Below are 285,992 nucleotides of genomic sequence, written 5' to 3' on the forward strand. Positions count from 1 at the left end.
GGATAACATCTGCCCAACCATCCCCCATGAGCACGAGCCACGAACCTCAGAAGGACTCAACGAACCTCAGAAACATCTGAAAACTTCTGAAGGCAGCAGCACCCTCGCAGCGCAGCCCTGGGCATCAGCTGTGCTTCAGGGCTCCTGGCCAGCTCTGACCCTTCGCCCCGCACACGAAACACACGCTGGAAACGCGAGGAAAAGAGAAACACGGTTACGGCGTTAGCACTGAAGGGTGGGACCAGCTCTTCGCCCGCCAGCCTGTGGCTCCTGGTGCTGGCCGCGGCGTGGTGAGCACTGCCTGGGGTTAACGGGCGGACAACCCAGCCCTGCTCCGGCTGGGGCGGTGAGAAGGCGGCTCTGCAGCTCCAGGCCAGAGTCAGGGGGCCCTCTCCGTGTCCCGACACCCAGCCGCGCTCGGCCTGCGGGGTCGGCACAGGACACCCACACGGTGAGGAACCCAAACGCTGCCCCAGCGCCTCCATCCCCAGCACGGTGCGGGGCTGCGCGTACCACCACAGAGAGCGAGCGACGATGGAAACCAAGGCTCCACACGGTCACTCCATGGGCAGGAGCTCAGTTCAGGCGCTTCTCTCGCCCCTCTCTCCACACCTCGACCCGTGCCAGGGTCCCTGCCAGCGAGAGCTGTGGGCGGAGGGGTCCGCGATGCAGGTCAGCGGGGCTGCGACCACCGCAGCTGCCTTCCACCAGCAACCAGCGCCTTCCTGGAGAGACCAAAGCAGCACACAGTATCGCTACTGTGCCAAGTGGGAACTTTATTCTTTGTTGTGGTTTTTTTTTTTTTTTTTTTTTGCCTTTTTTTTTTTTCCGAAAAGGTTAAGGAGGCGGCTCTGAAGATGGGTCGGATTTGGATTTTTTTTTTTCCCAGCAAAATCTGCAACACTTTAATAGCATTATGCCCAGACATCAGCTCTGTTAAGTTTTTTACATCTCTGAGCCACAGAGACACCAGCAGCAATAACCTGGGAACGGAAAGACTTCCACATCGCTTGTGCATCGTCTCGGATTTTTTTCTTTAAAAAAAAAAAAAAAAAAGCACAACAGAAAAGACACAAACATTGATGAACATTAAAAACCTGTACATTGTAAAAAAAAAACAAAAAAAAACCCCAACAAAAAAAAAAAAAACCCAAACAAACAACAAACACCATCATTCTCTTGCTTTGAAATCAGAATCAACCTGGGAACGTTGCAGGGGGAAAAGAAAGATCCATGGGGAAGGCGACGGCGCCGGCCCCGCGCTGGGATGCGAGGGCTGCCGGGAGGTGGCGGGGGCTGGCTGCCCCCCAGCAGCGGGAGAGGCGGAAAGTCTGTGCCGTGCTCTGGGTTCCTCTAGCGTATAGAATGCAAAGCATTTAATATATTTTTTTTTTTTTGCCATTTTTTTTTTCTCCCCAGAGCAAGAAAGCAGAAGTGAATGAAAAAAAGTCTAATATTTTGTTCTTTAACCATGTAACTGCAGATATGAGCCAACATCATGGAATGAAAAAAATAATGTAAAGTAGAGCATTCGTGTGTATCACAAAAATACAATAAAAACTTTTTTTTTCCTTTTTTTTTTCCCTTGGTTTTTTTTTTTTTTTTTTCTTTTAACATTTCCTGTGAACTCCCTGCCACGCCGGCCTCCTGCCCGCTCTGCCCCTGCACCCGGCCAGCTCGGAGGGCTCTGGAGAATCATCTGCAACTAGCCAACGATTTCTGCTGAGTCAGCAAAGGTGTGTAACAGGGGGGCCCTGCAACCATGGCAAGATTTTGTTTGTTTTTTTCTTTTTTTTTTTTAAACTAAGCTCATACATTCTCCTTACAGATAACTCTGATGGATCATTGTTACCTTCTCTTTTTCTCTTTAAACCCTTCCATACAATGGACAAACGCATCAAAGCCTGCATGTAAGAACAGAACCTTGTACAGCATGTAATACTGTGTTTTGTTTAAGTCCTTCCTTGCGTAAAATATTGACATAATTCACTGAAGGTATCAAAAATATACCCTGTAGACCAATACAATTTACAATTGCCTTTTCTCACCATTCAGAAAACAATGCACTTAAAGCAACCGAGCCCCTCCGCGGGCAGCGCGCGAGCTGGCCCGGGGACATCCCTGCCCGCTCCGATTTAAGCCCGGCATCGCTTCCACCGAAGGGACCAGGATTTTTTGTATTTTTTTAAGAAACGGCTCTTCACTCCCTCCCCTCCCCGCTCATCCCAGCCACATCTGAAGCATTTTGAGACCGCTTCAGGGCCAATCTGTCTTGCATGTGGCTATGATGGGCTACCAGCCCTCAGATCAGCTGGGGGGAACCCAACCGGGGCGGTTCCATCCTATTTCTTAAACATTTTTTTTTTTTTTCTTTAACTCGCTCAAGGTCTTGCATTTCTGCAGCACGGCCTCACTTGACTCCGCAGGAGCGTGCCGACAGAGCGTCCGAGCGCATGCAGTCCCGGGATGCGCGCGCTTTGGGCGCGCGGCCGCTCACAGTCCCTCTCGAGCGCAGGGGTCACAGCCCGGCAAGGCTGCCAAGATCGAAGATGGGTTCCTTGGGTTTTGTCTCGTTAAGGCTTTTTTCTTTTTTTTTTTTTTCCAGACCGAAGAGGATGCAGAAATTTCCAGATGTTGAGAAAGAAAAAAAAAAAAAAACAACCCAAATGAAAAATAATTAAAAAAAAAATAATCCCCCTAAATTGGCTGGTTGGGAGGGAAAGGAAAAAAAGGAAGGAAAAGGAAAAAATAAAATAGCTCTGCTCCTGCATCTTCGCTCGTGAGAGCTGGCGTGGCCGGGGCGGCGGGCGCTCGCCCCGGGCGTCCCGCTCGCTCTCCGCGCCCTGGGTTTGATCGCCGTCTCCCTGCCCCTGGCTCGCTTCATTCACTGTCCGAGAGGGTTTCGTACTGGGAGCAGAGCAGGGGCTTGGGCTCCTCGTCCCAGGCGTGGTGCTGGCTGCCGGGAGTTCCCTGCGGCAGCGGGGCAGCGGGGGTGGCCGTCACCACCCCGCTGGGGAGCCGCATGGTGAGCGGGTTGTAGGGGAACGGCGTCGAACCTGCGCGGGGAGGAGGAAGCGGAGAGTCAACGCTGGGGCAGCGGCTGCCGTCCTGCAGCCCCCGGTGAGGGTGGCACGGCCGCTTTGGGGATGTTTCCCCACCCAAGCCCTACCTGCAGACGAGGGCCTGTCCTCCCAGACGCGGTTGGTGAGTGGCGTCCTCCGGTTGCAGTCCCCCTCTGAGTGCACCGAGGAGACGGAGGGCGGCCGCTCGCCCGAGGACAGACCCGGCGCCGGGGACTTGGCCTTGCGGCTGTTGGGCCTGGCAGCGATCTTTGGCTTCCCCCCTCCTCCTGCAAAGAGAAGCACCCGCTCATCACCCGGCCTCCTCACAATGGGGTTCGGGGGGTTGGGGAGGGGGTGTGGGTACCCAGAGCTTGCAAAAATGGCGCACGGCAGGAGAAAAACTCAACCCCAGGGGCCGACGGCTCCATGGCGGGGAAGGGTGATGGGGTGAGCTCTCTGAGGGGCAGGCGTGCAGCCGCAGCGGCTCAAGGTTTCTCTCCCCTCCTGTGCTGCCCCCGCTTTGTGGGTTGATGCTACCGACCGTCGCGGGGAGCGGACCTGGGGCAGGAGCAGCCACGCAGGTTTGGCCAGGCCGTTTCTCTGTGGGGCCCGCTCCTGAGCCCCACAAACACGGACCAGGGGACAGGAACCCCTGCGCCAGGTCGGCAGGGACCTCCTGGGAGCTGTGTGAGTGCTAAAGCCCCAAGCACATTCCCTGGTCCCATGGTCTACATGGCCAGGATGGTCTTTAACAGCAAAATCCCTGGTGACAGCCAGTTTTCAAAAGGTTTAATGCCAAAACAGCCTCTGCTGGGTGGGTGAGCCTGGCTAAAGCGGGAGGGATGGATGGGCTCTGCATCCCACCCTGCCTACCCAAGCAGCCTCCCCCGAGCATGGGAGAGTGTGGCTGGTTTCATGCAGGAGCCAGAAAAGCTTTTCTGCAACCAGCTAGAGAGTGCCTGGCCTGAGCTGACCCGGAGGAATGCTCATGTGTGCTCCCAGGACCCCGCTCCGCAGCTTCAGGGGCTCCGCGCCCAAACGGCCAGGGTGCCCCCCAGCACCAGATGCTGGGCTCTGCGCAGGGCGCTCGCAAGAGGCCATCGGCCCTTTGCAGGCATACGGGGGGCAAATGCTCTCCCCCATCCATCCCCGGTCCCCCTCCTCTCTTCCTTAACCCGGGATCTGCGCAACAACCCTCCTGGCTCTGCTCAAGTCTTACCCCAAAGCTGGGCAGAGCCCGACACGATGCCCAGTCCGCTTTGCAAGCCCCACCCGAGCACAGCGGGCAGTGGTGCCCCGCTCTCGGAAGTTGTCCCCCATCTCTACCACCTTCACCCCCCTTACGCTCTCCCTCTTGCTCCAGGCACCCCCAGGTCCCATCCAACCCTCCTGTCCCACGCTCGGGGTGGGGAGGGAAAGGCCACCCTGCTCTGTGTCCTCCCACACTGGCCCTTCCCAGAACAGTCCCCTGTTCTGGGAGCAGTGATCCCGGCCGGGGTTTATGGACAGTTTGGGGTCGCTATTTCAGTTTATGGCTTCAGTTTTTTGGGAGTGGGGTTTTCCCCGCCCCCCCCCTCATAAACCTTTCCATGGTATTAAAAAAAAAAAGGAAAAGATATTAAAAACCAACAAATGGGGAAAGGAGCACAGTCAGTGGTTTAGAGAAAGCAACAGCACCTTCCGAGACGATTAAATGAACATCAAACAAGACCAGGATTAATCAGCGGATTCACAAAGCTCGAAGCTGGGGGAGGGAGGGGATAAAAGAAAACCAAAATGAACAAAAATGGGGGGGGAGGCGGGAATAAATCCACCCACAAAAAGGGGAGAATACAAAGGCTGAGAATTAATAACACAGAGAGAGCGGAGGTGGGGAGGGCTGCAGACCTGGCAAGGAGCGCACGTCCTCGTTTCGTCCATCAGCAGGAGTTATGGGCATAGCAGCAGGCAGGCTTGCACTGGCATTCAGAGAGTTAAAAGCATTGGCACTGAGAGGTGAGCGCTCTTCCCACTGCTCGTCATATTTACCCATTAGGGCTTTCCTAATTATTGCCTCCAACCCCATGTTGGTACTGGAATTCTCTTGGACCGACTGGCTCCTACAACTGATTAGCCCTGGGAGATAACGGGAGGGGGAGGAGAGAGGGGACGGGAGATGGGGGGGAGCCAAATGAGAAGAAAGATGGGGGGGACGGGGAGAGGGGAGAAAGGAGACAAGGGAGAAGGGAAGAAACAAACAGTCAGCACATTCTCGCAAAGCAACAAACTTTGTCATCTTGTTCTTTAAAGCGCTGCGATGCACCCGTCCTCCTCCTCCTCCTCCCCGCTCCATCCCGCCCCAGGGCTTGGCAGGGGCTGGCGGTGGGATGGGATGGGACATATTCTTGGATTTGGGTTTCGGGAGTGCTGCAGGCAGGCAGGGTTCCCTGGGACCAAGGACTCGGAGGAAAGGGGGAAAGGGGCTTCACTGAGCCTTGGGGAATGACTGCAAGAAGAGGGGGCTGCGCCAGGCTCGGCACGGGGACGGGAGTCCATACGGATGCACACACGGATCAGAAGTCAGTGTGCCAGGAATTTGGAGACTGGGGCAGTTTCCCATGGAGGAAAAGTCAGAGAAGGAAGAGGGGGCTGGCCACAAAACCACTTGATTGGAAAGAGGTGCCTGGATTTGGCCATGGCGTGAGAGGTGGCAAATGCAGGCAGGCCCCGGACGAGGGCACGCAGCCTGCGTGGGGTCAGCTACGCTGGGGATGGGAGAGTCCCTTCGTCCCTCCTCACGCTCTTTGCGAGCCCCCCGCCCATCGTCCCAGCCCAATCCCTTCCTCCCCCAGGGGCAGGTGCCCGCTGCGGACCAGGGCCCCCTCCCGGGCTGAGCCGCGGCTACGGGACAGGAGGCAGAGGCGCAGCGGTGTGTCCGCGTGGTTGTGAGTCTCAAGCCATGCAGTTATGGTGCAGCGTCGCACAGGGACCAGAGGGCACTAGGCTCAGCCACGCCACCGCCGTTCCCAAGGCGGCGGTTACAGGGAACAAGCAAGGGCAAAATACAGACACAAAAACAGCAGGTCGGCGAGGGAAGCCCCACCGGCAGCCGCCCCCCAGTTCACCCCATCCCGGGGGTTTGGCGCTGGGCACGCTGCCCCTCTGCTTGGAAAGGGACGGATCCCGGGTTCGCCTGCCTTCCTGTAAACGGGCAGTGTCCCTCCCGCTCCCCTCCAGCCAGACCCCGGCCCTCAGCTCCCTACACTCTTGCCTTGACACCGCGCTCCAGCACAGCAGGAGCAGCTTTAACCAGGGGAGGCTCTCAGCAGTTTGGGCCTCACCCCCCAAATTCTGCCTGCCGTGGACCCATGGGTCCTGGCCGGCTGCACCCTCTCGTCCCAGCTGCTGACACGAGCTGGCTCCTTCTCCCAAACGCGTCCGCGCCGGCGAGCGGTCTTGCACCGCTGACGGCTGGCCCCGGCCCTCCTACCACACAAAGTCCTTGCCCACAGCACCTCCTTCCCCTAGTTGTGGGAAAAGTTCCTCCTACTTAAAATTATCAACCTGAAGGCGTTCCTGCTGTAGGAGAACATTAATACTTAATCAATTAAGTATCAATTAATACTCCTCAGTGGGGATCCATTTCATTCGTTCACATGCCCACACGGACATGGCTGCGGCAGGTGGCAGCAGCTCGACAGCCTTCACGCCGACCTTCACCCTCGGGCTGGCCTCTGTCCTGTGCCAAGGAAGCCCATGCCGGTCACCCGGCTCCGTGGGGCCACTTCCCATCCCCTGTTAACAAAATCCCTTCCTTAGGCTGCTCCCTCTCCTCCTTTCCCAGCTGGGCTGAAAGCCGCAGGCGCAGCAGGGCTGGGGAGAGTGCAGTGCCCCCGGGGAAGTGCCTAAATCTCCACTGCAGCTCCTGCATGGTGGTCCTCAGCATGGCAAATACATCTCCATGGGTGTCTGGGGGACCATCCTCAGCCCTTCGCAGTACCTTTTCTCCCTCAGAGTCGGGAAGCTCTCTGCAGGCTGGGGGGGCAGCGAGCCCCGGGTTAGGCCAGCTGGCAGGTTAATGCCTGTTAGGGCCAGGGACTTGCTCAAGCCGACCATGGCTACCTGCAGTAGTGCTCAGATACCACCACCACCACCAAACCTGCTCCTCCAGAACCGGGCGATCAGCCTGAAACCCTCCATGCGCTGGCAGCCCCCTGCTCTGCACAGCGGCAGAGGTCCAAGCAGTCCTGCCTGCACCGCCGTGGCCAGACCCGGCCACCAGCTGAGTGCTTCCTCCCAGCTTCTGAGAAACCGGCCAACCCATGCTTTAAGCACCTGGAGGACTGAGCACGCCGCCACACCCCTGTGCCCGAGCACCCCTCCATCTCCCCGGTAACACCTCCTCTCGGTCCTCAGCCATCATCGGTTTGCCCAACACCCACAGTTCAAGGCTACGGGGTGCTGCTCTCACCCCAATTTGCTTTTGCAACTGGCTCCTGCAGCCTGCCCAGCCCATGGTGGCACAGAGCCTGTTGCCCACCCTCACGTTCCCTTCCACCGATGCTCTCCTACCCATCCATGGGTGACCACAAGGTCCCAGCAAGAGCATGGTGCTCTCTCCCCAATGTGAGGTCCACCTTGCTATAATTTAACCCTCTGTTGGGATCAGATGGCCAACCCTTGCTTGGCTTTTAATCTTTCCTCAAACTCTGCCAGGCATTCCAAGGAATTACACTGCACTGTCTGCAACTCCACAGCAGGAGTCACGGTGTGCCCCAAGGCTTCAGACTCCCAGCAACTGCTACGCTTGGTCTCACGGCAAAAAGAAAAAAAGGAGATGCTTAAATCTACCGAGTCTCCTGCTCTCCATGGCTGTGAGCCTGGTAAGAAAGGAGGTATGATACAGGTATATGGGAGAGTTACCTGCTCCAGTAATCGCCGGCATATTGAAAATCTCCGTCCCAGGCTGCCCAACATCTGGAGAGAAACAGAGAAGCTCTTCAGTACAGAGAGCAGCACGTGCAGGCTGGTGGTAGAGAGCGACCTGCCGCGCCAGCCACGACAAGAGCCCAGTGTCCTCATCACAGCACCCAGGCTGAGGGTAGCCCACCTCCCCGATGTACCGGGCGAGGTCTGCGGGTGCTGGTTGCGACCAGCCTTCGGGAGAACCACACTGGATACGTCTCACTGCCTGGGAAAGGGCAGAAGGGCAGAGCCCAGAGAGCCAGGGCGATGTCTTCGTGCTCAGTGCTGACCTCCCTCCGTCCCTTGGGATTACAAGCTCCGCCAAGTTAAGCCCTCTCTCCTGCCTACGGGATTTCCAAAAGCTCAAATCCCCACACCCAGGGAGCAGGTCTGGGCAGTGGGGAGGGCGAGGAGGAGAAGAAATGTTAAATCAATATTTTCCCTCTTAGCTGAGTTGTTTGGCTTGGATATCACTTTCCTTAGAATAACAGAAATTCTCATCAAATAAGAGGTGTTTCCTATTCCTATACATTTTTCCTTGATAAGGGAAGTGTGGAAGGTCACGGGGTTCGGCCGCCCGTCCCCAAAGGGGCATAACAATCCTGTTGGCTCATGGTAACATCATCCAGGAGACGCGACAGCTCGCTCCCTCTTATCCGATGCAGCTGTCGTAAGATGGATTCAAATTGAATTACTATTGACTCTATAATGCTGGGCTAAATTAAATTATGATCCTATCTACTCTATTAGCAGTTAATGAATGAACGGGCTGAATTTCTAATACAAGCCAGCCTGGTTGGTTTTACAGAGCTATACCAATATTGACGTAGGGATTAAAGTAACACTGGGGGGAGACGCATCTCAAGGAGCAAGGAATCAGCTTGGCTGGCCATTCATTAAAATATCAATTGCTCTTCAGTCTCCTCCATGCTCGGCTTATTATTTCCTTCCTATTGAGGTTATCCGGGGCGGGTGGGATTGACAGCCTCAGAGCAAGGAGATGCAGTGCTGGGAAGCCTCCCATCGTCTCCCCAGATCCACAAAGCCCCTGCTGGCACCAGCATGCCTCATCCCAGGAAGAATTTAGACCTCGCACTTCCCAACAAACCGGAGCCCTGGCTGGGAGCTCCCAGCTCTTAACACAGCAGCACCCATTCCCAAATCTCCTTTGCTTTGTGTGTCCTCAAAGCTTTTTCCCCCACTGGTGCCCTGCATTCTCCTCCCCACGTGTCCTTACTGTACTCTGTTTCATTTTTGTTGGTCGTGCTGAGCTTCTTGATGATCTCCTGTTTCTTGGACTTCACCATGGCAGAGTTGCTCTCGGTCAGCTTGCTGAAGAAAGCTGGAGGCTGAGTGTTGTTGCCTGGGGACTTGGACCCCATCCTGCAAAGCAGAAAACCATTGGAAACCTCTGCAACATCCAGTTCACAAAGTCCTACAGGGAGACTCTTCCCTTAGCGTAAGTCCTCAAGATCAGCCTAGGGGTTCCTGAGATACTTGGGATCTCCACCGTTTCTCCCCATCCCCACCACAAACGTACCACATGGTGCTGACAAGCCCCTACAAACGGACAGCAACCTGGGGTGTGACATTGCTTTCGGCTGCAAGGAAAGCAGCCTGGGCCAGGGAGAGTGTGGGGATGGGGAGGAACATTCCCAGGCTGTCCCCACCGTTCCCTCCCTTGGCATCACCTCTGGTCCAGCTGCTCGCCCTCGCGGTACAGGATCGGGTACGTGGCACTCTTGGCATGCTCCGATTCCCCCACGCCGTCTGGTGGAGAGACCGGCTCGATACAGTTGTCCGACCCGCTGCCAGCCGAGGCTTTGCTCTGCTCCGGAGACCTGCAGAGTGACGGGAGATGCAACGGGTTTATTGCAACATCCTCTGTCTCTGCAGAGCAGCCCGGGGTCGGGGGGCGGGGAGGACTAAAATAGCTTTCCTACAGCAGGGAAAAAAGCCAAACCTTCCACACCCCTGTGGGCTTACGGCGCCTTTTAACGCAAGCCGGAGGAAGAGCACAGCTTGGGCGTTTTTCTGCACCACAGGCGTGCGGAGCGGGACCGAGCCGAGACGTGGCCCAGATTTCCAGGCAGCGGGCCAGCCGGCAGCCGCCCCAAACACAGCTGCCCAAGAGGGATGGTGGGACCGGGCCTGGGACTTGCTTCCTCAGCCCAAGTGTCCTTGGCTGGCAGGGACACAACCCCTGCAGAGGACTGGGACGTTAACCCTTTGGGGACATGGCTTTTGATTCTCCACCGTATCCGGGATCACAGGGGAGGGCACCACCAACCACCTCCCTTCCACCTTGTCTGGGGCCATGCAGGGGCTCACTGGCTGTGGGCGACGGGGCGCTGGGGCAGCACAGAGAAGACCGATGCAGCCCCTTGACGCCTGCCTGTGGCCAGCGCCTGGGAGATGGCCAGGCTGGAGTCCATGAGAAATTCCTCATGGCAAGTTCTGGGAATTTACATCTTTGTTCTTTCTGTGGTTTCTTCCCACCCCCCTGCTCCCCCTCCTTTTTTTTCATCTCTGGGTGGCCAGGGCTGGGCTCTCTCCCCTAGAGCTACAAAGCCAGTTCTAAGACCAGGCAGAGCTGGGAGCAATAATCACATTTACCGACAAGGAATCACCAGTTTGGAGACACTGCTCTTTCCTGGATGAGTCTGGGTCGCTGCTGGTGTTTGGGTGGGGGGACAGACCCCATTCCCACATTTCCCATTTTTTAATTCCATACAACAGCAATCAGACCTGCCTTATGCTGGGATCAGCACAAGGATCTGAAAGGGACTTTAAAAGAAACACAGGTGGTGCCTGAAGTGGATAGCTGCAGTTGGCACTGCACGTGTCTAACAAGCTTCTGATTCACTGACAGTGACGAAGATAAAATTAACTTTGAACCAATGGAAAACATGTTGCTTTAGGTTTTTTGGAACTATCTGTAGTCTGAAAGGTCACTGCAGTGATCTGCCAGGGACGGAGGACAGTGGCAGGACAAGAGGCAATGGGCACAAACCAAACCACCCCAACACAAGAAAACACTTCACTGTGAGGGTGCTCAAAGGCTGGCAAAGGTTGCCCAGGGAAGTGCTGAAGTCTCCATCAGTGGAGATACTGAAAACCCAACTGGCCACGGCCCTGGACAACCTGCTCCAGTTGACCTGCTTGAGCAGGGTGTTGGGCTGGATGATCCGGAGAGGTCCCTTCCCACCTAAAGGATTTTGTGACACTGGCCTGATTGGGAAGGGGATCATGCACGGACTCTAAGGGAGCCTGGAGAGCATCTCTAGAACAGAAATGGCAAGAGAGGCACCACCACAGGGGAAAAATGCCCAGATCAGAAGGCAATTTTGCACCCTGGGCCGTGTAAGCAAGTAATCCATGGAAGCCCCAAGCTGGGGAGCATAAATTCCACAAAACCAATGTCAACCTGCCCTATGCACCCCCTTACCGGGGTGCCAAGTAGCCAATGGCACCTGCCTGGCTCCTCACCCTGGGTAGCCCTGGTCCATCTGAGCTCAGACTGGCACAGCGGGTGGGCAAAAACCCCATCTGCCTCTGCTTCGTTGGACTCTCTGACCTCACCTTTTGCCACCTTCGCCCTGCGGAGAGATCCTGGAGGTCGCCGTGTGCTCCTGCTGCTGCAGATACGCCTCGCTGGGAGTCCGACGCAGGTCCAGCACGGGGCACGCAGCCCCAGGGAAGGAGTACACCGGGGTCTGGATGTGGGAGTTGAGCTGCTGCGGGTGATGGCGCGTGTAGTCCTGCGTGATGACCTCCTAGAAGAAGAAAGCCCCGAGTTAGAAATCAAATTGGTTTCTGCCTTTTGCTTTGCTGGGCTCAACTAAGACAGGGCAAGCAGGAGGCAATTAGGTTGGTTTGTCCCTGAGGGGACGTAATGCGTGCCTCCTGCCCGCAGCAGCTCTCGTGATGGGCTTGTTGGGGACACAAACATCCAGGCTGAACGTGTCTGCTGCACCCTGCTCTCTCCAGCCCCCAGCCAGGGGTGCTGAGGTCTCCAGCATCCCTCCCAACCCTTCCTCATCAGGTATGTTTTATATCAGCTCTTCCCTCCTCCCCGGAGCCCCAGTGGGAAGGTGAGAAAGAGCTTAATTACGCTGATGTGCTGGGCCAGCGTGACCACCCGTTGGTTCAGGCCCTTGATGCTCTGGCTGGACTGCAGGGGCTGGCACTGGGGCTGGGGGCCGTCGGGCTGCCGGAGGTGCTGAAGGTGGGCTGCTTCGGGAGCCGAGGCCTTCAGCGAGCCTGGGGGAGGCACAAAGAAGAGAGCAGGTGTGAGATGACATCTATGTCCCCTTCCTTGAGTGCCAAGCCTCGCCCCACGCTGGCTTGGGCTCTCTTCAGCTGGCTTGTGCTGCCAGCCCCTACCCTCACCTTGCTGTTTCTGCCTCAGGTCATGCTCCCCGTGCCCCTTCTCCGCATCCTGCAGCAGCTTGGCCCCTTTCTCGTGGGACAGGCTGGGCGAGCTCACGGGACTCACCGCTTCCATCCGCTCAGGGCTGTAGCCTCCGTGAAAGCCTGGGGAAATGGGAGAAGGAAGGTAAAACCAGGAGCGCGCTTGGCTTTTCCCTAGTGCTGTGGCAACCATCGCTTGTGCGCAGAGTCAAATATTCAGCAAAGGGAGAGAAAGGAGATGAGGAAGACCTGGCAGGTCACAGTTCAGAGACCCCCAGAGCCACCTCTGATGTCCCATCGTGGTGACGGCCGCAGAACAGAGGGGATGTCCCACTCCTGCAGAGCTGGACGCTCAGCAGCTCGCGGTCACAGCAGGAGACTCAGGAATCAAATTCAACCTCTGTGAGTTCACAATTTGTTCCCCCTCTTTCCCCCACCTACTAAACCACAGGAAAATAAAAAACCTGCTCTGCCAGGAGGGAAAGCAATGCTCTGCAGGAGTGGAGGTGGCTGCACAGGAGGTCTCAAGTGCTTCACAAAGAAAAGCCCCAAGCCCAGCATGGCCAACAGCAGGGACTTGAAAACGGGGCATGAGGCCTTGTGGACTCCGGGTCCTGGCTCTAGAGACAGCAGACTCGTGCGCTGTGGGGGCAAAAAGGCTTCTTGACCTTTCTCTGCCTTTTAAGCCCTTTTCATGGACACAAGCTGCATCAAAGGAAGCAGAGCTGGAATGAGGGACCACCAGCATCCTTCAACAGGACTCTGAGGCACTGATGGGTTGTGCTTCCAGAGATCCGGGGCGGAGGACAGAGGAGTCCTGGAAGGGGCGCACGCCACCTCTCGCCAGCTAAGCACGCTCGCGGCTTTTGCCTTCACAGACCTTTACCCTCCTAACGCTCAATTCCTAGAAACGGCCCATTGCCGCCAAATCTGGCAGGCGACCCGCAGCGCTGCCCGAGGGTGCCCGGGCACGGACACACTGACCTTGCACCTACCTGCAGCACGGGCAGGGGAGGACCCCCATGAAGAACCTCCCTGTGCCAGGCACACGGATGCAGCATCCTGCACACCCCAGGCATGCCAGCACCGAAGGGACCACGCTTCAGATCCACCCAAGACGAAGAGTCCTGCTCTGGGAAGATCCCTAACCAACAGGCGAGTACTGGGAAACACCAGCTCCTTTCTTAAGCTGATGGCTATAGAAAAGCTGCCCCTCTCCTCCACAGCACAACACTCAGCTGGAGGAAACACTGGTGCCAGGGCAAAAGACAGAGAAGAAGCTCAGCCAGACAGCACACGGCGGCCAGAGGCACATCCTTGGCACTGGAGCACACTGCTAGAAGGAGCTGGGACCAGACACTACCAAGTGATGGGATGGGTGGGCCGGGATGCGCTGGCAAGAGCAGCTTCTCCCCCTGGTCACGCTGCCGTGTCCCTTCCACCCTTGGTTTACAAGAAGGAGAGTTGGATAGCTACCTCCAGAGCTGATGGCCAAAGCAGACGCTTCAGCTTAAAGACGGGGTCCCAGCAAATCCCCGCGGGCTGCCTGCTGCTTCTGTACGCTGGTAGGAGCCAGGATGAATGTTCTGTGTCAAGCATCAAGAATGACCTAGACCTTGAATCCAGCCCCCTCCCTGCACTTCCTTCTGGAGAAACTTATCCCAGCACTTTTGTGTCCTACACAAGAGTGTGGACATTAGGGGGTTCCTGTGGTCTGCTCTGGAAATGGCCACCGAGCACGGTTGGGCTGAGTGATCCCTGGACAGCCCTGCCTGCGTTGCCCTCTTCTGCAAGACCTAGCACCAGGACTCTGAGCGAGGTCACCCCAAGTGAGGGGAGCCCACCTGAGCTGCATGGTGCAGCAGTTTGCAAAGCCCTCCGAGATCCTTCATGCCCAGAGTGCAACCGTGAGCAGGGAGGCGTGCATCTGACAGCCAGCAGCCCTGTCCCGCTCACACTCCCAGTTCTCTGCTCCGCTCGTTTGATTTATTACCCACAACTGTTCCTCACAGACTGCCTGGGAATTTCTAACGATGGGGAAATCAGAATTAGCAAATTGCTATTGTCTCTAAAAAGCAATACCAGGAACTGAACAGCGTTTGCAAAACAGGACTTGGCAACAGGAAAAACTAAAAGAGGGTGGGAGAAGGGAAGATCCCTAAAACACACACAAATAAAGTCCGGGACAACACAACCGGAAAGCAGAGGGACAACGCGCTTGGGGAGCTGATGAAGCCAAGAGCCAAAACATGCAACTAAAAATAAGAAATAACAAAATAAAATGAGTTTCAGGCCGCAGCTCTCTCACCTCTCCCCTCCAATTTCTCACCATCACCGGTGGAGCAGTTACTTAGCGAGCCTTTCTCACTGCCCCGTATCGCAAGACATTGGGCACACAATAATCACATCTATGGAGTTGGCTGCTGTCGTGGTGGCCTTACCGAGCGCTCGGAGCTCCTGCTCCTGCATGGCAAAGGTTTTACTTTGACTCTTCTCTCTGCTGTGCTGCTCAGGGCCTGAGGCTGCATGCTGCTGGTCCAGAGGGTGATGGTGCTGCTGGCTTTTCCCCTGTCCTCTGCTATAGTGATGAGAAGAACCAGGTCCGGAGGCAGGTAAAGGTCTCGACTCCATGGCTTTAATGGGTGACGGCGACTGTTCGAGGTTGGCCCCACTGGGCAGCTTTGAGGTGAAGACGTTGTTGTCAGTCTGGGGTCGTTCTGCCTTGGCTTCCCGTGCCCTCGAGGCCTCTTTCTGCAGGATGGCCGGGTCCATCAGGGCCGCGTAGCCGTCCACTCCACTGACAGAGGAGCGCAGGGCAGAGGCTGAGGGGAAGGCGGCAGAGCGGATCGGTGACGTGGTAGTGGTGGAGGAGGATCTGGAAGGCAAATGAAGATGAGGTGAAGATGAGAGAAGCATGTGGAGAAAGTTGAGTGCTGTTACCAGAACCCTGGCGTTCAGCCCTGCCTGGCCAAGGTCTCCAGAGTGGAGGGTTGGCCTGTGCTGTGGCCTGGATGAATTGGCTGGGGAGAACAAAACCCATGGGACAGGTCCCAGAGACCTTCATAACTCCACCACCAGGCGACCTTCAGCAAGAGAAGCAATACTCTCTTGCCTGTGTGATTTGAGCACAGACAGCCCTGGGATCCTCCTGCTTTCTTTCCTGGCAGCAATAAAAACCACAAGGAAAAGCAAAGGAACTGGGCACCAAAATCCACCTTCCCCATCACAACTTCTCTGTAAGCCCCAAACCTGCTCCTGCTGAGACTGAAGGCCAAAACAACCCTTGCTCCATCTCAGAGGTGCCCCACGCGATGCTCTTTCATTAACCACCGTGGCTGGAACTGTGGCGGGGGCACATACCGCAGGACGGAAGGGGTGGGGGTCTCTGAGGAGATGATCTTCATGTTCGTGTTGTGGAGCACACTGGGGCGCTGCTGGATGGTCTCGTGGGTTCGGGGCGAGACAGGAGAGTGCTGGTGGCTGTGAGAGTGCGAGGATGAACGGCTGCTGGACTGCTCTGTACCTGGGGGAAAATAAAACCAAGAGTTTCTTCAGCTGCTCGTTTCATAGTCCTAACCCTACCTCCACCCAGCGTGGGACCCAAGATGTGGTGCTGAGCTTCTCCCCAGCCTACCTGGTCTCCAGATGGGTGCATGCTCCACTGTGGTGGATGCTAGGATGGATTTTTCACGCTCCCTCTCCCGTTCCCGCTCCCGTTCCCGCTCCGACACTGACGATCCCGACTGTTTGGTCACGTGCGTAGGGCCTCCTGAAACCCAAGCGAAAGGTAGTGAGAGGGCTGCAGACAGAACGATTCCCTCGGGGGAACAGCACCTGCTTGTCATATTGCTGTGTCTGCAGAGCAGATAAGGAACGGCTCCATCCAAGGTCACCTGGAGCAGGACAGACGAGGGCAACCAGCACAACAAATCCCAGGCAAACTGTGCAACAACTGTCCTGGCGCCATCTCCAGAGTATTACCTTCCACAAAGCTGTTTGCCAGCTGCCACTTTGGGAAGAAGGGGGAAAAGCAAGGATGCTCCCAACAAACAGGATCAGAGGAGCTGGTTTGAGGGAACCAGTGGGCTGGTCCCTGAGTGAGAACTGGTTCGGGCTCCCCACATCTGCCCCAGCGTGCTGAATTCATGGACCTGAACTGATTAAGGGACTCCTGCCCAATGGCTTTCCCATGGGAAAAGCAACCTGCAGCCTTACCTGGGGAGAGCGGGGAGCTGCTGTGCCGGCTGCTGAAGGTCTGGGGGGGGCCGGGGATGTAGGTGATGCGGTCCATGGTGGTGGCAGAGGTGCCTGGGGTGGGGGGCACAAGGACGGGCAGGTGTGGCACTTGCGACAGGTCGATGATGCCTGGAGAGAGAAACGAGAGGACTGTCAGGGTGACACCGAGCTGCTGCAGCTTGATCGTGCTGGAGTGCGGAGTGATGCTGGGGAGGGTCAACCCATCCCGCTGCTCTGGCACAGCCCAAGAGGTGCCAGCACGTGCATGGCCCCTGGGCGCTGGCTGTCAGGGGAGGGGACCCTTCTGCAGGCAAACACAGTGCACAGTGCGTCCCGCTGCTGGAAATAATGGGGAAGAAAAATGCTGAGATCTACAGCAAGGGAGTTGCAGGCAGCATCAGCCAGAGGCCAACGCTGCTCCACCTGCGGCGGGGCAGGAGCACATTTTCCAGCAGATTTTGCTTTTTGCCAACAGCCAGATATCCTTCTGGGAATGTGTTTTCACCTACAGCAGGGCCAGGCTGGGAAGTGCTCCCATGACCAAAAACCAGAGACGCACATAAGGAGCCTCAAGTAACTAAAGAAGGCAAAAAGCATCGAATTCCTCCCAGCTGTCCCCCACGCAGCTGGGTGACACCGTGCTGCTGGCTCGGCCCTTGGCCCCCGCACTGGAGCTGGCGGTGCCAGCCGGACCCAGCCTCCTCCTCCCCAAACCGCCCCCGATCCCCCAGCGCCAGGAGGACCTGCTGCATAGGGTGACAAGCCGCGTAGCATGTCTGCCCGCTGCGCCATGGCTGTGGCTGCGGCGTTGTGGTGCATCTGCTGGGACGTGATGTAGTCATTGATGATGGTCTGTCGGTTCTCCATGGCAGCTGTGTCCGGGTAGCCCCGGATTAGGTACGGGGGGTAGAGGTGGGGGTACGTGGGGCTTGGAGCCAGATGCCTCGGCAGGTAGTAAGCAGCAGCTGGGAGATAAAAAGACGCAGATGTGAAGTGGCTTTCCCTAGAGACTTCAGGCTTTTGCAGCACAACAAGGAAAAAACCCAATCCCAAACAGCCTGTGCCCCCAGCGATGGTACCTGCTTCCAGTGGGATTCCCCTCGGGATGGCAGCGGGGTCGAAAGCCAGCGGGATGTGTCCTCTGTACAGGTCGACCCCGCTCACGCCACGGAGCAGGTGCTCGTACGGGGAGATGGGGTGGTGGTGGTCGGCCACAGGGGCGTGCGGAGACTTGGAGTTGGTGAGCTCTCTCGACGTGGGGGTGATCTTTCTGTCCTGGGACACCGGCTTCCCGGCAGTGATGCTCCCTGCAGCGAGCAGAATGAAATGAGTCAGAGACTAGGCGTCATGGCCAAGTTGTATCCCTGAAGGGATGCCTGCGGCCAAGCGTGCCCCTCAAGGGGAGGGTGGATCACGTCAGGGACTTCTCGTGGCTCTCCCAACCTGAGCTGGGCATTGGTGGCACTTCTCACCCAACCTGCCATGAGTGTCACCAGCTCCTGTGTGCGTAACAGCAGCTGACACAGAGCTGCCCCCAAGCAGTGTGACCAAACCCCTTACACCGGACTGCCCACCAAACGCTGCCTGGCCGCCCAGCAACGAGACACACCGACCGGGGGGAGCTGGAGCCAACCCAGCCTGCAGCGAGCAACGGGGGAGGCTTTTTGGAGGAGCTCTGCACCGCACAGCTCTATCTCCGCTCCTCACTGGAGAGGCGTGTCCTAGCCCCAGTTTTTGGCAGGCTGCGGTGTCTTGTGCTGCACGCCCCCACATCATGAGACTCTTGGGTCAGGACAAGGATTTGCAGGCCCCGAAGCTGTTACGTGTACCTAGCAAGCTTGGTGGGACACGGTGTCTTAGGGACGGGCTTCGGCACTCATCCTGCCCACAAACATGGCATGAAGCAAGAGGGGTTTTTGTGCTCTGGATTTGAGCGTGTCTCACCAGATCACTGAGCCCAGCCTGGTCCCTGGGGAACCCCAGGTCTGGCTCTGGGGGCACGGGGTGTGGGCAGACCCTATCCGGTGCCGGCAGATGGGCCGGGGAGATGGTAGATCCCGAAGACCAGCCGCACTGCCTGGACCCAGGGCTCCGAAAGGATTAGATCTTCCTGGAGGCGGGGCACTCAGGTGCCCAGGTGATGGATGAAGTATAAACACACGAGATAGGCAAACACACACTAGACTGGTGAAAAGCCTGAGGGTCCCCCCACCAAGTGCACTGAGCATAGGTTTCCTGCCTGCTGTTGGAAACAGGGGTGCCCTGGGCCAACATGGGACAGGGAAGAAGCTCTCTAGACACGATCAGCTTCACCAGCCATGGTCCAAGTCTCCCATCACCCTAGCACTGATGTGGGATGTCCTCACTGCAACCACATGAGCACCCTGGAGAGGGAGCTGAGCCTCAGCCATCCCTGGCAGCTGTCCCAGCGCCATGAGTCAGCCGCAGCTGTGGGCAAGAGTGGGCACGGGGTGCTGGGGAGAACGGGTTTGACGGGCACCTGCCAGAGATGGCTCGGGCAGGTGGGGTCAGCAGCCACCTCCCGCACACCTTGCCCGCTTGGCTGGCTGGAAATCTTAGTGTCAAATAAAAAGTTCACTGAGTACCTTCGTGCTGCCGGGGCGTGGACTCCCGTGTGGAGACCGGAGACCCTCTGTGCAAGTGGCTGCCGAACGCCGTGCTGTGCCCTGCCTGGTGGTCCTCGTAGGCGAGGGCGCTTTGGTGGGGCTTGCCCGGCTCAGGTACAATCACAGGAGCCCCTCTGGCGATGGAGCCACCCGAGTTTGTCACGGGGCTTGGCCTGTTTTTCAGGCTCTCTTCGTAAGCTCTCTCCAGATTCCTTGGGTCTTGGATGACGTCCAGCGAGTGCACAGAGTGAAAAGTCCTGCCAGGGCTGCCAATGATGGACCGCACGTCATGTTTTTTGGTACTTGAGGAGGAAGAGCCGCTGTCGTACTTCAGTGGGGTACCCTGGGGACAGAAGGCAGAGGGGACATCAAAGGAGCGTGGAGCAGAAAGGGATGTAGCGACTACATCCCATCAGCTTTCAACAGGACGGGTGCTTCCTCGTTCAGTGGGTCAGTACACCGGTTTACTTGGTCAAACAGCAACAGCCATCAGCAAAGCGGAGACAACAGCTTCGCACGGCGCAGGGCAGGGTGGAGTGCCCATCTTGCCCGCCTTGCTGCGCTCCAACAAGATGGTGATGAGTCACCGCTGAAGGCTGGCTGTGCCTATCACGCCTCTCTCCTACACACACTGTGAAATGAGGTAGGACTACGAGGTGCCATGGGAACCTTCCAAATATTTGAAGCCCAACAGGACACAACATGTCATGTTTCACCTAACTACTGGCCTTGCTGGGTCAACACTTGCCCATAAAGGGAGGAGACCAAGATTACGCGCATGCAGAGTCACAACTGCTGAGGGTACTGAGTTGACTCTGGCCTTGAACGAGAGCCAAATGTGTCTCCTTCCATGTGTGCATGTGGATGGAGCATCGCTTTCTCAACAGGTCAGGAGGTGCTGAGCTCCTTTCCCCAAGTTTTGCATTTATCTGCTGGGAAGGATCAGAGAATTACACAATGATTTGGGCTGGAAGGGACCTTTAAAGATCAAAGAATGGGGAAGGGTAACCTGTACCCAAGCAAAGCCTTAATTCTCACCAGTGATGTGTTTGCAACCTGAAGCTCTCTCTGCTCTCCTTTTACCTTGGGAATAGTCACCAGGATCTGTGCAAGGACAGCAGCCTGTGTAGGACCCATCCCATCTGCTGTTTGCCCTGTACTCACCTGCGTGATGGAGCCTTCCTTCAGAGGTCTTGTCAGAGAGATGTCCGGTGTTCGCCTCAGCTCCTCCCGAGGAATCTCATGGATTGATCTTCCTGCTTCTTTCACCGTGGCCACCAGGCCTTCGTGAGCTGGTTTCATTTTCAGGGGAGTAAGGCCGTCGTGAGACCTGACCTTGTAGGCATCAGATAAGTCCCTCGGTGGAGTGTTTTCCCTCTTGAGCTGTTTGGCTTCTCTTCTGAGGTAGTCCTCATGGGCCTCCACGTAGGACCGAGGTATTCCTGCAGCCCCCAATTAGACAAAGCAGAGAGTGATTCCCCAGACACTGGACTCCCAGTCCCCATGGGATGCTCAGTTCAAGGGGGTCTCTAGTTAGTGCACGTAACTCGAGGACTGGTACCTGACGAAAGCACACAGAGCAGCTACGTCACTAACGCAGCTGGACTCCTTCCCATCTACTACTGCTTTCTGGACCCATTTCACACTAGCTTCAACCTGCCTTCATGTGAGTCACTGCAAATTTTACCCCAGCCTCAGTGAGAGCTCAGGTTGGTAGAAGCTGGGCAAGGCTGAAAATCTCTCTGGGCTGAGGCCGCAGAGATCTGCAGGTGGACCCTGATGCCTTCCTTGTTTCCTCCTGCCCCAGGCTGACAAGAACAATGGGCCATGCACGTGAGATACTTCCCCATGTTACCTCTGGCTGTGGCCATCTTCTGCTTGCAGGTTTTTACCTTGTGTGATTGAGCCCCGCATGTGATGCTGCTCCTTCAGGTTATGGGGACTGTGTCGGTCTGGAGGGATCGCTCGACCCATGAGACCTAGAACAGGTCGAACAGTGAAAGTTGGGTTGTGACACAGGAGTTCATTTACAATGAATACACCATGACAGTGTTTCCAGGGACAACAAGGAAAAACATCAACAATTTCCAAATTACTTGATTTTTCTTTTTTTAAAATGTGTTTCCCTTTTTTATAGTCTTGAAACTGGTCTACCAGGACAGAAACCAAAGGCAAATGGGCCAGTTTATGTCCTTTGCTGGTCAGATGCGCTGCAGGGTACCAGCTAGCCACTGCCAAAACACGCCACGAGAAGGTGCACCATGGGGACAAGATGGGGTCTCTGCCAGTCACTACTGACACAGCATGGGTGAAAGGTTTCCCCCAGACCCACCTTCAATGCTGGCAGACAAGGTATCACGGGCTGATAAGCCCCGGCTGATCCTTCCCTCCATCATATCATAGGTCCGCTTGGTTCCCGTGGTCTCATGTGAAGCTCCCGAGCTCCTGCTGTCTTCTTTGGGACACTGAGAAGCAGCAACTCCACCTGGGGAAGGGGACACAGAGAAGCATCATCAGGAGCACGGAAAGCCGGCAACGGCCAAGGGAGGGTGTTTACTGCTGTCTGCGTGCGCTGCTGAAAGGTCAGATCCCATCCCAGCATCAGACACCACTCAGCAATGCCAGAAACATCGCACGAGGTTGGCTTCCAAGAAACTCAGCTAGTGTTTTCTCCCCTCCCTGCCTGCCTCAGACTCCAGATCTGCGTCTCCCGCTCAGGCAGGAGCATCCGCCCTGTCGTGTCCCGCTCCCTCCCTCCCCAGTGGGGGCCATCGTTTAGGCAGCGGGACAGCCCGGAGCCAGCACGGCGCTGGTGGAGCAGCTGCGGTTCCACTGAACTTGGCCCTGTGGGTCTGAGGATTTTAATTTTTTTTCCCTTGTTTGTTTTGATTTTTGCTAGACACCTACTGTTTGGGATCTTGGCCAGCCTTAACATTTGCCGAGACACTCCCTGGGTGAGAAAATCAGGGAAAAAGGGGGAGAGGCAAAGCTGAGAATGATTCCTTTGAAACAGCGGTGAGCACGCACAAGAACGGAGAGAGACGGCGACAAGTCCCACGCAGGACTGATGGAGCAAGCACCAGCGTGAAGGGACACCACCGACTATCTCCTCGTCCCAACCTGGAGCAGATTCTTCTGCAAACCAACAGTGGACAACTGCCTTGAGCTACAGCCCCCACCCCTCTGCGAGCACAGCCCTGCCCGTGCCAGGCAGCATCATGCCCACCCTGGGCAGTGGGCATCCATCACGCGCAGCGAGCCGTGAATTTAGTGGGCAGCTTCTCATCCAGCCGCGTGCCTTGTGTTTATGTAACGAGCTCCGACCAGGGATGTTGGCTTGGAGAGATAAACGCCTTTGCCCATCGTCCCTGGCCTGGCCACCCCTGCCAAGGATTGCCAGTGCCTGATTCTCCTCTTTGTGGGCAGAGAAGGTGGTTATACAATCAGAGAAAACAGAGGAGAAGTTAAAAACATTCATTCCATGGGAACAAAAGTTCTCCTTGGCAAAACCAGTAATTAACAAAATGGGATTATCACAACTTCACACCCACCATCAGCTTCTGCAATTGGCACCCACTCAATCCAGAATGGGTTTGGGGCCGTGTGTGCAGAAACAAGAGGGGGATCTGTCCCCGAGCCTTCACTTCAGATTCATTCGATGGGAAAAATCCGGGGGTGACGCTCAGAATCAGCCAAGCGCCTCGCGGCAGACACGGGGCGATGTGCCTGCGCCCTGTCATCAAAGCACATCTGCGGCCAACAGGCCTTCTGCAGGAGACGGGGTCCCGGGCACCCTTTGTATCGCTGGAAAGCAGGGGGAGGGCACGAGGGAGAAGAGAGACGAAACAGAAAGACAAATCATTCCAAAGCCACGTCCCTTGCAGAAGCCATCAGCGATCGTATGCAGAAGGAAAATAACCAATCTAGCACAATTCAGCTCGCACATGCTGCAGGATCTCGTCTCATTACAGCTCTTTTATTTTAAGCACCCTCATGACACTAAAGAATTTGCAATTTTTTTCCTGCTTGCCAAAATTTGTAATCACCAACAATTTCAGTTTTCTTATTTAATTTTTTTTTCTTTAACTCTTCCGCTCCGGGCTGGGAAGCCTTGCCAGGCTGTACGGGGAAACGAGAGAGGCAGCAGGGCTGGCTCGGCGGCAGAGGCACGCGAGATTACTCAGGATGCAATCAACGCTATCAAGCATGAAAAAGGCTGCCGTGGAGAGGAAGGAATTAATTCCTCATCTGTGTCCACGGGGCGGTTAGATGAGGGGCGACGGGCTGAGGCTGCAGCAAAGGAGACTCCGGCTGACACCGACACGTGCATGCAATGGGGAAGAGTCTGGGCTGCAGCTCTCCGCTGCCCAGAGCGGGATCCCGGCTCCAGGCACGGGCAGCCCTCGCTGCCGGGAGCTTTCCCTGTCTTTCCCGTGGTGGCACTGTTTCTAAGATCAACCTCATTTGACTCTACGCCTGGGCAGAGGAGATGAAAATAGCTCCTTGCACAAACAAGTCCTGAAACACTTCCTGGGTCCTCCCTGGTCCCAGCCCTGCCAACTGTCCCAAAGGGCGCCCAGGCACCAGACTCTGCGGTGACACTGCTTATCTGGGCTAGAGTTGAGAGCAGGCACGGGACGAGCCAGCTTCCACGCGGAAGGCGAGAGGCACGGAGCAGAGCCCTGTCCTGAGAGGTCCCTGCGGTGTCGGGGTACGCACAGCATCAGCTGAAGCTTGTGAGTCGTCCCCCGCAGTCTGACCTGAACCCTCTGCCTCCGATGAAACAACCAGCCTGCAACAAAATCAGCTGCCTGCGCTTCTGGACAAGAGGAAAGGGACTTCTGCTGGGCACCCTCGGCCCAACAACAGGGCCTGGGGGGCCAGGCAGGCTAAAGGTGATGCTCTTCCCCGGGGAGGGATGCAGAGGGTTCAGGCAGCACAGGAGCCGGCCAGAGACAGCTGCTGAGGCGGGCAAGGGCAGCTGAGGTTCGGATCTGTTCCTTGGTCATCTCCGAACTCAACCGAGAGGAGGAGGTGACACATGAGGACGGCTGTCCCAGAGCATGTCACAACACAGGCCAGTATTTTACCCCAAGAGGACGTGGGGCTGCGAGGCTGCGGTGTCTGTAACTCAGCTCTTCCTGACCCCGGCTGCGGGCGAGGAGGAGCCCGGCTCCACGCCAGAGTTGCCCAGCCCAGCACACGGCGAAAGGCAAGCACAGAGGAGTTGTTTCCAGCTTCACTGAAGAGGAACATCTGTTTATCTCTAACAGGAGCCACTGGGACTTGCAGAGCAGCTTTGATGGCCAGTGCTGCGACAGGATGAGCAGGCACGGAGGAGGCAGGAGCAGCTGGTGACTGCCCGCCGATACTGCTAATGCAGCGAGGCACCGCTGGCATTTACAGAGGAAGCACGTTACCGTGCAGCGGGGGCTTGAGCTGCAACATGGCTTTTGGGTCTCTCCAGAGCCCCTCCTCAGGAGCAGCCCAGCCTCAGGCTCGCTTGCAGCCACTTGTCCAGGTTTCCTCTGCCATACTCTGCTCCCTGGCTGGGCAAGGTCAGCTCAGTTAACAAGTGACACCACCTCACCCCAGGTGGGGCTCCAGGCAGGTCGGTCAGGGTCCTCAGCGCCTCTGGGCAATAGCAGCCTGCAGCAGGCCAACGCACCCCTCAGACAGGCTCCTTGCAGGACGCAGGAACGGCTTCATCCCCTCCAACAGCTACAGATGCTGCAGTGAAGCTCACAAGATGCATGGTGCCGCCGGGCCCAGGAGGATTCCTGCAGGGCAGCCCCACACTGCGAAAGGTGCACGGTGCCCAAGACGCTGCCGGTAGGAATCTGATGTCCAAATAAACCTTTATGCCAAACTACCCGACTTGCCTCCACCTTGCAGGTTCTCGAGGCTTACCTTGGCCCAAGAGCTTGGGGACGCTCTCATAGCATTTTTGGACAATCCCCTCCTGCATAAGGGCACTAGGGATGAAGGCAATACCTTCCCATCTTGTGCTCTCCTCTTCCCTGCTCCCCAAAACCAACCAAAACCAGAGACCTTGTCCATGGCCACAGCCCCACTGTGCCCCTGCTCGCTGGCAACGCTGCCTCCAAGGCAAGATAACAACACAGGACAGAGGGAAACCCAGCTGGGCCACAGGCAGGTGGGGTGGGAAAGGAGAGAAATGATACAGGAAGCAAAGATGCGAGGCTGGCCCGTTGCACTTCGTCAGCCTTTCCTCAAATAACTCCCAACTCCCAGCCATGGCGGCACAAACCCCCGGCGCCTGCCCTAAAAAGGCAGAGGATTGTGACTTACCCTCATAGGAGAGCACGTGGCCTTTCTTCCCTTCGTAGATGACATGTCCTTTGGGCATGGCATCCTCTCTTGCCTTCTCTGCTCTGCTGGGGCTGTCTTCTCCGATTATCCTGGTAATGGTTCCTTTGTACAGCACCTCTGCCGGAGTGCCCTTGGAAAGCCACCAAGATCCATATTTAACAGTGTCACAAGCAATTAAGCAAGCGCGCGCACAGGGACAGGCTGTTCCCCGCGGGAGGCTGAGCGGAGGGAGAGCGCGCCTGGCCTCCGCTTCCTGGCGCAGCCAACGGCCAGGGACTTGCAGCTTAATTATTGATGAGGACAATAACGAGGAGCGGTAACAAGGTACGTGATCTGTGCAAGGCTGCTGGGAAGAGGCAGAGGTGAGGACAGTGTGGACCTCCAAAATAGCAACCCTCTTGCTCTCCATGTTTTGGAGTAAACTACCTAGCTCGCTTCCACCCGACAAGTTTGGGGAGACAGGGCGGTGCCCCCCTAGGGATGCCTTGGAGATGGCAGGGACTGCTCCAGCATTAGCTTTTTCCTTGCAGCCTGTTTTCCCAGCCTGGTACAGGAGCCATGGAGACGTCCTGCCCACCCAGGGCACGTCTGCTGGCAGCACGCATGACCTTTAGAGAGCTGCCGGCCTGGGGGAGCCAGTGGCTGGCAGCACGCCCGGGCGAAACGGTGGGCATGGATGAGACCGGTCCTGGAGCAGGTTGGGGAGCGAAGCCAGCTGAAGCTCTCCAACAGATACAGCACCATGCTCCTTACAAAAAACGGTGTGAACCGAAACCTCTCTTTCCTGGAGGCACATACGTACACAGCTCACAGCCACCTGTCTGTCTCCGAACCCCCTTCGAAACACCCAGAGAAGACGTTTCTGGTGATTAACACCCATCTGCCATCACAACCTGGCAGTGCCACTGCCAACCAGGAACAGCCGCGGTGGGGTGACAGCCCCCCACCCCACCCAGGGAAGGAAGGCGCAGCGAGCTCCTGACTGACGCCCTCCTACTCTGCTCATTTAACCCCACCAGCCCCCAGGACTGACGCTTGTGGGAAGCCTGGGGGAAGCAATGTCCCGGCCTGGAGATGCTCCTGCTCCGTACCAAGCCCTCTGAGCACCAGCAGTTCCCAAACGCCCACTGCGGCTGGCGGGACGTGCCAGCACGTGGGTTCAACGCTCTGATCCTTTGCCCTCGCAGTACAGCCGGCTTTCGCAGTCGGCTCTCCCAGCCCCAGGTAAGTCATCTTCCTTCTGCGGATGTGCTCGGGGGGATTTGAAAGCAAGTGATGACAGATGGCTTCAGAGCAGAGAGCATATATTCAAGATCTGCCTTCTGCAAACTGGATGACTAATCTGAGATCAAATATCAGCTCTGGTACTGGGAGCTGCTGCCGCAACGGGGGGCACCTTCTCCCTGACGGGAGCAGAGAGATGCAGGCTGCTGGGGCTGCAGAAGAGGCAGGTAATACCCTGGGTCTGGGCTTGGTACCTTAATCCCAAGCCAAACAAAGGAATCTAGATGGATTAATTAACCGGATGCAAAATAATGTCTCAACAAACTCTGCTCATCCCCTGAACTCTGGCACGTGGTGCTCAAGACCCTTCAATGCCCACCCATTGCTGGGGACAGAGTTCTGTCCCATGCAAGGGGACAAAGCACGCGTTTTCTCTGGTGGGTTATTTACAGCCCCTCAGCACCCGCTCCCGGCAGCTGTCGGATCAGGGCACCAGGCAAGTTAAAGCCTTTGCTCTGGGTCAGGATTCAGGTTCAGGTCCCCAGGGCCACAGGGAACGTGGTCACCCTCCTTGGAGGAGGCGGGCAACAATCTGAGCATGAGGGGCTTTAAATATCTGAATGACGGCCAGATAAAATCCCCACGGGAAACAGATTTCTTTTTTTTTTTTTAATGCTCTCCGCTTTGTTACCAGATGAGCAATAACTCTTACGGCAAAAACCTATCGCCCGCTTGCCAGCTGCTCTTCCGAAGATGGATGGTGGAGATTAAGGCCAAAGCATCTTCCTGCTCAAGAGAGCCTTTGGGCAGGACCCCCAGCACAGCATGCTCAGCCCTGGCAGGAGACCCCGCTACCTCACACACACCTTGCAGCCTCCCCCTCTCCTCCGCCTGGCCTGGACCCTCCACCCGTCTCCTCCTCTCCGTTCCACTTTCTTGCACTGGCAAAATTATTTTCCCAGAGCCATTTAAAGCTGCTTTTGCCTCTGTTCCTGACAGCTATGGAAAGCAAAGTGGGGTTTAGACTTGCTATAAGGCTCTGCACCGCCGCTTGCTGAGCTCTGTAGCTGTGAGCCCCCAGGAGACGAGGGACCTACGTGTGTGATGGATCCTCGGTAGGTGATGGGTGACTCTGGAGGGGGTCTGGACGTGGGTGTTCCCTTGGTGATGCTCCCTCCTGAGGCAGAGCTGAGGGAAGTACCTGTAAGGACACAAAGCTAGTGAGCTGGGGGCTGGATTTGCCATTCAGCACAAAACCTGCGGGGCTGAGACTACTGATTAAGCGCAGGGCTCGACCCAGTCTCTAGCAAGCTGAGGTACTGGAGAGGAATTCCGTGCCTTGCACAGCCCTTCTCACTCCATCCCCTGAGGGGACCCAGCTCTGTGAGCGTGGGGCTGGGAGCTGGAAAAAAAACGGGGTTTTTGAGGCTCTCATCTCCCTGCTGCCTTTATGGAGGGGCTGGGCAGATTTATAGGCCTGGGAGAAAGCACAGCCTGTCCCAGCCTCTCCCGACGCGATCAGAGTAGATCTCCGGCAAGATGCAGCTTGAGGTGGTTGGAGCTCACTGGCGTGTTATCTGTGCTGGGTGGAGCGAGTCCATCGCCCTCCCTCTATCCGACTGCCTTAGAGGGGGGGTTCACAAATCAGAATTTGCACTTAAAAGCAACACTATTGCATTTTTTTTTCTTCTGCCTAGCTAATGGGGAAAGAAATGTGGGCCCTGCCCAGCTGCAGCAGCAATAGTGAAGAGCCTGGAAACCAATTAACGACACTTAAACAGGTCTTGCTTTATCTTAACCAGCAGATTTTGGGATGTCCCTGGGACACAAAGGCTCCACCAGGATCAAAGCCTGAAGCCCTGGTTCTGGGAGATGGCTAGAAACACTGAGACACTGTACAGAGCTATCTGCCACCCCGCTGGCAATGCCGGAGAAAAGGGGCAAAGAGACCCCTTCAGCTAAGCACAACCCCAGAAACCAAACCCGAAATCACCGGGTAGTCACAGCCAGCGTGGCGTTCGCCAGGCTTGGCAGTGCCAGCATCCCTCCCCTCCCCTCCCCTCCCGCAGTCGGGGCACAGGCCTCCCGCGCCGGCCCCTCACCCCGCAGGATGGAGCCCTCCTGGGACGGCTGCAGAACCAGACTTTCCGGCTGGCTGGCCTGGCTTCTAGGAGAAAGTTGTTCCTGCTTTACTCCAGGAAAAGGCACTGGAAAACATTAACCACATATCAGCGTCTGCGCAGGGCACAGGGCCGCAGCCTTCGGCCACTCGAGGCTTTTCATCTTCGTCAGCCTCAGGCCGGCACCTCCTCGGTGCCTTCACCATCCCCACGGCCGCAGAGCCCAGCTGAATGCCCAGCCGTGGGCGAGCAAAGCCAGACCCTTCGGCCTGGCAAAGGCACTGCCAGGTGCTGCCTGCACCGTGACCGGAGCTGACGCTGAAAACCCAGCGCCAGTTCGTAACAGGACACGTGCACAGTGGGAAACAGAGGCCCGCTCCCCCCTCCCTAGACTCGGTCCTGCTCCAGCCCTTCCTGCTGTGAAGAAATGCTTCCAAATCCGCAGACTAAACACTTTCTTTGTTCAGTTCAGGCCATCTACTCTTTCTCCTACCAGCCTGGGGAGCAGCAATGTATTTCCTTCCTTCGATCACAGCATTAGCCGGAGGGTATTTATAAGCTGGCATGTGTCCCTGACCAAGTTGCTGCTTTCCTATACTGCACAAATTTAGCAACCTGTGTCTCTGCTCTCCCAACGGACTAATCCTTTCATCCTCTTAGCAGGTCTCTCTGCGCTCCCTTGCCGTGTCCTGTGCTCCTCCCTTTCCCTACACCACCCACAAGCTCGTTCCCTGCCACATGCAAGAACTCACTCGCCTCCCAGTTCCTTACCCAGTTTCTTGGGATCCATGGTCAGCGGCAGGCCCATGGTGATGGAGCCGACGGGGACCTTGGCGTGTTCGGAGCTGTAGGGCGTGTGGAGCTGGATGGGCATGCCCTGCGGTGCGAGAGGAGAGGTCAGGGAGCGGCTGCCGGTCCCTGCGAGGCGCCTTCGCCGCCCGCACCTGGTACCCTACCTGGGAAATGGATCCGACGGGTCTCTCCAGCACAGAGGGGTGCTTGGTGGAGGAGATGAGGGGAGGAGGGTTGGAGATGCTCGCTAGCCTCTGCAGCCCTGAGCGAGAGCTCTCATGCAGGTTTAGCGGGATGGGGTGTCCTGTGTGGAAAACACGAGCATTAGCAAGATCGAGGGAAGGCAGAGCAGCTGCAGCTATGAGAGAGAAAAGAGGCAAGGAATGGAGCAGGGGCTGGATGCGGTGATGGCTGTGGCCCTGCACGAGGATACAAGTCACACGATCATTCTGGAAAAGACTGGAATAATTTAAATGACTGCCTCATCCCTGCTGCAGCCAGAGATGCGCCTGACTTGTCTGCCCTCCAGCCGCAGAGACAGCGCAGCGAGGGCTAAAACCTGCCTGACTTGGCACGAGAGCAGCACAGAGAGCTCTCACACTGCTCTCTGACAAACCACGTCCCTAAACCTGTCCCAGTCAGAGCTGGGAGACCCGCCTGGCCTCCCTCGGACCACTGCATCAGCTGTGAGGGAGCTCTGTGCCAGGACAAAGCAAGGTTTCTGTTGAACCCTCTCTCTTGCCCCCTCCAAAAGCTGCACCAATTTAAGAGCACGGCCTGCGATACCGGCTGCAACCACAGCCTCCGTCCTCAGCCCCAGGTCAGGCCGGAGGGCACACGCCATGCAGCCGGTGGCTTTCACTTACCTGGTGGGTTATACTGGAACAAGTGGGGCTCCGCATGAGGAGAGGTTTTTATCACATCTCGGGAGTAGGACAAGACAGGGGGCCAGCACGAGGCGGCCGTCGGTTCCACGCTCAGCTTCTGAGCCTCTGCGATGGACGAGAAATGCACGGACTTTTCTGCAAGGGAAACAGAAAGCAACCAGCTTGCTGAGCGGTCCCTGCGAGCACGGGCAGGGAAGACAGAGCCAGCTCCTGGTGTGAGAAGTGTCTTCAGTTCAGTCCCACCTGGCCACGAGAGGAGGGCTGAATTCCCCAACCAAACTAAAAAGAAAAAGTCTGTCACAGCCTGGATTTGCATTTATGTTACTCATACGCTTAAAGCGCAGCAGGGAGGAGAGGTGCCTGTGCTGGTGACTCCGCTGGTGCTCGCTGCCAGCTGGGACCTCCACGGACATCCCACCCCGCCCAGGAGAGACGGCATTCGGCATGCAGCCGGTCACTGAAACGAGCGCGGGGTCCAGCTTCTTGCCGGGGCTCGGCCACGTGCAAACCGCTCCTGGGCAGATCCTGCCTGTGCCCACAGCTCTGCACCAGCCACCACGGCAGCGCTGGGGGGATTAACAGTGATCCTGCCAAATCCTCTGCTGAGGTTAAAGCCAAGAGGCACCAACGTCGGCATCCCTCCGGCACGTGGGGGACATCCAGCAGGCACTGGCTCGCTGGTGCCTGGGGCAGCCCCAGGCCACTGCCAGGGACCACCACATGCCAGCACACTGGGAACAAGCTCATCCCCACATCGCATTACAACGTGAAAGCTCAGCTGCTACTGAAGGACGGCTGCCGGCTACAAACCATTTGTGGACTGCGGGAAGCAGCCAGAAATAATGGCATCAGCTTGCTGGACAGCCAGGGAATAACGTGCAGCGCCTGAAGTGAGCAGATGTTCTCTGAAAACCTGGGACAACTGCACTGGATGAGACTATCAAAGGCAAATGAAGATCAAGACGGCCTCTGCGGGACGATCAGATGCCTCTGCAGGGAGCGGGGCGCCTTGCTGGTCCTCTGCAAGGCACCGGGGCCGGGGGCAGGAAAGTTTCCTGAAATTATCTGGCTCAGGTTATACTGGATGCCCGGCTGGGTTCACCCTGGCTATAAAAAGGCTGATGGGAGGCAAAGAAATGCCTAATGACAGAGGAGCCATGCTGGGGATGCTCAAACCCTGCCACGCTCTGCAGGCTGCCAGGGAAAAGAGGGGCTCCACCTGCACCAGCTCCATCCCACCTGCATCCTCACGCTTTGCTGGGCAGACGGATAAGACAGCCTTTTCCGGATGGATTACAGGCAGGTTTGGGAGGATTTGCTTGTAATCGATAAACACTTCATTTTGCGCTGCCCTTCGTCCCCAGACCCACCTGTGCAACGTCCGCATTGACTAGAAATTAGAAACTGGGCAGTAAACAACAGCAATCACAAACGAACCCAGCCTTTAACCATCAATTTTTGATAAAAATAGATGCCTGAATCCTGCTAAGCCTAATAATAGGGCAAGTAGATTATCAGAGGCCCAATTTAATGAGGCTTTACTGCATTATCATTATTAATGCTCCGCGCACTCAGAAGCTGGGAGATTATTCTTGTCCCCTTCAGCGAAGGAAGAAATCCGTTATCGGCACACAGAGGTGTCCAGGCACTCGCACCTCTGCAGCCTGGCGCGGTTGGACCTCGGCTGCAGCCTCTTCTCTCCCCCCACTGGATCCCAGAGATGATTCCTTCACCCTGCCAGTACAGGGGAACCCAGGTCCATCCTCCAGACCAACAGAGTCCCTGGCACATCCACACTTCCTGATTTTCTCCCCTTCAGCTCAGCCCCGCTTGGCTCTGCCCAGGCAGGGGCGAACGACACTGGGATGTCCCAGCTGAAGATGCTCTCTGACACCAAGGCGCTGTCAGCCAAGGCTACGTGCAACACTGGACGGTTCTTGGAGAGCCCCATCCTCCTTCCCTCCCCACGGGAGCCCTCCCCTCCCTTGCGTGCCTCTCCAGTCTGTGAAACGCAGCCAGTTCCTAATTGCCCCCGCATTAGAGGGTGGCTATAACTCAGCCAGCTTTTGATAAAATAGCACTTACACGAGGAAGAGAGAGTTCCTATTACTGTTTATCAAGCCCCTGGAATGGGAGCGAAGGAGTCAGAGTTTATACGATCCGTCATCCAAATTAATGCTCTTGGCTCCCCATCGCCTACAAAGGCCAAACGAAACACAACTAAATTAACACAAAACATACCGCTGGCTTTCAAACCGCCGAGCGATAACCGAAGACGTGCCCGACGGCGACTGGGCAATGGGAAAAGAGATCCGTCTGCCTGTCGGTGAGATCCAGCCTGCCTCTGCCCGGCCCTGCGATTAGCAGCTCATCTTGGAAGGCCAGGGAGGGGAGGGCAGCGCTCAGGACGGTACGGCTCGGCTCGGCTGGCCGCCCTCCAAGCTGATACGGCCCCAGCCAGCGGCTGCGAGGCAGCCAACGCCTCGGCCAGGATGTGTGCAAGACTCGGCTTTGAAGCGGATCCAGAGCAGCGTGAAGGATGTTGATCTCTGGAGCGGTTGCAAGAGTTCGAGCTCTCTTATCGAGCAGGGGAGTAAGGGGAGTACCTGCTCCAGAGGAGCTGGCCCCTCGCGAGGAGCTGGTGTGGGGCTGAGGGCTTTGCGGGCTGTGCTGGACTCTCCTGTTTAACGCGAGGTCCGTGTAGAGGTGGAGTGGCAGCACGATATCTGCAGTCTGGATGCCTGCCACTTCACTGGGACGCCTTGGAGAGCAGGGGAGGGACGGGACGGGACGTACACAGATCTGCCAGGACTATCTGGCTATCTCCCCTCTAACCCCTGATTCACAGCCGGGATGCGCTCCAAGAGGCAGAGGCAGCGCTGAGCAGCTGTCTGAGTCCATGCCCGTTCGGAAACCGAGGTTATGGAGGACGTGATTTCTCCCCTCAAGGTGACTCTCATCACAAACCTGCTGGTTTTCAAATGAGAGATGCATTCCCACCGCAAACAGAGAACACCAGCCTATGGCTCCCGAGGGTCTGTGCACAGCCCAGTCCCACACTGGTACCCAGCACACGTGCACAGCTACACAGGGTTTGGAGATCATGCAGCTGGAGCCCAAGACCTGCTGAGACATTTGCAGGGCATTAGTTTCAATAACACGGCAATTCAGAGCACTACAGAGGTGTCAGAGGAGAGAACGAAGTGCTTCATATCATCAGTGCTTTGCAGAAAACAAAGCCATAAAAAAATCCACCTGGGTATCATTCCCTTGCCAACAGCACCAATGGTGCCAACAGGTCATGGAACGGCACGGTTAATCTCCAGCCCTTAAACCCTGCCTTGCACCTAACGCACACCAACCCGCCCCATCTCCTCATCCTCCTGTGGCCAGGAGGAAGCTGAAGCCGCAGCGCTGGGACACCGGCAATGCAGAGCTCCAAATCTGAGTGCTGGCCGCGCCACCCAGCTCACCAGGAAGCTGAGCTGCGCTAGACAAGATCCGCACAGGATTACGGCACAGGAGGAGATCAGACCTGACTACCTGTCGCTGCCGGGGAGAGCTGGGGGGGAACTGTTCTGCCTGGGCAGCAAGCACCAGCACAGCGGGATGAGATCAGCTGGGGATGGGACTTCATGGGTGGCAACAGCATGACTCGGGGGAAACTCCCTTTCTTTCAAGGTGAACGGTCACCTTTCTTGCTTAAATGTAAAACATTCTGGAAGCGTGATGCACACATGGTCCTATTTACTGTTTAAAGAAAACGTGGCCAAGTGCCAGCAACCAGCTCTTCTTGCAAGAACGTTGTTCTGTCCAGAGGGACATGACAGCTTGAAGAAGAAATACTTGGCCCTGGACACTGTAGAGCAGGCTGCTAAGATCCTGGCTGCCGGAGGGTGAACTAGTGCAGTGATTTTCCAGCAAAGATCACAGCCCAGGTCCAGTGCAAATCTGCCTCATCAGTGCAGTCTCATCCACCTTGCACCCCCACGCAGAAGCAGGTCATTTGTGCAGATACACCCATCCCCGTGCAGGATCCAGCCCTGGGGATCATCGCACCCACCCAGCCCAACTTCCCTGCTCCCCTGATTGCGGCACCGGTGACAGTGTCTCATCTTCACGCGCAGCTGAAATGCAGGCTGGCCGTGAGGACAGAGACACAAACTCTGAACGGGAACAGACTCTGACACTGCGATTAAAAACACATTTAGAGGATGGTCTCAATTAGGACTTCTCATCTCTCCTTAACCTTCATCCCCAGGTGCTCGAGCTAATAACACTTGAGATGCTGTACGGTGGGAAACTCTGAATTGCTCATTAGGCAGCCAAACCACATCAGAGCTATTCCGGGGAGAAAGCTCTGGGAATCTTTACAGGAACCTCTGGACTCCGAGTCACAGAATTAGCATTGATTTTAAATGAAATAATGGTCCCCGCTGAGCATTAAAAGCATTCTTTATGGAAAGCCAGCAAGGTAGAAAAGAGCCATTGTACCCGGAGCCCTGGCATGCCTCCAGGCCCCTTTGCTCTCAGGCGAACGGCAGAGACGCTAATAAAGGCAATCTTCACGTCCTCAGCGCGCCGCGCTGGCCCGGTGTTGGCTGTAGGCTCAATGAGACATGATGTACTGTCTAATGAACATGGGAAATTAGCCATGCCTCTCTGCTCCTGCCCCAAGATGCTATTAAAGAGCTTTCAAGGGTTGAAGCAAGCTTCCACCTAAGTGGAGGAAAGCTGCCGGCCGCGTACAGCTGCACACACCGGGTATTCCGTGCCGATAAACATGCAGCAGCACGCGCGCGCTCTCCTACCTTCCTTGTCACCCACAGCGGGGCTCCTGCTCTTTCCCCTGGGGCTGCTGCTTGGCTGCTGCTGCTCCTTCTCAGCCTGCTGCTGCTGGGACTGCGACAGCTTGCTGGGGGGCACGTCCTCGCGGGCAGACTCGTGGGCTTTCGTGATCTGCTGGTGGTAGAGGGTCAGGGCGTGGGGAGGCACCTGAGGCTTCACGCTTCCGCTCTGCAATATCCCCTCCGAGAAACCTTCGGAAATCTGCAAAGCAATAAGAGTTGGTGACACTGGCCGTGTGCGGTTGACATCCATAACAGCCTTGGAGACATCAAGGTGCTTGAGAAGCACCCGCCCCACACCATCACCGTAAGTCTTGCCAGCCCAAACAGGGCTCCAAAGCTCACCAGCCACAGGAGATGAAAAAAGCCCATAACAAAGAGTACCAGCTCTGTGCTGGTGGCACTACAGGACAGCCTCAGACCTGCCTTGCCTAGAACCTCTCGTTTGTAGGTAAGTGCTTACGGCTTTTGCCAGAAGTTACATTACAGCAGCCACATCTTAAGCTGTAACATGGGAAACTGGAAGAGCATCAGGAATGGGTCTTCCATGAGTATTCAAAATCGAAAAGCAGGGATTTGCCTCCTCCACACCCTGCGATGCTGCTCCTCTGGTGCTGACCCTGAAGATACCAGGGTACGTTTTGTCACAGCCCAAGCCACTGCACCAGGAGGAACCAGCAGCCTCAGAGAATACATGTTCTTTCAGTACATGGCTACTGGGTAGCCAAAAAGGAAGACCAAGCAGAGCTTCTGGAGGAGGAAGAGCATAAATGCTTCTTATGTTGTATCCTTGAAGCATGAGATGAAGAGAAGCACAGGGCTGGGAAGGTACACACTTGCTTTTTAAAGCAACGGGAGGCAGCAGTCATATGGTGAGAAGCTTTTTCTGTCAAGACCTCCCACAACTTTCTGATAAAAGAGCTCAAAGGACATCCAAACGCTGCTGGTAGAGCTGCTCCAGCAGTTGGGAAGACACTTTGCACAGAGAGCACCTTGCCTGCTGGGTCCTTGCACCACCCAGGCACAGCTCTCTGCAGAGAGAGCCTGGCTGTCCGCAGGGATAAGCGCATCCCTGCAGCCCTGACGCACGGCATGCAGGAGGCACGCGTGGCTGCCGTGCTCCCAGTCTCCTCTCTCTCTGGTGGGGTACTCACAATGGGAGGGATGGCAGCAGCACGCTGCTTCAGCTGCTTCAGATCCAGTGGCTTCTGCGGCGAGGAGTTCAGCCTGGCATCGCCGGCGGTGTTGAGCAGGCTGGGCCGGGGGGACAGCAACCTGGACACAAAACACACATGTCAACCGGGCAACACCACGGACAAGCTCCACGCCTCATCGCTCCCCCACATCCTGCACCCCTCTGTTTTACCCACAGCCCCTGGACAGGTGTCTCAGCCTCGACCCTGGTGGGCTGCAGGCACCCCCAGGTTGTTTTGGTCTATGAGGCCAGGCACAGAGAAGAATGCAACTGGGCCAGCAACACCCAGATAGCAACTGGGGCAGCTTTGCCACGGGATGATGAGGCTGAAGGGAGGCGGGATGGGATCTAACTCACGCTTTCCAAAGAAGATGACCCTTACGGGGCTCCATGCTCAAACAAGACCATTAAGTCCAGCTCAACAGGGTCTCAAGTCCTCTTTCCTTCATCCACTACGCTCACTATTTCTAGCAAATCTGCTGCTGTCCAGAATAAACCCAAGGGAGAACTGGAGCCTGGAGCTGGGAGTTACAGAGCAGGGCGACCAGTTCAGATTTCATCTGCGCATCACGCTACTCTCCGGAGCTCACATATGGTGCTTGCACAGCGCTTGGGATCAGCCCCACGCTCCTCTTCAAGGGCTGACTTTTATCAAAGTGCTGAAGCCTGGTCAAGCAACCACGTGCACACAACTGGGGCACCTGGAGCACTCGAAAGATGAGAGGCTGGATTTGGATGGGACTTGGTGTTCAGCCCAGCAGCTATGCAGCCCTGCGCCCTCTCCATTTGCTCTTCCCCTTGGCTGTTTGAGCTGTCTGGTGGACACTCAGACAGCCACGCTGAGCCCCTGTGCAAATGGTGAGAGGTGGGCATCTCCATGGCATGACCAAAATGGGATGGGGATGGAGTCATGTGAACCCTACAGATCAAACCCTCAGCATGTCCAGCTCCTCAGGCTGTGCCGAGACCCCAGGGACCACATCTCTCCAGACTATCCCCGCTTTCTCTCCTTCACAATTCCCATTTGTTGAAGCCAGTTCATAGTTTTCAAGCTTTACAGCTTGATTTGTTTATTTTAGCTGTTATTTCACTGCTCTCTTCAGCCTATAAATTTCAAGGTCATCCCACGCTTACCCTTGGATGAGTAAACAAGCGTGGCGGGGCCATGTGCGGGGAATAAACTCATCACGATGCCGGGACAGCCCCAGCCCTCGCTCGGTGCAGTGCCGACCTCCAGACTGGGACTGGGTGCTCCGGTTAGACACCCCAGGGAGACCAGGCGACGGGCAGCAACTCTGAGCTGCTCCCCAAATAACTGCAAGGATGTCTGCACACGGGGCCACGCGGGTGTTGTGAAGCCATGCTGCGGGGGACATGGACTGCTAAGACACCCCGGCACTTTGGGCTTTGATTTTGCCCAAAAGAAGCCAGTCTTATTTTTATTATTGTTTTTAAAAAGGCAATTTTTTTTTCTGGGCAAGCCTCATCTGAGAGGCAGGGCAGCCAGCGCAGGCTGCCAGCACCACACTGGCTCGGCTCTTGGTGCCAGCAAAGGGCTCCTCTCCTGCCACTTCACCCCTGACGCCAGCGCTGCCAGGCCGGTAACGCATCACCCTCGGCTGAGACGGGTCCTGGTCCTCACTGGGAGGTGACAGGCCCAGTTCCGTGTCACTGTCACCGCTCGTGGTGCGGCCACAGCTGTGCTCAGCACCGCCCTCCTCCTTGGCATCTGTTCTTGCGGGACACGTAGCCACACAGCCTGATTGTCAAGAGACTGGCAAGCCTGAGTGGCAAGTGGCGGGCAGAGCAGCCATCCCAACAGCCACCCCACGCACTCGTGACACTTGCAGAGATGCGTTTAAGCACCCTTAGGATCCCTTTAGGCACCCTTAAGATCCTCAGGTTTCCCAAAGCCCTTTGTTGCGCAAAGGCGACAGCTAACGGATTTCCCCGATGGGCTCCAACAAGCCAGCGCCACGGCACCAACTCATCTACGGCTGAGCCAGCGACGGCGACACGCAGCGCAGGGCTGCCTCGGTGCAACGCTTACGGGCCGGTGTCTCCTCCGCGCTGCAGGCCTGCAGCAGGTGACTGCATGGCCTGCCTCCTACGTTCCTGTCCAGTGCGGCCTCCTGCTGAACCGCCGTACCGGCAGCGCTAGCAGCAGCCCTCCTGAAGCACACGCCGCAGGGAACCACAGCCTTCTTCAGCTCTGATGAGTTAAGGCTGCCACTCCTTATCCCAGACTTGTCTTTACGGTGTGAGCTGCAGGAGGACCCAAAAAAGGCTGCCCCGACGCTTCACACCAACCCTGCACCCCTTTCCTCTCGCCACGGGGACACCCCAGCCACCCTCTGTCCCCTTCCGGGAGATGCGGCGGACAGCTGGAGGCTTTCGCAAGCGCAGGGAAGAGCACCCACGCCCCGCTGGCGCTGGGCGGGTGGGCGGGCGAGCATCGGGTGATGCGGTGACGGGGCGGCTCACGCGGCTGCCTCGGCCTGCTCATCGCGAGTCACGCTGCGGCAGCGGGGCTGCGGTAACCGCCCGCGAGCGAGCGGCCCTCGGCTGCTGGGAAACGCAAGGGAGCAAAGCCACACGGGGGAAGGGCGCGGAGTCCCCGCCGGGAGCAGGACGATGCCAAAACCTCCGATTCGGCTGCAGAGCGCCCTCGTGGGTGCTCCCGGGCTGGGCAGCACCAGGCGCTGGTGTTGGTTGTGGCTTTTCCGTGCCAGCAGGCTCTGCTATCGCCCTCACTTCGCCGCACCAGATAAGAGGAGCGGCCCGGGAGCTGCGGGATGCCTGTTTAATGTTTAATAATCCTGGAAGCTGGTAACTGTTTGACAAGCGAGATAGGCGCTGACTCAGCAAGGAGCCGGGGATGAAAAAGCCGTTCCCAAGACGACTTGCTCCTTTGCTGCTGGGAAGTCGGTGCGAGCCGCTGCTGTCCTGTTTTCGGCTGGGTTAATGTTAAACTCGAGGAGTATAGCCCCGCTGGCCTCACTCTCCCCTGCTGGGAGGTTTTCTCCCGTCTGGGAAGGAGGAGAGGGTGGGGAGGGGTGGTGCTGGACTCCGGCCACTGCTGGAGAGGAGCACTGCAGCCAAGAGGCCTCAGCCCTGCCACGGGGCCGGGGCCAGCGGCGTTCGCACCACCCCTCAGCATCCTCAGCGCCGCTTCCAGCTGCTCAGCAGCAAGAGGGGCTGCTCGCCGGGACGGCCGGCAGCGTGGAGGATGCTCCCACACGAGCAGCGCTCACCCGCAGGCTCCTGCATCCGTCACAGGGAAAACGTGGAGGCCGTTCGGGGTGGTGAAGACGCACGATGGTTCCCTACCGCCTCGTCCTGCTGCTCTGCTCACTTGGTTTTTTTTAAACTAGCCCCCCTCCAGCCTGGCAGCACCCATCTTGCTGCCAAACTGCCCCCTGCAAGCCCACAGGAGGGATGTGGGATGCAGGATGCCGGATGTGGGACGCCAGCCTCCAGTCCCAGCCCAGCTGCGAGGCAAGGAGGGACTGCTGTCCCTACGTGCACTGGTAGGGTGGGCTCAGGAGTCTCACCTGGCCCAGGAGCCAGCACGGATGGAAGCAGGACGCGTGTATTCATACATATTCATTAAAAAGCAGGAAACCTTCTCCCCATTTATGAGAGGGGTCAGAGGTGCCCTGGGCTGCCGGCCCCGGGGGTGGGTGGAGAGCTTGGGATCGCAGCGGCGCAGGTGAAGACCCAGTGGCATGGCTCCAGGAAAGCCTGCGCAGCCCACACCATTCTCCTCCCTTTCTGGCCAGGATGGATAATTCACCCCTACCAATCCAAGCAGCATCTCCGCCAAGGGAGCGACTCGCCTCCTCTCTGCACTGGGAACGTGTCCCTGCTGTGACTTCCCTCCTGCCAGCACCGACTCAGACAGAAACCGTTCCCAACCCCGGACACTGGCACACAAGCCTGCGCCTCTGCACAGCTCCGCTGTCCCCGAGGGCACGTCCTGCTTCGTTGCATCACCCAGATGCGCTGCTGCCAGCAGACACAACGGCTCTGCACCCAACACCTGCCTGCGGCCATTACCCAGGAGCACCCATACACTAGGACACTGCACTGCCCATTTTGTCACGGCCCCTTTGAAAGCAACGGCCAAAGGGTGACAGCCACACGAGGACGCAGCTGGGCACATCCCCTCGCCTGGGGGAGCACCTGAGCGGTGATATTCCCAAGAAGGAGCTCACAAGAGTGCACGTGGGCACTGCGACACACAACAGAGATGTTCATCTGGCCCTCAAGGTCATGGACTTGCCCACCTCTCTCCCTTGCTCCTACCTGCTCTTGTCCACAGCATCCTGCTCGTCCATCTCGTCCGCGCTGCAGGTCGCGCTGGAGTCGCTGTCAGGGTTCACCCCGGGACCTTTACTGCTCTTATGACTCTCCTTCTTCTCAGCCTTGGGTGTCCCCTCCGTCCCCGCTGTCCCTCCGCTGCTGACGCTGCTATCTGCCTTCTTGTCATTCCCCTTGTCCTTCTCCTGGCTGTCTTCGCTCTCCTCCTTCTTCACCTCGCTCTTGCAGGGCTCTTCGCTCACCTTCTCCTCCGGCTCCTCCGTTTTTACCACGTCCACCACCAGGTCCTCCTGTACCTTCTCCTCGCTGCTGGGCGGCTCAGGAGCCGCCTCAGGTGGAGGGCTGGCAGCAGGAGCGGGGTTGGCGGCGGGAGCCGGGGGAGCGTCGGGGGGTGTAGGAGCCTCTTCCAACTTGACTGCCGGTTCTGCACCAGAGTCACCTCCCGGTCCGGGTGGTGCCTTGGCCCCGTTTTCGCTGCCTTCTTTGGCTTCAGGCCTTGGCGAGGGAATGCTCTCAGTGTCGGAGCTGTTATTTACTGCGGCTGAGAAAAGGGATGAAATAAAAATAAGGATCAGCCCGAGATTCTCGCTTCCCATATCGCTGCCTCCACCCCCTCCCTTGGGAGGAGAACGCCCTCGTTCCTCCAAGAGGGAGACGATCCCGGGGCTGGGAGAGCTGTGCCGGGATCCCCGGATCCAGAGCCGTCTAAGCAAAGGGATGCCCCGGGGGCCTCTTCGCTTGCCCAGCACGACTGTTGTTAACCCCCACCCAAACACAAAACCACACACGCCCAAAAGCCTGAAAGATAAATGACTGGAAAGCTGGATTTTAAGGGAAAACCCTGGCTGCTGGTTGGATCTGGAGGACAGGACCTGCTGCCTCCTCACCCATGGCTCTGGATCAGCTCTGCTCCCCCGGGACCAGGCACCTCGCTGGCACCCTGCTTGCTGACTTACGTCGCCCGTGTCCCTGGCTCTGCCACCCCAGGGCAGCTGAGGATCATCCCAAAACACCGTGCGTGTTTGTTGTTATTTCAGCCGCCAGTGGCAGAAGAAAGGAGGTCAGGGTCGGTGAAAGCAAAGCCCTGGCAGTGCGGCGGGACAGGTTAATTATTACACGGACAGGATCACTCTCAAATCTGCCACCAACGGCTTGAAGGGAGCTGGAGGCACCAGTGTCCGTACAGCACCGCAGATGAAGGTGCTGCCTAGAAATCGTTTCTATGGCTGGGGAGAGGATCGCTCTCTCCAAGCCTTTGCTGGACAAATGCATCCAGAGCCAAGAGCACCAGGATACTTCCACAGTCCCATGGTCCCAGGAATCTCAGCCTTCTCCAACCTTTACTCAGTTGCAATCAAGCAACGAGTTGTCCCATCCCTCACCCAGGGATGAGGTTTACCGCGCATTCGGACAAACTCTCCCTGACTGCCACTTGATGCCACTCTGAATGCCACGTCGAGACATCTAGTGGTGGCTTGCCCCAGGCTCTAGGCTCCAGCACACTCCCTCCGGATGCTGAACCTGTGGTCTACACTGTAACCCCCATACCACGTCCTTCCCCACCTCCCTAGCCGGTCCCCTGACGCCCAGCTATTGCCTGAGCACCCCCAAATGTCACCCCGGAGCCAGCAGCTGTCTCGTGTGTACCACCACCCTGGTACTTCTGCGCCCGTGACATTTCATCTCCCCTCGCTTACGCCTTTCCGCAGCTCCGTAGCCCACCCCAGCAGCAGAGCGGGAGATGAGGCTCGGAGCGTAAGGCTCAGGAGCATGTCAAGAGATCCGTCTCTAATCTCCAAAACACATTGTTTCCTCTCAGGCACTCTTACAAAGAGCAATCACTGCCTTTTACTTTGCGCTTCTGAGTCACGTATCACCTCGCACAAAGATTTACCTGGAATTTGCCTCGTAATGAGTCACTTGCAACGAGGGTTTGAAAAGATTTCCCATTTCCAGTCCCATTAGCCTGGGTGCCAAGGCCAGGAACCAGCATGGTGCCAAGAGTGCTGGTTAAGTTATTAAATTACCTTGACAAAAGTCAAACGGGGCTATTGTTGGAAAATTACGCACATTTTCTCCAAACTCGCTGCCGCGCTTTCTAAGCGACAAATAGCTGAAAATTGTCACTTGCAAGTTGTTTCCTTCCTTTGGTATGGCTGGGAGGGAGGAAAACGCTGCCTTAAAAGGGAAAGGAGGGGGAAAAGACAGCCAAGGTACACCAGCCTCGCCGGTGGGAGACCGCAGCTTCCCCGGCCTCTGCTGGCAGCGCAGGCTCCGCTGCCCGGGGCAGCAGCCGCAGCAGTGCCCTGACGGGACGAGGATGGGCACATGTGAACCTCAGTAGGTTATTATCCCTTCTTGAGCCCACGCTAAGCTCCTCAAGAGCCCGTGGCGGCGTCTATCTAACCCTGTCGAGTGCGCAGGGACACCCCACCCCTTCGGGGGAAAACACCATGAAATGTGGTTTACAAGAGCACATAAGCGTGCCAGGCCCCAGTAAGCTGGGTGCTCTGGGGAGCGTGGGCTGATGGAAACTGGAAACCAGAGGGCTTGCTCTCCTCCAGAGCCAGGAAAAGCTTCTGGGAGCACTCCAAGTTGCGGGTGAGGCCTTTATGTGCAGCCTTGATGCGGAGGCCAAGGAGCCCCTGGGCCACGGAGGCTGCCGTAAGCCCCCCCGCGCCCCCCGGGACCCTCGTGGGTGCCTGGCAGCCACGGCAGAGGCTGCTGGTAAGAGAGCTCCTGCTCCGCACATCCTTCCCAAAATAAACACCCCTCCGGACAGACACAGGAGGGGACAGCGATCCAGGGCACTCCTTGCAAGCATGAAAATCCAGAGGCATCCAAAACGCCACGAGCATCTCGTGCTGCGGGATGCTGTCACCTCAGTGTGGCTTTGGGGTGACAGATGCGACACCCCTGCCAGCGCTGACATTTGCAGCCCAGAGCCGCTGCGCACGGTGCCTCTGCCGCAAGCGCACAGCAAAGCTGGGAGAGCTGAGCGCAGCCCCCCACCGCCTCACCTTCCGCCTCCTCGGCCATCTCCTCCTCATTGCCGCTCGTCCCCGACACCTCCATCTCCTCGTCCTCAGCTGCAGGAGGGAAGGCGGCTTCTTCGTTTTGAACAGCGGTGCCTTTTTTCTTTTTTCTCTTGGCGTTCCTTTCTTTCTCCTGGGGAAGAGGCAGAGGATGGTGAGAAGGAAAGCCCAGTGGGACAGGGAGCAGACAGCACTGGTCCTCCTCAAAGAGTCGAGAGGAAAGCTAACACCTCCATGGTTCCCCTGGTAAACCCTCTGAAAATCAATCCTTGGGGCCAGACTTGCCTGTCAAAATCCTGGCAGCATGGTCTCACCTGGCCAAAATACTTTGATGACTGTGCAATGGCCAGCCTGGCTCCACGCGGAGCTCCTGCCCCAGGCGGCAGCGAGCCTCCAAGGGAGGGACGGCACTGACACACGGACAAGGGACGCGCAGGCAGCAGCCACCAGCGCTGGGCTGGCAAGAGCCTGCTGGTCCCGCATCGCTCATTAAGCACGTGGAACGTGTTTGCTCTGCACACTTCCAGGGATCACCTCCAGCTACACAAACACGCGTGGCTGCAGCTTGACGCTCATCTGCCGATAACGAAGCTGATGCCCCAGATACGGCCCAGCCAATGTTTTCGTGCACCAGCTCTTGTGTCCCCTATGGCAGGCACTGCCAAGGGACTTTGACTTTTTTGGCAGGAAGGCTGTCACCGGTGGGGACGCTCTGTGCGGCACGGCATCCTGAAGGTGAGCTGCCCCCTGCCCCGTCCTGCCCAGGACGGCCCCTTCCCCACTCACCGGGGCACGTGCCGCAGCCACGAGGGCAGGGAGAGCTGCTCCCTCTCACCGACCCGAAGGAAAAGTCTTGACTTTGCTATTGTTTCCTGCTCCTGTTGCTTGAGTAAATATTACCAGTAGGAACAGGCCCATCATCTCCGGCTCTCCCTGCAAACCCCACACGGATGACGTGTGTAGGACGTTTATTTACATGGATGAAAAGATAAAGCCCTGGTGGAAACGTTAACTTTGCTGCTGGATCCCTGTGCTGGGAAGAGCTGGTCCCCCTTCCCCCCCCAACTTTTCAACCCTTTAAAAACTTCCAGATAAAACAAACAAATACAACTGCTTTTTGCTTAGAAACGCTGCTTGCTCAAAATCTATTTTTATCGAACTGGGCAGGAGAGAGGGAAAAAGGCACTTGAGAAAGCGAAGGCATAGAGAGGCGGTGGGGGGAAAGCAGGGCTCTGTGGTCCCCTCGCTCCGTCCCAGCAGCGGCGGCGATGCCCCGGCCCTGCCAGCGTTCGCGCCTCCGCCACGGCAGCGATTCAGCAACCGCACGTTTGTGTCTGAAGCAGCAGTTCCCCATCACGCTAACGCAGTGACAGAGTGCCGACGTTACTATGGCAAAGATTTCTCTGCCTCTTACTCACGGGTCCGTGACTCAGCCTCAGGCAGGAGCGGGCTCCTCGCTGGGGAATTAGCTGGGAACCAGCCTCTGCCTCAGCATCCTACTTGGCCAGAGCCCGGGGGCCGGCGGCTGCCGGCAGAGTGGAGCAGCGAGCTGCCCCGGTGGCACCACGGGTCCCTCTCCAAGCAGACCCCACTGCTGGTATTTGGGGAAGACGATGTGATGCTTATTTTGTGCTAGACCAGCCCACGGGGTCTCTGCTCTCTACCGGCCACCAGGTATTTTTGCAGAAGCATCCAGGACTTGGTGCCACTTGTGCAGTCTGCCTTGTCAAGACCACCAAGGAGACACAACCAAAAGAGCCTCCAGACCCCGCTACCCACATTACAGGTACCTCCCATCAGCCCCAGCCTGTCCCGAGAGCAGGACCAGGCAGTCCCAGACTGGCGTGACGTAACGATGCACACTGGAGACCGCACCAGGATGAGGTCTAACCATGGAGTGACTCCCGTGTGCGGCTGTGGGATCAGCCAGCAGCGATGGGAAGGGGCAGAGCAGTGACCCTGCAGGCAGGACATCCCTTCCACCGTGGTGGGGAGGGTCTCAGTTCCCCACGCCAAGAGCAAGGCAAGGCAGACTTGTTCACTCTCCAGAAGAAGAGGCCACCAGGCTGTCCTCCTGAAGCGGCTTTGCTGTGCAAAGCCAAGACCACCCAGAAAAAGAAAAGAATTGCAGAGATGTCGCTCAGAGGGGTCCGAAAGATCAGTTCTCCGAGCAGGATCAGCACCAGACCAGGAGATAACGCACCCATCTTTGCTGCACAAGCCAAAACAAGCCCCAGCAGGCACTAGACTGAAGTGACAACCACACCGCAAAGACGCCCTGGTGAAGACAGCGCTTGATCTCCAACCGCTAACAAAAAGAGCAGCTCCGAGGACACCGTGTATCCCAATACCCTGCTTTCCTTAAATGCCGAGATTAAAGAGCGCAGCGTGCAGAAGGTCAAGGCTGAGTGACGCTGATGCCTGGGACAGATCCGAGCTGCTCGGCAGCGGAACCAAGCCAAAACACACAGCGGGGCAGATAAAGCGAAGCCTCAAGGTGGCCTGACCCTGCCCCAGCAGCAACAGGCTGCCTGTCCCATGGCGTGGTCAGCTGGCAGGGACACCCCGATCCGTCGTGTTTGCTTGCAGAGGGAGGAGGGCGAGGATCTGCAGCTTCCAACCCCATCAAGCCAGGACCGCAGTGGGATTTCTCCTCCCCAAACAGGCTGGAAAAGGGTCTCATGAGCGCCGAGCAGCTCGGGGCAGATGGGAAATGGAGCTGCTCATGCTGACGCAGCCCACGCACGGCTCCCTGGTCTCTGTGTGCTCTTTCCCCGGGGGAGAATCTCTCCAGAAAAAAAGATGGGTCTCAAAATTAAAACCCCAAACATGGCATGTGGAAGTGTATGGACCACGTGGGCTCTGGAGAGGCGGAAACGACCATCATCACGCCTTCACCCTCTGCAACCCAAACTTTCTCCTTCCTAACACTCCAGATGCTCAGAGGGAGGGTCCCCCTGTCCCCAAAGCTCCTCAGGCTCCAGTCAGCCATGCTCCAGCACACAAGGGGACAACGTCCCAGCATGAGGAATGAGGACGTCCTGCTCCATGCTGCACCATGCTGTGTTTCGGGGACAGAGGGACCTTGCCATGCTCTGCTTCCCATTCCACACCAGTCCCTGCCGCCTGCCCGTCCCTGCAGCTCCTCGGAGTCACCTGCACCCTGCCGAAACCTGGTGTCACACCTACCTGGAAGAGGAGGCTACAATATTAACGAGCCCCATTTGGGAAACAAATGAGATCTGCTAATTAAGTTGACTCTCATTAAGCAAGAGGAAGAAAAGCAGAGCCACAGTGTTTCCCCGCATGTGATCGGCAATAGCTGCTGGTGGCGAGGTCAGGGAATAATTTGGGGGTGTCATGGCAGAACCAGGCGATGCCGCGCTGCCTCGCCACGGGCTTCCTCCGCAGGGGTCACGGCTGACTGCTGGCTATAGGGTGAGATTAGGAGGCTCGGTTTGCTCGTGAATATATTTGGGAGTCAGGAAGGAAGGTCTATGGCAATTTAATCTCAGTTGTTCTTTTATTTTATTCAGCTTTCTGGCATCTGCTGTTGCCACAAAACAATAGAGCACAATAAATAACAGCTGAACGTTCATTGTTTTTCTCCACAACCGAATCGCATAGCCTCCAATGCTCAAAAAATAAAATGATGATGCTGATATAAACTGCAAGTGAGAGTGAGCAATTAGACCGGAGAAGTCTAGCGGCTGCCTTGGAGGGACGGATGCAGGGAAAAATGTGGCTCTGCAGAAAAAACACTTCCGTGATAAAATTTCTGCAACATTAGGAAGCAGAGTAAATTAATATACACCGGCTCTGCTGCCAGCTAAGCCGTACGATCTGCTTTCAGATTGTCCCCAGTAATGAACAATGATATCTTTCTAATGCCACATTTTCCATTTGGAGGGCTTGATGTGCATTTCATTCCATTCTTTTTATCAGTTTTGGGGTCTTTTATGTAGTTTGTTTGCTTTGTTTCTAAAAACAATTTGGTGAAACACGGAAACACAGGAGTGTCTCTGTGCACAGAGAATTAATAAAAAACAATCGCCGATGTCTTCTCTTTCTCTCATTCCTATAGACTGACTAGGATATTAAATTCCTGGGTGAGTCATTGAATGTTTTCCTGTCTTTCTTTTTACTCTCGCTGTAATAGCTTGCTTGGAGAGATTCCTGCATTGAACATTGTCCTTTGCATTTTCAAAGCCCCCCTGGGGGTTTAGCCATGTGAATTCTATTAGCCACAAACCAGGAACCCCAGGATACTCCACAAATGAAATAATGATAATCCTTAGTCGCTCTTAGCAGTCTGTCCAATCTCCAGAACACCAAACCAACCCCGCTTCATTCACACCCTGCACCGCACGCCAGCAAAGAAGCGGCATCAGCCCCTTCTGATGGGGAAACGGAGGCATGGAGAGACGTGCGCATCTGCTCGCAGCCCCGAAGACAACCGACATCTGCGTCGGGACCAGCCTTTCCTGCCCTTGTCCTAAACCCCCGAACTTCTTTGGGGCAAACCGGCAGTAACTGCGGTACCCGCAAGGCTCAGAGCTGCGGCACCCAGCTGGGCGCCCCGCTCCCTGGGCTGGAACAGCACAGCCTTGCTGGCCTCACAGTATTTGCGCAGCTGGGACGGAGCTCGGGTCCTGGCCAGCACACCACAGCCCTGCTCCTCCTTCTGCTCCGGCTTATCTCTCCGAGTACCAGCCACGCTCCAGACACCGAGGAATCTCCCACACAGCGGCTCCCCCTCCTCCAGACCTCCTGGGGCCATATGGGCGGGCAACCCTTTCCTGCACTGCTTCCCGCTCCCCAGTCCCCAGAGTTTTCACTCCAGTGCATTCTCCGAGCCGATAAAGACCCGCCTTGGCTGCGGGAAGCACGCGAGCACTCTCTGGGAAGTATCTACGGTGCCTGGTGCAGGCTGAGACGGGGCTCTCACCATTTTCAGTTTGTGCTGCTGTAGGATCTCGTCCAGGTTCTGCCTCTTCTTGTAGTTGAAGTAGAAGTTTTTGCACTGCGACACGGTCTTGGAGCCCACCATCCTGGCAATGGCCGACCAGTTCCGCCCATGCTCAAGGAGACCTGCGGTTGCGGGAGGGAGAAAGGAGAAGGGTTTAACACCAGATACGCTTGCACAAGGGCAGCTTTATCCACGCAGGATGGGAAACATCCTCCGCGCAAGCCAAACTCCACAGGAACAATATGGTCACCAGCACCCGTCTCAATGGCTTCCTAGGCCAGGGGATGACCTATGAGAGCCTGTTTTTCTTTCCAAGGGGGGAAAAAAGGCACTATGCTGACTGCCTCCGGAACAAAATATGTTCCACAGCCACGTCTCAGCCAGCCACCAGGCAGGCAGGAGGGTGAGCGCTGCTCCCTTCCCTTTGGGATAGCTGCGGAGGTGTTGCCATGGCCAGGAGAACTTGGGGCAGCAGCTCTTAGTCCCAAAGGCTCTCCCCACCCTCCTGTGGCCCAGTGATGACTCTGACTGGGGGTGCCAAGGCAGTTCAGAGGTTGGGAGCACGGAGTCCCGTTATGGATGGGGAGGAAGAGCCCTGGCAGGGAAGCCCAGGCGGTGTCCCGGGCTGGGAAGAGGCGTGCCGGGGGGATCAGCACTGATCGCAGGCTTACGAGCAAAAGCCGGCTTCCAGGGTCAGGCATGGCGCCAAGGGCGGGCAATCCCAGCCAGACAGTGCCACCCGACCACGGGGCTCCTGCCAGTGCTAGGGCAACCCAGCAGGGAGGAGGAGGAGGAGGAAGGAGCAAGTCAGCACCCTGTGTCCTTGCAGTCTCTGCAGGGGTGTCCGGGCACCCGCTGTCCCACAGCTGCAGGTGGGAGTCGGAACTGCAGCCCAGGGATGGGTGCACTGGGCACCCTGGTCCATCCATCCCAGGCTCCTGGAGATGACCTGGACGAGGATCATCCAGGCTTTCTGGGAAATAAAACCTCACAGCCTGCAATCCTTCCTGGTGTGTGGCTGGTCCTGCTGGTGGTGGCCGGTGGGGCTGGAGCTACCACCAGCCTGCAGGATGCTGCCAGCCCAGCTGGGTCCTGCTGGTCCGTCTGGCTCCTGGCTGCCCACATGATGCCACCGTCAGGCCAAGAGCTCCTCAGGTCCTTGCCTGCATCTTGTGCAGGGCGCAGGACGGAGAGACTACGAGCCCAGGGGCACGGTACAAAAAGTGACTTCAAGATGAAAGCCAGCTGGGAATGAACCTGCCAAAGAGCATCTTCCTCTTTCATTAGGGGTTTTTCTGCCCAGAAGCCACCACACATGAAGCCTGGGAAGAGGCACTGCCAGCGCATCTCTTGTCCACCCACAAACTGCTCCTTGGCTGCTCTTGATGTCGTGAGACTCACTACGGTCCCACGTTAGGGCTCCTGGTCACAGCCCTGCTCGTGCCTGGGAGCCACGGCAGCTGTGCCCCGCTGCCAGCCTTCAGCCCCGCTGCTGCCACGTGTCACATCCGAGCCCCAGCGTGGACCCAAGGGCCAGCCCAACCGCTGCTTCAACCCAACAACCACCCTCCCGCCCCGGGACAGACCCATCTCAGCCCAGCCACAATCAGGGCCCGAGGGACGGACTGCCAGCCAGGCTCCGTGCACCCGCGGCATGGAACAGACGGCACCAGGTATCCCAGCAGAGATGAAAGCCCCCCTTCCCTTCCTAGGTCCTGGAGAAAACCAGCAGTACCCAGTACCCAGCACAGCAGGAGTTAACATCCCGTTGGTGCCTGTATCCTGCTCCATCCCAGCACCAGGGCTTATCAAATTGCATATGAGAGGCAGGCATCACGGGGCTGAGCACCACAAAAGGCAGCGGCAAGCCAAGAAACAAGTTTGTGCTTTAACTCTGCAACTCCCAGCCTCGCTCCAGCCAAACCCACGACCTCTGTCACCCCACTGGCAGGCTGGGACTTCTTAAAAATAATAATAAATAAAAAAAAAAGAGGACGTCCGGCCACCGACCGCGAGAGATAACAAGCCCGGGCAGGAGTCCTCCCCCCGTGTTGGTGAAGGCTGCAGGGGAAAACAGGACGGTCCCCTGTGTTCCAACTGAGCCCCTGTGTCACAACCCACCGCTGCCGTCCAAAGCAAACAAGCGGCTCGGCCCCCTTCGCTTGTCGCTGCGCTGGTGGCCCCGCAACGAGTGTGACAGCTGCGGCCGGAGCCGTTTGCTGCGCCCCGGCAAAGCCCCGAAACGCCAACGCTGGCATCGGCACGCCGTGAGCTGCGGTGCGTCGGTGGGTGAGATGCCGTGCTGTCTGTCGGAGGGAAGCGGGATGGTGCCGGAGGGGTGACGGCTGCTGGGGGAGCGGTCCCCAGCATGCTGTGACCTTTGGCAGCCGCGGGCGATGCCAGCTCCTGGCTGCCCTTTCCCCTGCTGAGGCTCGCCGTGCCTCTGCCCACCGCAGGGCTGGGGGATGGGGACGGTGCCAGAGGAGCCCGCAGCTGGCCGAGGAGGGCTGGGGGACAAGGACAATGCCGGAGGAGCCTGCAGCTGGCCGAGCAGGTGGCCGCGTCCGTGTCCGGCTCAGGAGGAGGAAGCCGCCTGCAGCCCTGCCCGCGGGACCCGGCAGGGAGCTCAGCCGCTCTTCTCTTTACATTAAAACCAGAGCAAACCAGCAACACCTGCTTCCCCACGCCGCAATTATCCGCACGCTCAAGGAGGGACCAGCCCCGACACTCCAGGACATGTCGGTGAGCCCTCACCTCACCGGGCACACGACTTGATGAGCTCCGCCAGCCCGCAGCCCCCAGCCCCTGCGTCCCCCAAACCACAGCCCCGTGCTCCCGGCACACCACCCTGCCTCGGCATCGCACGGCACTTCGTTCCGCAGCACGACTGAAACTATGACTAACCCAGTTATCAGGTCTTAATGCTGGCTTGGGGCAGGGGCTCCGGAGGAAGGGTCCACACGCAGCCGCACGCAACCCTGAGGTTAACCCCATCCTTTGGACTTACGTGCTCGGGGTGCAGCTCCGGCGCGCAGGGAACACACCCGGAGCGTGCAGCGGGCAAGCCGGGAAGGACGCGGGCGGCAGGGCACTTCTTCAAAGCCCCCCCGGGCACGGCAGCCCGCTGCAAAGCGCCGCGAGTGCTCCGCTCACACCCTCCCCACGCATTTTGCTCGCGCTCCCTCGCAGCAGCCGGAGACGGAGAAGAAAGCAAAGTCGGTTCCTTAAATCCCGGGGGCGAGAGGATTTCAGAGCCATGGGCGGCCAAGAGCAGCGAGAGAGAGCGGGTGCCGAGGCTGGAAACCAGGTCACGGGCGGGAGACTCCTGACCCCGATGCCAGAAGTTGGTGGGAACACATGCTCCGGCCCCAGTGCTCTTCCCTCCGGCGGGGGCTGGCGAGCGAGCGAACGGCGTCCTCCGCGCTCCGTCTGCTCGCTGGCTCCTTCTGCTCGCCGGAGATTTCCAGCCGGCTGCAGCCGCGGTTGTTAAGGTGGATGGAAGCGCCTCCGGTATTTTCTCCCCTCCTCACCTCCTCGCTCAGCAGCTCGGGGCTAAGAGGAGGCTGTGCAGTTTCAGGAGATGCCCGATGTTGCCAAGAAATACGAATAATTTTTCAAAAAAGGCAGGAGAAAGGCGAAGGGGAGGGAGCAGCCAACTGTGCGCCGCAGCTCCGCTCCTGCCAGCCCGGGGACAGGGAGCTGGTGCCGTCGGTACGTGGCGGAGCAGCCAGCGAGCTCTAATCTGTTCCTCTGGCTGACCCGGGGCTCGTTGCATCTGAATGTGACCTCTAGACAGAGCATTAATAACGAACGTGGCGCTGACCCAAGCTGACAAGGGGTGCGGCTGCTTGGCACCCGCTCCCGCCCTCCCTCTCTCACTTTCTGTCTCCCTCGCTCTCGTCTGAATGTCAGCGGCAGGGGGAGGGATCCAGCAAAACAAAGCTTGGCTAATACTTTCCTCCGCTCTTCGAGTGAATCAAAGGCGCTTTTTTCATCGGGGAGGTGCGCGCTGGCGAGCCCAGCATTGCACCAGCGGGGTGTCGTGGCACCCCGGCACGCGCCTTGGCCCCACAGCTGCTGCCCCGGTGGAGGAGGGATGGGGAGAGGTTTGGCATCGGTCTGGCCACGCTCCGGTACCGGCAAGCAGAGGTTGAAAGGAAGAGGAGCCCGGAGAGCATGGTAGCGCGCACTCGGCGTTTTGGAGCACGGAGAAGCCCGGAGGGGCAGTGAGGTGGGCAAGGGCTGTCAGCGTGTCCCCTCGGCTCCCCGCAGCCGCGGGTTTTTACCAGAGTGGTTCCAAGGTTCTCCAGCACGGCTGCCCTGCTCCACCCAGGGCTCGGCAAGGGCGGAGGGAGCCTCTAAAGGGTTCTTTAATCGGAGCTCCCATGGATTAACAGATCGAGGTTACGGGGGGGAAACTAAATTACCTCATTCCCCTACACCCGACGATACCTGGTGCGATCCTCCAGCCCCTCTCACCCCTCTCAGGAGCAGGGATGGAGGCAGTTCCGGCTATGGCACAGCCAAAACGTGCCGTCACCCCGTCCTGGAGAAAGACCGGCACTACAGAGTCAGCGATACCACCCACAGCATCCCAAAAACGCCGGTCAGCGTCGCCGAGCTGAGCGAGCGTGGTGCAACGCCGCTTTCCCCCACCGATCTCGGGGTGGTTTGCAGTGCGTGGGAGAGCCGAGGCACAGGGAAGGTGAGTAACTGTTCCAGGGCCACGGGGCCAGGGGGTGGCAGAGCCGGGCAAGTGCTCGGCTCCTGACACCGCACCGAGGAAAGCGGCAGGGACGGTGCGTGGGCGGCGAGCCCACACCCCCGCAAGCGCTGGGGGTATCGCCAGAGGGACCATCACACCAAACGAGGCGTGGGTATGCAGCTGGGACCCCCGGCCAGCTCAGCTCTAGTGCCATCTCCCCACTCCCCTGGCTCCGGCTGGGGACCCTCAGCTCCCAGTCTCTCCTTCAGAGCAGCCGGTGGCTGGCCCACCGCATCAACCTGCTGCAAAACCATCCAACCCCATGCCCTCACCACAGACCAGCCCTCCTTTTGCACTCTGTCCCCATCCTTTGACCTTGGGAGGGGACAGGAAGCCTCCTCCGGGACGCCTGCTCCCCAGGAGCTGCCATCCCCTCCCATCCAGCCAGGGAAATCCGAATCTCCGGCGCAAGGCAGCGGGTCCACGCGCAGCAGCCGCTCCCGGCGAGCCCAGCTCTCTACTTTCACCTGGTTCGGATATTATTCCCGCTCTCTTATTGTTGAAAAAATAATGCTCAAAATTAAAACGTAGGCTGTAAATTATAGTAATTACCCAGCAGTTCCCCCTGACAGGCCTTTTGTGTTTCATTCGCTGACACTCACTAAGCAAATCCTCGTGGTTTGCTCCTACACGCTGGAGAAACGTTCAGCCAACGGCAGCAGGAGGCGCAGCGCCGGGGCTACAGCGGGCAGCGGCGCTACGGGCGCGATCCTGGGTGTCACACCTTGGCAGAAGGGCAGCAAAGCTCCAGCCTGGGACAACAGGGACAGCACCGCACCCAACCACCGCCTCTTCCAGGGCAAGGGCGGCCAATGCACACCTTGGATGCAGTTTTGCCCTCATGGCATCTGATCCGCCCCATCCCGATGATTTCCACCACGTCGCTTCACACAAATTTCATGGCAAACACGCTGCCTGCTCGCAGCGGGCGGTGGGGACGGACAGGAGGCGCTGTCCTCGCCCTCAGCTCCCTGTGAACCTAGTCTGGATGGAGGGCACCCAGGTGGTGGACCCGAAGGCACGTCCTACCTACTGCAGGACTGGTAGAACATTGTAACAGGTTGTCCAGAGAGGTGGTGGATGCCCCACCCCTGGAAACATTCAAAGCCAGGTTGGATGAGGCTCTGAGGAACCTGATCTGCTTGGAGATGTCCCTGCTCCTTGCAGGGGGGTTGGACTGGATGCGCTTTAAAGGTCCTTTCCAACCCAAACTGCTCTAGGATTCTATGACCAGCAAGAGGGACAACACGCAGCAACTTGTACAGGCTGCAAACCAGCTTCTCCAGCCCATATCTCCTACCATCAGCAGGATTTCACAGCAGTAAATATCTCTGACCGGGAAGGGGAAGGCTCCAGCATGAGCACAGGGGAGATGAAGGGAGGAAGGTACAGAGTTTGGCTCCATCCCACCTTCCTAGCATTGCCCACTCTGCAGCCAGCCCCTTGTAAGAGCAACAGCTGCCTTGCCAGAGAGAAGCAACGGAGGAAGAATGTGAAGACCCACACAGACCTACCCCCACCCTTCAGCCAGCGGCTAGTGAGAAATAACAGTGCAAACCCAAATTAGGGTTGGAGGGCCACATGCTTGTGTGTTAATTTGAAGAAATCAGTATTTAAAAAAAAAAATTGAAATCCCACTTTTTTTTTTTTTTTTTTTTTAAGTTTAGTGGACATAATGGGACTGGAAAAAAAATGGTTCAGGTCACTCCAAAACTCATTTTACTGAGTTGGTTGTTGGTAGAACTGAAAATAAGCCCCAAAATAAAACTTTCTGTATCCAGGGAAATGTGTTACATCTACCCCAAATGAACTACTCGGGAGTCTTCAGGGGTTATTTAACTCTCTGACTTTTTATGTCTGTGCCCAGCTCTCCCTTGCCTCATCACACCAACTCCATCCCGTGGCCTCTCCGGCTCCTCGGTCTGGGAAAGGGCACGCGGAGCCTGAGCATGGCCCTGCCGCGAGGGTGACGAGCAAAGCGCCTGGGCAGGACGTGGGAGGACCTCAGGTGAGCAGGAAGCTGCCATTTCCACGCCGCCTCTTTTCAAAGAACAAACCCACTTGTTAGATGCCTGGGGGAAAACCCAGAGCCGGGGCGAGAACAGATACCAGACTTTAAAGAGTAATGAAGGTCACGCTGCAACCTCCTGGTTCATCGGGTTCAGCTCCCGCGCTGGCGGGGCCGCTCCGCAACACAGGGCGCTGGTGGCGAAACTCAGTGGAGAGGCTGGGGGGGGACACAACCAACCCACCCAGTTGCTCCAGATCGGAGCTGCCCGCTGCTTCCAAATTCCCTTCCAGCCTACCTTTATCTCCCACCTGCGTGGGCTCCTGCCAACGGGACCCCAAAGGCAGGAGCTGCCTAAACATCTCTTTCTCAGGAGCAGCCCTCTTCTGCTGCCGAAAGCCTCCGCAGCAAAGCCAGGCAGAGCGGCGGGTGCCGCCTGCTCCCCGGCTCGGGAAGAGAAGAAGGGAAATCCTCCAGCAACTCCAGTTAATCAAAACCTCCTGCCTTTAGGGTCGCAGGCACGGCGCAAGGAGGCACTATCAGAAAACCACGCTACCCCATAATTACACCAATCTCTGCACATTTTGACGGACCAGTGAATCAAAGTTTATTGCGTAATAAACGTGTCATTAAGCCAGAACTTTCCTCTCGCTAGGTTTTCGTTCCCCTAGTTAACTTTAATAACACGGTACTCCCCTTGATCGTCTCTCCAGGCAGACGCAGTCCTGCCTTCTCCTGCTTGCAAACTCTCCGCGCAGCTCCGTGACCCCAGAGCCGTGCAGACAACTTCGGTGTCTCCCTGTCCCTGGGCTGTTCTCTCTCACCTCTCTGAGCAGAAATGGCATGGGGTTTCATGCTATGCACAAAAAAAAAAGCCGGGGTGGACGGCAAGGCCAGGCTGAGCTGATTTCCCAGCTGGTGGGCGCTGGGAGCAGAGGTCACCATCCCATCTGCCCAAGCAGGGGCTGATTTTTCACAGGACTCACATCTTGCTTAACTTCCTGAACCATCTAGCTGTGGGCTCAGACTGGTACCAGTACCAGGGAGGAACGTGGCTGGGGCAGCCACGTCCCTGCGGTGAGGAGGACGGTGCCCTTTTCTCCGAGCTCATCCCATGACGGGTGCCTGCCGCCTCCTCTGCCCCTGCCCAGCCGTGCTGGCTCTGGGCTCTGCCGCCTCCTCCAGCCTCCGAGCTGAACCCCCCCAGACCTGGAAGCCCCCACCATGCCAGTCCCTGGAAACACCGAACAGAGCCAGTTCGAAGCATTAAAGCGGCTGCTTCCTGGCAAAGGGGAATTTGGCTTCTCTCTGTAGAAGTCTGGTGTTGCAATCTCAGTTTCCCAGGTTGTAACGGAGGGAAAAACATCAGCAATTGGGCTTTACACCAGCAAATCTCCCTGCCCCGTCCTGGCCCCTGGGCTGGAATAACGCTACGTGCTCCCACGCTTCATCCTTCCTCCACACAGGCTTTGGCAGCTGGTTTTAAGACTCCTTAAGCGCACTTCCAGCATCCAGCATAAAACAGCAAGAGGCACATTTCCCCCCCCCCCCCCCCCCAACCAGATGTGATCTCCAAAACAAAGCGGTGCTTGGAAAAGATCCCTCCAACGACCCTCCCCTGCTCGGCACCTGCTCGCCCCGTTACCTGGCCCCAGGCCAGTCTGCTTGATGAAAGTCTATCTGTTAAGTTTTGTGTCTACAGAGAGCCCCGCTCAGCGACGCGCAGGATTGGCACCGGGCTGCAAAAAGGGTTGGAATAGCTTAAAGGCGAGTGAGCCAAACGCTTTGGGATATTCACAGGCAAAGTAATCCAAGTCCACAGCTCCCACCGGCACCTGGGCAGCCGGCGCTCCAGAACGTGTAATCACCATCTCGGCAGCAGGTGCATTTTCCAAGCAGAGCCGAACCCGCTAACGGGCCTGTTTGTGTTTGCCATCCCTAAACAGCGCTCATTTCCATTTTAATTTCCCATTTACAATCCTCACCAGGCCGGGAGAGTCGGCAGCGACGCAAGCGGGACGCACGGGCTTGGGACGTGAGCTCGACAGCCCATGGACAGGACGTGACTTTGGCAAAAATAAATTAAAGCGGCGAAAGAGCTGGCACAGGAGCGGCACGAGGAGGGGAAGTGGCAAGAAGGGCTGTGCTACACTCAGCACTTTTTAAAAACGGTCTCGGCAAAGGCTCCGATTCAGCTCCAGGATGTCGTGTCACCCCACGCCGCCCGCAGCCCCTGCTCTCGCAAGCTCCCCGACGCGCGGCTGCAGAGCATCGGGGTTCACCATCCTCTCCCTAAATCCCAGAGCTGCCAACGCAGGCAGCCGCTATCAGCACGTCTGGAACAGATCACACCAGTAGCACGAACGTTCGGAGAGCAGCACGAAGCTGCACCTCGCGCTACAGACACCAGAAGCTGCAAAAAGCAACAGACACAGCGCCTTCCCCATTTCCTACAGCCAGCTCCTGTCTCGTGGGACACGCACGGGCTCCAGCCACAGCCCAGACGTCCCGGGTGTCAGCACAGCTCCGAGGGGCACAGAGGCCGAGCACATCTCCCGCACAACCGCCTGCCTCCCCCAAAACCCCACTCTGAGGCTCATGGGGAGCAAACCAGCAGTGGGACGGGGAGAATCCGGCCCCACTGCACCGCACTGACAGCAGCAGTCAGATGCCGTCCATTCCCGATTGCTGGGTTACCTCCAGCAGAGCCAACAAGGAGAAAGAAAACAAGCGGCTCACCTTTTTTAGCTGTCTCCATCTCCTCTTCGGTCCAGCGAGAGCTTTCATTCATCTCCAGAGAGGCTGGGAAGGAGGAAGGAAAGGAGAGCAGTCAGCTGGGAGTGGCAGCCAGCAAGCCCGGCGAGCCTGGTGGAGATGCCCCAACACCCAAACCCTGTCCCAGGCCCTGTTCCCCTGAAGCACAACAACACACGGTGCGGCGCAAAAGTGCTTCTGCAGAGCAGGCTGTCACGGTACGGGCTCTCGAGGCCTTCCAGGCCATGGTAGGCTATGCCCGGCAGCCCCCTGCGATGTGCCTCAGTGATGCAAAACCTCGACTTTGGGACTGGATACGAAGGCAGATGGCTTGAGGGTGGCAGCAGATTTCCTGCTGATTTGGTGCCACGCTCTCTGGCCTGCCAACAACAGGTACCTACGATGGAGCCGACTTCGGCTGCGTGCTCTGGCGGTGGCAGACGCAGGGTGGGACCGTCACCCTCAGCGGAGACGGAGAAACAGCGTCACCTTGGCAGTGATTCTGGCCAACTGCAATGGGCAAGGGAGTTGGCCGTGCTCGACCGTGGGCTCCCTCAGTGCCATCACCGGGCTCTCGGACACCTCAGAGCCACTTCCAGCAGTGCCAGAGGCTCGCCCGGAGCAGCGCCCATCGCAGGGGGATGCGGCTGCTCTGGCTGGGAGAGGAGGAGAGAGGTGTCAGCACCTGATGCTCCCCCTCCCTCTCCCCCATCCCAGGCGTGGCGCCGGGGACACCGGGGTCCCGCATAAAGCCTTCACTGTGCCACAGTCCTGCTGGCAGCCTGGCACTAGAGCAAACCCTACAATAACAAACCAGGGTGTGAGTCAGAGGCAAAAAACAACTCGGTAAGGAAACAGATTTCCGGCTCAGGCTGCCAAGGGGTTATTACTCTAAACAACAGGCAAAGCATTATTTCAACAGTGATGAGAGATGTTTTGACAGTGTCCTTTTAAAATGGAAAACAGGCTGATAGGTTCAGGATAAAGGATACGGGCGAGGAGAGAAGGAAGCATCTTCCAATAAGCTCTACAAGAAGACAAGGCCCCACAGGGGGACAAGGTGGGCTCCAACGCCCGCAGCACGGGGCAGAGGAATCTCCTTCACAGCCAGCTGAGCATGACCGCAGGTGTCACCTCCTGGAAGTCAGCACGGGTCACCGCCTCCCCCAGAAACGCCGTCCCTCGGGACGGCAGCCAAGAGGGCGGGAAATCGATACCTCACCGCTTGCCCCGGCCACGGTGAGCCGGGGCCACCGCGCTCATTTACGCAAAAGCGAGCGTCCCCAACGCGCGGCACGAGGCCCTTCGCTCAGCTTGAGGACGACTGTTACTGCATGGTAAAGAAATGTCAAAGAAACAGCCTGTTTGGTTTGATTAATGGTATTTACTGAGGTTGCGCAGTTATGAAACAGATGCCTATGGGGAGCTCCAGCACGCTGCAGTTAAACCACAATACGGTTTTGTGTTGTTTTTTAATGTTCAATTGGTATTTAAAATGCAATAACTTTCTTAGCCAACCTAAATTAAAGCCCTATTGGAGAGACATAAAGTGAAACCAATTGCTCAGATATGTCACTGGAATCGATCCACTCCCTTTTCCCAATTTAACATGGTTTGAAATCTTTTCCCCGTGTTCGCAGTGAAGTTTATGGAGGACTCTGAGATGCTGCGATTTAAAAAAAAAAAACAAAAAAAAAAAAAAACCTCTCTAAGTTACTGGCGTTATCTGCTGCTTCTTTGCAGCATCGCTTAACAAGTTCGAGAGGGAGAGCAGGGCTGCGTTGTGCCGGGAACTATTTATATCGCCCGTATGAAAACAGAGCGCTCGCAATCAAGGCTTCAGCCAGTTGTCAGCAGAGGAATGGGGAGGCAAAACACCTCCGAGTGATTTATAGCACACGGAACAGAACAAGCAAGAAACTGCAGAGCAAGGCAACGGAGAGAAGTCACCCTGCTTTTATTTTTACTTGCCTTAGGTAGCACAGTAATTTTGTACTTGCTAGAGTACAAAACAGAGGAAAACCAGCCAAGTTCCTTGACGCATTGGCTTCTGCAAATCAATATACGAGCAGTTTCCCAGGGTGATGGCTGCTGGTGCCGCAGATGAGAGAGGCAGAGGCACCCGACACGGGGCTGCGGGCGCTGCTGTGAGCTCCTGACCAGCCCCAGACGGGCGCAGTGGCATCGCGCAGCTCGGGCTGGCCGCGGTCCCCGGGTGCTGCGTCACGGGCAGCACGCTTTGCCTCCCCCACCTTGCTCTGGAGCTGCTCCCAGCCCCTTCCCGCTGTGCTCAGCCACGCTGCAGCCTTGCGCAGGCTGGATGGGAAGGGAAATACTGACACCGTGCCTGGCCGGCCACGGATGGGGGAAGCCAATATGGGAAATGCTGCTTTTTGTGCACAAGACGCCCAAACTGGGGTGCACAGCATGACTGCAGCCAGGGTGGAGGCTCCCAAGCCACCGTAACCCACTGCCTCCTTGCCCCATCCTTCAGCTGCAGAGATGAGGAAGGGAGCAGCCCTGTTCCCAAGGCCAGGGGGGTCACAGACCCCACAGGCTGCAGCTGCACAAGGTCCAGCCAAATCTGAAAACAGAGAGGGCAGGAGAACTGGCAGAGACCCAAGCAAGCGCAAGAGCAGGCTCCTGCGCTGAGCTCGAGGACACTCAAATCTGGAGCCACCACAGGGGGAACCACAGCTCCGGGTGCAGGAGGTGCACGAGCCCTGCATGAACTCAGCCAATGTGCTGCTAAAAATGACGGCTTCCCTTTTTCTCTTTCGCAATGCTTTCCCTCCGAGGCCCTAAAGCCCACTGACGCTCAGCGAGGAACACCCGGGCTTGCAAGCGCCTCCACTCCATCCAGGCGAACCGTGCTGGGTAACCAGTGGGACAGAGAAACCTCACTGCTGCCCCCCGAAAAGGAGGAAGGCAAACCCTCCTCCGTGAGCAAGGAGCAGAGCAGGGTGATGCCCCATCCCAGCAGAGTGGACACCCCAAAAGCCTGGCCAAGGTCCCCCCGTCCCGGCGCCTGTCGCTACCCACCCAGTTCCGCGCTCTGCTGCGGGGCGGCCGCCTCCTCGTTGTTGGCTTCGTTCGCCATGGAGCGCGTGATGCGGCCTTTGCGTCTGCCCTGGCTGTTGGCGGTTTTGCGGCCTTTGGAGGTGACGGTTTCCTTCTCATCGTTGTCCTCCCCGGACGTGTCATCGTTCTTGTCCCTGCAAAAACAGGGAGAGAGAAAAAAGTTGTTGGGTTTGTCTGGTTTTTAGGTCAAGTAATTATTTCTCTGCACATGTTTTGGGATTTTATTTTTTTTTTTGTTGGTCTTTTGAGGGGGCAGGTCTGCATTTTTTTTTGTACACGCAGGCTGTTTTCCTGGCTTGGGAGCAGGCTGGATTGGCGGTGGGGTAATTTGTGGTGGGGTTTTCTTCCTGCAGCTGGCTGCAGCTCCACCACCAAGCGCACGCAGAGACCTGACAGAGACAGGTTTAATACCAGACCACTCAAATTCATCCCTGCCTCCTCCTCATTTATCTTCCTGAAAGGGACCTGCTGGTAAGTGTCTTAGCAGCCTAGATATAATGAAGCCAGATGTTCTTTTAAACGAAGTATTAAGCCCATTACGGATAGCTAGCGGTCTGCGTGCCAACCGTTCCCAGCCACGGCTCTGATGCTCCCTGTTCGGCGTGAGGGAGGCAGGGCTGGCTGAAGCCCTTCATCTGAGAGCGCTCGCACCGACATCAATAACGCCAAAGGTGAAGTGTCACGCTTGGCTGTGCCCGGATTGCTCCTCCGGCTCCCGGAGGCTCTCGCAACAACAAAACAAGCTGGAGGATCAGAGGGGCTTTGCTGGTTGATTGGGTTTATATAAAAAAAAAAAAAGCGTATGAGAGTTGCTTTCCTAGTTTGGGAGCAGCAGGGAAGGGGAAAAAATAGGAAAGCAGGCTCTGCCCATCCCTCCCTGCGGAGGAGGTGAGATGGACGCGCATTGTCCTGCACGGGGTCAGGCAGCCCTGGACCACACCGCATCCCGCCGCCACATCCCACTGCCCCAGCCCGATGCCCAGCCTTCGCTAGAGCCAGGCAGGGAGGGTTGTCCTTACTTTGTCAGTTCTTCTTTGTCGTTTTCTGTTTCCTGCTTGTCTTCCTCCTTCTCTCCCTCCTTCTCCTTTTCTTTCTCTTTTTCATCTTTCTCTTCTTGGCTGCTCCGGGGCATTTGCTGCTGCTGCTGGAAAACAAGGGACATAAAACAAAACAAACCCTCAGCGCTGAGGCGGATACATCACAGCACCTGGGCCAACCTAAACAAACGCCTCGAAACAATGCCGGGGGGCGAGCGGCCAAGAGGAAAAAGCACCACAGGCAGAGAGCGCAGGCAGGGCGCTGACGGAGGCCACGGGGGCCGAAAGCTTTCCGGGGAGATCAGAGGTAGTTTGGGAGATCAGGCACGGCAGCTGCGCTTCAGGTCCTGTTCCGGGCAGCGCTGCAGGCAGCAAGCGGGGATCTGGCCCAGGGTGGAAGGCAGGGAGGTGAGAATAACCCTCCTGTTCCCTGTAGATGATGGCTTAGCAACCTCGGTGGCGATTTGCAGCTGGTGGGATGCATTTTGCTGGAGAACGGAGATGGGAGCACCAGAGATGCCCCGAGGTTCAGTGATATCAACGCTGTGATCTTTTTCCCAAGCATCTGACGTGGCCCAAGGGGACAGTTTACCACTGCCGTATCACCGAGAAGGAAAGATGCCCAAGCTCCCCACCTGCTCCGTACTGCCTGGCACCGTCGGTGGAGGCCGTGCACCCAACCACCCCAACGTCGCTGGCGTCACTGGGACCGAAGGTGCCGCGGTACCCGAGGGAGGGACACAGCGACCAGAATAGTTCTGGATTTTGTTACAACAGCTGCAGGAAAGAGGATGCTGAGGAGGTCTGGTTCCCCTGACCTCCCTTCCCTCTGGCGACTGGCAAACGAGAGGCATTTCATAGAGAAGCAGAAATTAGAGATGGAAATGATTTATTAAACCATCCTGCTCCTGGCTAACACAAGGCTGCTCCAGGAAACCCACTTGGGCTTGCCCAGCCGCTGCCCAAGCTGCAGGGCTTCCACCGCTGCTCGGGAAAGGGTTCAGGGATGTAACGGGGGGAAAATTGCCTTAAAGCGGTTTTATCAGCAGAAAGTCTGATCCCAGGGGGCCTGGCCCGGCCATCAGCCAAGTGCGGGTGAGGTGTGCCTGCGTCCCTGGAGCAAGTGGGACTGGCCTGTCCCCATGCCGCAGGGGCTGGGAGGCTGCCTTGAACATGGGCATCCCCGCGGCAGTGGCGCTGGGTGCGAGCCAAACCCTCTGCCCCCACAGGCTGGTGCTAAAATGAGAAGTGCCGAGCTGTCAAAATGGGCTTCAGAGCCTTTTAACAAGAAAGCTTCTGATTCTTTCAGGCCCCAGTTCAACACAAGTCCTTAAAACACAGGTGCTGCCACCACCGAAACCCCGTGGATTTTCAGTTCCTCCTCGTGCTGGGCGGGAGGTGGCCATGCCACCATGACCCGCACAGGGCAAGGGGCATCCATCATGCGCGCTCCCACAGCACTGCCCTGAACTCTGACTCACACCGCGGCGAACCCTGAGCAGGGTTCAGCCCAGACAAACACCCAGGAGGTGAGGGCTGTGACCTCCCAGGGCTGGGCGGGGAGTGGGGCAGGCTCTGCCCCAACCTCAGCCGTCACCACCCACCCACGCTCCCTTCACCAAGCGCTCTGGCAAGGGAGAGAAGCCCAGATGAGTTTCACAGTATTTCTATCACCCCACCATGAATACTTTCTTTTGGGGGATGGGGGAAACCCTGCACCCTGGAGGCCCTCACTCCCTGGGGTGTAAACCTAGCTCTCCTCCAGCCGTAAACCCAGCGGCAACCATATGAGTCCCTGCCCCAGCGTCAGGCTGGCGCAAGCTCCCAAGGGAAGCTTTGGCATCATCTCATCTTGTCTCTGTCCTCTTTCAAACACACTGAGCATCCATCGAAGCTCTTCCCCAGAGGAACAGGCTGGGGTGGCAGCGATGCTAACGGGCTCCCCGCAGCAGTCTGCAAAAGCAGGGGTGGAAAAGCAGGGAGAGGAGCGAGCGGCCACGGAGACTCGTGCTGTGATGCAGGTGCAACTCAGAGAGGCACCCAGCGAGCTCCGGCATGCCAAGGACCGGCAAACCCCGTTGGCCTGGCTTCAGAGGGCTACTGAGCATCCCTCTCCTCTGGGAGGTTTCAAGCCCAGCCTGGTGGGACATCAAATCAGGGCTTCTCCCACCACCGAGCAGCATCTCGATCTAAGGATGCCCTCTAGTGATTGCCCAGCTCCGCCCACGGCAGGGTGGCCGATGCCAGGAGCGAGAGCTGGGTGGGCGCAGAATGCTGTGCCCAGTGGGACAGGATGGGATGGATCTCACCTGCCAGCCCTCTCCTGTCGGGCTGAAATGCACAAATTGGGCAACATCGTCACTGTGGGGTCACCACAAAGAAAACTGTCCCCTGCTCCACCCATAGCTGTGTTCATGTCTTCATCTGAAGAAGGCTCCTGGCCAAATGCTGCTTTGAACCCTGGCAAACACACAGTGATGGCTTATCTGCTGCGCTGGGGCTTGGCTGCACAGCGGGGTACTCCACAAACACCCCGGGATGCACCTCTGAGAGCAACCGTGCTCACCAACATCACCTTACGTCCCACCCCGGGGCACGTGCTGGGCTGGAGGCCACGGGGCTGGTTGAAGCACCCAGAGCCCTGGGGGGAGTGGGCACCCCGGGGTCCCAAATGAAGCTGTGCAAGAACAGCATATAGAGAAGAGAGCCTGGACACCTCCCTGGGGACAGCCACCTTGGCCATGCTACGGGCTCTACCCCAAACCTCAGACTGGTTGACATCAGAGCCGGACCACGGCACAGTACCGGGAACCCGCGAGCCAGCCAGTCTCCCCCCGGCCCCGGCACACGGCTGCCCCCGCGCTGCGCAGGGAGGCTATTCTTAGCGCTGGACGTGGACCAGCTCTGGATGATTCAAGGGACGGGACGCCATCCCAAAGCGTGACAGGCCAGGAAATGCTTCCCCAATTACCAGCCGATGTTTCCCTCTGATTCACGCTGCCCCGGTTAGAGGTGGCCCAGCAGGTGGGTCGGCTCGTAGCGGACACGCCAAAGGCCGACAGCAAAACTGCTCAGCTCCCGGCAAGCTCCAACCTCTCTCCACCTACATCCCTGCCCCCCTGGGGATTAGGCACCCCTCCTCCCCGAGGCAAAGCAGGTACGTGCTCCCCGCCTTGCACAAGAAGGTGAAGGGATGTGCCCGAGGCCGGGGAAGATGCCTGTGGCAGAGGGCAGGGCTGTCCCTCCCAGGTCGGACACTCCAACCGCCGGACCGCCCTTCCTCCCCAGCATCGCTGCTGCTTGTTTTTGCCGCCGACACATCCTGTTTATTTAAAAAGGCCCAGGGACAAAATCGCACAGGAGGACGCGTGAGCGAGAGGCTGATCCTGCTCTGAGCCCACGGGGACGGGCGGCCTCCTTCCCCGCATGCTTCCCGTGCTCCGACACGAGCTGCTCCCTAATTACAAACATCTGCTCACCTCTACCCTAATTTCCCACCGGCCTCAGAGCAGCTGGAGAGGAACAGAGCGCTGCCAGCCCTCCCGGGAACACCGCGTGCGCTGCCGGCCACCCTCCTGCCGTGGCCTGCGGGCAGCCACGCGTGCTCGCCCCAGCACCCGGCTCCCGTCCGGAGCGACACGGCTCGCCTTGCTTGGCCAGCTCCATCGGGCTGGCACCTCACGGGGATTCCAGCCGCTCTAAAGCTCCAACACCGAATGCACTTTTGGGGGACGCTGGCTTCCAGGTAGGTCCCGGACCCCAAAACACTGGCCCTGCTGAGAACCAACCAACTTGCTGCACGTCCCGGCAGCGAGTCTGGCTGGGAGAAAGCCCCAGCGAGGAAGAGGTGCAGCTCCTCCCACTCTGTTTACTTCCTCCGCCGAGGCACTGCCTGCTTCTGGAAGCAGGACTGGAGGGGGCAGGAGGAGGTGGGAGAAGCAGCTCCCCACTTTTGCCCTCCCTAGCCTTGCCGGAGACGCCTGCCGCCTTGGCACAGAGACGGCGAAACCAGCCAGAAACCCCTTCCCGGCCAGCGGCGTATCCCCCGCCTCTGAAATACTCGGCTCACACACTCACTGCGAGCTCCGGACCCTCACGTCCCCCCCAAATCACTCACCTCCCCGCTCCCCGGCTCCCGCGAGCGGCCGGTCCCCGACAGCCCCATCGCCGGCTGCCGGCCCCTGCTCACCGCCCAGCCATCCGGGCGCGCTGTGCCTTACATTCTCCGGCTCTGAAGGCTTCCTGACGATTTGCATAGTTAAGCCGTAAACTAACCACAACATTCCTCTTATGATTTTGCAATCTGCTGGAATAACGTGGCCGCTCTAAGTCGAGGCGATGAATCATCATCTATAAACCACAGCTCTCGTCACCGGGGCTCTCAGTGCTGGCTGCAGCCAGCGTGATTAATCCGTCAGGATGCCAAGCTTAACCTACGGAGCAGGACTATTTATTTTCCAAACTTGCAAACCTCTGGAAAATGACCACTCCTGCCTTCCCCGGTCCCTCCGCGGCAAGACGCGCCGGGCTGCAACAGGGGACGATGCCAGAAGCCTTCGCTGGTGCCCGCAGTGCGTCCCGGCGTTAACCGCTGCGCCGCGTACCTTGCGACCGAGGCACCCGTGCCCTCTCCCTGTCCCCCCTCGCTCCCCGCCTTGCAGCACCCTCACAACAGGCCCCAAAACCCCGCTGCTGCCTGCACGGCTCAGTTCCCCCGCCCTGGTCCTGCTAGGGACAGGGACGGGCACAGCCACCATGTCACAGCAACTCTCCCTGCGATGTTCAGGTGAGCTCCACTCTGGGAGTCCTGTTCCTGCCCCAGGACCACCAGCTCCTGCCACCCCTGGCCACACTGCGCACTGGTGGGGAAACGGTTCAGGTCACGGGGATGGCACTGTGCGAGAGCCCCATCCCCGAGCCCCTGTGCCGGCTAGGGGTGACGTCCCTCTCTTGATGGCAGGGTTCAAGGGCGGACTGGCTGCACGGGGGACGCCGTTTGGATGCCAGCAGGTGCATCACCTCCGCTGCCATCGTTACAGCGCCCTGGGCTCTTACAGAAGACGAGCACCGCATGGAAACAACCAACTCCCGTTCGATCCTTAAATCAGGAGGGAGCAAACCACGACCCTCTAGGCCCTCACGCAGAACCAGGAGCGCCAGGCTGAGGCAACTCGTCTGGGTGCTGCTCGAGCCCATCCCCAGGTGAGCTCCAGGGTTTTTGCTGGAAGGTGGCTGTGCAGGCTCGCTGCAGCCGCGCGGTGACATGTGCCAACCCCGTCCCCACCGAGTCACACCGAAGTCCACCTGGACAGGGGCTCTGGAGGGAGCTGCACCTCGCCGGCACTCCCGGCTCATCCCCTCCGGCAGCCGGGAGCGCCCACTCAGCCGTGACGCTTCTCCCACGCGCAGGGCGCCAGCTCTTCACTTCTCCTGCGGCTGACTTCAGATCAACGGCATTTACGATGTTCTCCAGGGGTACTCGGCTGTGGAGCAGGCTCAGGCCGAGGTCATTGCACGCAATCAGGGAATTGCAAATTAAAACCAGCTCGAGATAAGCAGAAGACAAAAGGCCTGCGCTTGGCTGGCCAGGAACGCCCAGGGTTCACTTTGCTGCTTCTCTGGAACCCCAGCACGCCTGCAACGGCTGCGTGCATGTGTGGGTGCCTGCTGCCACTACCCTCAACGTCCCACAGGGACTGGTAGTGGCACCGCAGGGCAGGATGCACCACGCTCTGCACGGCACAGCCGGCGGGATTGGCACTCAGCTCCCACCCCTCTCCTGGCCTGGTGGGACACCGTGCAGAGATGTCTGCCAGGAGTAGGGCTGGCACCACACATCGTGGCTCAGGTGGTCCTCTTCCACCCCCCACATCCACCCTTCCGCCCGCTTCCAAACTCTCCCGCTGGCCGGTCACGACGACGAAAGCCGGGGCAGGGACTCCCCCACTGAGCACCCACAGCCCCGGCCTCCCGTTCAGCCACCACGCTGCACGGTCTCCCACGGAGCATCCTCTCCCTGCTTGCCAACGCCGTAAGCTGAGGCTGGATGCCGCACGATCACTGCAAACGCTACTCGCCACATTTCCCTACCCATCCCTCAGAGGCAGGCGGGATGGCTTCAAAACGTATGTACGTATCACGTAACCCACTCCCAGGGCCCGGAGCCTCTGATCTGATGGTCTGGAATGGCTCAGCCCTCGCTGCCACCCACCACCGCGCAAGCCTGGCTTCTCACGACCGCGCGCGGCACCCTCCGCTCATGGGAGAAACCACAAAGCAAAACAAGCCGCTGCCAAAACAACAAGGAGAGGAAGAGGAATGTCTGCCGGCGACTTGGCTTTGATTGCTTGCATCCCATGGCTGGGTTTGATGCTGTTGGCTGCGGAAGCAAGTAAACCCCCCCCACCCCCCCAAAAAAAAAAAAAAAAAAAAAAAAAACCCCAAAGAGCCAGGCTTGGATTTGATAAGAATGACAGAGAGCATGGGGTTTGCTTGGTTCATCTCTGACCACAACCGCCTGGAGCTGCGCTGCTCCTCCGCTGGTAAACAACAAACCCAGCAAGACAGCAGTCGTTACACGGCAGGGACGGGAGAAGCTGGGGCCGTGCCCAGCATGCCGGGAGGCACTGAACGGGCCCCGTGCACGCTCGGCAGCGCGGCTCTCCAGCACCGCGGGCCACAAAACACAGCTGGTGCCAGCAGCAAAGCGCCAGCAGCCACAACCAGGCTGCCCGGCCACGCCACGGGAAAGCCCCGTGCCATCTCCCAGGCTGCCGGTCCCGGGGGCGAGCAGCGTGCTGAGGATGAGAGGAGGGACCGGCTGTGGGACCGCAGGGATGCCCGACCTTGCGGGACCACTGACGCCTTCCCAGCGCTTGCTCCTTGATTGCGGAAAGCACAGAAGTCATTTTTACAGGACCCTGCTCGCCCGGATCCCTCCTTACATCACTGAGGGCTTTTCCATAAGAGGCAATGTTTCTTTTCTGGGTCACCGCTGAGTTTTTTAAAAAGTGATGTGATTGCTTGCGAAGGGAAAATGACCCGAGGGGAAGGGAGCATAACATTTGGAAGAGGTGGAGATGAGCCCCCGCTCTATCCCAGGCAGGGAACATGTGTTTTCTCTTCCCTGCGGTTTGCTTTACCCTGCTCCTCTGCTCTGCCCTGCCTGCAGCGTCCTGGCCGCATCCTGTCCCTGCTCCAAGCCCTGCCAGAGGAAGGTGCCAGGCCGGTAGCTCGCGGGATACAGAGCAGCATCCACACATGCCGCAGACACAGTGGGCTCAAAGCAAGTCCCATATCCTCACAAAAGAGGCTTTCTCCGAGATTTTCAGCTGTGCCTGCTTTAGAAAGCAACTTATCAATGGTGTGACCTATTTCCCATTGGTTCCCAGTCCAACCTGGGTCACAACTACAGATAAAACAACTCGTCTCAAAATCCAACCACTTCTATCGCTCCCTGTCCCGCCAGGAAGACGCTGCGGGATCCCCACCAGGACCGGCAGTGCCCAGCCCGGATCCCAAAGCCCGGTCCCTGAGCGGTATTCACGTGGGCGCAGGCGTGGTGGAGCGCTCGCTGGCAGGACACATTGATCGGCTGCTGGAGAAACACGAGTCCGAACTTGGGGGCCAAGCAGAATGGCGGGGTTCACGTCACTTTTAAGTAACTATTTTACTATCGCTAACGGCTGACGCGATCAAATTGCGTGGAAGAGCCCAGCTGCGGTGGCCAAGTGGTCCACTGGCAGCCCGTGCTGGTGCTAACTGGGAGGGAAGCAGTCGTCCGTCCCCGCTCCGAGCCTGCCAGCCTCACTGCCATCCCCACGCCGCCAGCAGCCCACGAGGCCACGCTGGGACCCAGGGAGCGAGCAGCCATCCTCCCATGGCAACGTATCCTTCGGTTCTTTTCCCAAATATGGCCACATCGTTCTCATTTAATCACCCCCAAAACTGCAGCTGGGATTTCAGGAATGTGAGTTTCCATTGTGTTTGCCTGATTACGCGGCCTGGAGGGGTGGCAGGGATGAGGGGAAGCTGCAACACGCTCATAACGGTGGAACGGGCACGATGCACCTTACGGGGCACACCTAAGGTTTGGGAGTGACAGGAGCCCAGACCGAAGAAGCAGGTACCCATGGAGGGCTACACGCTCTGTACCCGGCCATCTTGGCAGCCCGGACAGGGCAGGAGGATGCTCCTGTTGAACACAGGCCTTGGAAGAGAGCAAAGCACAGGCTGCAGACCTCAAGCCCTCGCCCCGCCAGTGCTGCTGTCAGGCTGCCCTGCGAGCTGGGAAGCACCCGAGCTACGCTGGGCTGTAGGAAAAGTACGACAGATGGGTGTTTTCCCAGAAACAACCACTTTTCCTGATGGAAACCGGCTTCTTTGCAACCACCAGCCGCTGAGCTGGACCCGCTGCCCCCAGACGTGCCCCAGGACAACCCTCCGCGCTCACGGGAAGCCCAGTGCTTTCCATCAAGATGGTTTTGGACCACTTTTGAGGATTCTGAGGGTTAGAGGGTTTTGTCTGGGTTTGTATTGGCTACAAGGAGATGTAGACTTAAAGAGCGAGAGCCTGCGCCCAGCTGCATGCACACGAGCACCCAAGGGATAAATGCTCTACGAGACATTTCTCCCCGTGAGGCCACACTCCAGCAGGACCAGGACCACCAGTTCTGGCCGGGTTTGACGTCTTCTCATGGGTCCTGCAGCCCCAGCCTGGCCGGGCAGGTTTCCCCAGCCACCACTGGTGCTGTCCCACTGCAGACCTGCCCAGAAAACGAGCCGAATTCAACTCCCTTTGCGTCCCAGCAGTGCCCTGAGCTGGCCCAGCCCACACGTGACAGCGGGATGGGGCAGAGCCAAGGGACGGGACAGGACAGCAGCCGGGGGACAGGGCCACCTCGCAGCAACATCCCCTCAGCAGAAGATGAGCCCGCGTTCCAACACCGACATCCCAGGCAGCACTTCCAGCCACACCAACTGCTCCTCTACAGACTGCTCCTGCTTGCTCTGCAGATAACGCCAGCACTCTAAAACACAGCGCTCAAGCCAGCACAGGCTTAAACACCCACAGAATAATTTACTGGTATTTGTGGCAGCAAAGTTTACTGGTCACATCCAGGGCTGCTTCTGCGGGATGTGCCGCGTTATTAAACCAGGGGTTTATGACAAGTGTCTGAAAAAGAAGCTGTCAAAGCCTTTGTCACTAACGAGGAGCCGCTCCCTGGATTGATGAAAATCAAATGCTTCCCAGAAATAAACATCATTCACCTCATTAGCCGTTGTGGTGAACGGAGCGGGGGCACATGGACAGCTTGTGGTGTAAGAGGCACTTGGCTCCGCCCCGGACCTGATCCCCGCAGCGGGAGGAGAGGTGACGGCAGGGAAAGGCTGGACCGCAGCGGGTGCTCTGCTTCCCTACTGGGGACGGGGCGCACGGAGAGCCAGAGCCACGGGCAGCCAGCGCCCGCTTGGCAGCCCGGGTCCCTGCCAGCCCTTTCGGCTGGGACGGCACTTCCGTGAAAAAAGTAAATGGGTTGTTTACAAAAATCCGGGCTGGGATTGTTTATCCGTGTGGGTGAGAGGAACGGTTTGTGTTTCGGGAGGGCGGGACAGCCGGCGGGATGGATAATTCAATTTGGGGTCTGGCAGGGGGCAGGGAAGAGGGTGGGCCTGGGAAAGGTCCTCAGACCTGGCAGGGGACCGCAGTGGCTGTCTGAGCAGGTCACACCGCGGGCCTCCACCCCACCGGCACGGCTCCGGCACTGCTCCCCGGTGGAGAACGGGGGGATTCGGGCAGCTGCTGTCCCCCTGGGTGGCACGGAGCGAGTCCTCGAAAGCGTCAGTGCTAACGCATGGGGCCCTTTTGCCAGGGAATACGTGAGCGCCGTCTGACAACAGCGCCGAGGGGGACAGGCATGACGGCACGTCCTGTGAGCCGCGTCCGTCCACTGCGGCGCATGACTTCATCCACCTCTGAGTCATCCCCAGGGCGGGCAGGCGGCTCCTCTGGCCACCCATCACCGCTGCCGACCGACCCGCTGCAGGCCAGAGCGCGGGCCGCCTTGCCTGGCGGGATGGTCGCCTGCCTCCCCGTCCCAGCACCGCGTGGGAGCCCCACGGCTTCTCCTCCCGGGAATTCACCAGCACCGCCACAGGAAGCATCATCGGCCGCTCCGCTGCCGTGTGAGCAACGCTACTCCAAAATCAAAGCAGATTTATTCTGGAATAAAAACCTCACACTCCGCACAGAAGAATTATGTTGAAACAGTCACTTTTCTTCCCGCACAGTTCCAGCCCAACGCTTGCGCTGCCGCAGCCCGGCTGAACAGCCTGCCCGACGAGCGAAGCACACGCCGCTAATTGCCAAATTTCAGTTTGGGTGCCCTCCGCTACAGAATTAGGGGTGTTCGCAGACGGATGCTCTTTGAAACACCCAGAAGAGCGACTGCGACAGCCCCCCCAGCGACACATCCGTCTGAGGGCCTTTCTTACAACCTCATGCAAATTTATGCTTATTACTGTACAGAGTATCGGATCAGATCATTTCACCATGACACAAACTCTTATTTTCTTTTTTTTTCCAATGAGAAATCACACACTGGGGAGTTGACTTCCTGCTGATTCCCCCGTTGAAGGGTTAAATGGTGTTTTCCATACCCAAACGAGGCAGATCATTTTGGGAAGGACCTCCACCGCAGGAGCCTCAGTATTATGGATAATGACCCATCAGACGCACGGACATGGGAGCTCGGCCCTGCCTCAGAGCGGGCGGCTGCTCCGTTTTCTGACAAACTGGAAGCAGAATCCTGTGAAGTCCCTGCTCTTGGCAGGAGATTTTTAGCCATAAGTAGCAGCTTTATGAGGAATATCCTTTGCCAGGGGACCATCAGCCAGGGAGCAGTGGGATTCTTATTTTTTAATGGACTTTTAATAAGTAGGTCACAATGATAATCTTGACACCACAGCAGCTCTGCTTCGACATGTAATTATCTCCCCTTCGCTCTCAAGCTCCCCGCAGCCTCCAAGAGCAAATAAGACCACCAACCTCTCCGTGAGAAAAGGAGCAAGAAAACAGCATAGGGCCACTTGAAACACTATTTGTATCAGACCTCCTCTGATATAAAAGTCAACCTCTCCTCCGCTCCTCTAAATCAATTAAATCTCACTTTTGGCGTTTAACTGCTTGAACCCCTACCGGCAGGAAAATCCGTGCTCAGAGCATGGTCAGTGCCGGGAACACAAGAGTGTTTGCAGCCCTGTCTCCTCCCTGCATGCTGCCCATCCCCATGACATCCCACCACATCTCCCATCCTCCACCCCATCACCATCTCTGGTGGCTGAGACTGGGCAGGTGAAGAGGGCAGCCCCACGCCACCACGCCACAGCCGTGACTCTTTGTGAGGCTACATTAGCAACAGGATGAGGGACCTGCATAGGGTTAAAAATAACCCAAGATCTCTCCGGGAACAAGCAGGGATGATGGACAGCCAAGGTGCCAGCTGAGCCTCCAGGATGGCGTACCCCGAAATGAGTATACCTTCTGCTGGCAAAGGCAGAATTTGAGCAGCTTTTGAAGGTCCTCACTAAGCAAAAATCCCACCAGGAGCATCCCTCCATCCTAGCCCTCCAAATTTGCCAATATCCAATCTCTCCCGTGCTGGACCCAGCCTGGCCTGGGAAAGTAGGTCCCGTCCCATCAGCACTGCGCTCAGGGGAGACCCCAGCTCCGGGAAGGGGTGCAAGGGAGATGCTTCACCGCTTCACCACTCCCACCAGCTTCTGGCAGGACTTTTAACAATACATTGCTTCCTTCATTACCTTAAAATCCCACCCTAAAACAACTCTCTCCTCAGCACAGTCTCCCTCTGCGGGACAGACCCAGCTGTGCTGCCCTGCCAGCCGCCACTGCCTTCCCTCCACACCGGCGTGCCCTTCCCAAGTCTGCACAGAGGCTCTTCCAGCATCCCTCTGCATGCAGCCTCGCAGGAGACAGAAGCAAGTGATATACAGAAACACTGGAGGTATCACAGACACAGAGTGTGCACCTCAAGACCTCTCAAGATCTCTGGGGGAGAGTTGCTCCAGGCTGGATTTTACGCCTCAGCTCTTGTTCTGCACCCCTCACCTACCAATATTTGTGCAGCCAGCCCTTGGCTCCTAAAGCTTGTTTGAGCATCCCATCTTCCACCTGAGCATCCAACAGCAACTGGACATATTCACCGCTTCGCTTTTCCCCCAGAATCACGGACGTGACTGTTCTTTCAAAATCAGTAATGTTCTGGTTGAGCTCCGCTCCAGCGGAGCTGCAATGTGCTCCTCTCAGAGCCTAACAGCCTCTGCTGCTTAACGATTTACCAATATCGCTGCGCCCTACTTGCAAAAACAGCCCTGCCCTTTATCACAGCTGATGCAGCAAGTCCCCGCTTCCAGAGGCTGGCACCGAACAAGGCTCCAAACAGCAGCACGCGATCTCCGCTGCCCAGGCGAGACCAGACTCATTAGGGCGAGCGTCGTGGGAAATTCTACAGCCAAGGACGCTGTGGACACTTTTAAAAACCAAAACACCAGTAGTACCTGCTGGGCGCAGGACAGGCAGGTCTGTGGCCGCAGAGGTAGATAGGTAGATGCAGGGCACAGCATTAAATTGCCTCTCTCCCTCCACACTTGTTACTTGCTCAACTTGACACTGAAACCAGAATGAGCTGTGCTAAATGTCTCCACCGCTAACAAGAAACAAATGTGGCCTCATGTTCCAGTTGCTGTGATCTAGCAAAACAGACCATGGTAAACACTATAAAAATGTGCTGGAGGGAACCACCCTGTGTTTGCTGGGAGAGGGACTGGATAATCTAATAGGGTTTTATCCATCTCTAATGTCTCTGAAAAAGAGAAGGGAAAATTGGGCCCTGTCCATGACATTCGTCATGTGCTAGCTATTCTGATGTCTTAATGCTGCAGAAATCAAATTGGAGCGAGGCTACCTATCTGCCTCCCAATCAGGATCTAGACCCAAGTGCTGCTTTTTATGGCCATGCAGCATGAGGAGCTGCTGATGTCAGCGGTGGCACGGGCCAGATCCATTTTTCCATCCTTATTCCCACGTTATCTGGCAATACTCCCTTGGCAGTCACCTCACTCTCCTCATGATGTGGATAATCATTCACTTCATGGACCTGGGGATCCACCAGTGGCACCTTCCTCTGGCTAAAAGCATCTATGGGGACAAGGTACCTGCCCAACAGGTTAGCACTTATCTGGGTACCATGGTATCAGCAGCAACACTGGCATGGTCATGTCCACATTTGTATCCTGGCCATGGTAATGGCAAGGGTTGATTCCGTCACGTACCACCAGGCACCTCGTGGCACCCTCGGTACCTGCCCAGCCCTTAACCAAAGGGTTAAGGGTCTCTGCCTTCAGCGCCAAATCTGCCAGCCCCCATGGGGATCTCGGACACCCTCCGGCACTTCAGACAGCTTTATACGCCGCCTCTGCTCAGGCTCACCAGAGTCACTCCCACCCAAGTCATTCTCCTCCCTTTGCCCACAGGAAGAGCCTTGGGCAGGCTCTGCGAGGCAGGAGAACCCCACCCAGCTCCCGGGAGCCCCGTCCCCCACAGCACACCGGCTGCCATCTCCAGAGCGCAGAGAGAAACAGGCCCTGCTCGGTTCTTGCACAGAGGCAACCCCATGCTACGCCTGGCCACGTTTTCTGCGTTCATTCCATCCCCTTTCTCAAGCACCTTGGGTTTTTTGTTTGCTTTCTTAAAGTTACTGTGACCTTGGCACAGAGACGGGCAAACATCAACGGCCAGAAAACAGCACGTTCTGAAAAGCTACACAGAGCAAAAACCACAGCCCCATTGCAGTCTGCAAGCAAGATCTCCATCTGGAGAGGGGGCAAAGAAGCATTTGGGGTGCTCAGAAAAGTGCTGCTGAGAAGCTGCAAGTGCAAAGCGCAGCAGCTTCCTGCTCAGCCCGAGGGATGACATTTCCACGTGCTCCTCCAGCTCTTACCTGGCTCTTCCCGCGCCGCCGGTAATTCCTTCTGACAAGGTTCTTGTAATTCTCATTCTTCTTGGTCAGGTAGTAATACAGGACACAGTCTGCCACCGTCTGCAACGACACAGCAAGTCAGGGGATGGAAGGTCCCGGCCCCTTGCTCTGTCGGGGAGCAGATTTCCAGGAGCAGCACTCAGGCCCTGCCATCGCCAGGTCTCCGGCTGCTTCTGAAGATCTGCAGCCCAAAAAGACTTCCCCTCATCTCCCGAGCAAAGCCCTTTGGTGGAGCTGGAAGAGGGGGGCAACACACGTCACCCTAGTAAAAAGGTTTGGCTCTTCCAAGGGACAGAGAGGGGCCGTCCCACGGGCATGCTGAGACAGAGACGGTGTGGAGCTGCCATGCCAGCTCCAGCGGTTGGCTCCACAAGCGCCATCCCGGATTGGATGTGTTAGGAAAACAAGGAGCCGTGGCCAGGACATATTCCTGAACGGCACAGCACGTGCCACCCTGGGAAAAGCCCAGCGTTGAACAGAATGCCGGTCTTGGGCTACACCTTCACATATGGGCTCAGCAGCTGCACGAACAGAAATCATCCCACGGACCCATCACGCCTGCGAGCGCCAGAGAGCAGGGTGCCGCTGCGTGCTCCCGGGGAGCGCACAGGGGCTGCGCTCTCCCCATCCCCGTGCAAGGAGTGGAACCATTTGCAAAAACAGATTGCAACTTTTAAAGTGTTAATTGGATCTCTCTCTAATGTAGCCCTGATTATACACACATACACGAACACAAAAACTTAGAGTCATCTGTTCCAAGGCCTAAGATCACTATTTTTTTATAATGCAATTTAAAAATCTATTAATTCATTACATTGAGCCATACTTTGCATCTCTCTCCAACAGGATAATGGATGTGTTCTGTATCATAATTACAGCCTGATTTACAAACGAGTACAAATAAAATTAGAAGACATTTTACAGCTTGGAACACAGACTGGATTGTGAGCATCATCCAAGTCCCACTGCTTCGGCTTTAACAAGCGGGAAAGGCTGAAAAGAGCCTGGGACCTTGCAGCAACAACAGCAGCACAAGGTTGCTGCTGGCCTTTGCTTGCTGGTTGCTTTGGGTAGAAAAATCAAGGTCAATCTGCACGACTCGGGCAGAATCGAGAATAATTTAGGCTGGACAGGACATCTACAGGCCAACCCCCTGAAAGCAGAGGGGTTACCCCAGAGCAAGTGGACACTGCATGGATGACACGCTGCATGAGATGGGCAGAGGATGCAACTAACCGCAAGGACCAGAGAAGCAGCTCTCGTGTTTCTCGTTCAGGAGAACACCTGGTCCACTGCTGTCCTTCCAGACTCTCCTGCTAGCCAGCTATTCCTAAACACCAAGGGGAGGTGGGTGTGTGTACCTGACACCAGCCCGAAGCACTGGATGAACTAGGACTCAGCCCACCCTCAAGGTCCCCTCCCTGAGCCAAGAGGGGACCCCTCTGCTTTGTGCTGGGCAGCTGGGACAGGTGGGCACCCGCACCCACGGTGCGACAGCTTGCCTGGTGCAAAACGCCTCCAGGAGATGCTGGAAGGCAGCTCCCCCCGGCAAATCTGGGGTGGGCTGCAACGCCCACGCGCCAGGCTGGATGCCTTCACACATCTCGCGGCACAGAGCTCCCCGTCTCCCTGCAGCTGAGTCAGTCCCTTCTCTCTGCAGGGAGCCGGGAGCCGTCTGGACCGCACCCGGGGCTCTGAGCCACCACCACCCACAGGTGCCCAGCACCCACCAGCTACTCCAGAGCGAGTCAGGTAACAGAGAAGAGAGCCAGGCGAGGAGGCTTACCTTCCTGTCTAGAAAGGATGCGATCAGGCCGAAGTTCTTTGGATGCTGCATGAACCTGCGGGAGCAAGAGGGAGAGGGTTAGCGTGGGTGCCGGCTCCAACTCCCCTCACAGCAGAGCTGCTATGCCCTGTGTGCCCAGAGCGGCAAGGAAAGCTCCCCAAGGGACTTAGGGGTTTGAGAAAATATTTGTCCACTGCTCAGCTTCCCAGAAAGACAGGAACTTTAAATTTAGCCCAGTGAAGCCAAGCTTTGATGCGCAGTTCATCATGGGGTGGGAGAGGGCAGGGAGGCTGGCAGTACCCAACAGCTGTCCATCACCCTGCTCAATCCCACGGCCACCCAAGCCCGCACCAACGGCAGGATGGGCGCTGAGGGCAGCTGCACACCTGGCTGAGGCCTCAGGATTTGGCAAGGAAAGGGCAAGGAATCACTGTCAACGGCTGACCACCAGCATCCCGCAGCATGGCCGGGGCTGTCCCTGTCACCAAGCGGGACCACGAGCCAGCCTGGGCTTGTTGGGGAGGTGGCTGCAAAGGACGGGAAGGGAAACCCAAGTCCCAGGAGGAAGCACAGAGCTGCCACGTTGCCGAGTTGCTCAAGAGATCCCCGGTGGCACAGCGGCTCTGAGGAATGCTGCCTCCTGCCCAGCGAGCAGAGGAACTGTCAGCAGGCTCTCCCGCAGCTCCAGCAGCGAGCATTGCCCACCGGGGGAAGTTGTCCCCAGGCACAAAGACATCTTCTCCAACAAACCCCTTCGCCTAGCTGGTGGGGAAGCAGCGAAGGTCAACAAGCCCTTGGCACAAGGTGCAGGTGCTGGCAGGACGACAGTTAACCAGTGCATCATCAAAGCTTGGGGGGCCCAGCTCTCGCGCCAAGGCTGGAACACAGCACTCGCCCCAGCAGAGGAATCGCCACTGGCACGGGCTCTGCCCTGGGGAGCCGAGCGGGGTCAGCCCTGCTCTGCCAGCTCCCAGGAGGTGACGGCTTTGTGTCCTGGGCAAATGGTTCAGAGGAAAGAGGTGGGTGAGCTGTGGTGTGGGTGCAACACAGGAGGGATGTGGCGAGCAAGCTCAGCACCTCCAGCCTTGCCGGCAATTCTCCTGGGGCTGCTGGCCAAGCCCTCTCCTCCCACCTTCACTGCTCAGTCCCACTGCCAAAGAAACTCAGGGTCAGGGCACCAAGCTGAGCTCAGCAAGGGCCTGACCAACTCATTGCAGCAGGACCTGAGTGCTGTCACCCAGGTGCCAATGCCCTTCTTGATGCAGGACCTCCATCTGGTTTGGGTGGCACTGCTCCCAAGAGCCCCACCACCAGGACAGGGGTCCTCATCTTCACTGCTGCCAGCCCAAGGCTTTTGTGGGTGACAGCAAATCAAATCAGACTCTTCCTCATGGTTATGTTTCGACGACTAAAATGAGTCCAGATCTGCAGCCTGGTGCCTTGCGGTGCCTGGCTGTGTTCTCAGACAGCCCCTGCCACCGGGGCTGAAGAAAAGGTTGCACCAGGCTTTCACAGTCTCAGGAAGAGGCTGGCTCTGGGTCATGATCACAGATGACACAACCTTGGTTCACCTTAAATACTGAGGGCAGAAGCTGCAGCAGACCAGGCAGCCTGGCTACCTGCACACCGGGAGCGCAGGGCGGGAGCGGGGCAGGACTCCCTTGGCCCTACTTACAGCTCCTAAGTACCAATCTCCCAAAATGAGCTTTGCGAGAGCCCTGAAATCCTGCTGTATTTATGCCTCGAGCTGCACATCACCCACAGTGATGACACAGAAACCACCGTGCACAGCAGGATGCACGAGCTGGGTGTGGATCCTTCCAGCCCCATTAGCCGGGCACGGCCCCGCCATTAAAGACCAAGTAATTAGCCTTTGCGTCATTTGCGGGCAAGCCTTGCTGTTTGGAGTGTCACATTTTAAGGCTAATTAGCAATGAGAATTCTGCTCTACCAAAGGCTTGGAGCTGTTTTGCTTGTTTTGTTCTTTTTGGTCCGTCCTGGCAATTAGTTATTTCAGCTGCAAAGAGGAGTCATCACAAGCAGGGACAGGAGGAGGGATCCCAGACACGGAGAGGCTTCCAGCGTGGCTGCTGGTCATCCATGGAGCCATCCCACCCTCATCTGGAGGCCAGACTACGGCAGTGCTGCCGTGAGGGACGAGATGGCCATGGCGAGCCCCCATACCCAGAGCAGCGAGCCCTGGCAGAGCTCATCCCGCTGGAAGCTGAACTCCAGCTGTTTTTACAGACACACAGGGCACATTGGGGCCACCAAGGACACTCCGGTCATCTGTGCAAACACAGACTGGTCCCCACTGGGCTACGAGATGCAGAGACACACAGTTGGGCTGCCAGCGCGGTGGTACCCATGAAAGGGATCAGCAATCCCCTAAGCGACTTCAGTCGATAAATCGAAGCTGTTCTCAAGCACTGCTTGCAAACAGGAGAAAGCAGCGCAGCCGGAGTTTGCACGCGTCTGATGCGGGAATGCATCCGTGGAAACAGCAGCCGGTGGCAAATCCTGCAGAGAGCAGGATGGAACGCTGAGGGACGGGCACTGGCGACAAGCTGCAGCCTGAGGGGGTCTGCGCAGCGGGGCTGGATGTTGACAGCCACGAGAAGCCCGCTGGACACGCAGCGCCCAAAGGAAAGCAGGTAAATCCCAACACGTAACAGCGTATGGAGCATAGGGTTTCACTGGCATTATCCTTAAACTGGCTGATACAACAGGGGATGCAAAAGTTGAAAAACTTCCAGTTCTCGCCTTGTCGTGAGCAGCAGCTTCCCACATCTCTTAACGGGAGCGGGCAGAGCGAGAGCACGCAGACACGAACACACCAACCGTATCGAAAGGCCTAGGGTTTCTGTGCAGGTGCATCACCCTGTGCCAGATCCAAGACAACCCCAAGGGGCACGACATGCCCTCGGGAAACCCACGCCTTAGCGTTCCGGGGCCCTGGCCAAAGCATTGGAGGCGCCCTGTCTCGCAGTTCCCAAGGGATACGCAAAGAGAGGCGGAAGGGAGCACTCACTTTTCCCGGAAGGTCTCCTTCTCCTGTTCGCTCCACATGTTCATCACCTGCCGGTCCTTGTAGACCTTCATGGGGTCATCCATGAGGCCGTTCATGTTGATGAATTTAATGCGCTGCTGGTCAGCATCGTAGAGCATGGGCGGGATGACGGCAAGCTGGCGCATCTGCTTCTCCAGGTTCTTTGGGGAAAGCAGAGAGAACAGTTGGTCAGCACCACGGGCCCGCAGGGACCGCAGGGGACAGATGTTCGAGAGGAAAGGACAGGCGGAGGAACGGGAGAATTCAAAAGCAAGCACTAGACAGCTTTATTGCTGGAGTAATTGTAAATTAAACGCTGAAAGAGGCTATCGCTGTCAGCCAGGAAACAATTAATCTTTCATTTTGAAATAAAAGGCTGTAAGATACTGTGTGGAAATGTCTGACTTAAGCAAAACAGCTCCTGTCCATGATGAGAGACAACTCACAGCAGCGGTGGCTTGGGGAACGCAAACTCCTTCCCAGCCATCAAACCCACGGCCACGTGGGGGTTCAGCTCCCCACCCCAAATTGCAAGGGAAGGGGTTGGCTCTGCAAAGCTTTCTGAAAGGGAGGACAGAGGGAGATGTCGTGTTTCCCTTCCACGGGAAACCTAATATTGTTCCAGGAGGTTTTAAACACCACTGTAACGGGCCGTCATTCCTTTCCTTCCTCTTAATGCAACACCCTGCGGCATTATCCGATGCCTCTACTCCATCCTATTCAAGCACAAAGTTCATCCCGAGCCCCAGTTGCATGTCAGGACAGGACAAACTGGGCACACTGGTTTCCTTAAGTATTTGCAACCAAGCAGCCAGTGCGATGTCTCACTTGTGCTGTCCCTTGCCCAAACGCGGGGACTGTCCCTTTGGCTGAGCTGCTGGTGGTCCCCTGGCACAGGCCCATCCCATGGGATGAAGGGATGCTCTGGCCACCCTCTTCCATTTGCTAGCAGCGCTGTCACTCTGAGTCCTGCCTGCCACCTGGGATGGCCCCAGCCAGGCACAAATTCCAACCCCTGACCGAGGAAGGCCAGGTCTCAAGTGCTGTTACTTCAATTCACAGCTAGACATCAGATGTTACTGGAGAACAGTAACGTCCAGTCTTTCCAGCAAGCTGCCGACCCAGGCCTGCCCAGCACCGCTCTGGTTCCCCGCTGTGACCCACCAGACCCAACCTCCTCTTCCTAAAACCCAGCCCTCCGCATGAACACAGGTGTTTCCTCACCCTCCCTAGGATGCCTCTCCTTTAGCGGCCGGCTGCCTCCCTCGGATGCCCTGGGGGTGTCACCACAGAAGGTCAGGGACAGCCTGCGGCCAGAGCATCAACCCTGATGACTGTGGAGTGCCCAGTCAAAAGGAGAAAGCCCCTGTGCAGAGCCAGGGCAGGCGGAGAGGCGGCTGGGAGCGCAGGGCCGCTCCCTTCACCTGGCGGGGTCTCGGGGTGCCAAGCACTGCAAATACAGCCCAGCGGCGGGCAGCCAGCCCTCTCCCTTCTCCAGCAACGCGCTGGGGCGGAGAGGTGGCCTCTGCCGCTAGTGATGTTTGCCGGCTCTCACCTCCCTGCTCCTTCCAACCTCATGGAAAGGCTGGAAGCTCTCAAGGTCTCCTCTGAGACAAGCAAAGCCTCGGGGCTCAGCAGAAGGCTAGCGGGGTGGAGTTCAGCAGCACACTGCGCAGGAGGTCGGAGGCGATCGTCTAACATCCCCCTCGGCCACGACCTCTGCAGAGCTGCGAAACTTCCCTGTGCTTCTGAGATCTGTGTCCTCCAGGTCATTGCCTGAACTGGCTAACAGCAAACTGCCTGGGACGCAAGGCAGGGAGCGAAGTGCGGCACGCAGGCAGCAAACATCTCAGCTATTGCTGGGCAATGGCTGCTCTCCCCTCCCAAACGCGATCCATTCACTGCAGGCTTGCCTCCGTGCCAAGACAGTGGAACCCTTGTGAAACCAGATCCAAACGAAGCCAAGGTCACGGGGATGTTTCAAGATGAATGGAGCACTCCCAGAAGATGTGGGCCAACTGGCTCACGTACAAACCATTCATTCCATAGGATTCCCCTGTGTGAAGCCGCACAGCCCATTCAGAACAAAACGAAACAGAAAAACCCCTCCGCTCGGCAGCCAGGGTGCCAGCTCCAATCCCTCCCCACCTCCGCTTCCAGTTCAAACCAACAGCCGGGAGGTGTTTGTGGGGTGCTACCCAGGGCGAGCAGCACCCTGGGGTGTCAGGTCCCTAAGAGGCAGTCGAATGCCCCTGAACTCTACCCATTGGCCACCAGTTCCTGGGGTGCTTTGCTCCTGCAAAACCATTGCACAGCTCTCTTACATCTGGCTGGAAAGATGCTGCTGGGTATTAAACCAACCCCTCACTTTGGATCCTGTCCAGAAAGCGTACTAGGCATCATGGCAACCTACCCAGCCCCAGCGTGGCCCAAAGTTAGCGGGATTTTGTATCAGATTTCACCGTGGGATCTGGCAGTACTCTCCTGGCTTCCTTGGAGAAGAGCAGAGTGAGGGGCGAGGAGGAGAAGAAAGGACAACCTGGTCTCACCTCTTGTTCTGAGAGCCCGTCGATGATCTCTGACACCTCGTGCTCGCTGCGGGCGGCTGACATGGAGAGCCCGCCGCTGCCCCTCTGTCCTACCCTGCTGGGAAAGCGCAGTGAAACACTCAGGAACTGATGCTCTGTTTCGTAAGCAGCAAACCACATTCACGACAACCCACTGGTCCTGTTGTCCTCGCTGTCCTCCGTAACGAGCATATCCCGCCACCTCACCCAGGCCACCCATCCCACGCTGCGGGAACGGCGCCCGCTGCAGCCCCACGGGCTCTGACAGCATCTCCTCCTGCCCAGAGAGCACCATCCCCTGTGTCCTCAGGGTTTTGGGCTCACAGGCTGAGTCTCAAACCACCTTCCTTACCCATGCCAACCTCCTCCATCGCTACAACAGAAGGACATTTCATACCCAGCCGTACCCTCCCCCGTATTTTCTCTTGTTGATCACACCACAGTGATGGCACAAAGGCACCAGCGTTAGCACTGTGCCACCACATCTGGTTTGCAAATGCTGCAGGAACTTGTAAATCAAGACCTGCCATTGACATCTATCCTCCCCAATATCCCCCAAAGTAACTGCCACACGTCCTAAGGAACTAAAACTTTTGTTATTAAGCAGGTAAAAAAAAATGAAACATTTCTCAGTACCATTTCTCCCCTTCTCTTTAAGGTAAAATAAAGCCAGCAATTAGGAAGTTTGGAACCAGCCAGCTGTTTGCGGGGCACAAGGACGGGATGCTGGCACAAGGGTTTGGGGTCTCCCTGGGCAAGATCCTGGGGCTGAAATGGGAAGGACGGAGTTTTCAGCAAGAAGGGTGGAGATCATGAAACTCTCTCCTCCTGGCCAGAAACAGTATGACTTCAACTGTGCTTCTAACAAGGAGGAGAAAATGGACAGGGAATGGGAGAGACAGGGAAATCCCTTTCAGGGAGACACTCTGCTCCTTTCACATCATTTGTGATCATTCCTATAACCTCTGCAGATGTTTCTTCTCCCTGCCTATGCTCCAATCAAAGCACGTGCATGTATTAAATCAGCGACATGACCAAATCCATCTGCACGTGTTGTACATCTCCGTTTGGGCCCACCAGTGAGGCAGCAATCGGTGCCGTCACACCAGCCGGCAGAAGAGAGCTGCCCCTTGCTCCAACGTGGCCAGCTGGGAGACCAGCAGCAGAGGGGAGATGGGCAACTACACTCCTGACATTTTTCCTTCTCTCTTGGCTCTGCGCTGAGCCACCCTGGGGACAAAGCAGCAAATCTGCTTGTCTGCTGGCTTCCACCTTCAACGAGAAGAGGAGAAAAGGGACCAACAGACATCTCAGCCCGCTCCTCCCACAAACAAATCCCACACCCATACCCAAAGAAAAGAGAAAGGCTGTCTGATACCAGCTCAGCCCCTTCCTACCGCTTCTCCTCTAACCTCTGCATGCGCTCTTGCAGTTCCCGCTGCTTCCGGATCTCCGGGAATTGCTTCTCATAGTATTCCCGCACTTTGCTCTCTTTGGCGCGGCGCCGGGGGTTATTTTCGATGCGCTCTACTTTTTTTTCCCAGGCCTCCATCAGCTGGTCATAGCGCTGGCAGAACTTCTGTTCCTGAAAGGGCAGAGGGAGAGAGGGAGCTCAGGAGATGTGCCTGGGAAGGGCAGCTCCTCCAGGCCTGTCCCTCGGCGGCTGCTCCGGCTGAGCATGAGTCACGTTCCTTAAAGAAATACGGTTCACGAGGACATGGACACATTCCAGGGTCTGGGACCAACCCACGGGTAAATTCTCAAGAAAGGCCATCAGGTACCCTCAGGCTTTTCCCTTCCAGTCCCACCATCTTTGATGAAACCATGGCTCTGGCCCAGTGTGGCTTTGCCCGCTCACCACAGCTTCTGCCTGAGCACCCTCCAGCACCTTGGGTGCTTGATTCAGCAACCAAAGCCCCAGTGCTGGGGAGGCAGCCCAGCTGGCCACACATGGCTAGAGGGCAAGTCACCTGCCTGAGGCCACCAAGCAGAAAGGACAGAAACACGGCCTTGGGAAGCGACACAGGAGGGCAGGAGAGCAGGTCCCCATCGTGTGAGCAGGGAGAGGCTGGCCGAGGCGTCCACAGCTGGGCAACCCCTTCCCACTCACACTGGCCCCAGCGCCCATGGCTCCACGCCGGCAACGCCAACAGGACTGGGGCCACAGGACAGCTCAGCACAGAGGCCTGGCTCCCCAAAACCCAGAGCCAGGCAGCCAGCTCCTGTCCGAGGCCGTACGGTGTGGTGGCCCGTCTGCACCGTGATGCCCCCAGCTCCTCCACCGTTCCGGAAAACAAAAGCATTTTGCCAGCTGCTGCTCCTCCATTTCGGCCCAGGAGCGGGATGAGCGCATCCCCACTGACGGCAAAGCCAGGCTCTGCTGAAACACGGCACTGCAAAGGGCTTCCAACGCCGTGTCCCCTCGGGTGACATCCCCATGGTACAACCACCCAGCCGTCCACACAGGTCCAGCACCACACTCCTCCCCAGTATTTATGGGACCAGTCCAGCAACCATAACATTACAATATCATTTGCAACACAAATTTTCCCTGAATCGCTCCTCCCACCTCCAGCCACCCTCTTGCTGGAGGAGGATCCCTCACACAGGCAAGGCCCACACCAAGATGTCGGCCACAGCCGTGACAGGAGCGATGGTGCCCAGCCTCAGGTGAAAGCAGCTGGGCGGCCAGAAGCGGTTTTAAGGTTTCATTTTGAATGAAACAAATGCCTTCTAGGCCCCAAATTAGGAAGCGAAAGCAGATGTCGCTCTGCAAAATAATCAATGGCAAACCCCAGGTCGCCTCCGTTCCCCCTGCGCTGCTTTCCAGAACGGATGGCTCGGCACCGCGCCGGGCAGAGATGGGGGAATCCAGATTTCAAAGAAATACACTCATCTCTTGCCATCGCTGTCCAACGACCAGAGGGAAGTCCAAGGCTGTAGGACTTTCCAAATGCACTCTGCTCTCGTCTCGCTCGCTCTCAGCCACCCAAAAAAAAAAAAAAAAAAGAGGAGAGGTAAAAAAAAAATACCAAATGGATGGAAATGCCCAATTCCAGGTCAGGAGGCACTTGGGTAATCCCGAGACAAGAAGGCCAGTCGTGCCGTGGATCCCAAGCACTGGCAGCTCTGTGGCCCTCGGCAATAACGTGAGGTGGACAAAGAACACGATATCCCATGGCTGATGCAGACTAACACGCCCTCCCTCCAAAAAATGAATTCCCACTTGCATGCCCAAAGCCAGAGGCTTCCTTGGTCTGAATGGATGCACAGAAGATGCTTGGGTTTCAGCAGGAGCTGAAGGAAACAGCCGTAAGATGAAAGCCAGGAACGGAAACCAACAGAAAAATGCCCTGAAAACTGTCAAAAGGAATTTTGCGCCGCGGGCGAGGAGCTATACGTAACGCCAACAAACGGCGGCAGCTCCCAGAAATCCCAGCCGCTCTGTTTTTACCCCTCCTGAAGCGCTGCTATCGACCCCCTGAAAACGAAAGCTCCCACCTTGCCAGCAAATCTGCTACATCCTCCTGCTTTCAGAGCGTCGTGCTTGGGAAGAGGCTAAAAATACTTTGCAAAGTTTACCAAGCCTCAGCGCCGGGAGGCAGCCGGTGCCCCGTGCTGTGTGCCAGCCTGCGGGGTGGCCCGGGGACGGCCCAGCAAAAGGGCTTGGTCTGGTGAAAAGCTTCCAGGCTTTGAAGGATTTTTCATCCCTCGTGGGAATGAGCCAGCGCTGGGTCCCGCACTGTCACTGCCCTGGTCCTGGCACAGCTGCCAGGCTGTTTTGCAGCAGAGCGGCTCTTTTTCTTCCTCTTCCTCCACAATTTGGACAACTCAAAGTCTTTAGAATTCCTCTTTTAAGGAACTGGTATTTGCGATGGAAAAAGCAACATTCACATCACACTGCTGATTTTCCCAGCAGCGCGCTCACACCCTGGCAGCGGAGCAGGCAGTACCAAAGCTCCCTGCTCACACGACTCAGCCCTCCAGAGCACAGCTCAGTTACGGACCAGCCGAACGCTTCTGACTTGCATCTGCTTTCTTAAAGCCCCTTCCCACCACGGAGCAGAGAGATCCTTCCCGTCACGCAAGCTCTAAACCCCACCGCAGCAGGGCTGGCCTGCAGCATCCTCACCAAGCGTTTTTCAGTCCAGCTGGACTACCACCTCCCTGCAATCTTCTGCCATCCTTCAAAAGCCAAGATTACAGGCACCTTACAGCACTGCATGCTCCCCAGATCTTCACAGCTCAATCACCAGAAGAAGCTCCCCGTCAGGCACTTCAGGAGCAGGAGCATCTATTCCTTCTTCAAGCATCCTCTGAGCAGCCTTAAGCAAGTGCATCCATTCCTGAGCAACCGTCTGCGCCAGCTTTTAGCATCGGTGCTTCCTCTGCTCCCCTTCCCGGCCGGGCTCACCAGCCCATCAGCCTCTCAATCACACAAAGCGATGGCGAGCCAAATCGGACTTGACATGCGTATCTAAAAATGGATGAATAGTAACGCCGCCGTAGCAGCTGAAGGCAGTTTGTAGGCTGTGCCAAGCCCGAGCCCTCCCGCAGCCCACGCTCTCGCAGCTCCAGGGAGCGGAGCCACTCTTTGGAGGCGAGGGGAAGAGCGGAGGTGACAGGAGGAACCAGTCCAATTCCTACGCGAGCCCCACGGTTTTGTTTCCCTGGCTGATGGAGATAAAGCTCTCACAGCCAGAACAGCTCCCTTTACCCTTCTCTCTCTGCAGCATCATCCCTCTGATGGCAATTAAATGTCTTCTACTGCGCCAAGCTCGGTGGAGGCAGGAGGAAGCCGCTCAGATCCCCTTGTGTGGCTGGACCCTGCGGGGACCGAGCTCTGACCCTGCTCCAGCCAGCCCTGGGCAGCGACAGCACCCTAGAAAGTCAAAGAGCCAGAAAGAAACGCTGGCACGTAGATAGGCTTTGCTAAAAATAGGGTCTGCTACAAAATAGGCAGAAAAATAGCTAAGCGTACCCATTTTGCAAACAGAATCAGCAAATGTATTCACTTTGCAAATTCAGCAACCGTATGTTGCCTATTTTGTAGAATAGGCAAAATGCTTCCCTAAACTGAAAAATCCCCTTTCAAGGACACTGAATAAACCGCCTGGCAGAAATTCACCTATTTTGCATGACAGGCGACTTTACCGCAAGCTGCATTTTAGGAACCGTGTCCTTGCAGCCCAATTAAACCTTTTCCCCCAGCTCCTCGATATTCACAACAGAGCAACTCGCTCTAGATCGAGCGCCGTAACCGGCCGTTTCCACCAGAAAGCAGCTCCTGGGCAGTTCCCTTCTGGTTCCAACAAACCCAAACACGATGCTCTGCAATCCCTCTTTTGAGGAAGGGAATATCGATCCACTTCCCACCACTGCAGGAGTCCTCGGCTGCGGCAGGCGAGGTGCCCCGAGCAGGACCTGAGTGCCACACGGCTCACGCTGAAGGTGTCAGCCCTGTAGCCCCTTACTTGAAACCTGGAAGAAGTTTTATCATGAATAAGATTAAATAAACATGTATTCAGACACAAACGGAAGACACAACCATCCCTTTGGAGTGCAGGATTTGTGGCTTTTGGAAAATTGCTACAAAACAGAGGGGAAAAATGAAGCACAGGAAAGAAAAGGAACATTTATTCACCATAAATAAGAAAATAATTTGATTGCTGGCTCAGAAACATCTGTATTGAAGCTACTTTTAAAGGCAAAGCCTTCAAACCACTTCCTAGGCTCATTATTTTAAATTTTTCCCAATGATTCCTCCCAACCAGAGCACTCCTGTCCAAAACCAGCACCAAAGACATCGAGAAACTGCACCATTTGCAACTTAAGACGCTAACACTGGCACCTGAGCCTGCCCCAGAACAGACACCGAGTCAGGAACCACTATGTACATCTTCCACGTAAAATGTGAAGCCTGGCGTCGTGAGCTGAATCACCCTTCGAGGAAAGACATCGCAAAAATCACCTTCCTGGTGGAGACCATTGGTTGCTTCTGGCATTTCCCCTTCCATGCTGGTTCCACCTCCCAGCAACTCCACAGGCAACAGTCAGCACCAAAAACATACAAACCCTGTAAATCCCACTCAAACTTCCTCCTCCATTTACTAGCGACTTGCAAACGTCTTCGAAGTCTCATCACAAACCCCACCTTCCCCCTTACCTAACCCAGAATCACCTCCTTGAAGGACACTGACACAATCTCACAGGCAAAGCTGCCTAGAAATGAACCGGCCAGGGCTTGATTTTTGTCTCAAACCACAAATTCCTAGAACATCGATCAGTGGTCAGCTGGAAAGAGTCAGATCAGCCTTGAGAGCGTTTACCAGAAGCAGAGTCAGCTTGTTTCACACCTCTCTTTGGGCTCAGTTACTCACAAAACAGACATTTACGCCGTGAACAGGCTCTCTGAGATCAATGACGGGCTCCGCTGTGATTAAGCCAGCCCCCACGTTTGCTCTGCGGGAGGTACTTGCGGAGAGAGGTGCTGCCTGCAGCGGGATCGGGAGCTCTTCTTTACAGCCACATTATTTTAAGCCTAAGAGATGCCACAGCAATGCAACAGGCAAAGTGTTGAGCTCCAGCACCTCTCTGCTGGAAAATGTCTTTTTTCGTGTAACAAACGACACCGCTTTATACGTATAGAACAAGGGACAAGGGAATCACTTACCCACTGTTTGCGAGCATGATTTCTCCTCTTAAAGTACAAAATTAACTTTTTCCGCATTGCCTGGTTTCTGTAAAGGGGAAAAAAAAAAAAAAAAAAAAAGATGAGATCTGATCAACAGATGGCTAAAATCCAAAGCCTGGCTCTCCCTACTCCCAAAGGAGCGCGCAGCGCAGCTTCCACCTCAGCTCAGAACGGCATCGCTTCAGAGCCGCAAACACGGTTATCTGGGGACCGCGCGCCAGCTTTGAGAAAGACCAACAAACCCTCCAACGCGAGGAGCTTCATCCACATCTCTTGGTAAAACCAGGACTAAAATGATAAACTCTCCATTCTGCAAACATTTACGGTGTGCGCAGCACTGAACGTGGGCAGATGTTCAGCTCTGCGTTCACCGACCGGCCAGGCTGTTTCTTTATTATTTTTATGTTTTGATTTGCAAAAACCCAACGGTGTCCCAAAAGCTGGAGGGCTCAGGCATGGCAGGGAGTGGCTCACCCCCAGCCCCCCTCCCCGAGCAGAGGTCGCCCGAAGCCGCCCCGGTCCGCAGAGCCAGCAGCGAGGAGCTGCCAGCGCACACGTGCTCCCAAGGGGTCGTTCACCCCGGGCTCCGAGGGCTGATAAGGAGGCAGGACTGCGGCAGGGCTTGCAGCACAGATCTCCTAACCTCTCGCTTTCTTGGAGCCGTGCCTAACGGAGCTGCAAACAAACCAGGAGAGTCCAGCTACTTGCAGAATTGGGACCTCAAGAGAGAAACGAGCCACTGCAACTGCAACGAAGCCGGTGTCCGCCCCAGACGTCCCCCTGCTTTCTTCTTTTGACTTTCTGAAGGCAGCGTGAAAGAATTGCTCAAAGGGAAGCAGCGTCAACGCAGCAAGGCACCGGGAAGGCCGCACGACCCTGAGAGCGCAGCTCCTGCAGTTGGTCCTGTTACTGATATTGCCAGCAATAAAATCTCTAGGTACAAGGGAGAGACCAGGGCAAAGGAGTTCCCTTAAGTCTTTTATCCCCATTAAAGGCAGAGCTGCAGCGTGTAATTCCTGATCAGGAGCTTAACAGTCTCACGTAGACGTGTTCCGCAGGATTTAGCACAATGGAGAGACAACCTCGCTGCTTCCTCCTTCCCCTGCCCGCCCAGCTAGCGAACACCCTGCTCCCCTCCTCGATCCCTAACCCCAGCAGCAGCAGAAGGGACTGCTTGGGAGGGACAGAGGGTCCAGCTCCCTTAAAGAAACAATGGGGACAGTCCTGGATAAATTTAACGATGGAAAACATCACAGAAAGTATAAAAATTTTTCACTTTTAAGACTCCCTTCTCGCTACACCACTGAACCATGCACTGGCACATACCGGGAACGACAGCAAACCCGCAGCAAGTGCTGCCCTGGGGACCCCCGGTCCCTCCAGCCCACTGCCAAGGCTGCACCTCCACTCCGGCAGCGCATCGGGGCATCCCAGCCGTTAATCCTGGCACCCAATAACCGGGTTTATTTGCGACACTAATCCCTCGGGTGTGGGGTCTTCATCCATCACTACCTCCAAGATCAAGTACAGGTGCTAGAGGAACAGCAGCAGGATTTGGGACAGGGATGATTTCTCCTCCACCTTCATGCCCTTCAACTCTGCCACGAATGCTTTGGTGCAAAAAGAGACTTTTATTTCTAAGGCAGCACTAGCAAGCGCCACTCATAACTCCTCCTGTGAAGAGAAAACACCAGCTACCGGCTGGGATCAGACTCCAGTACCCCCAGCTCGAGCCACACGGCCCCACACCCCCGCGCACTCCCAATTCCGGGCAGCACCAGCACCGGCAGGAGGCACAGCCAAGCGATGGGGCTGAAGGCTCCTGCAGAGCCGACCCTTGGATCCACAACGGTTTCCTGAACGAGGGCTTGAATACCAAGCCACATCCTTTGATTCTGTTTCAGAAATCAAAATGGCATTGACCATTGGGCAGGGGAAAAAAAAAAATAAAAAAATCTAATAAATCCACACATGGAGCACTTTCTGACTTTGCTCTTTTTTGACGGCATGCTTACAAAGGACCTGCTGTTGTTCTGGGCTGCACTACAAGGACGAGAAGCTGAACACTGCTGCCAAAGGCTTCTCCCTACCGGATCACACAACACCGCTGGCTTTTGTCTCTGTCTGTGTGGTGCATCCACCGAGGAGCCTCAAAGTTGTTGCAGGCAACTGGCTGGGCTACACCTCACCGCTCACCTCTGTGCAAAAAGCATTCACTTGCCTGTAAAAAACAGGGAAAGCGAGGCACGGAGCTGCAATGACGTCTGTGCAGGTAGGGAGGCATGAGAAACGAGGAGTGGGGCTGTGCTGTACCGAATGCTCCAGAGCATCCATCTCCAGACCCGCAGGCGAGGCTGGTCTAGCAGCATCCAGCATCCGTCTGCCAGCCCTACACACCTCCGCTCCTCTGCCCACCCACGGGTTCTCCACCTGACCGAGCCCCGGCTCCTCGCGCACTCCCGCATCCCCTCGCATTGCAGGTGGCGAGCTCTCGGCACCAGCTCCAGCGCCACGCAGTACCACAGCGGGCAGGCACTCCTCCCGCAGAGACCCCATCGGATGGATTTCCTTCCAAGGCTTCAGCTCCGCACGAACACGCTCCAACAGGAGATGTGCCCAAACGACACATTCCTGTTTGTTTATTCCAGTTCTGATGGAAACTCAGAGAAACTGCTGGGGTGATGCCAGTGATGAGCATGCATGGGATCACCAAGCAAGGGGTGGTGGGTTGTCCCTTGGGGCCAGCACAACTACATCACCCCCTGCCCTCCTCTTGCCAATCCGGGTGACATCCGGGAGCAACGTGGGGCTTGGACACGCTGCTGCTGCTGGATCTGCCACACGAGTTACCCGGAGGCAGGAGAGAAAATGAAGAAAATTAGCAGCTCTTACACAGCTGATGGGTTGCCTTGAGTTTTGCATCATGGCTGACCTTGAAAACACGAACGCAGGCAAAGGCTTAATGGCTCCGCAGCTGCAAAAATCAGGAATGCCTTGAAAGCCTGTGTGTGTTTATCACCGCCAAGGCTGAAGTAATCAAAGACTGAAAGGATTAAAAACAACAAAACAACCTCCTCACGCCCTAAATGTTTTTGCCACCTTTTTTTTTTTTTTTTTTTGCATAAGGTCAACCTTTCAAAGGTTAATACAATTTTGGTAAATATAAATAGGCCTCGCCGTTCATCTTGCTCCAGGTACCGCTGTTACTTGGAAACCATTTGCAGAGAGGTTAATTCGGGCCGCACGCCTCCGAAGCACGCGCCGTGCTCCCTGGGCAAATCAAAGAGCCAAGCACAACTGCTGCGGCGCCAGCAGGGAAGGGAAGGGCTGGCTGCTGGGGGCCTCGCACCGAAATCACCGGCGCGGAGCAGCACAGGGGAAAGGTTCCTACAAAGCACCAGCCTCTCACCGCCCTCCTTGATGGCCCCAATGCTTGCGGCTCCCTGCCTGCGGTTTGCTGGGGGACAACGAAAGCATCATGGATAGAGACCTGAACTTCTACGGGATGAAGGAATCGAGCCGCTCACGAGCAGAAGGAATGGAGGCTCCTTAGATAAAGCAACAGTGACTCTTGTGGACAGTTTGAAGTATTGCTGGGCTGGCACATCACACACCACACCAGGCCGGGAAGACGTGGGAGTTCCCCGTCCTGGCAGAAGCAGGGCTGGGAGGGACCCAGCCAGACATGGAGCTCACCCAGCTTCTGGCCAGCTGGTGTTTGGGGGCTGCCAGGTGGCACATCCCCATCCTTGTGGTCAACAATCCATCTAATCACTGCTGGAACCCACCTGCATTTCTGCCCTTCCTGTGGCCGTGGGCTCCACAGCTCCCTGGTGCGCCTCTGGGAAAAGACCTTTGTTCTGCTGGGCTCTCAGCTTCACATTGCGTCCCCCAGCGCTGGCTGCAGTGACATGCTCGATACGCATTTCGCACTCGCCTGCCTCAGTGCAGTCCCATTCTAACACTTCCCTCTGAAGGCAGCTCTTCTCCAGGGGGAGGACACCACATCCAGTTACCTCCTCCGTGCCAAAAGCTATTCCAGCTCTTCGGTCACCAGAGGAGCTTTTCCTGCACCTTCTCTGCTCCTCTGCAGGGAGGGGGGGGGCACTGGCCAGTATGGGACACACAACTGCCACAGCCTTCTCCAGAGAGACACTGACCTCAAGCATGGAGTCACCTCCAGACAGTCCCCAAAACGGAGCCTCTTGGCCACACTCTGGGAGAGGTAGCCTCATATCAGGAGCCCAGAGCTTCCGCTCCACTCAGCTTCTCTGCAAACGCTTCAAGGATTTCTGTCCTTGTTGCTGGTGAACTAAGCCGATGACGATCTCCTTCCACCATCCCTGCGGGGCGAGGGTAAGGCGAGCTTGCTGCAGAGGCTGTGGGTGATTTGAGGCTTTTCCCACACTAGAGGCCCATCTGTTTGCAGCGTGGGATGGCAGAGGCTCTCAGAAGCAGCAGGTTCCCCGTTTTAGGGGCCAGGTATCAACTGGACAAGTGCAGCAAGAATCCCGGTAGTAGGCACCAGTCAAAAATGGAGCACGACCCAGGCAGGCAGCCTGGGGCAGCCCCACCAGTCCCCAGCACTTCCCTGCAAGCACTGCCTGGCAGCAGGAGGAAACAGAGACCACATCAGTTACACCAAACTCAAAGCCTGATGTCCGAGTATCACCTGCCACCAGCACAGGAAGCAGGATTCAAACACTATCTGTAATTTTGGCTGTGATTCCACAAGAACTCTTTGTCCTTGCATAACTCATCCTCGTCCCACAGCCCCACGGGCCTAACTAGTGAGCCCCATACCTGAGCATGGTTCTCAGAGCCAACCGCCAAACCACCAAGTGAAACGTATCTCCCAGTCCAAGCACAGCAAAGGAGCCCTGTGGGAGTGGCCGCTTCCACCTTAACCAGCTCGGCACAAGGTCGCTTTTGTTTTTCTGGCTTTCACAATGGAGCCAGTCAAGGCGAGAACCTGTAACTCCTGACTTTTGAGTCACTTGGCTCAGGTCCACATGAATGACTTGGCCACGATCCTTCCGGAGGCTGCGGTCTTCAAAGGGCGTGCGTGCACGCATGCGTGTCGCTGCTGGTGCGTACGTACGTGTGGACACTGCCAAGGCCCTGGGATAAGAATCCCAAGGATACAAAGAGCCGATGCACTGCAGCACACCTGGCCGAGCCCGCCTGCAGAGACCTTCAGCCGGTGCAAGACGAGATGAAAGGAAGTTTGCTATTTGATCAAAACTAATCAGGGGTATTTAATTACACAGGAAAGTCTCTCGTCAAACAGCCAGCACAAACAAAGCAGGGATCAAGCCCGCAAAGAGCGAGGGGAAGCAGGCAGCGACCAGCTGGCAAAGCCATTGTACGTCAAGATCGCTCACACAGGCGAGGGTCGGAAACGGAAGAGCCTCCTGGCAACTCCAACCCAACAAAGCACTGCCAGTGAGACTGGAGATCCACAAACCATGGGACCCAGGGAGCACAGCAAGAACGCTCCAAGGTGAAATCAACGAAGAGTTACACATCTCCAGGTACGGCCGCTCCTGTGCGTCGCCAGCATGAGGATCCCAAGCCGCAGCTCAGGGCAGGCGCTGATGCCCTGTCGCTGCAGCTGCGATGCTCCCTGCAGAGAGGGCAGGGAGCAGGTCACCCTGTCACGGGTCACCACGCTTGCTCGTCTCCTTGCTCTGAAATGGGCAGAGCACGCAGCTCTGGTCATACACCGTAACCCATTAACCCTACGGCCGGGCACGTTCCTGCAGAGCCAGCTGTTCCGAGCAGTTACCTTGAAATATTCAGAAATGCTTTCTGAGGAAGAAAAGCCAAGCAGATCTTTAGTTCATTTACCCCAGAGCCCGTCAGCACTGGGATGGACTGAATCCCCAGCACCATCAGTGCCGCTGAGAACAGCGCGGCAGAGGGCTGTAACTCGGACGTACGGTCAGGCGGGCTGTGTCTGTGCCCACAAGCAATGCTCAAGAGAAAGAAGCCATACAGATGAAGGTCTCCCAGCGTCTCAAATAACGTCCTGCAGGTCCAAAATACGTTCAAGCTTTGGCGGTCCAAAGTCATCATTATAATTAATGAAAAGGTTTGCGCTGTTAATTCACTCGGTGGTTCACACAGCTTGTGCTCCAAGGAGATGCCTTGGCAAACATGGGCACCTGGCTACCAGAGCCTGCCCTGGCCACGTCCCTGCAGTGCCATCTCCTTGTGAAGATGTTCCCACTGAGATGCTCAAGTGACTCTCCTGGGCAGCAGATACACCCACACCCACAGTTCTGAACGTCGGGTGGGAACTTCACGCCCATCCCCTTTAGCACCTATGCGCTGAGGACCAGAATGCGACAAGTGAGAGTGCAGGAGCGTATCCGGCCATCGCTCAGGCACATGTCCAATGGCTCTGCCTTGCCTCAAAGCCCAAGCTGATACTCCACGCCCAAGCGTTGCATGATCGTTTACGCAAAACCAGTACCTGGCTTTGCACTGGCAAGAGAAAGAAGCAGAAGCTTGCAGTGTGCATCTCCATCGCTTAGTAATTCACTGCAAGGTAATACTTCTGCCCTAGTGCATGCGAATAGAGAATAAAAGAGATGAGAAACCTTGAATGGGATGAATGGGGGGCTGCTAGGTGAATTTCTAATGAGGAAAATGTCTACAAGCACTAATAAAAAGACCTGGAAGAGAATGCATTAGTAATGACAGGGTTTGGAAGAGCATTTGTGTTACCTGTCAGGCTTTCACTATAAATTCAGAGGCAATCCAGTGCCACCAAAACCCCCCAACAGCCAGTAATGACAAGCTGACTGAAATTTTCCAAAGTGACAAGTGATTTGGAAAGCTGCAGTTAGTAGAGTTTCAGAAGAAAGCTGTTCTACTCTTTTGGGAGAAAGGGGAGAGGCATTTTAAAAAGATACTCAGAAGTCCCCAAATCTCTCTGAAAATCCAGCCTTCAGCTTTTGACTGTGCAGAGGCAAAGTTCCCCCCGCCAGAAAAGCTATCAGCTGCAGACAGCAGCGCAGATGCGCAAACACAAACAGTGCACACAGCTCTGCTGCTGCTGGATCCGGCCACGCAAGGAAGCGGCAGCACACCGAGCCCTGGTCTGTTCTAACCGTACGCACAGAGCCCGGCTCCTCTGCAAGCACCTCAGGGGGACGCAGCCCGGTTTCACTCCACTGTTTCTGAATTTCAGGGTAACAGCGAGGAGCAGCTCTTGGAAGAAGATTTAAAGCAAACCCTACGCACAGCACCTTGCACGTACTCACCCTGCTCCTTCCAGTTTTCCTTTTGGGTGCTTTTTCAAGGCTCAGCAGCTCACATTTTCCTTTCAAACACAAACCCCACAGACTATGATTTCAAGATGAGCGCTTCAGGAAGCGGGGAGGAGAGTCCTACCGAGCTGTTCTTCACGGCTGACCGAGCAGGAATCTCTTGCCGTAGAGATGAAGGGTCCCTCGGAGAATATCTCTCCAGATAGAGAGAAGGTAATTGATTCTGCTCAGGTGAACAACATCTTGTCATTTCTCAAACACTTTGAGGAGAGAGGGTTAATATCTTTGGTGCCAGGAGTCTGGAGAATATGCAAAACCCCTACCGTGGCAGGGTAGACAGAGCAGCTCTCATCCTTGTTCACCCAGCTGGCGAAACACTGAAATAAGAGACCCAGACCAGATGCACCAGTGCTTAACTGGTGCACAAGTGTCCTCTGTATTTGTTGTTGTATTTCAGCAAAATCTAAAAACCAAACTAATGAATCATTGCAACCCCCTCACCCGATGCAGAATCATTCAAGTGGTCTCTAGTTGTCTTCAGGGCTGCAACGCATCTTGAAGGAACCTGTCAGTCCATTGCAAAGCCAAAAAATCCACCCCTTGAAAGACAGCCCATGCCAAGCTAGTTACGGGGGCAAAGCTCACCCCATCCCTACCAAAATGAGAGCACTCCAAACGCTGCCTTGCTCTCTGCTCTCTTGCTGAGAAAGCACCAGAGCCCTTCCCTCCAACGACGCAGGTATGTGAAACGGAAAGGACGCGGTCCCGTCACAGGCAGGTCGAATCTTCGGCACAAACCCCTCAACGGTGCCTCAGATCCCGCGGCAGATGCGGCATACAAAATTAACCACATTCACCCGCAGCCCGCGCTCGCAGGTGAACCGGAGGGACCCAAGCAGACGGGTAACAGCGCGCAGCAAGGCAGCTAAATGGACTTAAAAGCTTCTGAAGCTGCGAACACTGGAATGAACTGGGGCATGAAATTAATTTTAACTGTACTGAATAGGAGACAGGCCATAGAACTCCATGAAAATAAGAGACCGGTAATATTTTAGAGTAGAAATTCTCCCCTTAACTCCCCAGTCAGCTCTGTTAGCATAAGTGACTCATCCCAGCTGAAAAGCAAAGCAAGCAAGCAGGAAGAATTAAATGAGCGTTGCAAGGCGGAGAGTATTGCTGGAGAGAAATCGAGGAATCCTGGCTTTGTGACATTCAAACGCCTTCCCACTGACGCTTGCAAACATTCAACTGAGAAAAAAAAATCCACCCTAGGAAATGTTTAAAAAAAAAAAAAAAAAAGGAAAAAGGTATTTGTGAATAGTAGCAGCTTGGCCATCCTCCTGTGTCCAGGTATGAAGCTCCAAACCGGAGTCAGGTGGGAGCAGTTTCTATTTGGCACAACGCAGCCGGCATACAGTGACGCTTTGCGGACAGAACCGCAACCTAGATAATTTTCCAGCAACGTGCCAAAAGACTTCTTCATCGTGACTGTATCTATGCAGGGTGAAGCTGTTCAGAAAAATCTGCATCCAGTTACACCTTGGCAAAACACAACCGGTGGTGTCCTGGCAGTTGTCCTGCCGGTGCATCTGGCTGGCATCTCCCAGCACCCTGAGGATTGAACCTGTGTCCTGCCAAACAGCCACCTCCGGGCTACGGAGCAGAAGCTGCTCATTACGAAGGAGGAAAGAACAAAAAATATCTTCAAATGCAGCCTGCAGAGAAGTTGTAGGTATGATCTGAACACCCAAGGGTGACTTGGTCCAAATGGAGACATTTAACTTCTTTTCTTCTTGGTCAAAGGACCCTGAATCATCTGCTTTGAAGAATCACTGAAATCTTGATTTTGTATCTGCCTCCCAAGCATCCAGTGTCCTTTAATGTGCAGAAAGGACGTAAGAGAGGAGAGAACAGGACACAGACTTCTCCACTCATCCACCAATAAGTAGCAAAGTGCAACTGAGACCCCAGGACCTCCGAGATAGGCCCACGGTCAAAAGCAGCAAACATCTGGAGCTGAGATCACTCAAGGGCCTTCTGCTGACCTAGATCCGTGAACGCGCTCGGCTGGCATCAATAGCCAGCTGAAGGCAGCTAATTGCGAGGTTTCTGGAAGGAGGAGACGGAGGCTTTTCATTAACATGTGTGGTTTCCTTCCCGTATTTTTGCAGCGTTAATCACAGTGAACGTCAACCCCCCAGCCTGCCTGCTCCAGCCTCTCCTTGCTCTGTCGCTGCCCCGGGGGAGCGCTCACTGCCCGGGGTTGGGATAACCCCACGGATGCCCACGGAGGCAGGGATGGAGGGGAGCACTCGCTCTGAAGGCACGGGAAGCTGGTTTGACGGGGCTTCATGTCTCATTACCAGTTTCACTCCTGACCTGCGCAGTCAGTTCCCTCCCATTTGCGCCCGTCTTTCAGGCGGCAACCGAGGACAGGAAATCATTTAAATCACAGGAAAATGTGATCACTAACCCACAAATATTGGCAGGGGAATGGATAGTGGGTGAAGGAACTGGATCTGCTTTTAACTCATTCTTTCAAGGACAAAACTAGCGACCAGCTTGAAACGGCCACCTTCGTGGTGCCCTTCAAGAGGAGACACGGCTCAGGGGACCCTGAGAGACGGTGACTGCCACACGCCACCGGTCAGTCACAACTAGCAACACGGAGACCACATCCTTGGGCCAGCACTTGATGCTGTACAAGATGGTTGTATAGCCACCAACCCCCTGAAGTGACAGCAAGAGACTTCCAAAAGTGGGAGGCTGCAAGCCCATGGGGAGCACGGACCCGCTGCCAGGCATCATCACCTCTCCCAAGAGTAAAATTGCCACCTACTTCATTAGTCCTGCATTGAATCAGTGAGCTGGAGGGGGTGGCTCTGGTTTTGTTTGCCTTTTTTTTTTTTTTTGTTACATTTTTGCAGCTAGAAAAGCACACCTGGGGGAGGCAGCCAGCATGGCAGGCACAGGTCTGCCCCCCCCAGAGCTGCCTTTGCAGGCAGCGCATCCGAGGACAATGGCCAGAGGGCTGAGATGATAGAAGACCCAGGCCAAGCACACACGTGTTAAAATCCTGGGGAGTCCTTGCCAGAGACTCACGGCGATGTCTGCCAAGCTCAAAGGGCCATGGGTAAATGCATCATCAACACAAGGCACAAAGGAAACGTCTGGACGCAAAAAGCTGTTGGGAGTTCTCAGCTGCAGGAAAAGCAATCGTTTCCCAGTGACTTCTCCATCTCCTTTCCCTCCCTGTGGAAGCCTTCTCCATCCTCCCCGCCCACCACCAGGAGAGGATGCTCCCCGACCTCAGAGGCGCACGGCACAGCAGCGCCTTGGGTTTGTTTACCGCGCCCAGGCCAACACCCAGCACCTGAACACGACCCTCGCATTTGGGGTGCCCGTGCCCGGTGCTGGCACCGAGGCTGCTCGGGGACCTGCTGGGGTTTGGACGTTCTACAGTGAGCGCACTGCCTGGATGACACAGGAAGCCTTGGGTGGAGCAGGAACCGAGTGGGGCTGGGTGTCAAGCAGCGGGGTCACATCACCAAACCCTCCTCCTCCTCCCTGTAGCCCCTGGGGACTGACAGCACCACCAGCACCTCCAGCGCTCCCCTGCCGAGGAGCAGAACAGCAGTGGTACATTAATTCTTTCCCTAGAATCCCCCTGGCATCAATTAACACACCGCTGAAAAGCAAAAGATTATTAACTTCTGTTAATAGATCATTAAAGATTATTATCGCCAGCTGACCGAGCCCATACCAAAATAGACACGCTGCAGGCAGCTCAGAGCAATCATCGGTTCATTCAAGCCAGATAAAAGTTTCAGATCTGGCTGGACTATTTAAATTTCCAACACTAATCACAATCATCACCATTCTCATTATCTGTTACGCTTCTTCTGTGTTCAGGAAGTCACTGTGGTTATTAAACGCAGGTTGATGATTAAATCGTGTACCGAGGTGATAATTCAAATGAGATGATTGCTAAGCCTCAGTAAAGTATCTTTGAAATAACCAGTTGTTATCAGACATTCAAGAGGTGCTTTAGGAAAACCTAATTGTAATTGCAACTTTTCATTTTACCTCATCTTTCCTGCACGCAAACACACACACGGACGCGCTGGCACCTGATTTCGTCCTTCAGCATACGCTCGAGGCAAGCGTGCTGGGGGAAAACACCAGGACACCGTCCGGGACCCGCGTCCACCCTCTCCCTGAGGAAAATCGAACGGCCCCTTCGGCATCCGTCTGAAGCGACGGCTCCCAGCTGCTGTTTGTGCTTCAGGCACCTGGAGCGGCCAAACACCAGCTCAGCAAGGGCACTCGCCGTTCCCTGGCAGCTCTCATCGGGGACTGGGAGCTGCCGAGCATCCCTCCCGCTCCAGCCTAGCGCCCAGCCTGACATTTAAAAGAGCCTTTATTGCCGCGTACTTACATTTTAATGTTTTCATGGTATTGCCTGGTGTCTGAAGGCTGGTTGTATAATGGCTGAAATAAATAAGAAAGATGAAGGCATAAATGGTACAGTCTGACATTTCGAAACTTAAACCCATCTGAAGCGCTGCTGCCTCGGCGCAGGCTCCCATCTCCCCACGCGGTGCCGGCCCAGGCGCCCGTCCCCGCACCCCCAGCCCACCTGTCACCCCCAGCCCCGCTCCCCGGCCGTACTGGAGGGTGCCGGCTCCCAGCAGCGCCGCTCGAGTCCCGGTGCATCCCAGCGCAGCCCGTGGGAGGGCAGGCAGCGCTCAAGCGAGCTGGCTCCGAAGCAGCAATTTGCGACGTAATCCACATAAACACAGCACAGCGGAGTACGCGGTTGTTATTCACCGATTGAAAAAACGCAGTGCGCTTTGGAACATACAACACGGGGGAGGCGAGGGGGACGGGGGGGTTCGGGGAGCGGGGAGAGACAGCCCATGTGCTGCAAATTGTTATGTCTACACGGCAAAAACCTGCCTGAGCTTTCCCCGGGAGTCAAGCACAGGCAACCGCAGGCAGGGCAAGGCTTCACTCCCGTGGTTTCCAGCAATGCTGAGGGCGAGCGGGCCCCCTGGGCAAGTTGCCATAGCCCCCCAGCACCCGTCTGCAGAGCGATGCTCTTGTCCATCCCTCAGGAGGGGCACTGGGCTCCGGCAGGACAAGTGTTTTGCCCAGGGTTGGCCTTTGGAGAGCCCAGTGAGCATGGCCGTCTCCAACACCAGATGTGAGCACCCATCACGGGGCTGCTCTGCCCCCGGTACCCTCAGTGGGGACGTGCCAGGGCCCTCCATGGGGAGTCGGGAAAGCTGGATCCACCCCCGTCACTGCCCTCACTGGCTCTCTCCCTTCCCATCTGCAAGGTAACGTACCCTTGGGGAACCTGCCACAACTTCAGGGTCTCACCTTTGGAAGGGAGGGAGCCACAGAGACCACGCTAGATCCCACCCATTGCGATTAACAGCTCAGGCCATGCTCAGGAGCTACCACCAGTTGTGTCCACATAGGCAGGCTGACAGGGTGCTCAGGATCAAGCCCTTCAATGCTTTTCCAGTCATCAGCTAAGCTAGCGTGAACACGTCCCAGACTGCACTAATCAAAAGCTTGCCATGGCCCAACCATCTAATGGCACATGGCAGCTGGCCATCTAATGAGCACAGCTCCTGTCTAACCACAGAAGCATTGTCCAAGTTTTTAAGCAGTTCATCCACAAACTTTCACCGAACCAGCTGTGAACAATCTAACATCTGTGGCCAAACACAGGCGGGAGGACACGTGATGGCTGAAGGTCCTGGTTGAAGGTAGCATCCTGGCCATATAGAATCACAGAATCATAGAATGGCTAGGGTTGGAAAGGACCTTCAAAGGTCATCTAGTCCAACCCCCCTGCAAGGAGCAGGGACATCCCTGACTGGATCAGGTTGCTCAGAGCCCCATCCAACCTGGCCTTGAACGTTTCCAGGGATGGGGCCTCCACCACCTCTCTGGGCAACCTGTTCCAGTGTTCTATAACTCGCATCGTAAAAAATTTTTTCCTAATTTCCAATCTAAATCTACCCCCCACTATTTTAAAACCATTACCTCTCGTCCTATCGCAACAGGCCCTACTAAACAGCCTTTCCCCATCTTTCTTGTAGGCCCCCTTGAGGTACTGGAAGACCGCTATCAGGTCTCCCCGGAGCCTCCTCTTCTCCAGGCTGAACAGCCCCAACTCTCTCAGCCTGTCCTCATAAGAGAGGTGAACCAGCTACATATGAACCAGCTCACCTTCCTCCTATGGTCATATGTCTGAGGCTGCACTCTGGATCCACTCAATTTCTTAAAGATTAAACACAGGAGAACAGCAAAACATCTGCTGAACATTTGCTCAACCGGGTGAGCAGCACTGAAAAGGACAAGATCTGCAAACACAGGTGGGTCCACTGCTTCTCCAGTCTGGAGAAGGTGTTATTCTCACCTCCTCCACGGTATTTTCCCCTCACCATCACAGGTACCTGGCACAGAAGCTTGTTTTTCCACACAGCCAGCCTGTCTCTGCTGCCCTGTAAAACACAGGTACCGCCTCACCTTTCCCCTGCCACACACCGGGACAGCCACATTGACTTGCTCAGAAGGGAGATCATCATATGTCGCTCTCCGTCCTCCCTGCAGCCCATCACCACAGCATCTTGGCACCAGCAGGTATCAGCTTTTTTTCTGGCTGCCCTTTGATGTGTCCCTCTTGGCAGGAAGAGCCCAGGAAATCCCCACATGGAAGAGGCACACAAAGGAACCCAGGCAGACAGACATGGCAAGAGGGACAAGCAAGTCCCCCAGAAGGAGACATGTTCTCTGTGGTGTCCCTTCCCCAGGGCTATTTCTACCACAAATCCCCTTAGATCTGCTGGTCCAACTCCAGGCTCAGAGCTGGCTGTGCACTTCACGCTTGGAAAGCTCAGAGGAACACAGACATCCATCTCATCACTCAGCTCGAGAGAGGCAGGTCTGCTCCACGGAGAGAAGAAATCAAGCCACAGCTCTGGAGCATCACGTCCACAGTCACCCTGGAAAGGCTCGACTGGAGGAACCTCTGGGCGGCCTTGACCAGCAACCGCCTCTTAGAAGAGGATTGCAGGAACTGGAAATATTGATAAATAAAAGCACCTCTCTCCTCTCTGAGCTCATAAAAATCAAAGCAAATACACTAACACGTGGCGAACCGCAGAGACCTTCCTCTGGGAGGAGGTGGTGGAGTAAATGTTTTGGTTTGCGTGTGGGTCAGAAGATGTTCCTGTGCGCGCAGACATCACAGATGCCCTGAGGCCACCCAGCTCTCCAAAGGCTGCTGATTCTTTTCCACTACTACTCATCTATGATACAAAGAGCCACTTAAATTCTTAGTCAGCAAACTGAAGTGTCAACAGACAAGCACTGGAACACATCACTTGAAAAGAAATGCCCAAACATTCAGAAAGAAGAAACACTGGGACCCAAAATCAAGTTCCACATGACATCAACATCTCAGAGATTTCTGTCTGCACAACAGCCACGGCACTGCACCTCAGCCCATGTGGTGGAGCAAGCTCAGGAGACCAGTTCTGCCTACCTCACAGAGAACTCATCCTCATGGAGCAGTTAAAGAAACTTTATTCTAACAGGGCAGGGACTGAGGAACAGCATCTTCCCTCAGAGCTGGCCACAACCTGCACAGAATCGTGACTTTCTCCATAAGCAAGCAAAAGTAAAGTCAACAGGTCAGATGGGTAAGGTGACGTGTTCAAAACATCCACGGTGCTTCTCCATGGTAAGGGACACGTAATGCATTTCTCTGCGGGATGACATTTAAGAAAGACATAATTGCAATGCAAAGCTATTACTGAAAAACCTTGGATTTATTGAAAGCTCTTTAAAAGTAGAACAGAATTGAAGGTCTCAATTGCTTTCTGGCCACCGCAGTGTTCAGGCAACACATCTCAATGACATTGCTCCTCGGGGAAAACACGGGGTTACTTTTAAAATGGTCCTGCTACATTGCAGGCATGAAGTAAGCAGAGTCTTGGCTACTGAGTCACAACCTCCTCCTGACCTTGAGGGAGTGTCAGCTTCCTGGGACCTGAACTCCATCCCTGCTTCCCGAGGATCCCTGGGCAGGAGTGATTTCCACTGCAGGGACCGGGAGCCGAGGGGAGGGCAGCAGCCGTGACCACGCAGCACACTGGTGTGCTCTGCATCGGCTGGGGCTGACATGGGGGCCAGGGAAGATGTGCAGGGCCACCCCAAACCCCAGCTGACAAGATGGAGAGGCACCAGCAAGGAATAACGTGCAAAGGGATTTGGGGACAATTCTGCACGTTTAATGTCCCAGGAGCACAAAACTGAGGATCCTCAGAAGAGGATCAGACACAAACCACACCTCTAAGCTACAAAGTGCAGGGCCAGGCCTTGTAAGGTCAAAGCCATGAGGAGCCAGGAATCAGAAACAACCACATGCTGCTTCCTTGAGATGGGCAATCCAAGGACACCAGTTTCAGAGAAGAGTCTGTAAGTCTGAAAGCTCAGAGGGAGCTGTTTAAAAGACCAAAGTCAGGAATTAGAGTTTCCTACCAGAGCTGGGCCATCATCTCCCAGCAGCTTCCAACTTGATGGGAGATCCATGATGCAGACCCAAAATTTCTGGGTAAATCCTTATTTAGGCTATACTGGGTCACTCGCAAAACCCCTCCTTCCAGCTAACGCTACAGCAGCCTCAACAAGCCCGCAATTCGCTCCGGCACTAAGACTTCTTTCTTCGCTCAAACACAAACCCCTTGGAGCAACCTGCAGCCAGCAGGACAGAAGGCAGAGCCCCACCATGGCCCCTCGGCCCGTTAACGCCAGCACGAGCCAAGGATGCAGCCCCCGGCTCCGTGCTGCCAGCAGCACCCAGGCCCTCGTACCACCTCACCCTGCTCGCGGCCGCTGTTTGCCAACGCCACGGTCACCCCTCTCCGCCGTGACCGATTTCCATCGTGACCTCTTGCCTCGCACCACCAGCCCCTGGCAAGCCGCCCGGCTGCTGAGCTGACGCGTATCCATCACCATCGCTGCTGCAAATGCAATAACCCGAGCTCTCTGAATAACCAAAAGCAAGACGTCAGCAGCCTGAGCAGACAGCAATCCAAGCCCCTGCACTGGGGTGGCAGCCACCACTGCTCCTTGCAGAGGTTTGGCACAGAATCAGCACCGGGCTGCCTCAACCTCCCCTGGAAGACACCTCCGGGCTGCAGCAGCTCCCGGTGTGACACAGCAGAGCAGGTGTGCATGCCGGGCAGAGCTGCTCTCCCTTCCTAGAGCTGCTTCTTTTCCAGTTCAGAAGACGACCTGACTATTCATCTCATCTCTCGGAGGCCGTTGGCAGGTCCCGGGCGCCGTTCTGCCCGACGCGGCGTGAAGGCTGGGCCGTAGGAAGCAGACGGATGAGACAGCCTGCGCGTGGCACACCGAGCCTAACCGGGGCTTTGCAGGGTTTGCTCAGTAGAGCTTTCCCTGCCCTGTGAGGAGAAGGCAGGGAGACAGCGGGAAAGCTTGCACTGGGCTGTAGCTCCCTGCTGTGCAGTGTCAGCACCCAAGGGGAAAGCATCAACAAAGGAAAAAAAGGAGAAAAAACACAAAAAAAACCAACACAGGGGAGTGGAGGAAGGAAGGAAATGCAACATGTTTTGGATGAGGGAGGACCAACCCCAGGCACTGCCAAACTTTAGAGCAGAAAGAGAGCAAAGGGTTTGACCCTGGTGACTCAAAGGAAAAATAACGAGCGCTGCCTCCCCAAACAAGGAAGCAGGCTTCGACATGTAGCAGCGAGCGCTAAATCCCTTGTGACCTCTCCCTTACGCACCCGGGGAAGACAGTGACGAGTACCACCTCCACGAGGCAAGGCCGAATCACAGCTGCTGAGGACTGCGAGCTGCCCACACCCACCCTCCACCATGGCGCAGAGCACGAGCTGCTCCGTCAGACCGCATCCAGCCCCTCCGATCGTTCCAGCAGCATCGCTGCAGACACACCTTCTCCCAGCACCCTTCTCCAGGATCCAGCTCCTCAGGAGTTGTTTTCAGCCACCCCTCCAGCAATCAATCGCTTGGCTTGCAACTGCATTTTGGATGAGGGGGGGAAGCCCAAAATTGACAGTTTATTGAAAGTTGGTTTTCTCAGCTTCCCTGTGCACGAAGGAGAAATAGGATGGGTGCACATCCTCTGCAGCAGAGCGGGTGGGAGGACAGCGGTCCCAGCACCCATCCCTCTCCCCAGCACCAGGAGGCTGGAGCCCCTTCCGGCACCCAGCTCCGCTGCATGAGGAAGGAGCCAAAGGGTTAAGCTTTCTGAGGAGGGCTCTGTGTGTGTGTGTCTGCCTGTGTTTCAGTACCCATCTCAGTCACTCCGCTTCCTGTCTTGGTCCCCTGCCAGCAGCACGCTTCCTTCTGATGGCTTCGGCACACGCGCAGGGTACCTCTCCAAACCTGGCCCGGCTCCCGCTCCCCACAGCGAGAGGTAACACTCACCAATTCCACCTGGGGACCCAGTCCTTCCAGGATCCTGTGGGCAGCCTCTGCCTTCTTCTGCAGGGAGAAAAGGGGAGAAGGAGAAGAAAAGTTATTTCTGCCATGGGTTACAGTTGCAGCCAGAGCTCCAGCTCCCCTTGCTGTGCCAAAACCCTCTTCCCAAACCCCCCCCAGAGCTGCCACAAATCCCATCCTTGCCTGAAAGCAGCTGGAAAGGTTCGGCTCGGCCTCAGGACCTGGAAAGCCCCAGCACTCCGTTTATCAGGACTTTAATGCCATCGGGAAGTGATCCAAATCCCCGACCCCTCCGGGTGCCAGGCGGGGGGGGGGGGGGGGATCGCACCCGTTACCTCCGCACAGCCGCCGTGCGAGGAGGAGGAGGGCAGGCGAGCCAGCGCGCGCAGAGAAATGCCCTTTCTAGGATTCATCGCTTCGCGAGCATGTGATCGTTAGATGCGAGCTGCCCTTGGCTCCTGTCTCGCCCTCGCTTCCCTCCCCTCTCGGGCGCGGAGCAGCCCTTCTCTGCCCCCTCCCCGCCCCGGGCCAAGCTACCTCGCGCTTATTAGAGAAAAAAAACCACTCAGGAACACGTGTCGGGGCTGCGCAGTGCTTGCTAATTAAACAGGCTTGAAAAAAGACAGACATGGGATGGTTGCAGGAGGAGTCTAAATAAAAGATGACATTTTCAGTAAACAGCACTTCCTCGCAAAGCCGGGCTTTTCCGCGGGGGTTACAGACAGTTCGATAAATCCAGATCGCTGCACGCTGCCGACAAGCTACGCGGCTGGGACAATAAAGCCGAACACCCGGCAGCGAGGGGGGTGAGGAGACGGATTTTTGGAGTCATTTTTCAGCAAAATAGGCAGTTTTAGCTATTTTGGGGGAGCGGGGAGAGAAAATCCACAGCTGCCTAAATGGGGGTGAAGAAGCAGTGGGCAGAGCTGAGCTTCCCCAGGTTTTTAACAGGAAGGGGGTGGACAGGGAGGCCAGGAAACCCTTTTTTGAAGCACATTCAACATTTTAACCTGCTGGGGCTGCAAGGTGGGAGCTGAGTCCCAGGGCTGGGGAGGGCAGAGGCAGTGGGGCTTTGGCAAACCCCGGGTGCAGACCCCCACCCCGGGGCAGGGAAGGGATTTCGGCTCCAGGGGTCTGGCGCACGCTGCTCTCCAGCACCCAGCACCTCTCACCTTCACGCCGGCTCACAGCAGGATGAGTTTTTCCCAAGGTCTCAGTGCAGGGGATGCCCCACCAAAAGCTGGCACATCACGTTGCCAGCTTACCCCCGCGTCCGCCCCCCTCAGTGGGTTTCCAAAAGCTTCACCTACCCCCCTGCCGCCAGCCAGTCCTCAGGAGTGTCGACGCAGCTGGTAGGTGTGCAAGCTCCTCTCCGCGGCTTTGCACACCCACGCAGTCTGATCTGCCAGCACGCACTTTTGCAGACTTGGCCTGGGAGCAGCTGCATGAGTCACCCTGCCCGCAGCCGAGCTCAGGGCCTCGGCAAAACAGCCCTGGCCCGGCTGCGAAACCCACGCCAGGTGCCTCACCGCAACACGGCGGCCAGGACGCTTCTCCAGCTCTTCTATTTACTACATGCTCAGGAGAACACAAGGCTTTTTTTTTTTTTTCCCCGCAATTTAGAAGTGACTTCAAGGATGCCAGGAGACGTAACCACGAAGCGTGCCTGCTCCAATGCCGTCCCCACACGTTGGGACAATGCACGCAGCAGCCCCGCCACTAACACATCCCTGCCTGTTCACCCGCAGCACTCCTGTGCAGTGGACATCGGGGTTCACAGATGTCGTGATCACTGCATGTACCTCACAGGCAAGGCCCCACGCACAGACAGAAGCAGAACAGCTAGCGATGCCGTAGCAGAGCCTGAAACGCAGCTGGAGCCCGTCCCAGCAAGTCCCTGCTCCATCCCAGGGCCACCACGGGCAGGGTGGTGTCCCCAGCGCTTTCGGCAGTCCTGGGGGATGCGCAGGCGTGGCAGTCACCCAGTGCCTGGCTCCCACGTTACCAGTGTGCTGCTCGGTGCATGCCATGCTCCTGTCCAGTGCCGGACCGGCAGCAAGGGACCACAGGGAAAATGCAGTGATCCCAGCGATGGAGATGGGTCTTTGGAGAGTGAGAGCCTCCTGGAACAAAGTCCGGGAAATGCTGGGAAACAGCTGCGACAGAAGGAAGCGCCTGCCCTCACTCAGGGCTCGGGTTCCAGGGAAAGGAGCCATGTGTCTACATGTGGCAATTACATTTTCTGCGCTGCAATAAACTGCTCCAACCCTTCTCCTACGCCAGACCGCTGCTGATTTAGGCTCAGGAGGCGACAGCTGCAGGCGACCGCAGGGCCAGCAAACCTCCACGGAAAACCAGCTTTTTGTCAAGGTACCACGCTACGCGTCCTCTGTGGTTTCTTGCCACACAGGGGAAGGAAGGGACTGTCCCCACCTGACCCACAGGGGAAGCAAAGTGATCTCTGGCACCAGGACCTATCTGCAAACTGCAGCGCTGACAAAGCGTTAGAGCAACGGGGTGTAATACGCAGCCTGAACGATAACAGACACATACCAACCCTGCTCATAAAACACCACATCTGCCACAGCGTGCATGCCTCTTCCCCGGAAAGGGATTTCCCACCAGGCTCACGAAGACGGAGAGCCCCAGCTGCACAGCACCCAGCCCTGCCATCCTCAAGGATGATCCAGCTGATGATGGGGGAATCCAACGCCAGCAAACCAGCCCAGGTGAGAAACCCAGGAGCTGCACAGCTCAGTCCAGCTCCCCGTGAAGCATCAAGCATCTCCCCTGCTGCACAGCCGACTCCATTGACAGGAACAAGCCAGGCCTGCCCGGGGACTCATCCCTTGGAAACACTCATGGCATGACGGAGGACTCCCAGCCAGAACTCAGTATTTTCGTTTCCACGAGCTATACAATCTGCTGACCTTGGAGAACATCAGCACCATGGCATTCAGAAGTCTTAATCAATTAAAACCAAGGGGTAAGATTTTTCAGTGGGGGATCATTAGAACTGTTGCTAAATACTCTGCGTCTGGTGCTAAAATGGTGATTTGACAGTGAGCAAAGAAGCATCACCTTACCCAAATCTTTTGTGATGCGTAGCCAGGACAAAAATCAGCAAACCAATTAATTGCAGGCAGCATAATTGGGTAGAAGACTGCAGCCCCAGCTCCAGGCAGCCAGTCCCACCAAAGGCCCATTCTCCCGGGCACCAGCGCTGGTGACAGATGCCCCGGCAGCAGCGGACGGCACAGCCAGGAATCCATGATGCTGCAGGCTCGCGTGTACAATGCGATTAACGGGGAGAAAAAGCTGAGTACGTTCAGCTGCTGCGTTTGCCATGTTTAGACAACTTAATGAGACAACCCAGAGGCAAATCACCATCGGCAGGACATGTGGCGAATCAAGAAGAATGACATAATTTGTCTTGCATTAACCAGCTATAATACACGCGTCTCCAGAACGAAAGATCAGGAGGGGAAGCTATTCTGAGCACGTCATATCTTCGTACGTACACAAAGAAATGCCTGTATCTTGAAAGCTGCCCAATTAACGCTTGACACCCACTGTAATCGCTGCGGCTCCTTGCTGCATTTATCAGATGGCAGCAGAGCCGTAACGAGCTGTCTGAAAGGCGGCGCAGACGGAAGCGAGGGCTGGCGGCAGGACTGGGACGGACGTATTACACCCAGCAGAAGGTTCCCACCACGCTGAGGCTCATTCCGAGGGACAGACACAGGGGACACGCTCCTGCCTGGGGATGCAGCCAGCCAGAACCCTCCCTCCCCACGCGTGGGGGCACAGGCAAGCCAACCATGCCTGGGGACGTCACGTTCTTACCCCATCTCACGCTCCTCCGACAGGCCTGGAGCTAAAGATATCTCTGCCAAGAACAAAAACCTCCCTGCAGACTACGAAAAAATCTCCATTCTCGCCTAAAAAGCGTTTAGCTTCCAAAGCAAACTCCAGCCTCTTTGTTTTTCCTTTGAAGAAACTTAAAATAGGCTCAGGAGGGGGAAACGGGTAGGAGAGCAACTTCCCGGCCCTGCGAGCTCCCGCGGGGATGACGAGCCGACCCCACGAGGCAGAGGAACCAGAGGAGGGAGACTCTGGGATTTCGCGTGGGCTCCTCTTAAAGCGAAGTTTAAAAATAGAAGAGAAGGAAACACAAGGGTTATTCTGAGAAAGTGGATCTGAAATTAGGAGGAGGCATTTTCTTGGCCCGGCTCCAGCCATCGCTCCACGCAGCGCAGAGCCGCCGCAGCTGAACCGTGCTCCCGGGGTTATTTATAGCAGTCCCCGGGCAGCAGCGCCGGGGAACGGAAGGGTTTCTCTTTGGGAGCAGGCATGTCCCACGTGGAGATAAGCAAAGCCCTTCGAGAGGCAGGAGAGCCGTGCATGGAGCAGCCCTGGGAAAAATTCCTGTCCCGGCAGAACAGTGGCCCAGGGGCAGGTGGAGCTGCAGGAGCGGCATGGCAAAGAGGTAGGCTGGAGTTGGGCTTTGCTTAAAATGAAATTTGGGAAAAGCATGGCTGAAGTCAGCGGAAATCCTGGAAACCCTCAGGCAAGACACCTTGCTACACAAAGCAGAAAAGCAAACAGCCTGGGGGGGGTTTAAAGGCACTGTGTCTGTGCCCAGATCTGCCAGGACCAAACCCTGGGCTGGCAGTGCTGCTTTCACAGGGAACGTTTTCATTCCTACGGCCACGAGCACTGATTTTTTTCCCTTTAAACCTCAGCATGCTCTCTCCAAGAGCCAAACCATCCCAGCCATTCACTGCTCTCCCCACAAAGCAGGTGGGATGAACCCCGGTGCCGTGGGAAGGGAAAGCAACGCTCTTCCTTCCCCAGCTCTCACAGCTGGCAGGGATGGCCACCACTGGTGCTTCCGACCACAGAAGGCCAAGGATGCTTGCTGCCTTCCGGGCTCTCCACGAACCCCAAATCAGTCAGCCTCGGCGGTACGCAGGCTGCTCTCTCCCTGCCCAGGGGCTGACGCTCTCCAGAGGTGCCCACGGGATGCGAGTGCCCTGTGCTGTCCCCCACCTGCCTGCGCTTGGCTGGAGCCATCTTCTCCCCACCGCACAGAGCCCCATCCCCGAAGCTTGGGCCGGCAGATGCACGCAGCAGTGGTGACGAATGACTGATCACAAATAGTAAGAAAACTGAGGAAACGGGTCACGCTGAAGCCGTGTGTAAATACCAGCTCCTGCCTATCCTGTGTGGAGCGCGACCAGCTGAGTGACTTTGGTTGCTCGCCGGTCTCCAGCTCTGGCTAGTCATCGCTGGCCAGTTTCTGTCTACCACCCTAGGCCCCCCCTCACTAAACAAAACCAGAACATTCGTCCTCCACCCACAGCCGAGGAGTGAATCCCTTGTTGTAGCTGGGTTTCCACTCGCACACAGACCTCACATCACGTTCTGCTGTCTGCAAGGTTATGCGGCCAATTAAACACATTAATTCTAAAGCAAGGTGCTAACGAGGCTTTACCACTGCAAACCATTATTGACCATTTTGCAGAACTGCTGCAAACACTGGCATTGCACAGCAGGCTTTCAGAAATCAAAGTCTCAGCACTGGAGCCGTTACGGGAAAGCTCCAGTCACTCAACCCAAGGAGCCTGAGCTGTGCCACAGGGTCAGCCTTCCTCCCTCCGACAGATTTGGGTTCTCTGCATTCCTCATCCTCACTCCCAGGACCTGAAAACACGGGGCACGGCATTATCTGGTCTGAGTTAGTAACAGACAAAGCTTCTCAGTCAATGCACCTACTGGGAACTTCAGATCCTGAAGCAGACATTAAAAACAGACATCAAGACTATTTTAAAAAAAGACAACAACAACAATAAAAATTCCTTAAAATCAGAGAAAAACACAAAAGGATTCTCAGTGACTCCAGGCTAAACGTTTCAATTTTATCTTTTTGGAAAACTTGCTATCACACAGAAGCGTTCATAGCATCTGACCTCTGGCCTTTCCAGTTTTCCTCCGGACAATTCCAAAGCCCATTTTGCATCACTGAGCGAAGATGCAGCAACCTCACAACAAAAGTTATGAGAAACAAAAGCAAAAGGAACAAGACCCTTTCAGCAGCCAAATACAAAATGCCCCCACCCTACCACATAAACTACAACTTTAAAAAAAAAAAAAAAACAACAAAACAAAACCAAACCTGCAGATTTAATGCTGGAAAGCAGTTTCATTGATAAGGTTTTCTTTCCTGCGCCCGCTCCGTGCTGACGATGCAGGGCTGATTCTTCCCTTTCTAATGTAAATCAGGAGTTCATAGAAAATCAGAGTTATACAGACATAAACCCCGTGGGATCTGAGTCACGCGCGGTGCCTTCGCGCAGTTAACGGCTAGATGATACCTTGCAATGCTAAAAGTGTTCATTTATTTATTCTCTGATTTACGGATGGGGCGTGAATGCCTTATGGAGGGTTTTGAGGAGGGTAAGCGGATAGCTGGGAACACACAGACACAACAGCAGCAGGGGATGGAAAAAGTTCAAAACAATCCTTTGAATTCCAATTTTCCAGCATAATGCTGAATTTACAGATAAATAGCTGTGCCCTTTTGAAGGAACAAGCACCGAGACAGAAAACGAATTAAAATTTAATCTTATTGATTTCCACCAGCTCAGTCCCAAGAGCGAGGCAGACGCCGCTGCCGGCTTCCACTGCCTGCACTGCATCAAACCCAGTTTTTCGGAGGGCTGACAGCGGAGCAGGGATGGGCACGCACGGCCGCAGGCCGTCGGTGCCCGCAGCGCGCAGGGGCGATGCGGGGGGACCCGTCCCGGTCCTCGTCACGCTGTGGTGGGTCGCAGCACGTGGCGTCCCCTCCCTGGCACAGTGGTGGAGGGCGAAGTCGCATCGTGTCCTGACGCAACCTCTCCCTCTCTGATGAACGAGCTCAATGTTTCAGAGGAAAGCTGACGTGTGCTTGTTTGCAGGGACAGGTCTGACACAAGGATGGAGGCTGTTCTTCATCCGCTGGCCTCCGAGCAGGAATCCTTGCTCCAATGTACGGCAGGTCTGCACGGAGCCTTCAACCACCCGGATCCGGCGATGGGTACACACAGGCTCCCCGCCATCGGAGAAGGCATGAGCATGTCCGCGCAGCTGATGGACACTTTGGGCACGCAGGTGACTTGGAGGAGAATTCACCCAAAGTCACACGCCAGTGGGTTGCTGACGTGGCCAGGGCGGCCGCGGTGCATCCTCCAGGACACACTGGGAGAGCTCAGCCAGCCCAACGTCCCGGAAAAGGCACAGAGAAGCAACTGGGAGCAATGGCAACGCTGCCCTCCTCCCTGCGCTTAGCAAGGGACCTGGAAATTTCCACTTAAAGCACAAAACCATCTTCAAGCCCAGGTGTGCTCAATCAAATTCAGGGGAAGACAGACGCAAGGAATCCCGTGAACATCCCAGCGGAATAAAGCCACAGCTGCAAACATGCACGGAGGATCTGTCCTGGTTATGGGGATTTGAGGTGAAGGCGGCTAAATTCTCTCAATACAAGAACGGATCCCAGAGGGGCAAATTAAAGCCCACAAGTAGGCTGTGCCACACAGCTTCCACCTTGGGGGTGCCAGACCCGGCAGGGATCCGCTGCCCCACCCAGGGTCACTCACACAGCTTAATTTCGGAGATCCCCAAGGCCTGCATCGCTGTCAGCCTCTAGCAGCAACCAAGATGCTCGTCACAGCCCGATTTCTCCAAGCAGCTCTGCACCACCCTGCCGGCACCCGGCTCCCGGAGGTGGGACCGGCAAACGCACCCCATCCCGCACCCCTGCAGCCAAAATGCTCCTCTGAGCTCCCACTGCACTTTCTGAACCATCTCGGCTGTTTTAGCACCCATCGCTGCTTTCAAACATCACTCTGTCCCTTCAAGGACTACAAGCACTTTTGAAAAGGACTCAGATGCTTCTGAAAACGCTGCCCACCGTTGGCTCTCAGTTTAGCCCATGGATGGTACCAAAAATATTACCTTCCATTCTCACACATCCTGTCAGAAATCGTACAGTTTGCACTCACAGTTGAAATCCTTCCTTGGAGACATGCACGTGTGTATTTCTGTGTTATACTGCAAATATTCCCCAAAAGGTACCTTTTCAGGTGCAGTTTCACAGCTTTTCTTTGGAGAGAAGAGAAAGTGGCTCCGGTCAGCACGTACCCAGGGCAGGAGGCAGCTGGATCTCCGTGACCACCAGTAGAATATCAACTGCTTCTCCAGAAACCAAGTCTCCAACCTTCCCAAACACAACCACAGCTTTGCAGTACAGGATTTCGCCGCAGTCAAGAGCAGCTTCTCTCCATTCTTCCCCAGTAGAATTTGAACAGTCAATTTTCTTTTTTTCTGGAAATCAATTACTTGTCCAGCAGAGTGTAGCAGGAGGGGATTACAGGTCACGTTTTCCACGATTATCCTGATGCCCAAGGAACTTTTCAAATCATACGTGTTAAATAGGTCACAAGAGGGAAAAGCAGCGTGAGGAGTGTTTACCATCAGAAAACTTGAATTCTGAGAAAATCTGACACAGGCCAGCACTGACCTGCATCCCAATGCCTCCATACCCAGTGCGGTGGCGAGGAAAATCTATAGGCATCCCTGATGAACCATAAGCTAAAATTAGAAACCATTCACCCCTGCAAAGCCAGGCTATCGCCAAAAGGAAAGTAGGTCACAGAACGGCTGGCTAACTCGATTTTCCGGCGTTTCTAGCTGCTCTGTCCTCACGTAACCTCCTCTCTCCCATGGACGGTTTTGGGTCTCTCCTTTGTTTGGTGTCTAACTGCACGCAGTGTGCAACTCCGGCCCAGCCTGGCAGGAGCGGTGGGAACGGGCACGGCGGCACTCGCCCGCTCAGCAAAGCACAGACCCACGGTTCATGAAAAATTAAAGCAGAGCCAGGCGACAGCCCCTCCACAAAGCTCGCTGCCTCCCACCTGCTCCGGCGTCGGCACAAGCGCTGGCTTTCTCCCCCTTCCACAGTATTGCTCTTTAAAGATCATTTCGGGCTTTGCCAGCTCTTCTGGGGTGCTTTGGTCTCCTGCCTCTTCCCGAGGGCTGAATATCCTCTTCTCATTTCCATTTCTTACCCTGCCTTGCCTCCCTCCAGCCAGCCACAAGCCGAGCGATGCGAGTAAATCAGGCTTTTCCTCCCCTCGCGCGCTGCCCCGCAGGCCAGAGCCCCGCCGCAGCCGTTACAGCCGCTTTTCCCACACACCCAGGGCTCTCCCCACATCTTACGGATGCGGCTGGGTTTGCCCAGAGGGTCTGCTGCCACCAAACCCACCCAGAGCAACCCGGCCTCTGATCACCAGCCGCTCTTTTCCACCCACGGTCCTAACTGTCGCTGCTCCCACGTCCTTTCCTCTTCCAGTTTTCCTCCTCCTGGCTCAAGGGGAAGAGCAGTTATCACAGGATGGCATCCCAAACGTTTTCAATGGAGGTGAGAGGCCGAAAGCTGAGTCCAGGGATGCCCTTGAGAAGGACAATTGCATCCCGAATCCCACCTTTGTTACTGGAGCCACACCAAAGGCAATGTTGGCAGCAAGGCTCAGCACACCCTTCCCCTCGCAGCTTGCAGCTCGGCATCTCCGTGAGACGGGAGTTAAAAGGATCCTTTCACCACACGGCCTCTGGCCATCACAACCAGCCAGCAAGGCTCTGTCAACTCTCCATTGCCCATTAACAGACCACGTCTTCTTCAAAGGAGGAACTTCCCTCCAGCCTGCTATGGTTTCTACCAAGGAAAAGGGAAGGGTTCTTCGGTTTGAGTCTCCTACCCACAGACAGGCTTGCTTACACCCTACTCGCACGGGGACTTTACAAGAACAGGGGAAGGATCGCCATTTACCCGTCCCACGGATCATGCAGACACAAACACAGATCCACATTTGAAATTACGCTGACATTTGGTGTCAGATGTGACCTTCGCTTGCTGAGCACCCACCTGGAACAAGAACATCCTATCACGGACATTAATAGCCAGGCTGCTGCCAAGAGTGCTTTGCTTCGAGGATCAGCGTAACCTGGAATCAAGTCGGGCACGCTGACAAAGGGATGCCACCAGCTCTGTCCGCGACAGCATCCCAGGTACAACGGCCGTGCACTTTCAAGGAGCAACGCAGAACTCCACACTTGCTCTCTGCGCTCTTACCAAAGCTCCTGGGACAGTGCAGCAGCCCTGACGGCCTGCCCTGAGCTGCGGCAGAGGCTTCAAGAGCCGATCGTGTCTGCTGTGGAGGAGGAGACAGGACACCCGGGGAGACGGGAGGGAAAAGGTGACCCTGCTGCTGGCATGGGCAGAGACAAGAGGTGACAGAGAGGACACACAGGCCTGAGCCAGGTCCAGCTAATGGGGACTGCTACGACGCAGGCCGTTGCAGATGCAATGGCTGAAGACTACCTTTCCTTCCTGCACCATCAGCCATTTCTTCCTCTCATAACGTGGTCCAGGTACAGAGGAGTGCCCAAACAGGAGCAGCTCAAGAATCACAGAATGGTTAGGGTTGGAAGGGACCTTCAAAGCCCATCCAGTCCAACCCCCCTGCAAGGAGCAGGGACATCTCCAACCAGATCAGGTTGCTCAGAGCCTCATCCAACCTGGCCTTGAACATTTCCAGAGATGGGGCATCCACCACCTCCCTGGGCAACCTGTTCCAGCGCTCTACAACCCTCAGTGTAATGTAAATGTTTGAGATCTCCTTTTTTTGGACCCAACCCCTTGCACAGGAGGCACAAGCTCCTGAGAGGCACAAAGAGAACGGCTTTGGGGAACACTCGGCGCCTGCCCCCAGTGTCTCTAAAGCCACCACCATTCGCTGGAGCTTGCGAATGCTTCAAACGCATCGACCTCAGCCCTCACCCGCCTGCACAACAGACCAGGCCAGCACTGGGTTTACTGTTGCTCAGGGAGAGAAGCAGATGGAAAAAGGAAAACCAGGAAAATGGCACTGCCTGGGAGCACAGAGTATGCGCTGTTGGGTTTGGTTTTTTTTTTTTTCTTTTTAGGAGCCAGGCACCTGGATTTCTGCAGTTCCTAGTGAAAACGCAGGCCTTGCAATTCAAAATAATTAGCGACTGGTAGTTTTCCTTTATGCAAAATCATCCTTTTTATCCAACACCTAAATGAAAATGAATATGCTTGATTATCCACCAAAGGGCCCAATTTCCTAGCATCACTCCGAAGCACGCAGCAAAACTCGTGTCTCCTCAGGCTGCTACCACAGACAAGGGCTGAGCGCAACAAATGAGCGGTCAAGGCAGAGATCCAGAGCCAGGGACGCCGGTCTGACCTTTGCTAACGCTACTGACAGCCTCAAATACCCACAGATCCAGCCATGGCTGCATCCAGGTCCTTTCTGCTCCAGCCTGGGGGGCTCAGGGGCAGCCAGAAGAGCTCGTAGCTGGCCTGCCAGTACTGGAGCATCACAGATGTCCCCCTCCATCCAGGCAGGCCACCCTACCACACCAAAATCCATTCTTTGAGGCAGCTTTTACCAGGTTCACTCCAGGAGGAAGAGGATGAAACAAGCCATTTAACAGACAGAGCTCTGAAGCATCTCCTGAACACTTCAAATCTAAGGCTGATCGCAGGAAACCCCCCTGGGCAGTTTCTTCAGAAGATGTTTATGCTCAATCCATACAGCAGAACGAGCTCCTCACGGCTCAGACCTGTCACCATTGTCCCCAACAGGGCTTCATTCATCCACCTCCCACAGCCTCCACCCCAGGGGTCTTGCCCAGGGGAATCCCTCCGCCTACCCCTTACCAACCTCCTCATCCCCGGCCAGGATGACACGGCACAATCGCAACGTTTGTGCTTCCACCATTTCCAGACTCACCCTGTTCTCGTCGTAGATGATCTGCACCAAGCTGCGATGCTTGGACTCGATAGGAGGGGGAGAGATGGGTTTCTCAGGCTCTGGTGGTTTGGCTGCTTCTTCCTCCAACTGTTGCTGTGGAAGGAGAGGGGGGAGGAGGAGCGTGAGTCACAGTGAGAAACGCAGCCGTCCCCAGCCACACAAGACTGTGGTGCCGTGACCGAGACAGAAACTGCCATAGCAGAAGGCTTCCTGCAAGATGTGGGCAGGCTCAGGCCACGGAGGGACAGGGAGAGGGAGGAGAGCTGCGTGACACCCCACCACGCAAGCGCAGCGCTGTCCTGCCCCAGACACCCAGCCCTGCGCTGGTGGGTCAGGTACTTTTTAGGCATGGAGGATGAGGACCTGCCTTGAACAAGCCTCCTGGAGAGGGCTTGAGGCTAGAAATAATGATTTTACTGGAAATCCTTACAGAGAATTGCAGCTCCAGCCTGGCTCCCTGCCTCTGCGTTACAGGGAGTGGTAGAGGAGCAAGGGGTGAGCAGCAAGGCTGCTCTCCACCTCCGGCTTTATCTGGTGACGCTGTGGTTGGAGGAGACGCACCGGGATGACTGTTCACAACAAAATGACTTATGCACCAGCTGCCCCTGCACCATGGAGCCAGATGAGCCAGTAAGTACAGCAGAGGAGACAACAGCACCATGAAAGCTGACGTCTCTGGGAGAATCAGCCCAACAGGACATGTGGCAGCTCTCTTGGCCAAGGCGAGCGATGCAAAGCACTCAAGAGGGCAAGCAAGAGCTACAGGATTCCCTGCAGAGGAGAGCACGGTGCTCAGATGTGGGGCACCAAAATACCCTTTGGTGAGCTTTCACAGAGCGGCCAAGCACTCAGGCTGTGAATGCCGGCAGCGTGGACACACCACGAAGAGTGGCTGAGGGGACCAGCACAGCATGAGCCACTCTCCAGCGCTCGTGCTCTCCTGGGAAGGTGGCTTTGAGACTCATTCCTCTTCTCCCTTCACCCAAGACAAGCTATCCTGAGCAGAAACCACCAAGTCCAGGCTCCAACTAGAAAAAGCCCAGCAGGGATGGACAGCCATCCTGCCCTCAGAGACAACAGCGCCGAGAAGCTTTGTTGGCTCTTCTGCTTTCCTACTGTCTTTACTGGATTGGCCCAGCTCCACGTTTCATGGTATCCAGGTTTTGAAGTGCAGCAGCTGTGTGCAAAAACACAGCACACTGTCCCCTCCTGCGCCATGTGTCTGCCTGTGCTGGGACATGCACAGCCCAAGGTCTGCGTCGCATCCCAAGCTTCACTCCTACTCACAGCAGAAACATCCAGGAGCCCAAGCGCTGCTCCACGAGCACGTCCACCACATCCCCATCACACACGCAGTGAAATGCACCCAGCCCCAAAGCTGGCACAGGAGACGGAAAGCAGAAGGGAGCACGTCCACGTACACACTTTTAGAGATCACTGATCTTTGAACGTGTTCCTACCCATCTGCAAGTCGCTCAGGACATGGCAAACATTAATTATAAAGTAAACAATTTAAGAAACCACTTTCAAACATTGTCACCATCAGCAGGGATGTCTCATGTACAACCTGCACCTCTGGCTCTCGAGGGGTGCCAGGCAGGAGGAGACATCTGAGCTCCTCCAGTTATTTTCAGGAACTGCTCAGCCGAAAGCGGAAATAACAGATTCCTCCGGGCTCCTCCTGGGGCCTCCGGCTCCCTGTAAGGAGGGAGAGCTCACGCCGCTCACGGCAGCTGTGGGGCAGCACAGGCACAAGAGAGGGAGCAGTTGTCAAAAAGCGCCTATGATTTTTTCACTGCTCGGCTCTGAATCTCCAAATCTTTGTAATTTTTTTCCTGCAGCTAAAGCATCCCCTCTTGAAGCACGGGGAAAATCCGGCAAGTCTCCTACTAGGAATGAAATGCAGCTGGGATTGAGAGCAATTGGCTTGCACCGGAGGAAAGCGCACCACCGTTCTCCCAAGGACAGCAGTGTCTGGTGGTCCAAAAAGGTGGTGGGCACCTATTCCTCCTTCAGGTATCTCTGCTCCTGTTGACAACACCTTCAGCAACACTAGGGCTGGAGGATGCAGTCCAAGAAAACACTTACGCACCCAGACAGGTCTACCGGCTTGGCTGAGAAAACTCACACTCCTTAAATCAAGCAGCAGCACTTCCAGGCACCTGCCCGCTCTTGCTCGGTGTCCTCACATCAGCCAAGGCACCCCACCACACACCCTGGCTCTCAGGTGATAAACTCCAAAACCTCCAAAGAAAGAGCCACAAAAGGGATCAGTTAAATCCTCAACTTCTCTTGGGGAAAATATTTGGGTAAAAAAAAAAAAAAAAAAAGTCAGAAACTTGGCTCCGTTGTTCTGGAAATCCACAAAAATTCCGCAAAGCGGTCGGGTGTGTTGTAAGCGACTTCAGACAAGAAGATGTGTCGGTGTACCAGGAAATGAAAGCTTGCCAGTAAGTAGAGGCTCATTAAAAGCAGCTCGTTAAAAGAAAAACACAAATCTAATTATAGTTGAAATACAGCAGAGAATTAAACTCCACTCTCCATGGCGTAACGCTGTTTGGTTATTAAAGCGCCGGACGCTAGCGGTGAGGACGCGCGCAGGGTCTGCAGGCAGCACACCTGACCACAGCAGGCTCAGTCCCTGACAGCTTCCCTGGGAGCTGGGGGAAACGGCAAAGCAAAATAGGTCAGGGTTCCCAGACACGGACGAAAAGGATTTCTTAAAGGTCTGCCACAAAAGCTAGGCTGGGCCGGCGACCTTTACCGGGAGAGAAGCGGGATGAGAGATGCGTCGTGACGGCTCCACACTCTCTGCCCTTCCTGCTCCCAGCAGCGGCTGCCTGAAAGCCCCCTCCTCTCCCGAACGAAAGGCAGCGCAGCAGGGCTGAAGGGATGCAAGATGCCATCGTCAGCCACATCCCTGGCTCCTACCGCATCCACAGACCAACCCACTTCCAAGTGAAGGAGGTGCCCTCTCGGGTACGAGTCCCTTTGGCCACACCACACGCTGCAGCGGGGCCACGGGAGCCCGCAGCGCTGGCGGGAAGGTGGGTGACATTTCATGAAGACCCCATCCCCGCACGTACCAGCCGCCACGCTGAAGAGACCTGCCTGACAACGCCAAGGTCATCACACACGCTCAGCTGCCACACTGCCTTGCGTTGGGCAGCCACCACCTGGGTACCACGACGCTTCACCACAGGGCATCTCCGAAAACCACTTCCAAAGAGCCAGGAGGAGAACAGAGGAAACAGCCAGGAGAAAGATGGAAAGGGCAAACCGTGGAGCTCTTCCACCCAGGCAGCTCCACCTCCATCACCAGGTGGGAGTGTTGTACTCCCGCAGAGCCCTCGCCGAGCTCAGAGCCCAGGGAGGCTCAGGCATCGCTGCGGAGAACAGACCAGCAGTTTATTTCTCCTTCAGATCCCCGGTAGCGCTGCCAGGAATAAATGCATAAGGATTATCCTTCCCTGTCAGGAAGAGGAGGAGAGAGGACTCAGCGAGAGATTTAAGCGCATATGGCACATGAATGAGCGGGGAACGGCTGATGGAGGTGGCCTTCTGCCAGGGGCGCACAGGGTTTGGGGAAGGTTTCTCAGCTTGCTGAAGACGTTTGCTTCTTGCACAGTCCAGGCAGAGCTTTCCTTGCCATTTCTGGAACAACCGGAAAAAAAAGAGAGATGGTGGACTGGGGCTGGCTGGGGTTTTTCTTGCACAGCCTTTCCACACAAACGTATTTAATTACCCTGAGAAGGCCTCCCAACGACACAGGGGAAAAGCATTAGGATATTCCGGCTGCGTTCGATGTCTCCCCTGCTCCGCCGCCTGTTCCCGCAGGAGCGGTATCTGTTTCAGGCCGATTGCTTTCCCTCGCTCGTCTTTCTCCTGCGCTGGCAGCTCAGATGCACAGATGGACAAAAAGTTCCCGGAGCATTTCAGACAGGAACCTCCCCCCCCCCGAAAATGCTTCCTCCCACATGTGCCAGCTCTGCAAGGGGACCGGGCTGGGGAAGGATCCTGCTGGAGGGGAAAGGAGGCCATGTTGGGGGCGGCGGGATTTGCTACCAAACGACTTTGCCACCATGTGCCAAAAAAAAAAAAAAAAAAAAAAAAAAAAAAAAAAAAAAAAAGAGAGGACAGGATGCATTTACTGCCAACAGCCACTTTCACCTTCCCCACTCAGCAGAGCATTTTTGTGGGGAGGAAGAATCATAAAATTCATTCAGAGGAAAGAAATAAAGCAAACAAGCAGCCAACAATAAAAAAATCCATTTCCTTACGGAAGGACAGCTTGATTTTAACAGCAAGGAGCATATGCTGCTCCCGTCAGCTTCAATAGCAGCTCCTCAGCATCTCTGAAAAACATCAGGCCGTGGATCAGCAGAGTTGTCGGTCCTCCCGGCTGCCGCGAGCAGGACCTTCACCCACTCTGGAAGCCCCTCTTCCAGAGCGCGAAACGATTACAGTTTGCACCTCCTTCCTCAAATGGAACCAGCAGCCAGGCTGCCAGGTGTGAGAGGACACCAACATCTCATCTGAGCCTCCTAGGAGGCAGAAGGGAAGGGATGGCTTCACCCAGCTCCCTCCAAACCCAGCAAGAGGAACCTCTGTGGTTTCCATCCCTCCAGATGTTCCCTTGGCCCCTGCAAGCTGGCACGCAGGGCTGCTTCCTCGCACCCCCAGCACCGCTGCTTCTGCCCACCCCTGGCTCCCTCTCCCTAGGCACTCCCAATTCCTCTGCAGATAAAAAGCAAGACAAAAAAATGTCATTTGAATTAATTAAACCATATTGTTTGAAAACAAAACCAAAACCTTCCTGGGGAAGAAGGTCAACTGCATGCTCATCCTTGAGAAGTGCTGCCCTCTCTGACAGCCCAAGTAGAGGTTTTGCTCCCTTCCCGAATTCCTGCTGTGCATCCCTCGGGAGAGGTTGTTCTTCTCAGACAATCTGGGATTAGCAGCCACCAGAGAAGGTTTAGGAACTGGCCCCAAGCAAAGGAAAAAAAAACAACCAGTAAGGGAGAGGCAGAGAGAAGCAATTTGCTTTAGAAAGCAAAAGCTTTTAAGTCTGCGGGTTTTTTCACAGACGTCCTCCTCCAAGGTTTTGTCACATTAATCTCTTAATGGGTTTACGGTAATTGTACACATGGGAACATGGAGCGGGCGATCCTGCCGGGGAGTGCTCCTGTGCAGGGGTACAGCACGAACCGAGACGATCAGACCCAAATCCACAGCCCTGACTGGAGCTGGACGCTGCTCACGCTGCAAAGCCCCAGAGAAGAGGGCTGGAGGCTCAGGAAGAACCATGAGGACATCGCAGCAACATTTTCAAGGGCCCAGTACTACAATAGTGGCAGCAACAGCACTCCGGAGAGACAATTGCTGGAAAGGAAAAAGAAAGGACCTTGTGCGGAGGACGCGGGCAACCCAGGCTACATCTCCAGCTCTGCCGTGACTGCTTGCACGACTGCAGACAAGTCACCAAGGACAAATTTTTCTCCTTTTAAGGTACTCTGACATGCAAAAGAGCCCACAAATTGGGTTTCCAAAGCTCCCTCGTCTTGCACCTACTAACCTCAGACTGCTGGCACAGCAGCAACTGCCCCACGTCACGACAGGGAGCAGGGACACAGACCATCTTGGGGGCACTGGCACTGCCACTGGCACTGCCACTTCCCTTCTGTGGATGGGCATGGGCAACGACGAGGCGTACGGCAGCACATAGAAGTGAGAACACGTGCTCCCCTCCAGACCACAGTCTCTTACCTGCTTCTTCTTCAGCTTGGAGATCTGCTGCTCCACCATGGTGATCTCGCGGTCTACGCGGTCCATGTTCTGAATGAGCTCCTCCTTTGACAGCCGGGCCGGCAGCAGGTCCAGCTCGGCGTCGGGGTGAGCAGGGCTCACAGGCGACACGGGCTCCAGTTTGCCCGGCAGACCACGATCCTGGGGAGCACAAAACAACCAGGTCAGCTCCCTCCCAGCAGAGGGACTGGACTCTCCTCTCATCCTCCCACACCAGCTGCCACCACTCCTTGGCCCCTCCGAGACACACATCCCCCTCAAAAAACCTACAAGACTAAGCAGTACTGGTTGCCAGATCGCACCACCACGGTGCTCCGCAATCACAGCGGCTCCTCTTCACGCCAAAGCCTCAGAGACTCCACTACCTTCAATGCTATCATGTTCCGGCAAGATCAATAAACTCATCCACGTTCAGCAGCTTTCAGCAGCACCGTCCCTTCAGATCTCAGCAGCCAGCTCAAGGCTGCATCTGCTCCAGAAAGGTGGCCACAGATGCGTCCTCCTCTGACAGCCACACTGGAGACAAGAGGGGCATTAGGCATGCCAAACAAGAAGGGGCTCTGAGGGCAGCCCCTGGGAGGAGAGAGGACCCTCGCTTCTTTCACAGAGGTCCTCCTCCATCTCTTGTGAGATTCTGGAGGGAGGTCTGAGCATTGGATGTCAAATGCATCCATCCAGAAACAGAGAAAATGGGGACACGCGAGGTCAGCTGAGATAAAAATAGACCAAACTGATGAAAACCAGCTTTTTAAATTCCAGGTAAAGAAGCTCTTAACAAGACTTTTCAAATCAGAGACCTGACAGATCAGCATAACCTCCACAGTTGTCACAGGGAGCAGCTCTAACGACCCTGAGCTGGGGGCAGAAGGAAACACATCAAAGTGCTCAGCTCCTCCTCCAGCAACGCAACGACTCTGCTGAGCCCAAGGAGCCAGTAGCCCACGAGCAGCCTGGAGCCACCTCAACTGCACACCCTCCTTCACCTCTCCAGGACCAAATGAAGGAGCCCAGCTCCTGCAAACACAAGTTACATGCCCAGATGGGTTTGCCCACCACTGATGAACGCACATGGGATGAAGCAGCTGTTTAACAGTGATGGGCCACGCAGACGGGGATCACGGCACACCAACAGCCTACCCTGACCTGGGATGCTCCTCTCTGGCAGCCACCCAACATCTTAATTAAAAGTTTACCTATTCATTTGCTTAGCGAGTGGATGGATTTCTTTTCCTGGAGGGGGCACGAAGAGGAGCTGCAGCTTGATTTGTAACTGTAAACCACTGCCAGGCTGGGCAGCCAGCACGCTGCAGCTGCTTGGGAAGGGAGTGAAGTGGGGAGGCCAACAAGTGAAGAAGTCCACACAACTTTGCTACCTTCGCTACAGCAATCCTGCGCCTGCGGACAAAGCCGACGTTCTGCACCCACTGCCGCCAAGCACCCTCCCCTCCACGCTCACAGCCAGCGGCGAGCGGCCAGGGTTACCCACCAACCCTCTCCCTGGGCCGGTCCTCCTGCGGTGGCAAGGGTGACACGATGGAGCTCGGTGGCACACGGATGGCACAGACCCCTCCGTGCTCCTCTGACTAGCAAGGCACACGGGTGATGGCCCCAGGCTGCTCGCCGGCCATGCTGCAGCTCATGTCAAACGTGGCAAGCGTGCAGGTGCCATTCATTCAGAAGAGAAACTAGAAGAATATCAAAAGGTTTCTGGAGAATAACAAAGAGTAGATTCTGTCTTATTTTACTTCCCTGGGATCAGACACCCAAACTGGTGAGCCTGCTACAGTGGGAAGGCTTTGTGTTCTCCAAAGGTTTTTTTTTTCAGGACAGGGAGGTGGTTTTGGTTTGGTGGTTTTTCTGTGGTGTTTGGGTTTTTTTGGTTTTTTTTTTGGTTTTTTTTTTTTTCCCCTCCCCACACCAAGAGGAGTAGTACAACCCCAAGAAGCAAAAAATAAATCACGTGCTCATAAAACCTTGTTCAGATTGAGGCACGGGAAGGAGAAGTGGCAGCGGCTTGTAGGTGGGGAGGTTCTAAAGGAAAGCAAGCTACCTGCCAAAAACGCTGGAGAGAAAGACTTCTCTCATGTGAAACTGCCATGCATGTAGAACAAAAGATACTCTCACATCTGCCAACGTGCAAGGCAGGGCATCTTTAAACTCCTACTTGGCACAAAACCCTTTGGAAACCTCGTTTCCAACACATTTCAATCTTTTTACCTTGCAGAATCCAAAGCAAAACAACAGCAAAGCTGCGTAAGGGAAACAGCTGCAAGTCACAGCACAAAAACCATCATCATCCGGTACTGGGAGATTATTATAGCAATAGAGAGAGGCAATATCCCTGGACCTCAAATAACTGGTCACTGTCATTTCACAAGCACCTCTTTAAATAAAGGAAATGACAAGAAAAAAAAAAAAAAACTGAAGGAAAAAAAAAAATCTTGTCTGTGCAATGGTGAAGTCCAAAAGGCAGATCTCCCGGATTTACACAAGGCACGAAGCAGCCCATCTGCTAAATCACAAACACGGGCTGAAAAGAGGTTTGAACAGACCAGAGTCCCCCCAGAGCCTGGGGTGGGCTCAAATGGACAGAGGTATTTTAACTGTGCTCTGTTTCCTAGCGTTCTCAAGAAGTTGCTCAAAACATCCCTGTGCCTCAGACCGTGTGGTACCCGGGCTCTGGACAAGTGTGGTGGGAAACGTGAAATTCTTCTTATTAACGGGACCTCACAGACTTCGCAACCAGCACGAGCCTGGAGAGCTGGAATAAATCTGCTGGAGGGGAGAAAACAATTACTGCATTACTCAAGTTGGTATTTTCTCAGTAATTACACCGTTTCCATGCAATTTGTTTTTACACACGGCAAAGAGCTGCTGTAGCTCCTGTTTATCCCTGGCCTTGTTATAATGTGATTTGTGCGGTAACAGGGGTGGGCGAGCCGGGGGCAGGGGCTGCACAAACCTTCCCGCAGCAAGAGAGGCTGGCACCGAAAACAATTACCGCTGAGGAGTCTATCAAAGAGCAAGGGCAGGCTTTGGGGGTGGGCTGCTTTTATTCCCGACACCGAGAACATCAACGGAGCAGCCTGCTCCACGCTATTAGGCGGTGGATTAAAAGCATGGGAGAAAGAGGGAAAAGGAAAAGGATAAGCCAGCTGCTCTGAGTAAATCTGACATCCCGCCTTCAGATACATCAGCAACCACGTCCACAAGAAAAAAAGATGGCGGGGATCCCAAGTCTGGTCCCGGAACATGCTGGGATCTGCACCAGACCATCGCCTCCTCCTGATTTTGGATCACTGACCCACCTCGCAGTGCTCCCATGGAGCTCGCGGGAGTCGGTGGGATGGAGAAGGGCATCCATGCCACGTATCAGCCCAGTGCCTACGGTTGGACGCAGCCCAGTCTTTGGGAAGGGTAATTTCACTCAGCCGCTTCCCACCCTCAGGAAACAGCACCCCATCTGTGTGAGGCCACGCTACACGGCGGAGATGGCCGCTTGTCCTCCTCGTCCAGGAGCCCACGGCTGAGCAGCATCGCACATCCTAGCAGACGCAGAGCCCCAAGGCTTTCCCACCCACCCCGGGATGAAAACCGAGCAGGAGAGCCAACACCCCACACGCCCATCCATCAGGTTTTAAGGCAAAAACATGCATATAAAACTCTTAATGGGCCAAATGCAGACCAAAGGATTTTTTTTTTAACTGGACAAGTGTCCAGCGCATTCTGGTGTACTAGCAGGCCCAAGCTGACAGCACTGACAGGAGGGGAAAGTCAAAGGGGCTGAAAACTAAGGTCTCCGTTCCCCAGGGAGACACACAAGTATGAAGGTCAGAGAGTCTGAACGGTGAAAAGTACATCGAGTTACTGCAATCCCTTTGTTCATGGCCATCTGCTGTTCCAATGGCTCTTTCAGCAGCCCAACCCTTCAACGGGGTTTCAGTTCTTAAACACTGCTGGGCTCCGGGCTGGGCTGCCGAAACGGGATGTAGGTGTGCATGTCGGCATACGCAGCGCGGTTCCGGGGAGAGCGATGGTGCTGTTCACCAGCCACGAGCACACGGGCGTTCCCCTGTGAAGGTGACCAAGGGATGCCACGCGTGGGACCAAGGCATCGCCCACCTCCTTCCTCCATCCCCACGCTCCATGGGCACAGGCAGGCTGGGGACACGAGCAAAACTGGGATCCCTTTCACTGGATGCAGCCCAGTACCTGCTCTCATGAGAATTCACAAAGCTGGAGACCAAGGAGCTGTTTGAAGACGAAGCTGATTTATTTAATTGTTTTTAAAATAAATCTATGACTTTATGAGAAGGCCTACGAAATTCCTTTCCCCTGTAATCTAGCTGAATTCCACACAGCCAGGGCTGAAAACATCCCAACAATTTCTAAGCTTGCACAAAAGTAGGTCAAAAAACTTCCCCAATGTTTCAACAGCTTGAAGCAATTTAATTGCTAAACCAGTACCAAATGCTGACCCTCCCTCCACACCCCCCCGGCAGATTTACGAGGGTGGTAAAACCTCGCCAGCTAAACGCACTAGCCAAAGCCTGCTCTCTGGTCTTGCAAAACCTGCCTGTGCTCAAAAAAAAAAAAAAAAAAGCCGTTCACACCGTGTTGTCCTCACCAGATGCTGCCTCTGGACCTCAGGATCATGGGATATCACGGAAGTGGCAGCAAACGCGCCTTACCGACTCTGAGGTAGCCTAAAAGAACGGGTCAGATCTCGAAAAAACTTACCCAGGCGAACTCCCACCAAAGCCCAAGGCATCACCCCGACAAATGGATGCTGCGCCTTTCATTACCTTCTTGCCTTTCCCCATTAGTGGATAATAATTGCATCGAACGTGTGTGCTCCCTACGGACTCCGCAGCAGCGATGGATTCTCACCTGCCCATCCACTCATTACTAAAAGGAGCTAATCGCTCCAGCTCTCATTAAGAATCACCCAACGTCGCCTACTCCGCATCACTGGATTTTCAGTTGACCCCACGTTTGTTAAAGCATTAACTGTCTGGACTGAAATTTTCCAGGCTGAATATTTGCTTCAGGCATTTTTAGGCTTTTTTTTTTTTTTGCTTTTTTTTTTCCTCTCCAAATAGTAAATTTCAGCCAAAACAACTCTGCCACTTCCAAGAACAAGTTTACAGGAAAATAAGTCTTTCCAAAAGATTCTGGGAACCTTTTCTTTGAGCATCTTTGGCGCAGTCGATTCATCTGGCAAGACCACTCTGTGCCAGCGATTCGCCTTTTGTTAACTTTAAAAAAAGTGTTCAAGTGAGAGGAAAAAAAAAAATAATTAAGAAATCTCATGTTGGTGCTTGCCTAGGGCAACGACTATGAACCCAAGCAAGTGAGCGGAGTAGGGTCCTGGGGAGCTCTGGGTCAGATACTGCACTGTGCCCACACTCCTGTGAAGGGATGGATGGAGCTGGATGGACCTTACCGGCACGTATGGAGCACTAAAGGAGCTGTAGAGCGCTGCAGGCATCATGGTTTGGACAGTGAGGAGAGCCTGGGAGCACCCACCACGAAAAACGGACGAAGCAAAGCAGTCAGCAACCCGCTCGGTGTGAGGTGGAGCTCGTCCTGGGCACTGGACGGGTGGCATTCTGATGCTCGCAACAAATCAAGGGGAGGACAAATAAGCTGGATTGCAGGGGAAAGGTATTTCATAGGCCTTCTCGTAAAGTCATAGATCTATTAAATAATAACAACAACAATCAGCTTTATCTTCAGCAAATGAGGTTGCAAGGGCAGCCTGTAGAGCAGCAAGCTCTTTCAATCCTCCATTTTTAACTTTCATGTTCTTTTAATAATTTGGGCACCCAACAGCCACCCAGAGCATCGCTTCACCTATGCCGACATCGCACCGCCAAGATCATCATCATCATCCTCCTCATAACAAACCACCTCAGCCCCAATTCTTCTCCAGGGAACGGCGCTGACTCACGGTGATGGAAATCCACCACAGAATTGCAGCACTGGAGAGGTAAAGATCTGCATGAAAAAGGCACCAGGCACGTAACCCACGGGCTAAAGAGCTCGTCAAAATCCTGCGCCGGGATGTTCAAAACCACAGCTCAAGTGACGAAGACATCCTTCGGGTTTAGAGGCCAAAAGGAGGGAGCTGCCCCAAGCTCACCAAAACGCTCAGGAGGCACGCGAACCAACCCAACGGAGGTGAGCGCTTGGTTGATGTCTCCTGAAAAGGAGCAAACTGTGGAAAACTCCTCCGATGACATTATGCGTGAAAGCAGGGAGGTGAATTTTTAATTGCCCAATTTGGCGCTCAGCCAGGGCACCTCCTGGCTTCGCAGAACCGGATTTTAAAGCTAATGGGGAACTCAGGGGAGAGCCGGCCACCGTTCCTCCCAGCAAAGCGGTCACCGGGGCGCAAACCACCCTCGCCTTTCCTGGAACCGGCCGCCTTCAGGCAGCTTTCACAGGAACCTCTGAATAATCGCCATGGACTTCCACGGAAACGTAGGATGCAGTGATGTGGCCTCACGTGACCATCACCCTCTCCTGTTTTTGCATTCCTCCCTGCACCTGCTGCCCAGGGAGTTTCCTTTGGGAAATCCCCAGGGAGGCAAAAGGGGTTCCCGGCCTGAGGGTGCACAATCCCCAAACCTCCAGCAGCCTGGGAAGCATCCCGTCACCAACCCCAACGAACCCCAGGGGGACATAACACTTCCTCCATGCCTTCAGAAGTTTTAGCCTCCCACCATTTTATTGATTTTTTTTTTTTTTTTTTGCAACACCACCCATTCTCAACCCAACACCACCATGTTGAGACTCTCCAGCACACCAGCCACCCCAGGACGTAGCATTAATCCCACATCAATCCCAGCAGGCATGTTCCCTCTGATTTGAGGATGCTGAAACAATCCCTGCCAAATCCCACCTGGTCCTCAAGAAGGCTGAAAGCCCTCAAGCCCTAGATGCCAGGCTAAAAGCATGATGGAGTCTGCCTTTTGTAAAAAAAGGCCTCTGCAGAAAAATGTCCCTACGTTTACACCAGCACGACACTCGTGTGACCAGCACGTCTGCCATCGCACAAGTGCCACGGCGCCTGCGCCAGCACACATCAGTCCCGGGGAAGCGGGAGGCAGGCAACTGCGTCCGCTTACACCTGCCCTCCGCTAAGCATCACACTAAAAAAAATAAAATAAAATAAAATTAACCCCAACTGGCATAGCTACATCAGCCAAAAAGCAGATGGGCAGCAAGTCAGCACGACTAAAGACACGGCAGCGTCCCAGGTGGCAAACACAGGGCCAGATCTTGAGTCAGGCTCGGCACCACCCACGCCCAGCGGCTTGGACGTGCCCAGCAAACCTCCTCCTGCGCTGGCAGGAGCCCCACGCGGCGGTGCGAAGGGCGCTGCCAGGCTGGTGCTGGCTCAGGCCAAGGGCAAGGAGGAGCCCCGGAGACCCCGTCCGGGAGCGGGTCCTGCCCTGCACCCCAGGAAGCCGCAGCCCAACCACTGGGAGACACCAGGTGCATCCTCCGGCACATGGAGGAGGGAAAAATCCACTCCGGCAGCTTCTACAGACCTCACTGATATAAAAATAAAAAATTGAGGGGAAATGAAAAGACAAAAGCCCTTCTCAGCCTGCTGTTATCAAGGAGAGGAAATGAGACTTCTAAAGCTCCCATTCTGAGAGGAGTGGGGGGAGAGAAATCCCACTCCAGACGCACTTGAGCGAACGGCTTTTGAAATGGAAATGTCACTCCTCAGAAACACTGAAATTTCCTCCTGCCAGGGAGGAGGGAGGAGGCAGAGGAGCGAGCAGGGACTCCTCAGCCATGACAACCCAAACGGGGGTCCATTCAGGGCAGCGCGGGCAGCCCTGGGAGCGGGTTCGGCAGGGAGTGAATCGGGGACCAACTGGGACACGGTGGGGGGATATCGGGAAGGCTCAAAGGGTCATCACATTTAGAGGGGAGGGAAGAGAATAAATGAAGATAGCTGTATTTAATCAGTGCTGCAAATAAGACAGACCTCAAAGCTGCTCCGTTCTCCCTGTACAACCACCACCCAAATTATTTTTCCCAAATTCTGGAGGTTGAGCTGCCTTCTGAGAAGGAGCTTGACTAACGGGGAAAGGAAACGCATGCAAGACCCAAGACGGTTTAAGCGGTGGCTGAGATGCCTTGTGGGACTCACCCAAACCTCCTCTTACACGCAAGACCCACTGCACCAAGCCAGAATCACTAACAACTCCCCTGGGGCGCGGGCAGGGGTCACTGGTCAATCTGACCCGCAGACTTCACTGGTGGAGACAACAAGGGAAAAAACAAGCAACTCTTTCATCAGGAATCCAAGCCGATCCCACCTCCATTTCAAGGTGGACGCACCAGAAAACCTGTTCAAGTGTGAAACAAGGCTCACAGCTGCTTAAGATGCCTTTGAAAAATTTTTAACATAAAAGTTTTAAATTCTATGTTGGATACAGAACAGGCTTGGAGGGGGTACAAAAGCCATTCCCTTGAATCAGCCTGGCTTTTAACGAAGCTTTGAGTAGCCTCCTCTGTCCCGGCCGCACCACTGAAGCCTGTTCAACTCCCCCTTCACACCGACATCTCCGCTTTAAGCGGGTGCTGGCTCCGCACCCTGCACAACAACTCCACCTGCCCCTCCAGACGTACAAACCGTGTTCCTGGACACACAGAACGTGTACCAGCCATGGTCCCAAACACCCCGGGACGCAGGCGGGGAGAGCGGACACGGCCCCCCGGCCGCTCGCAGGTACCCCTGCACGGCAGAGGCGGGTGCCGCGCGGAGCAAGGCGCTCCGCCGCGCGCAGGATGCGTGCCGTCAGGGGAGCACGGGCGGCGCAACGCAACCGTCAGCTGCACCATCAATCAGAGCCAGCCGCCGCCTGCGCTCAATGGTTTATTGTTCTAATAATTGTGCAGACACGTGGAAGGGGGTGCCTCAACGTTCGCCGCCTGTTTGAGTAGCCATTTCCTCCGCTGTTCCGCCTGCTTTTCCGTCAGGAGGCCGCATCCTGAGTCCTGGAGGCAGCAGCAGTGCCAGTTACCCCTACCGCCATCCCCGCGGCCGACGGAGCAGGGACGTGGGAGGAAACAACGTCCCCCAGCAGCAGGGAACGCAGGCGGGTGCTGGTCCAGACATGAGCCATCAACCCACTCCTCCACCTCGACACGCCCAGAAAAACATGCAAACCAAACCTTTCATGAGAGTTTTGGATTTATGTGGAGATAATTTCCACCCCCCACCCCCCCCCCCCCCCATTCAGCAGGCAGAGACAGTCTCAGGGCACAGGAACCATCACGGTGCCTCAAGCGTAACGCTCCTCAAGCATCACCCAGCTCTGCGAGCAGAGTAAGACTGACCAAGAAAAGACCAAATGCTGAGAAGCACAGGGTAAAACAGCTCCTGAAGGCTGAGGGCAGATGCACTCTTTCTAATTGCAAATGGTTGTGGAAGCCACTCAAACTGCAAACCTCTGCCCAGGCTGCTCCTGCAGCAAAGCGTGAAGCGTCCCTGCCTCTGTGGGCCAGGGCGTTACAGGAAAAAAAAAAAACTCCAACACCTCAGCTCCCATGGCAAGAGTAAGCCCAGGGTGAATTTGTTATTATCTGTTAGCAAAGCAGCAGCTTCCCACCAAGGCTGGAATTTCCATCTCGGTTTGGCAGGCACGGGGCTGTGAAATGATTACTGTGTTTACTTTTCCTTTGCTAACTATAAAATCCCATTCCACTGCCCTGCCAAGAATGACTGAAGCTAATAAAATTCAGGCATTTGGAAGAAAGCAATAATAAACCTCCCTTTTGGGGCCTTTATGATGAAATTTCCCCGCTCCGATCAGCGATTATGCTGTATTCACGAACGCTAGTGATGCCTCCAAGTGCACCCAGACTGACTCAAATCAATATCGAGCTTTGCTGGGGACTGCAAGCCTTTCTCTTTGCTGCTGCTGAAGGCAGAATCACTGAGCTGCGCAGCTAGAAGCAGCCTTTGAAAACACAGCTTACAAATATATAAGGCAGCATGTGTGTGTACATATATGTATATTAAAAGTAGGCTTTTCAATAACTTAAAAACCTGTGAAAAAGTATATACACAAATAACATCCACGGATGCATGACTTCACAAATCCCTCTCCAAATATGCTGAAAGCCATTAACAGAATGCGCACTATATATTTATATAACATACCTGCCTATTCTTCGGGAGCTTTTAGTGTTTGGAGAGCGTGACGTTCCTGTGTTTACATCTGCCACTCTGCCCGCTGCCGAGGCAGAAACACATCGCTGCCGGGGGCAATCTGCTCCGTGTCAGGCCTGCCACGGCTGGCACAAGATAAAATAACGCAGACCTGAAACACAGTCTGAAATAAAAGCCTACGCTTGGTTTGGTCGCATAACCACGTGGGATGGCTTGCTTTGCGCTCGGCTATGGTTCTTTCTTAAGCAGCCGCGGGAACGGCAGCGTCCAACACGGAAATCAGAAGGCAGAAAGGATCATTGCTGGTCCTCGGGGAGCAGCACAGGGAGGAGAGCTCAGCCACGGTCAGGGCAGCGATCAGAGCAGGCTGCTCAAAGACAAGCCTAGGAAGCATCACCACGCAGGTGGAGAAGGAGATAAAGTGCCAAGACAGCGCAGAAACTGGAGGCAGTGCAGCGGGGTGCTGCTCGGGATGGGGCAGAGGCACCACGCACAGAGCAACCCCACATCTGCTGCCCATCTCCTCCTCTGCTGCATGGCACCGCCACAGGACAGTGCTCTGCTCTTCCCCTGCATCCCAGAGGAAAAGGATGCGGGATTAAAGGGTTGGTCACTCCCAGGGTGGGATGAAAGCAAGCAGAAGCCAGGCTGAACACTGCAGACCGCTGGGTAGAAGCCCATTTGCAAGGGCAGAGGGAGCAGGCTCTGCTATGTTCTTGCTCCTTATCCTCCTGGAAAAAGGTGCCAAGAATTAGAATTACATTTTTCGAGAGCAGCAGAACAAGCCAAGGGCCTGTCAGCTTGTCCTAAAACAACCCCTCTCCGCTCGCCAAGCGCGCGGCCAGCATTCCTGATGCGCACCAGTGTCCATCGCCCCGTGGGCCCCCCCACGCCGCGCAAAGCTGCAGAGCATGTTGTGATGGAGTAAGCCAGAAAACACTGAACGTTCTCTGCCTAAAACACAGCCAAAGAGTTCTTATGTTTAAAAAGCACGTTTGGGTCCAAAAAGAAAGAACGATTTGAGCGAGCGATTATAACCAGGCCCTTTGGCACTCGACAGCTCCTCGCTCGTTATCGATGCCGAGGGTGTTGTTAAGAGATGAGGCTCCACGAAGCACGGACGCAAAGTCACGGAGCTTTAGCGAGGGCTGTTGCCATGTTCAATATGTTCTTGCAGCACCAACACCACAGGCACCAAGAGCAGCAACTCCTCTCTGCCAAATCCATCTCTGAAATCGCTCCCCTACTCCATCCCCTCCAGCAATAGCAGGCAAACACCATCGATTGCTGCTGCATCTCCTCCACGGCTTTCCGCTCAGCGCTGGGAAGGAAGGATTGAGCATGAAATCCTCTCCTCCGCAAAACACAGCACGCAAAATTAATCTGATCGGTGTCACAACTCACTGCCTCTCGTTCCGTGAGTCAGAGCTGCGGACAGGCTACATTTCATAATGATGGAAAAGTACAGCACCAAAAACGTGCTCAGTGCTGCCTGTTCACGGAGAAGACACTCCAGCTGCTCCCACCAAACCCCTTGCCCTCCCCAGGAAGGGCCTTGGCGAGGAGAAGCGCGCAGGGACGCCGAACACGGAGGAACTCCATGTTCATCTGCGAGATGATGTACGTGCTGGTGAATGGGTAACAACTCCCGCTGGTTCACCGCCCGTGCTAACCTGTCAGATCCCATGGAAGCAGGAAGAATCATGTACCCCATCTTGGTGCATGCCTGGATCCGGTGGGAGCTGGAGCAATGCCCTGCCCAGCAGCACTCACATCCCCTCCCAGAAGATGAGGGGAAGAGAAAAAAAACCCAGAGCAGGCTGAAACCGCAGAGGGAGAAGAAAATAGCCAGGACATCACTCTTGGTACCAGGACTGAATTCTTCCCTGGAAACCTGTTCCAGGTGGAGGTTTCTTTTTCACCACAAATGTGCAAAACCAGGTTGACCGCAGGCGGACAGCAGCAGCGGCCAGCACAGCCTTCCTCCCCCCGCACCATCCCCGTGCTTCGGAGCAAGGCACAGACCGGTGCCAGATCCTGCCACACCAACCCCCTTTCCCAAGTCCCGGCTGAGGACTGACAAAGTCACAAACTAGCTTTGCTCTCCTGTATTTCCAGGACATAACAGGGCACATAATTTTTGCTATTAAAAAAAAATAGGTACACGCAAGACGTACAAACACTTCAAAGATGGAAAAGAAAAACCTCCACAAATCCACGCAGCACACTCGTGCTCTCAACGCTGCCCTGTTGGAAGCAAAAAAACCTGGCAATATTTCTTCCAGTTACCAGGGTGAGGCACACAAAGTCAAGGGACTTTCTTTCCCTCAAGCAGATCAGGTGAGATGTCGCACTGCGCGAGCCTGGTGATATTGACTGAGCGGAACAGAAAAGCCCAATTATGTAAATGATGAAGCCGGCTCCCGAGAAGCAGCCAGCCTTATCACACCGCCCTTCTCCACCGCTGCAGCTTGAAAGGTAATTTAAAAGGTGGGTTTGGACGTCCATCACCACAAACAAGCCGAAGAAGTGCGAAACAACAACCTGCACTTGAGGCACTGTCAGTTCGCCCGTCGGTTTTCCAGCCACGCTGAGCCCCGGCTCGGAGACGGCTGCAGGCTGGAGCGGCCGGGGAGGGGAGAGCTGGGCCGCAGGCGGCTCAGGGAAGTCAAGCTCAGTTTTTACATCCTGCCTCCGGAGCGTTTCTGCGGCCCATGAGGGCTTTCCCTGCTGTGCCCATAGAAACTTCAGCTGAAAAATGGAATAAAATCAGTTGTCTTGCCAGTCATGGTGCTCCTTCCCTTCACCCCCTGCTCCAAGGCCAGCTGGAGGAGTTGAGCATCTCACGAGGACTACACAAGGCCTAACAGCGTCTGGTTTTCAAATGAGTACGTGCATGGGATGGAGCATCCCGTTGCAGGTATGGGACAGGCCGCTGACAAGCCCTCGCAGTCATCCTGGCACAGCCGCTTCCCAGCGGGCAGAGCTGCGCTCCCGAAGCTGCGTGTTCACGAGCAGGTGAGCAGGGTTGGACACATTCACCCTCACCCTCCTGCGATCTGGAAACGATCTTTGGAGCAGGGAGGAAAGCAGGGGAAAGGAGAAATCCCGGCAGAAGTGTTTGCGCTGTGACAACATGAACAATGCAAATATTTCAGCTTTTAAATATGTTTGGAATGACAGAGAATGCCAACATCTCCCTCATCTTCCCAGAAACAGCTTTGAATCATCGCTGCCCTAACGTAAAGTCCCCTCCCTCCTCCCTCCCCTACCCCATCAAATCATTTTTGCAATAGATTGTTATCAAGCGCCAGTCGACGGCGTGAGCAGCCGCACGGCAGATGGGCGGACGCTGAACGCGTCGCAGGAGGATCCTCCTACAGCCGCTGAACTCAACAACCCCGCGTCGCGCGCTCCTGACAGGCGCCCAACCGCACCACGGGCCACGGGGAAAGCCTGGCCCGCCTCCCCGTCGAGGTGGCTGCGAGGAGAGTTTGTAAGAAACCCTGTTCTCTGCAGGGGAGGATAAAAGCAGGAAAGACGTAGGGAAGTCTGGACCCACAAAAACTGCTGCATTTCACTGCTCACACCTGAGGTTAGAGCCACTGCCACAGGAATCTGCTCCTCCAAGCAGCAGTTGGGAGGCCACACGGCACGCGTGGGCTTCGCACCCAGCACCCCGCAGTCCTTAGGGCAAGGATTTCTCTTCTCTAGGACAGATATTTGAGGCACTTCACCTTCCACAGGGGGAGAATTCGTCTTCTTCTCGTGGCAAGTCATTTGAGGCATTTCACCTCTCACCAAGCCACACGCCGGCGCAGAGCCCTGCGTCTCACCGGGGTTTCGGATAACCCAGAGCAAGCAGGGTGCTGGCGGCACCGGCGTGTCCCCTCTCCATCGGTGCCACCGCTGCTCCACAGGATCCCTCTGCCCGGCCGTCCCGCGGGGATCCCCGGCAGCCACCCCCTCCCCATCAGACGTGGGAAAGGGCTTCCTCTCCTGCAGCACAGACGTGCAGCCAAGGAGGGCGGCCCCGCGCTGCCGCTGGGTCCCTGCTTGCAGACATTCATCAAAAGCCCCAGTAGCGAGTCCAGAGCTCTTTTTCCCAAGTGAAAAACAACCTCCGGCGGGAAAGGGAGAGCCCAGCGTGATCCACGTCGCAAACTCAGAGGCTACAGGAGGACACGTGCCCGGGGACGGCCAACGCTGGCAGCTTGGTTTTGCTCTCCAGCCCCTCTGCGCTATTGTTCCGCGGCAATAAATCACGAGGAGGCGCTGGAATTCAAAGCTGGTTTCTACAAGAGGGAGCCCGGGGTGCAAGAACTGAGATGCCGCCTCGCTTTCGCTCGCTAATTCCCTCGGCAGCCGCCGCGCTCAGCGCCTTTCTCCACTCCTACGCATCCCGTCGGAGTGCTGCGGCTCTCCCAGTTCAAAGCACTGCTGCGTTTCCACCCCCTCCGCTCCCTTCCCCCAGCGCTGGATTACTCAATTAGAGATTATGCTTTTGCCAGTTACCTCCAAGCCAACTGGGGCCTCTGCCAAGGTCAACACAAGTTCCAGCCAGTTTCATTAATAACTGCGAGACCAACCCACTGGAAACTCTGAGAGGTTAATCCCAGCAACAGATCAGTGTTCCCATAACAAAGCCACAGAGCTGAAACGCAACTGGTGATCCACCAACACGCCAGCCCAGCCATCCGCACCGAGAGCTGTGGTGCTGCCCCTCGAGCATCCCTCCTCGTGCTGGGGCAAACCCCATCGCCGGCGTCCCTGGCCTCTGGCTCCTCTTCCCCGGCACATTCAGCAAGGGACAGAGCCGCTACCGGGGGCCAGCCCTACCAAGGCACCGGCGAGGGGAAGCAAGGCTCCCGAAAGGCCTTTCGGCTGTCCTGGGTGTTCCGCCAGCCCGCGGCCGGGGCAGGAGTTAGCACGCTCGCCAAAAGCCTTTCCATCCCACAGCCTGTTTTCCAGGAGTTCATTGTCAATTGGGCTCTGGAACGAGCAGCCAGTGTGAAATTTGGCATGGGTGCTGCTGGCTTCAATGCATCATTAAAAAGGCATTTTAAATGTGTTAATTCCTCCTTTTTCAATTAATTGCTTTTAAAGCTACATTAGTGTGCACCAAAGCAAAATACCCTTTGCCCTAATTTCTGCTTTGCCATACGTAGTTCCTGGCCTCAGTGCTGTTTTTTTCCAATAGTCCTCCTTTCCCTTTTCTTATTCCAGGTTTTAGAACGTAGCACAACAAAAACACTCATGGAGAGAGGGAAGAAATTAAAATCCTTCAGCAATGTAAAGGGGAGCCCAAGTCCTAACAACACACGGTTTCTTAATAGCCTTTTTCCATCGATAGTTGTTAAATTATCTCACAAAAGAGGGAAGTGGCATTGTCCCTTGTACGGACGGGGAAATCTGAGATACAGAAAAGGGAAGGGACTTACCCGGTGACCAGCAGCCTGCCAGGGCAGATGGCAGCGAGGTTCAGGTTTCCTAAGCCTCCACCCAGCCCCGTTCCCGTGGGACCACACGGCTCCCCGTAAGCGTATTCCTGCCGGAGCCGTAGGCTATGCTTAAGTGCAGCCAGCCAGCCCTTGCAAGGGGACTAAACGCAGATCAGGACTGACTCACATCCTATAGGAAGGAGCAGCAAACCACGTACGTGGTGGAAAAGCGTTCCTAGAAATGGGAAGAACAAGTGGAAGCAGAACAGGAATAAGAAGAAACAGAAAGGGAGAGCAGGCGCTGCTCGACCAGACACGCCACGCTCAGCGTCCCTACGGCGCAGGATCGCACACGGCACCAGCTGCGCACGTAGGCGCAGAGACAGGGCATGGTGCAGATCATTACTGGCCGGCTCTGGAGCCGTCTGTTTTGCTCCTATCTGCTGATACGTGATGAACGTCCGTGACTTTCTCTATCAGAAAGAAAGCAGAAGCCATCAAGAGTCCTGGGAACCAGCTCCTGCATCTCTGCCAAGAGCACGCCTGGCAAATCCGCATCACGGCAGCTCTTCCAGCAAATCTCCCATCCAGGCTTGCAGTGATTGAATAAACAGTTCTGCTTAGGTTTGCCTGCTTATTCCCAGCCAGCTTAACGGAGCATCTTCTCAGAGGCAGCATCAGCCCACGCTGGCACAGAGAGATTTTGCTTCTCCCCCAGCTCTCCTGGCTTCAACCAGCAGCAGGAGCACAGGCTGCAACATCACAGCAACCTCTCTGGCACAGACAAAGATGCTCAAGTGGGGGAAAGCAGGCAAGAAAACAACCTTCTCTTCCCCGGCTCGAAAACTAACACCAGCGTTCGAGGATATGAGCAACGCAAGGTTCGTGAGGAAAGGTAATGTCTTTTACTAGACCAACTGAGACTGAGCTGTGAAGCTGCTGCTTTTGAAAGGCACGCTGCCCAAAAGCGCGTATGTTTTCTCCAGCTGTAATGCGACGATCGAATAGAAGACATTACCTTCTCCTTACAAACCCAGCCTCGCTTGGAGCAAGGCTGCAGTGATCCTGAACGCGGTAAAGGGGCCCAGCTCATCCCACGCTTGGGAGAGGTAGGTAAGGAATAAAAGACCTAAGAGACCCACCTCTCTTCTGGTGGTGGTAACGGGAAAAACTCTGGAACCTGTTACCAGGATTTGGCACATCAATGACTTCATCCGCATTCACAGCACAGATTATGGCCCAAAACAAAGGCGTTGGAAACGTGTAGGAACAGTGGTAGCTTCTCTCCCCAAGGCTAAAGGTTGGTAAACTCAATATAACCAGTAGTTTTCAGGGATGTGCTAAACTTGCACCACCAGAGACGTGATTCTGCATCTCAGCTCCACCGCTGCTCTGAAACCAGACACCAGCAGGTACCCACTGCCTCAAAGCGACATCCGTTGCTGCTGCATTAGTTATGTCCCTTGGGACAGTCAGGCTGGCACCCAGAGCGTATAAGCAAAGCACTACTCTTTTTATTGAGGGTTTTATGAAGCTCTTTACCGTGCAAAAATAAGTTCAATCTGCAAAACCACCACAAAAAGCAGTCCCAGCGCTGTTACTGGGATGAGTAAATTGAGCTTCTCCGCACGCAGTGACTGCAGCAATGTGGAATGGGGTAAGGGGTAAGCAAACAGCTCCCACGATACTCTGTCTAAACAACCAGCAGCGTGTTTAGCAATACCGGGCTCACATGGTGCATCTCAGCCAAAGAGCTCACCTGGCCTGCAAAGCTGCCTGAGATAAAGTACCCAGCGGCTTCATCAGGCACTGAGTCAGCAGCACCGATCAAACAACAAATTTCTCTCTCCAGCCCAGGTCACTGGGATATACATCCTGCTACCACGCAGGTGCCACCGCTCTGGGACACATGTCCTGCCACCACGCATGTGCCACTGCTCTGGTCCACATGCAGCTCGCAGATGCGCAGGGACCTCCGGCTCTGCGCCCACCTTGCAGAGCGCTCGCAGGAAGGGAGGAACACCACAACAGCAAGCGTCCAGAGCCTGTGGCCAAGGACCAGTCTCAGCTCTTGACGTTTCCTCTGGACCAGCACACTCAGCACATTAAAGGAGCTGCTCTGAGGCTCAGGGCGACGCACAGATCAGCGGCAGGAGCTGCAGCACGACCGTAATGTCCACAAGCAGTTTATAGACTAGTCTGAGGATGCCTGCTCAAAAATAAAGCCAAAAGACTGCTTTTAATCCAACTCCCAAGCTGCAAAGGCAGAGAAACCTTCAGAGTGGTGGTCCTACACTCCAGACTCGCCTCCTGCTCCCAACCACTAGAACAGCACACTAAGATCATCCCAGACTTGCAGTGAGCTCCATCAAACCCATTCTGGAAACAGCTCCTGCTTGCTTTGAGCAACTGATCCCAGCTCCACCTAGGTTCTCACTAGTCAGAGACACTGCATTTTTTTCTTCCTTCCAGACTCTGAAATTACAAATGGCTCCACTAAAAGCATAATCTTGTCTAGCTGAATTGTGTCTCACAGCTTTCTCTCTCTCTTTCATTTACAAATGTTTTAAGCCCCATAAAACGCATGTAATTCTTGGAAACGTGTCACAGACCAAGCAGCAAATGCAGCCCCTAAACTCACCAACTAATGCCTCAAGAGCGACTCTGCCTATTAGAAACAAATAGCTGAGACAATACGTGGTTTTCCGGTGAGAAGCAGAACAGAACTGCTGATGGAAACAACGTGCAGACAGAAAAGCCATCCTAGTTTCCTCATGTCTTTGGACAGGGATATTTTTTGTTTCGTGGCCAACAGTTTATTTCCCCATCAGCCACCCAACCCAGCATACTTCAAGATGCTCTACGGTTCAGAGCCACCACGACACATCCCAGTGGCACGGAAAGCAGCTCCTGGCTGGTCACAGCTTCGCCTCGTTAAGACATATCTTGGAAGGAGCAGCACAGATGGGATAGAAAAGGGCCACAGCACCTTGCATGCATCTTTTCCAAGGCAACACGCTATCAAAAGCTAACCCAGCAAGACCTTCCTGCCAACCAGGAACACGCCCAAGCTCAAGGTACAATCAAGTACAATTCACCCCACCAGAGCACAAAAGTACATCCAAACAGGCACACAAGCAAGGGATTTCTCTTTGCAACATTTATTACACATGCAGAGGGGACAACTGCAAGTCAACAATTTGTTAAACGAGACTGGGACAAGCAAGGCTTTCCTGGGCAAGATTATATTAAAAAAGCACCAACAACCGATTCAAACTCTTCAAACACCAATATTAAACTAACAGATGTGATAAACAAGAAAGGTCAAGTAAAAATCAAATCAGGACACAGTATCCAGAAAAGCCAGACATGACCATCCCTAATGCAGCCTACAGGAGCTTCCAAATGGTTCTGGTGCATCTAACAGCCCAGCAAACACAGCCCATGACTATAACAGTTACGGGGAAAGCTGACAGGCTTCTCTTTCTCCAAAGAGGTCACCTCATCTCAGCGAATATCATCCAACACCACCAAGCACTGTTTGATGCAGCAGGAATCACCACCTACACTGATTTCAGTACTGGCTCAAGAAGCTCTGCACAAGCCAAGGGGATCCCAAAACACAGACCCCACACCCTGGTAGCATCCCTGGTCATTGTCCCCTTACCTTTGAGAGATCCTCTGTCCCTCCTTGCTGGCTCTGGTTCAGGAGAGGTGAGTGCCGCATCAGCGGGTCCTGCAGCAGATCCAGGCGTGGTCTCTTGGTTTCAATGAACTCCAAGTCTGACGGCTTGGTCAGGTCAGAGAGATAGGAATGCGCCTCGGTCCTCAGGTGCAGCTCCTGAGATCTGGGGACAAAGAGAAAGGAGCCTTTAGAAAACAAACAACCTCTGCTCTCCCCTGCTCTACGACCGCAAGCCACGCGAGGAGGACAGAGGGCTCAGCTTCTGCCCGTTTCCCAGAAAGATGCACAAAGGGTGGACAGTTGGCCCTGGACTCAAACATCTCAGGTCTCTGCAGACCCAGGATGCGTGGCTCCACAGCTCCATCGCTGGGGACGGTCCATTTCCTGGAGCGCTTGCTGTGTACACTGGCAGAACCCAGCATCACCCAGGGGAGCAGGGCGTGGGGTGCAGCATCATCGCTGCCAAAGCTCCAAAAATTCTCCAGTCTGGCCCATAAATCCCCCCATGGCCCCTAAGACCAGACAGGGCTCCCTTCTGCCTCCTTTGCCTTACTTGAGCCAAAGGTACCTGCACCACTGCTTATATTTAGCATCTTCTATAGGAATACCAAAGATTATACGCTGGGGAAAAATATATATATATATATGCATACTCCTCCATGGCTAGACAGTAGGGATTTATTTTTCCAGGATGGAGAGGAAAAAAACTGGCCACACGTAGCTGTATGTCTGACACAGACCTGGCACGCTGCAAAGGCACATCACCCAGCGACAGCAACTGCACCACGAGTCATGTCGGGCTCAAGTCCCCTTCACCTGTTAGATATGATGCAGTTGGTGATACCTGGAAATTTGGTTTGGTTTTGCCCTTTTTTTTTTTTTTAAACAAATTTAGAACTTTTTTTGTAGCTCTGTTTTTCCTAGCAGGAGTCTCTTGTGGGAATTGTAAAGGGATCCTACAAAAATACATTAAACTTTTTACTATGCCCAAGGATCAGCTTTGCTGCAGCAGCTCCAAGGGTGTGTTTTTCACACTTCAGGCAGAAGTGTCTCCTAAAAAAATAAAAATAAAATGAAGCACAGGAGATCCAAAGCTTGGAAAAATCATGGCTTTTTTTTTTTTTTCCTTTCTCCCTTAAACAAGACTGCTCGAGTTCTCCAGAGCCGCGTGGTGAAGTGTCCCAGTTACCAAACTCCACGGCCTCTGAAGCTGCTCGAAGGGGAGGGAGGGGTGCGTTTTGTCAAGAGCACGCGTAAGACAGGGGGTCTTGGGCATCGTTTGGCCAACACCCACAAATTGCAATTGCTGATGTTAATTTATACCTATTTAATTAAATATCTTGGAGAGGATGACAAAAAGGGAAGGACGCAGAGCCCTCCGAAGCCAGTGGCAGTCTTTCCAGCAGCTGTAGCGGCTCTGGGCCGCATCCAGAGAGAGGAGGAACCCGGTGAAAGGCACCTTCTCAGGGGCGGCACCCCAGCAAAGCCCTCTGCCCTCACCCGCAGCAGCACAAACTCAGCCCCGCTCCAGGGAGTGAGATACGGCTTTTTTTTTTTTTTTTAATTTAAACATCAACAGCAGGCACAAAGCAGCGGCATGCCAAGCTCTGCTGCTGTGGGTTTGGCACGGGTGGCCGGCGCTGGGCTTCGGGCAGCAGCTCTGGCGCTGACACACAAACAATCTGGCTTGTCGTCCTCCTCCATCCCAGCAAAAAGGGGACGGGAGAGCGGGGAGGCTCCGGCACTGCCTCTGCCACCCCGATCTCCCACCTGTGAGAAAGAAACAGAACGTACAGCAAGCATTTGGGCGCAGAACAGCTCTTAGATCTGGCAGCAGAGCACAGCTCGCTTCACCTGCGAACGCTTCCACACTGAATGATCCTCAACTTTCCTCAGCAAGCCCAGAAACCTCTCCTGGCACCTCTCAAGTTTCCCGCTGGCTTGTCCCAGCCCCTCGTGCGAGCCCTGCTCGCAGCTGCACGCCGGCTCTGCTGCAAAACCCAGCGACAATACGCAACTGTTGAGCTGGGCAGGTGTTAAAATATTCCAACACCCAAGGCTCTGCTGTGCCGAGGCAATTAAGAATCAGATGTATTTATTTTCACTTCTTCCCTTTCTTTTTTCTTTCCTTTTTGCAGGCTGTATTACCAATAAGCTGCTCATTGACACAGGACGGCTCCGAGACCCCTGCAGTTGTCGGGACACCCCTGCACAGACACAACTGCTACGCTCAGAAAAACCCATGTATTTTTGAGATAAGAGCACCACTCAGCTCTACAAAGGCAGTTGCTCGTAGCAAGGCAGGGGCCGTGCAGGGGAAAGCAGCTGCAGTGTTACAGGGTGCTATTTTATTTCCATTTCCACACGCATTGGAACCGCTGTTAGCTTTATCCACTGGAATTTCCAGCCCCTCCCGAGATCGCTCTGCGACAAAACCCGCTCAGCCTGTCCTGGCTGCTCCTGCTCGAAGCCTTCACACCTTTCCCTCCCTACACCCACACCCGCAGCGAGCTCTTGACAACAGTTTTACACAGTGATGACGCTGCTGTCAGCGCAGGAACAGCCCTGCCTAAAATACCTCCCCGTTACACCAGGTTTGGGGTTTCGCTGCATTTTCCAAATAGTTCCCACCTGGCAGGTTTATTCCAGAGATTCCTACTTTGCTGAAGGCACACAGTGTTTTTAATTGCAGGCGAGTTATGCATGATTAAACGAAATAAACCCAACTGCAGCGTTAATTATGAAGCGGGGCAGGTCCCACCCAGACTCCCTTACCACAAACACTGAACTGCTTAAAAGCAGCGGAGCGGTGCGAGATCGGCTGACGCACCGGGGCTGGGTGCCTGGGGTTCGCCCCGCCGTCCAGCCAGCCGCACGCAGCTCTGCTTTGGGCAGGTCCGAGTCCAAAACCACCAAGATAACCCCAAGATTAGACCTTGGGTTTATTACTGATCTGACAAACCTATCGCACCCTACCAGCTGCAGAGCTGCGTTACTCGTTCGCCAGGGCCGTTTCCTCAGCGAACTCACACGGGGCATCAGGAAGGTAGGAGCAGCTGAATTCCTACAGCTCCAGCGCGTGTGGGTCACTGGGACCTAGGAAAACATCTTCTGCTATGTTACAGTTACACTAGAACCAGCTGAGCGCAAGATGGGCTGAGAAACAGGGTTGACTGTTAGCTGGGTATAGAGGAAGCAGAGAGCATCTCTCTCCTAGGAGGGAGGAACAAATGAGACATCCTGAGCTGTTGCTGGGGTTTGTAAGAGCAGCCCTAGCAAGATCCATATGGATCTTACCTTTATCTTCCTTACTTTGCTGAAGCCAAATCAACGGACAAGCACAAACTTTTCTGGAGGTCAAAGGGAACCAACCCAACCTATTAACCCACCTCAGGAGCACACTGCCTGGCTTCCAGAGCAGCACAACCCTCCCCTGTTCTTCAAACACATCATGTTTCTCCACCAGCTGAGCAGCCAAAGGTGACAGCAGGAGGAACAACTACTCTTCTGTGATATCCAGCGAAGCTTGGCTTCATGGAAACACGTCTTCTGCATCATGGGCTCAAAACACCAGCAGGAACTCCAAGCCAGTTCCCACCAACTTCCAAGCAAGGGCATTTTACATTTTGCTCCCATCCACAAATATTGTTCTCTACATCATGGCGCCAAACAACATAACCGGGCTGGAAAATTGGCTCTTGCTGTCTCCTGGAACCAGAACCAAGGTAAACGATACCCTCGCTGTAGCTGTTTATTTCCTCTGGCTGAGACAGTCTGGTGGGAAATTGTCTCCAAAAACAAGTTTAAAAAAAAAAAAAAGTCTCTAGCCCCCACAGGTACAGATGGACAATAAAATGCTTTTGAGAGCGAGTAATATCGAAAACCACTAGTGTCGAAGTGAATTATTTATAGCCAACGCTAAGATTTGTCAGGGATTTCAGCAACCCCTTTGTGGCTAACGATACCCAGAGCGGGAGACTGAGCGAATTCAGACCTGTTGAAGAAAGAAACCAGAAGGTTTGTAGGAGCAAATCTGCCACCAGACAGCTAGAAAATCACGTACAGGACTGGCTGATGCATTCCCTCTGTCATACACGTGGAGAGGGAGAAAAACCATCACAGCTGAACAGCAGAGGCCACGGGAAGAGCAGCCCGTGTGGGGAACGAGGAGCTCCACACCCTCAGCAACCTCTGCCAGCAGCGGCACTGAACCTTCACAAGCCAAAGGTGTGGGACAGCAGGATGCCCGGCTCAAGGACTCCCAGGTCCCCAGGAGGTCCGACCGAGCAGTCGTGATGCTCCGGCTGCGCATCCACATGCAAGGGCAGGCAGCGGCGCCTCAGCTGCCCCATGCAACCTCCTCCACCCACTTCTTCCAAGCCAACTGCCGTTTAGATGAGAGCAGATGCTGTATTTAAAACTTGCACATTGAAGAGCCCCATACACAGAGCCTGAATTATTCATGGGGACAGGACCGGCAGAAGCTTTAACACTGTGCCACACAATGGCACCGGCTCACTCAAAAGGAGGAGAAAAAATATCGCTGTCTCTCTGCAAGCTCCCCCACCTGCTCCTCACTCCTTTCTCCAGGCACCCAAAACCTGGAGCCGCACTCCACCCCCTCCAGTCCTGGGTGGCTGGAGGCCTGGATTAATGACTGCAGGGACATCCCACGTTTGACCAGGCAGGATGCATGTATTGCAAGATCACCTTTCCTCCCCCAACAAATCTGGTTAAAAATATGCAGGGGAAAGCTGCTTCAGGAGCTCTTTCCCCTCCACCCCAGCCAAGGCAAAGCCCAGGTTTCCCCTCACACCTCCCTGCCAGGGCACACTGGCCCATTCCATGAAGCTCAGCATCTCCACATCTCTGTGGAACCTCAGTAAACTTCCACGTCCACCCACGGAGGCACCTGCAGCTCACACCGGAGCAGAGGGTACCCGTGGGACAGGGCTCGACACCAGCACCAGCATCTGCCCTTTCCAGCCGTTATTCTCCCACGTGACTCCCAGCAGCCACGCACATCGCCCCAGCTTCCCCCCGCTCCGGGGGCTCCCCGGGCAGCAGGACTGACCGCAGGGACCGGGCTGCTCCCATGCCACGCTGCACACAGCTATCTGGGACAGCTGCACAAACGCAGCAGCCGCTTAACGCGTCCCAAACGCCACGCTTCACATCAGCACCGGGCCGACTCTTCAGACTCCTCGGGACAGCTAAGCCATACAGCTCTGAAGAAGGACCACGGTCTCATGAACGGGGAAAATACATCTTCTGTGAAAATAGTGACTCATCTTCTTCTGGACAAAGGCGGAATATACTGTGTTAACGTGCATACCGCTTACTTACAGCCATGTTTTCTGCCAGAGAAGCCATAATCCGCCCCAGCATTCCTGCGTTAATACGGGATCTTGCTCTAAAATTGTAACACCTATGAGAAAGTAATACAAACTCCGTTCCTTGGTTTTTCAGACCCCCTCACCCCACTGGCACTTGCCATTTAACACTCAACTCAGTTTTTCTCACTTCTTTTGCAGACCAAAATATATATATATATAGAAAGGAAAAAAAACCCTAATCCTTGTCACCTTGCCAGGACATTCCTCTGCAAGTATGCATGGTACGACTTGTACCAACAGCAGATCTTGAAATACTTCTCCTCGCTCTTGCAGTCCAGTTGGCACAGCCGAGCGAACAAGCTAAGGGGAAGTCTGTGGATCCTTCCAAGAAAAAGCCTGCTACCAAAAAAACCATCAAGGAAAGCAGCACACCCCTGCAAAGAGACAGAGTCAACTTTCCCTATAGCAGCAGATTCAGAGTGGTTCAAGTTTTCCTTCCTTCTTCTAAGACAGAACTGCTCCACGGGGAGTTCACGTCTGTACTCATCCACCAAGGGGTGATGATGACTCTCAAGGCTGATGGACTTGGAGAAGGGCAGTCTGCAGTTCCCAGCATCTCCTGCAGAACTGGGCTGTCCAAGGTGGGAAGCAGGAGGCACATCACCCCGAGGGAGAAGAGCCCATGGAGCTGGTTCTGCACATCATGCCTGGCCCACCAGGCTCAGCTGTGGGGACATCCAGATGCCTAAGCCTGACATTCAATAAGCTTCTTGCTCAGGGAGCCCCAAAATGTAGGACCATCTCAGCACCCCATTCCTTCTAGCAAGCTACCACTTAACAGTTTTTTGCCACCAACACCTGATTCGTAATTAAAACACTGTGCCCACAGGGAAATGCTTCACCACTTGTTCCCTTTTCACTGGACCACAACCAACCAGCACGCTGGTGACTACAGCGAAACTGCAGCCAGGAGAGACAGAAAACCTGCCAAGCTGTAGGAAGACCATCTAAGCAAGCCCAAATGTTTTCTGCAGGATTTAAAGCATCCATGGGGTCAAGCCTCAAATACCATGTGCAAAGACAGCCTGCAGAGGCTCGAGAGATCTGCCCAAGGTGAAGGCAAAGCCAAACTGGGGGACATCCCCCCAAAACCAGCACAAAGTGAATCCCTGCAGTTTCCAGGAGAGCAGGGCAACAGTGGCCGCCCACCAGGCAGGTGGGCTCAGAGGCAAGCGGGATCAGTGCGAGGCACAGCAATGGCAGGGCAGGGACATCCATCTGGGAACATGCAGAGGGCTCCATCTCCAGCATCATCCATCTGCCAGCTTCCCCTTGCACCAGACTCAAATTTCTTTCTTTAAGGAGAGGAGCGACCCTGGAAGAGCATCAGCCGCCACAACCAACAGTGGCCAGGCTGCTTCCTCTGAATGCCCAAAGCAACAGGGGATTGGAAGGGTTCCCTGTCACCGACACTTGCTGCAAGGGGAAGACTGCCTGATGCCCACCACTGCTGCATGCCAGGGGGGTATCAGGCAGGGAACCAAGGACAAGGTCTTCCTTCCAGATCCAGCAAACCCCTGTGCTTCCCTCTGTTTACCCCCGTGCCCGTGTTGCAGATATTTGTTTGCCTTTGGTCGCTTCCTCCTCCCCAGCCCCTCACGCTGAGAGCCAGCTGCCTCTGCTCAAAACCATCAATCCCAGCCCAGGAACGAAGCCAAAGTGCTTACAGATGCGCCCGGCATGAACCTGCCAAGAGGACTCAGCTGCAGAGATGGCTGCTTTCACCACCTTCCCTCGTCCAGGCTTTGCCAGAGCTATTTTTTGGGGTGGACACTAATGACCAAACCAACCTGCTCCAGAAGCCCCAGGCTCTTGACCCTCGAGCACCTGAGGAACCCTAAGGTGAGCAACCAAGCACCCAAAGGGCTCCATTTACAGCACAGCAGGCACTGTAGATTGTAGAGCAGATCCTCACACCACAAAGATGAAAAAGCAAAGCCCTCATGTGATAGATTTTTCAGTGCAGTGCTTAAAGATGCAGAGAAATAGTAGCTGGCTTTGCAAAACAGACTAACACCACCCCAACACCTCCCAGTTTGAACCATGTCAATAATTAATTACACCAAGCTGAAAATTTCTGCAGATCCCTCATCCTGCATCCCCAGACGGACAATTTTTTTATTTTTTTTTTTTTTTAAAATGAATCTATATCCCAGCACTCTGGCACAAGATGCCAACTGAGCTGAACTTAAGTGGTATTTTTAGCTTTATTACCCAGTATATTTTTGCAAAGGTTCAATTCTTTGGATGTTACACGGAAAATGATGAGATGTAAGTTAGGTCTGTTATAAAAAAGTTTCTTTTTTCAGCACACCAAAGCCGCACCGTTCAGGTTGAGAGCGCTGAAGCAGCCATGATAACCACGTGTATCTAGACATGGCAACCTCAATTAATATTTGCTCACATTCATGCGACTGTCAACACAAAAATAAAGTTTGGAGAATTTGAAACATTTGAAACAAGCAAAGCGAGATGCTTGGATGACCACACCAGATTAGACATGTGGTACAGCAGACACCAAGGACTCGCAGTTGGTTTTTTTTCATGATATAGAAGAACCAAGATAATTTTTTAAATAGCACATTCAGACCTTGAAATCTTCATTTTACTGGAGAACAGAAGTGGTTCTCCAGTTTGCAAACCGTAAGTAGTGTGAAAAACAAACTGGCATGAGCACATCTCCAGATCCTTGATACCCACCTCCCTCAAATTCAGCTGAATCTGACCCACTACCAACTTAATCATAGAATCATAGAATGGTTAGGGTTGGAAGGGACCTTCAAAGGTCATCTAGTCCAACCCCCCTGCAAGGAGCAGGGACATCCCTGACTAGATCAGGTTGCTCAGAGCCTCATCCAGCCTGGCCTTGAATATTTCCAGGGATGGGGCCTCCACCACCTTTCTGGGCAACCTGTTCCAGTGTTCTATAACTCGCATCGTAAAAAACTTTTTCCTAATTTCCAATCTAAATCTACCCCCCTCTATTTTAAAACCATTACCCCTCATCCTATCGTGTTACTCTGCGCTAAGAAATCCAGATTCTCATGGGTTTGGTCCTGCTGAGCACCAAGCTGAACCCATCCCACCAGAAAAAAGAGGGTCCTGTCTGCATCCAGCACCCTGAGGTCCTTCTCCTCTCCCCTGACAATTACGATTTTAGAGAAACAGATTCATCTCTGTGACTCTGCACTGGTTTTATTCTTAGCCCAACTAAGGAATAAGCATTTAAAAAATGCTTTGCATAAATCTACTGTAGCAAGGCTCTTCTTTCACTTCCAGGGCAGTTTTTCCCCAAACCACTAAGCATCAAATGCAGAAGAGAAACTGTGAGAGAGCAGCTTTTTTGCGACGAAACAGAGAGCGAGAGTGACGGCCTTCAGGACAGCCCCGCTCCTGTGGTTACGGCACCAACAGCATTTCCAGTCACGCAGCACTCGCCCAAGCAGCGCCCAAAAACACTGCCAGCCTTGCATGGGAGGTGGGAGATTACGAAAGCAATCGGCAACACAGGGAGAGCCGTGAGGGGAGCAAACAGGAAAAAAGCAGCTCAGAGAAAGTTGGGAGGGGAATGCAGAAAGAGAAACAAAAACAACGAAAGTGAGGAGGAAGAGCAGCAGAAGAGGAAGCGGAGATGCGCAACGGAGCTCTTCTCACTCCTCCCTTCATCCTCGGGAGCCACAGACCAAAACTGACCGCACGGCTTTGTTTTCTACATTGAAGAAAGCCAGCGCAAGCAGTCACAGTGATGTGTAGCTTCAGAGGAGTGAGGGGAGTGGGGATTTCTGTTGTTTGGTGTTTTTAACATGTCTTTAAAACACACGACAGCCCAAGGGAAGAAACCAGAAGGCAAAGGCGTCACTCGCACCAGCACAATGAGGCTAAGACAGGCACGGAGACCCACCACACTCAGTAGCAACACACAACAGAGCGTTGCCCGGGTCTCGGAGCCCTCCTCTGCACCACAGTGCTGCGGAAAATACTTGCTCACACAGGCAGGATGCCCACAGCCCGGCGGGAGGCGGCGAGCCGGTACCTTTCATTGCCTGGCTGGAACTCGGAGAGCAGGGACGGCCTCCGCCGCTGCGGCTGCATGATAGACCCCGGCGGGAGGTGGGAAGCGAAATCCCTGGAATGGTGCTGGTACTCCAACAGCGCGACGTCCTGCAGAAACGAACACAGAAGAGCTCGTTAGGCTGGTGGCAACTTTCAAGCAAGCAGTGAACCCCAGTAACTCAGAAGAAACCATACAGATACTCCTCCTTTGAAGTACCAGGTGCCTTTCCCCCCTCAGAAAGGCTCCCAGTAACCCCAGTCCCACACTGCACTGGGTTGGCAGCTCAGCTCCTGGTCCAGCCCGCCTCCAGCCTTTCACTGGGGCTGCTCGCAGGCTGGCTCCTGGGATGGGACCCCAGCAAGCGCAACCGCCGAGCACGCACAGAGGGGTTTTTGGCATCCAAGCAGGCCTTGCGACAACTTCAAATCCCAGAGAAAGAACAGGCGAGAAGAAAATGAGAAGTCACAGGATGCTTGCAGCTTCAATAATCCACACGCAGTGGTACGGAGAAAGAAAATAGAAAATTTAAAAAAAAAAAAAAAGAAAGTAAGAAGAGAAATCACAAATGTTATCTTGAGAGTGTCCCTTTAAACACCGCTCCCCTGGGCTGAGCTCAAGGGGTTTGAAAGGACAGTTTGCTGCTTATTATGTGTACGTCCCTTTTGTTCCTTGACCCTTGGAGAGTACAGTACAGTATGTTCCTGATTTTAATTAAATAAGCTCTCCTGCTCTGTGCCACAGACCGATTCCAGCAACAGTATTTTAGCAGCTACATTCAACCGCTATTTTTTATTTGCGGATAGACACTTGACCAGAAGACTAATCATCTAATTAATGAAGACCTTCAGCAATGGCATAGAAAGCCCTGCCACAGAATATCCCTGGTAACTCTGACACATTTATGTTCGCAGAACCAATCCCACCTGGGAGTCTATTTTAAACCGTTCTCAACTGGAACAAGAAAGCTCCAACTGCCTCAAAAAAAAAAAAAAAGAAATTTCAGAGTCAGTCCTGGGGCAGCTGGAGAAGTGCCCCAGTGCGGTCCGTGGCAGGCAAAGAGAGGATTTGGGAGCTTAAACAGGAACAACCTGCACCTAGAGCCCCCCCCCGTCCCAAGCTGGAAGCGAGCAGAGCAGCCCAGCTCTGGACGCTGTGCTCTCCCCCAGCCAGCTGCAGGGCAGAAGGCAACGTCAAAGCCCAGCATCTTTGGCTACCGGAGGGTAAAACAAGAGATGTTTGTAGAGGAGCTTTCTGGAAAGCCAGGAAGAAAAACTGAAATTGTAAGCACTCTGCCCAGGTGAGCCGAGAAAAACAGATGCCCTACCCCACGTTCAGGCGCTCTCACACAAAAGCCGAAAAGGCCAAATATCAGACAGAGGAGAAACAGGGATGGTGGTGTCTGATGGCCACCACTTCTCCTGGTCCCTAGAAAGTGCACCAGCTTTTGGAATCACGTCCATTTCTCCCCAGCATCAGGCAACAGCATGGTGCTACTCCTCCTCTGTTCAGATTGATCTGGGGAAACAGCAGGGACCTCTGCCAGCCCCAAACTCCCAGTCTCCACCCCCAGCCTGCCCATTTCAGACCTGGGCCTCTGGGGCAAGAGGTGTCTTCAGACGGGTTCTTGCAACATAAGGAGGGCATTACTGGGAGAGCATCTCCTCAACCCCATGGAGATGTCCTACTTCTGCTGCAAATCCAGGTGTTAAGGGAGGATGCTACCATGTGATGCTGTTTTTTCTTCACCCACACAGGAGGCCGTGTGTGGCTGCAGGACAGAATATGCCATGGGTCCAACCACAGATTGGACAAACTCATCGACATCTGAAGTCAAGGGGCCTCTCAGCTCTCACAGCCCCAACCAAAGCAGAATCACTGCCTACAACGAGCTTCCCCACATTTGCACTTGCCCTGGGTTTCAGAAGGAAAAAATAAAAAAAATGAAAAGCGCAACGCAGCTCCTGACATCCACCTACAAAACAAACACACCGTGTCTGGGAAGACACACCAATAGGCCCACAACCAGGACCTTCACCTTCTGTGGGCGTATAAACAAGAATTACCCGTCTGGGAGGCTTGAAGGCTGGGCCCTTGAGGAAAAAAAAAAAAAAAAAAAAAAAAAAAAAGGCTCTTCGTGTCCCAAGAACCATCTGTTTTTCCTTTTCCCCCTGCCCACACTCAGCTGAGCTTTGCCTTTTCCTCCTTTAACCTCCATCAGAAAATTGCTGGTGGAGCTTGCTGGCATAGCCTGAAGCGTGGAGGAAGCTCATGACGGGGGGCCGGGATGGCAGACGCGCCTTCTCCGGCTTCCCCACCGCGGGCAAGGCTGGCGAGCACCGATATCTCCAGACATCACCCGACTCACTCTGACCCGCTCCACTTTGCTCACCAGCAGCGTTCGGTTTCACCCGAAGAAAACATAACCTAAAAATCAGTGAGGAGGATTAAAACTGACAAATTTCTGCGCTCTGTGTCGAACTGTCAAAGGAATCGCAGGAGACCTGGTAGGACGTAGGTGGATTAATTGCTCAGAAAGTTACTACAGTAAATCGCACTGTGAACTACAACTGTTTTTCAAAATGCAAATGCCAGAAAGGTTTATGAGCTGCCTTGAGCTGCCTTCAGAAGAGGCTTCCATCTTGTTTAGCAGTGTTTTAAAGATGTGTGCTGGGAGGCACCTTGCTGCCAGCGCCGCTACACCTTCCACGCGCGGGCAGGGACGAGGGAGCAGCGTCCAGTGATGCCACGTGAATTCCCCCCACCGAAGCACACAGCAGAAGCATGATTTAGCCCCCATGCTGACTTAAAATTTCTAGCGCAGCCTTGGCACCTGCTCAAGGACAGTTATAAGATGCTTGAAATAAAGCAACTCAAAAACTCTGCAGCCCTGTGCTACATGTTGCTTCTTTTCCTTTCCATGGCTTCACTGGTTTTTGCTCATCTTCTCCCTCCTCCTCTCCTTGCACCTCATCCCACCCTCTGCAAACCCTCCTGCCACCCCCCAAACCTGCTGACATGTCAGAGCACCTTTCTCCAGGACCCTCTGTTCTCCCATTGCCTCTGGGCAGGATTTTGTTCCACTCCCATCAACCTTCCTGCCATTCCTCACGGTTCAGGTGCTCCCCCACAGATGTACTTTGTGGAAGCTTTGTAGAATTTCATAAATTCAGCAAATGTCACGAAACAGGGATTAAACAAGCAGAAAGACCATGGGTGGTCAGGGGCTCTGGCACATCAACAGATTTGGCAGGGTGGGAGGAGGGTTTGCAGAGGGCAGGAAGGGATGCAAAGAGAAGATGAGCACCTTCTCCACTTCTGTTGATAGAAATCAAGCTTCTTTACTCAGGCAAAGAAAGGGGAATGTTTCCAAAATGTTTTGTTTTGGAAAGAAAAGCAACCAAAATGACTGTGGAAGTCTCAATGTCAAGACCTCATCACTCTCCTAATAAAAGAGCAGCTTCCCAAAATATAACCCCGCGTGAAAGGAACTCTGTCCTCTCTAACCATGTCAGCGGACTATAAACGAACAGGCCAGAGTTTCCTCTCTCTAGACTGCATTATCTGGAGCCACAGACGGTTCAAAAACTGGCCTGACAATGCCAAGGTCGACCTGCCACCATCAGGGTTGTGCCCCCTTGCCCCACACCTCTCCAGCAGCAGCTCTCCGCCAGCCATGAGAGCAGAGCTCTACTCAAGCTGGTCCCTGGGGCACCCAACCTCTCCAATGGAAGCGATTCCACATGACGCCATGGGAGCAGCCTCAGAAGCGGTCAGAAAGCTTGCCTGAACTGGGGAGATATGGTCCAGGCACAGCCAGCACAGAGGTCCCCCAAAACCAGCTCTACCACAGTTTTCTTCCACCACAGACATTCGTCCCCAGCATCCCCCCAGCACAACCCTGCAACGCACGTCCATGCCCTGGTGCCTCCTGCAACAACCCACCCAAGGGCAGCAGCGAGCCCAGGTCAGGAGCAGACTTGGAAAACCATGGAAGTCATCCAGTCAGGAGAGGAAAGCTGGATCCCTGCTGCTGGGGATACAGCTGCTTTCTGCCTAAAAAATGCTGGAAATCTGTCCTGATGAGAGCTGGCTCCAGCGGGTCCTCCTGCACAGCTCCTGGCCCCGCACCACAAAAAGCCACTGGCTGGGCTGAGCCAAAACTACCGGCACCAAAGACGCCGACGCCAAGAGCGCCTACGGTGCTGTAAATCACCGCGGCAGAGCAACGCAGCGCAAGGCCAATGTCTAGATAAATAAAATGCTAAAAAGCCAAAAGCAGCCTCATTAAAAGACACTTCTTCACACAGCAGACTGGAGAGGTATTCGGGCCCGGCCAGACGTGACAGCGTCCTTCACTGCCAGCAAGGAAGGCCGGGCACGTCCGCGCACCCTGCCTGGGGGTGCTGGGAGGGGGAGCTGCTGAAAGCACTCTCAGTCTCAAGGTCTTCTTGTGTTATTGCTCGATTCGGGAGCGCCGAGAACGCCGTTTCCCTCCCCTTCCTGGTAAATCCTCTGACCCCAAATAACCTGACTCTATCAGGCCCATTTAGATACGCTAATCAAACTGTCCAAAGCCGGGACACCAAACGTGCTGTTAAAGAAAAGCCCTCGGCAACACAAATACAGAGACAGCCCTGCTGAAGATTAGAGAAAAAAAAAAAAAAAAGCTTTTCTAATTCATTCTTTTTAGCGCTTTAAGCCTGCTGCCTTACCTACCGTAACATCTCCAGCAAAATCCTCTGTGCTGTCCCCTGACCTCAGGGTAACCCACACCCTAAACTAACAACTGCGCGCAGCCGCACGGCCTTTCCGCCTCTCTTGCTTTCTGTTTTGAACATGTGCACTTGCTGGCGCGCTTCATTTCTCCTTCCCCTGCTTGCAGCTGCCTGAGTCTGGGTTGTCCTGACCTTCAAACAAGGAGGAAGAAAGGGCGGTTTTTGGAAGTGATGCAGGAAGCACCCCCAGAGCGCTGGCCCGCAGCACGCTGAGCCAGGCGATGCTGTGCCACGGCCAACAGCGGCTCTGGCCCCGCTCTCCCAGCTCCAGCGCATCCATACGGACAAGGCTTCTACCGGCTGCCCCATCCAGATGGCATTCCCATGGCTCCAAGAAACAGCCCCCAAGAAGACAACCCCCAAGACATGAGGCCTGCAGAAAGGAAGCCTGGAGCTGGTCTTGCAACAGAAAGGCGAACTGTTCCTCCTCTCTTCCTCCCACCAGCAGAAAAACAAGGGCAAACGCCCAGTGCTCCTGGTTTCCTTGGAAAACAGCTCCGGAGCAAACCCGGGGAGACCCGGAGCGCAGCCAGACCAGCACTTGCAGCACAGCTCGAGCAGCCCAAAGCATCGGAGCCATCCCTCACCGCTTACCGCGTCTTCAGTCCAAAAAAGCAGCCAGGAGCTCCCCGCCGAGTTTCGGTGCAAAGACGGCTTCGCTCGAAAACCACCAGCTCTCGTTTCGCAGTGACGCTGAGAAGGAGCGGTCCCGGCTCGGTCACCACATCCGCCAGCTGAGCCGGCTCCCTGGCAGAGGGTGGCACCGGTGGCAGCAGCCGCCTCTAATCACGGCATCGGGCGCGGGCAGCGCCTCACCTGCGGAGCTCCCCAGGCGCAGGAGCCCTCGCCCCACACTGTCCTCCTCACCTTCTGCAGGCAGGCAAACAGGCCAGGGCACCGCACACGCTCACCGAGGAGCAAATCCCAGCTTCTCGCCACCTCCACCAAGGATTACGTCGTGGGCCATTCAGTGTGAGCTCACCCAGCGTTGTATTGCGAATAATTTTTGTTTCTTAACGACGTGCTATTTTGGCCGAAGCACTCCCAAACGTTTAGCCTAAATGAGGCCGATTAATAATGGAGTGGTCCGAATGAGAGAGCAAAAAACCAACGCCAAAGCATCCCTATTTATTTCACTGTTTATAAATTGTCCCTTATCTAATTTCAGAAGAGGATGCCTGGCCTGTTCCTGCTGCTCACGAGTGGCACGCGTGCTGTCCTGGGAACTCTTCTGGGAACTCGTTTCAACCACAGGGGAACGGATGGGAGAGGGCAGCAGGGCTAGTGCCCCGACAACCTGTGGTGCTGGTGGCACGCAGAGCCAGAGCTGGGCATGTTACAGCTGCTGCCCTGCATGCCCCACATTTCTCTGGTACCATCAACAGCAGCCATCCCGCTGGCTCTGGGGCATCTGGGGACCTTCCTCCACCTCAGGCCCCACCTTCATCCTGAGTCTCCTGGTTTCCACTGGTCTTTCCCCAGAGGAGAGGCGAGCGGCTGCAGACAGCACTGCCTGGAGCAGCACCCACACCGGCCACGTGCTCCATCCCTCTCCCCCTGCTTTTCTGCTGGTGATTCCCCAGACGAGAGAACGTCCCGTGCCTCTGATGCCCAGAGCTATTCCCTACACAACAGGGACAGCCAGAGGGGACACACAAGTCAGAGCGGCCACCACAGTGGCCAAGATGTGACCGCGCAGCCTCGGGGTGCAGAGCCACCAGGAAGCACACGGCCAGCACGCAGCAGTGCATCTTGACCTGGAACCTGCGAGGGCCTCTGACCATCTGGCAATTCATTTGTGCAACAAGCTGCTGCTTGAGCCCCTTGATGCCACCCCGGCTGCAGCAGGAGGCTGGGCTAGCAACCGCTGCCAACCACGAGCCAGGGGGACCAGCTCTCCAGTCTGACCAGCTCTCCAGTCCAAGGCGGGGTGGCCACAGTGGCACAGCCACAGCTCCATCAGCTTTGCCAGAAACAGGGGATGTACCCCACCCCTGCTCTACACACCCTGAACTTTGAAAAACAAGAAGTTGCTTTAAATCTCCTTCTGCCAGCAGCGAGCGTGACCTATTTTAGCAACGGAAGGAAAAGCTCCCTGGTGCCTGGATACCCCTTGGCGCTGGCAGCACAGCAGTTGCTCATCGGACCAAGAAATGCACTTTTTAGTCTCTGCCTAGAGAAAATTATTTTTCCCAAAGCCAATTCAGGTAGGAGGAAGGGGTAAGGTTTGGCAGGAACCAGGGCGGTAGCAGAGCCGCCGCCGCAGGAGCTCCAGAGACAGCACGGGCTGCGAGGGGACCAGCGCAGCACACAACCCATGGCCCTCAGCCTCCCCAGCAAAGAGGAGCCGTCCCCCGCTACCAAAAACCTCTGCTGAAGCGCACAGGAGGTGGTTACTGATCAAAACAGGTTGTCCACAAGTACACTGCTGTCTGCCCAACTTCCTCCCCAAAACCCTGGGAGGAGTTCACTGCAGATTTAAGAAAAGAAAAAATAAAAACAACATAAGAAAAACAACAACTCCACAATCAGCTCTACTGTTGCAGATAAGGTCAGTAATAAAACCTGGCTGAATGCACGCATTTTTATCTTGCCTACAGGGACGCAACATGTGCTGAAAAGACAAACGCCCGCATTGTTCTGACACAAGTCTCACTGCCATCCATCTCTCAGAAGCTGCTGACTTGGCCTTTCGTCTGAGGAGGTGACCACACTGCGCGCAGCCCCCTCCTTGGATGGCATCGACTTCTGCTGCCATCCCTGCACAGAGGCCACATCTGCTGCCCGCACCATTAGCGTCTGCACCAGCAACGCATCCTTCCCGACGCTCTCCAGCAAACCAGGGCTGACAGCAGTGTTTAGTTGTCCCGTCTCAATATGCCATTCACGGAGAAGCCGTCACGTCTCAGTGCGGGCAGCTCTCAGCTGTTGTGGCTTCCCAGTCATCTGACTGGTGCCGGGTGCTGGAGCCGGCCGCCAGCCCTCTCCCCGGCAGCCAGAGGTGCCCTCGGAGCAGCAGCACATCCATCACAGTGCTGCTTTTCAGTCTCTCTCCGTCACAAGACTTTTGTTCCAGTCACATCCAGGCGCCTTTGAGCTGGGAATGACCCATCTGCCCTTCCTCCCCTCCCCACGCCTCATGCTTCCCCAAGCCACTTGTGGTCACAAACACTCATGTGGGGTGAGCAGCTGTCTTCACACAACAAACCCAAAACTCCACCCGGGTCATTTTGCTCATCACCGCATCTCTTCTGCGGTGTAGTCCTCCACCACGTCCCACTCAACGCCCATGACCTATCTGCAGCTCCATGTAGAACCCTTTCATCATTCCACATCCCTCACAGCTCTCTCCAACACTTCCCTACACCTCCACAGCAAATCCTTCAGGTCAAAGAACCTCACAGACTCAGTATTTTGAATAAATACAGTGACAGTGACAACCAGCAAAAGCCCCGAGTCTTGCAGAAGGTGTCTCCAGGAACTGGTGGGACAACGCAGGCAGAGGCAGGCGAGAAGTGCAGCCAAAGAGTTTACGTCTCCAAAAGCGGCTTCGGTGGGTCTCTACCTTTGCCAAGCCACATATGCACCAAAAATCTTTCCTTCTCCTGTGGATTTACAATCTTGAGATCAACCAAAAGCAACGCATCACCCTCTGCATCAAAATCACATCCAAAAAGCAGATTAGGGAGCAACCGTAGAAGTTTACAGTAGCTTGAAGAAAAAGAACTGTTTTGAATAAAGGCTGTATCCTAGGGAAAATGGGCTTTAAATACAAACTGCTGTGAGCAAACTCCTTCCTGGCAACACGAGAGACACCCCAGGGCAGGGAATTAGGTGTCCTGTTCCTTCATCTCCATGCTCTCCCAAGTGCCACAGCAGAAAGCCAATTTTCCCAAATCCGCTGCTGAGCTGCTCCTTCACCGGGAACCCCAAGGTACCGCAAGTGAGCTCGCATTGAGTTCTGGTGACAGAGCTGATCAGAGTTGCTATTTCCAAGGTACGGTTTTGATTTTCAAGCCATTCCTTAAAACATTAGCTGGAGCCCGGCAGTCAGAATCCAGAACGCGAATCTCTGGCACGAAGCGACCCCGCTCAGCTGCGCAGCTGGTAGCAGGAGGCTTTTCTTTGCGCTCGGAGGCGGCTGGAGAAGGCTCTTTGCAGCCTGGGGGGATTTTAGCATTTGGCACCGTAAACTCTTCCGTTCTGCAAGTTCCTGGAGCACCGACACAGATTGGCGTTTCGCTTCCAGCAGATCAAAGCGTGAATAACTACTCCAAGGAAAACCAACACAGCGGCAAAGGCGCCTCGCGCTCGTATTGCAAAACACGCAGGCTTACCTGGCATCACCTTGCCACTCCGATCACGTCACGGTGGAGAGAGCTCCTGCCATCGCAGGGGCTTGGGTCCCCCCACAGCACCTTCCTTCCGCGGCAGGAGGCCGGGTTTACCTCGCCCTGCTCAAATTGGGAGGAGGAGTCCGGGCAGGGAAGGCGCCCCATTCCCCGCAGGCCACCGTTTGGCTAGGACACCAAATCAACACACAAGTTTGCACCAACCTCTTGTCTCCAGTTCACAGACAAGGAAGCTATTTATCACAGGCCAAAAAAACCCGAACGATCGGGCTGGGACGCTCCCGCACCAGTGCGGTTTTGCCAACGAGGAGTTTAATGAAGGAATCACAGAGCTTCTCCCACCCAGGAGAGGCGGCATGGGAGGGGGCGCGAAGGTCTCAAAAGCTGGAGCGGAGGGGTTAAGCTCACTTTGCCATCTCAGCTGAGCAGCCTGTGGGGAACATGGCCAAAGAGCGTGCAGGAGGTGTGCTGCGCACCTCCTGTTTTGTGGGAAGGGGGACGGTGCTCCCCGGTGGGGATTCAGGTGACAACAGAGCACCCATTTCACATCCATGGGCACACATCCCAGTCCTACCATCCCCAAACCCACTCAGTATCTCTGGTAGGCAAAACACTAAAAGCACCCCAAACCACAAGCCGTTTTGGCACAGAGGCCACCGCACGAGGACACCTTGTGTGCCCTGACCACCAGCATCTCCAGCAGCCGGGACCACCCTCCTGGAAACCCCAGCCTGCATCCCAAGCCGCATCGGCCCCGCAGCACCAAGATGTCAGGGCCCTGAGAGGAAAAGGACAACTGGTAAGGAGGGCACAGCAAGAAACTGGATACACGGGGGAGGACAAGAGGGGAACCCTGCTGTCCCCAGGGAATACTGATCACAAAGGTGCTTTAAAAGCCAAGGGGGACACGCGCTACGCAGGGAAATTGATCTGTCTACAGAAAATATCTGCAGGGTGCCTGAAAATAAATATCCTTCATGGGAAAGTTTCCTTTGAGAGACCATGAGCTTCGGACATGTTAGAAGGTTAAGAGCACACGTAATGTGTTTTTTCACCTTTAGCTAAAGGTCACAGAGCATCCAAACAATTTGTCTCTTCCCAGGCTGAACATGACGGAAGTCAACTGAGCACCCCAACATTCCAGCTCATGAAAATGGAAAACAAACACGTTTTCCCTGCAGTTTGGCCAAAACCCATGCGGCGCTCTCTTAAGAAGCAGCTACTGGTTATCGGTGATTTTAGTTTTACTTAAGGAAAGTCAAACAAACCACAACCTTTTCAGCAAGCACCTTCAGCAGAAGAACCCTCTTCCCTTTAAAAGCATGCACACTTGACAACATTTTGGGAATTAAATCTAGTGTCGTTATAAAATACCGCAGCATTTTCACATCCTGCCTCCCTGGCAGCTGTTGGGACCAGATGCCTCTCGGTAAGGAGGAGGACACCCTGATATGGATGGGGACCAACCTACCCTGCAGAAGAGCCTGCTCACTGCCTCACCCATCAGAACCCAGTCTGGATCAGACCCACAGGTTCACAGCCCTGCCCAACGCTGGCACCTAGGAGTGAAACCAGCCAACAAGCATCCTCACTCGACCGGTACTGGATCTTCTCCACCAGCCTCAAATTCAGCAGTAACTCCTGGAACACACTGCTGGAAGACAGCATCCATACGTACACAGCACATTTCTGTTTGCTCACTTGAAACAAGACTTTTTCCCCATTTTGTTGGATACTCCCTCAGGCTTTATACAATGGAAGAAAATATGCCCAAATCTGCCTCCAACTGCCTTCCGCCCCTTCCCAACATCCCCTCTCCCTTGCCTCATCTGTGAAATCGAACAGCTGCAATCCTTTAAACCACTTTTCATACAGCGTCTCCAAGCCTAAAATAATGTCACGGCTCATTTCTGAGCTCAGTATTCCTGCCGCGCCACATTTCCCTGGGTGTGACCGTCGCAGTTGGACTGTGATTATTTATTTATACGAGAACAGCATTTGCAGCCCTGCTCTGCCCAGCCCCGCGCAGGCGCCCAGGAGGTGACCCAGGGCGTTTCCACCACCGGGATAAGGATCCCCGGGCTGACGAATTCCCAGTTCTCGGGAAAGGATGTTGTGGAACGCAGCAAACCAGAACCAAATTCTAATTAGATGCAAGACATGCTAGTGTCGGGTTGGTTTTGGCCTCTCCTGCTTTCTTCCAAACAGGCTCTCACTGTGCAAACACACCGCATGACAAAACTCACCCAGCCAAGACGTGCAAGCAAGTACTGCTGACTTTTCATATTAAACAGTGCAGCAACTTCAAAGCAACTGGGCTCTCCTCTCCCGAGCAATCCCACCAGAGATCAGCCCCAGCCGCAGAGCCGTGGCTGGGTTCCAGCTCTCAGCGCTGCCGAGCAGGAGACACGCGTTGGCAAACAGCTGAGGGTGGATCATGCAGGGACACGCTTGAAGAAACACCTCCCTACCCTTCCCCAGGAGAGGCAAGGTGCGTTTGGTCTGCGTGGGTCTGGCACATTTCCGTCAAGAGGAGCCTTTCGGCTTTCCATCCAGACCTTTCCTGCATCCAGACACCTAAAGGTATCACACAGCTCCAGAAGATTACATGTGGCTGTAAAAATAGCTTCTAGAAGCACTCGCCAGCAAGTTCTTCCAACATTAATACGATAGAATAAAACCAGTATTCACCCCAGCCAGAGAGCAGGGCAAGGCTGGAGAAACCCAGAGCTCCGTCCGACTTGCACACAACCGCCCGGCTTGGCTCATTCTGCGGCTGCGACGCTTTGGGGAACAACCCAGGGCTTGTGGGAGACAAGGACTCAACACCCCAAGGCCAGGAACCTTTTGCACTCTTCTAAACTTCATCTCCACACGAAGTACTGAGGTTTCTTCGGTTTGTTTTTAAATCAGTTTTGCAACAACTGCAGATCTCTCTCACCCGGTCACATCCTCCTCCTGTTCGGGTTTCTGATAAAAAGAGAACTGGGATTTTCTTCGTGAGACGAACACTCTCGCGTTCTGTCCCACCTCCCAAACACGTTCGCAGTGATGGAAGCAAACTCCTGTAAATCGAACCAGGCCAGCGTGTCTCATTCCCTGGATAAAAAGCCTCTTTGTGCAGAGGCACGCAGGCCCCGAGCAATCTGGCCAAGCCAGCTAACGCAGCCAAAAGCTCGTCCTGCACCCTCCCTAACGTTTCTATCTCAAAGCCTTTCCAAACTCCAGCTCTGCTCCCTGCACCACTCTGCTGACGCCCGGGAAAACAGGTAGACAAGGGAATTTCACCCCTTCACTGATATTTTGTGAATTTCCAGGCTTTTTAAGTCAAACCCTAAAATCTTCACAGCAGGAATTTTACCATGCCATAGCCATCACTGTCAGAAACATAACCCCGAGACAAGGTCTCCTTCTAACTCATGTGACAATCACCTTCCTGGTGTGACCACCTCGCCGTAAAACCCACCAAGAAGCAGCTCTGAAGAGCAGCCTCGCAAGCCTGTGCCACGCTCCAGCACCTAACGAGATTCATTTAAGCAGCCTGAGCTGACTAAAGCTGTTCCACTAAGGAGAGGTTTTTTCTGTTAAGGGCTTAAATCTAAAACATTCAGCTATCCAGGATGAGCAAGCACAGATGTGAGTGACACAGGACAGAAAGGACAGGCTGGATACGGGTGAATGAACCTGTGCAAGCAACACAACACAGCCAACAAAAAGCCACCGCCAGCTGATGCCTTGATCCAAGAGGAGACAAGGCTATGGGTCAAACGTAAGGGATGGGGGAAGAATAAAATGGAAAAAATCAGCAGCTCAGTTTTCTTCTCACTCACCAGGAGTGCCACGTGGAGGTGCAGCTTTGCTGACCGAGGGGCAGGCAGTGGGTTCGCACCCCGGCAGTCTGCCTGGAAATTGGGAGAGCCCTCCCGTGGGCGTGAGGAGCAAGGATGGGGCTCGCTGGGAAGCGGTAAGCCCACGCACGGGAGAAGATGCTTGTTCCCTCACGATTCAATACCAAGAAAAAGCCTAGCTGAAAAAGCTGGAGGCCATACATGCCCACTCCAACCACCCTTCCGCGTTCCCCCAAGCCGGTTGTTGCATTCAACCAAGGGTGCTCTCGTGAGGAAGAAACTCCTGTGCTCATAAGCAACAAGCCAGAGCCCATGACACCGTCACAGTAAGCGCTGGGAAGACACTGGAAAGGGTCTTTTGCAGCTGAAACCACTATAAGGAGAAACAAAAGAGGATCCCACAAGAGAGGAACGATGAAATCCCGTACCACAGGCACGGAAACAGTCTGATTTCTCCATAACAGCCACATCCGAGCAGCGCAGCTGAACTGCTACCCCAGCGACGGGGACGCGCCACGCGGCTCCTACCCTGCGAGCAGGTAGGGAAGGGAAGTCTCTTGCCTTACCGCATGTGGTCGAGCAATCTGAACCGGATAGGACATGGCGTGCGGGGGGTAGCGCGGCTCAGCGGCGCGCCAGCTCTGCGTCACAGGCTGCGTAGATCCAGACATGTCGAACGAGCCGGTGCGGCGGTCGCTGCTTCCAAATCACCGACAAAGGATTAGGAGAGGCGAGAGCTCCTCTTCATCATGTGCGTGCTCTCCGCGTCATACGACAACTGGAAGCAAACAGGAGAGCAGCAGGTTAATATTCAGTCAACCACGGTCCCATGAGACAACTGGACACCAAGCCCTGGGTGCTCACCAAAACCTGACTGCCCTCACATTTCTCCAGCAGCCCTGTTTTCCGTGTGACAAACCCCACTGCCAAGCTTTTGCTGTGGATTACTGCTATCACAGAGAAGTCCAAATATAAGATTATCCCAAATCCATCCCACTCTAGCTTTCCCACCCTGGAAAGCCTTTCCCCAGCACCAGCAGGCCCCGGCCTGCAAACTGCCAGCAGCTTATTTGGGCTCTGTGCATCTACATCTCCAAGCCTTTTGGAGATGGGTATTTTTTGGGTGGTAACTTTGTTCTGAAAAACACAAGCTAGAGTTTTTGCACTTCAACATCAGGTCCCAAGGCACACAGTCCCTCCTCAGCCTATCCCTCTTCCCCATCCAGGCTCTCACCCATCCACACACGTTCCTCTCAGCGCCTTCCTTTCTGAGCTGCCGCCGTTTCTGCAGCCCCCTGCGGTAAGCTCTGCTCTCTTTCAGGACGCTGGGCATCGACCTCCCCAGCAGCCATGTCCCTCCATGGGACCATGCTAAAATCCAGGACTAAAGCGTGCCCTGCCCCCAGTGCCACCTAGACCAGAGGTTCTGATGGAGACACCGCGGCCCTGAGGGCATTTTCACAAACACCCCTGTCACCCACACAACCGTGTTGCAACTCCTTTCCCAGCTGGAACAAAATCAGGAAAACCAAAGTGGGAAGACTCCCCTCCCAAGGGGAGATTTTGGAGTTGCTGATTTTTATAGATACTCCACATAGTTTGTTCAGAAAGGGTTGTAAGCCTCCTACTTTTTGTTTGCACGTCAACAAACATCTAAACGCTGCCCTTAGTGCTCCCCAGGACCCGCTCTCCATCCCTCGCAACGCTGAGCACGCTCGCACGCCACCTCCTCCTCGGTACGTGTTACACACAGATTTGTGCAAGGTTTTTGGTCGTACCAAAATCTCTCATCGGCACACTGGGAGGCTTCCAGTTCCGCCAGCCTCTCCCCACGCTCCAGTGGTCTCAGAGTGCAGCCAGCCCAAGCCAGTGCAATTTCAACCAAAACAGCAGTTGGCATGTACAAAAACCAAAAAGGGGATAGGAAAGGGGAAAGAAAAAAAAAAAAAAAAAAAAAAAGAAAAAAGAAAAAAGAGAAAAGAGGAAGTTTTTCTTTTTCTATTTTTTTTCCTCCTGTGAGACCACAGATCAGCCCCTGCTGATAAACCCCTTGCTATCTGCTGCAGGCAGGCGCAGGACCACCTCGCTGGTTTGCCGGCATCCACGCGCTGCTCGCGGCCAGAAATAAAATCAAACCAAGGCAGCGGTCCCCAGCGGGCTGGGCATGGCGAGCAGGGCCACGGCAGCAGGAAGAAAGCGGCCTAAAGAGGCCCCCTTACAAAGGGTTCCAGTTTCACAAAACCACTCTTTTGCAGCAAGTTTCCATCAAGGTCTAAGGAGGACAGACACGCAGAGACATCTCCACGCTCCTGCCGAGGGTCAGCCCAGCGCCTTTGTCAAAAGGCGTTTTGCCAAGCTACGTACGGGAATACACACAGCAAGGTTTGGCTCTCAGGGCAGGGAGAGGAGGGACACCAGGTCCCCTCCTGCTTTCGGCTCCGGAGCTGGGATTCCTCCCAGCCCTGCACCCACACGTCCCCGCTGAGCCCCGGGGCACCTTACCTGCCGCCCTGGGTCCTGGGAAGCACCGGTGGCCTGGGAACGGTCCGACCCTCATCCTAAACAGGGCCAGCCTCCCCAGGCAGGAGGTCGGTGTGCTCGGTGTAATCCACCCCCACGGCAGGAAAGCCCCTGCGCACGCGGGGGAATTCAGAGGCACCCAGAAGGCGGCCGGCGCATATTTTACACTTCCAGTATGACTCCCCCACTTCCCCCTGCGCTTCCGACTGGACGCGATTCTAATCGCCGATTCCCGGCCGTGGTTTGACACCCTCCAGGGACACACCATCACCCTCCCGGCTCTCCTGCGGCCCACGTGTGCTTCTACAGGGGCAAAGCCTCCCTGCAGCTGCCAAGGACACGTGCAGGATGCTCTCAGGGGCTCCAAAAGCTCGCTAGGATCTGCAGAAGTTTAAGGTACTTTCCTAATAACGGATTCTAACTTGGACATCTTGGCTTGCAGCCACCTAAGATAATCAGCACATGTGCGTATACATACACATACAGACTCCAAGTTGGTGGGCCCAGAACTCTTGGCAGCTTTCAGCAAGCCAACTGCTTCCCTGGAAGCTCAGCAGGGTGGACCAGATCATGCCATGGCAGCTGTCTACAGCAAAAGAAACGGCTGGCACGAGGTGCCCAGAGAGGCGGTGGATGCCCCATCCCTGGAAACGTTCAAGGCCAGGTTGGATGAGGCTCTGAGCAACCTGATCTGGTTGGAGATGTCCCTGCTCCTTGCAGGGGGGCTGGGACTGGATGGGCTTTAAAGGTCCCTTCCAACCCAAACCACTCTGTGATTCTATGATTTTATTTTCTTCTTTTTAAACTTTTCAGATCAGAAGTTCAGCTTTAAAACTCAGCCCTGGAAAGCTAAGAGTAAAAATCGTGTGCTTGCAAACAGGCAAAGCACTGCTCATGCATTTCCACACCTGCAAACCACGGAGCAGCAGGTCACCAGCAAGATCTCGGCACAAGATCTGAGACCCATGGCTGGGCTGCGGGCTGGAGCCAAGCGAGGTCACCGCAGCACTGGGGCAGCTCCACAGGTGCCATCGCCTTAGAACCCAAAGAAAGGGGCTGCTGCAGCGTGGGTGCACCCACAGGGGAGCAAAGTGGGAGCAGAACATCTTGCTGGGGAGGTACTGGGGTGCCTCCTCATCAGCAACCCTTAATTATTTTTATGAGAAAAACGCAAACAATAAGAGTAGATTAATGGAAATAAAAGAGAAATAGTGCAGCCAGGCTCTTTAAGTCTTTAAGATCGAATGGTTTGGTTCCTACTTTTCTCAATTGATTTTGATGAGGAACAGACATTGTCTCACAGGAGAAGTATTCCCCCCCTGCCTGGTCGGAGTCTCCATCAGAGACCACTTCACCCGCAGACCTGCGTTAGCCATCAGAGCTAGGTACCAGGAGATTTACAGCCTCTGATGAGGAACAGGAGGAACCCAGTGGCAGGGCTACAGCATGGACCTGCGGAGGAGGCAGCAGCCCCCCGAGGCTCCTGCCCCCACTTATTTCCACCTGTGTGGGAGATTCCCAGGATCCTGCCCCACTCCTGGAGCTGTCAAAACCTCCACTCTCCTCCCCCCCGCCAACTCCACACAGCAAATCACCACCATCCACCTCCATTTCTCCCTTCCATGTGCCATTTACTGTCTAGAGTCATTTCCCCACCACCGGTTCTCCCTAATTTACACCACGGAAGCACTCCACAAGCCACCGCAAGTCCCTGCAGGCTGGCTGGCCCGCAGAGCGGCTCTGCCCCGCAGCGTTCGCAGCCCACGCTGACGGGGTGTACAGCACCTGGCCGAGGGGGACTCGTGTCCAGCCCAAAAGATGGGCACAGCCAAGCTCAGGATGCCGCACAGTGATCTGCAGGTTCACAGCCAACAGCACTTAGACACAGGGCCGCATGTTTCTGTGCCGGTCCTTCAAGCCCGGCTCCTGAGCCCAGTGAAAGCACACCCTGATACAGCCAGGACCACGCAAAATCTCCAGAGGCCTAAAATAAGGCTTTGCAATTAAACTGACTTGCAAAAAAATTAATTAACGACATTCAGTACACCTGTTGCTCTTCAAAGCTAGTGCCAGTCCTCCCGATCAGGTCCACACTCCTCAGGGAGGGCGGGACTCCCAGGTGAGGTCCCTGGCTGGCTCTGACACCACAAAAACGCAGGCGAGCTGCCGTACTTACCCTCAGTGGGTTGACCCTGGCTGGGCGGCAGGTGCCCACCAAGCCGCTCTATCGCTCCCCTCCTCAGTAGGATAGAGGGGAAAAAAAGATGGGGAAAAAAAACCTTGTGGGTCAAGATAAAGGCAGTTTAATAAAGCAAAGGCTGTGTGTAAAAGCAAAGGAAAACAAAATATTTATTCTCCACTCTCCATCAGCAGGCGATGTCCAGCCACTTCCCGGGAAGCAGGGCTTCAGCACACATAGCAATTGCTCCAGAAGACAAACGCTGCACTAATGAATGCCCCATCCCCTTTCTCCTCGCTTTTATTGCTGAGCAGACGTCGTACAGTGTGGCATACTCCTTGGGTCAGCTCTCCTGGCCATGTCCCCCCCGAGATCCTGCCCACCCCAGCCTGCTGCCGAGGGGTGAACGCTGGAGGACAGCCCTGATGCCATGGCCACAGCACCATGAGGGCTGCTACGGGATCAACTAACTCCATCTCAGCCAGACCTAGAACATTACCCCACGCCTCGGTTCATCTGTCTGAAAGGTGAGAACACCACGGCATGCCCAGCTCACAGAAAATACTGGTTTATCCATCCTTGCAGAAGTTTTAAAAATCCCAATGAAAGCAGATTGCTCAAGTTCAAAGCAAGGACGTGCTGAAATAAGATTAACAGAATATTCGATTTCTTAAGTCCAGAGTAATGTTACTCAACTTGTGGTCTACGGACCATGGATGGTCTACAGAAGTCGTTAGGATGCAGCCCACAAAATGACAGCAAAAGACCTCATCAGAAGGCAACGACCAGTACCACCACAGCAGGCAGACCAGGCACGTAAGGGAAATGCTGCTAGCGCTCACCAGGGCACATTTAATTGAAGAGTATTGACAACAAAGCTGATGTTTAATTACATTAAATGATGAGAGTTTCTGGAAAAAACAACCAAGCTGCCTTTACTTGACTGCCAAATACATGACAATTTTCCTCTTCAAACAAACAAATAAAAAAGGGTGTATATCCTCCAGTCAACCCATGTATTTTGAAATAAAAGTTAAGGAGACCTTTGTTTATAATGCTTAATTAATACTCAGCTGTAACATTCACTTCCAAGAGACCAACCAACCCATGATGCTTAAAAAACCCCAGCGCAGATTTGCGCGCGCGGATCCCACGGCCGGTGACGGCACTGACACGCCATACAGCTCTGGATCAAAACCAGACCTGAAAGGCAGTTCGAGGTTTACCCACAGTTGCTTTAAAAGGCCTAGTGGAAGGAAAACTAATTAAGATGTGACAAAAATGAGGCAGAGAGGTTCCTAAGAAATGCAGTGCAATGTAATGATAATGGGTTCGTGTAATCAATATGTGCATGAAATTTTCTTGGAAGACAGTTGACATGATACACAAATATTTGCGTGTACTGTATCTGGTAAGGCCTTTCAGTAGGAAAGCAGGCCGTCTGCCATAAACTTAGGGCTCTGTTCAGAACAACAAAGACAGCGATGCCAGTGTCTGCAGCCCAGGAATCCACAGCAGCGTTCGCAGCAGGGGACAGAGGTTTTAAATTAAAACAGCAGCGCAGGGTCAGCAGGAAAGGCCAGGCACATCCTGAGCTCCGTGGCATGGAAGAGAGGTTCAACTCCAGGGGTCAAGGCTTGGACCTGCATGTAATCTTAAAGCATATTTCTTGCTTTGGAAGAGGACAAAAGCAAAGCCAGGCTTGGCAAGGTCCTGCACATCACAGCCAGACCCCATGGTTCCCCACATGCTCCCCAAACAGCGATACCCGAAGGGGCTCTTTGCCCTGCTCAAACGTCAACGGCAGCCCTCCTCTCCGCTCTTTTGGCCGGATGACTCTTGAACCAGATGACTTTCCTAGCCTGACCGACGGTGCGGATGCAGGAGCAATTACAGCAGCAGATCTGGGGGCAGATCTGCAGCACCACGACGGAGCTGCCCAGGGCAGGATGTTGCCCTCCTAAGAAGGTACAACCAGTCCCTAAGGCCACGGAGGGGATGGCAGAAGCTCGGGAGCTGAAGTCTCTCATCCTGGTTTGCCACTTCCTTGCTGGAAACCTCCAGGCTGCACCGACTCTCCTGCCGCAGCAGGGCTCGCGCAGAACCGGTTCTGATCCCCGACAAAAGATGACTTCTCCGTCCTGCTCCTACCATTGCCCAAAGCAGTACAGCAGGATTTGCCACTTGTATTTCTCCTTTTCAATCTTTCCAAGCTATTTTGGGCACGGGACCCAGATTTCCCTCTGCCCCGAGATAACCTCTGCCAGCATTTGCGTACAGATCTTGGCACCGCAGCTGCGTGCAGCAAGGTCGGAGGGGTGGATTTTGCCAGCCCCGCTCCCAGTTGTGTGTCGAAAGGCAAGTTTGCCAGGCAGGCCGCTCTCGGCAGTGAGACGACGCTGGCCTGATGCTTCTGGCAAAGGAAAGCACATGCTAACCGCAACTGCTGCCGCAACCAGCCCTCGCTCGGACCCCGACCCTCCGCAGCGCACCCTGATTGCTCAGAAGCAGACGGGACGTGGGCACCCCCTGCCCCACCACGGCCACCTCTCATCAGATGAGCACTGGCAACAGATCTCAGGTGGTTTAAATACCTCCCAGGCCTCAGCAGAGAGCCTGCAAGTGACCTCGTGACAGCTCCCAGAGGGGCACGTATGTGCTTAAACAACAAGACCGACCCGTTTCTCTTTGCAGGAGCGCTGTTGCTCCCCGCTGCAGGGACATCGCCTTACTAAAACGCACGAGCCACACACCGAGGGCCAGCCCGGCCACAGCTCCAGCCCCAGGCCAGCAGCGGCGTGGCTGGCCTGAGCCTTTGCTTTCCAAACCTGCCATAACGTGCCGCTTTCCCTTTAGTTTCGCTGCTGGATTGTTGGGTTTTCCCCCCCTAATCAATTAAAAAACTTAAGAATCTCCTGATTTTCGCAGCTGAGATCTCAAAAGCATGCAGACAACGTGTGGATCATTTGGACGGCAAGCTCTTCAGCAAGGACGCAACTGCAGAGCTGCTCCCGTGACGCGACGGCATCACAGCTCCCGCGCCAGGGCACCTGTGGCCCTGCAAACCCGTTCCCGTGCCGCTCCGCCGGGAAACGGGAAGAGCTGGCACACATGCGGCCACACACAACCCACAGCGACGGACGGGCAGCTGCAGGCTCAGTGCCCGAATGGGACACTTCGAGTAATTAAAGGTACTGACAAGAAACAGCAAAAAAGAAACTCACGCTAAAAAAAAAAAGGGGAGGTGGGATTTGGATCCATGCAGGGGCCATTCATGAAACAAAGGAGTTATTTTAAGTGCAGACTGGAAATAGAAAACAAATCAGACCATGTGAGGCCTTTGTTGAAGATCATCTGCAAAGACAAATGGAAACGCCTGGAGAGGAAATTAAAAAAACGAAACCATGAAGGCACCCAGGCACTGGGACGGTGAAGGGACGCAGGGCAGGAGACTCGAGGGGGAGAGGGAAGGAGCGACGGTCAAATGCCATGGCACAGATTAGGCAGCCAAAAAGCAGACAGATAAGAAAAACAGTGCAGAACAGCAAAAGTGGACGAGCAGAATTGATGGAAAAAATGCTGAAAATGCCCCATTTTCTGATGGAAGCCCAGCTGAAAGCTCCAGATACAGAAATGCTTTAATTGAAGCTAAAAAGTGCATCTGGCAGGCAAGAGGGACTGCAGAGGCACAAACCCAACCCTCCTCCTCTTCTACCAAACCCCTGTCTGGCAGCTTGAAACGGCACAACGCTCGCCCCGTGCTGCCACGGCAATTTTACCTGCGGGACAAGCACAGACAGCCTACGCCAGGGCAAAGGTCCTTCTCTCCCTTCTCTTAAACCTTCCAGAAACCAGGAGGGCTTTCTTCCCAGCGCCAAGACTTGCCTTTTCTGGGAAAAGAGCAGGGAAGTACTTCACATGCCCTCGAAGATGCTCTCTCTGCTAAGGAAGCATCCGCAGCTCGCATCATCCTCGCCAGCGCTGCCCCAGGAGCAGAAGGCAGGCTGCTCCTCTCAGCCCAGAGGCTGGATCAGCCTGGATCTAGGTCCTCCTTTATCCGGGGAGGAAATGTCTCTCCAGGGTGGCACGGGCTGTCCCCAGAGCATCCTCTCCCACACACGCTATACGACATCTTTTCCACTTCGGCTGCCTCCCTCTTACATTAAACATGGGCTTAAATATTGTAACTGTTAGGCTGTACTAATCTCAGTTTAATACTCACAAGCAACTATAAACCAAGAAAAAAAAAAGCGCAATTCCTAGCAAATGTGCAATAATGACATAGAAAGAGCACAACTATTTCGGCCACGCTCCCAAATCCATTAAGCAGCAGGTGAAGAGCCAGCGCCGTAACACCACATCATCACTACGCCCACCCGCAGCTCCCGGGAGCCATGCTAAACCCCAGGCCAGCCAGCCAAACAAGGCTCTTAAAATGCAAGGGAGATGACAAAGCACCTGCGAGATTTATTTATATATTTCACACAGAACACGCTGCTCATTTGGTTTTCAAACCCTTCAGTTCACGTTGCTGCGGAGACAGGGCTTCTGATGTCTCGGGCACGTTCATGAAAGCTCGGGGAGTCATCTCCTCCAGATTCTTTTGTTGAACAAATTACTCAGCTCAGGAGTGACATTTTCCATTATTTACATCCTGAATAAAGAAAGGAAATTCATTTTCTGGAGTTCTTCAGACAAGTTCTTTGAGGCAGATTGTACCGCTAAACATTTTCCCCTTTCGCACGTTCCCAATTTCAAAGACGACAAAACATCTTCGCCTTCTAAATTATTCCTTTTCTTTCATGATCCTTTAATGATTCAGGAGTCTAAACTTCACACAAGGATCTTTGAGGAGCACCGACCGCCAACAGAAAAGCTGAACTATTGTGACTAACTGCACAATTTAATGCCTCCGTAGGAAGACATGTGCAGAGGAACAAAATTACCCCAGGGAACTGAAACAAAGCCTGCAAATAAATTAAATGACCTGTAAACTAAGGTACTCAAAAATATATGAGATGCTATGCAGCTGTGCCATAAAACATCACTAAAGAAGGGAGTTGTTTGGGAGCAGAGCCCTTTTAAACCTATTTTACCCCGGGTTAGCAACGCAGTGGTCTACTTACCCAGCACATCACCGTGCCTCAGACGCAGGACAGGAACTTCAGTAACGCCAATGCAATCGCTTGTGATAGTCCATCAAATACCAGCTCTGAACCCACCACTGGGCCCCTCTAACACTGCCTGGGTAACTACTAGCAGATAAAGAGTCAATTTTCAGCCCAGGTTAATCACGGAATTCCAGCCATTTGCTTCTGCTTTCACTTCTCCCCAGGAAAAGCGAGGAGAAGTTCAAGCTCGCCGGTGGCCCAGCGAAAGGAGCTGCTCATTAGTTCGTGGCAGATCAGTCAGATGGATCCAAGCAGCAGGAGCCATTAATTGGGCATGTTCTGCTTTCCTTGTCTAGGTAATTAACACCTCCTAGAGAGTAAGTCAAAGTCTCTCTAGAGGCACAAAAAAAAAAGTTAACAGTTGCATACAATACGGAGCACCTCACAAAATGCTAGACAGTCTGCAGGAAGGGAAGGGGGACAGGAGAACATCACCTCCACCTCCTCCATCCCCTCTTCAAATGCCCCGTACACAAACCACGAGCCCTGGCACGCAGCGAGTGCGATACAAAGGGCTTCACCCCTCTTGCGTCCACAGGGGACTCTTATCCTCAAAAAGCAGAGTCTTGCACAGCTCCGGTGCCCTCCAGCTTCACCCAAAGGCAAATGGCACTTTGCAGGAGCCGAGCGTCGGGTTCCGTTTCCGCAGACAGGCTTACAGAGCAGAGAGGGATTCCCCCAAAGCTGCAGCACTCCTTCAGTTTGAAGGAGTCCCTTGAAAGGTAACCGAAACTCATGCTATGGAGAGAAGACATCTCAGGTTCTGCTCTTCCATGGGGAAGCAATGAGTGCCAGCAAGCTGGGGTCAGGAGCCTCTGGCTTCCCCACCCCGTGGTAACACATGGAGGGGAGAGTTTTGTCTCATTTCCCCGCAAAATGTCCAGTCCTTGGTCTATCAGTCCACCCTGTTTTGCAACTGCTGAACTCAAAGCTGTTTATTAATAACAACTATTACTACTTAAAAAAAAAACCCACCAACCTCAGCTGCCAACGTCAAACTCTTCCCAAGATGACTCCCTGCCTGCGGCACAGGCAGAAGTGGGTACCTCTCATCACCCTGCACCTACCTGCCCCGGGGCTGAGGTCTCGGATAGTTCCTCACCCTCCAACCCTTCAGCCACACAGCAGCAACAAAGAAAAACCACGAGGGAAACGTCTGACGCAGAGCAACCCTCATCAGCTGGAAAGCACCTCTCCTAGGCAAGCAAAAACTTAAAGATGGAGTCATTTAATTTGGACAAAACTAGTCTGGACCAAAGCACCAGGAACGTGAGCAGAGGGAATAGCAGAGTCATAGTTCCAAGGTCAAACACTGCTTTTGTGGAGCTACAGAAACAAACTACAGCATAATAATCTTTCCAGAGTCCATCTGGGGGTTACTTAAGGACGCTTCCCGGCACCTTCACGCATTGAGCGTATAACCTTGACGAAGGCCTCAGATTTACATTAAGATGAACTCTGGTTACCCACAGCACGAGAAGATACGGCATCTGAAATTGTCCCTGCTAAGGCAATGAATTTCCCTTGGTATCAGGTTGGCACAGGACAGCTTACAGGGATAACTAAGAGGATTACTGCCCCCAAATCTCCATCACCTCTGCCTGGGCAGCTGAGCTGCTCGTGAAACTGCTGCTGCTAACAGCCCTGGTATTTTAACGGGAGTCGTGCATGATGGTGACCATCACTTAACAGATCTGCGATGCCCGTGAGGACTCTGTATGGGGAGGCACAGACACAGCCCTTCCCACTGCCCCGTGGGAGCCCTACAAACCCCCAGAGCCCCCGCAGGGAACACGAATCTGACCAAGCCGCTTCCCCCAGCTCTTCACAGCCCACCCGACCTCTGCCACCGCACACACGCCGTCAGTCGCGGTTCCACGCGGCAGGTGAGGCGTCCCAAACAGTCGTACAAAGATGACTCCGTTCGGACGCCACAACTTTGCAGACCTTCCTCTCGTGGGGATCGAGAGCCTCCGGCCAAGCACAGACCCTGCCCTCGCAGAGAAACTTCCTGCGGGAAAGGCACTGGAAACACACTTCTCCCAGGGAGAAGTCGGCACCGAAGTGAAGAGTCCAGGAAAAAAAAAAATAAAAAAAAAGATAAAAAATGAAGCCCAGTGCAGTAACACTCCAAGGATAACGCAGTCGCAGCAGGAACTGCTCCTCTGTGCAGCTCATCAACGCGTGCCTGTTCCTCGGGTTTGGTTGGGACGGGGCATCGCTTATCTGTTCAGCTTTTGAGCTGCAATTCCAGAAGGATTCACACCAGTGGGTACAGATTGCAGCTCAGGAGGCACAAACACGCCACCGCAAGTTTTGCGTTTCCCTTGAAAATCCTACAGTAGATTAGGGGGTGAAGGTGCTTTGGACACATTAATGTATCTATATCCATTCTGTGAAGATTAATACAGAAGTATGATGTACTTCACAATCTTATAAAGGAATGTTTAAACAAGAAAACCCTGAGAAAAGGGATAACTCTCCCATTTTTAAGTTGTACAGGAGATTTTATGGATGAACATAACCGCCCCACTCTCCCCCCACAAAGCTGTGTTGCATGCTTTGCCCAGGAAGTTCACTCTGCTTTAACACAAAACACTTGACCACAATTTCAACCGATGCAAGAACTGCTCGCCCTGCAAAAGGAGCAATGTCATCCTCCCGACGGTTGGGAAATAGCAACTTCCCTACACAATCACTGCCAGACTCTACCAGCACTCCAGAGCCTCGCGGGATGGAGATGATCCCAATGGAAGTCTCCCAACTCACTTGGGCAGACAGGACAGGGAGCTCCTGAGTCCTCCTCCCACACCACCGTGGGTGGAAGGGGTGTGGAATGGCTTCATTACACCCCTCAAGGCAGGAAGAAGTCACTTGGTCTTTAAATACTCCAGCTTTTATTGAGTTAATGTGTTTTAACAAGGTCAAGGCTTGAATGGTAAACTCTTACCCAAAGGGGAATTTGCTGCTTCCCCCCTCGCAACTCATCAGCATCCACCACGGTTTATTTCTGAGGCCTGGGTAGAAGTTACAAACTTTCCAGACAAAGAAAAATCAAGAAAAAAAATATAGATATTTAAGCAGTCAGAAAAGGTAAATAAACCTTCACTTTCTTGCCGTATCTCAGCATCCCAGAGAAGCACCTGGCACTTAAACACAGCGGCCACACACGTCCCTTCGGAGGGCGCGGCGGGCAGGGTGGCAGGGTACAGGTAGTACAGCAGAGCGGCTTCACCCGTCATCTCCCACCCAGCAGAGACGTGAGCTCCAGGAAACCCCTCCAGTTTAAATCCCTTCGGTCTCGAAGCGCAAACAGCTGCACAACAGCTGGCTGGGAAGGGAACAATGGGGTACAGGCCAGCGAGCCAAGCCCTTCTCCCCACATCACCTGGAGCAGGGCTGGTTACCCCTGAGTAGGAAATCTCCAGGAACAAACAAACAAATACTGCAGCAGGTGCCAGACACAAGCAAATGCTGAATTGTTTGACAACATGGAAAGAAAAATATAAATTGCAGCCTTTCCCAAAATCACCTCTCTGCCCCTCCAACCAAAAAAAGGCTCCCAGTGTGGTTTTTACATCAGGCACCAATAGAGCAAGACCGTTCCCAGACCCCGGAATCCCCACGTGCTCATTTACACCGCCAGCCGTGCCACAGCACGACCAAGTCTCACAGGCCCAGACTCCCAAGGGAAAGCACCGCAGTCCATCGAGGCAAATCATTTAACCCCCTGCAGCAGAAAGTCACTTGCTAGGCAGGAGCGGCGAGAGACGAAAAGTCAGCGCGTTAAACCAACAGCTCCTCCTTGCCCAGCTTCACCCACTTCCCACAGCCCAGGGAGAACGGCAGAGCATCAGGGATACACGTCACTCATCCTGCGCACGAGAGGCCTCGCTCGTCGGCCGCTTGAGCATCCCTCCACAGTAGTTATCGGCTCGAGCAAGAGCAGTATCAATCAGATCTAAAGCAGTTGTAATTTCTCCGTGCAGGAGTTCATACTGGTTTGACTGAATTTGCTTTTAAATCACGTCTGCTTAAACTAGAGCAGCTTTCCTGCTGCGATTCAGATATCCCATTACACAGCTCATCCCAGCAGCCAGCTCTGCACAGCTCGAGCAAACGGAAAGTTTAGCAGTTCATGGAAAAAATGCTTCTACACACAGAGAAGGCAGATTTTTTTATTTTTAAAGTCGCCTATAGTTTCATATGCGGAATCTACCTTTAGATTTCAGTACCTGGTTAAATAAAGGTAAAACCCAGGAAGACAACACGCTTCTAGACACAGAGCTTAGCCTGTACGTCTTCTCTTTTGGGGCCAATCTTCCTCCTCTCCAGCCCAGCCTCTTCAACTAAACTGAAATCTGGCGTTCCACGCCTCCAAGCAAACCAACCTCCTCCCTTGGCGATTTCCAGCACCCTCTGCACAGCCCAGGCAGGAACAGAGGGGAGTGCAGGACCCCACCTGCTCCGGCAAGGAGCCACGTCAGCTGGGATCTGCGTTCACAGGCACTGGTGTTACTGGGGCTCTGCTCTGGATCGGCGAAAAGCTCAGCCAGAACCGCTCCTGAGGAGATAGAGCGGGCACCAGGCAGCAAGAGCATCGCTTGCCAGTTCCCTGATCTGGGCTCCGCTCGCAGGCCGGCAGCGGCCGGCAGGAGAGAGGCGCACACCTAGAACAATCTGTAACAAGGTGCTTAAAACTCCAACGCATCTAAGGCCTAAAACCTCATTTCTGTCAGGCTAACAGGCATTACCGGTCCAGAGTGTATTTTATTAGCTAAATGCTCGTGGAGCTACAATATACCAGGTCACATTTTAGAAGTCACAAACAGTTTATAAAGGCTTAATCAATCATTAAATAGGTGTTTTAATAAATGGCTAAATCAATCATTATCAGCCATAGCTTTCAGTGGGCTATTGGACTTCATAATAACCTGCAGTATCTCCAGCTGAGGTTCTCCTATCCACCTCTAAGACATCACCATGCTACAGGCCTGAATAACAGAACACATTGGCTATTATTTCTTAACTATTTGTACATAGATTTCATGTAAATATAGGCCATACACGGTCACACTTCACATAGGTGATGGTAAAAGTACAGACAAAACACTGCGGAGCAGTAAGAAGCGGTCCTTCGGGATGGCACTGGAGAATATTTAATAAAGTCAAAAGCTGCAGGCTAATTTCCCTGGAGAGTTCCCACTTAGAGCCCGTCGCAGTGAGAATCCATTACAGACAGCACCGATTCACCCACACCAGGGAGAAAAAACCACTTCTTCCCTCCCCACTGCCAGCCACTGGGCCATCACCTTCGGTAACCGAAGGAAGCACCTCTTCCAGAGCGCTGCCCACAGCACTTCGCAGCTGCCGCGAGTGCGGCTGGCGAACCTCACTCGCTCCGCAGGCTTTAGATGGAGCTCTTAATACCAAGATATCTAATGTAGCATTTCTGAGGGGATGGGGGAGAAAGAAAAGCAATGAAGGGTACTTCACCATGCTCCCCAGCAAACAGAAACCGAACGTCTCACCTGAGCCCAACCTGGGGCTGCTGCGTGTCCGGGAGGGGTGGGAGCAGAATGGGCCAACTGAGCAGAAAGGGAAACATCTCTTCAACTCCAACAAGACGAGACTCGCGCCAAGAAACGCACCGCCAGCTCCTCCATCACTTTACCAAGAGCAGTTCAAAACAATCAGCACCGAGGCGCACAGCTGGAGCAGATGTTTTCAATTCTTCACTGCTCACAAGCAGCAGCTCTTCCCCTCCGGCTCCCCTGCTTGCATCCAGCAGCGGGAGCACGATCCCAAGGGACGGAGCAGAGCCCTTCCCCAGCGCCAGAGCCATCCCTCAAAGCCCCCACCCCAGCCCCTCTCACAGACCTCCCCAGGACGGGTTGTGACCAAGGTCTTCCGCTTGCTCCTCCTCGGCATTGCTGCCAAGTCAACTTTGTAAACGCTTCTTCGCGCTCCCGAAAAGCAAGTCAGTCTGCAAAAGATGCGGGGAAGTCTGTTTAATGCATAGACTGACATGTTAAAATAACACCTCCTGTTATCTTTGACACAATAACCTAAGGTTGTTGTGTGGAGCTATTCAGATTTCAAAGGAAAACAGCTAAACTTGAAACCATTCAAAACGCCTGTATCACACCGTGTGTGCGAAGGGGAGAGGGGAAAGGCACCCTGTCCGCTGGTTCAAAAAGATGATTTCAGGTCACTGTCCCTTACGCAATGAGAGCTACGCAGTGAGGATAAGATCAGCTGCTAAGCAGGATTACAAATTTATCTTCCCTCAGTAGTGTGATCTTCCACTACTCATCATATCACAGAAAATAATATAGGAAGTGTTTTAAGGACTGCGCTTTGAGTCACTAGCAAGGCACGAAACGCTGGCATGGCGAAGCGCAAGATCTTTCCTTTTAATTGCACGGGCGATGCGAACCATCGGGGGAGAACAGACGAAGAAAACACGGCAACCCTGGTGTCAGGAACAGCATGGGAGAGCCCAGGCAGCAGGGCTTGCTTCAGAGGGAAGACACAGCATCACCAGCCGACTCACCCCGAGAAGCCAGGATTTGATGCACTCCACTTCCAACGGTACTGCTCCGCATCTGTAACGCGCACCGGGGCAGCGCCTTCCTGCCCCAGGACTGGAAAAATTGACACAGGTACAGCTGATGGCAGCCAGCCCCTCCGGAGGGCTAAAGGCTATTTTTATCTTCTGGCTCCCAGCCTGCCACACACTCCCCGGGGCCAGCGCTGCCTTCGCTTGGCGCAGGGTAGAGGCAGCTTCAGGAGCTAAGCTGGCAGAAAACTGCCCTACACCTCCCGGCGCAGGTACAAGACTTCAAACCAACATTAAACTTGCAAATAAACTTTCAGAGACCACAACTAAATCCATAAGCCTCTGCACCTAGACTCAAATCCACTGGTTTTGAGGCTGGATCAGAGGTATTTTCCAAAATTGTGCCGAAAATTAAAACTGATATATGCAAACAACACAATTTAGGGATGCAGACTTCCCAGTTTCCCCATCACCATCTGCACAGTGACTGGTGAGACTCCAGTCTCACCCCACTAATCACTGCACCAGGCGACAGTGGGCTACTCCATCAGTGACATCACCAGCAGATTTGATCACAGCACCAATTACATCATCACCCACAAGAGATTACGCAGCTTTCCAAACAGCACCAGAAGCTTCTAAATGGCTCACACAGAGGAAGCCCTGAAGGATGCACACATTTGAGAAGTCTCATGGTGTTAATTTAGGGGGAGAACTTTCAACACCATCTTTTGGAAATATCAGTACACGGACAAAGTATCTCCACGTGCCATTGCCAGTGAGCCAGCACATGCTTACAAGAATATTTTGGTTGCCAGAGAAGCCACACACACACACTCACGGTGAGGGAAGGGCCCTACGACAAGGGGGCCAAGACTGAGACCTCACAGGAGCGTAACCATGAACATCATCCTCGCTGGTCACCAGGGAACGGGCAACCCAAGACTGGCCAAGCGCACGATACGGAATGTACCTGAACCATCTCTAGGATGGGAAAAACACCCAGACAAGCCTACTTAAATGACTCTCAGCAGAAAATAACAGGGTTTAATAACAGGAACTCAAACGAGAAGCAAGCACCTTTTACAGAATCTGGCACTATGTGGCTGGGAACAGGAGAAGGACAGTGTTTTGCTGTCCCCATGCCACACACCAGCATCAGATCCGTCACGGGTAGCTGCTTCTTGCTCAGCCTTCCCTCCTCCGCGCGGACTATTTGCAGCAACAGCATTAGAGCAACCATCAAGCAGATGCTTAAAAAATGCAGAATGACGTTCAAGTGACATCTATCCATAAATCAGCCCAAACCACAAACATCTGAAGAAGATTTGCACTTAATCCAATTTACTGTAATCTCTCTCTTTAGTTAAAATGACAGAAATGTCAAAATGGGACTTTACTCCTCTGTCAAAGCATCTCATGGTGAAAAGGAAAATAAGCAGGCTCTCACGCGCAGCACCGCTTATTAGGTTAGAAATGTCAAAACTGTGCTGCGATTCTCACTGTTAGCAGTCACACCCACATGCTGTGCCCTTCTGTTTCGCTTCATTTCCCCCAAAAGCCAGCACGGAGCATATGCTCGACACCAAGCAGCGTCTAGGCAAAACCACAAGGTACCTGTTTTTGTTTCTGGTGACCCTGCGCTCGTCTCCATCCAAGGGCACGCAGACCCTCCGAGGGTCTCTGCTATCACAGAGAAGCAGTCTTATTCACCAAAGGTCTCGGGAAACTGCCTTCTGCTGCTTCCAAAAACCCAAACAGTGATCCAAGCCTTCTCAACAGGGCAACCTTAAACTGTTCTCCCCCATCCCTCCGCGTTAATTAGCCACCGGGATGATTGACTCCCTGCCCAGGAGTTAGGCACGTGTGTGACCGCGTCTATATTTCCATGTGTGAGCGTGCGGATCTTTTTCCCCAACGGTCACAAAAATTAAGCCATTATCCAAGAGTCCAGGGAAGTGAAAGAAAAATACCTCCTGTCAGGAGCGGGGTCTTCATGCATTATTTAACAAGAACTCTGTTGGCAAAACTGGTGTTGTTTTTATATAAAAGCTAACAGAAATTGTACCTCCAGGTGTCAAAACACTGATGGTAATTCCTGCTGCCTCAGACATCTTGATGTTTCAATTTTAGCAGTGTGAGGAGCCTGCAGGGAATCCGAGAGGGTAAAGTGCTTGTACTCAAAGAGAAGCGGAGAGAAGGAGAGCCTTTTTATTTCTTTATAAAGGGCTCAGGGGAACAGTTCTACTCACTGGAATTATCAGATCTGGTTCCCCTGCTCCTTCCCTTCCTTGAAAGAGGAAAGAGCAAGATAGGCTAACAAGGAGCGATTGTATCGAACAGCAATTTTAACCTTTTTTTTTTAATTATTTTAAGTTTGTGCCTAAAAGCACAGCAGCACACTGGATCCCCCCAAGTCCCCTCCCTTACCAACCTCCAGTGGCACATCATCCTTCCCACCCTCGGTGCCAGGGGTGATCGGAGTTGCACCCCTCCCTGCCCAAGAGCACAGGGAAGCCTCAGGCTGCTGGCACTGGAGCACCCAGGGCCCTCAGGCACTCAGCTCCATACAGAGCTGCCACCTGCCAGCCTTCATTTTAAAAAAGGATTTGTCAGTTCCCACCGTCAGCAAACGGAGACACCTCCCAGAGCTTCCTCCCAGACCTTCACTGTCCTCATGAAGCACTGCAGACGCTGGCTGCTCTGCCAGTCTCCGTGTTTACTCTCTGCTCAGAAGCCTCCAAGGTCGCAGGTGACATCTCAGCAGCCTCCTCCTGCCCTCATCCTGCTTCATAACCTTCTCACAGCTTCCTCCTCGACTCACTTCGTACAGCCCGTGGCGACAGCGGCTGCCCACCTCGGAGACCCGCTGCCGACGGGCGAGGGGTGGCTGCGTACGGTACCCTACGGCACCAGTACCTGGGGGGATGAACCTGCAAAAGCAAACACGCGCTTCCACCCACTGCAGCGCTTGTGCCAAGGGCTTTACAAAGGTCTTCTTAAAAAAGAGTGAGTATCCATCTCTTGCTTTCTCTCTCTGCTATCTGCACACCTTCTGCGACCTCACAACTCCTCTTTTCCTGAAGCAGCAAATACTTGATTTCCAACCACAGCACAAATTCACGGACAAGTCATGCTGCTTCAGGCCAGCTCTGAGGGTGGGATCACAGAGAAGGGACTCTGCCCACGGCATGTCCTCACAGCAACAATGGGGCAGCCCGACAGTAAAAGCTAGAGATGCATAAAGTGTCCTCTTCCTACCCCTAGAAGGTACAGCAAACTCCAGCCAAAATCAGAGCCACGGCAACAGCATGAGACAGTAAATACACCCTTACAAGATTTCAGTAACTCATGATGGCACCTACGGAACAGTTTTTTCAGGCCAGTGCGAGGAGGAGGGCAGATCCACACAGCCCTCAAAACCCACACTCCTGAGCTGTGGCATCTATGAAAGCCCCGAGGACCACCTCATGGTCTGGGCACGTCCATTCCCATACCACTTCCACCACGGAGGAAAGCGAAATCGGGACGGTGAGGGTGACAGACACGGAGAAAACAATAGCTCAGGAATTTGCAAGCAGCTCGGCACGGTGTTCAAGGGGAAAACAACTTTTCCGGGCAGCCACTTGGCCAGGGACACAAAGGTCTTGCAGAGATCCTTCATGGGGTCATCAACTTTCACAACCCCGTCACAAAAACAGCGCCAAGGAAATTCCCAAAGAAAAGTAAATGGATGCCAGAGCAAGCTGAGCCGAGAAGTGCCAGAACTGCTGCTGACCACGTTTCACCTGGGCGCATCCCCAGCCCTTCACACGCACGCTCCTTCCCCCCAGCAGCCCATCCACCCACCGCACCCACAGCCGACGCGCCCCAGGTCCTACCTCGCGCTCGCCGCCCTGGAGCACTGCGGGGAGCAGGCAAGGACCGGAGGACTCCCTTCCCACTCGGATCTGCATCCTGCAAGTCCTCCCAGACAGCTGTAGCAGGCCCCCTCCCAACTCAGGCATCACTTACAGCTGGCTAACATTTCGTGGACTGGCGGTTGTCGCTCCCACCCACCCCTGGAGAGACATTTGCTGCCTCCTTGCTCCTCCAGCCGTGTCTCGCGGTGCGTGGTATAAACTTTAAGAGGCAATGACCTCATCAGAGCTGGGAAGAGGGAGGCGGGGGAATTGGCTACTTGCCACCTTCTCATTTTTCACATTGAAAAAAATATTATGAGAGAAAGTGCATTTTATTAATCTAAAAAAAAAAAAATTAGAAGCAGCAGGCCTGCCTTGGAGTGCATCACTTGTACAGCAGCTCCCAGTGCAGCACCCACCTGGGGTGCTGCAGAGTGGGACCCCAGCACCCCCTGTACCCCCTGCTCCAAGGCAAAGCCCCCAGCACCCTCAGACCCCCCACTGCTCCACCAACCACTCAGCAAACGTTAGGCTACAGGGCAAGCATCTCCTCGTCCACGTTAAGGCTGACTTCTGTAAGAGCAGGGTGGGACTCCCAGCTCTCTCCCATTTGTAACGGCTCCAAAAGGGCAATTAAACCGCAAACCATAGCCGGCAACTGGGATTTTGGCGCTCTGGGATCGGGCCATCAGGCAGGGCTCTGCGGCAAGCCGTAACTGCGAGGCGTGTTGTTAATTCTGCCCAGACGTGTATCGCACCCCGTTTCTGATCGCACACGTAGCGTGTGCGCGGCGCTCTGTAGACGCGCGATACACGAATTTGCATCCTGACACGTTTTATATGCTCGTATTACTGATGTTATAGATTCACACATACGTTACTCAGAGCTCTTCAGAACAGAACATACAGTTCGTCTTGGCATGAATCCCAGAGGAAGAGGGGAAAAAAAAAAAAGCCTTGCAGTAACAAATCTAACTTGCATTGAGTCCAACAGCATCTGCGGAAGGAGTCAGAGCAGTGTTATGGATCATGACATTATTGAAGGGTTTTGTACAACACACCCCCGTGTCTCTGATAACGCCAGTCAAGCTTGCGATTGCCGGGGACATTTCCCGACTCGAAGCGTGCCACCACTCTCCCAAGTTTTTTCCTGTAACTGTGGGGAAACTGGAAAAAGCAGTTTATTCCTGCTGTGTGCACTCAACAACCCCTCAGGTACATTAGTCCCACTGAAGTACCCCTGTATGTCAAGTTATGGCTCAAAAATGTTCATATGGGACTGTAACTGTCCCTAAAAAGTGCAGTCTCTCTGAAGGTGAGCATGCTCACCAACTTTCAACTCCCCTCTGCAGAGCAGACCGGCCCAGCAGCAGGGATATTGAATCTGCACGCACCACAACAACCTCAAAGAGTCAGATGAGCACAGGCTGAGAACATAACTGTAGTAGGACACTGTGCAATGAAAGAAAAGGTAAAAGAAAAAACAACTCACAGCACACTGCAGCTTCTATACGCCTTTGTAACCTCTACCGAAGTATTCTTCTTCACAGCCCCTCCAAAAACGGGCTTTGTCCACTCTTCAGAGCTTTACACCCGAAGTCAGAGAGATTTTAAAAGTCACAGTCGTAACATTATTCTTCTTTACCGACCAAGAAGCGAGGCACCGCTTGCCCCGATCCCGCCCTCGCGTCCCAGCCACAGCATCCCCGCTCCTCAGCCTCAGCAAAAGCACGGTCCCGCGATCTCACCCGGGCAAGGGATTCCCATCGCGCCAGGAGCGCCTTCCCCAGGACTGCAGCGCCATGACCCTCAGAACCAGCAAAAGCACCCCACCTCAAAGCTTCGCGAGCAGAGTTTACCAGTCTCTGTGGGACAGCCAGCACAAAAAGAGCAGCCGCGAACTCCCACTGGCCTGACCGAAGTGGAAACACGCTGCGCGCTGCTTTTCAGGCAAACTTCTCACAGCATCATCTGCTGACTGGTCCTGGGACAAGCAAACCCACGTTAATTACAGGCTAAAGTTTGCGATTCACCTCTCAAAAGCACGAAACATCAGCAGAACTGCTTTGATCACACTGACAAATCCCTCTCCAGCACACGGAGCAACGCATGAGACCAAGACAGTCAGCAGAAGGAAAGAAAAAAAAAAAAAAACACCAAAAACTTTTACTCCTTTTTCCTTGTCGCTTTCTTCCCCCCCACAAAATACACGTTCCAAGCCAAGGAGGGCTGGAGAGCTAAAATCACCTCAAAAAGCAGCAGGGGCTCGTAAAACCGCGCGCTTCACCTCCGTCGGCAAGCGGCTGGCCACCTCCGGGCAACCGCAAAAGTCTCTTCTCAGCCTCCAGCGCTAAACACTGCTTCTGTGTCGGCGGGCCAAGTCCCAGTTTTTCAAAGCAACTTCTTTCTGCTGTGGCCTAGTTTAGCTCTCTCCAGACAAAAAGGCCACCAAAACAAAAGCAGCCCGGCCAGGCTGGGGAGGGAAGGGAGGGGGGTACTTACCTAGCAGCATCCCCGCATCACCTCCATGACCTCCTGCATCTTTAGCAGCCACCCTCTCAACTTCAAAATAAATAAATAAAGAGAGGCCACACAGCCTTAAAACCAAGCTGGAAATGAAATGGAAAGCCTGTAATTATTTCTCAATGCTCCTGCCAGTCTCAGCCTATAAACACAGTGGATTACATAAGTCCACCCCTCCTGTTTTGAAGCCAAAAGTATGAGCTTTTCCTCCAGCTCTGGCAGCAAGTAATAATTCCTCGTCGGCATGGCAACGCTGGCTGGCTTCCAGCAGACAATGGGTGAGCTGAAATACTGCTACGGCCTTTTTATAGCTTAGCTCTGAAAAACCTCTAAAATATTAGCTATCTGATGGCTAACCCAACCCGACAGCCTCTCCTCCTTTAACCGTTTCCCTCCTGGCGTCGCCCAGATGTACGGTCCGGTGTCGCCGGGCGGTGACGCAGGGGATGCTCCTCTTCCCAGGGCCCGTTTCCCATTTAATGGATTTGTTGACTTTTCATCAGCACAGCATCTGCAGTAACAGCCAGACTCAGCGCAGTGATGGGGTTTTTCCGGTTTTATTTCGGTCTGTTACTCAGCAGGTACATTCACTCTGCTGTGTTCGCTCCAGCAAGCTGCGCACGAGATTCTCCTCTCAGCTAGCCCAGCTCCAGAGCAACCAGACAGCAAAATCACACTTGTGCGTGCAATTTTGTCATCGCCCTCCCGCGTGAGCAGCGATGAGGCTCGTGGGGCTCCGTGCGTGATGTGCAGAGCTACGGGAAGCAGGACGCTTTACAAACCCTCTCTCAGCAAGTCCTGGGAGAACTCATCCATCCCTTTGGGATAGCACTGCAGGGATGCCCTGGAGAACCAACCGCGCTCAAGACGCCCTGTACCAGCGTAGGGCATCCTGCCCGCACACAGCGTGGGCTTGTCCTGCAGCTGAATGAGTTAAAAGCACCAACGTGCCCCAGCGAGAGTGAGGAGCAGCAGCAAAACTCAAAGAGAGGAGGAGAAGACACTCAAGACATCATTCAAGTCAACGAGGTAACGAAGACTGCCAAAGTTAAGGAGCCTCGTGATTGAGTTGCCGCTAAATCCTACCAAAATGAGCAGCTAACACAAACACACAGCAGCTCTCCAGATCACATGAAGTTAATATTTACTATTAATACACCCAGAAATCTGCGCGGGATGACCCCAGGGTCTGCACAGCCCGGCCCAGCCCTGGTGCACCCGCATCACACCACAGCCTCACCGACACCTCCGAGCCCGAGCGCGGCGAGTGCCACCACGGCCACGCACTGGCTCACTGCAGCGCCGAGTCAAACTCTCCCTGAGGGCTGGGAGATCCGCTGCGATTTGCTGAATTTTGCAAGTTAACAAATAAGCAAGGAAAACAATAGAAATTAAAGAGAAAATTAAAAAATAGCAGAGCCAAGGTCACCGCAAAAATACAGTTAGCTCCCTTCTGAATGCTCAAAATAGCGTTGCCAGCATTCAGGATCCGGCTCCGCGTCTGGCAACGGCTCTGGGAAACCCGAAGGCCCCTGCTCCGCATCGGTGGCCGACGACTCTCCGTGGCCAGCCCTCCACACGCGGGTGGCCCACTGCCCCGCCATCTCGAGAGGAGGCTTGAATGCACAATCCGTGGGAGCCTAACAGTGGAAAAACAGAAAACAAACCAAAACAAAAACAAACAAAAAAACCCTGAACGTTCCTTTCTAAATCTCATTAAGTCACAGAGCGTTATTATAATTGGTTAATGTGCAAAGGTGATAGCATTGCTTGGAGCTCTAGTCCAATTAATTATTTTATGGGGATAAACATACTAGGAGACACGAAATGCAAACCTTGGCACCTGGCAGGCGCGCAGCTGCTCAGCCTTTGCTACCAGACTGCAATTCCTCAAGCCCAATTCCCACAGCAACTACCCAAAAAAAAGTCAAGCAATCTGCTTAGCACAAACCAGGACACAGCAAACCCTGGCAGGTGCTGGATCGTACAGCAAAGTATCCAAGATGGCCAAAAGCAGCAGTTGTTGCTCCAATAATTAACTGTATGTTGTGTTACCAAAGAGCCAAAGCCGCACATGGGAGAGAAAACCAGAACCGGCACAGAGCATCCGCCCCAGTCCCACGAGCAGGGAATGGGCTGGAGTTAGAGACGTCACCCTAAATCTCTTAACGCTGCTTTCTTCCGATGAGAACTCAGGGGTACGCGCCTGGAACGCCTGCAGTTTCTAGGGGAGAATATAATTTGTTTTTTATTTTTAATGGCCAATTTTCTGGGTTCCACCCCAGTAAGCAACAGGCAACCAAGCCAGAGAGAAGTGCAGCCTAGAAACTTGTGCAGGGATGGGATCCAGCCCTGCTCCGCCGACAGCTGCCGGCACATAGCTCCCTTCCACACCCTGCTGCTCCGGAGAAACCTCCGCGGGTCTCGGGAAAACCATCCTTTGGGAAGAACAAGACTGGCGTTTTCTCCTGGGCGTAATGCACCACGCGCACATGGCTGCAAAGAGATGATGGCACCTTCAAAGCGGGCATCAGGAGCCGCGGGAAAGAGAAAAACAAAGTCAGAGCCAAAACTTCTGCAGAAACCTTGCTGTGGAGCAACCTCCCTTCTCCGGGCAAGGAGCATCCCCACTGCGACCCCAGCCAGGCAGATGTGCGATCCAAGATGGGAATAACAAGTCACAACTACAAAGCCCCGCTGAAACTTTAAAATGGCATCACACTAACGCGCTCCCCCAGCCTAAACCCTTAATTAAAGAGACTGTTCTTCACAGCGCTGGAGCCACTCCAGCTCTCATTGTTAAATTTAAAATAAAACCCTGCAACCCCACAGCATCTGCAAGACATTAAAACATTCAATACTGACTTCTTTATTCAGCTTTAAAACATAATTGAGTGATTTTGCTTCTCAAACCCCAAATCTAAGGATTTAAAGAAAATAACCAACAGCACCTCTTCCAGTATTTTTTTTTTTTTAATGAACCTTTTCTGCAATAATATCCTTGACCTTTAACAATTCAAAACCAATTCGAACCACTCACTCATGTACAGCCTCCGGAGAGATGGCAAGCCCGGCATGCGCTCGAGGCTGGGTGTCACCACAAAGCAGACTGTGGCACGGAAGCCAGCTCCAGAGACAACCCATTCACGCGCAGGGACAAAACAAGAAAGGAGGCAAATCTGACCACAGAAAATCACCATGAGCACAAGAAAAACACATCAGAAAGCCAATTTTGGTCATCACTAGTGAAGCTGGAACCACAAGCCAGAACCTTGTTGTTAGAAGCTCTGTTATTCCAAGGTTGGTCTTCACTTGTGCTCTCTCTGGAGAAGGAGCTGCTTGCAGCCGCTTACAGCTCCTCCACCACCACTCAGGTATTGCTCGTGGTCCGGAAAGCCCACGTTCAGCCACAGCAAGGGATCCAAGCACGGGACTGGGAGAAGAACTTCGACTGAACATCAGCCTCTACAAAGTCAAGGAGAACTTCCATTCACTGCATGGGGAGCAGGATTTCAAGCCCACTTCTCTGGGAACATCACCCATTAGCAGTCTCTGAACACGTGCTAACAGACCATGACAAACCTCCACAACTCCATAAAGCCCATATCCAACTCTAACACCACTGCTGGTGCTCCTCCTGTAAGCGGTTTCACAGCCACAGAAATATTTTGGAGTGGGAGGTAGAAGAGAAGACTCCAAGATTAACAAATTAGAACGCAGTTCACGAAGCATGGACATGTAAGGTTTCCCTTGCAACACAAAGGTATGCGAGCAGTTGACCTGGATGGAAGAGGTAGGTCCATGAGAGACGTGGACACGGCTGGGTTCTGCTCTGCTGTGCTCAAGGTGCATCCCATCCCTGCGAGGAGCCTGCCCGGGGACGGTACCCGATGAGGGACCAGTTCCCACAGCAAGCAGCCAGCCTACACACCAGTCAACTGCACAGCCGCTTTCATCTGTTCGGGTGCTAACATCTCATCTGGGCTCCCTTCACGGGCACTCCTGCCTGCTCACAGCAACGCTGCTGTGCTGAAAACACAAACAGGGCAGCGAGGTTTGCAGTAAATCCCAGTAAGTTATCTCCAGCAGTTCCCACAGCTAATTAAACTGTTCAGTCATGCATGCTTTAAAGTTCATAAAATTAAAAAAAAAAATTCACAAAAACAAATACAAAAGCCTGACAATTAGGGCAAGAAGGTTTGTTTCATCAACTTTCCCCCACCTGCCAAGTAATTCTGTGGCCACAGTAGCAAATCCCGCAGGAAACTCAGTCCTGGGCACCGATCCTGCCTACACCCAGAGCCGCACGGCCAGGGCTGAGCCAACCTCACCTCCACAAGAAGCCAGAGCCTTCAAAAACACACCCAGCCCCAGGTAAAATTACCCAACGGGCATACCTGCCTCTACTAGCCGAGCCCGCAGCAGAGAAGAGGCTTTGCGTGGGCCGAGCTGCGTCTTTAGGAACAGGCTCTGACGTCGGAAAGCGCCGCTCACACGGGGAAAACAGGGAGGCACCGATGCAGGAACCAAAGGATGCTGGATGAGGAACACAAAGAAGGGAGGAGGTGGAAAAAGACGGCTCATTCCAGGATCTGTGCGAAAGCTGGCATTCCCAGGCAGCGCCCCTCCAACGGGATCAAGAAAAACAAAGTCAAGAATCTGATCCAAAGCCATTCTACACCAGTAAGAATCTCCTCTAACTGTTTCCATGAGTTCTGGACCATGTCCCTCCCAAAGGCACTTCCTAGGCTATTTAAAAAAAAAAAAAAAAAAAAAAAAAAAAAAAAAATCAAAAAAGCACCAAAACCCAGTCCTGTGAAAGGCACACCACTGCAGCATGCAGGACCCTAGATCTTCCTCAGACCTGGGACAGAGTTGCAGAAAACATAAGAGGCCACATGGACAAACAGACCCTGCAAGCAGAGGAAGACCATGGTTAAGATATCCCAGAAACAACAACAACAACAGAGGAAAAAAAAAAAAAGGCAGCTCTTCCAGGCTGGATGTGGAAACAGGAGGCAGGCGAGATCAGAAGTACAAATCACTCTCACGCAAGCCGAAAAGCTGGGGACTGATTTGAGGACAAGTGTCCAGCCGTTGACTGGCAGAAGCAATACTCATGGGGATCATGAAACAAGGCTGAAACCCATAAAAAGTGGCCAATTTTTCTTTTAATTCAGGAAAGTTTAAGTCCATAGCCAGCCAACCACCACATCAGTCCTCCTTCAGAGGATCAGACATTCCCTTATTTGCTGAAACAGAAACATCCCACCATGGAAAAAAAAAAAAAAAAAAAAAAAAGGCCAAACAAAAAACCCAACAAGAAGAGGGCTGCAACCCTTGTCATGCAACTCAGATGCTTCCCAGAGAGACACCTCTGCTCTCTGCTTATTTTCAGCTGGAGCTCCCCCTCCTCCTCCCTTGAACCGGTACGCCGGAGATCTCCTATCTGCCGGCTCTGCCCACCGCGTCCTCGGCGTTTAAAATAAGCACGCTGCGGCAAACGCCACGCAAACCCAGTCACCGTGAACACCGGAAAAGCAGCGCGGCTGAGGGCATCACAGCCTGGTCATCTGCTTCAGCATTTTGTCCCCAAGAGCTCAGCCAATCCATTTAGCGATGGAGCAAGGGATCTAATAATAGACACAAGGATACACAGGAGATAAATGTACACAAGACAAAAATAAACCCCAGCCTTGTTATAATTTTAATACAGGAGCTAAACTGGGAAACGATAAGTGAGGACTGTTTCCACAGTTGAACCAAGAGGAGAATTTAACTCCCAACAGCCCGAGAGCCAGCACACACGTTCAGAACTGGATGGGGGCTTTCAGAAAGCTGAAGGATTAGATGGGCATTACTTTTTAAATAAGTTTTTCATTATTTCCAAGTACACTAAGAAACCCAAAGCTTTTCTGTTTTCCAGGGCAACCAGAAGCAGATTTTAAGCAACTATGTCTGCAGCTGTGGGGCCAAAGCATCTCAAGAAGATGCTTTCAGCTCCCCAAAAGCAACGTAGCTTCACGGCACCTTATTTTGATCTCAGTCAGCGACCTCAAATTAAAGCTTTAATACACCATGCACAGCTATAGCTCCCCACATGCACTTCTTCATGAGTTTTAACCTGTCCCCAATTCCACACTGTTAACCACGCTCTCCCCACAGACCCTGCCTTTGTTGTAGAAAACCTCTGGCGTTTACTGGGATTCATTATTTGCCCACGTAAGTTTTCTGAGGGATAACTCTTCCCTTCCCACAGGAACTCCCAGAGGAACCTCAAAGATTTCACAACCTTAAGCCCTATGTCATCACAAGTTGTACTTCTGGGTACACAAACACCATCTGCACGATCACAGGATATAGAGGCTGTGGGCCAAGGAGAGCCACGCTCCTCTGATCCGACCGGAGGTCTCCAGTCCAGGGTTTCATCCAGCAACTCTCGGACACTCTCCAAGCCTCCTGCACAGGACGCACTGCTGCAGTGTTCATCACCCTGCCCGTCCACCCAACGCCCCCCGTGTGTGACCCTGTACAGAACCAGGTGCTCCTCAACAGAAGCTCCAACTTTGCACTGACAGGGTTTTGCAACTGGCCATGATGGTGCCTCTCCTGGCCAGAGCAGATCTTTAGCCACATTCAAGCCCTTCCTCTGCTGAATGACTGCTTGACCCCCTCCTACCTTACAAGCCAGCCCTGTCCACGGCTTCAAAGCTCATTAAAAGCTCTACCTGGGGGCTAACGACCACAGGAGCATCCTTCCTCAGGTGACTCTCAGATGGGAAGGAAGTCCATGCTGGCAGATCATGACCAAAAGGATGAAGGCCTAAGAAACTGCTCAAAAACCCTGTCCCTGTCACCAACTCAAGGACTGGAAGGATGCTTCTAGCCAGCACCTAGACTCAGACTTCTTTAAGTCAAGTAAGACCAGACCAGGTTAAGTTTCACTGCATGTTTATCTCCGCTCAAGCCATCCTACTAAATAGGAGAAAACGGTCATGTTCCAGATGGGAGAGACTTTTTACAGCAAGCCATGGATATCTGGCACGCTTCGCTGAAGATCTTTCATCATGCACACAAGGTATAATGCTATCTAGTAATCTGAGGAAACATCCATGGGTTTTTCAACCTCCTCTAAAAATTGAGATTCAACAGGAAACCACAAAACACCAGGCAATTAATTTTTCTTTACCAAATGTTTCCAGTCATGTCGCAATTTTAACAGTAAGCAAACTATTTGGGTTCTTTCCAGTTCTTGTGCAACAGTGTTCCTCATTTTTCATTTTATTTTTTTTAAATAATCTGGCTGAGATTTCAGAAAAAGAGTTTAGAACAAGTTAGGAAGTCGGTGTGAACAGAGTATACTCTCCCCACTAAACATTTACCCCCCCAGAGGTTTCCGTATCACACGGCAGAGGTTTTGTACAAACAACCAAGTAAAGACTTTCCCCAGCTAAAAATACAGCGACCAGCCTAAGCAACCAGAGCGGAACAACGTATCTACCGACACAGGCAACACCAGGCAGTCTGAACCACAGAAATAAGAGTCTCATTCAAACATTGCCCCTCTTCCCTCCCAGCACCGGTCCAGGAGAACAAAGAAACATTAAGTCTTACTTGCCTGCGGTATATTTGATCGGATCTTCCGTTAACACAAGATGACAACAACGATGAAGGGAAGAATATCACAGCTAAACAACCGTCTACCGCTCCCCTTCCTTCTGCCGAGCCCTCGCTGACGCAAGGATGGAGCAGCTGCTCTCTGTTTTTAAACAGCTCCATATTTCATAAGAAGCTGCTGATTTCTGAAAGGACAGAAAACCCAGCCAATGGCTTACAAAACAAGAACCAAATGAAAGCAATTCAGGACACACTATTTAAACATCAGGTCCATTTGCTCAGCTTCCTTCCAGCCCACCACCGCAGCCGAAATTCATGAGACAAGTTTGTCCCCCGTCTCAGCCTACTCCGTTATCACCACGAGCACAACTGTTCAGTGTTCCTCCAAAACAGAGCAGAGGACACTGGAAAAATCCCTCCCATGGCTCCAGATAAGAAAAATCTTGAAGTATGAGAGAAAACAAACCCACGTGTCCACCAGCAATCTGTGGTCAGAAACAGAACCTACTTCTGCACCAACATTACCCTCCACTCATGTTTTCCAACACTGAGGGACACTGGATCAACATTAAACGGCCATTTGGGACAGAAAGAGTGTCCTTGAAGGACCCAGCCATACATCTTGAAGTTCTGAAAACTCACCTGCAAACGATATACAGATACTGGTATTAATTTATTTTAATTAGGGATGTATCAGATATCTGGAAAGCCCCTCATCATTACTGAAATTCCACACTTAGTTCTTCTTAAAAAAAATCCACATCCCAGGATGCAGGTCACTGTATTAGGACCTCAAACGCAAGAGCGTTTCTGTTCTGACTGCAGCTCTCCCTTTGGCTGCTAAAAACCCTGGGTTACCCCCAGGCCAGGCCCTCCTGAGGGGTTCCAGACACCGGCTGTCTCCCATCTAGTTAATCGCCACTGCAAGAACACCGCTTTTTTGGCTGTTTGTCTCACGTTGATTGGCTTAGATAAGGGCTTGGGGAAGGAGCTGGGAGAAGAGAACATGCAGGGGGAGGAGGATTTAAAAAGAAGAAGGAAAAAAGGAAAAGGCTTTCATCTGCTCCAATAATTAGGAGGTCACGCTGAAAATGATCAGCATCTCTTTAAAGCAGCTGTGCATGAAACATGCAGAGCCCTGCTCAGGTCACTGCACCCATGCAGGTCACTTCGGTACATCAGTGTATTTATTGGGTTTGCGTGGCAAGGGTTTGGTGGTGGGGGGGCTGCAGAGGTGGCTTCTGCAAGAAGCTGCTAGAAGCTTCCCCTGCATCCAACAGAGCCAGTGCCAGCAGCTCCAAGATGGACCCGCCGCTGGCCAAGGCCGGGCCCATCAGTGATGGCAGCACCTCTGGGATAACACAGTTAAGACAATATTAATATTAACAAACCAGCAGCAGAGCTGTGGTCATTTGGGCTCACGCTCTTCCCCACATCTCTCACCTTCAGAAAAGCCGGCGTTCATCTCCTGGAGTAGCAGGACCAGTTTTGCTGGAGCACAGGTCCTTTAATAAACCTGTCCTCCTCAAAAGAGGTGAAAAGATGGTTATGACAATGATAATTCTTCCTCTGATGTACTCACATCCTTCTATTAAGGAGACATTACCTCAAAGGTCAGTAATTGCCAGCTGGAGCCAGCTCTGCCTTGACAACCCATCTTCAAAATGCATTAAGTGCCTGACCGTGCCCAGGACAGCAAGACAGACTGCCCTCAACGAGCTGTCTGCGGAAAGGAGATGGCTCTGTCTTCTCAAGTGTCTCTAATTTCAGCTGCTTTCCCTCACTTCAAAATAATTCTTCCACCTCAGCTTAATGCTGACACACCTGACACACACCTTCAAAACGCTGCTAATTGGAAGAAGCCTGGAAAGATGGAAATTAAGAGATTACTTTCAAATAAAGCAGTGGGTTAAGTCACCGAGTCCAGAGTTGCCAGACATTGCTTTACAATGCCGTACAAAAGCAGGAGCAACTCCCTGAAGGACAGGGGACAGTCCCTACGAGGCACAGGGATGGAGGAAAAAGCACCAGGGTTGGTCTAGGAGAGCAGGAGCAGAGCAGAAACCCTTTGCAGGAAGGGAAAAAAAAGTCAAATATATGAGGAGAGATTACCCCAACTCAGTCCCAGCAAAATAGAGAACAGCAATGCTGCAACGGCCGCAAGAACATCAGGAAGGAGCCAAAGCAAAGAGAAGAGTAAAATGCATCCCTTGGTGGTACCAAGGCATTTATCTGAGAAAGAGGAACCTTCCTACCGAGAGGGCGGTGTGGAGCTCCTCAATGACAAACCTACAGCAATTATTAGAAAGGCATCATCCATACATAATTTTTAATTTAATTTAATTAGGCACCCTGCTAACTTCATTACTTATTTAACCGGACTGCTCATTCAATTTGCGTTACTACCGTTTCAGATAATCGCTCCGGGCCCCACCTCAGTGGGAAAGGCGCTGGAGAATGCGTTTGGGATGTGGCTCGGCACAGGCTGCAGCCCCAAGCCCACGCGCTCCCCCAACACTCGGCACCTCTCCTGGGACAGACACATTTACACCTCTTAGGTTTTATGCCTCTGTTTTTCTACCAAAATACAAAGAAGTCTCGAGGAGCTCAGCAGGAAAAAAATAACAAAAAAAACCTCAAAAAAGCAGATTTATCATTGTTAATGCTTGTGCACACCAGTCAAAGCAGCAGCCTCCTACGCAGTCACCAGATACTTCTTTTTGACCTGAGAAATACCCAAAAATAACACCCCATGGCATTTGGGGGCTATATATCAGAGCACTTCACTCATCACCCAAGAGCATCCTCACAAAACCATCGTCTCCAGCGCATGACACAGCAGGTCAGGACAGAAATCTAAAAAGGTCGCACGCAACCAACTGCTCTTGCAACACTTTGGGGGCCGGGGAGGTCAGCAGCCTGGAGCTGAACCTTTCACACCGAATCAAACCCAGGATACATCCAACACACGCATCCTCCTTCTGACCACGTCAGGCGGCCGCATTCCTCCCCATCTGCCAGCTCTGCCTGCTCGGATGCAGCAGTGTTTACCCAGGCAACTTCATGAGTCTCTTGGAGGACTGAGTCAGGAGTCTCAACTCCCTGCCTGATGAGAAGGGATGCAGCACCACGGCTGAAAAACGGAAAGGAGGAAACGGCAACTCAAGCTGATCCCTGAAACAGCCTGCAGCAGGGAGGAAGATACCGCAGCCTTAGCACGGTCTGCATCAGAAAATTCACATCTATATAAAAAGAGCCCTGGCTGACACAAGTTAGAAAGTGTAAAATGGTATAGACACCAGCCTGAAATTAGGTAATCAACACCCCAGGGTCCCCTTCCACCCCTGTGCCACGGCCCTGCTAGCGCAGAGGTGCTGCTCACCGTGGCACAGGGGAGCTGCTTGCGCACCCTCCACAAACGTCATTGCCCCGTGCACTACCTTGGAGACAGCGTTGTGGCATCCTTTTTTCACACTCCAGAGCCTAAAATAATTCAAGAGCTTAGGAGTTCAGTGTAGTTTGCACCAACCAACACACAGAGCTTCTCTGAAGCACCAGAAGTCCAGAAGAGCAGCCTTTCAAACAGCCCGTTCCCCACTTGCGCGTGCTGGGATCTGCAGCGTTAACGGAAAAGATACAGACACAGAGGTAGCGTCTTTTATTTCGAGGTTACCTGGTAAATAAAAGGACTGAAATCACTACCAAAGATTAACAATTCTGCCACAAAGCCAACACGAAGTCAGCAGCAGTAATAACCGTAGGCACTACAAAGCCTTCAAGGAGAACCAGCATCAGCAGAAGTGATGAGTTTTCCAGCGAGCGCTCGTAAAAACAAAACTTTGTCTAGCTCACAGCCCCGTGCTGATCTTGTGCTCAAGATGCTCAAAATTAAACCTCACACCAAGAAAAACTAATTTTCGGTTTCATTAGCACACAACCTCCCCAAGCGCAATAGGAAGCATTTGCCTTTGTGAATAAAATCACAAAATTATTTGCACAGCATTGAGGGAATGTAAGCGCTAGAGCTCCTGTCAACGGGGAAGAAGACTCAGTCTCACAGCAAAGCCATTTCTGCTGGCCTGTCTTCATGGAGAACGGTGGCAGAGGCTAATCAAAAGCATCAGAAGGACAACCAGACTTTGCTGTCTGGCCAGGGACGGGGCTGAAGTGGCAATGCCAGGATTATTCCGTCCTTCAGAAGGTGAAGGGATCACGCAGGCTCCATAGAAACGGAGGATCTTGGCAACTCTTATTTCCTACGGCAAACAGCTCTCAAGGGCCTCTTCCAATCTCCTCCGGCAGGAAGAGGGGAACTTCTAACACCTCATCGCTGACATTTAAGAATGTGAAGCTCCAACCATCAAGTTGACACCGCAGCAGGGAATGCAGCTAGCAGGTATACAGTTGCACGCTCCCCGGGGTGTGGATTTCAAGTCACAGTTCAAAAAGAAGAGAGGAAACTAACCCACAAAAGCGAGCAACTTTATCTGGGATGTATTTATCCACACATACCATGTGGCCGCACCAGAATGTAAACACCTGCGTGGATTACGCATTTCTCCTCCACCAGCAGTGTCCAAGGTGTGCTCACATCTGGAATCCTTCATGTTTTAAACGCTACTTCTGCCTCCTCCTTGGTGCCAAAATGCCGTGAGGAAGCAGCACGTGCACGGCGGAGGAAAGGAGCAGGAGAACAGTCAGTAAGGTACCGAGAGACTTCAGACATCAAGACTGTGAACACAGTAGACAACCTGAGGGCAGACATCCACCAGCGCGCATCACAGGCGGCAAACGAAGGAGGTGCCGTCGTCTGCAGGAAGGTTGTGCTAGGTGAAAGTGACTGTTCTCCGGTGGCTTACAGTAAAAAAGCACATTTGCATCACTCTTAAGTAAACCCACTGTTTGTTATTTCTGTTTCTTTGTTACATAGAGCTCTAAAGCCAAGCAGCAACCTTTCCTGGCCAGCTCATGTAATTCACATACAACTGACAAACCTAGGCCCGCACCGGGATTTTGGTACATCACAAGAGTCACTATGGATTTCACAGGCTGCCCCAAAGCACGCAGCACTCCACAAAGATCCGAGAAGTCCTCTCCAGCGCCGCCCCAGCCAGGCTGCCGATCACCGTCCTGTTAAAGCCAGAACTTCGTAACGCGTCTCTCCAGCTGCTCAGGGAGACAGCACTAAAACACAACGGCACGCAACTCTCCTGCTAACCTTTCCATCTGCTCAGGAGCTGCTTTTATTTAAGGACAGCATAAAACCAAGCATGCTGTGCTGACCCTGTGCGCTGACACTTGGGTGCCTCGGTCCTTTCAGGCACCCCCAGAGATTTTCCTGAGCACCCTGGGGACAGGCAGATAAACAAACATCTAAAGGGAGACGCGTGTCAAGAGGCCCACCACCAGCTCTATAAGACATGTTTGGTGTGAGAAGCTCAAGACAGAGGGCCATGCAAACCCCCTCTGCCTTCCATCACATCCAGGCTGACCTTCCCGACAGGCTGGGCTCGCGCAGCCTGCCCCTTGTCTTTGCCGAGTTACCCCAGCAGAGACCGGAGCGACCCCAGCTAGCCTCTCGGCTCTTGGCTTTCAATGCCCAGCCTTCAAAGAAACCTGACCCACAGTCCAGTGAGGTTAACAGACACGCACGCGTTGACGTCAGCGAGATCCCTGGATAAGGCCACCGCAGTGTTTGCCTTATTCTTGGAATTGGCACCGCCTGGAAACCAAGGAACAAAGTTAAGACTGACCAGGGGTTTGCTGTCTTGGCCTTCCCAAGGACCAACTTGTCCTCTGCATGCACCCCTGGCAGGGCTCAGGCCAGAGGACACTGATACTAGAAGGCTTTTTCCATACCATCCACACTGGATTTCTCCACACCAAGCCACCAACAAGGCCAGACTGGGAGGTCAAACCCTGGAGGTAATACGTCAAGTTGTGAGGAGATACAAGATGTTGACAGATGTTGACATGCATTTCACCTCGTGTGCCAAAGTGCCAAAATTCCTGGTTCCTAAAACTTTTAAGACTTGGGTTCCTCAGAGGCTCAAGGGTTACTCCCAGCATCTGTCCACCGGTACCAGCAGACGTGACCTTGTTTGAACACAGCGCGTAAGGCTGGGACTGACAGAGTCCCAAATATCTGTCCCGTCAGGCCAGAGGTTCACAGAGCAGCTGCGCTATTTACTTTCAGAGTTGAATTCTATCCCAGGCCATTTTTGGGCTGCCCTCCAGAGACATTTACCTCTTGTACCAGCCTACCCTGCCACAGACACCAAGAACCCAGTTATTCACCAATCTCCTAATAGAAAAATAAATAAATAAATTATATCATTACTAAACCCAACTCTCTGATAGAAACTCCCTGAAGATCCTCACGTGACACAGAGACAGGAGCTCTGAGAGACAAGTACTGCTCTGCTCCCAGGCCAGAACACCTGTTTATTTGGATGCCAAATACCAGTGGTTAAAAAAAAAAAAAAAAAAAGTATGAGCCATCCTTCTCCCCTGCTTCTTTTGAAGATGATGGATGCATCTGGTTGGGAAGCTGAGCAGCAGCACACAAAAAGGCCTTTTTAACACCCCCGTAGCCCACAAGTAAGACACGCAAATCAGTCGCTAACAAAGATCAAGTCCTCATTAGACCTGAAATACAAATGGATCACACAAAACAGGATTTTTGAATATTTGTGTATTAAAGCTACTTTTACCCAAAGAGCCCGAGGCAGTCCCAGGCAGGACGTGCAAGCTCAGTAGAAGTGTTCACGCTTAAAGGAAAAGAAATAGTGAATCTCCTCCTCCCCTGTAAATAAGACACGCCTTCAGCACGATGCTAGGCATGCAGCCACCACCGAGGCTGGAGACCCTCAGCACCCCAGGCCGGTATGAAAAGGGATGATGGTTTACCATGGGTCAGCCCAGCTTACCAGACTCGCTCCCAGACACAGCGTTTCTCTGCACCCACGCGCGCAGAGCCTTCATGCACAGCCAGGACAGTCTGCAGTCTCAGGCCAGGCTGTGCTCACGTCACCCAGTGGCAAGGGGGATGACAGAACCAGTCAGAAGCTTCGGGTACTTCTCAGGAAGAAGCACCCTGCCAAGAGCAGCAACACTGGCCACCCCAGGAGCCTTAATCGGCGTTGTAAACAAGTCTCCGCAGCAGCAGAGGTCCATCACTGCCACAAGACCAGGAGGAGGCAATCACTGAACACCTACCAGTAACCACGGCACTAATTCAGCCACCAATACAGACAGAAGATGTTTTGCGTGGTCTTCAACCAGCCCCCAGTCTCCCTGCAACAGCCCTAAAAGAAGACAGCGTGGTCATTTTAGGACCAGCTTACCCACCTAAAGGCCAACAGCCCCTAGAACAGGGCCTGAGGAACAAAAGCATCCTACCACGCCACAAAACTCAACATGACCGTGTTCGCAGCTGCCAAGCTCTGCCCCGCGTCGGTGTGGCACGCGCTGGTGTCCGGCAGCAAAGCCCATGGCAGCCGACCCAGGAGAAGGTCACGGAGGGGAGGGAGGGAGCTCCAGAGAAAATGTAGGGCATTGTTGGGAAAGCAGCAGGAATGTGGCGCAAAGGTAACTGCTGCAGCCTGAGGCCACCAGATGAAAGCAGGATCAATACTCCACTATGCTGTTTAACCCGTTTACGAGGGGGGGAGGTGAAGATAAATGAGGATTCGAGTTGCCAGAGGGGACACTTTCACCCCAGTCTGAGCCAGCCAGATGCGAGCTCCTGCCCAGCAACACCATCCCAGCCAAAGGATTCCAGCCTCACAGTTTGCTTCACCACGGAACGCAGAGAGCCAGTAACCTAGCAGTCGATAATGGAATAAACTACAGGTCAGTGACCAGGGGAAAACACACCATTTAAAATTATTCCAATATTGACACGCACAGGAAACAGGCCTGCATTTGCATTTATTTATTTATTTTAACCAGCCTATCTGCTCACAAGCCACGCTGAGCCAGCTGCTAAAATTACAAGGTTAGGCTCTCGGCGTCCGCGGGTAAACTGCTCAACGCCAGCACGTGCACTTCCATCCATAAAGGCAGCGCCGCTCGCAAGCGGCGTCGAGCGCGTGCGCCATCAGCCGCAGCACGGCACGCACGTGCTGGATCATCAGCGCATCACCGGGCGAGGGTTGGGGTACCTGAGCTCGCAGCGCGGCCCTGCCCGGCCGCCTCCGAACGCCTGGCCTGTGCCCAACGGAGAGCACCAACGCACTCAGCCAGAAGCCCAGCCGGGCTCATTTACAGCTCCATTTCCTCTCAAGTCTGCTTTTCCCTGGGAAAATGCTGCGACAACAATTTGCACCTGAAGCTTAAAGATCACTAGGGCTCTCTAGCAGCTGGAAACACCCAGAAAAGCCCCTTCCCCTCCCGAGCCCAGGGAGCATTTCCTCTGTCACGTATGTGCAAAGCAAGGACGGGGTGACACCAGACATCGCGCAGGCGCCAAGCAGAGAATATCTCAGCTGAAGTTCACGCGGTACCACAGTGCAACCTTATTTCCTCAGAATAAAACAAGATTATACGAATTCTGCAGGGCAGCTCAGATGAGCAGCAGGCACTAATTCTGACCAAGCTCTCAGCTCTCTCAACAAAAGCAAAACCAGCTGCGCCGCGTGCACACAGCAATCACCTGGCCCGTAAGATCAACAGAAGTACTCGGTACAATGCAATGCTTATGCCCACCACACAATTCAAGTTAAAATTTAACATGTTTAGACAACAGGGCTTCAATGCCAGCTCATCCTACTCGCAGAGCTTGCTGCTGCAGTCCTCCAGCCAACCTCCCCCGTGCTGAACGCGATGCGGAGCGCTCCTCATCCGCGCTGGCGCCCACCGCGGCCGTCGCTCCGCACACACTGAACCAATCCACCTGGGCCGACGCAGGCAGCGCCAAGAGCGTGGCACCCAAGCATCGCTTCGTGACGGCAGCGAAGGGGACGCAAAGCCCAGATCGATGACTTCTCCAGGAGAGCACCAAGGAAATCAATTACACTATTCCCAAAAAATCTGTTTTTCCTCAAAAATACCTACTTGCCAGAGGGGAAAAGCCTTCAAGGCTGAACTTAGTGCTCAGTAAAAAGACCAGATTAAGAGACCCAGAGACTGCTTGCTCTGTTTCTCCTCCAGAAGTGAAATAGAGCAGTGAAGATCGGTCGGGCAGATCTCCTGCATGCCACTGAGGGGCAAGCGACCATCACCGAGAGCTGCAATTGAGTTCAGCTTCCCGCCCCAGCCGCTTCTTTCTCACCGCCGCTAACAATCCCACCGCGATTCCCACCAGCGGGAAAGCACCTGTCCCTTCACGACTGGACTCCTGCCACCGACTCGCGATCAGATCGCCCTGGCTGCCCGCCACCAGCCCCGATCGGAGCCCGGCAGCTTCCAGCGCTGCGCCGCTCCCCTCTCGAACGCGATGAGGAGGCACAGCCTTTATTCAACGGCTATCCCTGCCTCTTACTTGCTTGGGAAATAACCAGCAGGTAAACAACAACCAGCTAGCAATTTGCTTACCAACAAGGAAAAAACCCTCTACTTTCAACTTTACTTCTTTTTTGTTTGGTTTTTTTTTTTTTTTTTTTTTAATGTCAGTGAGTAACAAAGCCTTAATCCAGGCTCAATAAAGCGCTGCAGAGCCTGGCTCAGCTCACTTTGGCTACAAGCAAATCAATAGCTGCCTTTTCCCTCCCAAGCAGAGCAGAGAGATATAAGGGGCCACTTCTTTCCCAGCCAAGACATCTGCACAAGGCATCTATGTGCTGCGAGCCAGGACCCCTCACGGGGAGGGCTGAAAAGAGATGAAAGAGCGCTTTGGCACAGCGGAGCCGTCTCCTCTCACCCTCATCTCTGCTGGCACTGCCAGCGCGTTTCATGTGGGAAAGTTTTCAACCCCAGTCTGGCCTCCCAGCCACCACGGGTTCTGTACTGGTTAGTCATTCGCAGCGGGGTGGGGTGGAAGGAGGCGGGGGGAAGCCGCTCGGAGCAGAGGTTCAGACACTGAAGGTAGGAGCGCGCAGGCCTTCTGCTCTGCCCGGGCAGCTGCTGACAGAGCTGCTCATCCCGCACATCCGCAGGCTTAAAAAATGAGGCACTGGGAAGGAAACACGCAGTGAAGTCAGCCCTGGATTCAGGAACACCTCGGTGCAAATCCGTCGGTCCCTCTGCGCCTCCCTACTAGGAAGAGTCTAGAAGTCGGTACAGAGATGAAGACAATACAGCCAGACCTAATGAACCCAAATATTACAGGCCCAGAAACACCTCAAGCAGCCCAGCAGGCACAACCCTTCCTTCCCCCAGCACACAAGGACACCCCGCAGCACCTCGGCCTCCGAGCTCCTCCTGCCCGGGCAGAGCCACACCAGGAGCCAGGGCAAACCCATCCTTGGAGCTTTGACTTTTCCAAGGGTGAGCCTGGAGCAGCTTTTGGCCTCCAACCCATGGGCCACCTCCTTGCTGGCCCAGGGAAAATCCCGCTCCACACAGCACACTCAGTCCTGCAGAAGGGAGCCGACTCCAACAGACCAGTCACCAGCCACCCCAGCAGTAAATCATAAAAACCACAAACCTGTATTACAAACGCCAGCAGAGCCATGTCAGTTGGATTAGGGTCTGCCTTGTTATCCATCGTGTTTACAGTACACGTGAATGCTTTCTAAGGAGCAGATGCTTTTCAAGTTTAATAATTCAACCGTTCAGAATTGAGCAGTGAAAGACCCTGCACACAAAGAAATACATGCACACATGACAGAAGTCTTTTTGTTGATTATCAGCGTTTTTCCCTTTAAATATAAACTACCAAGAATGCCAGAAATTTTTGCTTCTGAAGAAGTGACAAAGAGGACGTCTAATAGATGGAAAGCATCTGGAGAAGGAAAAACAAAACCAAGATGACCCTCAAACATATTCTTGTGGGACAACTTCTGAAAATCACATGAATAAGTCATACAGGCTTCCCTTGAAACAACAACAGCAGAAGCCTCAACGGAGGACGTCATCGGGACTCAATCTCTGCTGCGGATCAAATGCCGTACAAGCAGGAAACAGCCGACACGCAGCCCAGTCCCGTTACACACAGTGCCCTTTCCATTAGGGGCCTCCTCTTCCCTGCAAGCAAACCCGTCTTCAGCTCTGCTCTCTCCGCTGGCAACCGGCCTCCTCTGCTCCTCGAGGGAAAACGGCAAAGCTGGCGTTAGCACCCTCGGCCACCCGGCCCGAAGGAGCGCAGAGCCGGCGCGACTCGGGGTGCCGAACCTACGCTGTCTCTGCAAGGACACCCCGCAGCGCAGGCACAAGACGGAAAGCTACAGAACACCCGACAGCTCATCCTGGCTCCGACAGCATCTTCCCGGAACACGTCACTTAAAGTCTCCAAACCTCAATTTCTCCATCTGTAAAGAAAAACCTCAGTGAACGAAACTTTGCCGCTGCAAGGGCTAAATGGAAAACACCCGTAAAGAAGATTTTCCAAGTGGAACATGCACTTGTTGTACTCTATTATCACGGCTTAGACTGCGAATTGTTCAGAGCGCAAACTGTTTGCATTGTACGCTGAAAACAGTACAGCATGTTGTTAGTGCTCAATGCACAATATTTTCTGCACACCCATCTCCTCATCTCAGTCATTTACACCATGACTAGTCCTTTTACACTTACTCACATATAGCCACGTACGTTTGGTATTCACTGCACTATCACGCCAGAGAAATGACTGTAGGGGACAACTGCACTACCCACACAAAGCAGGCGAAGAGTAGTCAGCAGCAGCCTGTACCTCTGAAACGCCAAAGCCTCCAACAGAACCTCCCTCACCTGGAGGATCCCAGGCTCTCCCCACAAAGGACTCGAGTGTCTTGCCTTATCTTTGTGCCATTTAAAAGGAAACAGTCTTCCCTGAAAACCTGACAGAAACACGCCTTCGCAGAACAAACGCAAACGGATTAGCGCACTTAGCAGCAGTAGGCTTGAGGGGAGGCAAAGGCATATTCCTCCCGCTGCCTGGACTAAGATACTTCTAATTAAATTATAGAACATCGTCACCTAATGAAACAGTCGGGCCCATCGTTACACAACCCTCCTCCTCCTGCTGCCTCGCAGACCCCCAGTCCACAAATCCGTACGAGTACCTCAAAGTCAAGAGCAGGGGACTACAAAGAGAGACGCCAAAGGAAAACCTCCCCGCTCCTCCTTCCTCTGCTCCGCTCGGTTCTGAGAAACACAGCTGTCCCTAGGCAGGGGACATTCAAGAGGGACTGTGCCAGCAGCCTCAGGAGATTCCTTTTATACACAAGCCTGAGCAGCACAACTCTCTGAGCCCAAAGACAAGAGCCCAGCCACCCTTCCCTGCTCCTGAGGACGCATGCAAGCACACGCACACCCCGCTCACAGCACCGGACCCCCAAGGGAAGCAGAGACCCCCAGACCTCACCAGACCATTAAGCGTCTGCGCAGGCAGAAGGTGGCATAAACTGTTTGGTTTTAAATGCCTGGCACTGGCTGAGGGGTTTAACGAGTATATACCAAAACACTGCCCTGTCAGGTTCTGGATCATCAGCGTTCAATCCCACAAGCAGCCAAGTGAGAAACGGACCTGGAGACAGACAAACGTGTCTCAGCATTTTTCCTCTGCCTCGCCCTCTCTGTTAGCCAGCGCATGTTTGCTTTTGCTTCTAAACTTTGCTTCTCTGTGCAAACAGTCTGCTATGAGAGCTATTTGCTCAGCCCACAAGTTCCCTGCATTTTTTTTGTCCAGCTCTAGGGCCTGATAGTCAGGCATTTCCAGCCTGTGAAAAGCTACCTCAGCTCGGCAGAAATGATGTATCACCGGGCATCAGCAGCAGACACGTTCCTGCACACCGTTATCCCAACACTGGAGCAGATGTCGGGGACGCTGCGGACGGCTCCAGAGCATTAGAGACAAGGGGGACCCCGGCCTCTTCACCCAGGAACAAAGACTTCCAAAGGACTACATCTTTGAAGCCACGCTTTAAAAGCATCAAACAGCTGCAAAGCCACAGTGCAGCCTTCTCGAAGCTCTCCTGTCTGCCTGTCCACCACCAAAGAGACTGCCCCTGGTCGTGCTTTGTAGGCAGGCCAGCTCTGAACCTCGGCCCATTTGAAGTCAGCTTTTATTTAATCATCTTTATTCTACATGAGAGCTTTACACCACACCCATCGCCATGTCCCTTGGATGTATGTGTTCAGCCAACACAGTCATATTCCCTCTTCCCAAGGCCTCTGACATCCATCTCCTCAGCGTTTGCTTGCACACCGACCCTCAAAGAACCAGTAATGTGTCTAACACACCGACCAGCCTTCACTTGGAGCAGCACCAAGCACAACCGGTCCTCAGCAGGCTCCGGATGCAACAGTAATACAACAAGGAACGCTCCAGTTCAACAGAAACCCAGAGGACACAAACAGCTGAGCAGGATTCGGTGGATGGAGGTTATTAGCGTATTACAAATACAACAGAAATTCAGGAAGCAGTTATCTCCAGAAAAGAAAGATTCATTTCCTTATGATGCTTGCAGATCACACTGTTAACTTCAGATCGGAAGCGCTGGTGCTCAGTAGAATGAAATTAAGTATGTTGGATCACACAGGACACCTGAGTGGATAATAGCAGAAAATTAATGGAAACATATGTGCCTCAGGCAGAGGACTGGAAGGCCAGCAAGAGAGCTGTGCTCAACTAAACTTCATCATGATAAATGAAACCCACTGAACACACCGCAAATGCAGAAATACGGTGATTAGATGTAGACCGGAGGTTCAACGTCTTAAACATTAATTGGTTTTCCCCAAGAGCGTCTCTCCCAGCCAACATAAGCACATGTGTAGTCTCCTTCGGAGACAAAAGGGTACAGGGAAAAAGAATCATGAACTTTTGCAAATCACTGGCCTCACACAAGGATTTTTATCCCTGGATCACCTCCAAAGCAAGCCTTCCAAAACAGCAAATGAAGTGGAACTGCAGAGACGAAGCAACCTGCTGCCTAACTCCTGTGCCGACAACCAAGAGCCTGGCACTTGAGCAGGTTGGTGACCCCAAGCGTTGCACAGCTCACCTTTTCCCAGCAAGCAGAAACCCCAAAACAGGTCTTCCCACCTCAGCACTGAGCAGGGCTCAGGATGGAAAGTATAAGGCACTAGCACAGGACACTGAGCCGAGCCACTGTGCAATCAACGCTGAAGGAAACCCGTGCCCTCGCACGGCGTACCTCACTGCTCCCACCACCCCTGCCATGCCGCCTGCTCTTTCCCACCAGTCCTTCGCTTACACATTTCCAGCAATCTGTTGTTTTCCCAACGCCAAGTCTCTCCCAGCAAACCTAAGTCTCGGAGCCTCCCCATGACTTGCCTTCGCAAGAACGCTAATTAAGTCTTTACTACCCCCAGGCTTTCTGAAAGAAAACAGACATCTGCCATGTGCACTCCCGCTCCAGCTATGTTTTCCCACTCCAAACCAACAAAACAAGTGTGTTACCCGGTCAGCGACACTTGGAGGACACCGCTGGCTTTGTAAGAAACCTGTAAGAAAAGGAGCTGCATCACCCACCAGATTTTACGCTCCCGAACACCATGAGGAACATCCATCCTCCCAGAGGAGACCATGCGCTTCACGAGAGGCTGAGCCCTTGGCCTACCGTGTGCTGGGTCCTCGCTCCACCGGTGCCAGGTTTCCTTACCGTTTCCCTGAGGAACGGGCTGCTACCATACCTCTCTGCCCACACACGGGCTTTCCAACCTACATCATAGGCTTCCCTGGTATTTTTAGCAAGAGGGGCACAGAGCGAAAGGCAATCTGCTTCCACCGGTTGGTCACACTGATTACATCCACACAGAACCATCCATCTCCGGCACGGCCCGTACCCAGGGACACGCAGGTTTTCTGGCCTATGTACAAATAACTACCAACTCCCTGTGACACCAGCTTCTTTCTCCAGTTCACGGTGGCTCTTCACGCCTTCCTGAAAGTGAAAAGGGAGCATTTCTCAGGACCAGGCTGCCTCCAGGTCTCACATACACACAAACAGTCACAGAAAAACACAAGGGTGGTACTGCACAAGGAGATCCACCTTCTGCACAGCTCTGAAGAAGACAGAAATGCCCTGCAAATGCCAAGCCCTGCAGGTCTCAACTTCTGGCTCAATTACAAGAGAACACAGCACTCCCAGCCAGACCTAGGAAAGGTGTCATTGTACTGGTACAGAGGAGCAAAACTGCCCTTCCACCACAGGGCCTGCTGCCAACAGCCTTTGACGACGCAGAAACTGGATTAGGATAACACCACAGGTCTCCCAGCTTCCAGGCAGGTGAGCCACTTCGATGCTTCTTCTCAGCTTCCCTACTCAGAAGGAAGACGGCTCACAGTCACCACCACCCACCTCCAAATGGACTGGAAGCTCCCCATAGCTACGTACTGTACTTGGAAAGCAGAGAGCTGAAAGATAAGGGAACATACTCAGAGAACAGGAATGTGGCACAAGTGGCTTTGAGGGAAGCATTTCAGAGCTTGAGAGATTCTTTAAACGCAGCATTTTGCAAGCAGGACAAATCCCAGACCATGTGGCGACACAACTGAGCTGTGCGCAGCTGCTGAGCCAGCGATCTCTTTCTAGTGGCAAGGCTAGTTCCCTACACAAACGGCCCTTTAAATTTTGTAATGCCAACTGCACAAATAGGACTTTTATGGATTCCTGCAGTGACACACAAAGACATCCTCCACATTTCCAAGTTGCTCCGTAAGCCCACAGGCTAGCTGCCTTCACCAGACAGTTCAGACGCCGTACTAAGAGCAAAACTCTTTCTTCCAGGAAGCTTGTCTCACCGGGGATGTTCTGCTGTCTCCAAGAAGTCAGGATTTCTGGTAAGGTTTGGTCAAGCCCAGACTAGACTTTGCAGCTTCAGTTCCCAGAGGCTGCATCAGACCCTGCTCCACCACCGTCCTCCTCAGACCACTGCAGAGGGTTTCTCTGTCCCCAGCGTGCCTCCAAGCAGAGGGACAAAAGCAGCGGAGACAAGCGTGTAATCAATAGGCCTCCCCCTCCGTGCTCTCCTGCTGTCACTGCTATTTTTCAAAGGGAACTTTTCCTTCCTCCCTCCCCTTCGGCACCGACAGCTGCGACCACGCTAAGCTGGATCTGGCAGACTGCTCCGCGGAGTCGACTGCGCTGAGCCTTGGGACGGCAACTCGCCAGAGCCAGGACATCTCCACGAGCTGCTTCTGCTGGTGTGACCAGGGGCTGCTCTGCTGCAGCTGTGGGGTTGCCCTAAAGGCGCTCTCCCATCCCGATGGATCTGATCTGGAAGCACGGCCACAAACTGCTGTCCCTGCCCTCCGTAAGCAGCAGCTCCAGGGCCCACAGGAGAGGCTGTGGCCCCAGGAACACCACCACACATGCTCCCTCCCGCTGAGTGCTGAGAAGAGACACGCAGCTCCAAGGCACGAAGGGAATCAGTCCTGCTTCCCTGCCAGGGCACCAAAACCACCCGTGATGGATGTCCACGGTTACCTCTAAGGAACGCCCCCTCCCTCCTGCTGCGGGACAAGATGTTTACAGATGGGTTCCCTCAAACCCCCGATGCAGTCCAATCCCACAGCGCGTCAGTGAACAGCCGGCGCTTGCTCTGTGGCACGTGCTGCCATTTGCAGTTGTGCTGCCGCTGCAGAGCGGGACCGGGGAGCCTGTGGTCCCTCCAGGACGGCTGGGAAGCACAGTATTCAAGAGCATCTGAGACACGTCCACTACAGGGAAGCCCAGAAGAGCTTGGTCTACACAAAGGCTGTACAATCCTTATTGCCCTGCTGAAATTCCTCAGGGGATGGACGTGAAGAGCAAGCACAACGATGGAGATAAAAGACATTCTCAGAAGCACCAGTGTAGCTGAGACACGCAGAACAATCTGTACTGTGCTTTCAGGAAATCCTCTCCCTTTTCCACATTCATACTGTTCCAAGAACTCCTACATGACATCTCCTCTACATCAGTGCAAGCTATTACAGAACCCGGGAAACACAGACAGAACCCTGAAGAAACTCAAGCAGCACATTAAACAAGGCTAATGGTTTATCCACCTGACTTTTATCTCCCCAACTTGTCTCCAGCAACTCCCAGTAACACACAAAGACCTCCCGAGGCTTTTTCCACATGCAGTACCCAGCATCTTCCACTGCAAGAGCAGGCTCTCAGGACTGAAACTCAAGTACTAGGGTGTGGAAATGCATAAGACGGCAAGAGCAGCAGCCAATATCAGGCACAACCCTCCCATTTCCGTACGCGACAACCAGCTGAGCCTAACCACGTACACAGGGAAGCCCCACGGCCACGGCAGAGCAGCCTCCAGCTCACCCCACGGACGCACCGCGAGCTTGCTCCAGCCTCACCAGCAACGAGCACAACCCACAGCCGCCGGGCCAGCGCACAGAAACCCGGCAGGGCAAGCGAGAAACGACGAAAATTATTAGTCAGGGAGTTTGCAAATCTCTTTTCCCCCTCACCTTCCGGTCTTGCCGAGGACAGCTCATTTAGGTGCCTGGAGAGCTGCCAAAAATTGATGGGCCTGAGCAAGCGACGCCGCAGTCCTGCTAGAGATGCCTCACCGCCGGGACCCGCACACCGGATAACCGGCCCTGCCGCAGCCGCTCGAACCCTCTCACCAACCCCCTCCCCGAGACAGCAGGTGAAAGTGGTACAGGCAAAAGATAAAAAGGGTAAATACAATTCAGCCCAACGTGCACCTGTCCTCCAGACAAAGCCTGCTCCCGGAAGCCAGGCTGTGCCTCTCGGCGCACAAAGACGGGTCTAAATTTGTCTGTAATAGAGCTTTTCAGGCTGACTGAACAGTAATGTTCACAAGCTGCTCCCCTCGAGGGAATACTGTATCTTCCTCACTGCATTACCCCAATCAGAAAGATCAGTGAGCAGCTCAAAGGCATCAGTGGAAGAGGCACCGCTGATGTGATTCCATTTAGAATCTATCAGAATATTTTATTCCTCCCTTTGAAAACGACAGATTAGGTATTTCCACGTCTCTTTGAAGTCTGGCAGAACAATTCACACCAGCAGACCAAACAACCCTCGCTCCTCGTTCCTCTTGCCGTGCCAGGCCCTGCAGATGGGAGAAAAGCCTCTTTGAAAGCCCCCGGAGCCACCCCAGGCAAAGCCACCTCTGCAATCAAAGGCCAAACTCCCAGCCAACGCGCAGCGATTTCTCTTCATCAGAGCGAGCTTTATTTCCATTCCAGCTTCTTTATTTTCAGAGTCTCCTGGAAAATGAAGTGTGGTGCACCTCTATTCCAAAAAAAATCCTTCCTTGGCAACTGATGGGTTCCCCGTTGCTGGCAGACGCTGAAATTAAACGCAGCCTCCCTGTTTATTTCCTTCTTGCTTTGGATACGCACATCTTCACTGAGCTCTGGAAGCAATTTGTTAGTTGGGAAAAATAAAGAAAGATTTCGAGCTCCTACACAAACAATGGCTGGTGACAAGAGGAGAAAGACAAGGGTTGGAGAATTTCTCACATTTTATTAAAGTGTCTCTCAGTGCAGCAGATCAGACAAAAAGAACAAACCCAAACAGACTGAAACATCCAAGTATCAAAAGGGTGCTGGGGAGATTGGATGAGGCATCTTTCCATGCCCAGGACCAGAGCCTCTGCCAGCCAGCTCCGTCCAGCCGACACAAACCAGCGCGGACTCCGCTGTCCCACGGCACGGCACCTCCCAGCAAAAAGGTGTCAGCACAAATCGGTTTGAGAACAGCACAGCCCAAGCTGTTGTACTTGCCAAACACACCTCCTCTGGTCTCAAGCCTGAGTGCTAGGAGAGAGGGGAAAAAAGAAAAAAAAAAAAAAGAAAAGAAAACACTAAAAAATCCAAAAGAAAACCCTCATTTCATGCGCAAAAGGGGAAAACAAGCAACTCAGTGCTCCCTCCACCCAAAGCACAAATTGATAGGACCACGCTGATGTAATCCAGAGGGCATTCCCCTGCAGATTATAAATCTCAAAGTAGGTCACACTTGGGCTGGAGTTTCTCAGCAAGCCCAGCTCTGACATATTTCTAGAGCGTGTGTAGGTGCGCGCGCGTTTCTCCCTTTCCCTGCGGTAGCTGGCTGCGCGACACTCATAACCAGAAACCCATATGAATTTGCCGACGGGAGCGAAGTCCAAGGGCTGGATGTCTGTTGGAAACAGCAAGAGACAGAGTTATTCCGGCCCAGTGACCCTCCTCTCAGCGCGCTGGCCGGAGCTGGCAGCTATTAATGGCCAAGGGCATTCCTCCCGCCCGGGGTTTCCAGGGGATTAGGGCTGGAATACCGACCAGCCAACGCACCGCCCGCACGGGGGGAAGAATGTGGATGTCAACAGGGCCAGCACCGCACCAGCCAGGAGAAGAGTTGTTCAAACCAGGTCTGGGGCAGCACGCACTGAGGTTGTGGTGTCCACGCAGGGTCCCGTTCCCTCCCTGCACGCTCTGTTTCCGCACCAGCTCCAGTGTAAGGAGCGCCGGTGGACACAGCTGTCACTCCTCCCCAGCAACGTCAGGCAAGGCTGCTTCTCCAACCTCTAGCTGACTCCAGGCTCACCCTCAACCCAGCCAACGTGCTGCACGTTTCAGGCTGGAACAAACTGAAACAAAACAAGAGACCTCTGCGAACCTGCGTTTTGCACAACCACAGTCAGGACTCCAGGTCCCTCCATTTTTCCCCCTCGGCACCTCTTCACTTCTCCCTTTATCACCTGAACACAAGAGCCACCTACAAGGCACCATGATCCATGTTTGCAACCAGACCCCTACAAAACAAGGGCCACGCACTGCAATAACTTCGATTTGTCAGGACATGAGAGGAGCACACCCCTGTTCTCCCTTCATCACCCTGGGACAGGCACAAAACAAAACACGCATCCATCTAGAATTGCTTTTACACTCATGTGCTCAGAGCCCTTCCAGTAACGTGAATTTGAGATCCTCCCAGCTGTCACAGCACTTGCCTCACCCTCCCAGGACTACAAACGTAGGCTTTCCTCAGGGTCCTGGACTGTTTATGCGCAGAGCAAAGACGAGAATTGCATTTGCAGAGGCTATGAATGATTTATCATCACAGCGAATGCAGGAGGAGCAAGGTCCCAGGGCTCGCTGCAGGACTGGCATCTCACAGGCAGGCTGCATCTGCAGAGATGTTTGTGTGCGCTCTTCAAATCATCATTAACCATCAGGACCCTCCAGAGGAGCATTTATTTCCTTGGGATTGTAAGGGAGAAGGCTGCTGAGAAAACAGCTGGGCAGGATTTAGCCCCATTATATCCGTCTGTCTCATTCTGCTCTCCCATCCCTCCACCTCCCAGTTTAATTGGGTACAAAAATAGAGATTATAATAAATTAAAAAAAAAGAGAGAGTGAGAGGGAAGTGCAGTACACAGCACAGGCCAGTTACGTGTCACGGCTCTGGCTGGTGGAACCACACGCAGCTGCACAGGGCAGGTTTTGTATTTCCAAACACTTCCCCCTCGCTCCCCCCCAGGTTTTAGACACTCATCCCATTCTCCAGATGATTTGCGCAGCTCATATTAGCACAGGTGTTATAAACAAAAACATGCCCACAATAGCACGCAGCTTTCAGGTAGGAAAATGGGCATCAAGTACTCTTAATGAAAGGGTTTTGCATTTCCCAGCAGTTCTGCGCTCTCTGGAGACAGGGCGATTAAACAAATACACAGGGCAGGAGCCCTGCCTTGGCTCCAGCTACAGGAGCTTTGCCACAGACCGAGAAGAGACAGGAATGCCACCCCACCAACCTCCCCCAGCCTGCAACCTAACACTACGGCCTCCATTAAGGGCGCAATACTGAGGAACACCGTATTGAATACAGCGCTTTGTCTGGGGATAAGGCAGGATGGAGCCAACCACCCATCACTCTGCCCCTCTTTCCTTGTAGGATTGCACAGGCCAACCCCACTGCTAGGAAATATTTATGAAGTATTATTTTATTTCTAGATACTGCAGACGTTTTATAGGTACTACATTCCTGTGTTTTCCAAGTACTATGTTTCCAGGCACATAATCCTCATCCCAAACCCACTCATTAAAAAAAGTACTGCTCCCTTGAAAAACAGTCCTCAGATCACCCACAACACATCCTCTCTCCATCCCAACAGCAACGCATCCCACCAGTTATCCCAGCAAAGGCTCCTCGCACTCAGGGAGAAGGAAACCTGAGCACAGATGAGGGAGGACCAGGCAGGGGACGAGCAGCCCTGGAGCAAACCTCCTCTTTTTACCACACCCCTGGCACTGCACTTGAATCATTTCTTCCTCAGAAGCACGAAAATACAGCAATTACCCCCTCCAATTACCCTAAAAACTCAGGAAGAATAATTTGTTTGCAATGGAGAGCCCTCTTGCCTGCTCCCCATGCAAAGCTGAACCCTTCCTCTACCAAACCCTTCCTCCACCGACAGCTGACCTCCCCAAATCCGTGTGCTTCGCAAATCACGCCCATCACTAAGCCGTCAGCTTTCATTTCCTTGGAGCCCTCCCAAGGCAGCGTCATGGCTCGTACATAGTTACCCACCACTGCCATTGGAGGCTCCGTTTTTCCCACGTTATCACAAAATGCAAGCCAGAAGAGAAGGGAGCAGTGAAAACTTCTCTCCAAAACGGCTTCTTCACTTCAAGCTCGCGGATGTGGCGCGGCACCAGCCTGGAAACGAAATCCTCACCCCCTGCCGTCCATCACACTTCCCAGGGCTGCATGGAGAATCAGCTCCAGACATCAGCTGACACTGGCAATTACATCCAAATAGCGGATACAAGGTCTGGTATCGATCTGTTCCTAGAGGGAAGGATGAGCTATCCAGTAAAAAGGGGTGTCATGTTATTAAATTCTGAAAGGATAATAACCTAACACAGAGGGCACAGCTGTTACTGCTACACTTCGGGCTTCGTTTCCGAGCCTGAGAGGGAGCAAAGATCATCAGAGCGCTTCAGCGTTCAGAGACAGGCCCAGAAATTGCAAGAATAAATTAACATATCCATATCCAAATTATTGGGCTAAGGGGGCTGCAGTTCTGCTGGCAGGAACAGGCCTCCCACTACTGCCAGTCGCTCCCAGCAGCTGCTTTAACCTCTTGCTGGCTGGTACCACAGCGCTCAAGTGGAAAATAAAAAACGTTTTGACCTCTCCAAGCTCTGCAGCTTTGCCCTGGAGCAGGAGTTTTAACAGCAAAGACTTGCAGCAGCCTGTGGAGAAGGCATAAGGGAGGATGATGCTCTCCTGCGGTAACCTGAGCCTGACGTCCTGGTGAAGAACAGGAACAGACTGCTCCGTGCAAAAGCCTGGATCAATTCTGCTGAGAAAAGCAAGCACAGCTCAGGTAAGGAGACAAGCCACGGCCTTTCAACATCAGCAGCTGAAAAAAATGGGAGAGTTTAACCAAGCTGCTGCTGGGGAAAAAAAAAAAAAAAAAAAAAAAGCAGCAAGAAGAGTTATTGATTTTTATGAGCTTGGAGTCAAGAGATCCATAAATTACTTGCAAGGCAACCGAGATGGAAGATTTCTTGGCCATTTCAGTGCCACACCACACGGAATTATGAGCTCGGGTATCTGGCCAGGCTGTCCCACAGCGGAGCCTTTGTAAATAGCCACAGCGATCTGCAGAACGGGTGCCTGAAAGCCTTACGGGCCACCAGCCATTAACAGCTCTGCGGGGCACGCCGGAGGTTACAGGCAGAGCAGGAGAGGCAGAACCACAACAGAGAAATGGTTTCATAGCATACTTCAGGGATTTTCCACCCCGCTGCAGACAGCGGGTCTCCCTGCCTGCATTACCCAAATTACAAACATAACACCACGAATTAGAAATTAAATGCACCCGCATCCCTGCCCAGACAGACTTGGCTGAGGAATCCAAGTCCCTCCAATCATCCTGAAAGGCATTTGGAAATCAAGGTGAGAAGAGCCCTGCAGATACCAGTTTTCATCTCAGATATAAGTCTGGGCAGAAAACTCAGACTTCAGAGCTCTGCGAAGTACTTGCAGCTTCATCACAAGCCTCAGGTGCAGCCTCTGGCAACTCATCTCTGCAGGCTCCTGGAAAGGGAAGGCAACAGTTTTCCTCCCCTCGTGAGGGAAATGCATTGATGCACCCCGATGCAAGAGCAGTGCCTCAGATGAGAGCTCGCCTGCACAAATCCGCACGCCGCAGCCAGCCTGCGCTGCCGAAAGCAAGCGGCCCCTCGGATCTGCAGCGCTCAAAGCACCGGGGGACACGTGGGATCATCCCATCGTGGGGACGGAAAAGCACGGACCAAAGAAGTGCTGTGGAGCACGCCTGGCTGGGCCAAGCCGGCCACTGCCTTCTGCTGGCTCCAGTAACACCAGCCCCTGTCCTGGCCGATAACTGGGGAGTCTCTGCTGGAACCCCAGAGCACGTACGAGACCTCTGCACGGGAAAGCCTCTTGTTTAAACAGCAGCAGATTGCAAACTTCATACCAAGATAAGTTTTTACAAAATCTAGTGGAGGAAGACCAATATTTTCTTTTGTTAAGTAAATCTGGCCACTGTGAAAGAACTGGAGCAACAGCTTAGAAGACGGATTTTCTGTTTATCCACAGCACCAGAAGCAAGAACAAAGGCAGCTGCCCTTACCCACCACCCCAACACAAACCTCGTCCTGGATCCTGAGCCTTTAACTTGCAGAACGGGAAGCACAAATCTCCCTGCACTGGTGCAGAACGCACTGGAGGTTTTAAGAAGTGCTGGAGGGGAAACGAGTAATTTCTCTTTACTGTCCCCAGATCCCAGGGACTTGGATGCCTGGCCAGTTGCCCGTTAAGAGCACCTAACTCCAACGCAGTGTTGCAGCGCTAAAGACACCCAAAACCCTGCAGGTCTCTGCGGAACCAAGCGTGGGTTTCCAACACAAACCCCACGTACCCTGCAGCAAACACAGCAAGCGCCCGTTACTGGAGGCACGCCGGGGGGAAGGCTTCCGCGCCGAGCCGCCTCACACTAATGGCCCCACAGCAGGGTCTGGCAGGCAAAGGCAGCCCCCAGATTTAGCCAGCGCTGCTTGAGTTTCAGATGGTGCAGAACAGCACATTGATCCATTTATCATCTGGAGGTTGCCATGGAGACCACAAGTCATTCCCCACCATTGCCATTCCCCCCCCGCGGACCACCCCCCTCCCCACTGCTTTTCAATTGATAGCTGGGCACTGGGGAAGCATTTGCAGCGCCGTGGAAATTAAATCCACACCAGAGGGGCAGGGGATTCAGAGCCGACACGGCCAAAGGACCCCAGCTTGAGGCAGTCTGTCCCGCTCTTCCCCACTGAGCGAGTCCAAGCAATGAGTTGCTCAGAGTCTCTCGTGGAATAATCATTACTGGAAATTAACCATAATAAACTGGTATTTCAATGCCCCTCTGAGTTCCCCTCCAACGCAGCAAGTGCTCAGAAGGTAGCAGGAAAGGAGGCTTCCCACTCCGCAAAATGCACATGCCAAAACGGGCTCTGGAGCATCCTGAAGTGTAACTCCACCGACCCTGAGCACCAGGAAGCTCCTGCCGTCCCCAGGCAGGGTCACACCCAGGAGGAGGGCAGTTTTCTGCTCTTCATACAGCAGATCCACTGGGGAGGGACGACAGCTGAGCCTTCACTGAAGGAAGCACCGCATCAAGGAACCACATGACTTCTGCGCACCGCGTGCAGCGGGATGAGTGGGTGGATGGAGCAGCTGAACCCAGGCTCAACCTCCAGCCGGCTGCTGCTTGCAGAGTCACTCCTCAGTCTGTAGAAGACACATTAGCCACCAACTCTGAGGGCGGTGTATAACAGCTCTGGTATATATACAGATATACCTTTCTCTCAGGAAGCAAAGAAAATACCTGATGCGCCTTTGGGGCAAATGTCCCAGTGCGGTGCGCAGCCTCCCCACACCTACACAGTCCAGGCTCTGTCACCACAAAGTATTTCGGGTGCTGTCGTTCAGCGCCGTCACTTACCAGAACAAGATAACTATCGCGTTTCCTTTCTCCCACCCCATGTGGGATGGAGAAACACCATCAAGACAATCTGAGGAAAATTTTCAAATCTTAGGGCTTAGGTTTTGGCTTTTACCTCCACACACCTGCTTTGACAGAGAGCTGATCCCATGTAACTCCCAGGAAGGAGCTGCTGTGCAGGTGCTGCACTTAACGGCTCATTCCCTGCACACGCAAGGGTGAAAACTTGACACTGGCTTTCTTCAGGGCTCCAAAAGCACATCACTATGAGCATCTCTGTTAGGATGCTAAGAGAGATGACCTCCGTGCCACACGCAGAGGAATGGTTGGTGTCGACAGGCCCCCCAGCGTGGCGGGTTGCTGCCAGAGGAGCCCAGCAGCCAGGTCCGACCTCAGGCGCCAGCCCAGGAGGACACGGGGCAGGTGGCAGAGCACAGAGAGGCAGCTGCAGGCTGAGACCCTTCAGGGAAACTCAAGGAGTCTGGCGTAAATACTGTACGCGCCCGGGGCCAGAAAGCTCAGCGAGGGCTGCGTGTGGCATTTCCTGAAGGTTACCTCTAACTCGCGCTGTCAGCCTGCCAGCCTTTGACTGTCTGCCGAGTCCTTCTGCGGGAAGCGCGGCGCTGCCTGGACCTCTGCGGCATCGTCGCAATCTGTGACAGCGAGAGCTTAAAAATAAAATCCCTCCCGCGCAGCACCGTGAAGGCAGGTGTAGGACACCAGGGCAAGCAAACCCACTGAAATCTGGCGGGGTGGATGGGTTCCTCTCTTCTTCCTGACACCTGGTCACATAGCTGCTTGCAGCGCGGTGCATCTCCCGCTCCAAAGTGCAGGACAGGGGCGAGCAGGCAGCCGCAGCCCGTCCGGCTCAGCTGCGCAGCCCTGCTGCACACACCACTGCTCAGCCCAACCGCTGCACAGGCGTAGCCGGCACGGGGGTCAGGCAGCCGTAAGACCGCGGCCGTGCCACCATGCTCAGGCAAGCGGCAGTCGGGGCGCTTCACTGCCCATGCGGAGGTACGGATGCTGCGTCCCACCCTGTATCCGAGCAATCGGTCAGCAGAGCAGGAGCACCGCAGCAGGCATTTGTCTGTATTTATTTACTAGCTGCCACCAAAGAGATTATTCCAGCCCTCCCCACTCGTTTGTTTTGTCCAATTCACTGGGAAGAGACCAGGCATCTTTCCCTATTCCCAGGGCTTTGCTGGTTCTCAGGGTCAAGCTTACTCACAACTTGAACAGACTTTCCAGCCCCACTGGTGAAGTGGGTCTGTTCTCTGTTGTTCTTCAAACAACCTGCCGAGCTCAGCATAACGCAGAAGCTTGCCACCAAGCCATGATCGGCACCAGTCCCTCCAGTCCAGACATCCAGCTTTCCAGCAAAAGCAAAGGCCCAGCCTCTCTTGCTAAGCCACTGCAGCCCTCCCTCTCCACCTCTTTCTTTTTCTTTTCTTGAAGAACCACTCCAAACATAGCGCTGGAAATAAATGATTGCCAGTGGCACCCTGGCAGGACGCGCCAGATAACAAACACTGCGACTGCGAGCAGGGAAAAACTCGGGAGATCCGTCATTCCAGAGGAGGAAAAAAAAAGAAAAGAAAAAAAAGAAAATAAAAGCCACGTTCAAGGCCTCCTCGGTTACGTAAACTTCATTTCCATGTCTTTTATCACTGATAAGATAAGCCATTGCTCAAGTTCAAGTTCTGTATCAAGTAAACCATGATAATCCTCTTAGGAATTCCCCATGCCCCAGCTTGAACAGACCTGCAGAAAAGAGCTTAAGGGGTTGCCTTCAGCTTAAAAAAAGAAACACACACAAGCATGCAGCCACATACTTATTTATAACGTAGGCAAATTTGGGGCCTAGCACAGAGTACTGAAGGCTTATACGGGGCTGTCTGAATAAAGGGATCTACTTCTGCCCCAGTTCATGAACGCTACTTCGTCACGCACCGCGGCGCTGAACGCCAGCCCAAAGACGACCTCCCTTCTGAGGGGGATTTCTTGCAGCAATAAAGGTCTGGAGGATCAGACCCTCCAAAGCAATTAAACTGATTCACGACCAGTCCCACACACTTTGTGCTAGACTACAGCAACAAGAATTTTACAGGCAGCTGTATTTTTTTGTTTTATTACATCTTTTAATGCTAGTGGCACAATTACAGTGATCTCAAGCAATTCTTACTCTGCTTGGGGTATAAGATTTAAAACTGACTGAGTCCCCCTCCTCCTGTCAGGACATCCAGGCGTGAACCATCATCGCATACACGTGTTAGACAGGGATCTGATCCCATCCAGCAACTGGATGTATTTGCTAACCACTTAGCTATGCGCTCACACACGCTGTGCTGGAACACAAAAGGCCATTTCATAAATTTCTGATCGCAAGACGGATGACAGCAATAAGCGGAGACACAAACTCCTACCCTCCTCTCTGCTGCTCGCCATCAGGACGCAAATTACCCGGGGCCAGCAGTTTTATCAGAGCATCTTCCAGGGAACCAGTTTACCCCAAAGGCAGAGGCCAACGTTTGAAGCTCAATACTTGACTTCACAGGGCTGCACCTGGCCAGCCCCACGCCGCTCGGCGACGTGCAGCCACATGCAGGAAGGGCACAGCCTCGGGCCCTTCTACGCCTGCAGCTGCCAGATGATCAAGGAAGGAGGAGAAGGGAACATCTGAAACTGGTGCTTAAAAATGTAAACTTTCTTCAGGTCTGTCTGCTTCCTCAGTCAGCCCAACGCGCTCCGACACCCACTGTTCCATACTCACCTCCAGCTACCAAGACTTTCATCCCCCGATCACCTCTCTCCATCAGGGTCTTTTTCACACGTCTCTCGGTATTTTATGACACTCCAACTTGAAAGATGCAGCCCATCAAACAAAACACATCACTCCACTGACTGACAACCTATAACACTTTGGGAAAGGCTGTTTTCCGATCAGCTGCTGGAAAAGCACTTCCAAGGCAGCAGCTGAATTCAAATCACACACCAATTAGCTCAGGGGGATTTGTCTGTTTTTCTTTCAGGAAATCTATGTGAAAACAAAACAAAACAAGCTGGTTTAAAACTCATTAAAAGATCTCAAACTGTGTCAGAAGCATGCCACATTTTCCACTGAGGAAAACGGGAGCAAACCTAACGAGCTTCACCCCATCAGAAGGGGTTTTGTCCCTTAAACCCTCTTAGTTTGTCCCCCCACCTCCTGAGGAAGAGCAGGATAACACCGAGGTCCGGAGCGGCTACAGACTTGTCCAGCACCACGCAAGCAAGCAAACCGCCGTGCCGAACCGCCTCAGTCCATCCCGCATCTTTCCCACAAGATGAGGTTTTCCGCGCCGGCTCTCCTGAGGTTTTTCGCCTCTCGCCTCAAGGCCGCAGGCAGATGACCGTGCTTTTTCTGAAGCCACTGCCAATGAGGCCACGGCATTCGTTATCCAGCGGGATAATGACAGAGTGCAATTCAGTCAACAGCAAATCCTCCCCAGGGAGATGCCCTCTGACCCGCCCCGAGCTGGGGGATGAACGTCGACAGCCAGATCTCAGACAGGCGGCAGAGCCGAGCGAATAATTCCTAATGAATCCTTTTATCTCTTCTTTTGTTTTGGGGAAGGGGCCGGGTGGGGTGGAGGGAAATAGTTTGCAACTGTCCACCAGCAGAAAATGATTTTTCTAGAGCTACCCCAAATCACCGTCATCCAAACAACATTTTTCACGGCTTCTGCTCAGCACACAGCGAGCGTGAAACAGGCTGCTCTCTGCAGAGACGTCCCTCGTGCCTCTCTGGGAGGGGAGAGTGGACCAGAGTCACAGCAAGAGCAGGGATGCTCCTGGAAACCCAGCTTAAAATCACCCTTAGGCAAAAAATCGAGAGTGAGTTGAAGATACCTGTTCAAACCACATTTTCACCAATAAAATCCAGTTCCACCAATACATCAGCAAACATGCGAAGGACAAGAAAGTCCATGAAACAAGATCCACAGAACAGCAGGATCTTACCTCTCTTCACATGCCCATCAGTCCTTGCTGTGAATTTTCTCCTGTTTTCCAAACCACAAGCTGAAAGGATCACCAGCGTTTGATACAGACTTTTCTCCTCAACGAAAAGCAGCTTTTCTCATTTCTCCTGTGTGAATTCAGCTGCAGCACTGAACTCCGCAGCATCTCCTGAACGCTCAGTGTCGCCCAGGGGTATCAAGGTAAACAAGGGCGGAAAACCGACTCACAACCCTGAGATCTCAAAGCTGCTTCGCAAGCTTTCAGTCACCTGTACGGCACCCAGGCCTATGGGCGCTTGTTTCCGTCAGCGTGACAGCACCAGTTTTAGCCACGTAGTTTTTATCCCCATCTCCCAAACAGGCTTGAAATCAGCCACATCCACCCAGCCGCACCAGCATCCACAGGGATTTACGCTCAGCAAGTCCCACCTCATCAGCATCCATGTTTTATGCTGGGAACAGAAATTACACGGAAAGACCACAACCGTGGAATGCTCCCTACCCTATTCCCAGGCAAATGAACTGACATGAACCTACACACTTAAACAGAGCTTGGCTCGTGTATTTATATAGATGCCAAATCCCAGGGATATCAATGACAATCTCTTCCCCAGCAAAACCCGATTACAGCACTGGACTCTCTAAAGCCCCCCTGCCATCTCCCACGTCACCCGGGACGTCACGGGGAGTGGCTGGCGAACCCCTCCAGGTGCCTAGCGCAGCGGGGGTCGCGATGCCAATGATTAAGCGGATCTTCAAAGGAAGAAAAACAAGAGTCCTGGTCAATGACTGACCAGCGTAATGGCTCAGGCTGCTCCCATGTGCTCCTCTCACAGCGCATTTGTTTGCCAGGCTGCCCGAGAGGTTTCAAAGGGTCAAACACGAGGTCACCGACTGCGCGGTGACTGCAGCTCTGCTGGAAAATACAAAACAAAAAAAGCTGAAATCACAAGCAAGGAAGGCCCCAGTACTTACAATTAAGCCTGAAATAACACGAAAATGCAAGTCCTTTAAGTTCAAACACACCAGAGGCAGCATCAAAAAGAAAAAAAAAAAATCTGATTTTTTGAAGATCAGAGGTTAGCAATATTTCATAACGATTTTAGTAATCCACCTAAAATTCTGACCAGGCTCAAGGACCAAGAGCGGCTGCGGAAAGCAAAACCTTCCTTTCAGGCTATTTAGAGAAACACTCACAAGGTTTATCCCAGAAACTGCTTTCTGCCTACTCAGATTTCTCAACTGCAGTGGTCACATGCTGTTTGGACAGACTGCTGGAGACACTTGAGAATAGCAGGGCTGCCTGCCGCTATCTGCCTGGCACAGGAGGGTTTTTAATTGAGGCTGAACTCCTCAGTCCCCGCTGAAGTCTGCGGCTCCAGTCACCGAGACAATAATTAAACCCAGGAGAAAGAGCGCAAGGTAGCGCTGCCTGTAACCAGCACCGTCAGAGGAGGAAACCCAAAGACGCGCACGGACATCTCCAGGATGCACTGCTTTGTTTCGAGCCTGAGGACTCGGCTGGATTTTAAACAGCAAAAGGCGGGGTGGCAGAGATCCTGCAGTACATCACAGAAACAGAAGAGATGCAAAAAAAAAAAGAATTTACTTTCACCTCACCCTGTCCAAGGTGGAAATCAGAGCAATTTTTTCCCATCTGAGTTTGGGACCTTCCTTCCCTGGGAATCAGAGATTATAAAATGAGAGGGGAAAGCAGAGCAGGAGAAGCACCAGAAACATCAGCCTGGTTCAGAGCCATCCTCCCCAGCTCAGACGGACACGAGAAGTCAATCTGCTTGAGAAACCACCCTGAGAAAGCCAGCACGGGCTGCGGAGGCTGCTGGGGGATCAGACACCGCAAGTTCTGCTCTGAAACCCGAGGGGAGAGACTCAGCCTGGAAACCACTCTCCATGAGATTAATTAGCCAAGTTGGATGTACCCAAGTCTGTTACCATGGTCACAGGAACCGAAGAGCAATGCTTTACACAGATTTCCCAGACTGGGACTGGGGCTGGGGGTGCTATGCCCAGCTCCTCCAGTCCCCCAGGCAGGGAGAACAACCCCCCAGCCCAGGGACACCCCATGCTCTGCACAACCCCCCCAGCCCACACCAGGCTGCTTACAAACACTGACTGGAAGAGCTCCTTGTCCCTAGATCATAAGGCTGCTAAAAATAGCACCAGAGAGCAACCAGATTAATGCCCCACCAAGAAGATGCATTTGCAGAAATAAACAGATCTGCCCCCCACCTGGCTTTTGTTTGTTTATTTGTCCTTGAGTAGAGGAAGAAACAAAAAGATGCTATGTTTTCTTTGGAAAATTCAAAGTCTGCCTGGCAGAAAAGTGACAGAAAGCTGTTCATCTCTCCAAACAGCACGCCAAATACAGCTGAACCTTGTTTATCTATTTTAGCACCTGGGAAAAATCCACAGAAAGTTACAGCATTTCCCCAAAGAAGCAAATAATTTAAGTGTCACTAGCTACGCACTGCCCATTTATGATCAGCATCACGGCAGTTACAACTCTACACTGCAACCCCTTCATCCATGTATGACAGCACAGGAGTGAAAACCACTGCCACTTCTAGCAGAGAACAGCAACAGATTTAGAAAAGAAGTGGGAGAGAAACAGCAATTCAGCAAAGCTCCCGCAGAAAAGCAGTTTTAAACTCTCTCGGGAAAAGGACCTTTCCCTCTCTCTCATCTTCTGGCTTGATGAACATCAAGCGCCTCACTGATGCTCGCAGAAGCCGCCACAGAGGATGGCGTCCAACCAATGCTCCTCTGCATCAGCTCTCCCCAGCACAAAATCACAGACCACTCACAAAATCACAGACCACTCGAGCATCCCAAGGAGCCCAGGGAAGACTCAAGGAACACAGGTAATGCAACCAGCAAGTAATGGGCACACCAAGGGCGATGGGAAAATCCCAACCCCTGCCACGGAGCAACGCTCCCAGCTGTGCAAATTACAGCCACTATCCCCCGATTTCAGGCTCCCTGTTCCTTGGCTCCCAATCCCTCCGTTCAGCATCCGTACTACCTCCAAAGCCGTGCCAGCTCAACCAAAAGCATGACCTCGTGGTGAAAACATCCACCCAACTGCTCAGGCCAAATGTACCGGGAAGGAGCAGCACTGTGACAGGAACATGGCAAGGGGCTGTGAGGTTTAGCCAGCACTACATCTAAAGTCCCCATATCCCAAAAATAAAAGCAGGTAGACACTGTGAAAAAGGCAGAAGAAATCACCCTGGTCTGACAGACATCCCCAAGCCCATTAAGAGATACAATTCAGCTCCACCTTTCTTAGCAGGTTGATGTTAAGCTGCTACTTTTTTTTTTCCTCCTTCTTCTGCAGATGCCTTAATTGGTTGCTTAATACAGATTTCACCGTTATGCTTATCGCAACACCGGGAGCCGGCCGTGTGACGAGAGCGCAGAACACGGAGAAAACCCATTTGTCTCCGTAACTAATTGTCCTGCCTCCTCAACACACAGACTAAATTGACTCGGCAAGACTGCAAGGCAAAGCTGCTGTATTTATTTAGACATTTCTTCTGCTGTTTGAGAGGCTCCGTACAGCAGACTGCGAAGCACCGCGACAGCACAGGCACCTTGAACCAGTTTATGCAAAACTGGAATGAGCGGAGAAAGGATCGAGCCCCAGGTTAGCAGCATTCCTGGCCGTGTCCTTTACGGTAGGAATTTTAGCCTTGGTTACCTAAGAATTAATTGGCAAAATATCCAAGAAGTTCACAAAGGCAAGCATGAACACTCACTTGTTTCTGGCTACAGCCGCTTTTACCCTCGGGATCAGTCTCCGTGAAACTCAAAGTGCGTGTAGACCGGCTGATCAAAACGCAGGGGAGCGCCCGCGCTAGCCAAACACGTCTAACGCCTCGAGTGGCAACCAGGTAACTGCAGGCTGAGGAGTCATGCACGGACACGTTCTTCCTGGAACGGCCCCACGCCCGCACCCAGGGTCTGACTCGGCACCCATCTTCCAAGTCAGGCAAAGGTTCAAGGTGCTTCCACGTAAAACGAGGAACTAGAACATGGCAAACACAATAATACATTGTGTGAGGAATGAAACCTCCTGCTGAGAAGAAATCCAGACATTCAAAAAGCACAACTGAACAAAATAAAAAAAAAAAAAGCCACAGATGGAGCTTAAAGTTCTTGTCTCACCAAAACGGACAGCAAAACTCACAGGGTCTTTGGAAGGGGAAGCAGGAGCAACCAGGGAGCTTGCACGCTTCAGTCCACAGCACGGCTCCTCCACCTCCAGGCAAACCAAACTCCTCATTTCCCAGCTTTCACCCGCTGTCGGCAGAGTTTAAGGACATTCACAGAAATGCTCCAGGTTCCGCAAACACCAGTTGCAGTAGAGAAGATGCAAACCTTAGCTTTCCACAGCGAGAGCATCAGAACAAAAACACAACCCTTAAGGTATGCACAGACACCTCTCTCTCCAGTTTTGTTTCGTAATGCTGGAGAAAACCCAAAATCCTGCAGCGTTTCTCAGTCCATCACCACATAGCCCTCAGGAACGCTGCTGGCAGCTGGCTGGGTTCTGGACCAAAACCGCAGCAGCTCTTTACGTGCATCTCTAATCATGGCATCTTAAGACACCTAGACATCAAAAAAATAAAAAAAAACCAACAAAATTTTTTTAGCAGTTGCCCTGTCAAGAGAGCAAGCAAAGCCAAAACTAAAACCTATAAATGAAAAGGGGGAAAAAAAAAAAAAAAACAAACCAGAAAGGAGGAAGAAAAAAGGGCTGGCTGACACCTCCTACACACGCTGTCAGCTGGATCATTTGCCCCAGAAATAAAGATGCTCAGCGCATCTAACTGATGACATGACAACTGCTTCATGGCCCAACACCGGAGTTGCATAAAAACCTCTGAACATCCTTGCAGCTCAGTACAAAACAAGCACTTGTACTCACTCAGAGCAAGCAGCAGACGCGGTACGTCGCTCCCCAGTAGGATTTTCAGCTCTTCTCATTCCCTCGAGCTGCAGGGAAGCCTTTCACCCCGCTGCCCTTCGTCAGCCATGCTCAGCAGCTCCAGCCACAAGCCCCCAGCTGAGCTAGCGCCCAGGTGCCTGGGCCACATCACACAAAACCATCTGGGCAGCAGCTCAGCATCCCAAACCGCTCTGCAGAGCCAGCGCCGAACGGCAGCGCTGCCGGCCGCGGGCGCCCGCAGCCAGCCAGCGGCAACCGACCGCCCGCACAGCCTGGGTACGCTCGGGCTGCCTCATCAGCACCTCCCAAATAAGTGACATTTATTTAAGGCTAGAAAACCTTAAACAAGAATATTGAAGGGTTTTTCCACTGCCAGTTCAGAGAATTTCCCCGTAACGCTGGATACAGATTCCTGTAATGCAGACTTTGCCGCATTTTATTTCTTTGACAGTTTTTAATCACCTCTGGTCTAGCATTTGGAAATTATTATTATTCACACACATACACACACAACAGGAATAAGGTTGCAGGGAAACATGAATTTCACTGGCCTGCCTGTTTTCGTCTGTGGACACCGCCGCACACATCACCAAATCGAGACAAGCCGGCCAACTTGAGCGTGAGGGGGAAAATGAAAGGGCGGACCGGTGACCTAGAAATGAAGCTGATGCTTTGGCGTGAGCTCGAAACTCTGCAGTAAAGGCAAAAAAAAAAAAAAAAAAAACAAACCACCAAACCCTGTAACTGCTTTCAAGATGGAGCTTGAAAAGTTTATTAGTGGAATTATATGATGTGGCATCTGCATAAAAGCAAGGGCTTGATCAAGAAAGGCTTTCCAACAGGAAAAGAGTCATCCCCTCGCCAAACAGAAGAAACTCTTGTGCCAGAGAAGAGGGGATGCAGTTATTTAAGGTTTTGATGCAGGAAAAACACCCCCAGGCAGACGACTGGAGACACGTCCCAAGCGCACAGCTCTGATAGCAAACACTGCCGCTCTGTTACGTGCCCAAGATTCACACACCACACGATATCATGAGGTGATGATGGCAACGGCAAGCGCTTGACGAGTCAGCAGATGAAGATTTAGGGCTTCAAGCAGTGGATCAGGAGCGCTACGGTCACACGTCTCAGCGCTGATCCAAGGCAAACTCACCCTGTAACTGGTTCAAGGAGGGTGTTCACACATCACCTTTGCTCCAGCGAGCTTCAGGCTCGATCGGATAACGTCCACATCACCAGCACAAAACCAACAACGGCTCCGCACAGCCCTCAGGGCAGGGATGACAGGACGCACCAGCGTCCAGCCTGGGCGGTGCGTAACCCACCGTAAATCACCGGGGACTCGCAGCCTTTGCCGAACCAGCTCCTTGCAACGTCAGGCCAGAGGGATCAGGCAAGCTGGGCAGTAAACACCTGCACAGAGCTGCAGAGCGCTTCTGCTATACGAGCCAGGCGCTGCCACCAATAAACCATGTGCTAACCAGCGCTCCCGCGGCACTGGGAGGCTCGCGCAGACGCCAAAGCCTGAGCTATTTACGAAGTGATCAACGACCACGCAGCTGAGACCCGGGCCTATAAAAATGGAGCTGTTGCAGTCATTTTATAAGTTTTGAAAATATTTTCAGGAGAAAGCCAACTTTCCATTGTTTGCCACAGCTTGTTAGAAGCCCACACATCCTGCGGCGTAGAGGAAAGACACCCTCCACCCTCTCCAGCCGGTTCTGCACAGCTGGAGATCTGCAGAAAGCTGGGCTTTGCCTGCCACCCTACGCACCAATTCACTCTCCCAACTGCATCCCACTGAAACCCAAGCCCAGGGCTGAGTCCTTCACCTTAGCGTGCCACAATAGTCAGGCCCCAGCTCTTCACACAACCACCTAAGCCTTCAAACCTTGCAATTGCACGTTCCCCGAGGAGGACGAAACCCGCCTGCCTAGGAGACAGCGAGTCCTCAGGGAGTGATCACAGACGATGGGATGATCTGCACCAGGAACCTTCCCAAATCCTGTCATCCTCCACCCACAGGCTGACACATTTCTTTCCTTCTGCCTTCTTCAACGTAGAGACACAGAAGAGCGCAATAAAAACCGCTCTCTTGCCCTGACACGCACAGGACAAACCTTAACCGTGTTGTTTAGGAAGCTAGTGAGAAGCATTCAGATACCGGCACTGAGCACCAGCCCGGAGTCTACAGAAAACAAGGTTTAGAAGATGTAGTTTTTGGAACCTTTATATGACAGATGGCCACACCGCTGGAGTATTTCTTAAGTTCACAGCCAGCCCCCCGCCCAGGCAGGGAGAAGCACGCCCGGGCGGTAAGAGTTAACCTCCCACATATTTGGGCTGAAACTGCATTTCTGGGCACCGTCACTCCGTCCAGTGTTACGCCGGGGAAACAATGCTAAATAAAGATTACGCAGAGTGGTATTATGTAAATAATTCTCTTCCACAATGAAAGGATAAGCCTAGACTGCTTGGTTAGTTATTAACCTGGGAGCCAGCACCGCAGAGAGGAAATCCTGCCGGCTCTCCCTCCCTGAACACGCACCCGGAGGGCCGCAGCCGGGCTCGTGACGACCAGAGACAATACCGGCACGGTCCCCTGCCTCCCCGGGCGCTGGCACTCTCCCTTGGACCACTTCCCACAGGAGGAAACCATTGGGGCCACGCCACATTGTCTCCTCCCAGGGCTGCCCCGCTCCTCCTGGCCACGCCACCACTGCGGAGGCCAGGCTTGGCCTCCCTCCTCCTCATCCTCCTCCCACCAGTCCAGGACAGAGGGCTCCGTGCCCTTTGATGGAACATGCTCCTGGCCACATCCCTCCTTCTTGAGGACCTTCCCTTCCCCTTGTAGGCTGAACACACTGGAGCCTGCCTTCGCCTGCACATCTCCCGCCCAGAATAACTTCCTCGACCTTTCTGCCTCCACCTCCCCCTGCAACCTTCCTCCCGCCTTAGCCTCACGTCTGAACGCTTTACGTTTGTCATGCGATTTTAAATCTGTCAGCAATTCATCCATCTGCCGCCTCCTCAGTTTTTAACACCGCGAGCTGTTGTGGGATACAGCCTTGCAGAAAGCTCTCGGTGGAAAATGAAGCTGTACCTCATTCAGAACCCGAATTGGCTTTGAGATAATTTCTTTCCAAGGTGCTGGGCTGTTTCAAAGACTAGTTTCTTCCCCACAGCTAGCAGAAAAGCCACGATGCTATCTGGTCTAAAATAAACACTATGGGAGCAGCGATAAGGGGAAATATTTCAGCTGACTAAGAGTAATGTGGGTTCAAATCCAAGCGTAAGCTGATATTGCTTCTAATTTGTTCCTGAGCCAAAAACACAGGCTGGGAGTGAAAAAATGGAAAGCATTAAACAACAAGCGGCATACTCAGTGACTCTGGAAAAACTTCAGCATTTCCATTTATGTTATTATTTTTTTTAAATAACCTTCAGTTTCACAGATCATAAAGTTAATTTGGACTTAACTTCCCTTCCCTGTAACTAGACAAAGCTGCTATCTTTTACATTCGTTAATGTTTGCTGGGCGCTCCGCAGCTATAAAGCACTTGAGAGCACTAACCATTATCAGCATCCTCCGTGCCACCCAGCAGGCTCATCACCGTGCCAATTGCTTCGCTCACCCCGGGTGCCCCAGCCCTCACGGCACGGTAGCAATCACAGCCACAGCCACCCAGCTCCATCTCTGCCGCCTTTCCTCCAGCGCCGGCACCGGTCACCTCTCCCTTGCAGGCTGGGCTGCTCTCCGGACATCTCCAAGCCAAATTCAGCCCAGCGCACGCTGTTAGCAGCAGGGTCCGCAGCAATCAGTGCCCGACCACAACCGTGTCCCATCTCTGAGCTTCCCACCGTGCAGATGGCAGGGGTAGCAGCCCCCTCCTCACCCACGCCCCAGAGATCCCCCAGTTGCCAGAGGCAGGTTAGCAGGAAGGGACAACCAGTGGCCCCAAGAAGGGAAGTGACAAGCGGGGTGGGCAGCAGGACTGGAGGCACAACCCAGATTTCTCAATTCCCAGCCCAGTCCCGCTGCTGCCTCGTGTGCAGGTCAGGGTTCACTTCCCAAAACTGCCAAATCACGCATTTCCTTCTGCTCTTCTGTCCTCCTCCCCTTCCTACCAGATCCCTCCCTCACTTCAGCCAGGCTGTTGCGGGCATTTTCACGCCTTTGGCTCTGGAGCTCCAGCTCCCCCTCTTCAGTCCTTCTTTAGGAAGTATCTCTGCTCTAGCCATGCTCATTAAATGATACGCATTTCCATTTTCCTCTGCGATGCAAAGACCCATCCCTTCAACATTACAGCGTAAACCAGAGACCCGACACCCGCGTGCCAGCACAAGCCCAGTCATAACTAGCAATTCCCCACCACTTTCCTACACCAATACACATCACAAGCCCTTCAAGCCATGCAGGAGCCTACACCACCGCATCCTAGATGAGAATCCGTGACCTCGTGGATGCCTGAATCCTTGAGCAGCTGCAAAAGCCTCAGTCACTAATCACAGAGGTGACTGGGTGCTGCTGTACCTCATTTCTAGCTCCATTACAGCTGACCCTGCTCTACGTTGAAATCTCTCAGTGAAGACTAAAGCAGTTCACACAAACGCAGCTGCACAAAGGTAACGATCCTTTCAAGAACAGGTTGCCCTGGTTTTCCATCCTTAAATACCCCTGCATCTAGCCCACGGTCTGCATTTAGGGGGTCACTGCTCACAGGCACTAAACCAGTACTTTGCCATCAGCAGTAACGAGCCCTCGCGCTGAACAGGCAAAGCACTCAGGGGGAAAGAGACTCCTCTTCACCCGCTCTCCAGCAGACTTGCTCTGACACATTGAACTTCACGTAACCTCCCCGGCCTCCATTTTCAGACATGTCTGGTGATCCGGTCAGAATGAGACAGCGGGTTTGGGACGGGCAGTACTGCACCCCAAACGCAGGCACTCTCAAACCCACGCCCCCCTCCATGACTGCTCAAATCAGCCGCCCAAAACCCACTTCCGAAAATATATTGCTGTAATCCTCCTTTCCTACGTATTCATCTAGAAACTGGCGAGATCGTAACTTTCCTCCTCCCCAAAGAGCTGTGAAGATGACAGTATCTCAAACATGTAAATTACAGGGACTTCAAGCAGGTTTCTCCCAGGATGACCTGGCCACAAACGGGACCGCATTTCAGCAGAGGCCACTAACAACCAGAGCCAGCAGCAGGAACACCAGGAGCCATCAAGGGGACAAAATAATTCACAGCCATGTCACAAAAGGTGAAGGTATCTCCTCTGCCCCCATTCCAGGCAGCGCGGCCCAGAGCCGCCGTGGAGATGAGACAGGGAGCTCACAGCTGCACGCATGCCTTCATCGCCAATCATAAAACTGCCTTTGCCAGACTGGATCTCCTAATTACAAGACGTGAACACAGTCTGAACCAAACCCTCTTTGGATTTAGCGCAGGATGGCTCCAGGGACTGGTACAACCTCCACCTGAGGCAACTTGGTTCAAATCCAACCCCAGCCATTAGCAAGTGAAAGGTATTGCCAAGCAGCAGCTGTTCAGTGGCTTGCGTGAAACAAGTTTATGGTTTCAGTCCAGATTCCGTCGCGAAAAAATGCCAGTCACCTCCCCGGTGCTCAAAGGTGTGAAGCCAGAAGCATCCACCCACTTCTCCAGTGCCGGAGGTGCCGGCGTGGGAGGCGTTCCCATGCAGGCCCAGTACCAGCTCCGCAGAGCCGGCCCTGATCTCCGCAGGGTATTCAGAACCAGGTATGTTTTGCAACTTGGCAGAAACACACAGCTAAACAACAGAAACCACCACCCACATGAAGCCAGAAGAACAAAGTACCAGTGTTTTCCTGCCCCAGACATGTGCGTGCCCCATCTCCTCTCTCGCACCAAAAATAGCTTCTACTTTTTCCCTTTTGGCAACAACAAACGAAGGTTTGAGTGCATTTGCTTTCAATAAACTAAACGCATTTTGCAAGAGTCTCTCTCGTACTGAAACTTACTCAGTTAAAGTTATAAAATAGCTACACACAGAACTTCCCTTCCCTCCCGCGACATTTCTGGAGTCAGCCTCCAAACACTCCACGAGCCTTGCTTACTGCGTTCCCCACCCAAGGCACGGCTCCTGCACGGCTCCTGCACGGTCCCGGCGGACCCAGGCGTGCGGGAGGCTGAGCCAGGTCCCAAAGTCACCAAACAAGTCAGCAGCGAAATTCAGAGGATTAAACAGGACTTCACTTCCTTCCATCCGGGAAAGCACGGCTTCGCAACAGCCCTCCAGCACTTTTGTCGTCGCTTTCAGAAGCGATGGAAATACTCACCCAGTTTTCCCAACTGGCATTCCTCCCCTTTATGAATTAGCAGCAGTATCAAACCTTTATCTGCAAAGCACACAGCAAACTAAAACTTAACCTTGCTGATAAAAACCCTACTCTAAACGCAGGGAAAAAAAAAATAATCTCACCCCACGCGGCTAAGGAATACCAGCGGAATAACATCACATCCACCAAAGTCAGATTAAAAATACCGGATTCAGCAAAACCCTGCTGTTCTCAGGCGCTCAGAGCGTAATACTGAGGGAGAGGTCGCAGAAAGCGTTCAACCCAAAAAGGGCGGCGCTGGGAAATGCCCGTCGCACGGATCACCTCCAGCAGCACCGTCCTCTCCAGCAAATTCTTCAGCTGACCCAAAACCCAAAAGTTCAGGCAGCAGACCCAGCCTGCGGCGCAGGGACATCACAGCGCTGGCAGGAGCGAGGGGTTCGCGGGGTCCGGGCAGCCCCTCGGCCCCAGGGCAGCGGGGAGCCCCAGAGCCGGGTAGGTTTTGCTGCTTCAGTGCCTTTGGCAGCGGCCCACATGGCAGGCAGCTGCCTGCACCCACGGCAGCCCCGCTCTTTGTGCATTGTCAGGGCCGGGGAGCCGGAGGAAGGGCCGAGGAGAAGGGGGAACAGGAAATTATCGGCACGGCCAGAAAACAGCAATCACGCCAGCGGCTGCAGCTGGGCTTCGGCGAAACGTACACTTGTTGCCTGCAGACGCCGGCCCTGTTTACCCACCCCGAATATTTCCACCGCAGCCGCTCTGCTGAGGGGCTCCGGCCGGCCGCCCCCGGCCCAGCCCGGGACCCCGGCCCCTCGCCCCAGCGCAACCCGGGCCTCCCGCCCGCCGCCGGGGGACGCGGGTTTAATGTCTCCGGAGTGCCGTGTCGCCGGCCCCGCATACGGATGTGGGGCAAGGGAAAAAAAAATAATAAATAAAGCAGACTTGAAAGAAAAAGGAAAAATAAAAAAAAAAAAAAATTAAAAGGAGGGGTACTTTTGGGGTGCCCCCACCCCGCAGGCGGGCTGGCCCCGCTAGTTTGCGGAGTGCGGGGCTCCTCCCGCGCACCCCCAAGCCCCGCAGCGGCGCTTTCCCTTGCGGGGTTAAAAAAAAAAAAAAAAAAACAACAACAAACCAATCAAACCAAAACAACAACAAAAAATAAAAGTTTCTCCCCCGGCACATTTTCATTTTTACGTAACGGCGGCCGCCTGCACCCCGACCTGGCGGGGAGCGGCTCCCCCGGCTCGGCCGCAGCGCTGAGAGCGGGGGGGTCCCCGCGGCCCCGGGCAGAGCCCCCCCCCCCCCCGGGCCTTACCTAATCCCGCCGGCAGCTGCCGCCCCCCATCGCCGCCGCCGCTCCCTGCTCCTCAGCGGCCGGCGGGGCAGCGCTGGGCGCGGGGGCCCGGCCCCGCCATCTGCGCCGTGTTTATAAATCCAGAGCCATGGGGCTGCTGCTCCTCGGTCGGTCGGTCGGTCGGTGTGTCGGGGGGCCGGGCCGGGCTCCCCCGCCAAGCTCCGCCGCAGCGCTGGCCCAGCAGCGCCCTGCCCTGCCTCGGCGCGGCGGGAGGCGGGAGGCAGCAGCGCTCCCTCAGGCCGCCCCACAGCCGCCCCGGCGGCCGGGCGGGGCGGGGCCGTGCCGCCCGCGCGCCTTAAAGGGGCCGCGCCCGACCGACCGCCGCCTGCAGCGCCGAGCACCCGGCGGCGGCGGGGGGGGGGGCGGTCTGCGTCGACCACTCCCGCAGAGGTGCCGGGCAGCGAGGCCACCGGCTGCATGCCTGGGACTGGGGCCACCAGCCCTGTCGGTGTTCCCGGCTTCACTGGGTGTCATGAATATTTATTTATTTAATTTTTTCGGTGAAAATCAGAGATTCTCGCCCACGTCACGAGCTGGCCCAGCAAAACTCCCCGCGTGCTTTCTCAGCCACCAGCACTTTGCGGGAGGGTGTCGGAGCGGGGTCGTGCACTGCTTGGTTTCTTTGACACCACCACCCAGCAAATTCCAGCCCCAGGAAGCTGGTGCCCAACGCTGTCCCACAACACCGGAGTGAGAAATCCCCGGTTTTCCCCCAAAGGAAGGCAGGGGTCTCCAGAAGACCCCCACTGTGCATTCCCATCCCCTGCTCGGCCTCTGCACTGCCATCCCGGCCCATGGAAAACCTTCCCCAGGGAGTGATTTTTGCAGGGAAATCTGAACAGTTTAACAAGCGAATGCCTGCAGGAACCGGGCGCTGAGGCAGCCCAAGGTGCTCCTTCACCATTCCCATCTTCCAGTTTAACAGCCCGACTTCTGGCTTCTACTGTTGTTCCACTTTTTCATAACTTTTCTTCCCCTCCATCCTCCCAGGGGGATGAGGAAGGCCATGCCCCCTCAGCCATTTCTGCTCCGCTGCTGGGTGCCCCCCGCTCACGCGAATGCGCCCCCCATCCCTGCCATGGGTGACGCATGACCCCAAAAGCTGGAAAAGCGTCTTGCAAACCCCCACTTCTCCCTCCCCACCCCAGCAGGCGACGTGGGCCGTGATGGGCACACACGGGTTCCCCTCCACTCTACCTCCCACGGTTTATTTCTCTGTTCCCACATCTCCACCAGCGGCATTTTTCCTGGGAGCGGGATAGCGGGGCAGGCAGCTCACGGCATTCCTTGCCCCAATACGGCTGCGCTGCCGCGGGGCAGAGGGACTTTCCCAGGCCCGGACCCGGTCTCCCTAAGTCACCCAACTCGGTATGTAAGCACAGATGCAGGCCTTGGTGCGAACGTAAACATGAGCGTAAGCATCAGCCGCACGAGTCAAATTGCCTTGAAAGAGCCTGATACGCTGGGAAAAGGGGAAAAGTTGCCCTCCCGTGCCCGTGGCAGTGGGATGTCTGGCGATTTTGGGCAGCGCCTTGCCTGAGGTTCAAGTCCCAGCTGAGTGTTTTGTGAAGCAAAGCAGCAGATCAAATCTGCCTCTCAAAGATGCGATTATCTGGGAGATAAAGGACCGAATTTATCCGTGTTGCATGGCGGGGTGTCTCTGCTCCAGCCATTTAGCATCCCTTGAGCTTCTTTTATTTTTCTATCCGTGACGTTTCACTGAATGAATGGAAGGCACGTCCCGTACCACGGCAAAAAGACTCACGACATTAATTTTACAGGAGCCAGGCTTTTAGATTCCAGTGACCTTAGAACAGCATTATAATCAAATGTATTTTAGAAAACCCTTAGGGTTGAACATGCTTTTAATGCTGAATATCTTGCCAGAGCACAGATGGATTTTTTTGCCCCTGTTCCTACAGTCCAGAAGGCCGCAGTCCCGAAGGGCGTCGCTGGGCTGGTATCGCAGCGTGAATTTGGGCTGTTCACGGTGGCATTGCTCTTATACGAGAGGGGATGATTTCCTTTTGCGTTTCTACGTCTTCTGGCAGCCCAGCTGTCTGTAACTAGCAGCTATCAGATACCAGCGGTGTTTATAAAACCATTATGCAAAACCACTGCACCCAGTAATTCCCAAATACCCCAAATAATACCCAAAAATACAAAAAAAATAATGGTTGCCCCAATGTTCTGGGTCTAAGTGACTTCCAGTGTGGCTCAAGACCAAGGGGTGAAGCCCTCCAGCTGAGATCCTGCCTTCATCATCCTCATCTCAACAGCCTCCTAACAAGGGGCCTGTGCCTCTCCTTAATGTGAGGGCTTGGATGTGTTGGTACCGTGCTCCTGATCCTCAGAAAGCAAACCTCTTCCCCATCCCAAATCAAGCAGTAACAAGCTTGGCTTTAAAATCACGGCAAGCACCAGTCAGCAACGGCGTGCTCTGTGCAACGGGGTTCTGCCTTTTGGTGCCTCGAGGCTCTGTGTTTTCCAGCTTTTTCCCTGCCATCATGGAAGCTGGAAGCTTCTCATTCCAGTTAAATCCCAGATGAGATTATGGCAGCACCCCAGGGCTCCTCAAGCTGTGGCTTCAAGAAAGCAAAGACTATGATGAGCCTGCCTCGAGCGTCACGCAGAGCAGAGGGAGAGCTGGCGTGGGCTGCCGCGCCGCAGCCGGCCACGTACGCGCGCATTCGACACAAGAGACGGAGCCGGGCTGTCGCTGTAATCAAAGTCTATCTGCGCTGGGAGGCTGCAGATAGCTTACACAGATTTTCCGTAGCGTTTCGCTTCGAAGCTGCCGTTGATAGCTGTTCCATCAGATAAAATGGTAATGCGACGCGCCTCTGAGACGTGGCAGCATCAAAGACGGGGATTTCAGATCTCAGCGGAAAACTGGAGTCCTGCCTCGAATTCTTGTCTTGAGATGGTTTATGTTAAACTTGCCCCACGCCTGGCACAAATGCAGGAAACTGGGGTATTTTCTCACTTGGGTTCACCTGAACTCCTCCAGGAAAAGACGCGAGATGCAAAACAGGAGCCACCCTCCCTTTGAAACCACCCTCCCATGGAAAGCTTCGGGGGAAAGTAATTACGTTTAAAGCAAGCTGCGGCCTTTAAACGAAGTCATCCTGTAACTGACTTTATCGGAGCACCAGCCCACCAGGACCAGCATGTGTGAAAACCACGGCGGGGGTTTACCCGCCACGGCGACGCGTGACCTCTGGTACCAGCACAGGAACAAGGGGGCTTGGACCCCTCGGCACCGCAGACGGACCGGGGCGGGGATGTTGGGCGAGGGGTGGGGGTGGCAGGAGGTTTGCACCCCTGCGCTGCGTGATGCAACGCTGCTCCCTTCTCACCGCCCTGGTGACCTGCCTTTACTTGCGCCGGGCACGAGAGGAATTTGGTGGGATGCAGGCGGTATGAAGGGCTGGAGTTCACCTTGAGGAAGCAGATCCATCTCAGAAAAAAAAAAAAACAAAACAACCCCTAAAATAAAGATTTCTGCCTGTCAGCCTGGAGGAGGAGGAGGAAAGGAAAAGCCTGGAGCATAGGGGGCTTGCGCTGGCTCCCCACGGCCACTCCGCGTCTGCAGGAGGTGACTGCTCCTGCCTTTTTCCATGCTCGCCTTCAAGCTGGCAATGGTTTACGGAAACAAATGACGTGACGTGAATATCCCGAAGTAGGTGGCACTCAGCTACACGCTAAGAGAGGAAAAACTGAAGTGATCCTGGATGAGGGCTGTCAGTTGGGAAATGATCTGAGCAGTACCAGGGCTGCCCTCGTCCCCAAGGTGCCAGGGCCATCCCACCCCTGTCACCAGCCCTGCTGTGGGGAAGGGTCCTCCATCACCATCCTGGAGCGCTGCGCTTGCAAAGGGGTTGTGCTTTCCCCACCAGACCTGACCACGGCCACGAGGTTTGGCCTCTCCTCTTTCTCTGCCCGTTTTCTTGGCTCCCTTTCCCAGACGGCTGGGCTGAGCAGTCCTCAGGCCAGGCCGCTGCCTCGCTCCCCCGCCACGATGGGTTTGGGTTGGGTTTGCAAGCCCTATGCCAGGGCCTAGCGGTGGGGAGCGCTCCATCTGGCCTCCCCAAAACAGGTGTCACCAGCAGACCTGCATGCTCCCATCCGCTTCTTGCAAGCCAGGGATTTTAACGTGTCAGGGGCAGACAGGACCCATGAGGCTGCAGGACCCCAAAAGGGTCACCTCTCAAAAAAATGCTCTTACCAGGGAAGAGCGTTGAAGCAGATATGCTTACGAACTGTCCCACACCGGTGTCCCGGCAATGAGGGCATCGGGCATAGGGTCACGTCCCGCGCTGCCGCAGAGTGCAGCCGGTTGCGCTCGGGTACCCTGGTCTGGCACGGCATCCTACGGCAGGCACGCGGGTAATAGCACATGGTGATGGCAACGTTTCTGCCCTAGTGAGACGGAAAGAGCCAGCGTCCCTCGCCAGGCAGTGGTGTGCTTTCCTTTGGTGCCAAATAAAGACGCCTTTTAGGGGATTCAGACAGAGAAATGGTTAAAATGAGTGGAAGATGAGGTCGGTGATGAACGGCTTCAGTAGAAGCGTGGTGCGCTCTCTGCTTCCTACCCACAACAAAAGCGCTGCGGCCCCCTGGCTTCTCGCACACACGCGGCACGCCAGCCCAACCCCCTCCGGTGCCATCCCCGGGCTCTGGAGGTGTGCAGGGGATGCTCTCCCCACCCGCAAGCTGTGTCGCGACCCTGGGACTAAGCCCTTGTGGTACAGCGGGGCGTGAATTCGGAGGCCGAAGCTGTCCCCACCAAAGGCAGCAGTGGGGATGCCGAGGGGCAGGATGCAGTCCCAGCGACCCGTCCCACATGCATCTTACAGAATAACTAACTAGTCTCCGCTGCAGAAATAAATGGCCACAGCTTTATTAAATCAATATTAATTCATAATCTTTAACAGACAATTATAGTTATCTCACACACAAAACTACCCACCTCTTCAAATCTCTGATCTGACAGGGTTATAATTAGCTTATTACTGGCCATACATCTGCTAGTAACTTTTTCCCTCAGCCCTGTGAAGAGAATTAAGGAGCGCTAATAAACCATAGCTGTTAATCCATTTATATGTCTTACGCTTTTGTCTAGGCACCAAATTTAAAGATACATAAAGGGATTTTCTCCTTCCCTTTCTCCAAGGGCTTGCTCCCCAGCAGCCCCTGGCCACTTGGTGTGGACAAGGTGTCCTCTCCATGTCCTGGCAGACGCCAGTGGGACGCAACAGGAAACTTGGGAAAGCATTTTACAAGCTGAAAAAGCTTGGAATATTTAAGAGTAGGTGTATTTTCCCCCACACTTGCTCATTCTCAGCCCCGGTGCCTGGTGTGAGGCAGAGGGTATTTCAGGAAGGTCCATTGGCAAGGCTGTGAACCCCAAAAATATCGCGTGGGAGGCAATAACGGGCAGGCAGGCTCAATTTCTGCCGTGCTCCCAGCACTGCCCATTCTCACTCGTCCGCCACGGCGCGTTGCCAGTGCTGGTCATTAGCAATAATGAAAGTGAGATAAGACGCAGCTGGGGGTGGAGGGAAACGTTGATCTAAAACGATGGCCGGTAATAAAGGACAAGCCGAGAGGCATCGTGTGATGTGATGAGGTAAAAGCAGATGGCTGGCTGCTGCTTCTAATTATAGGTCCCTGCCAACGAAGAGGGCACTGATTAACTTGACATTGTCCTAGGACGTGCATTTCCAGAAGGACCTGGAGCTGGGCCTCAGGGTGCATGGCTGCCATGATGGGGGTCCCCACCACCTGCCCCAAAAACAGCCTCTGCCCCTGCACCCACACCACCTCATGAGGTTTGCTGCCAGCATGGGGACAGTTGGGTCCAGGACACTGTGGGGATGCTGGGTGAAGGCTGGCTGTGACACCCCCACGCGTTCGGGTGGCGGCGGGTGGGAAAGCCCTGAGGTCTACCCCCAGTCCAGGGAGGCTCCGAGGTCTGAGCTCCTGAAGACAAAAAGGAAGCTCCTTTTGAGTGAGAAATGTGGTTGCGTCTCATGGGTGAATAATTTATGATGCTTACTGTAATAAGATGGAAAAAAAACACATTCAGTTCTGGTTTCATCATATTTTTGGCTATGAGTAAAACAGTAGAGAATGATGAGGGCTTCCCACAGCAAAGCCAAATGCCTGAGACTGAAACTGGTAGCCAGGCCTCTTCTAACCAGAGAGTTGATCTTTTGCATATTTTTGGTCATGTTGGCTCTTTTCATCCTCCATGGAAGAGATCTGATGTGTATTTGTAACGACACCGCTGTCTCTCTCTCGGCTGAGCTCCGCCAGCAGTGCGGGAGCCTTCCCCGACGGCAGCGAGGAGGGGACTTGGCCTCACCCGTCCTGCGGCGCTTGGGTGGCAACAACCCGGCACGCGCCCACACAGGGCGGCCCCTTTCCTGGGGGGCTCCGGTACCCCCTCACCGGTGTTTCAGCCCACGGCCTCACTTTGCCCCTTTTCCCCCCACGGTGGCCATTGGGGACCTGACGTGGCCCCGGAGCCATAACTCCTGCAGAAGGGCATCGCTTGCTGGCACCTGCTCCTGAAGCCTCCCAGTGCTTCCAACCTTCAGCCCTGCAGGGATAGCAAGATTTGGTTTTCTTCCCCAAAAAGCCGAGCTGAAGTCAGAGCAGATCCGGAGCCACTTCTCGCCCCTCCAATGCCGTCCTTACAAAACAAAGGTGACGCAGGGCGAGGACCTGGCAGCCAGGTCCCCAAGGGGTGGCTGCTCCCACCTGGGAGAGCTGCACTTGCTTAAATTCGAGGAGATTTTCCGGAGGGATCCTGTAGCTGTCACACAGGCGGCTGGACGCAGAGCTGGGCGAGCGCGTGCGAATTCCCCGCGCGATGACCGATGACCGCAGCCATTCCAACCCCGGCTTAGAGACGAGAAGCAGTTGCCGGGGCACCCGACCTTTTGACATCTTAATGAACAAAGAGCTCAAAAGAAATCTCACCAGGATTATTTTTTTTTCTTTTTTTTTCCCCTCTCTTCTCAGAGAATTCCACTTTTCGGCTGCCTCCTCCCAAGCTCCAGGCAGCCCAACGCGGGGATGACAAACGAGCGTCTCGCTCCACCTGAGGCGTTCAAGCCACAACCATCCAGCTCCTTGCAGGTCCGGAGAGCCAGGAAGCGCCGGCACGCTGGAGAAGAGACGTAATGAGGTGCGATTCGAGAACAGCTCATCAGCTATATTTAACTGACGGGTCGATTCCTCGGCAAGCAAAACCCTGCAGAGGAGCTGGGCTGCAGCGGAGCTGCACTTCCTCAGCCCTGGCTCTTCGGCACCGGACCGGGCAAGAGCCCCTTGGTTACTGCCTGGAACATTGCTTATTTTGCAATTTATTTTTATTTTGCCATTTTATTTTGTAATTGTTGTTTATCCTGTAGACATCTCATCTGAGCAGGACTCTCTCATCCAGAGTTTTTTAGCATTTAGAGTTTTCCCTTCACCAGGATTAATGTTAGTTGGAGGGAGAAGAGCACAATAGCCCCTTTTATCCTAATCTTTCCGCTTGGAACAGACAAGAGAGTCCTGCCCGGGCACCGACGACGTGCCACGAAGGACACAGCAACAGAGGGGACACTGTGCCTTCTGCCGGGAGAGGGGAAAAGAGCGTGTGCCTGCTCCGGCACCGGACTGGGAGCTCCCACCAGCTCCGCTCCCTCGGCCCGCCAGCCAGGATTCACGGGAGGGACCTGCAGGTTTGGGAAGCACCTAGGAGAGCTGGCACACCGGGGTGGGGGGTTGCAGGGCTGCTGTGGGTTACGTGACTCTGACTTGGTGTCAAACCACTCTCTCTGCTTTCCTTCTCAGAGGGAGTCCTCCCTCCGTATTTCTGCCAGACTCCATCCTGAGTCCCCATCCCAAATAACATCCGGAGACCAGGAACAGGGAAGTTCAGGAGCCAGGCACAGCTGCAGGCGATGCTGAGTTCAAGCTTGCCTGTCTACAAAGACCTCCTAAATATGCAACCCGTGCTGGAGTACCAGCTTAATGACAAAAATCAGTGGCGTAACCACTGAGGCTCCCCAGAGCAACACTCAAATTTTTCTTATTAATGAAAGTCATCAAGTGGATGGTGAATTTATATGTCAAGTTTTGGTGATGCCTTCCCAGCCATCGCACACCAGAAGACGGGCCCGATGACTACCACCAAGCTGCAAGCACCAAACCATGCTGGGGATCCCATTCCCAGTTCAAGGACCCACTGGCCAAAGGAGATACCAAAACTTCCAGGACGGACACCTCCGGCCCGCGGGGACGGGTGCGTGCCTCCAGCAAGGCTGGGGCTGGAGCAGGCGAGCCCATGGAACACCGGGCACGCTCCCCTCGGCGGGGAAGGATGCAGGAGCCGTGATGGAGGTGCAGGCTCTGCGCCAACTGACGCGAGGCTCCCTGCGAGTAGAGGGTAAGGAGCTGCTTAGGCTGGAACAGAAAAGCCGGGAGACAGCGGAGTGCTATAAATAGGGCATATAAACTTCCAGCTGACAAGGCTCTGATTCTGTTATTGTAAAAAAAAAAAAAGAGAGCGGGAGAAAAAGTGCCTAGATGGAGCTGACAAAGAGGGAAATACATGCAGAATACAGGTTTGTTCCCAGTAACGCGCTTATTATAAGTCAGATGTAGTTAGAGCTATTACTTTAGCTTCAAATGAATGGAAGGAGAATAAATCTGCCTTTGTGCAAGGCTGCCTGCAAATAGCATCTCCCTCCAGCAAACCTGCAATTGTGTTTGCATGAGACATTTGTTAGAATAAATGCAATTTAAAAAGAAAAACAGTTCACACCTACGGCAAGGGAAGGCTGGTGGTATGAACGGCAGGAGGGGGAAACAAAACGCGCTTTGTCGGTGGGGGGCAAAGCCTGCGGCGCTAGAGGGGGCTCTTCAAGGGTGGTTGGAAGGACGGAGATCCTGTGCAGAGTTCATCTTCGGTCCCTGTCCCCACACATCACATCTTTACACCAACCACCCCAAACCACAGAGCCGCTTTCAACTGTTTCCCCACTTTCTGTCCCCAAAGAACAGTGCGATGAAACACAGGTTTTCTAGGGAAAGGATGAGGCACGCCGGAGGTGGGGAGGAAGCATCACACAGTCACAGCCTTTGGGACCAAACCCTGGGCTTTGGCCTGCATCTGTGCAGCTGGGACACCATGGGGATGGGCATCACGCAAGGGTCCTGGTGCGCTGCAGCTGCGCACACTCCAGCGCGTTATCAGCAAGAAATGCATCCTCTGTCTTCTTTGTGAGCCAACTGAAAAAGAAGAGCACTTCCTTAGAAGTTTTTGATTGCATATGTTATATTCCTCAATAACTTTCCCAAGGTATTGAAAGTGGTTGTGGATTATTTTTTTTCTATTTGAAATAAATAAAGTTTTTTTTTTCCTCGCAGACCACATCACCACCCCGTTCTGACATCCGCCCTGTGCGGCCGCAGCGGCTCCAGGGAGGGGACCTGCAGGGGTGGCACCTCTGGGGGCTGCTTGGCACCTTGGGACACTCACAGCCATGGCCACGGGCAACGCTCCCTGGAGAAGCCACGACGTGGAGGACGGCGGCTTCCCACTGGGCAACGGCCTAAAGAAGAGGGGAGAAAGCCCTTCACAAAGTCCCCTCCTGCCTTCTTCTGGTATTATTATTTTCAATATTATTCCCATTGAATGTATAGGAGAAACTGTCTGGGAAAATGACTTTACCTCTGGTTCCTTCATAAATTTTTAATAGGGCAGAAATAGAACCAAAAGAGATTTAAAAAAAAAGCGTTAGCGTCAAACTCTGGCTCTATTCATAATTAATTATACTTTTAGGGGGAGGGGAAAAAAGGAGGAAACATAATTACAAGCTTCTAGTGAGAACATTCATTATCATGCTAATGCAGAAATCAGTACTGCTGTGCCTCTGTGTGTGTGTGTGCGTTTGGTCTAATTACTCCACAGTGATGTGTGTCATTCGCGCATTTACCTCGGTGCTGCACGGGATTTTAAAGTCAAAGTTAAAAATTAGAAGATGGATCGAAGCCTGGACCGATGGGGACTGGGACCGGCCGGTGCTGGAGGGATGCTGCGCCCCCGGCCAGTTGAGGGGCTGGGCTTTGCCCCGTGTTTTTCAGCTCCCTGGACACCCCAGCCAAGGTGCCCGTTAGCGAGTAACGTGCCGCCTTCGATATTTTGGGCTGCTAAACCATTACAGGAGTGTTAGGAGGCGTTTCAAAGCGTGAAGAGCAGTGCGCACCAGGGGAGCGAGGAACAAGCTGGGCTGGCGGAGGAAAGAGCCCAGAGGGAGGTGGAAGTGGAGAAAAACAAGGCAATATTTCAGCTCTTCAGTGCCTAACAGGTTCCTGAATTTTCCATGCCAAGGAGATGCTTACCTTGCAAAGCAGATCCCAAGCATCTGCCCTGGGTGAAGCATTTGGGCTCAGCCGGGCTGCAAAACTACCCTGGGCAGGGCGGCCCGGCTGGTCCCAAATGCATGCCGGAGAGGAAAGGGCCATTTTCTATCAAAAAAGAATAAAAAGGCTCAATTTAACCCTAAAGCATTGATATTGCCAGCAATAGGGTTTGGGTTTCTTTTTTTTTCTTTTTTATCCTATTCCATTAAGCACAATGGATGCCAGCGCCTCAGTGCGGGACCCAACTGCCCCCCAGTATCTGCCTGAAAAAACAGCTGGGAACCTGGGAAAAACATCTTCCTCAGCATCACAGACCCAAACTGAAGGGTCAGGCACAGGGCCGAGCCTGAGCATGTCCTGCTCACCTTGGACGCTCAAAGCTCCGGTTGAAATCAGGGAGGAGAGCGGCAGGCTTGGATCCACGGCTCGGGCATCAGGGTCAGACCCAGAGATCTTTATAGATGTGAGTTATCTTAATTAGATTAAACCTCAGTTAGGCATCCGCACAATCTGAGCATTTCTGTGGAATAATTAAACCCATCTCCCATTAATTCTCGAGCTGCCGAGCGAATGCCCTACTTTCAGAAGTCGCAGCCCTGCATTTCCCCAGCGATAAATCCTCCTGCAGACTGCCGGAGCCAGAGCCGGCCCGGCAGAGCGGAGCCCAGGGGGGCCGGGGCGACAGCAGGCCCCCCAGCCCTCCTGGATGTCTTAAAAGCCTTGGAGAAAAGAGCTCCAAGGGCTGTGCCGCATCATTTTCCCGCTTGCAACTGGCCGGGCAGCTGGAGAAACCTGGGGCCAGTGGTGCAAAAAGGGATTAAGGAGGGGAAATAAATGGGGCTGGGTGTTAGTGTGGTGCCATCTCGAATTCAATCATCCTCTGCTCGGAGGAGGATGATTAAGGCAAGATGACCGGTTCCCTTGCTCATGTGGGAAAAGCAACTCTTGTGGCAAACTGGAAGGAGAAAAGATGGAGGCAGCCATGAATGCCATATCCCTGCCTGCCCCCAGTCCCCTGCAGACACCTTCTTCCCAAAATATCCTCCTACACAGGATGAAAAACTCTTCCAAGCACTGCCAGGATCCGGGCTGTCTGCTGGGTGTCACAGGTCCCGAGTCACAGTGATGCTTCTGGAGCGCTGCTGAAATGGGCTGACAAAACTTCCTTGGAAAAACCCACTCCCCAGGCATGGAGACTCTCCCGGATCTCCGTTCCAGGGACAGCGAGGGGGAAATCACTGTCCTAAAAAACAATGGTTGCTCCAGCTCCCTGGAGTATCCCCAGCAAAGGAGGACCCACCACCTTCCACATTCACCAGTTTTTCTTGGTGTAAAAGCAGCTGCAGGCATGTGGGACTGAGCACATTCCATTTAAGTGGGAAAGTATTTTTAAAAAATGGGAATTCTTTGAGGCTATCCCCATGAACAATGCAAAAAGCCACCAATGCCCAGGGCTGACGGAAATTCCCCATCCCAAGACGCTGGGTGAGCCGTGCCAAGACCGTGCTGTCTGCCTGGAGAGTGGGAAGAAGGGAAAGTTAATGCCTGGAGTCCCGGGGATAAGATCAGAGATTTTTTTTCTTTTTTTTTTCCAAAGGTGGGCTTTGTGGAACATCTGGGAGCCATTCCCTTTCATGTGGGCTCGGGCAGCCGGGCGAGGGGCCCCTCTGGCCTGGCTGCTGCTCCAGCTGTGCCTAATCCCAACATTTAGGGTTGCCTGTGAAGCTCCCTGACCTGCGCCAACCCTGGACAAACGGACCACGTGGCATTTTCGGGCAGTGCCTGAGCTCGGGGCCGTTTGGGAACCTGGAGCGTAATTGCTCTGAGGAGCCTGCCAGCCGCTTTAAAAATATCCACCCCACCTCAGCACGCTGGCACTCTCATTTTTATCCCAAAATGTATTCGGGAGGCGGAGGCTGAGACTAGCGCCGGGTGCTGCTGCCTTGAAATGAGCCGTTACAGGCGCTGCAGGAAAATGAAGGGGAAAAAGGACAACTTGGCCATCTCCACGGCATCGTGCAGGCGGTGGGGTGCTCGGTGTGGGGTGCTCACGCACCCGCCTGGTCCTGGGGACCGGGGTTGCAGCAGCTTCGCAGCATCCCCAGCCTCCGCTCTGCCTCCTTGGGGCCCTTTCCCAAGGCACAAAGCTGCTTGCAGGTTTTAGGTGAGGGTCTAAAATGAGTTATCCCACAAGGAGAGACAAGCCTACCGTGCCCCACTCCCCAAAAGCCCTTCCCCGGCAGATAAAAGGGCCTCGCTGTTCTTCAAAATGGTGAAATCGGAGCCAAATCCCCTGAAAGAAAACAGATGACCTCTTGTTCTGGGAACGGCTGCAGTCCCTCCCTTCAACTCGCTCGCCAGCTGAACCCTGCCCCGATGAAAAGCAATAAGCCATGACACCAGCATCCGTGTCCTGGCCGCAGGAGAGAGGTGCTTTCCCCCCAGCACCTAACGAAGCGCTTCGTTAGGGCTAACGGGACCGGAGCTCACATCCGCCGGCCCGGGCTGCCTGCTTTCCCCAGGGTGTTTTGGCAGGGTCGATATTTGCTCTCCGCTGGCACAGGCCGATGTTTAAGCCCTTGGCGCAGCCCCGGGTGCCCACAGAAGTCACACCCAGCATCTCTCCCCTCCCGACCAAAATGTTGCCGGCTGCGGAGTCTGGCATTTCAACACCCATATTTCATGTGAAGCAGATGCAGCCCAGGCCACAGTTCAAGATTTTTTGTGTTTATAACCCACCGATGGGAGAATAATATTGGATTGCGTATGTGCTTTTTAGGGATGTTTTACGATGTATGAAAATAGCCCTAAAGCTTTTCCCAAAAGTCTTCCTGATGAGGTTTGGGAGCAGCCAGCCAGGGATGGTCTGGCTGGGCTAGGGGCCCCGAACCCACAGAGCATCCCCGTCCCCTGCCCTCCCCGCAAAGGCGGTGGGAGCAGTTAGCTTTCCATTGAGAAAACTTTGCTACCAAGGAACGGTGTTGGGGATAACTCCCAAAATACCAGCTCACAGTGGCTTTTCATGGGACTGGCGCCTGCCGGAACAGGGATGCTGTGCCCACGCTGCACCTACCCTGCGGGCAGAGGCAGAATCCGTCCCGGCGCGGGGTCCTGCCACAGCCTCCCCGCGCCCCGGGCAGGCCTTTGGGAAAACGCCATAGTTACAAGGGCACGGACAGCCCGGTTTTGCAAACTCCTTTTTTTTTCTTGTTGCACTTTCTCCATCTGTATCGAATAGCAGAGCTATGAATATTCAAGAGAAAAACGTGTTAAAAATTGGTGACATTTTCAGGATTGGCTCGCGCTAGCCAGAGCACGTCATTCACAGTAATTATGAATAAAATCCACAGCTCTTCACAGATGACAACAAATCCAAATGGCCTTTTTACACACTGAAAATATTAGCCTTAACACTTTTTTTTCTAAATATCTTCCAACCAGTTGCTGCTTTCACAGGCACCTCTGAGCGAGCCGATTTCAGAAAAACTTCTCCCCTCGCGGTTGCGTTCGCTGCCTCGTACAGAAAACGAATAGCACTTTTTTTTTTTTTTTCCCCCCCTCCCTCTCATTTGAGAGTTTTCTTGGTAGGGATGAAGCCACGAAACAGAAGGCCACCTAAATGAAATTATTAACCCAGAGAAACTACTAAAGGAACTTGATTGATTTGCCAAGTAACAGAGCCCGGTTTGTTCTTTTAGGCAACACATCTTAAAGTAATTGAATCACCCCTTGAAAAAAAACAGTAGATGATTGAGCCCTGAGGTACGCTCGTTCACTATCGTTAATAAATCTCTCTTTATGAAGGAGGTAGTATGCTTTTCTCATCAGAAACCTGTTAATTTTTTTCTCTCCTGAGTAATTGAATACAAAGTTCAAAATATATCCGCAGCATCCTTCAAGAAAAAAAAAAATCAAAGGTTTATCTCCTGTTTCATCTCAGCAAGTTAATTATGCTCTCATAATTGAGTTAAACCAGCAGGTTATTAAAAATACCACAGGATCATTTTTATTTTTTTTTAACAAAGTACCACGAGCCCCAGATCTTTGGCAGAACCAAGTATCCCAAGACCTAGAACGTGCCCTGCATGCTGCAGGAGGTGCCCAGGATCATAAAATCATAGGATGGTTTGGGTTGGAAGGGACCTTTAAAGCGCATCCAGTCCAACCCCCCTGCAAGGAGCAGGGACATCTCCAACCAGGAGATGAGGTTGCTCAGAGCCTCATCCAACCTGGCCTGGAATGTTTCCAGGGATGGGTTGCCTCTCTGGGCAACCTGTGCCAGTGTTCCACCACCCTCAGTGTAAAAAATTTTTTCCTAATGTCCAGTGTGAATCTACCTCCTTCTATTTTAAAGTCATTACCCTTCATCCTGTCCCAACAGGCCCTACTGAAGAGTTTCTCCCCATCTTTCCTGTAGGCCCCCTTGAGGTACTGGAAGACTGCTATCAGGTCTCCCCGGAGCCTCCTCTTCTCCAGGCTGAACAGCCCCAACTCTCTCAGCCTGTCCTCACAGGAGAGATGCTCCAGCCTCTTGATCATTTTTGTGGCCATAATTGAGATATCTGTGACTATTCTCAAAGAAACCTATTTATCGTGCCCTAGGACGGAGGGGGAGCGCTCAATACTCCACCACGACGTGCGTGGTGCTTCCAACTCAAGTATATTTCTAATCAGCATTTCACTTCAAATTTTACCCATTCAACTAATTCCACTAATTCTAGGGAATTACAGAAATAATTGCTATTTTCCAATAGATACAGGCCTGCCTCTCGAGACAGAAAAAAAAATAAGGAAAAAAAATCAATGAAGCACTGTTTAAGGAAAGTCAAAATAAGCTATTTCCATCTCCTCATTTGCAATTAACTTCAGAGCATAACACAGTGGGAGGTGGTTCATGGGAAAAGTACGACTTCACTGTAATCCTCTCTCCTTTTAAGAGGAAAGATCAGCGGAGACGGATGCTCCTCGGCAGCTGCCAGGTCGCAGTCGCCCCGCTCCCTCCGGGGAGAGGCGAGGGCAGCAGGAGCTGCTGGCCCCACGCTGCATCCTTGCCACCCTTGCTGGCAGGGTGCTGGGACAGTGGCTGGGCTTTCTCTGGTTGCCTGCGGTCCCCACCTGCACCATGGCGGTCCCACGTGGGATGCTCCATCCCTGTCTCCATCCCCATCCTACGCTGCAGTCCTCAGAAGATGCCTTCCCAAAGGAGAGGGTGGAAAGGGATGAGAGGCTGATAACAGCCTGGAAGAGCAACCATCTTCTCTGGGAAAAATAGGAGCTGGTGCTTATCAGGTTGGAGCTGGCACGGCGGGGTGGCAGGATGGAGCTGCCGTTCCTCTCGCTGGGCTGAACGCTGCCTAAAAGAGGGCTGGTTGTAATTACCATCTACTTACTTTTTGAGAAAAAAAAAATTGTGATTTTTCTACAGGAACATCCTTTTCCTCTTCCCCACAGATGACAGCACCACTACAAGATGTGGCCCAGCAGCATGCCCTTCCCTGGAGAGCTCTGGGGACCCCTTGGAGCAGGGTCCCAGCAGGACTTTTGCCGAATGGGACACTCTGACACCGCTTTGCCTTGCATCAACCCTGCTTCACCTAAAAAACTATCTCTGCTTACGGGTGTTTCAGTCACGTTCTCAAAAAACCCAGGCCAAGCAACGGTTTTGGGGCAAGAGGGACCTGAAAGAGCCGGTTCCCCGACATTACCTGGCTGGGCTGGGAGCTTTTCCCTGCCTTCCATGCAAATGTTCCTGGGAGGAGGAGGCCCAGACCCAACCATGCTCTGGGAACCTCCTGCCAGTCTCTGCCCAGAGGCAGAGAATCCAGACTGCAAGGAGGGAGGAGGACATCCATCATATGCCTCGTCTGACTTTTGGGTTGTGGGTTGGTTGCAAACCAGCAAGCGAGCACAACCTGCAGCTCAGAGGCTGGTGCCTGTTAGTGGAGATGGCACCCAGCCAGCTCCTGCATCCCGGTCCCTCTGGAAGTGAGAGCAGGAACATGCTGGCATTGCAGGATTCATCCCTCAGACTCAGCCTCCAGCACTTGGTGACCTTGGCTGGAGAGGACGATGCGCTGTCCTCCACTTCCCATCCTTTGCCCTACAATATTAAAAGCATCGCTGATGTGGTGACCTGCTGATTGTGCATTAAATATTCACCTACACGATATTTCCTTTGAAGAATTTTCCTTTTAACTGTTCTATTTTCATCGCTGTCCTCATCTCTCCATAATGCTCCATCTTCTGCTTAAGTGTCATCTTCAGATTTTATTCCCAATTAATATTTCTATGGCAACTGCATTTAATTTTGAAGCGGTAGCACTCGCTCTGCATGGGGACCTGAGCCTCCTCCCCACCACACAGCTCTGTGCCTGTGGCGGACGCTTACGCCGTTGCGTTCGTTTTCAAAAGTCGTGGTCCTCAGGAGTGGCTTCACCCACTTGCATAGCCTTGGTGCCACCAGCCACTCCCCAAAGTGATGGGGAGGGCACCCACTCGTGTCCCCGCGTGGGTTTCCTCCCCGTTCAAAGGCAGAAGCAATCCATGAAGGTGACAGGCAGCAGTGGGACAGGAACATCCCGCCAGCTCACCAACACTGAGTGCAACCCAGAACCCTCCCGCGGGCTCTGCGCTGGCGGGAGGATAAAAATGGGCGCTGAGTGTTAAAATAAGCCTGGAATGAGAATTATTTGTGTGTGTGGTTCCCCTGACACGGCAGCCTTTTGGTCTGCACTGAAACCTCGCAGGCACCTCTGGAATGACAGAAATGCTGAGCGTCCTGCTAACGGGGTTTTGCATCCGTCAGCGCAGCCCGGCTTGTTTGTGCGGAGGAACCTATCCGGGATCTGGCCGTGGGGTGGGGGTTGGCAGCCTGACAGATGGAAAGCTGGGCTGTTGCCTGTGCAACACACGAGTTCAGAGATTAAGCTGTATAAATCCACCTTCAAAATCACTCTGTTCTGAGCCAACGCCCCTGCCATCGCCGATTCCCTCCTGGCCGCCGTGAAAGTGTCTCCCCATCACGCGTGGGGATGGTACGTGCATAGAGGTCCCTCTGCCACAGAGGTGCTCCTCCAGCAAAGCTCTCACATGGACAGAGGGATGCACTGGGATATGGGGACAGCAAGTCCCCATGCTTGCTGGTGTGTGAGCTCAGACAGCCCAAGGAGCTTCTCTGCAGTTGCAGAATCCCTGGCAATGCATGTTTCCATGGTTCTTTTCTTCCCAAACCATCTCAGATGCTCACATTCTGGGGGTTGTTCCGGTTTCGGCCCCACATGTAAAGTTGGCATCCAGCTTTCTGATCCCAGATGCCATTCCCTGCAAAGTGTCTGGCAGAATTCCTCCCTCCCGCCCGCTGTCCCCACCGCGCCGCCGCCGCCCAGCGAAGTGCCACCAGCAGCACAAGTGCAGCCGCCGGAGGTTTGGTTTTACAAGCACCTCCCAGGCAGGCCTTGCTCACAATATCAACATTATTCCACATTCAAATGAGGGAACCACAGAAAAATGTCATTTTGGACGCCGAGTAACTTAACTCCCCGCAGCTGTGCCTCGGGCTGGGCTCCAGCTGCTCAGCCGCCGCAGCACTCCTCCGCACTCACATGAGCACCAGATTCCTCCCAAAACTCGCTTCCCAGGAAGGGCACTTACTGTGAATGAAATTTTGGGACTTGGATTTCTTTCCTCAGCCAGTTGGGCCGCCCCGCGGCGGTGGCATGAATGTGGTTTTTTTACTGAGCTTACAACTGGAAGGCAGCGCTCCCGGCCACTGCCCTCCCCAGAAGATGCTGTTACCCAAATGAGCCAAATAAGATGCAAAGTCTGGAGAGGAACAGATCCCTCCCCTCCCCGCGCTGGTTGAGCGTGTTTTTTGCTGCCCAGCCCTGCACTGCAGGCAGAGAGATGCCTTGCAAAGCCAGGGCCAAGTTGGCTATGAATCCGGCCTTGCCCCTCCTATAAAATAATTATTCCTATTGCAATAACTCAGCGACGTCCTACCCCAAATCAACCCCTGCCACTGCAAGGGTCCATGTGCCCTAGAGATGAGTGGGAGCTACGCTGACACAGCCTAGGGCAGGGTGACAGGTAAGGGACGGCACTTGGGGAGTGCAAGGCAGGGTCACCTCCCCGACACGAGCCCCCCTCTCCTCCTCCTAACGCTGCGGTGAAGCTGGGAGCTTGGCGGTGCGATTGCTGCCATCCCCAAAACGCTAACTGCCCTTCTCATCGAATTACTCAGCTGGGTGGTGAAGAGCTGCTGCCCTGCCGCAGCCTCCCAGAGAGACGTGCGCTCACCAGCTCCACAGCTTGGGGAAGGTTATCGATGCCTTTCTCCTGCTGCTGGGCTCCTGGGCAGGCTGGTGGCAGCACACGTCCCCTAGACACCGTGCCATGGCCAAGCATGTCCCACGTCAGGAGCTGCCGCGCAGCCGGCGCATGGCAGGGAGCGTGCCGCAGCGTCCTTTCCCTGTCGCCTCTCATTAACTTGAAGTGACTGTTCCTATGGCTCGGTCGGTCAGGGGCTCGCGGGGTCCGTACACCCAATGTCATCCTTAAAATGCAAGTGCCGGTCGCCCCAGGGCTCTGTGTCAGGACATCTCTCCGGATGCATCGGGAAGGCCAGCGCCAGCAGAGGCAGCTCATCACTGACGTGAAGCGTTTTTACCTGGTGTATTTCCAATCGTGATCCATCCCTTCCGAGCTTCCCAGTGCATCCCTGCCCTGACATCCCTGCTCTGGTTCACGTGTGTGACCGCAGCCACAGCTTCCCCATCTGGCAACCCGGAGCTGGGTGCATGTCCCAGGGTTGGGTTTCCACTTCCCAGCCGCTCCGGTGGGTTTTTGGGGGCTGGGGACCACAGTGACACCCGGCTCCGTGCCAGCACTGCCCGATGGCGGCTGTGCTGTGGGAAACCCGCTTAACAACCCAGGCACCTCCAAAAATCAGTCTCACTCCTCTACATCTCTTGCCAGCTGAAGGACTCCACGCCGTCCCGGCGAGCACCCAAGGATGGTAAATAATGAGTGAGCTCAGAAAATCCAGCTCATGCTCCAAAACCTTCCTCTCCGCCTGCACTGGCCAGGAAACAGCACCGATAATAACAGGCACTGGCTTTCTTTTTAACCTGAGATCCTTACGAGTGATCAGCAAATCTGAGAGGCCAATTAAGGAAAATCAGCACTTCATTAGTTTCCTGAAATGCAGCCACCGATGGAATGAGAGACAGCAGAGCTCAGCACAGTGCTAACCCCCGGTGAAACGCGGAGGAGAAAAATGCTCCAGCCACTGCGAACTGCAGAGAGAGAGAAATCACGATGCCTCACGGAGATGCCGTGCCATGGGACTTCGAGGGTCAGAAGGAGTCGGGAGTCCCTTGCTTGCCGGACACGGTGTCCCCAGGGCGCTGCTGGCTCCCAGGCTGCAGATCAGCGCTTGGGGAAAAAATAAAATAAAATAGAAAAAGGCATGGCTGCTTTAATGGTGTGAAATGCTTCCCCACCACTTGTGCAGGCTGGCTGCTTTCCATCGGGTGAGCTCATTCTTCATCCCACTTCCGAACCGCTGTGCCGTGGCCCCAGCGCCGGGAGCTGGCAGAGCCGTGGTGCCACCAGCACGAGTTAATCCCAGCCCAGCACCCAGCTCCGGGTGTCAGGAAGTCCGTCTTCCCTGGCAAATGAAAGGGAAACCCTGAGGTTCAGACTTGGCAGCGAAGGGAGATACCTCTCCCCGCCCTGAATCCCTTCCCTGGGTGATGGTGATGCTTTGTTTTTAAGGCAGCCTTGCAAAAACGGCATGAAAATTTAACCGCCCCGGCACAAAACCTAATAGCTGCTCTTCACACGCACTTCACCGCGATTTGTTCTTCTGCTAAAGGCTTCAGACTCACCACCCGCTTGTAGCAGCTCGGTTGTCCCTGGGGAAAAGCAGCACCCACACCACCCCGGCCGTTCCAGGGGCTGCGGCACTGGGATGCGCTGGTCCCTGATGCTGCGGAGAAAAAGCGATGGAGCAGCTGCAGTGCCAGGCGGGGTGGAGGGGCGTTAGGTGCAAAGAGCTTTTCGCGCCACTCTGAACATTGCTGTGAGCACAGTGCGGGTCTGGGAGAGAGCGTGGCATCTTCGTGGGCCCAGATCGCCCCGGGACGGTGGCATTTCCCAGGCAGGAGTCCCTGCAAGGCTGCAGGGATCGCTGCCAGCCTGCCAACAGCTGCAAGGAAAAACTTCTCCTTGGAACCCCAACGTGTGGTGAGACACTCAGTGCCGCAGGCGGTGGGCTTTGGCTCTTTAACCTTCCCCTGGACTTGTGCTCATGGAGAGGCACAACGTTTGTCACGAGACCACCCTTTGGTTAAAAGCAGAGACCCTGATTCTGTTAACAATTTGGTAATGAATTAATGACATTTTCCAGTGGAAAAGAAATTGTGAAACTCTCCTGGGAGCTTCTGATGCAACCCAAACAATCTGTCAAGTCAAGCTGACTGCAGTCTGGCCGCTTGGCGTCTCGCGCGGGCTCTGAGCTCATCACCAGCCTAACGAGCAATAAATAAGAAATCAGGAGGATGACGGCGGACGCCAGGGATGAGCCGGGGGTCTCTGGCTCCATCAATACCCCTCAGTGAGGAGACCTGAGGGGGGAGGAGATGCAGACAGATGTTGGGTTGTGTGTTGGATGATGGGTTTATTTAAAATATCAAGAATATAAATATCCTTTAAAATATCAATAAACCCCTTGGCAAGGGTGGCGTGCCACAGTCCTTCAAAACCTGGACTGCAGCACCTCCAGACCCAGCCCCACGCGGTGAGTCACTCCACTTCAGCACGGACATCCCTAGCCACCGTCAACAATAATATCAAGAAAGAAAAGATGCTTATAACGACTAATAGCTGGGGCTAAAGGAGAGATTATCATTATCCAAATTGCCTGCTCCTCAGTAAGAGCTGGGCAGGCTTCCAGGGATGCAGTGGATCCGGTTTCCGTGGGCGGCCGGGGGATGCTGCGCGCTCCCTCGAGCAAGACGGCGGCACCAGGGTGAGGGGGTGAAGGGCTGAGGACCCCCGTGGAGTAACGCCCCGTGGGATCCCCGCAAAGCAGGAGACGCTCTGGGAGAGGCTTTCGGGACTCGGAAGAGGGTTGTGGCTCATTGCAATTCCTCAGCAGCATCTCGGGTGAGTCAGGATGGAGCGAGAGCTCAAGGGTGCTGTGAAGTCGAATGCTCAGATTATAACGGAAAGAAACGCTTATTTCTTGAGGAGATCTGCTGTCGTGTCGGTCCCCGCGTCCAGAGTCCCCTGATTTACAGTTAGAAAGTTTGCATTGGCTGTGCTCGGAATCATTAAGCTACAAACCATACACTAATTATGGTGCCCTGGGCAAGAACGTTAATCCAAAGAGCATAAAATTATAATGACTTTCTTGGCTTAATTAGACCAAACAAGATAAACAGTCCAAATAACAACTGCAGCACCGGCACATTTACACTCCCAGCTCAACCCATCGCATGGCTGCAGGACGGTGGTGGGGAGCGCTGGGAGAAGGGACAATTGCAGGCAGGGGGGTGATGGAGTGTCATCAGCCAGCCCCACGGTGCCATTTCGAGCTCGTGCTGAGCCTGGCGTGGAGGCATCGCCAGGCAGCGGAGATGTTCCCACCTCTCACATTGAGCTGCTCCACAGCCCGGTGTTTCCCCAGCCACCGTGGCCGGCAAGGATGCAGGGAGGATGCAGCCGCCACCGCCACCACGCTGTGCATCCCTCCGGCCGAACCGCCGCGCATCCACAGCGACAGCACACCCCAGCATGCACAGCAGGCCAAAGCTCCCATCGCACCGCAGCAGGCAGGGCTCACCCCATCTGCCAAATTCAGGAGGAGCCACGTGGGTTCCCGTGCTTCTTACCAGCCCTGTGCTAAGGGGCCAGCGGCCGAGCCCTGGGGCCCAGGGAGGCGGCCTCAGGTGGGGTCAAAGGAGCCGTTTCCAAAAGTACGGCTTAAGCGTAACGCTCATTTTGTCTGCCTAGTTATTTATTTATTGCTGACTGGGAAGTGCAATACAGCTAATTATTTGATAAAAGCTTTGGGCAGAGTATTAATGAGCCAGACTTCTAAGCAGATTTCTAAACCTCTTTTCTGTCTCCGGCTGCAGGAGCGGAGGTCACTGCATCGGAGTGGCACAGGGTCCCTTTCACGCGCGGCTGCAGCTCACCCTGCTACGGCACCACGTGGGGACAGGTGTGTCAAGCCTCCGCTGCAGCGGCAAAGGCCTGGTATCCCTTTTTTCCTCCGTCCTGGAGGAACGCCGGTTATTCCGAGTGCTGGGGTCTGAAAGAAGAGAGTGGAAGACGATGGGCACGCGGTTCAGCAGCCAGGATGCGGAGGTGACCACCTGCAAAGAGCAGCCTCCTGCTGCAATGCAACAGGCATCATGTCCAGTGTGGGGGCCCCAGCTTTGGACTCACCGTGTCCCTGTTTCCTCAAAAAGTTGTTATTTTTCCAGACTGCTCAGAAAACAAAAGAGTTGGCTGGGTGCTGGCATCCCCTCTGATGTGCCCCAGCTGCTGCCCTCGGGTACAAGCAGAAGCCCCCCGGCAGCTCAGGGCCTGCAGTGAGGGCAGGGTGCACGCAGGGTGCAGGAGCCACTCTCTGGGTGAGAAACCCCCACTTTGGCATCCAGACTGACCTCCCCTGCGGCCGGGGAGCTTTCCTCTACCTCCCTCCATCACTGGCGGGCTTTATGGGCACCAGCCAGAGCCATTTCCCTATAACTTGCTGTTAAATCCAGCCATAAATCCCAGCTTCCAGCTCATTTCTGCCTCTCCAAGTGACACCCTAGAGATGAAATGTTGCTCATATTTGCGGCCACACTCAGCAAAAAGCCTGAAAGCCCCAAGGCAGGGATCCCAGCCCTCCTCCCCAGGCTCTCCTCGGGTGCTTTCCACCCACAGCTGCTGTCAAAACCCACCAGCAAGCCTCAAGTCTATATTTTTGGGGGGAAAATTAAATAAAACCATCTCTTTTTTCCTGCTGGCTTGTCTCCGTGCAGGGCTGGGTAAGCCAGCCCTTGTACAAACCCACCTCCCACCCACTCAGAGCACTGAAACCACTCAAACGTTTTAAAAATAGCACATTAGCCAATAAATTTTGTAATCACAATGTAACAGAGACGATCTCCGGGCAGGTAAGAGGTTAGGGAGATAAATGACATCTCTAAAGGGTGTTTTAGCCCAAAGCAGATCTATTTAAAGTGCAAATGGGAGATTTTTGGGGGTCAGATCAGGCGATGGGGCCACCCACAGGCAGGGCTTGGCCATTGGGCTTTCATGGGGGACATTGGCCATCGCTCCTGGGGTGATGGAGGGGCTTGAAGAGTTTTCCCTCCGGCAGCCCAGCCAGTGAGCCAAACATGACTCTTACACTGGAATCCTTATTGGTTGAATAATTTAAATTTCCTCTTAATTGGAAAAATTGTGTTGCCTTGAAACAGCAGCAATTTCAAATCAGGAGGAACAACTGCACCTGCGCAGAACCACAGGCACTGCCCACAAGCAAAGCACATCTACAAGGTGTGGAAATGCAAACCACTCGTTTGTTCCAGTGATTAAATCACCATCAACACTAAAATCAATGTGTTGCACACGGGCTCTCCCTCCCATCCATGCTTACAAAGTTCCCCGTAGGGACACCCACCCAACGGCTTCCATGGCCCAGCACCGCTTCTCTGTTTTTTAGTAAAACATCAGGGTTTTGTGAGGCTGCGACACGTGAAAGAGTAGCAACGACGAAGGAGGTTAGCAGCTCGAGAAACCAATTCCAGATCCTGTGTGAGCAGAATGAATTGCTCTTTAAAAAAAAATTCTAATCAAGAACTTTTCATTTCTTCCTTTCTTTTTTTTTTTTTTTTAAACAAGGTTGGTATGTGACGTGTACAGTCTCAAAAGGAGATTTACTAGACACCGCTGTGACTCAGGCAAGATGTAATTAGAAGAGGGGAGGAACATTTATCATTTGCCAGAGTGAATTAGGTATTTCAACTTCTCAAAAGAATTGAACGCAGAGGGTGAATTTTTTTCCAATTTCTCTCACATCTCCAGTATTATTAAGTTCAGCTAGAAAACACTCGAGACAAATTGACTCATCTGAGCCCATCTCTTTATAATTGTTACACGTTTTAAATTGCTTTAGTTAAATGAACACTTTGCATAGTGGTTGACAGGCTCCGTTGTCTGGATGCGATATTAAAAATATCAAAATCAACATGAGAGCTGGAGCAGAGCTTAGGGATATTGCTTTTCTGAGCCCTGCGTATTGCTTTAGCCGAAATGTAGCATATATGTATGACTTTAAAGGTGGTTTCAGACATAGATGAAGAGATATTATTCCTTTCCTATTAATAGTAAGGCATTTTTTTCCTCTTTTCTTTCTACTTAGCAGGAAGTTTATAAGCTCACGCTGTAAATGATGGGGCCATCAGACATGGATATGTGCACAGAAATCATCGCCGTAATGCATATTCACTGTGTAAGCCTATACAGTGCGTTGCCTTAACATACAGTGCATTTGCACAGAATATATTTATTTGCACTCATGGCAGTGAGGAACCTAAAGCCGCCCAGTTTTTAACGACGCCAGCAAGCTGGAGGCTGGGGACAGCCAGCACTGGGTGCTCTGGGGCAGAGCTGGAGATGCTCAGCGTCTCCCCAGAGCCCGGCAAATTCTTTCCTCCAGCTCCTTTCCCCGGTGTCAGTGCGCACGTGAGATGTTTCACGGATCTCATCCAAAAGCTCCTGAAAGATTCAGAGAGAAGGGAAGAATTTGGGTCTGTACTCAGCCAGCACAATCTCAGATCACATTTGGAAGACTCAAGAGCTTTGCGAAAACCCAAAGCCAGGCAAAATAATTGCTGATACAGAGACATTTGAGCAGCTCAGGCATGCATTAGATAACGGATCGTGTTTCTTCTCACCCTCCCCTTGGCTCGTGTGCTTCCTTTCCACATTGTTTTATCATGAACAGAAAATAATGAGAGACAGACAGAAAGGGAGAGCCTGCCAACTGTGTGATTTGTGTTGACTTTTGAGCCGAAATCGTTGATAAAGCATCCAAAGCCTTGCACGACAATGAGCAAGGGCTGCAGCAAAGCCGGGTACCACTCTGCCCTCTCACCACCTGCGGAGCTGGCAGGGGAGGAAGGGAATAAGGGCAGAAACACTGCGGGTGTGCTGGTTTTATGCTGACACCAGCCAGAAACGTAGCGATGGTGAGGTTGGGTCAGGCTCTCCCAATCTCTGGGTCCCTTCCTGCACCCATCCCCACCTCTGCTCGAGCCCCTGACCCGACCCAGCCAGCCCTGCCCCTGGGAAGGACACAGTAAACTGCCTGCTCCGAAAAAAAAAGGAAAAGCAGATAAAGCACCACGCACCCAGGATACGGGGCTGCAGCCTGATGTTGACAGTAAATACCACTTGGCTGCTCAACACCCTGCTATAAAACCCTCAAAGATGGAGATGGAGACCATGTGTCTATGGTGGGATGGAGGGAGCATCTCTGCAGGGATGTGCCCATGGTGGGACAGAGGCTTTGTAGCTTCACAGCCCAGTCTGCTGCAGAGTCACACAAATCATAGAATCATGGAATGGTTAGGGTTGGAAGGGACCTTCAAAGGTCATCTAGTCCAACCCCCCTGGCAAGGAGCAGGGACATCCCTGACTAGGTCAGGTTGCTCAGAGCCTCATCCAGCCTGGCCTTGAATGTTTCCAGAGATGGGGCCTCCACCACCAATAATCGTGTCGGCACAATTTTTCACAGGACCAAGATGGAAATAAACAGGTTACCAGAGCCCAATACATATTTATTCATTGTTGTCCCAGCCATGGGGCCGGGGGGAGCGGGATTTACCCCGTCTGCATGGGGCGCGTCAGGCCAGCGCTGCCCTGCCTGGCTTCGAGGGCAGCAGAGCCCGACGGGGGAATTAAGGGCTTTAAATCCACAAAAGAAAAGCTCAGGGCTAATTCTCCAGGTGGGATGGATGGGGGGCTCCCACAGCAGCATGGAGCTGCGTGGCATCGCTCCACTCACAGGGAGTGTAAATCAGCAGCACTTCAAGGCTGAAATGGGAATTTGCTGATTTAGGGCAAAAAGCAACAGAGCCATGCAAACCATCTCAGTTTTGCCTTGGGCGGGACCCCCATCCCGCATGCCTGCAGCCCGTCCACCTTTCCCTTTCCCTGCCCTTTTTCTCCCCCAGATACCTGCTGACGGGACCGGGCAGCACCGGCATCCCTGGGTTTAACCAAGCTTTTTTAATTCTGGGTTTTTTAAATGAAAACACTTGAGCGCTTTTTTGCACACATCTCCAGTGAGTTGGTTGCCCAACACAAAAGGATGATATCCGCCCCGGGAGGGCAGAGCTGTCCCGACACATCATCACTGGGAAATACGGTGCTAATATCCCCTTGGCAGAGGGGAAGGGGAGGGAATGGCTCCTTTCAAGTGCCTCAAAATGAATTTAATTTAGAATGGATTTCACATTCGCGTTTGATGAATTAAAACCAGTGTGGTTTAACAACTATGTAATGGGTTATATATATGATCTGTTAAACAGGTGTTTGAGGTTTAGCAATTATCTAATAAGAGACTCATACATATTACAGTAGATAAACTTCAATAAATATGTTCTTAATCAGCCAGAGAGCACTCAACATACAATTACTGTCCCTGCCACATCTTGTTGAAACGAGCAGCTGATTCAGTGCACGATGGGATTTTATGTGCTGCTTAAAAAAAAAACAAACAAAACCCTGTGTCTCTTGCTTGTGCTGCTGAGGGGCAGGAGGGGGGGTCTTTGTGCTTTCCACCCGGGAGCTGGGGCAGCTCCGAGAGCCGGGTAGGAGCCTCAGCGGCTGGTTATCCCATGGGATATCCCTGATGGGGATCCGTGTGAGCCACTCTCGCTCCTGCCCTCCTCTCCCGACCTTGCTACCCACACGCCTTCACTCACCGAGAGAGATGGAAAGGGACGCGGGATGGAGAGCTTCATCCCAACGGATGGATTTGCATTAGGAGGCCTCAAAATGAAGCAATCTGTGCCGTGCTCGCGCCTCCTGGGTTGCTTGGGAAGGGATGCAGAACCAGAGTCCCGTCACGGGGTTAACACTGCGACGCTTTGGCTAATTTGCCACGTTCCTAGCTGGGGTGTTAAATCTAATTAGCAAGTTAGCACTGACTTTCCCAGCCGTAAAACAGCGGGGGAATCCCCGAGAACTGCCGGAGACAAAGGCGTGCGTGGCTTTGGCGGCTTCTCCACATCCCCACATCCCGGAAAGCCAGCTTTCGCCCCAGACCGGGGGACAAGCGGACAAAGGCGCCGGTGCCCCAGCATCCCACAGCCAGGAAAATAAACATGGCTGTTGTGTCCAATGGGAAAGCACCCAGAAAGCACCGTGAAGCTCGTTTTGTTTTGTGCACAGACCTCGTGCAAAAGTTCACAGTGGGACTGAGCAAAATTGAACCCAAGGGGACGCAAAAGGTTTACTTCGAACCACAAGGATCTTTGCACAAAATGGCTCCTGAGCATCCCAAAGGAGGAGTGGCACCTGCCCCCACAGAGCTTCCCCGGGCCCTCTCTTTCCCAGCCCCTAATCCCCACAAAAAGCCAGTAAACCATCGAGCAACGGGCCAGCCCAAAGGGCCTCCTCTGGGCATTGCAAACACCCACAGCAACATCGAGCCGACCTCCGAAGTCACATCCACAGCTTCACGTTCCCCCAGGCCCCTCTCACCCCGCGTCACAGCGGGGTGCTGAATTACAGTCCTCCTCTCTGCAGCCCTCGCTGCTGAAATCAGGGAGGCCTGGGCCGCACACGGGCTGCAGGACCCCCTCTCTCCCCACATCCGACGTGCGGGACCCTGGGGACGCGGCGCCATCGACAACAGGCACACCAAGGCAGGGAAGGCGGCGACCCGCGGTGCGAATATCCCTCTTCCTGGGGAAATTTTCCTCCCTCTCCCCTTGACTGCACAAGATGAGCACATTTTTAAATATAGCCTTAGCGCTGGCTGATCGCCGGCTCGCTCCGGCTTGGGAATCTGAGTCGCTCTCATTGATTTCACAGCAGCTAAACACGCCGATAGCAGGCGTGCCCGGGGGACAGGCGGCTCCTCCGGCACAGCCTGCCCCGGATTGATGATTCCAGCCAACGCACTGCAGCTGCGGAGCACTGGCTCGCTGGGTACAGGTTAGCAGAGCTTTACATTCCTCCGCTGGTGCTTTTTTCCATCATTACCGATGCAATTTTATCGATGGTTGTATTGCTGGCTATTTAATTATTGCTTTTTAATCCCTTCAAGCAGATGAGACATAAAAGCAAAGGCCATTAGTGAGTCAGGTGCAATGCGCAGGGACATTAGACCGGTGGGCAGAGCAAATCCCAGCCCGGATCATGCCGCCTACCTACCATCTCCGTGCTGGGCAACCACGTGGGAAGAGGCATGCCAGAGGGAGCAACGCTTTAAATAGAGACATAAAAGGGAGAAAAGTAAGGAGGAAGGTGCCCAGGGTGCCCCAGCACTCGTTTCCATCCCCCCAAGGGCACCCCAGCCCATGGCCACGGGCACCCGTTGCATAAAGCAGCCACGGGCTGAGCATCCTTGGTGGGTTTTTCTGCTAAGCCCGTATTCACAGCACCCAAATGCCTCCGGTTCTGCACCGGGGACAGTCCCAGGAGGCCGTTACCCCCACCACAGCCCCGCTGAGCTGCAGCTGACGGGCTCAGGTGGAGGGAAAGCAAGAGACGTGTGCTTCTTTTTTTAGACCTGAACAGAGAAGTTGTACAATTTCAGCTTATAAATAATTGAAGGGCTAATGTGAGCTCAAACCGAGCACTTATTAAATGGAAACGTCCCTGTTGACAGATGAATTCCTGTAAATTTTCTTTGGTTGAGCTCAGATGCCCATTTTCTGCTTTGAAGCAGATGAGGTCACCCCGGCTGGACAGCACACGCTGTGCCTGGCAGGGGTTTGGGCCTTTGGGAAGAAAAAAAAAAGATCATAACAATAACTGTGGTAATAAAGGGCTGAGATTTTTAAAGGCTGCAGGATGGCGTATACAGGAGCTCAGTGCACATATTTGCCTCCTCTCTTCTCCAGAGGCCCAGAAACAGTCCCTTGGGATGTCCCTCAGCAGCTGGGGACATCCCGGCAAAGCCCCCGTGCATCACCCCAGGGACCGCGGTCCTGGTGGTGTGAGAGGGATGGGGAAGGAAGGTCGGGACCCTCAAGGACAGGCAGTGCGGAGCCACAGCCACCCCAGCGTGCCGTCGCCTCCCCCCGCGCTGCCGCTGTGTTTATGTTCTGCCTTCCTTCAATTATAATTAATAGTGGCTCATTATCAGGAGGGGACCATTTATAAGATTCAATTAGAAGCCATTTATTTTAATGCTTTTGAAAACAAAATGAGTTTGATCTCAGGAAACATTTCATTAGCATAATCTTCCCATAACAAGATCATCTTCTGAGCTTGACATATGTACAAACCGGTACCAGGAGGAGGAACCGCGTCCGAGCGGCCGCGGCCCTCGGATGCCGAAACCGGAGAAGGTGAGCGGGGAGCTGCTTGCGCGCTGCCAGCTTTTCCCCCTGTTGGGGAACAGGCATCCTCAGCCAAGGCCTTGGCTGTTTTGTGGGAGTTTGGCTCCCACCTTGCACCCTCTCCCCATCACCGGCACCAAACGGCGGCTCTCGGAGCTGGCTCACCGCGGCAGGCACCAGCACGCTCTGTCGTGCCGGAGCCATAAACCCAGCGCCGAGCCTCCAACAACCCTTTGCCTTTGAACAAACACAAAACGGGGACTGATGGCAACGCTCCCGCTGTCCTCCCCGGCTGGAAACCAGCCCGCTCCAGCTCTTGCGCAGGGCGAGAAGCTCTCAGCAAACCTGTGCCATGGCACAGAGAGGGAGTGAGATCATTTTATTTGACTGTTCAGCTTAGGAAATTTAGTCATGAGGCAGGAATGAAAACTTGCGTCTACTCCAAGTCAAAATACTCTATTCAGCATGGCCATTTTTTTTTTCCCTGAGGATAATCATTGCTGATTTGTTGCCCATATGGAAGACGTACTGGTTTTCCATACACCGGATGAGTTATACATTTCATAAGCTAAGCCGTCCCTATATTCAAAGTAATATGAAATCATTCACTTACACTTAGGCTGTACAGTGCACTGCTGTGTATTTGGGGTATAAAATTATGCCATGAATGTGTTTTTAAAAGCTTGGTCTTTATCAGAGCCCTGTCTGGAGCTGTTGCCTTGCAGGGGACGATGCTCACGACGTTCTGCCGCATCCGCAGCCAGATAAAGCACCCCAACCCTCCCTGCCAGCACAAGGGGCAGGCACCAAGCCCAGGCAGTTCCCAGCCCAGTTTGGCTCCCAAATCGTTGCAAATGGAGAGAGGATAGGATAAAAAAAAAAAAAAAAGGAGTATTATTATTAGAACACTGGCATTAAGGAGCAGGCGTGGGCAGTGCCCGCTCTGCCACCCTCTCCGCTGCCCAAAACCAACCTCGCCCCGCCCGGCTCTGCGTTTCCCAGGATTGGGATTTAAAGCCACCTGAAACACAGGGAAATAAATTCTCCTCCGAAGAAATCTCCAGTGCCACGGCTCCAGATGATCTGCGAGTACAGGAGGCAGTTCTCAAATATTTTAAGTGTATGGGCCATACGTTCTGGGAAACATAACGTACACAGCGAAAAAAATATTGCTTCCCCATATGGGCTTGGAGAAGCTGTGGATTACGGCGCGCAGAGCCAGATGGCCGGTAACTCAACGCAGCTGAACAAAAATCTCCGGGCCAAATTCATCCCCACAACAACCACGCCGAGCCCAAAGGGCTTACACCAGGGTTTCACTTGGCTCCTCGCGTTTGACTCCTGCAATATGCGAGTTATCTGCTGGTGGAAGTCGTTTCACAACGGGCGGCTGGAATCTTGTTTCTGCAGTTGTCCCTCCTCCCCGAGCTATGGGAGCGGATGGAGATCCCCCAGCTCTCCCACTCCTGTGCTGGGAGCAGGGCAATTTGGGTTGGGAAAGGCTGTATCACACCAAAGCCTTTCCTACCCACACCACAGGCTCTCCCTCCTCCTTCGGGCACCAGATGTCCCTGGTTTGAGGCTGACCACGTACATGTACCCCCTTCCTTGGCAGCTGACCCCAGCTCTGGACCTTTGGTGCCCCATCGGACACTCCCACCTGCAGCTTGTGGCTTTTCTTCAACATTTCAGCCAGAATAAATTAACAACAACAACAAAAAATCTATTCTTGTGCTCAATTTCCTGTGTAGCTCAGGGGGTGAATAATCCCCAAACAGCCCCTGCAAACCCTCTTGATGCCCACACCAGAACCAGCTCGCATCTGCCCACCGGTGGCACGGGGCTGCGGTGGGAGCTGGGCACCGAAACCGTGTCCCGGAAGGTCCTGGGGGGACCCAAACCCACGAGGGGCACCGGCGCTCCCGCGGCCACGGTGGGCAATGGGCACCTCGCACTGACCACACCCACGGCAGGATTAAGCAACTGGTTGCATGTAGGGATGGAAAACCAAGGAGTTTCATCAAAGGCGATTAAAATGCCCTTTGGTACCACACAAGGTTTGTTTTCAGCTGTTACCCCAGTTAATCAGTGGCTTGGGAAGGACGAAGGCTGGAGCTCCCCAGCCCACGGGCAATGCCAATGCCACTGGGCCAGGCTAAATCTCCTGCCACCTTCGAGTCACCGGATTTTCCCCGGGAAGCCAGAGCACCCGGCATGCCACGTCCTGCGCGGCGGCTTGCCGTGACTCACCCAGCGAGTCTGCCCGTGGAGGCACCCATCCCGCACCTTTCCCTTTGCTCTCTGTGCGTTGCCATCGTTATGAATCATTAGTCTGAAATAAGGGCACCAGATGCATGCCAAGATGAGTCATTGGAAGGAGGTGAAAGGAAAACCAGACCAGCCACATATTAAAACTCGCTGTAACAGTAAAAGGAGAGTGTAGATCAGTTTAGTTTGATTACAGCCATAACGCTTTCCTGAGAACACGTCAACTCATGGAAAAAAATGCTGAGCTCGAACATGATTCTGCTCCCCAGCCAAGGGCACTGCCCCAAAAGCCACCAAACCTGGTGGCTTTGCTTAATATGGGGCTGAGATGGGATGCTGGGGGCACGGACCCCACACGGCCTCGGAGCAGGCACCCTGGCCTGCCACGGTGCTGCCGGGATGGACTCTGCTGCTTTAAAATGGATACGGAGCGGCTCTTTGTGCGTTTGGCATGTGTCAGCGCAACCCAGACACTCGGGCAGTGCCTTCACGGTAACGAAGTGGAATTTAAGCGTAGCTCAGGGATGGAACGGATCCCTCAGCGCAGCGCTGGGGTGCCCAGGTCCCGTCCATGTCATGTACGGGAGCCCGGGTGCTGCCACAAAATAGGTCCTTAAGCTTGCAGACACCCACTGAAAACTCAGCCAAGGAGAAACAGCCCCTCAGCCCCGCAGAGAGCTGCTGCTCGAGGTGAATCTGCCCACCGAGGGGAAGGCAGGAGCTGCGATCGCGGGATTAAAGTCAACTTACTTTGTGACATGAATTTAGATTACCGCCTGGTTACGGGGCGATTAGATGTGCTCAGCATCGCCCCGGAAGGGAGGGAGGGGAGAGAAAGGGAAATGCTGCAGAAGAGCCCAGCTCTGTATTTAATGGAGAAAAACCATCTCCCCTCGTTAGCCCACGTCTGTGTCGGGGTCAAGGCATTTTATAGGAGTTCTTGGAGTTCTGTGCGCGTTTGCACCCCGAGGCTCCCTGCAATCCTGGAGAAGGGGAGAGCAGAGAGCCCCTCGGTGCACCGTGCCCTGCTCGCTGCTTGGCCGGGTCACAGCCGGCGGGAGCGAGCCCTGACCGCGCCAGCCAGCACCATGGTACCGCCGGCTCATCCCAAATTGTTCACATTCCTCCCCTAATCTCCAGGTCACCCGTGCTGCTCCTCTGGGCACCCTGCGGGAGCTGGGGGCTCTTTCCTCCCCTGCCCTCCCCGGTGCTGCGGAAGGAGCCTTTGCCCCCGTCCCAGAGAAAGCAGAGGATGGGACGGAGACCGATTCGGGGCTCCAGAGCGACATGGGCAAACGTGCCCTTGCTAAACAGAAATATCTTTCCTCCAGCTAACACCACTGCTAAATCGGAGCGGTCTGCTCCCTCCCAGACCATGCAGCCGAGGCAGGCGTGCGATGCAACCCCGCATTTGTGCACACAGCGAGGCACTAAATAACGAAGTGCGGTCCTCCAGCCCTCGCCCACCTCCCGGCAAAGGAAACGCCAGCGCAGAGAGCCACTGCCAGCCAGCGGGATGCCGGGACTGGTGCGTCCCGAGTCTCTTCCGTGGGTAAGGCAGAAAAGAAGATGATTTCGAGCTGTAGACAGAGGTACAGCGAGCTCTCTGCAATCCCTCTGCCTTCACTTCGCCAAGGTCTGTGTTTACCAAGCCAGCTCCCTCCCTGCCAAATACAAACATGATCCTTAGGGGAATAACAGAGGGAAGAATTTGGATAAAGAAGCTTAAAATAAATAAATAAATAAAAATGAAAAGGAAGACATCCAGCAAATAATTTAGGGAACAACTGAAGAAGAGATTTCCAAAAATTCAGAAGCATGAGGGGTTGCTCTTAGGGGAAAGCCAGCCTGAGCGTTCCCAGGAGCCCCTGTTCCAGCCCTGTGCTGGGATGCCCCCGCATGCCTCCACTGCCCGGTATGGTTGACTTTCTTTTTGGGTAGGCCCAGTGGTTACCCACCAACAGAAGCCACAGAAACAACCTCAGGACATACACAGCAGCTTAAAAAAAAGAAAAAGAAAAACCAAAATGCACACACAAATCCTGCACTCATCATCGCAGAGAAAGCCTGAGGTCCTTCACCACCCTGTCCTGCTCTCAAGGCCGAGCAAACCACCGCAAAACCCCGCACGCTTTCTGCGGGGCAGACCACGACGTGGCCTCCCAGCGAATGTGAGCCCTCAGGGACTGTGGATAAGCCAGGCTTAATTACTTATCTCTCATCCTTTTTAAATTTTCTCTCCCTCTGGTCCTCTGTTTCTAGACCACAGCCACCGCTTATCCTCTGCCGCGGTGGGATGCGGTCGTGTCCTGGCCTGTGGCCGTGTGTATAGGATGCTCTGTCTATTAAGGACATGGGGGGCTTTGAAACTTCAACACCCACCCCCAAGGCTCATACTCCATCCGCCCAGCTCTCTGCCAGCTGACAGAGACAGATTGCAGTCAGCCTGCGAGGTCTGAGCAAACAGGAGAGGGACAAGGGGACAGGAGCCTGCCCTTGCTTTTATTCACCCGGCAGCAGGGCCACACCTGGGATTTGGGGCATTAATTCCACATCGGTCCCAGCTCTGCCACCCCAGTGCCATCCCCAATCCCCCCCACACCGCAGCATCCTCCTGCTGCACGCACACCCGCCAAACAGACATGGAAGAGCATCGTTCACACACACCTAAATAAATGACGCTGCTGCAACACTGAGCTGCACAGCCTGCCCAACACTACGTTAGTGTCCCATCAGCGGAGGGAGAAAAACCTCTTCTTCCCCCCGGCCAGGACGGAGGAGCTGCGTGCAGCCCGGCAGCCGTCGTGGCTGCTCCCCTTGGCAGGGCCGACTGCGGCGCTCGGGGGGATTGAAAGGGAAGTTTGTTTTCAAGTCAGTTCAGTCCAGGTTTCTGGGTTTTCCAGATGGTTTGGCCGTCTGAGGATGCCTCTTGATGCCTTTCGCAGAACGAGCCCTCCCTAGAATATGTGAAATGTGAACTAACATTGAAGTCCAAAGACAGATTGCAGGGATATGTTCTTCTATTCAAAGCGGGAGACTGAAAATACAGATGTGTCCAGATATCGAAGGGCAGCTTTTCCCCTTCACCACTATGCTTGTGGGATTCTTTTTATAGCCCGAATACTGATGTAAAATGAGCTTTTTCTAAAACATCTAAAGTTAAGAGCCTGTTCAGCAGCAGAAATTGCTATTTCCATGCAGGACAGTCCCACGAGTGCAGGAAACGGGACGCTGGAGGAAAACAAGGGCATTCCTGGGGAGGGCATCCCTGGATGAACCACGGCCTCCAAAGGGATGTGCAATATTGCAGATGGACTAAATGATTGCTGCAGGTCCCTTCCAACCAAACTATTCTATTAAATTCTGTTTGTGCTGGTGACCACCTCTGAAGCAGCAGGAGCATCTCCAGCAGATCCCACTGCACACCCAGGGAAGCACATCCAAGCCACCACCTCTTTTCATCTGTCATCCCTGGAGCCAGCGGTCCTTGCGCAGACCTTATTTTGCAGCCACAGCCGTTGGAAAACCTCCCTTTCCACTTGCTGTTTTCAAGGAGAGTTTCTGCAGCTCCAGCATCAGCCCCACGCAGAGGGGAAGGCACGCTCGCTGCCTGCTTTAAACCAGAAAATCCATACATGGCAGAAAAGTTTTTAAAAGCTGTAATCACTGCGATCTCAGATCGAGCCAGCACGCGATGGAAAGAATTTCACAATTGGCAGGGCAGGAGAATCAATTTAAGGTGTTTACACAATGCAAAGCTCCCAGTGTATAATTATCATTTTATAGTCAATCAATTGTAATTCTGATCCAGGAGCGTGGCGCAGAAAAATTAGCATTCAGGAGCACCTTTGATAAATTAGCGAGGATTACGGAGTCGGTGTTTGCAGAGATTTTGGTCCACCACCAAGGGAGGATTTGAAAATGGCCAGGTTTTTGCCTCTGCCGTTGAATCTACTGGGGGCTGAGGAATTTAAAGCTGTTTAGTTCTGGAAGAGAAGTAGGATTAAAGCTATGGAGAGGGCAGGGATCTATTTTGTGTTTGATTAGGAGTTTTATGATGCAAAGAAGCTTTGGGGAACGCTTCAGCTCTCTGCGCACGAGATTATACACATCACTGTATTAATTATTAGTATTAGAGCAACGCCTAGAAACCCCAGCAGTGTGAACCCTCCGGTTCAAGGCACTGGATGTTTCAGGTTTGATCCAAATCCTGCTGAAGCGACGCAGGATCTGAGCCCACCAACCTCCCCGGGGTCTGGGTAAGGCCCCTGGAAGGGATGGCTGGGCCCGGTGAGGGTGCTCGGGGGCTTCCCAGGGACCCCTCGCTGCTGCTGCTGTGGATCAGGGCGACACCAAACCGGGCGCAACGAGAAGCTGCTTTCCAAGGAACAGCCAGATAATGGTTAAATGACCCCAAATCACCCGAGTGCAGCCACAAATCTTTCCCAAATGAAATCTCAGGCAGGGGTTGATGAGTGTTTCCAACAAAGAAGGCAACAAACCCAACGTCATCCCCGCAACAGGTTCATGTCCTCATCCCGAGAGCCAGACGCAGCACAGTACCACTTTGCAAGGGACCCTTGCGACCGTGGGGCGCGGCGCTGAGCCCAGGTGGGTTGGGGTACATTGGGCGCGTTTCCCACCCAGGATTTGTTTTGTCTCAGGTACCCAGATCAGGCAAAATGACGCAGACCGGAAACATAGCCCTTGATTTTCAAAAAGCAAAAGCATCCTCAGTGGGAACGAGAAGCCGAACCCTCAAAAGCTTCAGCGAGGCCAAAATCAGTCAGTGCTTGGTGTCAGGAAAAGCAAGACAGGTTCATCACAGACCAACAGACGCTCCCAGGAAACCCCAGCACTGCCCGCCCACCTCGCTGGTCTTAAGGGCTGAAACCGCTCCCAGCAACCAGCAGAAAATGACTCCAATAAGAAGAGAGGTTTTTCTGCTGGGTGATGAATGACTTACATAGGCTCACAGATTCCGAACATCGAAAAACAGCTTCCAAAAGCTGCTGAACGGAGAAGCTGAGGGTCAGGGTGTTTGCTGGCAGGAAGGGTGCTGGAAAGAGATGTTTGTGGATGGGCAGTGCCCTGCACACCAGCTCGCCATCCATCAGCCCCTCTGAGCCTTTTCCTTTGGGAAAAGGAGGAATTTGGAAACCCCCAGCCACAGAGGAGCCAGGCTTTTCCCCTCTGGCCTGTCCCATCACACTTGTTTCTTAAAGCGCCCTTTAGCAGCACAATTAATAGACAAAAAGGGATGGAAAAAAATTATAAAGAAGAAAAAGCAAAAGTGACCAACGCTCCCTCATCAACCCCATCCTTGGGGAAGACGCGGCCGGGGTCTCCGCTGCAGGGAGGGGAAGCTACTCCCTACGCACAGCTCCCCACTCATCTGCGCCGGCTTTATCATGGAAATGCTGGGAGCCCAGTCTGGTGGCGATAATCGGCTCATTCTATGCCGTTTCCTCAAGGGGGTAAAGATCATGGAGCATTAACACAACGGATGTGCACTTTGAACCAGAAGCTGTTCCCTGGGCTATAAATCAGAGCCTGCCACCGCAGCACAATGGCCCCGAAATTAATTACCCCGTCGCTTTGGCCCAGAGAAAGCGCCTTGCCGGATGCACGCAGACCTGTGGGACAGTCCTGGGGACGTGCCGTGGGGTGGCCGGAGCCACCAAAGGTGCCTGGCTGTCAGCCCAGGGGTTTTTCAGACACACGGCTCCTTTGAAACCTCTGCAGCCGTGCCTGGGAGGGTCTGTCCTGCTCCCTCCTCATCCTCATGATGCTGCCATGTTTCTCTCCAGGAGAGCAATAAAAATACCAAGCTGGGCCATGGAGCCCAGTCGTTTATCTTGGGGTAAATCTCTTCAGTTTGGGTCCCTGTGCTGGTGGAATTAGCTCGCCCACGTTCCAAAGAAACCTGCTCTCCGTGGGCTTGCAGGCAGGCTGCGGCACAGCCGAGGCTTACGGGGAAGGCAGACTTCAAGAATGAAGTCAGGGGGTTTGTTGCCCCGATTTGCCCAGCACGCATCTACCCAAAATTCCCCTACCACGAAGGGATGCTGCCGTGTGTTTCCCTCTAGCCTTTTTGGCTGAAGCTCTCTGCCAGCAGACACACCTTAAGGGACACATCGACCCCCTGAGCAGCCAGCTTTTCCCAAATTTCACGCCCAGAGAGACAAGATGTCGCAGCAGGTGGGCCAAGGCCGCCCAGCAGAAACCAGTGGTGGGGATGGCTGTGGAGCGGGGCTGCCCTTGGGCTGCTCCGGGAGATGCTCTTCCTCTGCACCTCCTGCCATCGTACAAGATTGCTATTTATGAGAAATACAAACCCGCTTTCCCTTCTTTCCCGCAGCCAGAAAGGTCACATCAAGTAAGCGGTGAGATTTCCAGCTCGAACAGACTGTTCGGGGGTTGTTTGCCATAAATTCTTTTTTTTTTTTTTAATTTTTTTTTTTTACATCTCAAGAACTGGCACAGCAGAGACCATTTGCGACGTTTAGTCCTCATCTCGCATGAAACGAAAGGAAGAAAAATTAAGCTGGTGCCCAGTCCATTCAGAGCATCTCCTGCCTGACGTCCAGATCTTCCTCCTCCTCCCTGCTGCAAACTCTCACCTCAGCTTTTCCCGTCTCGCCCCCGATGCCGGGGTTGGCACTGTCATCCATCCGTCTGCGCATCCCAGCGGGATGGCTGCTCCTCTGAGATGTGCTGACAGCAGCCGTGATGGGAAGCCGAAAGCATCGCTGCCTTCAGGAGCCGGCACAGCAAATTTTATGTGAAAAGACGACCTAAAAGCCCTGGTGCTAATGGGAGGGAGAGGTTGTACGGTGTGAATAAGAGTATGATCCAAGTGATGCACAGCAAAGTGGCAGCATCCATCAGCTGGGAGATATTTGCCGGCAAAGTGGAGGCTCTGGCTATTACTTTCACGACGGTTCCAAAAGGGAAAGGGGAAACCACTGCACTTTTTCAGCCTGGCTTTCCTCCCGTCTGTGCTGCATAAACCGTCCCTCTCTGCACTAAAAGATGTGAAAGGACAAAGAAACACGAACCAAGCAACCAAAACATAGGCCACAATAAAGCAAGCTCATTTATTTAAGAGATGTTTACATTTTAGGAAAGAGAACTAAATCCATCCCCCCAAAAAATGGCAGGTTTTAGCTGCTGCTCCTCTCTCCATCCCTGTTGCAACCCAGCACTGATAGCTTTAAATAATACATTGCATCCCTTCTTCACCTATCAGGAAACCTACAGGCAAGCTCTGTTGGTCTATGGCACAGTGCTTGCCCTAAAAAATAAATAAATAAATAAATAAATAAATAAAATAAAAATTTTCCGGGAAAATTAAGAAAGGAAAGATGGAAAAGCCAGCAAGGCAGCGCCTCACGCCCATGCCCGCATAGGAGCAGTGGTGCTGGTAGCACAGCTCCGAATTCACCACAGTGAAACCCATTGGGATGTGCCAGCACCGGCTCCTCCATGGAGATGCTGCCTCAAATGGGTATCACACTGGGAAGTCTAGGGGGGGTGGCTGAAGCGTGGCCTTGAGACGCCTCTCCCCATGCCCTGGACCAGGGGCAGCACCAAGAGGAAACCCCACGATTGACCGTCACCCTCAGGGCATCTGTCTGGATGCGCCTGCTCTCAGCCGGGGCCATATTCAACATCCAGGAGCTGCCTGGAGAGACAAGTTTTTAATTGCTTTTTGTTCTTCAATTAAGAACTGCAATGCCCAGCTGCCCAGCACTGCACTCACGCCTGCCCTGCGGTGTACGTAGCAGGGACAGAGCTGTCTTTAGCGTGAAAATCATCAGCATCTCACAGGGACTGTGGGCTCTGCATCCAGAAATACCAGGCAATCAGCACCTACATTTTCAGGGCAATTCCCCTAGAAAAACCTCTTTGCCTGACATTCGCTGCTGCAGCATTAATTCTTTCTATTCTGCTGCTCCATAATTGGGACAGAAACCGAAGCATTTGGTACACGGACTCCTGCAGGAGAATTTCTAATAGCTGTTTATAGCTGATGAGACAGAGCGAAAATAAAAAACCCGGTGCTTAGCAAGGCGAGGAACACCTCCCCTCTGCGTTGCCGTTTGTAGCTATCTGGACGTACGCGAGCATTCGGAGGCAGAGCCTGGGGAAGGGCCCGTTTGTCCGCTATGGAGTAAAAGGTATTGATGAAGAGAAAGCCAGAGCCCTTCCTGGCTGCGGGGCCGCTGTGCTCGGGCTGTGGCTAACAGCAGAGAACATCTCTAGGAAGAGACCTTTCATTTAAATTAAACCCTGTTTTTTTGGTCACTCATGGCCACACATTTATTGGCAACCTGAGCCGACACGACCACTTCATGAATTATTTTTTTTCCCAAAAGGAAAATAACGCCACCCTTCCCTGAGAAGGCCACTGTCCCCCTGTCCCGTGTCCCCGCTCACTGCTAAGTTGGGCTCAATGATCCGCGTGGGTCCCTTCCAACTCAAGATACGATTCTATGAGAGTCCACGCTGCTGGAGCCCTTTTTGGGGTCCGGAGGAACTGTTGCTGCCGTCCTGGCTCACACATCCAGGCTTTGCCACCCCGACGACACCCAGTCATGCAGCACAGCACTGATGTGCCTTGAAACAACCTCCCAACGGACGGAGCACGAAAATATATCTTTAACTAAGTGGTTTTGGCTGAAGTTTTTATAACCCAGAAAGAGAACTAAAGCTTCCTTTCAGGCAAAATAAGCGTTTGATGAGGAGTTTAAATCAAAATCAGCACAACTTTGAGGGGGGGAAAGGGATTGTGCCAAGATGGTGTGTTGCTGCGTTTTGGAGGACATTAGGTCCTCCAGCTCAGGCCAGCCAGGACAAGGCTTGCTCATCCATTGGGACAGCATCTCCCCAATTGTCCTGTGCCTCCCATCCCACCATCCTGATTCTACAAGAGGTGAGAAACCAAACTCTGGGCTCTCCTCAGAAACCCACTGGGGACCAGGGCTGGTCCCTTATGGGGGGACCCAACACCACGGGGCTGCTGAGCCCCACCAGCCCCTTGCCTTCCCAAGCCACAGCTGCTGCTCCACAGCGCCCGTTCAGCGAGTGAAAGCGGGGAGCTGACTCCGTGCTTACAGGGACCACCCACCTCCTTGTCCACTGGAACGGATGCTTCCAGGCTCTTCTCTTCAGCAGGTGACCCATGCAAGCATCACCTCATCCTGCTGGAGAGAACAGGCCCTCCCAAAATCCTGTACCAAAGACCTGCCTTGAATATATATAAAAAACACATATACATATTTTTCTTCCAATAATAAAACATTTATTTCTAGGTCACTAAGCAAAGGAGATGGAAGAGGAAAGGGAGAACTGCTCTGATCTCTTTTGCAGCTTTTTATAGAGAAATGTTCTGCTTAACTGCCTTTCTGAAGGAAAAAAAACCTGCCCACGGCATAAATGGGGACTGGCCATCAGCCAAGGCTGCCCAGCTTTAACCTGCTGGTGTTACCAGCCCTGGGGTCTTGCTGGTAACTGAAGGTAAGTCGTAATTTAACGGAACAGTGTAAAAGCCCATTTTCCCTGCCTGGAAGAGCCAGATATTCACAGGAGAACTGAGCAGCAATAACCAGCCCCAAAAACATCCATCTGCAGCAGACCCTGAGCAAGACGATAGGGAAGCAGGGCCCCAGGCCAGCTCCAACTGGGGAGAGAGGAGCAGGGCACCGCCTGGACCAGGATCTTCCACACCCAAAGCATCACGGAGACACGAGACCCAGCTCTGCTCCTTCCCTTCCCCGGTGCCCCAGCCCCATCCATCAAACCATCCCAGCTCTCTAGCGACATGACGTCCCCCTTCCCACACAGGTCCTTGATGTCATTAATCATTCTCCATCAGCCACGCTCTCCATCACTCCACTGGTTTTTATTCCCCTTGCCTAAATTTCCTCTGATTTGTTGGCTATTCCTGGATGAAGGAATAACTCATGGGTGGTTTCCCCATTGCCGCGAGCTGCAGCACATCATGGGAGTCTGGGCAGGGGGTGAGGCATCAGTAAAACAGACAGGGAAGATGATGGCACAGGGATTTGGGTGGCAGCAGGTGATGTGAAGTGCCAGACACGCAGGCTCAGACCCAAAAACCATGGGCCATGATACAGCCACAGCCACCTGCAACATGTTGCTGAGACCCCAGGAAGGCTTTGCCTCCTCTGAGAGCACCGGCCACTGCCAGGGGTCTGGATTTAGCCTTTCTGTAATAAAATAGGCAAATACTGCAAGAAATCAACTTGCTTTGCCCCAAATCGCAGCGTTCTTGGAGTAAGGCTGGAGAAATAAAGGGAAGGGGAGCACAGAGCTAGCGCTGGGATTTGGCTGGATTAAACAGAATATGAATTTAAACTACTGAACGTTTATACGCTCCTGGAGCAATATCATATAAAGCTTTATGCATATTGATTTAGATAAAGAACAGTTTGCTTATTTTTTGTTCTGCATTATGAACCAATAAGCAAGTGAAACCCAAGTCGTTACTGAAAAGCAGGCGCTCACGTAAGCCGCACAGAAAATGTCTGTCTCTCGGCTTGATAGCCATAACAAAAATGATTAATAATCTGCTGCAGACACTTATAATTGTGATAGCGTCCTCTTGTGAATTTAAATAGCTTTCTTGAATTACTGCCTTTGACATAATCAATAAAGCTGAGTTATTGCTTTATCAGGCGGCTCTGTACGGCAGGGGGGAAGCAGAAGCTTGGGGAGCCAAAATTCCTCCAAAAATTGGAAGCCAGGGACTTGTTCCTGTCAGGGCTGGGCCACCGCGGCCACAGAGCCCATCCCAGCTTATTTATGTCCCTTTAAACCGGCCTGACAGCGAGCTCCAGACAATGGGAACCCATCACAGCCCAGCAGCAAATATTTAATGACCACTTGTAAACCCAAGCAATACATTTAACTTTTCCCATTCCCTATAAAAGGGCTCTTATTTAGCCCAAGTGGGCTCTGAAGTTAAACACAGGGTATTTTTGCATGCCAGAGTCTCGGGGGGACATGGGGAGAGTTCCTCGGCCAGGATTTCCATCCTCTCAACGTGGAAAGCGGCGTGAGCTTTGCCCCGCAGCATGGGGCAGCAACGTTTCCCCATCTCCAAATGAGACTTTTCACAACAACCAGTAGCTAGGAGAAATATTTTAATTTCTAGATTCAGATTAAAGCCAGGAATTTATAGATTTTTTTTTTCCCTCCTCTGAAGAAAATAATAATATTTCTTTCTAATAGGCAGAAAAAAGCGAGAACTTATTTCAAGCTTTCAGGAAAGCGCTCTGATTTGGCAAAACCCTGCTTTAATTCAATACCCTTTCACACAAACTTCATAAATTAGAGAAAAACACTCCAAACCCATCAACTAAATAACTTACAGGCCAGAGTTGAAAGCCCTGAAGAGATGCTGCCGCGTGCACTGTCCCTCTCAACTCACCAACATGACCATCACAGCATCTACTTCTCCTCCTGCTCCCGTAAAGATGGGTCAGGATGGGTTTGAGCAACACCAAGGAGCTCCTCGACCAGCCCAGTGATGCTCTGAGGACAGGTCCTGGCCCCATTCCTCCCTGGTGGGAGGATGCCTAAAAATGAGATCGTCTAAAAATAATCTCCCTGAGGTCAGCAGCATCTTGGGGAGCAAGCGATCTCGCAGAAAAGAGAGGTTTCCATTTTTCAGGCCAAACTAAATGTTGACATTTTATTAGTTTGGTTTTTTTTTTTTTAAAGCTAGTTATCTCATTCCCTGACCAAGGATGGAAACAACCACCCCAGTGAGAACCCAGTTTCAAATTTGGTTACCCACTGCAAACAGATAGCGCATTGGGAAGATTTTATGGTCAGATAAAGTCATTTTTTTGTTTGTTTGTTTCTAAATTCATGTCTTTGATAGATTCTTTAAAGTGCAAAATATTTCCTTTTAATAAATGCCTTGCTATATTAACATTAAAATATTTTTTTCCCTGAAAATCCTCTGCTAGATCTCCCCAGTGCGCAACACCACTCCCAAAATTAGGAAAAAAAATTCTCCTGGGGATAACAAGGACATCCCATAACTCACGCTGACTCTCTGCCCTGATGGAGACGGATGAGTCATAGGTGGGGCCACTCAGAGAAAAATCACATTTTTCATTTTGATGGCACCTTTTAACAGGAGCTCCCAAAGTGCTTGAAAAACCTTCAGCGCCGCTTCCCGGGAGCGGGGCAGGAAGGGAAATTCCCTCTCAGGGAGGGGACCAAGGCAAGCCCCAGCACCTCTGCTGCTTACTTTTGCTCTCACCCTGCTCAAGCCACGAAAGCCTCATCAGTGCAGCGCGGGAGCTTGCACCGTGCCCTAAAGTCAGCATCCCAGAGCAGCATTTCCCCAGAGATGGATGAAGACATCCCCAAGCTTTCCTGGGATGCAAAAAATAATAAATAAATCTTAAAAACCACTGGCATTTTGGTCCATCTGTGCTCTCAGTACGACGGGGGACAAATATTTCCAACAGGATAATTTCTTTAAAATGCGCAAAATCTTGTTTAATTGAAGACTAGAGACAAGCATAAAGTGGGATTTTCCTGTCTGGGAAGGAAATGTTCCTTTTTCTTTACTAACCATACCGTGCAGCATCTTCTCTCATTGCCTTAATTCCCCAGTCGCTCACACCACACATTGGGTAAAGCCTCGCGCAGCGGGAGAGCACCTCCCGCGCTCCCCGTGACATCTCCTCTGGGGGGAAAAGGGATTAACAGACGTAATCAAATCCCAGTTTTAGCGGAAACCTTTCTTTAATTTAATCAGCATCACGGATATTACACTAGCGACGTGTTAAGCTAACACACGAGAACACCGTCGCTGAAGAATTAAAATGATTGAGGACCAGAAGCGACAGCGGGGCGGTGGAACGGCTCGTGGAGATGCTCAACGTCTGCCTAGGGGTTTGCCGAGCCCTGAGCCCAGGCACTAAGCCCCACAGTGCCTGCGGAGCAATGCATGGATGGGAGAAAAGGCTAAATTGAGGAGCATCATTTTGGGGGAGAAGCTGGTTATTTCTCTTCAATGGGGGTTAAGCAGCAACACAAAGCTGGGGCACGAAACAGCCACCAAGTTCCAGCTCAACGCCCTCAGCAACACACTCACGTGGGTTTGGGTCCCACCAGAGGAGGAGATGACCACATCTCAAAGCTGCCAGTCAAACCACCCCAAATACAGGCTTTGGTTTGTGAACGAGACTGCCCATGCCCCAGCTCCTATATTCCTAGCTCAACCTCAGAAAATACCAGGAAATTAAGGAAGGAGAAAAAAAAAAAAAAAAAAAAGAAAAGCCTATAGCAGCAGCGACTGCCACCGAGGAGGCTCTGCGGGAACAGCAAGTGCTGGCAAGCAGAAGGCAATGTTCCCGCTTTAATGCCGGAGCGATGACATCTTCTCCAAGGACAAAAATGAAGATAAAGCTCCCGTCCCTACCAAGATAATTGATGATGGCAGGGTTCTGGGGAAAGGGAAAAAAAACAACCGGAA

General features: G+C 53.9%; 1 protein-coding gene across 11 annotated transcripts; it reads right to left on the bottom strand.

Annotated features, from left to right (window-relative positions):
- Window positions 1-756: 756 nt before the first annotated feature.
- On the bottom strand, window positions 757-240,291 carry NCOR2 (nuclear receptor corepressor 2). Of its 11 annotated transcripts, none has more exons than XM_086761836.1 (47): window positions 240,156-240,291; window positions 168,602-168,813; window positions 155,040-155,167; window positions 145,593-145,773; window positions 126,245-126,424; window positions 120,458-120,571; window positions 108,579-108,635; window positions 102,521-102,573; window positions 90,785-90,851; window positions 85,524-85,696; window positions 84,094-84,187; window positions 81,527-81,705; window positions 78,496-78,550; window positions 76,671-76,769; window positions 62,635-62,759; window positions 61,577-61,749; window positions 58,520-58,582; window positions 48,987-49,129; window positions 44,024-44,171; window positions 40,989-41,544; window positions 36,640-36,760; window positions 35,450-35,687; window positions 30,618-30,773; window positions 29,916-30,055; window positions 29,731-29,836; window positions 28,942-29,046; window positions 27,937-28,040; window positions 25,595-25,745; window positions 21,615-21,767; window positions 21,175-21,261; window positions 20,447-20,724; window positions 19,262-19,625; window positions 17,735-17,962; window positions 17,399-17,620; window positions 16,635-16,784; window positions 16,054-16,188; window positions 15,780-15,942; window positions 14,861-15,294; window positions 12,399-12,542; window positions 12,121-12,269; window positions 11,589-11,782; window positions 9,698-9,847; window positions 9,244-9,389; window positions 7,965-8,018; window positions 5,091-5,177; window positions 3,170-3,349; window positions 757-3,056 (listed from the first exon to the last, which is right to left on the bottom strand). In XM_086761836.1, the coding sequence occupies exons 2-47, from the start codon at window positions 168,704-168,706 to the stop codon at window positions 2,881-2,883; spliced, it is 7,308 nt and encodes a 2,435-aa protein (XP_086617962.1). In that variant the 5' UTR covers window positions 168,707-168,813; window positions 240,156-240,291; the 3' UTR covers window positions 757-2,880. The 11 variants fall into 11 exon arrangements, with proteins under 11 accessions (XP_086617962.1, XP_086617957.1, XP_086617963.1 ...); XM_086761831.1 differs by having other exon boundaries at window positions 4,950-5,177; XM_086761837.1 differs by having other exon boundaries at window positions 84,094-84,190.
- Window positions 240,292-285,992: the final 45,701 nt, after the last annotated feature.

Source organism: Chlamydotis macqueenii, chromosome 17 (genome assembly GCF_036417535.1).
Source record: "Chlamydotis macqueenii isolate bChlMac1 chromosome 17, bChlMac1.mat, whole genome shotgun sequence".
Lineage (NCBI taxonomy): Eukaryota > Metazoa > Chordata > Aves > Otidiformes > Otididae > Chlamydotis > Chlamydotis macqueenii.

Bases quoted from the DNA above. Each gene is read 5' to 3' on its own strand.
- NCOR2 (XM_086761826.1), bottom strand. From the start codon at position 168,706: ATGTCTGGATCTACGCAGCCTGTGACGCAGAGCTGGCGCGCCGCTGAG. The intron at 49,130-58,519 runs GTGAGCCGCTTG...CCGCAACCGCAG, and splicing joins GATGGAGACAGCTAAAAAAG to GTCTCCTTGAGCATGGGCGG. The intron at 35,688-36,639 runs GTGAGTACCCCA...ATTGCTTTGCAG, and splicing joins CTGCTGCCATCCCTCCCATT to ATTTCCGAAGGTTTCTCGGA.